General features: G+C 39.6%; 9 protein-coding genes and 1 pseudogene across 12 annotated transcripts; 4 read left to right on the forward strand and 6 right to left on the reverse strand.

Annotated features, from left to right (window-relative positions):
- The first annotated feature begins 52,080 nt into the window (after positions 1 to 52,080).
- LOC127661548 (zinc finger protein basonuclin-1-like) lies at positions 52,081 to 61,793 on the forward strand. Its single transcript, XM_052152303.1, has 5 exons — positions 52,081 to 52,319; positions 54,994 to 55,096; positions 55,687 to 55,922; positions 56,512 to 58,280; positions 59,798 to 61,793. The coding sequence occupies exons 1-5, from the start codon at positions 52,311 to 52,313 to the stop codon at positions 60,390 to 60,392; spliced, it is 2,712 nt and encodes a 903-aa protein (XP_052008263.1). The 5' UTR covers positions 52,081 to 52,310; the 3' UTR covers positions 60,393 to 61,793.
- A 4,872-nt stretch (positions 61,794 to 66,665) lies between these two features.
- LOC127661557 (hepatoma-derived growth factor-related protein 3-like) lies at positions 66,666 to 75,771 on the forward strand. The gene is made up of 6 exons (XM_052152316.1): positions 66,666 to 66,976; positions 68,848 to 68,924; positions 69,064 to 69,202; positions 69,303 to 69,464; positions 70,838 to 70,975; positions 74,806 to 75,771. Exons 1-6 carry the CDS (start codon positions 66,893 to 66,895, stop codon positions 74,833 to 74,835), a joined length of 630 nt encoding a protein of 209 aa, XP_052008276.1. The 5' UTR covers positions 66,666 to 66,892; the 3' UTR covers positions 74,836 to 75,771.
- LOC127661489 (transmembrane 6 superfamily member 1-like) lies at positions 69,474 to 86,895 on the reverse strand (annotated as a pseudogene).
- A 4,310-nt stretch (positions 86,896 to 91,205) lies between these two features.
- On the reverse strand, positions 91,206 to 91,869 carry LOC127661560 (RNA guanine-N7 methyltransferase activating subunit-like). Its single transcript, XM_052152319.1, has 2 exons — positions 91,588 to 91,869; positions 91,206 to 91,499 (listed from the first exon to the last, which is right to left on the reverse strand). Exons 1-2 carry the CDS (start codon positions 91,728 to 91,730, stop codon positions 91,364 to 91,366), a joined length of 279 nt encoding a protein of 92 aa, XP_052008279.1. The 5' UTR covers positions 91,731 to 91,869; the 3' UTR covers positions 91,206 to 91,363.
- Positions 91,870 to 92,509: 640 nt separating this feature from the next.
- Positions 92,510 to 110,738, forward strand: LOC127661556 (homer protein homolog 2-like). Of its 2 annotated transcripts, none has more exons than XM_052152315.1 (9): positions 92,510 to 92,600; positions 103,862 to 104,018; positions 104,700 to 104,831; positions 105,148 to 105,240; positions 106,189 to 106,325; positions 106,538 to 106,682; positions 106,982 to 107,092; positions 107,165 to 107,245; positions 108,510 to 110,738. In XM_052152315.1, coding segments are annotated over exons 1-9 (1,047 nt in total). In that variant the 5' UTR covers positions 92,510 to 92,598; the 3' UTR covers positions 108,699 to 110,738. The 2 variants fall into 2 exon arrangements, with proteins under 2 accessions (XP_052008275.1, XP_052008274.1); XM_052152314.1 differs by lacking the exon at positions 92,510 to 92,600 and adding an exon at positions 92,847 to 93,136.
- LOC127661490 (WASP homolog-associated protein with actin, membranes and microtubules) lies at positions 109,311 to 138,575 on the reverse strand. Its single transcript, XM_052152223.1, is given in 11 exon segments — positions 109,311 to 110,948; positions 112,590 to 112,648; positions 112,650 to 112,939; positions 116,775 to 116,870; positions 119,300 to 119,386; positions 119,481 to 119,650; positions 119,816 to 119,996; positions 121,308 to 121,477; positions 135,534 to 135,684; positions 137,599 to 137,772; positions 137,967 to 138,575. Coding segments are annotated over 11 exon segments (2,190 nt in total). The 5' UTR covers positions 138,498 to 138,575; the 3' UTR covers positions 109,311 to 110,667.
- Positions 138,576 to 139,446: 871 nt separating this feature from the next.
- LOC127661552 (fibronectin type III and SPRY domain-containing protein 2) lies at positions 139,447 to 151,119 on the forward strand. 3 transcript variants are annotated; one of them, XM_052152308.1, is made up of 13 exons: positions 139,447 to 139,580; positions 140,047 to 140,280; positions 140,868 to 140,963; positions 141,052 to 141,285; positions 141,371 to 141,393; positions 142,067 to 142,188; positions 142,413 to 142,571; positions 147,603 to 147,737; positions 147,818 to 147,968; positions 148,226 to 148,359; positions 148,438 to 148,570; positions 148,656 to 148,832; positions 150,865 to 151,119. In XM_052152308.1, the coding sequence occupies exons 2-13, from the start codon at positions 140,056 to 140,058 to the stop codon at positions 151,115 to 151,117; spliced, it is 1,842 nt and encodes a 613-aa protein (XP_052008268.1). In that variant the 5' UTR covers positions 139,447 to 139,580; positions 140,047 to 140,055; the 3' UTR covers positions 151,118 to 151,119. The 3 variants fall into 3 exon arrangements, with proteins under 3 accessions (XP_052008268.1, XP_052008267.1, XP_052008269.1); XM_052152307.1 differs by having other exon boundaries at positions 139,482 to 139,580; positions 140,051 to 140,280; XM_052152309.1 differs by having other exon boundaries at positions 139,542 to 139,580; positions 140,164 to 140,280.
- A 254-nt stretch (positions 151,120 to 151,373) lies between these two features.
- LOC127661554 (KH homology domain-containing protein 4-like) lies at positions 151,374 to 168,450 on the reverse strand. Its single transcript, XM_052152312.1, has 14 exons — positions 168,263 to 168,450; positions 167,341 to 167,596; positions 167,131 to 167,250; positions 166,948 to 167,027; positions 166,826 to 166,878; positions 163,826 to 164,004; positions 161,509 to 161,717; positions 161,357 to 161,417; positions 161,185 to 161,242; positions 160,590 to 160,804; positions 160,402 to 160,494; positions 159,393 to 159,451; positions 158,844 to 158,923; positions 151,374 to 151,521 (listed from the first exon to the last, which is right to left on the reverse strand). Exons 1-14 carry the CDS (start codon positions 168,277 to 168,279, stop codon positions 151,388 to 151,390), a joined length of 1,614 nt encoding a protein of 537 aa, XP_052008272.1. The 5' UTR covers positions 168,280 to 168,450; the 3' UTR covers positions 151,374 to 151,387.
- Positions 168,451 to 170,631: 2,181 nt separating this feature from the next.
- LOC127661549 (high affinity cAMP-specific and IBMX-insensitive 3',5'-cyclic phosphodiesterase 8A-like) lies at positions 170,632 to 229,313 on the reverse strand. Its single transcript, XM_052152304.1, has 22 exons — positions 228,472 to 229,313; positions 204,550 to 204,606; positions 201,819 to 202,009; positions 201,603 to 201,659; positions 201,359 to 201,413; positions 201,129 to 201,217; positions 200,960 to 201,038; positions 191,159 to 191,296; positions 190,573 to 190,661; positions 187,991 to 188,042; positions 187,761 to 187,803; positions 187,291 to 187,371; positions 186,902 to 186,972; positions 186,497 to 186,661; positions 186,174 to 186,222; positions 185,934 to 186,069; positions 184,578 to 184,776; positions 182,212 to 182,429; positions 181,945 to 182,077; positions 181,101 to 181,265; positions 173,057 to 173,186; positions 170,632 to 171,947 (listed from the first exon to the last, which is right to left on the reverse strand). The coding sequence occupies exons 1-22, from the start codon at positions 228,601 to 228,603 to the stop codon at positions 171,841 to 171,843; spliced, it is 2,436 nt and encodes an 811-aa protein (XP_052008264.1). The 5' UTR covers positions 228,604 to 229,313; the 3' UTR covers positions 170,632 to 171,840.
- Positions 229,314 to 229,911: 598 nt separating this feature from the next.
- Positions 229,912 to 238,235, reverse strand: LOC127661555 (glycine amidinotransferase, mitochondrial). Its single transcript, XM_052152313.1, has 9 exons — positions 238,079 to 238,235; positions 236,888 to 237,103; positions 235,706 to 235,901; positions 235,410 to 235,600; positions 234,992 to 235,129; positions 232,596 to 232,760; positions 232,393 to 232,456; positions 231,985 to 232,101; positions 229,912 to 231,877 (listed from the first exon to the last, which is right to left on the reverse strand). The coding sequence occupies exons 1-9, from the start codon at positions 238,145 to 238,147 to the stop codon at positions 231,765 to 231,767; spliced, it is 1,269 nt and encodes a 422-aa protein (XP_052008273.1). The 5' UTR covers positions 238,148 to 238,235; the 3' UTR covers positions 229,912 to 231,764.
- Positions 238,236 to 240,215: the final 1,980 nt, after the last annotated feature.

Genomic DNA, 240,215 nt, shown 5'->3' on the forward strand with positions numbered 1-240,215 from the left:
TTGTAGTCTTGTTCTTAATGGTATTATATCAATTTAAGGCAATGGATTGCTATTCCTCAACTGTTGGAGCCTCTGATTCGACCTCTAGAACAGCATCCATGTTGGTCCTTGACATGCCCTCACTTTGTATGTGGTTTTGGGAAAAGCGAGAACATGCTCATTAATTAAGTTTATCTGGCTTCTTAAATGAAGTGTAAATCATTACAAGCTCTCCATCTCAAATTATTCTCAAATGAGTTCCAAGATCATTTGAAACCTGCAGTTGTTTCACAGCTATATATTTGCTCTTCTGAATTGGGAAAAAAAGTGTATCAAATTAGAATTTGTTTCGTAGAGGTTGATGGAACACAGTCTCCTAATGAATAATTAAGATTGAGAATGTCTCGCATCGGCAATGTTCTTGGATTGCGATCACGATCGTCTCGCGGAAGTCCTTACCTCTCAAAGTTACAGTCTCAGCTGTCATCATCGTCTCCTAGCGCTGTGGTTGACAATTCAAAAACATGACTGGGATCACAGCTCTTTTTGTCCTTGTCAATCACTGGAACGTCGTTTGTGTCTCCGGGCCACAGGCAGGACTTTAGGGATGGAGTGTCACATGGCATTACAGTCCTGCAAACAGAGCAAAAAGCAGCTTTTTAACATAACAAAAAAACCACACGATGCATTATTAAACGGGCAGATCAGGCACAATTTGAGTAAAGATGTTGAATGTGGAGCCGCGGGTTTCAGTGGTGAGCAGCAGCGACCGCTCTGCCGTACGCTGCATGAATAAATTATGATCATAAGATCAGCAGCGTCCGACATGAACTCTGTGTGAGAGTCCAGATGTAGTGACTGACACACACACATGTATACAAACAAACACTCACACACACACACATACACTTCAGGTGGTCTTACACTCTTGGGTCCCTCTTACCTGATCAACATTAATTTGCAGTAGATGCAGTGTGGGCAAAAAGACCAGCAATGTCTCGAGAGAGAGAGAGAGTGTGTGTGTTTGTGTGTGAGATAGTGTGTATGTTGTTTTCTCTGAAGGGACAGTGGTCTGATTAGTCTGCTTGGCCCACGCACCCTGAAGATATCCCCTATCTGGCCAACTTGTCAATGAAGTTGAATAGCCATGAGCACATGCACCTGTACTACTGTACTGATACATGGTGCCTAATTTGCATATTTTCTCAAAATATTAGGCATTTTTCAATTCACATTAATTAATAACTAGTATTCCATTATGTGCATAGCCATGACATAAACACTATTTCAAAACAAGCAAAACCCCAAATCCCACTTTCAATGGAAAAGTGTTTGTCCATTTTATGGGGTCTTTATTGTATAATGCTACAATATTCCTGCTTGTACTGGATGCTTTTATTTTGTGGTAATCAATATTATACCACAAATGCCACCTCCGCCAGTGCCTTCAGTCCAGCTGTGGGGTCATCATATCCTCCCATCGAACATACACTCCAACACGGTGGCTTAGGTGGAATGTAATTAATATTGCTGTTATTTTTAAGCACTATCAATGCAAGCAACCCCCTTACCCCATCAGATCAAGCTGCAATGGAATATTCCAAGGTTTTACGTGACTTGCAGGTTCATAAATGGGTGAATGCAAGCCACACCACTTGGTAAGTTGTGATTTCTCCATATACACTCTTGCTAGGTGTCCATGTAAGTCCAAGACTTCATAAACAAAACATTGAGTGCACTTTTAACTACTACTTACTAAAGACTAATGATAATGACAGCTATTACATATCAATAATGACCATTTTATTGTAACGTTTGAATAACGAGGCTGACGAGGAGATGCGGATCCAAACGCAGTTTGAGTTTATTTAATCAGAAAACACAAAATGAACAAAAGAACAACCCACGATGGGGAAAAGAAACATAAACTAGTTAAGGTAACCACGATAGAGACAAACAGGGAACAAGGGAGAGAAGCACACATCAGGCTAACATCAAACAACGATCGACAAAGACTGAACAAAGACACAGGGTATAAATACACAAACATGGGAAAAGGGGCCAATGAAAGAACAGAACTCAAACAAGATAACAAGGTGATTAACAGAAACCAAAGGCAAATTAACAAGGGCAGGTGTAAACAATGAACAGTGAACACGAACGCTAACAGAGGACTGTGGAGTTAAATAAGGGACTAAAGTGAAAACTAAGAAATACCAAAAGTGACAAAATTACAAACAAAGGGCAACAGAGGGACAAGACAGGGTAACCGTTACATTAATAAAACCTGTACGTGATTACAATAGAGCGTATCAGGTTGTTTTTGCTCATAGTGGACGGCATGATTTAAAGTCAAGTCACTTTTATTTGTATAGCGATTTTCACATTGTGCTTCCTGCCTCCTCCACGTGTCGCGTGACCTTAAAAACAAGTTTACGTCATCCCTCTCATCACACATCACAGAGATGTACAGAAGCAAACATTTGTAGTTAAAAAGTATATAAGTATTTTGTTTCTAAAAAATAATCGTTTGGGTTCAGAAGAACTTTATTTGCTGACTAGAGTCATGTAGATTTAAAGGAGGAGGCCTGAATGAAATCCTTAAAATCTTAAATTACATTTACATTTCGCAGACGCTTTTATCCAAAGCGACTTACAGAGCCCTTATTACAGGGACAATCCCCCTGGAGCAACCTGGATTTAAGTGCCTTGCTCAAGGACACAATGGAGGTGGCTGTGGGGCTTGAACCAGCATCCTTCTGATTACCAGATTACCAGTTATGTGCTTAGACCACTACACCACCACCACTCCACATTCTGTTTTGATGAAGAAACTCAGATACATCTTGGATGGCTTGAGGGTGAGTAAATTATCAGCAAATTTTCATTTTTAAACGGAGTGTGCAAATTTAAACTGTGTCTGCGTCCCAATCATTGCGAGGAGTTAATAATATTAAGAAGAGGTTCTGATATAAAGCTCTATCCTCCTTGTGAAACTGCAGTGTGTTGGGCATTTTCAAACATTTTGAAGCTCATTGTGTCATGTAGACATCTCTGGCCAATCCTTTTGTTCCCACTTGGGAACCTCTTATAAAATACAAGTCTAGGGTTTTCACTCTAAAAGCTTGTGCCAATAACAGTTTCCATAGCGATCCAAGTGCATGACTGCCTAAAACACGGCATGGAGACAGTACAGTCCAAACGACCTTTGACCCCTGACCTTCTACTAGATGATATGGATCAATAGGAGCTGTTAAAGTTCTTTGAGCTGAATGGAAATTTGTGAAAAGAATAACTGATCTTCAGCCAGTAAACAGTGTCAAACCTTTGAATAGAAGCTCCATTTCAGACTTGAAAATCTGTTTCTCCCTCAATCCTTCCATCATCATCTTTTCTTCTTTTCCCTGAACTTGTGTGACTTTCTCTTTCTCTCTGTTTTCAGTTGAATTGAAGTGAGTGTTTGAAATTCTCTGTTTAACTGTGTGTCGAGTTTCCTGGCGTTGAGTTTACAAGCAGACAGAGGTCAGAGGTCACAGACTCGTGTTTTTGAGTAGAGCTGAGATGGAGGCGAGACCACAGGGCAACGTGTGTACACACCAATCAGTCATTGAAAATATACAACAAATGCAGAGAAGATCCACGATACTAATTGCTTTTATGAGATTGTCTTTTCAAAGCAGATCTTTTTGAATCTAGAGCATAAATTGACAATGACACTCATGATGTTTATTTAACACTTCTGAAACCCTGAAAGCACCGCAGTCTCAAAAAGTGTTACTGTAAAACATCTGTAAATTAATTAATAATTAAATCTGATTTTGTAGCATTTTAAATATCAGTGTAATTTATATTGTTGTTAATGTTATAGACATTTTAGAAAATTAACATTTAATGTTCTCTTTAGAATGCAATTGATTTGTGATGAACCTTTGCAAACTAATCCAAATAGAAGCTCTACCAAGCAATGCTGTTTGTGTGTGTGTGTGTCTACCAGAGTGTGTGTGATTGGTTCTGACAGGTCCTGGTGGGTTTGGTTGGGCTCAGCAGAGGGTCGTATTGATGTGGTTAGATACATAAAAATAATCATCTCTCTTATGATTTACATTTGCTGGGCATTCAGTTACATGATTTTTTTTTTTTTTTTTTTTTACAAAACATTTGATTGTATTAATTTTATTATAGACTCATCACTGAAAGTAGGGGTGGGCAATACCACCAAAATTTTATATCACGATATGATTAATTTTATATAACTATTACTATAAAAATCAAATCTGTTTTTTACAATTTTATAAAAATTGTAAACCTTATTGTAATGCATATTTTGATAACACAGTCAGTGAATAAAATAGTTTCTAAATGAAAACTACTTTTATATCATTTCCTGTTTATTTGGAACTTGACAAATAAAAATAAAAAACTTAAACTTTAAATCAACTTTACCTTAATTCTAAATTTCACATCATGCCACATAACAGTCTGATATGTTGACCAGTATTATTATTATTATATTTTTTTCATCAAGAAACTCAAGAGCTTCTCAAAGCAATCCAACAAAGAAAATAATACTAAAGTAAAAAAAATAAATGTCAAATAAATATAAACACACAAAAATATATATTTTTGAGTGAATTAATGTGGAGCACATATTTTGGGTTTCATAATATTTGTTTGTGGGTTTCATTTTGAGATGGTAAAACAGATTGCTTGTATTACAACGAGTGATTATCGTCATGCAGCACAGTTTGGAGATTACATTTTTGGAGTTTTCGTTTTATGGGAAACTAAACTAACTTGATTTAATTAACACCTTATTTGTATAGGGCTAGTAATCTGAATGTGCATAATTCAGCATCTTGCTGATGTGAGACTTTGCTTTTAGTAAAAAAAAAATGTATACTCTAACAAATATGAATTCTTTTCATTAGGCTCTTAAAGATCTCCATATCTAAAGGCAGAAATGGCCATTTTGTTTCCTAATATCAAACATCATTCAAACTGAATTTTGTAAGGGTGATGAAGACACGTTGTTGTAGTTGTTTTCCTCGTCAATGGTGGTTAGAATGTCGGGCTGTTTTGAAATGTTTGACTTCATCTATAGCGCTTTAAGGTAACCAAAACTTCTCCAAAAATTCAAGTTTTGTTGTCTGCGCCGCGATATCAAGAGAAGCCAAACTGAGTGGCGCGAGTGATCCCGCTCTGCACTTTTCTGTCTCTGGAGCACAAATATCTGGAAGTCTGCTCGACTAGCGTGCACTTGTGTGCGCCGGATATTTAATTGTGTGAAACAGATGCGCATGTCAGATGAGAAGCATATTTAGTGCTTATGAAGCGCAGAATGTGAAATGAATGCCATCATATTTGCTTCGGCATCCTGAAATTTGATAGATATGGCCAAGACACACACACGGATATTTACATATCGCGATATGTATGATATAACAAAATCTCTACTGATCTCTACTTTATATTTTCGCCAAGATATATATATATATTGTATTATTGCCCAGCCTTTACTGAAAGTACATTTAGTCATTTGGCAGATGTTTTTTTATGTAAAGTGACTTACTTTTATATAAGTGACTTAGAAATTCTTGGTTTACATTTTATCAGTATGTGCGTTCACTGGGAATCAAACCCATGATTTTACATGCACTTTAATAGTTTGAATTCAGTTGGCACTGTTGGGTAGTAATGGATTCCATGCAATCTTGAGTAGATTTAATCAGATTACAAAATAAAGTACTTGTACTTGTATTACATTACATTTTAAAATGTGTATAGTTTACAGTGATTTTTGGAATACTATTATAATTTTTTTTTTATTACATTAATAATCAGCTAACATCAATATCTTGAGGTTAATTTATTGATTATGCTCCTAAATTTTAATTTTAGTGGTCTGACCCCGAGTTATGTGGGATAGGCCAGGTAGAACTGCATACATTAAAGACAGTGTGGCCCGGTTCCTCAATTGACCACATAATTTCTTTTTTTTTTAAAGACATGGGGGTCTTTTGTAACTTACAAATAGCAAGTTGCTGTTTGATTTCATGTTTACTAATGTTTTATATATTGAGTATTAATGGATAATGAATACACCTTAACATGAATGATTTCATTTACAAAAAAGGCAATAAACAATCCAAAATACTCAGATTAGATTACCAAAAAGTGTAATCTAAAAGATTACATTGCTGATTACAATTTTAGTCATGGAATTAGTACCAGATTACATTTCAAAAGTAATCTACCCAACAATATCAGTTGGACTAAAACAATAATTTGTCTATTTGAAATATAATGTAAATGCTTCAGTCCAACTGAATTGCACAAGTCTGATTTTTGTGAAGTTCGAAAAACAGACCTACAGTAATGATTGTAGCTTGGCTTTATCCAGCAAGTATTAAAGTTAATTGGACACTACTGGCCTCGGTGTTGTGTGCTTGCTCCAAATTGTGAAATCAGGACTAGATAGTATTTTAAATGTAACCACAATAAACCACGTATATGGTCACACAAGCAAATGTACCGCAATATAAAATGTGTCAGTTCATATATTTTTTTTAATATGTTGAATTACAAATGACCAGTTTTTGAAAAATTGTACTTTGAATTGAGGTGGTGGCAGCAGTTATATAAATGTTGTCTCTTCATCAATTAAACAGCACAGTTTGTGAGGTGTGCTTGTAATATCAGCGTGGATCAAATGTGTTTTGCTGATTTTATGGAATATACTGTGGTGGTGTCTAATGGCACACTTTCATTCAATCATGCGAGTTAATGTGAGGCTGCAGTGTGCTAATATAATCTCTTCTGCTACCGTATGTGTCACATTTCAACATGTCTGATACTAATGCAATATACTTTCACTATGCCATCCATCCACACACCCGCCTGAAGGTGAGGTAAAACACTTCCTGTCAGCAGCGCCTGACCAATAAAATTTCAGTCAAATGATTTGAGAAAGAAGATGCCCTGATAAGCAAAATAACTGTATTCTTCCAAGCTTACGCATGGCAACCCTTTCTTCAAAGATCTCTTGACTTGATGAATAACGAACACCAGCTCTGAACTTCTTGAGTTCACCCCCCCCCATGCTCTTACTGCGTCCAGGCGCGAACACCCCCCCCCCCACCCCCATCTGTGCCGTTGGGCCGTAATGGATTTTTATCAGCCTAAAGTATCAGAACTGATTTGAGGAGTCCCTCTGCTGCTCTAGAATTCCTTTTGAAATGTCTTCCTCTGGTCTTCTCATTGCACTAGCCTGGGGCAATGGCCTTCAGAGATCACAATGTTATTAATATAAACATGTCAAAACGCATGCTGAAATTCAAAACAGGGGTGCCAAAATGTCAAGGTGTCAAACTGCTGAAATATAAATCATGCTTAAATATTCTAAACCACTGCAAAAATGGCATTACTGCAAATAGCTGTTTCAATGCAGATAATTTGAAATAAACTCATTTTACACACTAAAGGTGGGGTAGACATATGCAGCCCTTTAATAAACTCTGCAAACGGGGTACCATTCAAGGTCAAGAGGGAAACAGTACATCCTCTGCCTAATTTGTACAATGTTGCATGTAAAGAAAACCTCAGTACATTGCACAATACTGGCCTGATAAAATATACAGTACTGTGCAAAAGTTTTAAGCACTTATATAAAATATATATATATATTATATATATATAGAAAAAAGTCATACACATAGGAGTAAGGTGGTCGCACAGCAGATGCACACTTCCTGTGGCTAAAACTGACATGTAAATTTCCAGTCTTTTCTAAAAATGCATTGGCAATGTACACTATTTTTTCTAATTAATGTCGATATGAATTGAATCTGCCCATTTGATTCTATAATTTTTTTTAAAGTCCACTGGAAAACGGCAGAAGATATTACAGCATGTAATAAAAACAACAGATTTTATGGCATGTATGCATACGGTGCATTCAGAAAGTATTCAGACCCCTTCATTTTTTTTTTTTCACATTTTATCTTGTATCCTTATGTTAAAATGCTTTAAATTATTTATTTTTTCTTATCCGTCTACAATCTATACCACATTATGCAAAGCAAAAACTAGATTTTTGATAACTTTGCAATTTTATTAAAAAGAAAAAACTGAAATATCACATTTACATAAGTATTCAGACCCTTAACTCAGTACATAGTTGAAGCACCTTTGGCAACGCTTACAGCCTCAAGTCTTTTTGGGTATGATGCTACAAGCTTTGCACACCTGTATTTTGGGGATATCCTGCCATTCTTCTCTGCAGATCCTCTCAGGCTCTGTTAGGTTGGTAGGGGACCGTTGGTAGACAGCCATTTTCAGATCTCTCCAGAAATGTTCAATTGGGTTCAAGGCCAAGGGTCGGCCCATCCTACAAGCGATACAGGCGATACAGGCGTGCCTAGTGCCCTGATGTGCCTAAGGGGTTCCCACAAACATGCAAAGTAAATTAATTTATAAAAAGATACATTGAAGAAATGTTGATGACTTTTATTTTGGAATTCTCCACAGTTCAGTGGTTTCTTTTACGTACATAGGAGAGAGTGCAACACGCGTGGAGCTGATCATTTATTATACAAATCACAATGATGGTGAAAACTAAAAACAACATATGTATAAAATTAGTTCTGAATAATCACAAATATAAAAATAACTGAAAGTTACAACAAATAAAATAACAGCAGTGCATCTCAAATCAGCATGTATTAAAACTAAGCAGTACACACTAATCTGCATAATTTATTAATAACGCAAAGCATTGTAGGGAACTGAAGCACGGCTTCTTATCACAGTGTTTGCACACCTTGCTGAATAATGCATTTGCCTGACAAAAGTCTTTAAGGCTTATTTTGTGTAAAGGATAGCTGAAACAGCTCTTGACAAATCATTAGGGCTTTTCGCGTTTTCTCAAGAATAATCTGATGGGGAAGGAATTTACACGCTATGGATATAAAAATGACATATAAACTCACATAAAGTAAACATAAGCAATTAATCTGGAAAATATCCAAACCATCCTATCTGCAAAGATCTCTGCTCTCTAAGAGGTATGTGTTCATTCTTTACATTTGTAAACAAATGTATGTTTTGAGGTGTTGTGTTTATAGGCCCTATTTAAAATATGCTTTAGTTCCCTGATTTTCACTGATGTTTTAACTTTTTTACACATTCTGGCCAACTCTAAATAAACTTTCACAAATAGATATGTGGGTAGTTGAAATGGAATTTCAAGCATCGTCGGCAATGTCCGATAGTATTAAAACTATTTTAGTTAACCATTAGTTAACTACATTAACTCTCAATTAGCAATACTTAATAATCTTGGTTAATATTAATTTCTACATATACAAGTCATACAAGTTATACATTAAAAATGGTATAAGATAACATATATGAACAATATAATACAATATGAACTAACATGAGCAACCAATAAACTATATTTTTATAAAATAACTACTTAGCCAAGATTAATAAATGCTGGAAAATTGTATTATACATTGTTAATGAGACCTAATGCAAACCTTATTGTAAAATGTTACCCAGTAATTATCATACTTGCAGTTTCCATGATCTAATATCTGAGATATTATATTGGTTTATTTGTACTTATAGAAAATTGAAAGGCAATCAAAATAAGGTGATAAAATTATGACAGCAACTAAAATACACACATTCCCTTATTCATGCATGTTAACTTAACATTTCATTTTGGGGAAAAAAGCTATTTTACACGTTATTTTGTCATCTACCGAACTATACAGTATAGTTCCCTTACGACTTCAGTGCGTTACTAACGCATATGGGGAGTGCCTTCATACACGACCTATTTGAAACCTCTCTACAATAACGGCAATATTCTAATATTGGCTATGGTGTTTGAGCCAGCCTGTTTTGGCGCGAAACTGACCGCTCTTTTGGGCGCGAACTGACCGCTATAAAACAGGTGCACAGACACCATTTCCTCAGAATTTCTTCCTTCAAGACAGCGATTACCTCTTGTCTCGAAGCCCTCTACCTTCGCCGTCGATTCACAATAGTCAGCGGACGGAATCTTCACGGCAGCGAGAAGACTCTCCGCTCCCCTGCAGTGCTCCGGCGAACATCACTCCGCCTCGCCGCTTGACGCCAGCTGGTGAGCGGACCTCAGCATCCTGATTCTCCTGCAGCGTCAGCAGGTGTAGAGTATCCTTTTAAAGCAAAATTGTACTTGTGTGTATAAATGTAAGTTATATAAGTTATATAAATATAAATCCATATTTATATTTATATATCTAGAAGAGCCACTTACGTGTTCACGTCTTTTTCAAGATGTTGTTCCGTAAGTGTTCCTTGTACGAGAGACACATCCCGCCGTCAGACAAGTATGAGAGCTGCGTTTTCTGTCTGGGCCGCGCCCACGCAGAGTCAGCTCTCATGGAGACAGACTGTCCTCACTGTGAGGACGTGAGTCTCAAGTCGCTTCGCTCACAAATCGCCCTCGTTCTGAGGGACGATTCAGCCTCTCGCGCCCTTCCACCAGCCTCTTCTGTGATTCCCGAGGGTTTACACGAGGAGGCACGGCGGGGCCGCGAGGCAGAGCAGGACGAACTTGAGGTGGATTTCGTGCCGGCACACGCCCCACGAGCCCCTCAATCTCCACGAAGCGCATATATCCCCATACGCTATGTGTGAGACGAGCTCCGGCCCTCTGATGAGCGTGCAGCCTTGTCTCGTTTGGTGGATCTGATGCTGGGGATGATGACGATGTCATGTCTCTCGCAACATCAGGCAAATGGTCAGTGGATAATGCTGCCGCCCCTCCCCAGCGAGGCGAGGCGTGCAGCGCCACTGACAGGGAGATGCTCCGCGTCCTTACAAGGGCAGTCGAAGAGCTTCACCCTGACTGGTCTCCCCAGAGGAACCGTCTCGCCTCGATGAATTGTTCCAGCAGTCGCGGCGCCGTTAAGCGGCAGCATCCGCACATTTGTTCCCCGAAGTTCATAATGAAAACTATTCAAGTCCTGGCGCGCGACCTTATATGGCACGCTCGCGCAATGATGCCATCCTCTTTAATGTGGATAATTTCTTTGGGAAAGAAAACGGTTATATGCCCAATTACCCCCTGTGGAGGAGGCGGTAGCGGCACACCTCTGCCCAGCGAGTAACATGTACATCCTTCCAAACCGTGTCGACAAACGTCCGCACTGGTGGGAAAAGCTTACTCAGCAGCAGAACAAGCTGGATCAGCACTCCACACAATGGCGGCGCTCCAGGGCAGAAATGAGTGATAAAGAAAAAGCCACTCTTTTAGATGCTCTTGTGTCTCCAGGCGGCCTTCTTGGCGGCTCTATGAATAAGTTTGCTGAGCGTTATGTCGCGATTCAGCAGCAGTCACAGGCTATGAGACACTTTATGCCCACATGGAGTATATCACAGCCGGTTCGCCCTCGCTCTGTTTCGAGTCAGCGCGCGACTAAAAGCCTCACAGGCACCTGCGTATCATTACGCGCAGCAAAGCGCTTCTGACGGGCAATAGCATTTGAAGCGGAAAGCAGAGCCCGCGATTCCCTCCGGGTCTGCTTAAAGTGGCTCGATTGGAGAGACACAAAACACTGTTCCCCATCTCCCCACTTTTGTTGGTCGGGAAAGGGATATTGTTATTCAAAATGTTGTTTCTGTGTCTTGCACTCAAATAAATGCAAAAATAAAAATGCAATAAGTGCAAAAAAGAATACAGCATTCGTTGCAGATGCACGAGATGCTCACACATTCTCAATAAAGAGCCCCCTTTTCCTCTTCAAAGCACACACATTATGCGCAACCGCTTCCCAAGTTTGAGCGTCGCATCATATCATACAGTGAGCAAACCAAACTGCCCTATGTCCCACTATGCGGATGCGTGGCGATCCCTAACGGGTATTTCAGAATGGGTGCAAAAACGATCGAACAAGGATATACGATCCTTATTTGCACACCGGCCACCCCGTTTCAACGGCGTTCTGTCTTCCACGGTTTCGTCCGATGACACGCCAGTGTTACGAGCCGAAATACACCTCTCATCGTGAAAAATGCGATCGAGATTGTGCCAAATTGTCAAGCACAAAATGGTTTTACAGCCGTTATTTTCTTGTTCCAAAGAAAGACGGCGGGCTTCGGCCAATCCTGCATCTGAGACATTTTAATCGCGCATTTGTAAGCGCCTATTCAAAATGATTATTCAGAAAAGGATCTTATCGCATGTACGCCCACATGATTGGTTTGCGTTGATAGATCTGAAGGATGTGTACTATCATATCCAAATTGTACGACATTATAGGATGTTTTTGAGATTCGCGTTCGAGGGAACAGCGTATCAATTCATAGTCCTGGCCTTCGGACAGTCTTTGGCTCCTCGCACATTCACAAAGTGCATTGATGGGGTTGTCGCCCCTCTGAGACTGAGCAGCATGCATCCTAAACTACCTCGACAATTGGCTGTTACTGCCACAATCAGAGGTTTTTTTATGCCAGCACAGTTTTACTGCTTCAGCCATTTTACAGTGTCCATCTCAGTTAAAACTGGGGAGAACATTTCCACTGAAACTTGTTTCAGAAAGCACTGGGATTTGTGGCAGCGGCATCCGTCATTCCATTAGTTCTCTTACACATGAGACCTCTTGAGTGCTGGCTGAAGCGCCGTGTGGCGCGACGTGCTTAGCGCCGATGACGCATGCGCATCACTATATCCAGCCTCTGTTCAGCACCACGGACAGATCCTCTTGCATTTTACCAGCGAGGTGTCGCGCTGGGGCAAGTGTCATGCGGTGCCTAAAGCCATCGGCTGTATTCCTAGCCTTAAAGGCTTTCAGTCAGAAATATCAAACTGTCATGTCCTGGTTAGCTCAGACAACATGACAGTTGTGGCATATATAAAAGGCAGAATTCAGGAGACTTCACCCTCAAACTGTATTGAGGATTTGGGAAATATCTGGCAAAGCAGAAATCTATCTATTTGCCTCAGTGGAGAATACTCACTGTCCCCTCTGGTACTCGAAGTCCCAAGTTGTCAGGCGAAAAGAGGTGATCATGGATGCTTCCAACACAGGTTGGGGGCGGTGTGCAATGGACACCCAACTTTTGGCACCTGGACAGGTGTGAGGAGGGCGTGGCACATCAACCGCTTAGAGCTATTGGTTGTAATTCTAGCCTTAAAGGCTTTCAGTCTGAAATAGTGAGCTGTCATGTCCTGGTTTGCTCAGTCAACATGGCAGTTGTGGTATATACAAACAGCCAAGGCGGAATTCATTCACCGCCACTGTCGAGAATGATGCGCCACCCCCTCCTATGGAGCGAGCATCATCTCTCCCTGAGAGTGACATATGTCCCAGGCTGCCTGAATTACTGTGCACGTCTACTGTTACGCTAAGGGGCGATACCGGGCGAATGGAGACTTCATCCTCAAACTATACTGAGGATTTGGAAAAATGTTCAGCAAAGCAGAAATCAATCTATTTGCCTTAGTGGAGAATGCCCACTATCCCCTCTGTTCTTCGAAGTCCCAAGCCCCGCTGGGAAGGGATGCAATGGCACACAAATGGCTGGTGAAAAACAAATATGCGTTTCCTCCAGTATACCTGATCCACTCTGCCATATACAAAGTCTGAGAGGACAAGGAAACGTTCTATTAGTTGCACCGAAATGGCCAACCAGCCATGGTTTCTGGAAATGATGGAGATGCTGTACAGCTCACCATAGGAAATACCACTGAGGAGGGATCTCCTCTCTCAGGCACACAATTTGGCATCCCCAGCCCCAACTGTGGAACGTGCATGTGTGGCTCCTGAATGGAGCATACTAGATGCACCAGAACTGACGTGTTCAGTCATAAACACCATTTTACAAGCCAGAGCACCGTCCACTAGACGCCTCTATGCACTAAAATGGAAGGTGTTTGCTGATTGGTGTCTCTCACACAGCAAGGACCCGGTAAACTGCCCCATACATGAAATTTTAATATTTCTTCTAGACGCAGGACTCACCCCGTCAAAGCTCAAAGAGTATGTGGCAATTAGATCTGCGTATCACGCACATGAAACCGGCGCCTCTATAGGCAAGTATGATTTAATCACAAAGTTCCTTAAAGGAGCAAGACGATTCAACCCATCTCGGCAGGCTACAGTCCCGACTTGGGATTTAACTTTAGTCCTAAATGCTTGGATTTGCGTATGCTCTCTATTAAGACCACACTACTGCTGGTTCTGGACTCAGAAAAACGGGTCGTTGACCTACATGCATTATCAGTCGACAATTCATGTCTAGAGTTTGGCCTGGTCTTTTAAGAGCCACTGTCAAACCCAGGAAAGGCTATTTACCCAAGGTCCTGACCACACCCTTCAAAGCACAGGTGGTTCATCTTCAGGCCTTCTCCCCTCCTCCATTTAATTCAGATGAGGAAAAATCATTGCATTTGTTATGTCCTGTGCGGGTGCTACATACATGCGTTGAGCATACTTGCCAGTGCAGACTGTCTGATCAGATCTTTGTATGCTATGGAAGATGTGCAAAAGGGATGTCCTTCTCCAAGCAAAGACTTTCTTACCCTGGCTTATGAATCGCAGGTTCAGACTTGTCCAATTGGTGTTAAGCACACTCAAATAGAGGCATGGCCTCCTTATGGGCATGGGCGAATGGTGTGTCCTTATAAGACATATGTTTTGCAGCAGGATGGTCCTCGCAAAACACGGTCGCAAGGTTTTACAACCTAGAAGTAACATCTCTTCCTTCACAAGTCCTTGCTATTCATTGGCCATATATATATATATATATATATATATATATATATATATATATATATATATACTTATGCCCCCTTTTAAGTACGGGCTCCACATCATTTACACAACCGCCTGCATTCAGGCTGTTATAATGCCATAAATCGCAAGTACTTCATTATAAATAAACTCCCTTCCCGGCCGGGTTCATAAGGAGTAATTCATACTATATGGCTATAGCTCATATATTCATTATGAGTGCTCTCCTCCTGGCCATCGTGAGGATCACTCACTGCGGCATACACATGTCGGTCGCCATCCCATAAGACTGCGCCACCATGTTTCCTCTCTAGGAAGTTATGTCGTGTAGTGCGGCGTGATGGGATTCTGTTCCCCATATGCGTTAGTAACACAATATCAAGTGGACTGAAGTCATAAGGGAACGTCTCGGTTACGTACGTAACCTTGGTTCCCTGAGACGAAGGGAATGAGACATTGCGAACGCTAGCCGCACCACAAGACTCAGAGTTCTTGAGGCACGAGCAATGCGCTCCTTGTTCTCAGTCAGAAGTTCTGAGGAAATGGTGTCTGTGCACCTGTTTTATAGCGGTCAGTTCGCGCCAAAAAGAGCGGTCAGTTTCGCGCCAAAACAGGCTGGCTCAAACACCATAGCCAATATTAGAATATTGGCGTTATTGTAGAGAGGTTTCAAATAGGTCGTGTATAAAGGCACTCCCCATATGCGTTAGTAACGCAATGTCTCGTTCCCTTCGTCTCAGGGAACCGAGGTTACGTACGTAACCGAGACGTTCTCCTTTTTAGTCCTTTCTATTTAAAATATCTGCTCATCACGTTTGCAGTGGTTCTATGGATGTTTTAAAATTATGACATTTTTCACAATAGGGTGCCCATTTTTATGATTTTGCCTAGGGCTCTACAAACCCACGGCCCGGCGCTGGCTCAGCAACTCAAGGACGTTCACGGAGTTGTCCCTAAGCTGCTCTTGCACTGTCTTGGCTGTGTTCTTAGGGTCATTATCCTGTTTGAAGGTGAAGCTTCAGCCCAGACTGAGGTCCTGAATGCTCTGGACCAGGTTTTCATTAAGAATATCTCTATTTATCAGTTTTCCTTTTCCAACACTGACCAGTCCCCCAGTCCCTGATGCTGAAAAATCCCCCCACTACATGATGCTACCACCACCATGCTGCACCGTTGGGATAATATTGCGCATGTGCTGAGCAGTGCCTGGTTTCCTCCAGACATGATGCTTGGAATTGGGGCCAAACAGTTCAATCTTCATTTCATCAGACCAGAGAATCTTGTTTCTCACAGACTGAGATCTGTGGAGTGTTGCAGGGATTGTTGTCCTTCTGCAAGTTTGTCCCATCTCCACACATGATCTCTGGAGCTCAACCAGAGTGACCATCGGGTTCTTTGTCAACTCTCTTACCAAGGCCCTTCTCCCCCGATTGCTCAGTTTGGCCAGGTGGCCAGCTCTAGGAAGAGTCCTGGTTGTTCCAAACTTCTTCCATTTAAGAATTATGGAGGCCACTGTGCTCTTGGGAACCTTCAGTGCAGCTGAAATTTTTGTAGCCTTCCCCAGATCTGTGCCTCGATACAATCCTGTCTCTGAGCTCAGCAGGCAGTTCCTTTGACCTCATGGCAACCTATTGTTTTTCAGATTTTGATAATTTAAAGACTGCCAGAGTGATTAGACAATAAAAAAGTGGCTTTAGATGTCAACATATTGTTTGCTTTCAGTCCACAGTAATCCATTTTACAATTGATTTCATCAGTATGTCAGAGGTAGACTTCCAATCAGATTTAGCAATGTGCTAAATTCACTGATTACCGTTCAATAAAAAAATATTCCATCAAAATGATGTATCTGTCTTGAAGAGAGTGTAAAGTTGAATCTCATCAGAAGTTGATGTGTTCTTTGTGCAATATCTGATGCAACGTGGAGTGGCAATTCTTGTCTGGTATGTGACACCCTTTAAGGGTTAGGGCTTTGAGTTGAGTTGTGGTTGTGTTGTGGTGGAGTTGAGTTGGGGTTAGGATATGTTGTGGTTGTGGTTAACTTTAAAATCAAGCAGAACATTCACTGTCCATGAACAGAGTGAGGGGGGATCATAGTTACACGGCTTGAAAAGCATTCATGTGCTTGTCATGCTGAATTAAGGTTAACATGTGGCCTGGGAATGCACTACATCTGTGACATAGAGTAGGAGAGCAGGCGGAGATACAGGCTTACCTGATGTGTTCTGTCACCTCTTCTGCCCTGCTGATCGCATACGGCTGTTTGGAGCGGCTCCAGGCATCCACACATCACTGTGCATCTGTTCCAACGCAGAGTGGAATGCTTCTCGGCGACATCTGAAATGCACACACATATTTGATTATACACACACACACACTCGTACTTGAATTTTAGCACTACTGTTTTCATTTTATTTAATTGTTTTCCTCTATGTAAATTATTGTGACCATACCATTAATGGCCATCTGAGAATTAAATCTTTGATTTTAGTCAGATTACCAGTTTGAATATCCTTTATAATAAGGGTTTAATAATATGATGATGATAATAATAATAATAATAATAATAATAATAATAGTTCTATTAAATAAAATAAAAACGGCAAATGCAGCTTCATGGGTCAATGTAAAACATCCAGAAAAAGCGTAAAAACAATTACAAAAAAAATAATCGTGAACAACAAATGTGTAAAAATGTCAAACAAGAAAAAAAGATAATATAATTATTTAGGAAATTAAATCAAAAGATCATTTAAAAAGATTGTACATCCTTCAGATGCTTTTATTAATATGAATGCTTGGAGCGTGTCTCAGCCAGGAAAGGCTGTTTAACTTATCCATTGTATACATGTATACAAATATATGAAATTGTGTGATTTGTTTAAATGTTTTGCCTAGTTCATACAGTAAAAGTGACCCTTGTTAAATGCAGCATCTGGAAAGCATCTTAAGACTGAAACTGATGTTTTTTTCTCTACTTTTCATGGTGAGAGTTAAGAGTCTAGGATAGTGGAATTATTTCTCCAATCACATTAAAGCTTGACACATCATCTGAAAAGTTGAAATTATACCCTGAACTTCAAAAGTGGCATCAAAATACTTCGACACAAAACATATTTTTCAGTAAAATATATTTGATTTCAGTGCCTTTAGCATTCATGTAAACAACACCGATATGACTGGAGATGTATGTCTGTGCTCTTTGATCTGCGTGTTCACCCTTTGATCTGTCTATGAGAGTGAAAAATTTATTTTCCAGGGGGGGGCTCGGGCAGGCGCTGCTGTGACCCCTCTGAAGCAGGAGACACCAGCTTAAAATGCTCCTGGAAACCTGCAAATGAAAGCTCATTATACTCATATATGTCTATTAATCCATGACCTGTGATGCCTTAAAGGCTATAAACAACTAAAATATAGCATTTTGGAGAGGTCTGTGTGCTAAATTTGACGAGGCTTTTGGTCTCGGTACAGCTATATTTTCATTTTTAGAGTTGAAATTCTCCTCAGAGTGCTTCAAATACTAATGGTTCTAATCACTGGCCTTCAGGAACATGGAGCAATAGTATGAGAGTTTGCCCTAGCTGTTTGAGGCGATGAAGTTCAAACCTGGAAGTGTCAGTTTGTGCTGGGATCTGCTGAGATCATTAGCATATTACTGCTGCACAGCAGCTCATAGCTGTCATGGAGATTTTCTTCTCGCTTGTTGCCATTTTCTAATTGTCCACTCGGAGCTCTCAACTCCACTCAGACCATTTGTTCTGAAACAAGGCCTTGTGGGTAGTAAGAGGGGCTCAATGGCCACTGGTGTGTCTTTACATTGTAATGTGCCACTCTAGATCTTGCATACAAGCCCGGGAGGCCACCCAGCCTTGCGGGCGACAGGGCACAAGCACTAATACGAATACACATAGAAGGGGTTTATTTAGCAATAATAACAGGCTGACTGGCTATGGCTACTTACCAAATGAGTAATTAAATGGACATGAAATATTGATTTGAGTTGAGACTATTATGTGTGAAGAAAGAGACCATGGAGTGTCCAGAAACAGCGGAATTGCACCTCTGGTTTGTGTCAGAGTTCTGTTAGAGTTCTGTTGGGTGTTTATAATCAAAAATTACCATCTAAATAATTGCCAAGTAAATGGCATTTTTTGCATTGTGACATTACTTTCAGGACACTTAAAGGTGTGCTCAAAAACAGTGTTTCTCATTAAAAATGTTTTACTCCTAAAGAAATGAATAGTAATTTTGAAATCATGATCATTCACATAATATTAAGACTCCAAATATATGAGTAATCTTATCCATTTTTTGTAATGTGGAAGCAGCGGCTGCATTTGTAACGAATGTGTAACATTTCAGCTGTTATTGACCACAATGTAAATAAATAAAAGGATCATAATACCAGAATTTATTTAGTGATATTAGTTTATAAACTATCACACAACCACAGGATGTACAGCAGAATGATGGCCTAATGTCAGATAATTTTCTAACATCAGCATTTATAGTAAAATAGTAAATCATTCACTTGTTTCTGTGTGTTGTTGTATTGAAGAGACGTAATAAAATCGGATTCTTACTTTACCGAGATCGTGATGAAGCAGTCTTTCTTGTCTCTATGTAAACCTCCATTTATGTGTACCTGCATAACCTCCAATGATGCCTTTATTTGTTCAATTTCAAAGGCAATGTTTCATAAGCCATGCTGAATGCGGGATCTGCATGTTTGTTTACTATACACTGCTAAGAGAGAATGCTCTCTGACAAGAACGGAGAGTAAAATGCGTCACATGTGAAACAAGATGCCGTTTTGGTGCAAAGAATGTTAAAGCAGTGTTTGCTCAGCAGCTTCTGCTCTCTGCTAGTTGTGTAAAGTTTGTGGAGGCATGTCAGAAGGCGCAGAGGACTGTCCCGTCAGCGCCTGATCTCTCATCATTCTGTCTGTGCAACAGTATGATAAAACAATGGTAAAATGCAATATACAGTAAATTATATGCAATCAAAACCAATGTGTTTATGAAAATCATAATTAATGATAATAATATTATGACATATATTGCCAGCCTGTAATATAAAGCAGCATAATGTAGTATTTTTTTATCACTAAAATACCATATACCAGAAGTGGTCCACATTCAAGGTTGATAATGGCGACGCCCTAGTTTCACTGAAAAATAAGGTGGATAAAAGCTGTTTTATTCTCATGGGGGGTGTCATGTTAGAATCACATGACCAGCTGAATACTACCTGAGACTATTTAGCAGAGATGGGCGACTTCCATTAAATTTAATGGGAGAATTTTGAATGCCCAATGGATGTAGAAAGGAAGTCCCGCCTTAAAGGTAAAAGAGCCAATAATTTTTTAGATACAGACATCGCCTGTCAATCCTCTCACATTATCTATACAAGCCAGGATTTTTGTTTTTCGTAATCAGATGTAAAAAAGCACTATTTGTGATACCAGTGTTTGTCAGATTTTACTGCTGATGGTAAATGTTGAAATATGTTTTTTGATCATAATCTTGACCAACCGTTTTGGAGATTTCAGTGTACCCCTATTCAAGTAGATAGGAGCTGTAATGCCTGCCACTTGTTTACATAATATAATTGCAGCGCAAGAGTGTCAAAGTGGACAGTCGAGTGGACTGACTTGCTAAAGAAGACTTTGATGCTACTCAGTGGATCTCAGTAACCACCTTGGTATTGGACACTTTCACTCTTAGATTAAATCAATCATGGCTGACTGTGAATAATTAATTTCTACAATGGCAGATTGTGTTTGATATATGCTGCTCCCACACTACTAGGTGTCAGTGTTTGTCCAAAATTAAAAACGAAACAATTTACTGAGTGCACCTTTAAAGGAATGTTCTGGGTTCAATACAAATTAAGATAAAATGTGTAATTGTCATGAAAATAATCTCAATTTACATAGTGACATTATTCTCATGCCAACATCTTAATGGCCCTAAAAATTGGTTTCATTTTACATATGCAAAATTGAATTTCTAGAACCAGGACATTTTCTTCACTGGTTTCATGACAATCACCCAAGTAGGAAAGATGATATAATACCCAGATCACTAGTGAAATATCACTTTATACCCAGATGTGCAGCCATTATTCAGAAATATCAGACCGTTGGATGCTGCAATTGATCAGTTAGAATTGAGTATTCGAGAAAGCAATGTTATATTCCACATATAATTACTGTAGAATAAATCCAGTGTTCACTTTTGAGGATGAAGAGTTTATTTTTTTGTTGCATTATCAATCCGAAGTGTCCAGTTCAGAGATGGTTAAATGTTGAGTAGAGCAACTATCACAGGGTCATGTTTCATGCAGTGTATTGTCTCTGCATCTGTGTATTGATTTCTTCTTTTCAAAAGTCTATTTTAAAAAAGACTAAGTGACCTGACACCAGCAGACAGAGGCACAGTCACTGCTCTGATGCATACAGTACTGTGCAATAGTTTTAGGCACTTGTGAAAAATGTTGCATAGTGAGGATGTCTTCAAAAATAATGACATAAATAGTTTTCATATATCACTTAATGTCATACAAAGTCCATTAAACATAAAAAAGCTAAATCAATATTCTGTGTGAACACCTTTGCCTTTAAAACAGCACCAATTCACCTATGTACACCTGGATACAGTTTTTCTTGGTTGTAGGTTGTTGGAAAATTCTGTTTCGGCTGTCTCAAATGCTTTTGTCTCTTCATGTAATCTCAGACTGACACAATGTTTAATGGGGGTTTCTGTGAGGGCCTGTTCATCTATTCTATTCGCTAAAGAAATGTTTGGGAGTATAAAATGTATATTTCCTATTGACACACTAAAGTAGCAGATATAAATAACCATCTTAAGACAAATGCTTTTGCGAAACATCTTATGTGCCTTTTGCACAGTACTGCATTACAAAGGCCAGCGCAAAGAAACTATTGGTTGAAAATGTAACTTTTTAACTCTTGCACTAACTTTTTGATGATGCTTTTTCAATGTAATTTTGAAAGACGTGAGCTCATATTTGTGAATTACAATCAAATTGTTGAGTTATTAGTAGTGAAACTAGTGTTAAGATCGGTCATCCAGAATGCGGCTCCAAATGTCTGCTGATGGTGAGCTGCTGATGGAGAGAATCGACTGGCTCTCCACTGCTGCTACAGTAATACATTTGACTCACCTTGAATTAGGTGCAAAGCAGCAGGTTTCCTGTCCGTATCCATGAATCCACAATTAGACTGACAGGACAGTTACACAAAGTGACATGTTCATGTGTGGGATCATTGCACTGTGATAATATAATTGATTGTATATATTGAGGAATTTGTAGAAGGGTGAGAATAAAGTTTTGCAGCTCTACATGAACTTACATCACTTGTTAAACACTCCTTTAACAGAGTATTTACTTCATTTATGTAATTCTAACATCAAACAGAGTAGGATTTGTAAAGGTGTAAATCAAGTTGCAAGCATAAGAAAAAAAGATTAGCAGTATTTAATGCTTTGCATAAGTGTAAATCATGTGTTGTGAAATCTGTAATTTCATATTATCATGATATAAATTGTATCTGTATTCTTCACGCTTAAAATGTTTGCACTGTTTTTTCGACAAAATCTTGCCAAAAACATTGCAAACAGCGATAATAAAAAGCTCATTAATGTCCCTTTATCCCTACTCATCATGATTCACATGCATGAGGGCAAGCGCACTCATACAGGCTTCAATTCAATTAAAAAACTGATCTATTGAAAATAGTTCATGGATACAGTAGGGTCATGTCAACTATGTTACCCAAGAGTTGGCCCTGGAGTGTATCTTGGTTGACTGATAACAACTTGGTTGACAAGTCCCCCATTTTGACTCATAATTTCAATGGAAGTTATTGCCTGGCCAAACACATGTCATTTTCTTCATCAGGTTAACCTCAAATTTGAATATATATTTTAGTTCAAATCATACAAATATTGCAAACCATAACAATGTACCCAATATAGTTGATGGTCAATTAATATATTCCTTGACAATAAGCTATTGTAGTTCAAAACAATTGAAAACAATTATAAGGATTACTAACCATTATGTGTTTAAAATGTCTACTACAGAGGAAAATGACATCACATGATGATGGTCACATGGTTTTAGGATACTCCTTTTTCCTCTTTTTTTTTTGCAGAGGGTGTTTGGGTTGTAACAGTTGACAGAACGTTTGTGGATATGATCCAAATAACATATTTTCTTTATTAAAACGTCAAACTCAATCTAAAAAATTAACATTTTCAAGTGTTTAGAATTTAGAAATAGATTAAATATAGATATTTTTAATTCATTCAAAAATTCAGACCCACTCACTTCAAAAACGGACAATTCAAAAACTGTCAATTAAGAAACATTATGGCAATTTCAAGCAAAATGAAACCTGGAGTGTATTTGTGATATAATATCATGCATTCCCTTAATGGATAAAATGGGATATTTGTGAAGAAAATGGTTAGAAAATATATAATTATCATCAATGGACATTAAATGTACCCTAAAATATAGAATACTGTCGTCCGCTATAGTGGTCATTGTGTTTAACTGTGTGCTGTTTCGCCATAAATGGCAAATCAGATGAAACTTGAGACTCTAATTGATTAAAACTCTTGTCTCAAACAGGTGTAAATGTAAAAACGTAATTAAAAGTTTCATTCCAGAAATAGTTTTACTGGCTTTTCTCCAAAAGATAAACTCATCTGTGATCTGCGCCATGTTGTTTTATCACATTACTCTGTACGTTGAAATTTTAACCCTTTACTGACAGCATAGATTCTTCTGAACTGAGATCAGTCGGTTTAAATTCATTTAAATTATGCATTGCATATAGTAAAGCCAAAATACAATGTCCATGCAGGATGTGGGGTCACACATGGTTAGATATAAAACTTAAATATGAATACATGTTCTTTTATTGTGTTTAAAGTTAAACTGACATAATTTATTGATATAAATATGAATCTCAATCTGGTATTCAAATGTTTCTTGTTGAACTATATTTATTTTTGGCCATATTTAGGTGAAAAAAAAATGATGTCAGAAGAATACAGATCAAATGTATTTAATTTTAATATGAAATTACAGATTCACAACACATAATTTACACTTATGCAAAGTATTAAATACTGAAAATGTTTTTTCTTACAATTGCAATTTAAACCTTTACAAAACGTTTGGTGCGCATTACATTTTTTTTAAATAAAGTAAAATTGTACACTTGCAATTGTATTTACACTTCTTACTTTGTGCATGCAAATCTTTTTGCCATTAAATTATCTACATAGTTTTAGACCTCAGTGAGCAGCACAATGGGATAGTGACAGCAAGAATAAAGGAAAAACATTGAGAAAACAAAGCAAATGCCTGTCCTTTAGAGGGACTGAAAAATAATAAGCCAGTCTGTGACCGTTGCTTAATAAGAACCAGCAAGAGGTTTATCAGTTGTTGTTCCCCATGTATTGCATTTTAAAGAAAATTATCTTTGTTGCACCCTGTAATGAATGACAACCTTGAGACAAAAAGATTGTTGGATCTAAGTGCACCCATAGATCCACCACCAAAACTAGAAAGCTAGAAATCAAGAACACTCCAACACTACAGCCTGGCAAGGACAACAACTGTCAAAGACATAGAACATGAGGGCATTGTATACAAAAGGACTAATATGTGGTGCATCTCAATCAGCTCCCTAGTTCAGTAGTCTGGACACTGATCAGTGAGTCAGACATTTTTAGGGTGATCTCAATTGCAAAATCATTCCAGGGCACTGAAACGTTCCCACCCTAAAGAAATCCCACAATGCACCTTAAAAACCAGTGTGCATTGTTTCTCAATATGTTCCCATACCGGAAATGTCATGTCTTCTGAAGTCTTTTAAGTCATTAGAAGACAAGCACAAATGTTAATATATGATGTCAAAGCTAAACCTTTAAGTTTCATAATAACACTGTACGTTTGAATATTCTGAATGAAAATTAACGATAGTGTCATTTATACAGCGATGTTACTGATTAATAACAGCTGCGTTTGAATGCATGAGCTACTTATCGTGTCGCAGTTGAGTCATAAGTGTCCCAATGTTCAGTGGATGAACACCTTTGCCAGTGCCCAAATTTGTGTTCACGATATGCTGATGCACAAGTCGACATAGTGAATTGATTGAGATGCACCCAAGGTTAACAATACTTATTACAAAACACATCTGAGACAAATAAACAAGAACAATATTTCAAAATAAAAGTCCCATAAGTGTTTTTTAAGAAAATTAGCTTCGGAATGGATTGAAAAGCAGGTTTGTGCTTGTTTTTTCTTGTTAAATTTTAAGAAACCGGAGGAGCTGGTGGCCTGGATGAATGTTCATCGCTACATTTATAACCACACCAAAATTACCTTCTGCAGAGTTTCATCAATTCTCACTTTAGGACACTTTTTACAGTGAGTCTCTACAATGGAAACATACTCATTTCAAGAGAGATGGCTGAATTTGTTTCTTTCTGCCCAGAGGAAACATTAGGAAAACATTGCACATAGCATTACTCTGCGAACATTGTTGACCATATTGAGTTTATACGTGACCTTTGGGTAACAAGACTGATGGTGTCTGGAACTGGGACTTCCTGTTAGAACTCAAAGCGGATGGAAGGTCAATTTGAGATTGTCTCAGAGGTACAAAGAAAGAAGGAAGGAATTTAGATTTAGAAATTAATTTAGCTGAGTGATTATGTCATGCTCTGTCTGGACCATGTGGGTGTGAGTGTAGTAGTGTGATGTCTTAACTTAAACTCTTAACCTCTTATTCTAATTTTACTAAAACAATTTTTTTTACATCCTAGATCTTCACACTTTGAAGTTCAAAGAGCATCTGAAGGTGGTCCAGTTGGAATACATTTATGTGAAGAGACTAACAGCACTTATTTACAAGAACCAGCAATAATTACAAGAATATTTCACACACAGTTGGAGGCGTGGCCTTGTGGTTGTGCATGTGCTCCTATGTGTTGCGTGGCAGTGCTGTTGACCCGAGTACTATTCTGAGTTGGATAGTTTGTAACTCCACCTCTGCACCCCCACACAAAATTCTCCCTCTAGTTGACTAGAGTTTAGTCACTTCTAAATCATAAAAGAAAATATATATTTTTCAGACAGAATTCATGAATTTTATTGCTACTAACAATGACTACCCTTGCAAAAATTGATTCTTTGCAATGAAGCAGCAGTTAATTGTTGTAAATTTGCAGCAAACAAAACAATTTGCCACAAATTATTGCTGAAAGTTTGCAACTCGTGATCGGTAGCATTTAACCTAAAACAATGGACAATTTCCCAGTGCTGGCAAACACTTTCTATGGCAAATCTGTGGCAACAATATACATTTCAAGGACACTATTACAAAGATGGCTATCTAAAAGTACCTACCGTAATAAAAAAAATCCTATACACCAGGAAAAGGATAAGAGTTGAAATAATAGTGTTATTCTCTGCTTTTGACATCAAAACGGAAACACACATGCACACAAGACTTGTGCACATTGGATAAACCAGTAAAGATTTTTACATGTAATTGGGTTAATGGGCAAAAATCTAATTGTACCCATCAGTTAATGCTTAAACAGTTTATGACCTTACCCTGATAAAAGAAAACTGTTTAAGGGGTTTGAATGACCTTCTGTTGCCGGCTTAAGCATAATCAGTACAAGATCGCGCAAATAAACGTGCTCAGTGAACCATCTTATAAATAAAGGTTTTGGCATGTATGGTTCCATGAAGAATGGGCTTGGGATTGATGCATGAAAAAGGCATAGATCCCAAGCCTATTCTTCATGGAACCATAATAATCAGAACATTATTAATATATATCAATAGTCCGTCTTTTCAAACATATTTCTCAACACAACTTTTGTAAAGTGAGAGTGGCAGGGTAAATGTAAAGGGGTCACACATGGACATGTCTGGTGGATGGCATGGCACATTCTAAAATTCAAAACAATTATTTTCTACAAAGGTACACACTCACCACCAACGCTCTGTATCAAAATTCTGCAGTGCCACGAAGCGCAACTCACATAGTTTTCAATTGAAATTGAACCAAATCATAAAAGGACAAATATTACTTAATCTGGCAATCACTGAATGATACATTGTGTATATGTATCTTTCATATAGCCTACATAATGTGTGTGCGTGCGTGCGTGCGTGTGTGTGAGATATCTCAACTGGTTTCAGTAAATGTTATACACTCCCAACACTATTATGCTAGATTGTTAAACAAAGGCCAGCTGCGTGAATTGGAAAGCACACAAATTAAGCTTCTAATTTAAATGTCTTTTAATTTGAATATAGCGATGCCTCAACAATATATCAATAAAATAACATGTTGATCAATAATCAATATATCTACAGTATATTTTATGACATCCCTAATGAAGAACCTTTTACATTCATGGAAACTTCCCTTTGTACAAAATGTTCTTTAGACTATAAAAATGGTTCTTCTATGGCATCTCCATGAAAACGTATTTTTGGAACCTTTATTTTTAAGGTCAAGTACATTTTAATCCATTGAAGTTTGATAACAAATTGATTTTGCTACGTTTTTCTTCTCATCCACATTTGAATGACGTTTTCTTCCACCGAAAAGGGAGACTTCCGAAAACGCTCTCCATAACTGCATACTTAGGAAAACAATGATGTTAGGAAACTGAAAACGTAAACAGATTTGTGTGGACATGGCCGAAGAATAAAGATATTGGTGCAAAGCTAATTTACATGTGAAAATAATGACTGGCAAATTTGTGGCCTGTTTGACACCGGGGTTAGCCAAAAATCTAGACTTTGTAAGTGTGCTTGTCTAGCAACAGCTCCTGGTGTGCACGACAGCATTAAATGCTTTAAGGAAATGGCATCATTAAATTACATTGGAACTGGACACATTCAAGCAATAAACTTTTTGAGACTTCATTTTTTTGTCTTTTATAGTCAATACAGATTCAATACAATTCAATATGTTTTATTATTAAAAAGATTAAGTATAAATTCCAATGTCCATGTCCTCCCAAATTGTCCTTTATTAAACTGCAACCAGCCCATTTGAGCTAAAGATGTGCATGTGGCCACAGTCATGTGACAGGCAGACTGGCTGATCTGCTGTGATGTAGTATATATGACATGCTGGTCAGAGCGCATCCCTAATAAGAGCAATGAAGACACACTGGGGCAACAAAAGGCAGCTGTTTGCTCACCAGTCAGGTGGAATGACGCGATTGAAGCGGCGAGTCTGAACTGAAGACCATCCGAGCAGAAGCTCTGAATATCTGCATGCTTCCAATTACTGGCTGACCTGCCAGCAGCCGGTAGCACACACACATACGCACACACATTCCTGAGCTCAGGGATTAATACTCCTTTTGATTAAGACAGCACTGAGCTTTATTGCTAAACCCACAATGTGGGTTATAGTGCTTGAGGTTTTTGTATGTTTAAAACAACATCCAGATTACACGTTTGTTTGCCAAAAGTTTTAAATGCTTGATTTCTGTGAAAAAAAAATTCTCAAGATGAAATGCGTTTAGGATCTGTCATTTTAAGAATACTGTCCATTACATGTGATCTTGTCTTGCAGATCAGTGGCTGTAAATGTTCCTGTTCCTTTCAAATTGGAGCCCCAGAATAAATATCAGTATCAGAGCAGAATAAACGTCTTTCAGAAAGCTGACCGTGAAATTTTTAAAGAGAATAGAGAGAATTATTCATGAAGAGCATACCTGCGGTGAATACACTTAATTTGCGTATAGAAAGTGTGCAGCTTGTTAACACATTAAAGATGTCCAGGGGGCCAATAGATGTGTTCTCTTCACTCAATACAGTCAGGTATGTATTGCAGTATAGTTAGTGAAATTGAGGCATTTGTTTATCGTCATGTTCATTGTGGTCATTTGGCCCTGTGGAAGAAATGTTTGGTATCAGTGTGATGGGATGGTGTGTGTGGAGGGGGTGGGGTGTTATAAAGCACATCTGGCCAAGTATGTGGGTGTTGCTCAGAGCAGATCCACTTCCCGTACCAGTCTGAGCTGTCGCACGGTTGATTTACACTGCTCTAATGTCATGGAACAAAAACATGGAAAGTGAGCCATAAATAGTGAATTCCTCATAAGTTGAGAGATTATGATTCAGTGTAGCTTTTAACAAAAGTGCACAAATCTGCACAGACACACATTTGTTTTTTTTTATCTTTTTGGGGACTTTCCAATTACTTTTTCCATTGATTGAGCTAATGAGATTTTATATCCCCTAACCCTACACCTAACCCCTACTCAAGCATTTCTGAATTTTTGCATTTACATTAAGACTTTATTATTTTAACTCTCATGCTTGAATCCAGAAACCCTTCTTTTTTTTTCCTTCTTTATCCAGGGATAAATGCCATTTGAGTTTGTGTTTATTCATTGACACAAAAATTGTTTTGGCAATGACTCGGGCTGACTTCAGTTGAGTACTTGTCTATTCTGTTTGGGAGGCTCTCTGAGTGTGTGAAAGATTAATGCAAACTCTGGATTACCAATGCCATTGTAGGCATTACACCAGAGTCTATTGATTTTCCTTCAGCTCATCCGAAAGAAGAAAAGAGAGAGGGCTATTCTCCTCAGAGATGCTGCACGTCTGTTTTACCAAGAGCTTCTCATGTCCAAATTCACTCAGCTGAGTTGCTATCACAGGATATTCTTCCACAACAATAAACACAATTAATACTGGAACATTCTTATCAGACAGAGGGACTTAAAATGCACTGACATTCATAATTGACAGCACAGAGTCATACTCTTCTATTCTTTATACTTTAAAAACTGTGAGCGTTTACAGTAAAACCACTTTGATGTCCCTATGTATGCGAAGCTCATGTGTGGCATATCCTCAATAGCTGTTTTAGCGGTGTAGGTGTGATGATGTCATGAAGTACTGGACTTTTTAATCTACTTCTTAACAGCCCTCAACATTTGCTTAGACCTGCAAGTTGTCCGCATATTAAGTACACTGGTGGCCAAATGTTTGGAATAATGTACAGATTTTGCTCTTATGGAAAGAAATTGGTACTTTTATTCACCAAAGTGGAATTCGAATGATCACAATGTATAGTCAGGACATTAATAACGTGTAAAATTACTATTACAATTTGAAAAGTACTTCAAAGAGTTCTCATCAAACTAATCTTTTTTGCCATTTTTGACCTAATATTGATCTTAAAACATGCCAGCCTATTGCATTATTTGGTAACTCAAAAACAAGCACAAAGTCAATGTTAAGCTTCATTTAACAAACCAAATAGCTTTCAACTATGTTTGATATAATGGGAAGTGGTTTTCTAGTTCCAAAATATCAATTTAGCACGATTACTCAAGGATAAGGTGTTGGAGTGATGGCTGCTGGAAATGGGGCCTGTCTAGATTTTATAATAGAATAAATATAATAATAATAATAATATAATTATATTTAAAATAGTGATGGTGCTGTTTTTCACATCAGTAATGTCCTGACTATACTTTGTGATCAGCTGAATGCCACTCTGGTGAACTAAAGTACCAATTTCCTTGAAACAACAAAATCTGTACATTATTCCAAACTTTTGGCTGCCAGTGTGTATAACAAAATTTATTTTTTCCAGAATTTGTCATAAAACCTGTAGATTTATCTTTGCTATGTTCAGAGTCTAGACAGATTTTGAAGATTTTATATGTTAAACCTCATCTTTACTGTCAGAGTACTCTGCACAGTTACTCAACTTGTAACTTAATTACTGTCACTTTATAACTGTCTGCTACCTCAATAACTGCTAAGTGTTCTATGCACAATCTCATAGTATGTTATGTTTACATTTTTAGAAACTGTCATCTTTTTGCACTGCTGAGTACTGGTCGGCGCTGCACTGTCTATTGTCCTGTTCATTGTCAGAAATTTGTTGTACTGTCCTGTACTTTTTGCACATGTTTGCACGTGCACTTTATATAGGTATATATAGGTTTTTTATATAGGTATTTTATTTCGTTGTGTTGTCTCATGTGGTCCTGTGTTGGTCCTTTGTTGTTTTTATGTAGCACCATGGTCCTGGAGGAACGTTGTCTCATTTTTGCTGTGTACTGTACTAACTGTATATGGTTGAAACGACAATAAAAACCACTTGACTTGACTTGATATGACATTTAAGTCACTTTGGATAAACAGTGTCTTTTAAGAAATAACCAATAAATGTCAGTGATCTTGTGAACATAATCAAGTTTTAGGCTTAGGTTTCTATAAAAACTTACCCAACCACACGCTTGGACTGATACACTTTCATGTGAGAATTATTTATTGGTAGTGGGTTATGTCTGGCAATGATGTTTGCCATTAAGTGTGTTCGACAACGCAGCACCTCCAAGACAAATCGACGCCAGATTTTAAACGGTGCATGTTGGTTAGAAAATTTGTCAGAGTTGAGATTGTGCCACTGCCACGGCATCACCGTGATGTATGCCATCAAAGTACCACGAGAGCAATTTGAGTTTAGCCGCCTGACTCAAACAGCAGTTACACCAAAGCAGTTGCATGAGTTCTGATGACGACACCGCTTAAAGTATTTGCGCTTGGCCAGACTCACAATGTGATAATGTTGACTTGTGTTTCATGGGCTGAGTTCGCAATGGCAAACTTCACATACAGTTGAAGACAAAATGATTAGCCCCCTATGAAATATTTAGTTATTTTTCAAATAATTGTTCTAAATCTTTGCAAAGATTTTTTTCAACATAGCATTTCTAAGCATAATAGTTTATTTAGGCAACTTAGAGTGTTTATAATACAAATAGAAACAAAATGATAACCAAGAATAAAAAAATCTACAGGTCAAAATGATTAGCCCTCTGATGTAAATAGTCAATAGTGTATCCCTTTTGCTTGATAACAGCCTTTAGTCGTTTGTTGTAGTTCTCAACAAGTTTTAGGCATTTCTCCTGAGGACTCTCAGACCATTCCTCCTCAACAAATTTCTCAAGCTCCTCCACATTTGTTGGTCTCCTGGCATGGACTCTAGTCTTCAGTGTGGCCCACAGATTTTCAGTGGGATTCAGGTCTGGGCTTTGTGCAGGCCAGTCAAGGATGTTCACTTTGCTCATTTGGAGGTAGTTCTTCACCAGAAGTGAGGTATGCTTTGGGTCGTTATCATGCTGGAAGACAAAATTTCTCGTAGTCTTACTTTTTCATGATTCCTTTGACCCTGATGAGATTCCCAGATGCACTGAAACATCCCCACAGCATTATACTCCCACTGCCATGTTTCACTGTGGAAACAGTGTTCTTTGGGTTGAGCGCATCTCCCTTCTTTCTCCAAACATAGGCAACATCTCTTTGGCCAAAGAGCTCCAGTTTTGTCTCATCTGACTAAAGGACACGTTTCCAGTATGCATCATTTTTCTCTAGGTTGTCCTTGGCAAAATTCAGTCTTGCTTGGAGGTGTCTCTTCTTCAAAAGTGGAGTTTTTCTTGGTCTGCAACCTCGCAGTCCATTCTTGTGCAGGACTCTAGTGACTGTCTTCGTTGAGACATCAATCCCAGACTTGGCTAAATCATTCACTAGTGTCTTGGCAGTTGTTCTTGGGTCTTTTAGAAACCTTTCTCACCAGTTTTCTTTCCAAGGTATTTGAAATCATTGGTTCCTGCCTCTGTCAGTCTTGCTCTCCACTGTGTGGGTCTCTTCAAACTTCTTTATAATACTTCTCACGGCAGATCTTGACACCTGAAAACACTTTGATAAACGTGTATATCCTTCTGCTCTGTGAGCATTAACAATTATTTTTCTCAAGTCTAAACAAATTTATTTTGTCTTTGCCATGATGACAGGTTTACAGTGCATCTGGAAAGTATTCACAGCACTTCACTTTTCCCACATTTTGTTATGTTACAGCCTTATTCTAAAATGGATTAAATTCGTTATTTTCCTCAAAATTCTACAAACAATACCCCATAATGACTACGTGAAAGTTTGTTTGAAATCTTTGCAAATGTAAAAAAAAAAAAGAAAAATTAAAAAATCGCATGTACATAAGTATTCACAGTCTTTGCTCAATACTTTGTTGAAGCACCTTTGGCACCAATTACAGCCTTGAGTCTTTTTGGGTATGATGCTACAAGCTTGGCACACCTATTTTTGAGCAGTTTCTCCCATACTTCTTTGCAGGACCTCTCAAGATCCATCAGGTTGGATGGGGAGCATCAGTGCACAGCCATTTTCAGATCTCTCCAGAGATGTTCAATCAGGTTCAAGTCTGGGCTCTGGCTGGGCCACTCAAGGACATTCACAGAGTTGTCCCGTAGCCACTCCTTTGTTATCTTGGCTGTGTGCCTTTTGGAAGATGAACCTTCGCCCCAGTCTGAGGTCCAGAGCACTCTGGAGCAGGTTTTCATCAAGGATGTCTCTGTACATTGCTGCATTCATCTTTCCCTCGATCCTGAATAGTCTCCCAGTTGCTGCCACTAAAAAACATCCCCACAGCATGATGCTGCCACCACCATGCTTCACTGTAGGGATGGCATTGGCCAGGTGATGAGTGGTGCCTGGTTTACTCCAGACATGACACTTTCCATTCAGGCCAATCTTTGTTTCATCAGACCAGAGAATTTTGTTTCTCATGGTCTGAGAGTCCTTCAGGTGCCTTTTGGCAAACTCCAGATGGACTGTCATGTTCCTTTTACTGATGAGTGGCTTCAGACTCTACCATACAGGCCTGATTGGTGGAGTGCTGCAGAGATGGTTGATCTTCTGGAAGTTTCTCCTCTCTCCACAGAGAAACGCTGGAGCTCTGTCAGAGTGACCATCAGGTTCTCGGTCATCTCCCTGACTAAGGCCCTTCTCCCCCGATCGCTCAGTTTGGCTGGACGGCCAGCTCTAGGGAGAGTCCTGGTAGTTCCAAACTTCCATTTACAGATGATGGAGGCCACTGTGCTCATTGGGACCTTCAATGCTGTGAATACTTATGTACATGTTATTTTTAATTCTTTTATTTTTAATAAATTTGCAAATATTTCAAACAAACTTCTTTCACGTTGTCATTATAGGGTATTGTTTGTAGAATTTTGAGGAAAATAATTAATATAATTAGGTTAATTAGGCAAGTCGTTGGATAACAGTGGTTGGTTCCATATCCAATCAAACAGATAATGTCTTAAGGGGGCTAATAATATTGACCTTAGCAGTTTTTATGTTTTTTTATAATTATTTTATTCCAGGTAAATTGAAATAAATAAGGCTTTCTCCAGAGGAAAAATATTATAAGAAATACGGTGTTAAAATCCCTTGCTCTGTTAAACATCACTTGGGAAATATTTGAAAAAGAATTGAAATTTCATAGGGGGGCGGGGGGGGGGCTAATAATTTTGTCTTCAACTGTACTTCTCATACCACTTCTGCTATGTCAATCCTTGGCAGAAATAGTAATAGTAGTATGGCAGTATGCCATTACCAAGGTGTTTATTCTGACATCTTAAGTTCTGTTAAACTCTCCTAAATCAGTGTTCTTATAAAAGTACTTCTTGTTAATATCATGTTATATAATGTTAATCATAGTAATATCATGTTTATTCATAAAAAACTATTAAAATAAAAAATACTGACTCCTTAATTGGTATTCAAAATAATACAGTCTTTTATTGGACTTTCTTCTAGTGTACACAGCAAACACTGTATTAAGCAGCACACAACCTTTCCAAATAAATAATGTTTTTAAAAAACTAAAAACGGGGCCACTGTGTAAAAATTATTTAATTATTTATTTGCAGCAAGTTGTTGCTCAAGATGACATCAAAGTGACATCATTATGTTGTTTACAAAGAGTCGTAAAAATATGGCAATAATCGTGCAAACACCTTTACACCTTTATTTTGTGGCCACCCTGTATAAAGATGCATATAAACAAAAAAATTTAAAATATAAAAAAATAGCGTTGGTGCACATAACGACATAAGTCAGATAAGTTTGATTCAGCTGATAAACAATCAAAACCATCCTTTTAGCTGTGCTAATTCCAAACCAATCATATTTTACATTTCAACTGAGGGGTGGGACATTTTCAGCATTATCGTGAAGTAATGCTCTAGAGCAGGGGTTGCATGGAATATAGTTTCTTTTATATTTCAGGAAGGGGTGTCCCTTGCAAGGGGATCATCATTTTAAGGGTACTTGGCATCAAAAACTTTGAAAACCCTTGCTTCAGTGCAAGTTTAGTGCGTTCCTACTAAAAAACATTGTAAACATTCTTCACATGTTTTAGCTGTTTTTAATTGTGTATGTCAGTTGCCAAACCATGGCTGCTAAGTAAATGTGAAAATGTATTTTAATGGAAACAATCAAAATCAATCGCAGAGTTTTAGATTGTTTTATGACACAAAGTAAATTAATCAAAATAAGTAGGTTTAAGGTTATACGTAATTTCACCTCACGCATGCATGCACATGCATAATTCCATACACATGTGACAGTGCGGTAATGGTGGGAAGCGTTTGGCAGGTGTGCTTGATGTAAAAAAACAAAACATGGATATCTGCTCAATATAAATTGCCTAAAAGGTTTTTTTATGATTGGGGGGCGGGGCCGGGTCGTGATTATAGTATATGTCCGTAAACTGACTCTCTCTCGTTGCACCACCATCTGCCATCGGCCTTTATCCCTCTCGGAGGCTTAATTTTTCTGATAAGGGACCGGATGTGTATAATCACGATCCGGCCCCGCCCTCCACCCTGCCACAACATTTTATTAAAACACAGAATCAAACTTTAACACCCACTACCACCCCTCCCCATCTCCAACCCCACTCCGAACCTCAACAAACACCCCTGTGGTCTTACATGAACACATACAAAAGGAAACAAAAATCAAACAACTACTAAAGAGAGGAAAAAAAAATTATATATATATATATCACACACTATATATCACACACACTGACAATTACCCCTCTCTCTCCACTATTCCACCCGAGAACCCTCCAAGAATGCTAAATATCCACCCCATTTTCCAACAAACAAATCCAGATTCTCTAATCTTCTATAAGACCCCCTCCTTTAAGGCTGCCACTCTTCCCATCACTCCTGAAGAGGGAGTGCTCCAACTGACTCCCAAGCCCTCAAAGTCACCTGTCTGGCAACCATAACACAGGTTAGGACCCAATCCTCCACATGTTTATTGTCCACATTGATTACCGCCCCATCTCCTTAAATACAGAGTCTAGGGCAAAACTAAACCAGAGTACCCTTTGATCTTAACACATCCCGAAAAACATGGGTTTTGTCTCCATCCTCCGATTGACATCGCCAGTAGGTAGGTGTGTCTTTAAGACCAAGCCTATACAATCTACAGGGGTCCTATAAAATCTGTGTAAAATATTGAACTGCAGAAGGCGAACCCTTGCATCTCTAAATACAGACTTGACCTTTTTTAGAATCCTAGCCCACTCTCCCTCCTCCAATACCAAGTTTAAATCTTCCTCCAATAATCTCTTGATAGAAGTTAGAGCTCTGTCCCCAACACTCTGAATTAACAGGGAGTAATACACTGATGCTTTACTTCTCTGATTAGTTTGATAGAAAGGCTTTGCAATGGTGAAATAGGGGCAATAACTTCCTGTTCAATAGAGGGGCTCTCTAAGGTGGAAGCGACCATTGAGCCAAATGTCTGAGACAGAATGCAAAGTAATAAAACATGATCTTGTCTATTTGTCAATCTGTCTATGTAACTTGTTAAAATGTAATCTAGGACGCTCACCATTCCAAATGAAGGATTTCGCTATGTTATCAAATTGCTTGAAATAAGAGAGGGGGACATCTATAGGGAGAGACTGTAACAAGTAGTACAATTTTGGAATACAATTCATTTTAATATCGTTAACCTTCCCCATCATAGATAAATGTAATGAAGTCCACCTGCCCACATTGCTCGAGAACCTTTTTATTAAGGGATCAAAATTAACTTACTAAATCACCCAAATTTGCTGGGAATAAAATGCCCAAATATTTAATGCCCTGTTTGGGCCATTGGAAGGCGCTTGGCTGGAAAGCCGTTACTGGGAAGTACGCTGTCAGATCCACAGCTATGGACTTAGACCAATTAACACTGTATACTAAGAACTGAGAAAATTAATTGATAATTCTGTGGAGGCAAGGCATAGATCTAGTAGGGTCGGAGACAAATAATAAAATGTAATCTACGTAGAGCAAAGATTTATGTGCTACACCTCCCGCCACCACCCCTGGAAAATCATCCTCCTTTCTTATCGCTGCTGCTAATGGTTCCAGGGCAAAACAGAACAATAATGGGGAAAGAGGGCAACGCTGCCGGGTGCCCCTATCCAGAGTAAAATAATCTGAAATTAATCCATTTGTTTGTACTGCTGCTATCGGGTGTCTTTAAAGTAACCAATCCATCGAATAAAAGTATTCCCGAACCCATATGTTTCCAAAATCTTAAAAAGATAATCCCATTCTACCATATCAAATGAATTTTCAGAGTCAAGTGAGATGGCAGCGACCGGAGTCTGATCATTCTCCACTGACCACATGATATTGATGAAACAACTAATGTTATCAGAAGAGCTGCGGCCCCGAATAAAACCCCACCTGATCTGTATTTATAAGAGATGTCATAACTTTACATAATCTGTTAATTTTTTTACAATATTTTAATGTCTAGCTGGATCAGGGAAATTGGACGGTAACTCTTACACTCACTTGCATCTTTGTCTTTTTAAGAATCAGACAGATCTCGGCTTGTGTCATGGTTGGCAGAAGCTTTCCATTCTTTAATGATTCTTGCCTGTAGGCAAGGCCTTAATTGCCAAGCTCCTCCAAGGTTATCTCAGAATCAAGATAATTTTTTTGTTCAGTTGTCAATTTAGGGAGTTCTAATGGTTCCACAAAGTTTTAATATCTTAATTGTTAGATGAAGATGTGGATCTATAAAGATCAAGATAGAATTCTTTAAAAGTATTATTAATGTCAATGGCCAAGGTAAATATGTCAGCACCAGCAGATTTCAGTGAGGGAATGGTAGAAAAAGACTCTCTCGGCTTTATATATCTAGCCAAAAGATTCCCTGCTTTGTCCCCCGACTCAAAAATATGACCGTCTTGCCCTGAGTAGCCAAAAATCCACTTTCCACAACAAAATAGTATTATATCTCAATCGGGTCAATTCCCTGAGGCCATCAGATGACAAATGTCGCTTCAGCTCTGCCTCAGCACTTTTAATATTCTCTTCCAACTCCACGAGTTCTTGTGCTTTTGATTTTTTAATGAATGAGGCATACTGTATGATCCGACCCCTAAGAACAGCCTTAAGTGCTTCCCAAGCCACGCCCACTAAAGATACTGAGGAAATAACTTAAAAGGTTAAAAGTATCCAAAATATTTGTTACAAATTTAGATTCACATTTATTCGTTATTTATTATTATTAATGGATGCTTTTAATGTTTCCAAATGACTTGCTTTTCAACTTTGACTTTTATTTATGGCTTTATTGTTAGATATCGCTAATCATTAATATGTGACCTGCTCCATCATTTTGAGTCACTTTGAGCTAGAAATTATTTGGAGTTGTATGCACAATATATAGTAAAATGGTGTCTAAGATTCTAACAAAATAATTATTATGTTTCTACTCTCTGGGACGGTGACTCCAAAGAATCACATATATTTGCTTAAGAATAGCTATTAAAATGATATGCACAAACTTGAGTTGGGAAAGTCCTCAGGGAGGGACATTTGTAAAACTGTGTGTGTGCTGACAGATCTTGCTCTAGTTGTGTCTGAGCGGTGGCTGCGATAGGGCAGGTGTGTCTTTGGCTCAGACACGTATCACCATGAAACAATCAGCTCATTGTACAACATCCACATTCCAGTTGCCACATGAGCGTCTCAAAGCTGCAGCTCTTCACGGCCATCTGTGAGCCAGCAGTGACTGTGGCCCTGCACACCTACACCACTGCCTTTACTTCAACCGTGCAGAGCTGTTTCTGGTTTTCTCTGATTCAAGAATCTGATTTTCCTTCAGTTCTGAATAAATATTCAGTTGATTTGACCCCTTCCGTAAGAAGAACTTTTACTTTTGATTGGTTGATCTAAAGTGACACATTCTGGGAGTGTCTGAGCAGAATCCAGAGTGATTTTGTTAGGCAGGGTTGGTGTCTGGACAAGGTCTCTAAGCTGTTTTATAGTTTAACCAGCCTTGACTTGTAGGATGGTGACATGTATCTGCTGACTAGCAGGATCAGCGCACTAAGCTGCAGTCTAATGCTTGAAAGGCTTTTGGCATGTGCTGCGTTTTTCACCCTTGACTGAAAGCATATGCTGTATACTGTGTTAGTTTGTGTGTAATAGTCAGAGTATACACGTGTTACTATATGAATGTGTATGTGTGTGTCCGTGTCCAGGGGTTCCTGGCCATTTCCGACACATCTGGCAGCGCTTGGCTCCTTCAGGTGAATCATGTCTCTTGGGAGGCTGCCTGTGTGTGTGTGTGTGTGTGTGTGTGTGTGTGTGTGTGTGTGTGTGTGTGTGTGTGTGGGAAGCTGGCTTGCAGCAGTGTGGCATCTGCAGTGTGGCAGGAAGTATGTGAATCTGTCTCACAGTTAATTCAGTCACCACATGCTTTTCTAATTCCACCCCATCACCCCCTTAGCCCTTAAAGGGGAACGTCAGACACAGAATGTGTAATTACATGCAGTTGACGATATTTCTGTGGTAGTTTGGGGTGGGTGCAGCTAACTGGTTGTGACCGAAGCAAAGGCAAGGTTTAAACAGGAGAGGTGGAACAATTTTGAGTCATAAAATAAGTACAGTAGCACATGTATGTGCTGTTCTGACAGCGCGTCTTTTTGCCTTGCCGACGATGAGCAGCTTTCACACCTGCAAGCCCCAACAAACATCAGCTGCCTGGGGCGGCACATGCCTGCGTCTGTGATCAGCAGATAACAACTTCAAAACTGCAACCCTTCACCAACATCTCAACATTTAACCTTAACTTGTGCTAAAACTAAAGATTAGAAACAAAAAATACTAACCCTAAACCTCAACTATAACCCTACACTCAAGGGAAGAGAGAAGACCTGATCTACAGATAGTGGAAGAACTCTTATTGTCTTTCTCTTTCTTTAACACACACACACACACACACACACACACACACACAGATGATCTCTCTCATAGTGTGTTATCAAGTGCAGGGAGTAGGGGTCATGAGGGAATCAGGCAGTGACTGAGTTTGTCTCCACCCTAATGAAGCGGTGTTAGGATGGAGACACGGAACACACATACACCCTCAAACTAAAATAAACAGGCTCGCCAGCAGCATTCATACACTTTCATACAAACACACTGCACCCTACACTGACACCAGGTCTGTCTCTCTCTGTGGAGGGGTGTGATGGTTTACACCTGCTGGTTCAAATCTTCAAATCTTTACATTCCATTCTAATGAATTATTATTACATTTATGTTGTATAATATGCTTAGAATTTCACAGTTTTGATTGAGTGAGAATAAGTGGCTACAGCAAGTTAAAATAATGATATTAAAATACTGAAGCATGTGTTACACGACTTAAAAATAAATTGGATTAATCAGTTGGATTTATGTGATGTTTTGGAAATTATTGTTGAGAATTTTGTGATGATTTAAGCTTGTCACCAAGGTAACGTCATCAAGCTGGCTAATATTTAGATTTAATTAGAAATTAGTAGAATAACTTTTTTAAAAGTTTGACATTTTTAAAGTTTGAAAAAATCTGTAATGTTTTGTTTTCCAGCAAAGCTAGTTATTTTATATATATATATATATATATATATATATATATATACACTCACCTAAAGGATTATTAGGAACACCATACTAATACTGTGTTTGACCCCTTTCGCTTTCAGAACTGCCTTAATTCTACGTGGCATTGATGCAACAAGGTGCTGAAAGCATTCTTTAGAAATGTTGGCCCATATTGATAGGATAGCATCTTGCAGTTGATGGAGATTTGTGGGATGCACATCCAGGGCACGAAGCTCCTGTTCCACCACATCCCAAAGATGCTCTATTGGGTTGAGATCTGGTGACTGTGGGGGCCATTTTAGTACAGTGAACTCATTGTCATGTTCAAGAAACCAATTTGAAATGATTCGAGCTTTGTGACAAGGTGCATTATCCTGCTAGAAGTAGCCATCAGAGGATGGGTACATGGTGGCCATAAAGGGATGGACATGGTCAGAAACAATGCTCAGGTAGGCCGTGGCATTTAAACGATGCCCAATTGGCACTAAGGGGCCTAAAGTATGCCAAGAAAACATCCCCCACACCATTACACCACCACCACCAGCCTGCACAGTGGTAACAAGGCATGATGGATCCATGTTCTCATTCTGTTTATGCCAAATTCTGACTCTACCATCTGAATGTCTCAACAGAAATCGAGACTCATCAGACCAGGCAACATTTTTCCAGTCTTCAACTGTCCAATTTTGGTGAGCTCTTGCAAATTGTAGCCTCTTTTTCCTATTTGTACTGGAGATGAGTGGTACCCGGTGGGGTCTTCTGCTGTTGTAGCCCATCCGCCTCAAGGTTGTGCGTGTTGTGGCTTCACAAATGCTTTGCTGCATACCTCGGTTGTAACGAGTGGTTATTTCAGGCAAAGTTGCTCTTTGCCTGAAACCCTAGAAATGGTTGTGCGTGAAAATCCCAGTAACTGAGCAGATTGTGAAATACTCAGACCGGCCCGTCTGGCACCAACAACCATGCCACGCTCAAAATTGCTTAAATCACCTTTCTTTCCCATTCTGACATTCAGTTTGGAGTTCAGGAGATTGTCTTGACCAGGACCACACCCCTAAATGCATTGAAGCAACTGCCATGTGATTGGTTGATTAGATAATTGCATTAATGAGAAATTGAACAGGTGTTCCTAATAATCCTTTAGGTGAGTGTATATATATATATATATATATAAATGTATCGAATTAATTACATGATGTCCTGATTAATTAATCACGATTAATCGCATTTAATCGCAAATACAAACATTTGCTGAGAAAGCCCCTCATATAATATATAATGCTGAAATAATTATATATAGTTATCTTTAATTAAAAATTATATATTATATATTTATATAAAATAGAAACTATTCAGATAATTAAAATGCATTACATTCTTGTAGCAGAAGAGTTAATCATTGATAAAACAATACAAAAAGCAGCTTTAGAATACAATGTATTGTTTACTGCCATATTATTGATCATAAGCCAATCATTGACGTACAGTCTACAGCAATCCATTTCACAAGTGAATTTGTCAATCAGCTGGAGATTTATTATGAGGGCTTGTTTAAGAGCCCGTCAACCTACACCTGCATCAGACATGCTTGTGTTGCAATATATATATATATATATATATATATATATATATATATATATATATATTTATTTATTTATTTATTTATTTATTTATTTAAACATTTAATGAATGTATATATATATATATATATATATATATATATATATATATATATATATATTAAAATAGTATACTATAAAATAAAATGTATATATATATATATATATATATATATATATATATATATATATATATATAAAACCCTGGTTAATGTTTTAACACTTAAAGTAATAGTTCACCCAAAACTTTCAAGCACCACAAAGCACATAAAGGCAGCATAAAGGTACTTCATATGATTTGAGTGGTTTAATCGATGTCTTCTGAAGTGAAACAACTGTGAGGGACAAACCAAAAAATGTAACACCTTTTCCACTATAAATCTGCAGTCTCATGAGAGAAGCTCGATAACACTTCCTCATGCTTGATGCATGTACAGCGTTACATTTTGGTCTGTTTCTCACCCAAAACTGGTTGTATCTCCATAAAGATTTATTTTAAGCTGCCTTTATGTACTTTTTGGAGCTTGGAAGTTTTGTACCCCATTGACCTGCATTGTATGGACAATAATGCACAATATTGTATATCCTTCAAAAAAATCTTTATTTGTATTCCTCAGAAGTAAGAAAGTCATACTAGTTTGAGGCAACATATGAGTGAGTAAATGATGAGAGAATTATTATAGTTACACCAGTTTCTTCCACTGACACTTAAATGTGTTATCTTTGATTTAAGTTCATACACTCCTTATGAAGTTGTTTATGTATGTGTGTGTGAGAAAGACAAAAAAGAGGGTGTTGCTGAGTGATAGTGACACTGACTGGTGTGTGTGTGTGAGGGTGGACTGCTGGGCGTTTGGGTGTGCAGTGTTTGGCTGGTAATTCTGATCGTGTCCCCTGCTGAAAGATTCCAGAAGCTTCGCCTGCTCTCAGGGGCTCCTGTGTCATGCGTTTGTCATCATGACCTCTGACCTCTCAGGCCAGCGTGGCAGCAGGAATGCAGAAGATGTTTACGTTGTTGAGACTGATGGAGTCCAGGTGTCCATTTCAATCGCAACATTTCTCTCTCTCTCTGTCCTCTCTTTCTCTCCGTCTTTCCATCTTATCATTCTCTATATGTCTCTGTCACTCCTCCTATTCTGCTTGAGCTATTTGTTTTTATCCCACAGGATAGAAGGCATTATCATTTTAGCACACCGTTTAAAATGTGTAATTCTGTTACAACTTTGTTTTTTAGTGGCAAATGATTGTTATAGAATTATATGCACCAAGATGGAGTAAAGAAAGTGGACGCGTTGTCAGCGTATGTGTCCATCTATCAGTCTATCATTGCATCTGCTGATGGCTTTGTGAAGTGCTCTCTAACTTATGGAAAGTTTTCCATTCCCCCCAGCACCACACCGTCCTTTTAAAAGGCCATTAAACTGTGTTGTAATGCAAACGGTAATTCTAAAGAGACCAAACAGGTGTCCGATGTGCAGGCAGCGTGTCTAATGTAGCTATTACATGGTCAACAGCAGATTATCATAAAAGCATCTCTCCTTAATGTGGACTGGACTGATCAATAGCAGACTGATGATGAGACACACACACACACACACACACACACACACTGCAGACTGGAACTGATATGCGCTACACTTTATTAATCTTCTCTAGTGACACACACACACACAGTGTTGATGAAGGTGTGTTTACGTTCACTTTGTGGTTGAGAGCCATTTGTTGTTCTGTTCATCTGAAATGAACAAAATTCCAGCAGGGTTCAGGTTAGGGTTTAGGATTACGGTTCAATTAAGAGTCTGGATGATTTTGGTTAGGGTTAGAGTTAACGTTACCCCATTTACCTTTAGTTTGTCTCTTTATACATCTGTGTGCGCTTGCCTGAGGCTCGTTCCAGTTCCTCTGTGAGCGTAGAGAAGAGAGAGTTCAGAGGTCACGCTGCTCCTCCACAACCATCTGACATAACATCTTTCTGAAAGTAGCATGGCTGTATGGCTGTTTGGTTTGAGTATGAGGACTTCTCATGGTTCACCGTGGCCTCCAGCTCGTTCAAAGTCTGTATTTTTAGACTCACTATGAAATAGAAGGTGCTCTTCACTGCTCTCTGTGTTTTTGAAGTACTCTCTGCAGGCACAACGTTTTTACTGATACCTTTTTGGATTTAAAAGATCCTCATTAATGCCCCATGAGCTTTTTCATCATTCCAGTGGAGTGAGAGAAAGCCTATTTAACGTGCTGTGAGCTTGGTATTATGTTTCATGTCATTTTGTTCAGTTCTTTGAAATAACCTATAAAATGCTTTGAATCTTGGCATGTTACAATGCTTTCTTCTATCCCAGCTTAAAATGCAGAGAGAGCTATAAGCCGTTGCTTGATTTCCTTAACCTTAGAAAATGTATATAACCCCCCTTGTGCATATGTGGGTCAAAAATGACCTAGGTGAAATCTAGATGCTTATTATTTTTATAAAACTAATACTTTTTTAAAATACAAATTTAAAATAAAATAAAAAATCTAATGATAATTTTATTATTAATTCAAATTTTTAATAGTTGAAATATATTTTATTTAATTCTGAAGAGTTTCAGACACGTTGAAAATGTAGTAGGTCTTTTGGGTGACAATGACTTGGGTGAAATATGACATTTACCATGTTTGGTGGTAAAATATGAAACTACCCACAAAAACCCATACATATAATTACAATAGACTACAACACAATTTGTTATAAACTAGTAAAATGACAACCTTATGTACTCTACGGTGCATCCGGAAAATATTCACAGTACTTCACTTTTTTTTTTCCACATTTTGTTATGTTACAGCCTTATTCCCAAATTGATTAAAGTCATTATTTTCCTCAAAATTACAAACAATACCCCATAATGACAACGTGAAATAACTTTTTTGAAATCTTTGCAAATGTATTAAAAGTAAAAAATGAAAAAATCGCATGTACATAAATATTCACAGCCTTTGCTCAATACTTTGTTGAAGCACCTTTGCCACCAATTACAGCCTCAAGTCTTTTTGTGTATGATGCTACAGGCTTGGCACACCTATGTTTGGGCAGTTTCTCCCATTCTTCTTTGCAAGACCTCTCAAGCTCCATCAGGTTGGATGGGGAGCATCAGTGCACAGCCATTTTCAGATCTCTCCAGAGATGTTCAATCGGGTTCAAGTCTGGGCTCTGGCTGGGCCACTCAAGGACATTCACAGAGTTGTCCCGTAGCCAGTTCTTTGTTATCTTGGCTGTGTGCTTGGGGTCATTGTCCTGTTGGAAGATGAACCTTCGCCCCAGTCTGAGGTCCAGAGCGCTCTGGAGCAGGTTTTCATCAAGGATGTCTCTGTACATTGCTGCATTCATCTTTCCCTCAATCCTGACTAATCTCCCAGTTCCTGCCGCTGAAAAACATCCCCACAGCATGATGCTGCCACAACCATGCTTCACTGTAGGGATGGTATTGGCCAGGTGATGAACTGTGCCTGATTTCCTCCAGACATGATGCTTGCCATTCAGGCCAAAGAGATCCATCTTTGTTTCATCAGACCAGAGAATTTTGTGTCTCATGGTCTGAGAGTCCTTCAAGTGCCTTTTGGCAAACTCCAGGTGGGCTGTCATTTGCCTTTTACTGAGGAGTGGCTTCCGTCTGGCCACTCTACATACAGGCCTGATAGGTGGAGTGCTGCAGAGATGGTTGTTCTTCTGGAAGTTTCTCCTCTCTCCACAGAGAAACGTGGAGCTCTGTCAGAGTGACCATCGGGTTCTTGGTCACCTCCCTGACTAAGACCCTTCTCCCCCGATCGCTCAGTTTGGCCGGGGGCCAGCTCTAGGAAGAGTCCTGGTGGTTCCTATCTTCTTCCATTTACGGATGATGGACTCCAATCAAGATGTAGAAACATCTCAAGGATGATCTGTGGAAACAGGATGCAACTGAGCTCAATTTTGAGTGTCATGGCAAAGGCTGTGAATACTTATGTACATGTGATTTTTTTTTTTTTTCCGCTTTTTATTTTTAATAAATTTGCAAAGATTTCAAACAAACTTCTTTCACGTTGTCATTATGGGGTATTATTTTGAGGAAAATTATTAATTTAATCCATTTTGGAATAAGGCTGTAACATAACAAAATGTGGAAAAAGTGAAGCGCTGTGAATACTTTCTGGATCAAACTACATTTCTATATTACTCGTATGTAGCTACTGATAAAAGAAAAGTTACAGGTTCAAATACACTAAAGGCGCAGTCACGCATACCTTTGCATAGCAAAATTCCGCTGGCAAAGATGGCTTTGGATGGATTATATTCTTGTCCGTTGTGAATATTCGGTGTTGCTGTGTACGAAGCACTGCCCACACAGAGGTCACTGGCAAACCAAGCAACTTCCTATTGGTCAACGCGGTGAAATTCGCCTTTCAAAGTTCACAAAAGTTGACTCCTCTTCAATTCCGCGAGGGAAAATTCTTCGCCACCAGAAGTTTATTCCGCAAAATTCACAATCATGTGCATTCCCATTGAGATGACTGTTTCCCCTTGGAATCTTTCAATAGGTATAATGTCAAGCACTTTAGATTTTTAACATCAGCTGAATGACAACTTTTGATACTTGCATACTTACAAATTCACATAAATTTAAGTACATAGCAAATGGAAACTGAAAACAAGCAGTATTACATAAATAATTCTAGTGTTAAATGCATTGAATACCATAGGTTTTAAACAAATGCGTTATAAAGGACCCACATATGCATTCTAGGTGTAGTGATGCAAATTATTTTATAATAAAATAAAAGCTCAGTGGTAAAGAAGCTGGCTACCACCCCTGTAGTTCACTAGTTCGAATCCCAGAGTGTGCTGAGTAACTCCAACCATGTCTCCTAAGCAACCAAATTTGCCAAGTTGCTAGGGAGGGTAGAGTCACATGGGGTAACCTCCTCGTGGTCACTATAATGAGGTTCGTTCTTGGTGGGGCGCGTTGTGAGTTGAGCGTGGAAGCCTCCACAGGCGCTAAGTATCCATGGCAGTGCGCTCAACAAGCCAAGTGATAAGATGCGTGGATTGACGGTCTCAGACGTGGAGGCAGCTGGGATTCGGCCTCTGCCAGTCAGATTGAGGCAAATCACTACGTGACCATGAGGACTTAAAAGCACATTGAGAAATTTGGCATGCCAAATTGGGAGTAAAAGGGGAAAATCCTTAATTGAGGAATACCTGTAGTGGCAGATCAAAAGACCACTTCATGTAAAAAGTTGTCTTAAAACTAGATGCTCTGTAATCTTTGACCCACATATGCATTTTAGGGTTTAAAACAGTAAACTCTCTCTGTGTCCAAAATCGCGTATCGTCAGAGTATGTACTATACTTGATGAAGGACGCACATCTCGGCTTGTAAAACGATATGTTCTTTAGGTGTGCATGCAAATAGCATGAATAGATTCTGGACATACTTCATCCAGGGACATGTATTGATCTGTGACCCGAATATAGAACAACAACCACTAATAATCAACTTTGGTGTTGTTATACAAGGACTATTTAAGTTCAAGAAACGGTGTTCTTGGTATATATAACACTTCCAGTTAAGAAGAGCCTTCCAACCTGTGGTTCCCTGCCATTCATTTGAACATGATGTCGCCTCAGATCCCAAGGGATTATGGAATCGTAAAGTGTTCAGTTGATCCGCACTTCAGAATCTCGCCGGAAATAGTAGGTCATCCAGGTATTTCCCTATGAATACTGAGGATTCAGACATACTACTCCATTGGCATCCTGCTTTTATGGATATTCGGACTCAGCAACTGTGTCAATGGAGCGCAATAAAAAATTGACTCAACCAATAGCATTAGTTTGGGGCAGGACTATCTTTTTGTTTGATCATTGGCAGATGGAGGCAGTATTTGTGAAAGCCTCAAAAGAAAAACTGTTTATTTTTCAATTCCGTTTGGTGGCACAGAAATTACACACTTTAAAATTTGGAATTAAAAATCATAAAAGTCCCTTTTATGTTAGCTGATTTTATAGAAGTTGACTGTAATTAAAGCTATATATGCTTTAGGGCTGCACAATTAATTGCAAGAAAATCAAAATCACCAAATGACCTTGTGTGATTAATAAACCGCAAAGGGCTGCGATTTAATTAAATAAATAAATTGTCTGCTTGCTTCAAAGTTTGTGCACTGTTCTATCCTGTATTTATTGTGCATTATTACAGTATTTTCAGAGTAGTTCTGTGCTCCACAATTTCATCTCATGCTTGGAGTAACAGAAGTGCTCCAAGTTCGGTTCCATTTGTTTATAAATAATTTCCAAGTGTATAAATAATAATAATAAAAATAACAATCAATATTATATTACAATATGTTGACAGTGTTCCAAATAATTATGATGAAAAGTGGACAAAGAAGAATGAAGATATGAACAAAAAAACATTCCCACATTTTGGTCAACAGGAATCACTTACTAGTTTTTGTTTACCATATCACAGTTCAAATCACAATCGCAATACTTTTCAAAATAATCCCAATATGACTTTTTGTCCAAATCGTGCAGCCCTTATATGCTGTATATGTATATGAAGTGATGTGTGTTTGCATGCGATCACTGTTAGCAGTTAGTATGAGCCAGTGCTCAGTGTATGCCGACTCCAGACCACAGCCTCAGGGAGAAGATCAGCAAAACGAATTCTGCCTTTAAAAAAGCAATCTTACAAATAGCAGCGCTGCAATCCAGCCAATTTCTGCATGTTGATTTGATAAGCATCCTCTGGGTCACACTGCACTACTGCGGGCTTCCCATGTGTGACTTCATAAAATTTGCTTCTTACAAATAAAGCTTTGATCTGTAAGTAATACAGATTTAACTGAATATTTCAGGCTTCATTAGTTACACAGTAATAGTTCCTGCCATTTTGCTTGTAAATTTGTAGTTATGGAGAGGAGATGCCCACTCACTCTATCTGTATCGGAGTGCTGAAAACCTGTTAAGACCTGCTCTGTAATGGATTAAACACAACGTGTTTTTACCTGCTATGTAATTGGTGTATTAAAATGCCAAGAGATTGTGCACAGTTTTTGATGAACCTCAGTTAAATTTCATCTCATCAGCATGGTACATATAAGTACATTTCAAGAATCAATTTTTGTATATGGATGTTTCTTCAACTGCGGCAATTTTAGCACTGTGGATTTATAGAATCGTTAAAACATTTTTCACTGTATTTTTATTTGAATCTACTAACAATGTCTTTAAGTGTATGTACAAGCTCCACAGGAGATTTACATCATGTTTGTAATTTCTTCTGAAAGATAATAAAATTCCCATCATGGTGAAATTTCCACCACATCTCAGATTCTGTATTGTGTTATTCTCTAATATTCTGTGGTGGAAATGATGCAGATGGAAATTACATTTTTAATGTTATTTAAATAAAATAGTCGTCTTTTAGGATAATTTCAGAGCTAACCTTCTATGTATCTTAAAGACACACTATTAAATAATATTATCACACTTTTCGCGTAATTTGTCCAATTTACGGCTTGATTTGGAAATTATGTCCAATAAAAATACTCACAAGTGATATTATCCTTGATTTTTTTTTTTCTTCAAACTTCACTTGTTTCATATTTCATCTCAAGCATTCTCTTCACTGACACTTCTCTTAACTTGGTAAACAAAAATATAAATAGTTGCAAAATTGCTTAAAAATTGACACCACAGCTTGTTGAATATTGAAGCTTGTTGCTAGCTATCAACAAGTACATTTGCATATTGTAACATATATAATTTTGTACTTTATAACAAGTATGGTGCTGCTGAGAGTTTACAGATTCCCAATCATTCATTAAACAGATGATCCCTCAGATCCCCTAGTTTCATGAGAAAAGCAATATACACTGATTTTTCAGTAATAATACCCAACCTTGACCTTAGCATTAGCTCAACTCTTCTCTACAAAAAATATTAAACATGACATAAACTCCTCCAGATTCCAACATAACAGAACATTAAACACTAACAAGTGGTTAATTTTGCATAAAAATTCATTAAAATAACACTTCGTGGGGGGCCTGGGTAGCTCAGCGAGTATTAAAGCTGACTTCCACACCTGGAGTCGTTAGTTGGAATTCAGGGCGTACTGAGTAAATCCAGTCAGGCTTCCTAAGCAACTAATTGGCCAATTGATTGCTAGGATGGGTAGAGTCACGTTGGGGTAACCTAATGGATGCCGCAGAGAATAACGTGAAGTCTCTGCGGTAAAACGCTCAACAAGCCACTTGATAAGACGGTCTCTGACATGGAGGCCGTCCTCCGCCACCTGGATTGAGGCGAGTTATTTCGCCACCATGAGGATTTGGAGTGCATTGGGAAATGGGCTTTCCAAATTGGGGAGAAAAGTGGACCGGAGTGCCCCTTCATTAATTACACTTCAATTTAAAATTGACTTTCCCAATCCAGTCTTGTGCAAAGCATGCTGGGATCGGGAAATCCCCTGCCCAGTTTAAGCAGTATACTGATGCAACCAATATTATTCACATAGTTCCAACACAATTGGATGAAAGTGAACGTACTGTAGATGGATTGTACACATTGAAATTAAGTTAAAACTAAAATTCTAAAGAATTGTGTTGCATGAGCTCATTTCATATAAGTTAATTGAGCAAGCAGTAAAAATCATGTTAAGCGAACAACATCTGTTACAAATCTGAATCCATTTAAACATTTCATAGCAATGTAATCATATCACTTTTTGATGACTGTGTAGAATATCACTTGGACTTCAAATGATATAATTCATTTCTCATATCAAACATAAATGTATTGAGTTGATCTCAAGTGTATTTGTTTAGTATTTTCAGTAGAGCTGCTTTCACTTTTTTCAGTGTGTGGGACTTATTGTACTTTTTAAAAGATTTATGGAAATAATTTTCACACAATACGTATTGAAATGGTTTGTTTATTTCACTCTGTTTAGATGATCATAGTTTGGGTCTGAAACAAGACATTTGAAAAGTACAAAAAATAAATGATGAAGGCCTGGTAAAGTTTCAAATTCAGTTTTAACAAGACAAAAACTGTGTATATATATATATATATTTGAAATCTGTTCGTTTTCATGAAAATCAACCCCAGGGACATGAAATGGCCTGAAATTGAAGAAACACCCATATAGAGAGGCACAATTATCAGAAACTTTCTTCAATGGATTTGCTGATATGTTCTTTAATCCAAGTGCTCTTGGGACGCTAAATGATTAATTGAAAAATCCTTCATATTGTTGAAGGTTCAGTCTTTTAACTGCCGGCGTTTGAACAATCCCGAAAGAGAGAGGCGATCATATCAAAGTGTTTCTCTAAAGAACATATGTCTGTTAGGTTATTATCTTATAAAAGCTTTGTGTGTTTTTTTTTTCAGGATTTGAAGAAGACCATCAGAATCACCGCTACAAAAACATTCTGGCGAGCAAAAGGCTTCGTTCTGAGATTGATCAGGGCTGTTAAAGCGCACACACACATACACACACTGTGCTGGAGTGTGTCTTGTGCTGGGCTGCATTGATTTCATGCATTACTCAAACTGCTGGAGAGAGTGTGTTCAGGTTCAGCATCTCTCCTGACTGACTGCATTAGGAGCCTCCAGCCTTTGTGATTCCTTTTGATCAAATCTGTGTGAGAGACGCATGTCATGGCCTCATCCAGCCAGCTGTGAGGAGACTGGCCCGCCACCCAGTGGGGGAGGGGTGTGTGTGTGTGTGTGTGTGTGTGTGTGTGTGTGTGTGTGTGTGTGTGTGTGAGTGATCTCCTAAGGTGAGAGGCAGAGAGTACGGCGAGTGGGAGGGTCTCATTCCACTTCCAGCGCCCACTTTCAGCACACTCATCCTGGACGCTACAGAGCGCACTCACACACTCGCACGGGCCTGTGCACTCAGAGCAGCAGGAGAAAGTGTGTGTTGCGTTGTGTGGTTGAGTGATGGATCTCGCGCAGTAGAACTTGTACAGACAGGAGCTGTTGGAATGGCAAACTGCTCAGAAACGCTGCAAACTTCAGTCGTCTGATCAACATGTCTGAGGTGAGAAGTTTTCTGTTGTGTTTCTTTCCTTTTAGTGGCTCTACAAAAATTAATCAAGAACAAAGGATGTGGATTGTGAGTTATTTAGAGAATTGTTGCAGTTAGTTTGCTTCTCTGTGGGGTGTGTGCATGTTTGTGGGGAACTGACAACTGAATTGACAGCTTTTTGTGTGTTGGTCATAACTGTTCTCATTACTATGAATAATGAAAATGAAGTAAATATAGTTTTATATAGATTCAGTGATTTGCTTACTAGATCTTTCAGGAGAAACTTTTTTGTAGAGTTAAAATGTGTGTGTGTGTGTGTGCGTGTGTGCGTGTGCGTGTGTGTGTGTGTGTGTGTGTGTGTGTGTGTGTGTGTGTGTGTGTGTGTGTGTGGGTGTGTGTGTGTGTGTGTGTTTTAGTTGGTTGCCTTCTGGAATGTAATTCTAGACAAGAGTAATGTTCTTGTCACAGCCATAATGCAACAACTAGCCAAGCTGGGTAAGTGTGTGTATAGAATAAACAAATGTAATATTAAAAACACTCATTTCAATCTATCAGCATTTCCACTGAACTCTTAACACACATTCAGAATAAATGGAAGACTTATGTGAATGGGATATTTGGCAGACACAGACAACAGGAGACAAATTTGTTACTTAAATTTCTCGAAAGTAATTTGACTTCCTGGCCGTTTTAAGAGGTCTTCTTTTCGTTTGCTCTTTGTTCAAACTCTGATGAGTTTGAGTGCTGTAGTGGGACTAAGACCCCATTTCTGGGCGGGCGTAAATGGCCTTGGGGCGTGAAAGATTTGTGTGCGTGCGTGTGTGTGTGTGTTTGTATGCAGCGTTCATTAAGCTTTTGTTGATCTGTCACCGCTGTTTGGTGATACAGGCCTGTGCTGTGATCTGTCCGAGTGAAACTGTTACAGGTAATTCTACGGCTGCTTTTTTCTCTGCTAATAATCACACATGCTAACTTGACAATTTTGTCTTAAACTTTGTGGTCTTTGTGGAACAACAAACTTGTTCTGCACACAATATCTGTCTGATATTCTGTGACATTTAAACGTATCAGTTAATATTTTACTTGTAAACTTTACATTTTACACTGTGAAGTCATTTATTTAAAATCAATTTATAAAACGTATGTACAAATGCAATATTCATACATTTCATAGGATACAATTACTTGTATTTTGAAGTTATATGTTTTTTTAGAAATATCATTATTTGTAAAAGATGAAAATCTATTAAAAATTGTGTAGACAGTCGTAGCATCAGCCATGAAACTTTATTATTTTACTGCTTGTGAAAATATTAAATACCATGTTTGAATCTAATGCCGTGTGTGATTTATTTAGTACGCTAGTTTAACTGTATTTCATGTTTGTGTGATGGAAATTCTGCTTTCATTTGAAGGTCTCAATTTTTGTCCTTCTGCATGAAATCAGATGTGCTTTCACAAATAAATCAGTTGGCTTTTTTTTGCAATTAACCATGAATGAACCCTTCTAAAAAAAAATGTGTATCAAATGTAATATCCCATTATTATACATTTAAAAAAAAATATTAAAAAATGTACACAAAATCATTTTTGAAAAAACTATTTGATGGATTATTTCGACTGATGACTTACTGTGCAATGACTCTCATAATGTACATTCATTGAAAGGTTTATAGGTATATGTCCATTATCAGTTCTTTCTCATCAGAGAGTGGCATAGTGCTTTCCGGTCAAAAACAATAACAGGACTACAGGCAGTAATAGAGCTGGGCCTTATATCTTGTTTTATCGTAATGTAAATTTGAACTGTGGATGATGTACTTTTATTATTATTATTATTATTATTATTGTTCTGTGGATCCTAATGACATTATATACATTTTTAAGACTAAAGTTTCTTTAATAAGGTGAAATTACACAAAACCTGAATGAACCTCAGCAGCTAGAGCTGTGAATGTGTGTACAGAGCGTGTACAAGAAGTGTACAGTGGAGTTTATGTACTGAGGTCTAAAAATCTGAGACCACTATTGAAAGTGTAAATTTTTTGCATTCTTTTCTAATCAGACACAACATTTTTAAGTATACTATGTAAAAGTGAAAAGTCACATTTTATTATTGAAATTCTTTTAGTGAAAAGCTGAATTCAAAAATGTACATGATTTTGAGAAGGTTTTAGTATTTGGTGTAAGTCATCTCTTTTGCTCTAATAACGGCATGAACAGAATCCAATGATCATGTTATCCAGCATGATTCGATAATGTTCCAAAGAGCATCTTGTGTGCTTCAATGGAAGCAAGGAAATCTGACCGTCAGTACAAAGAAGTTAACATGGCCAATGTCAAATGACTTATTTGATAGGTGATCTAGAAATAGTAGAGAATCTGAAATATATCTTCATTTTGCATTTCAAATGTTCAAATCGTAAAACTTTTTTTATTTATTTCTTTGCATTTGTATATACAGTATCTGTGTGTGTATGAGTATGGAGCCAGTTCTGAAGTGTTTTCTAGTAATTAGGGAACTTCACATGAAAATTGAAAGCATGACAAAAACAGTGCATATAACATTAGGATCTTTGCGTTCCTGTAAAGGTATCGATCGATATGTGGCACAGACGACAGTGTGTAACATCTAAATGTGTATTTGAGCACTTCTTGAATGATATTGTTGTGTGTGTTTAAACAGGCTATTTGCTGTACGGTGGTGAATTGCAACTGTGACTGTTTCATACCAGGTAAACTGAGGCGGCGACTCTGTGAGCACTGCAGACATGGCTGGGTTGCCCACGGTGAGTTTTACATTTAGTACAATATTAACATTGTAATTGCGAATTAAATCTATGTGACTTAAATTAGTAATTCAGCTTACTAATGGCCAGTTTTGACTCCCAAAATCATTTTTGTTCCTTTAAGACTTTACAGTAAGGTTCCTTTTGTTAACATTAGTTAACAACATTAACATGAATTAAAAATGAACAATACTTTAAAGCATTTATTAATCTTGGTTACTGTTAATTTAGTAATAATACATTTGTAAAATCAAAAGTTGTATATGTTAACATTAGTTAATGCACTATGTACTAACATGAACTGACAACGAACAATTGTAATATTATTAACTAACATTAACAAAAATGTATAATTTTTCATTGTTCATTGTTAGGTCCTGATATCTAATGCATTAACTAATGTTAACAAATGGAACCTTATAGATGTTTATAGATGATGATAATTTACATTTTACAAATTGTTTTATTTTACTAACCCTAACGCAATGTAAAAACTTGATGTCAGCATTCTCATTACATTTTGATAATCGATCTGCACACTTAAACCCAAAACTGCAAAATATTGATTTGTCTGTTTTGCTGAATTGCAGCTTTAAGTAAACTGAAAGTTCATCACATGTACCAGGGGAGTCAGGTGGAGATCGTTCACTCCAACGTGGTGTTTGACATCTGTAGTCTGATGCTTTATGGGACCCAGGCAATCCCAGTACGTCTAAAGATCCTTCTGGATCGACTTTTCAGTGTTCTTAAGCAGGAGGAGGTCATTCAGATTCTTAACGCACTGGACTGGACATTACAGGACTATATTCGCGGTTATGTCCTGCAGGTGAGATGCCGATCACCTCCATTCACTTGACTGATTTGTGTTCCAGTTAAACCCTACATACGTAAATCTGAGATGTGTAATTAGAGTTTTGTCACTTTGTTCCTCAAAAATCAAGCGGTGAGCCACCAATATTTCTTAGCTCTATTTGCTTATCAAGTATTCAGGTTCCTCTGGTGGAGAATTTAAAGTTAAAGCCTCTTCAGACCTCCAGATGAATGCTGTATGATGAAAAATGTATTCTGGTTACAACATGAAGCTGCTTCGTGACTTTCAAAGCCTGCTGGCACTCAAGAGTAATTACAGGCGGACTGAAAGACTTGCCCGACTCCCCTCTGATCTCTCCCCTCCCCTCCCATTCCGTCAGGGAAACCCGCATCATCTAAATGAAGAAAAATTACTCTCTAGAATGAATAAATCTGCTGCAGTAATTAGACCTCTCAAGTCTACATGCATTATATCTATGGATGACTTGTTAGGTAGTAACAGTGTCAGTCTGTCAGAAGTTATGGAGTATTTTAGGGTCCAAGTGCATGAAATTTGTAGGTTTAAAATTCATAATGCAAACGGTATTCCTTGTGTATGTGTGTAGGATGTGGCCGGTAAGGTATTGGACCGCTGGGCCATAATGACTTTCGAAGAGGAGATTGTTACGCTGCAGCAGTTTCTGCGTTTTGGAGAGACAAAGTCCATTGTGGAGCTGATGGCTCTGCAGGATAAGGAAGGACAGGCAGTTGTTGTTCCAAGTACTCGAACCAATTCTGACATCCGCAGCTTCATCGAAAGCAGCATGCAGCGTTCTGTGCGACTGCCGGCGAAAGCAGAATCACCCAGCTGTAGTAACGGGCATCATTTTGAGACTCTAGTGAACAGTATGGCCCTCATGCTTCCAATGCAACTGCTGAATTCTGTTCCAGTGCCGTTGCTGAGCTCCTGTAGTGATTCCAGCTGCCATGAGGCACAAACGAGGCATGAGCCGTCAGAAGGAAGCCTCAGCAGCACTGCTCCGTTCAACATGGGGCCTGTGAGGGCAGAGGTAATGCTGGACGCAGAATCTACAAAGATAGAAGCAGAAGAGTTTAACGTGAGTGGAGACTCCTCTCCCTCCACCCCCTGTACGCCCTCCATCACCTCTGAAATCACACAGATGTCCCCTGAGAACAGGATGAGGTGTTCAGAGAGGAGCGGAAGCATGAAGAAGGGTCGTGTGTTCTGCAGTGCCTGTGAGAAAACCTTTTACGACAAAGGCACGTTGAAGATACATTATAATGCTGTTCATCTGAAGATCAAACACAAGTGCACCATTGAAGGCTGCAACATGGTGTTCAGCTCCTTGCGCAGTCGGAACAGGCACAGTGCTAATCCAAATCCACGGCTGCACATGCCGATGAACCGCAATAATCGGGACAGGGACCTCCGGGGCGGTCTGAGCCCGAGGCAAGAGGATGATGGTGACGATGAAAAGAGGGAGTTCGGATCTGTCCCGGAAAGCAGGACCATCTCGAGTTTCATCATCCGCAACTCCGAGCCAAAGCTGCACAGCTCTTTCTCAAGCATGAGTCAGACTGGAATCCTCTTTCCTAATCTAAAGACCGTTCAGCCTGTACTTCCTTTTTACAGAAGCCTGGTGACTCCAGCGGAACTGGCTCATACCCCTGGCAGCCTGCCCTCTCTCCCACTGCTGTCCTCCTCTGTTCCCATCAATGCCAGTAACGTGGAGACCAGCTCGGAGCCGGTGCCCAAGAAGAAGTCTAGAAAGTCCAGCATGCCCATCAAGATCGAGAAAGATGAGTTGGCAACAGTGGAGGAGATGCCACCCCTCAGCCCCTGTACTGACACAGAAAGGTGTGATGTCATCAGCATGGGGCGTGTAACGCCTGGAGAACCTGTGGACTGTGACGTTCGTAATCAATTGAGCCACAACTTGCTTAACACAGAGCTGGAGATCAGTCATATCCTCTCGCAGTCTTCTCCTTCTCGCTATAACACCAAACAGAAGGAGAATGAATGGTCTGGTGAGAAAGAACGGGGGTCCCCAGAATCTGAGCCCCCATGCAGTTCACGACCAGACCAACCCTGTGGTCACAATTGTGAAGAGAGAGGGCACAGATTGACAAATTTAGCATTGCACAGAAACATCACAAGCAACAGTGAAAACTGTGTAGATGGCTGCAGTGACCCAGAGACCATGTGCACAGATGATATAGAAGATGCGTCCCACCCATGTGAGATCTGCAATAAGACTTTCAAAAACGCTTATAGTGTAAAAATGCATTATCGGAACGTGCACTTGAAGGAGATGCACATGTGCACTGTGGACGGCTGCAATGCTGCGTTTCCCTCCCGTCGCAGCAGGGACCGGTAAGAGTTAGGGTTGAGGGACATTTTTAAATATGCCAGAACATATATTGTGTTAAAGGAATATTCCGGGTTCAATGCAAGTTAAGCTCAATCAACAACATTTGTGGCATAATATTGGTTACCACAAAAAAAATGTGTACTCCCTCCTTTTAAAAACTAAATTCTGGGTCATTCAATGAAATTGTACGGGGGCAATCCGAATATGTTACAATACTCACTATTTCAAAAGTATAGCCACAAGACATAAACTGTATGCATGTTAACATGATTTTAGTGTGATTAAATCATTATTGGCAATTTTACAACTTCGTTGCCATGATGACTTGACGCTGTAAACCCAAATCCTAAAACAACAATATAAACAACTTTACAGCTCAAATAAAACATGAGTTTTAACAAAATAATAAAATTATAAGCTTCACATTTCTCTTTTAAACCTTTCAGAAATTGGCCCCGTTCACTTCCTCACTGTAACTCAAGATTTGTTTGAAAGTACTTTTTGTGATAATATACATTATGCTACAAATGCTGTCACTTGAGCTTAAGTTGTACTGAACGTGGAATATTCCTTTAATGCATCAGGGTTAGTGTCAAGGTTAGAGGAAGAGTAAATTATAATTCTCTCATCATTTACTCATCATCATGCTGTCTTAAACGTGTTTTACTTTCTTTCTTCTGTGGAACACAAACAAAGATATTTTGACGGAGATATGATGTGAATATATACATACAATGCAAGTGAATGGGGTCCAAACTTTCAAGCTCTAAAAAGCATAAAAGCAGCATAAAAGTAATCTGTATGACTCGAGTGGTTTAATCCATGTCTTCTGAAGTGATATGATCCCTTTGGGTAAGAAACAGCTAAATTTAAGTACTTTTTCACTATAAATCTTACAAGACAGTGATATTTTGAACGGTTGCCAGGTCCTTAATTGCAGTATCATTATACATCAATAAGATATTGCAATTGCCTTTTCTAGTGTTTACCATCAACCTTTTGGCCACCACTGTACATTTTAAATGCTTGCCAAAAAGACTCAAAAATCCATAATTTTCTCTGTATTTTCAAAATAGCCCAACTGGTCTTGAAAATCGTGAAGCTGGCAACACTCCATCTGGTTCGTGTACAGTGCTTGGCACATGCGTCAAGTGCATGGAGGTGTGTGGAGCGCCAGGCAGACTAAGGTCTGTTTCTCACCCTAACCAATCGTATCGCTTCAGAAGACACGGACTAAACAACTTGAGTCGTGTGGATTATTTTTGTGCTGCCTTTGTGTGCTTTTTGAAGCGTGACTGTTTTGGACCCCATTGACTTATATTGTATAGACAAAAACACCTCATTCATTCTTCAAAATATCTACATTTGTGTTCTGCAAAATAATGAAAGTCAGGCAAGTTTGATACAGAATGAGGGTGAATTTTGTAGAACTATCCCTTCAAAATTGTTTTCATACATGAAGTATTAAATAAGTATGTTGGTTTCCTCTTGAAACATTGTTTTGCTTTTAATTCTCTAGACACAGTGCAAACCTGAATCTGCACCACAGGCTGTTGACCACAGATCATTCAGGAACACCTTCTCTTCGCAGAGAACATCCAGACGTCCCTCATAAAGAGTCCCTGAGCCAGATGTCTGTCATCTTTAAAGGGAGTAACCGCACAGGCCTTGTGTTCCCCATGAGTAAATCAATGGAGAGAGCAGATGAGCCAGTAGAGGACGCAGTGGAGGAAGAAGCCGTATTAGACCTGAGCACCAGAGGAAGTGCGCACTCTTCATGGGACTCCGATGTGGGCAGCGAGGAAGGGCTCCCTCTAGAGGACAGTGAAGAGAGTTGCGATGGAATGAGTGTTGATGCGTCCACATCTCCTCCGTGCCTCAGCCAGCAATCTCTCAGCTCATCACCCATCACCTGCCATATGTGTCAAAAAGTTTACAGCAACAAAGGCACGTTCAGGGCTCATTATAAAACAGTGCACCTTCGCCTCCTTCACAAGTGCAAAGTTCCAGGATGTGATACTACATTCTCCTCTGTTAGAAGCCGCAACAGACACAGTCAGAATCCAAATTTACACCGTAACCTTGCAATGAATACCTCCCTCAAACAGGAGTAGGTCAAACATATTACTCACACATATATACACAGAGCCATATTCTCATAAATCTAGTCATAGAGTCACTCTTGTCCAATAAGGTTCAAAAGTGCTCTTTATACTATGTACTGCACATTCAAGTGTAATGTACATAACTGGAAAGAAACATCCATTAAGGACATGTTCAGATATGTTCTTCATCTCAAACGTAATGACTACTTAGGACCCTTCCCTTGTATTTATTGACTTTTACAGAGCAAGATAGACACAGATATTCCATATAGTTTCTCACATTGTGGGTTATGAGGTGGCAAGTTTTCCATATAAAATAATTATTGCTATTCGAAGTGAAAAAGACACTGTCCAACACATGAGAAAGCATATGCAGAACCAAAACTTTCCTTGCTGTTATATTTGAATTCCCCCCATTCTTTATCCAAAGCCACATAAAGGCCATGTATTGATATCCATCCCTGCACTTATTCATTGAGGGAACACATCTTTCTTCAGCATGGGACTTCAGACAGAACATTGATCGAGCATGAGAGAGTGAGTGATTGAGTGAGAGAGAGAGAGAGCATCAGTGTTAAAGTGAGTGTTGAAGGAGAATAAACTGTTTGACTGATGGTGCAGGGCTCACCTCATCATTTACTGCAGTGAAGTTTCTTGTAGTATACAAATATGTTGATTTGCTGTTCTGTTTTTATTACAAAGCAATCAGTAAAGATTTTGTAGCCATTTGAATCAATGTGGTCTTTTAAGAGCGGCTGTTGTGTTCAGTAAGTTATTGTGTGTATGTTTTATCTTGTTTAATTTGTTATTCTTGTGGAGACCAAAGATTCTTAATCCAGGATGGTGTGTGAAGCAGCACAAGCAACTAGTACATGCAAATGTTTTAGAAACTTCAGTCTGCACACCATAGTGCCTGTGAATGCTTTAGCACAGGCTACTCTGAAGACATTTGAAAACATTCTTACAGTATATACACACTGGTGTTGCTTTGCTTTTATTTTATGAAGCACATGATGCTTTAGCAAGTTCTGGTTTAATGACATTGGGCTGAAAAAGCAAATTAAGACATTCTGTAGTTATGCACATACATAAAAGAGTCTTACACTGGCAGAGCAACAAACCCAACACAAGCACACACATCAATGGTACATTTCTTTCTGTTTAACTGTATGTTTTATGTATACTGTATAATAATTTGTAACCTAAAAGAAAAATATGTGTGCTGTAACTAAAGCATTCTGTTTACTGTTCCAGATTTGCATCAATTTTAAAATGATGTCAGAAATGTTTGACTTTGATAAGCAGGATTAACCATGTTAAAATACAGATCAATACCTAACCCATTTATTCATGTTCTATTGAATATTTTTTGTCTGTGTTAATAAACAATTATTTAAAAACATCGTTAATATTCACCATTTCACTTTCAGCTAGTTGTAACTAATTTAATTTATGGGTCATTGATTTGACTCCTATTTAATTTTTGTGTCCAAACCTATTAACTTTTTCATTAACTTGAATTCACTTATTCTGTGATGAACGTGTTTTGCATTTCTGAATTAAAACTCATTTTGATGTTTTGTATCAAAATGCAAAAATGTCAAGGTTGTATGTCTGTTCTGAGATCATATAGAAATGGAGTCTCATTAATAAGATAATATTGTCATAAGAAAACTGCAGAAATATGGCTAAATCTGAACTTCATGAGGATATCTTATGTAAAGAATATTCAACAAATTAGAACATGTGAAAACAGGTGAATAATATATTTAGTTTTGAGAAACATGGCTTAGTTGCAAGATTTTAAAGGGATATTTCACCCAAAAATGAAAATTCTCTCATCATTTAATGATGTATGACTTTCTTGTGCTTGAACACAAATGAAGATTTTTAATAGAATATTTTTAGCTCTGTAGGTCCATACAATGCAAGTGAATGGTGGCCAGAACTTTGAAACTCCAAAAAGCACATGAAGGTAATCCATACGATTCCAGTGGTTTAATCCATATCTTCTGAAGAGATATGAGAGGTGTGGGTGAGAAACAGATCAATTAGTCTTTTTTACTATCAGTCTCCACTTATAAACATAAGTTCACATTCTTGGCAGTTCACATTCTATGTGCATATCGCCACTTACTGAGTAAATGATGAGAGAATTTCCATTTTTAGTTGTACTATGACTTTAAGAAATGGTTTGGGATTTTGGGGCTGTAGAATCTGTTTATTTTTATAGCAATCAAGAAAGAATGTCTTACAGTGTTTTCCCAGCAAAACTTCTTTTGGCATCTACATTGGGTGCATTGAATTACGTAGCCTATAATTGGATGGGTTTCTAACCTCATCTCTGACGCTGGGTGACCATCTGGGCAGAGGTAGGCTACTTTTTGTTTATATACACATTATAGAAGTTATAAATAGCAGTGTCTAAACCCTGGTTTCCCAATTGGCCAAAAGACTTTGGGCATGACAGATCTTACCTGATTTCAGAGGCAAAGCTTGGTTAGTGTGTGGATGGTAGACTTCCTGTGAAGTTCAGGTGCTCTAGGCCTATACTTTGCATTGTTCAGTTTTACATACCAGAGATCATACCATTAATAGCTAAATCAAAACCCTGGCTTTCTCAGTCAGCCAAAATATTCAGGGCATGGCAGGTCTAGTTTGGTTCCCGAAGATTAAGCAGGACTGGGCTTGGATAGTAGTCAAGTCAAGTCCAGTAGTCAAGTTATAATACTTGGATGGGAAACTGTCTGGGAAGATCAGAGGCTGTAAGACTATACTTTCAATTCTGTAAATGTACAAACTAGAGGACATGGTATACATAATGGAGTCAAAAGCAGAGACTGCCTTGGAAGATCGGATGCTCTAGTCCAGGCCTATTCTTTCTTTCATTTGTTTAAATTTATAATCCAGAGGACATAAAAGTCAAAACACCAGTGTTAACATCAGTCCAAACTCTTGGTACATGCCAGCTCTAGCCAGAAATCAAAAGCAGGGCAGGGTTGGGCTTGGTTAATACCTGAAAGGGAGATGGGATGTTCAGATTCTCCTGGGCTATTCTTTCAATTCATTTAATTTACAACTCTATTGGGTCTGATCACTCTGTGATATAGGGTATAGACCAACCAGAGGTATATATCTTTTATGGGATGTCATTGAATAAAGCATATCACAGATGTATTCGAAGGAACTGGCTGGTTAGGTTTTCTCTTTTCTTTCTTTCTTTTAAACCATATACATAATTTCTCATTCATTTAATTACTCTCTGAAGTATTTTTTTGCTTTTAAACTCATGCTATTTATTAATATGTGTAACATATAGTCACCCTAAATTAAGTAGTTTAAGTTCTTTAGGGGCAATCCATGAAGAACCCGTATCCCCTATTGAATCCGTTAATTTTCCATATTATTCTTCTTTTTCTGGCTAGAAGTCTATGACAGCTCATAGAACCTACATAGGACAATGATGAAATCATAAATAGACACCATTCCAAATTTGAGGTCTCTAGGACATAGTCTACAGCGCAACCACCATGTCAAAAATCCACTTTTCTTTTGAGTATATCTTTTGAACTGTTTGTCCTAGAGACATCATTCGTTTTTGTATGATTACTCTCCTCCTGTTGATTCCAGCGGACTTCTTACATTAAAGCTCCGCCCATTACAGTGCCGTCATTTTGCATTATGATGTTTACTGTTGGTCTGATTTTCCCAAACAATCGTTCAAAGTAATCTCCAGCCAGAGCCGAGCCGCATATGACTTCACTTCATTTTGATTTTTGCAATTGTTGAAAAGTTACAGCATCGTGAATTAACAAGGTCGACGTGAAATAAGATTCAAGGCTAAATCTCAGCAACATTTTGTCTTTTTGAAACGAAACTTGGTATGCTTCGTCAGGACCATTGGAGGCAGCGCCACCTATGGGTCAATAAATGTGAAAAATTGTTGCTTTTGCCCCTAACTTTTGAACCATATGTTCTAAAATCATGAAGTTTGTGTCTCTGGATTCCTTGGGTCATGTCAGGTTTTTCAATATCCTTCGAATACATTGTCGGATTTGAAAGAAAATGTGTATGCGTCATCAACATCATGCCCTGAAGATACCGAGCAGTTTGGAGACAGCGCCACATTGTGTTCAAAATGCTTATTCAATATTAGCTAAAATGTTGGTGTATTATTGCGTCCTTATTCTGCGTTTTCAGAAAATCCAGAGAAATTTCAAAATGTATTTATTGATTTTTTTATTTAAATTTTTAATCTTCTGACTCCCAGCTTTGTATGTCTCTTTAACACTTTAAATATTATTATAAAAAAATTATCTTTTGAATGCTTTGTTGGATTTGAATGAAAATTGGGATTCGCCTTCGACATCAAGTCCTGAGTGTACCTGAGCCCCTAACCTAACCTATAGTTAAAACAGTGTATTGAGCACTGGACTTTAAATCTAAAAGTCATAGGTTTGAATCCCCACCTAAGCATGTAATACAATTTGTTTTCCCTGTTACTGGAGTCTTTGTACTGTACTTACTTAATTATTGCACACTTGAATTTAGATTTTCATCTATGTTGTAAAGTTACTTCAATATGAAGCTCATCATGGTAACTGCTGTGTTTGGCTGTGCTTATTGCCAGCATGGTATGACACTCTGGTGTCTGTTAACCACAAGGCAGCATGTATTCTGCACAGACCTGTAATATAGAAAGCAGGGCTGGATTGGTAATCTGGCATACCGGACATTTTCCCGGTGGGCTGACGCACTTTGGGGCTGATCAGGGGCGGACTGCCCATCAGGAGAACCGAGGGTGGGTCAGCCGCGATAAGCTAAAACGCCGCGCTATGCAGAACGGACCGTAGAACGGTGCCACGATATGCAGAAAAGGACAGCGAACTCAACTTCTGTGCCAGTTGCTATTTAAAATCCCAGGCCGATTTCTCTTCCCATTCCAGCCCTGATAGAAAGGTACAGGTTTGAACCCTGCTTGGGATGACTTGAATACCAGTGTGCATTTGCAAAATACACCATAGCCACTCTGAGGATCCTATAGGTCCTGTTGGCCATAAAAGCAATTTAGGGGGGTTGGCCCTGGAATGTGTGTGTGTGTGTGTGTGTGAGCGTGTGTGTGTGAGCGTGTATTTATCACTTTGTGGGGACCAAATGTCCCCATAAGGATAGTAAAACCCGAAATTTTTGACCTTGTGGGGACATTTTGTCGGTCCCCATGAGGAAAACAGCTTATAAATCATACTAAATTATGTTTTTTGAAAATGTAAAAATGCAGAAAGTTTTCTGTGAGGGTTAGGTTTAGGGGTAGGGTTAGGTTTAGGGGATAGAATATAAAGTTTGTACAGTATAAAAACCATTATGTCTATGGAAAGTCCCCATAAAACATGGAAACACAACATGTGTGTGTGTGTGTGTGTGTGTGTGTGTGTGTGTGTGTGTGTGTGTATTAGTTTATTATTATTATTGGTCCCTTTATTTAACACTAACCTAAACCTAATGTCTGAATCCTAGTCCTAACTATAATTCCTAACTCCTAAATCTGACTCTAACCCTAACCATAAACCTAGAACACTGAGAATTAGTGAAGCTAATACGAACATAAAAACCAAAGAACTGGTTGTTGACATTAGGAAAACTAGGAGAAAGAACTTCTTGTCAATGATGAAGTAGTAGAAAGAGTGTAATGATCTCTTGTGCAATGTAATGTGTAATATGATCTGTAACATTCATCCATTTTAGAGATTATGTTCAATAAACAAGTGTACTAATACTAACCAACATAAGTTTTTTTTTATTTCATTTGTAGTATTTATCTAGAACAATTCCCTCCATTTAAAAGCAAAAAAGTTTGCATACATTTGTTATTGAGGTTACCAACACTTTATGCATTATATGTGCCATTTCAATATATGTCAGATAAAAAGTGAGATGGACATCAGAATAAGGGACTGTTTATAACGTCTTTCATCATTAAAAAAATAATTAAAACTCAAATGTATGTTTTGCCATTTAGGTGTACGTTTCTGTCGTAACGAGATGTACATTTATATTTTGGAGTCTCGTTTAATTTGCAGCAGTGAAATTTCTCCAATTTTGCCAGTTTTATAGTGACTGAAAACCTGTTAATATACGGACATTCTATTAAGACAATATGTTCTGTTTACAATTGTTGTGCTTTTCCTTTTAAAAAAAACTTTAATTCAAACACGTGATTGTCTGTGTGTGTCTGGAATACATGACTGTACACATTCGACATAATGTAAAAAAAAGAAGAAAAAAAAAAGAAAAGAAATGGCAAAACCTCCAAAAGTGCCGTGAACATTTCATGACGACAGGACCGTGCTGTAGTGTTTCAGGAAGAAGAGAAGGGAAGAGCTGTTTCTACAGGCCTTTCTTCTCTTTCGTTATTTATTTCCTTATTAACGGTCATCAAACATTGATGCTTGATCGTTCGAGCTGCGGAATATCGTGTAATATTTGACATCAGTGAGAGTGTGTGTGTCGCGATGGCTCGCCCACGGCCTCGGGAATATAAAGCAGGAGATTTGGTTTTCGCCAAGATGAAGGGATACCCGCACTGGCCAGCGAGGGTGAGTACGAGCGTCAGCCGAGCAGAGCGGTGGGGAGGCCGGTTAACTGGAGTGTTTAGCGACCGATACACACCCCCAACCCCGTGCAGCGCGTGCGGATCCATCTGCGTGTAAAGAAAACAAATGGCGGGAAGATGTTCTTAATGCGTCAGTAAATGTCTCAGCCTCGCGGATCATCAGTGTGCAAGCATTTTTCGGTCTGTGGTGTGACTTCTTTCGCCCTGTTCACATGGTTTAAGGCTCCGTGTCATTTTAGACGTTTATAAAGTGTTTGAATGGCTTGAATGGTATGGTTGAGTTATTTTCATGGTTGGTGAATTGATGTGTGTTTGTGCTGCTGTTAATATCCTGCAGATAATTTGGGCCGAAACCCACCGGCACGCGTGGGAAACACGTTTATTTACAACACATTTGAAAATGATATAAAATTACACCGAACACCACAACACTAAAAGAAGGTTCCGTCTAAAGCGAACGTGTGTGTGTGTGTGTAGAGAGAGAGAGAGAGAGAGAGAGAGAGAGAGAAATATGGGCCGCGAACAGCGTGTTTGGTTTTCAGTATATTTCAGAATCAGCACAACATGTCAGCTGATTATGTATTCTTATATTTCTTTTAAGGAATGTCTATCTAGTTTAATAATAAACTCCTAAACAAAAGAAAATAGGCTGGTCTGGAGTTTTGACACCATGACATTCGTAACTGAGACAAAAGCTTCTTATCTGATCCACAAAGTCTATTTAAAAGCTATTCTTTAAGGCTTACAGTATTGCAACGATTGATCTGTTCAGTGTCAGGACTGAATACACGGGACAAACACATGTATAGCTGTCAATGTGTAAATGGTTGTGATATGATGTTGCTCTTGTAAAATTGACCTGTTTGTGTCAATCAACATTTCTGTGTCTGTTTGAGAAATGGGGCAAATGTGTTAAAGAAGTCGCTGCATGTTCCAGGTTCATTGCAGGTGTGTTATGATACCAACGACAGAAAGTACAAACCAAAAAAGTTTTAAATGGCCAACGAATGTGTCTAAAGTTGTTTTGTAATGTCCTTTTATAGGGATTGTTCACTCAAAAATGTAAATTCTCTAATAATTTATTCACCCTGGTGCCATCCCAGTTGTGTAAGACTTTCTCTCTTCTGCAGAACACAAATGAAGATTTTTAGAAGAATATTTCAGCTCTGTAGGTCCATACATTGCAAGTAAATGGTGACCAGAACTTTGAAGCCCCAAAAAGCACATAAAGACAGGATAACATTACTTCCACAAGACTCCAGTAGTTTAATCAATGTCTTCTGAAGGGATCTAGTTGGTTTTGGGTGAAAATGGACTAAAATATAACGTAAATCTGGACATCAGCAGTCTGCTTGGCGCTCAAGGTTTCAAGTTCAATTGCACTTCCTAGTGCTCTGTGCATGCTTCAAGGTCTAGGAAGTGTAATCAAGCTTGAAATCATGATCGTGCCTAGAGACTGCAATGGCAAGATGTACAGTTAAACATTAGTTATGTATTTTGGTCTATTCTCACCCAGTACCAATCACTTCTGAAGATATATATTTGACCACTGGGGTCTTATGGATTAATTTTGTGCTACCTGTATGTGCTTTTTGGAGTTTCCAAGTTCTGGCCACCATTCACTTTCATTGTTTGAACCTGCAGAGCTGAAATATTCTTCTTTCTTCTGCTGAAAAAAACAGAGATTTTTAGAAGGTCACACATCTGGGATGGCATGAGGGTAATAAATTATTAGTTAACATTTTTGGGTCAACCATCCCTTTAAAAAAATCAATAATGTTTATTCCTTTGCACTCGTATGACACATTCAGAATAATATTCCTAAACATATGTCTTTCTCCTGTTTGCTTGTAGATTGATGAGCTGCCAGAGGGTGCTGTGAAGCCACCAGCTAATAAATACCCCATCTTCTTTTTTGGCACCCATGAAACGTAAGTTTGTTGTGTGTAGTGCATGTGTAGATTGTTTTGTGTGAGAACGAAGTGTTTGTGTTTCAGTAAAACATTCCTGATGAACAACTGTATAAATAATCAATAATCAGACATTATGTGTGTATCTGCCCTCCCGCAGTGCTTTCCTGGGCCCAAAAGACCTGCTGCCCTACAAGGAATATAAAGACAAGTTTGGAAAGTCAAACAAAAGAAAAGGATTTAATGAAGGGCTGTGGGAAATTGAAAACAATCCTGGAGTCAAATTTACTGGTTACCAGGTCAGTTATGGGATTTTTGTGACCTAAAAATATTGTTTGTGAGGGTTTGTAATGTGATAGGGCATAACCCTTAACTCTGCTACCAAAACTGTATGTTTAGGTCATGCAACAGCAGAGTTCATCAGAGACAGAAGGAGAGGGCGGAAATGCCGCTGATGCGAGCAGTGAGGGAGAAGAGTGTGATTCTGGCGGTGAGGAAGATGAAGGAAAGATGAAGAGTGACAAGGTCGGGTCCAAGCGGAAAAAGAGTTCATCCTCAAAGGTGCAGAAATAAAAATTTTTTTTTTTTTAATTTTTTTTTTTACTTGACACAGCTTAAAGTTTAATCTGCAGTACGTGTGATTTCATATGAATGGATACTGCTGTATGTCCTTCGATTTATTTTTCAAATTACTCAGCTTAATAGTTTATTTGTTTTCATTTTGTTGGTGTAAATCTCATGTGATGCCAAAGGTCACTGCAGGCTCCAGGTCAGTAGGGGGCAGAATATGCAACAGGATAGCTGTGAATTGCAGCTCAACATATAGTGAAAAGGGTTGTTTTAGTCCTAAAAACCAAAAGAGAATTTACATTTTCAAGCCACGGGTTCCCTCTGGAATTTCGAATGGGGTTTTTGATTTATGAGTATTTTTATGGATATATGATGTGTTTTTGTCCATACAATGCAAGTCAAAGGGTTGAAAACTTTCAAGCTCCAAAAAGGACATTTATAGATTTGTTGTGAAAAAGGTTACTTTTTGGACTGTTTCTCACATAAAAGTGATTTTATCACTTCAGAAGACATGGATTAAACCACTCGAGATGCATGGATAACTTTTATGCTGCCTTTATGTACTTTTTGGAGCTTAAAAATGTTGGACTTGAATTTTATAGACAAAAAACATGCAGTGTATCCTTTAAAAAAAAAAGTTTGTTCTGCAGAATAAAAAGTAATATGGGTTGGGAGAGTAAATGAACAAGTGACTCAGATTGATCACAGTTGAAATTTCATTTTTACTGTATATTCCACACAGAGCGTTGCCAAGAGATAATTGTCTAAAGACTGTATTTCCATACCCTCATGAAACCTATGTACACTTGAATGACAAGTCGTCTCTGTTTGAATCTGAGTAATATTAATAAAAATCAATATTCAAAATAAATTCAGCTTGAATAATCCAAATCTGACAGGTGTGAAGCCAAGTTCATCGCTGAAGGGTTTTATATATTTTAGAAAATAAGTCTGAATTGCTTACACCCCTGTTGCAGAGTCCTTGCTTGGCAACAGCTGTTGCCTAGCAACAGTCTTGGATGGTTAAATATGCAGGTAAGGTTACTGTGCTACTTGAACATGTTTAGTGTAGCAGTGTGAAATGTAGATATGTGACAAGACATAGCTATCAGAAAAGCCTTAATGTGCTCAACCCCATTTATAACGCAGAATGCACATATTTTTTTTACAAATGTTGGTATTTCTATCAGATTTATTTCAATGCTGTTGATTTGTGAAGATAATTTGAACTCATGAGCAGAACATAGTGGAAGAATTGCAGCCTGGCAGGACAAGCGCCTGTTGCCCTTTAGTGTCAGGGGTTAAGGTAGTGTCAGGGGTTAAGGTGTTTCATAAAGCATGTTTTCTGGTTAATAATCTCTTAGATGTCGTCCAAGCTGTCCAGGAAGTGTTTGGATGATGAAGATCTGCAGAAAGATGGAAAAGATGAAGAAGAGGGCTCAGAGGCTGGTGACCATGACAACAATATCAAAAACTCTTCAGACAAGACATGCAGTAAAGTGGTGAGAACATTTAATATGCACGTCAAGAGGAATCTTATATGATGATCAGGTAACCATCATGAACAGGTATTAATACAGTCAAATTTCTAAAAGACAAATGTATGAATGACTCCCAAAATATGAAGTTACTGCGTTGATTTGATCATAATTTATAACAGTGTTGAGTAATAAGAGCAAAACCGTATAGGTGCTCAGTAACTAGGGCTGATGATTTAATGCATTCATTTAGAGTGGTTAATTATATAAAAAAAATAACATATGAAAAAATGAATGCAATTAATCGTACCCCCTGACCCATACGTAAATTCCCTGATAAAAGTATGTATTTTGCCTCCATCGGAGCAATTCAAGCTTCAAGTACATTTAACTTAGTGTTTTTTCAAGCCGCATCAGCAGGGGGTGGTCTGTGCACCTCATCAAACCTCACAAGCAGCGGAGCCACAGAATGAGAGCTGTTCATGCATGACAGCACAATGCAGGGGTCTCAAGGAACAATTTAAATAAATTATTCTCCCCAATTTGGAATGCCCAATTTCCATTGCACACTTATTCCTCGTGGTGGTGTAGTGACTTGCATCAATCTGGGTGGCAGAGGACAATTTGATTTGTGGAATGCACATCCAGGGCACGAAGCTCCCGTTCCACCACATCCCAAAGATGTTCTATTGGGTTGAGATCTGGTGTCTGTGGGGGCCATTTTAGTACAGTGAACTCATTGTCATGTTCAAGAAACCAATTTGAAATGATTCGAGCTTTGTGACATGGTGCATTATCCTGCTAGAAGTAGCCATCAGAGGATGGGTACATGGTGGCCATAAAGGGATGGACATGGTCAGAAACAATGCTCAGGTAGGCCGTGGCATTTAAACGATGCCCAATCGGCACTAAGGGGCCTAAAGTGTGCCAAGAAAACATCCCCCACACCATTACACCACCACCACCACCAGCCTGCACAGTGGTAAAAAGGCATGATGGATCCATGTTTTCATTCTGTTTACGCCAAATTCTGACTCTACCATCTGAATGTCTCAACAGAAATCGAGACTCATCAGACCAGGCAACATTTTTCCGGTCTTAAACTGTCCAATTTTGGTGAGCTCTTGCAAATTGTAGCCTCTTTTTCCTATTTGTAGTGGAGATGAGTGGTACCCGGTGGGGTCTTCTGCTGTTGTAGCCCATCCGCCTCAAGGTTGTGCATGTTGTGGCTTCACAGATGCTTTGCTGCATACCTCGGTTGTAACGAGTGGTTATTTCAGGCAAAGTTGCTCTTCTATCAGCTTGAATCAGTCTGCCCATTCTCCTCTGACCTCTAGCATCAACAAGGCATTTTCGCCCACAGGACTGCCGCATACTGGATGTTTTTCCCTTTTCACACCATTCTTTGTAAACCCTAGAAATGGTTGTGCGTGAAAATCCCAGTAACTGAGCAGATTGTGAAATACTCAGACCGGCCCGTCTGGCACCAACAACCATGCCACGCTCAAAATTGCTTAAATCACCTTTCTTTCCCATTCTGACATTCAGTTTGGCGTTCAGGAGATTGTCTTGACCAGGACCACACCCCTAAATGCATTGAAGCAACTGCCATGTGATTGGTTGATTAGATAATTGCATTAATGAGAAATTGAACAGGTGTTCCTAATAATCCTTTAGGTGAGTGTACTTCTAAAGCCACTATTTCTATTGTCTAATGATATCAATACTTTACTCGTCAGCCATAATAATGCAAAGTATTTCAATCTGAATGAATAATTATATATTTGAATTATTATGTCTTAATTATATTGAATTAGGTGTATTTCTCAGAAAATATTTGTATATGCCATTAATTGCACTAAATTCGATGAACTAATCAGCATATCATGTAATTAATTTGAATCGAATGACAGCCCTAGTAGTTATAATTATCTACACTAGTACCTGTCAGGTAAAAATCACTGAAGAAAACAATAGAAATATTTTGAATTAGTGTGTGTGCTGAGAATGTCCCCTCCTGGATTGTTGAGATGTGGCATCATAACTGTGTGTTGTCATGTGTAATGACAAGGTACAAAGTCAGCACTCTCAGTTAATATTTAATGACCCCATGAAACAAACATGATGAGAAGCAAATTTGATTCATATCTTTAAAAGTTTCATACAGTGCATCCGGAAAGTATTCACAGCGCTTCACTTTTTCCACATTTTGTTATGTTACAGCCTTATTCCAAAATGGATTAAATTCATTATTTTCCTCTTAATTCTACAAACAATACCCCATAATGACAATGTGAAAGAAGTTTGTTTGAAATCTTTGCAAATTTATAAAAAAAAATAAAAAATAAAATCATATGTACATAAGTATTCACACCCTTTGCTATTGCTCAATACTTTGTTGAAGCACCTTTGGCACCAATTACAGCCTCAAGTCTTTGGGTATGATGCTACAAGCTTGGCACACCTATTTTTGGGCAGTTTTTCCCCATTCTTCTTTGCAGGACCTCTCAAGCTCCATCAGATTGGATGGGGGTGTTTTCAGCCATTTTCAGATCTCTCCAGAGATGTTCAATCGGGTTTAAGTCTGGTCTCTGGCTGGGCTACTCACGGACATTCACAGAGTTGTCCCGTAGCCTTTGTTATCTTGGCTGTGGGCTTGGGGTCGTTGTCCTGTTGGAAGATGAACCTTCACCCCAGTCTGAGGTCCAGAGCGCTGTGGAGCAGGTTTTCATCAAGGATGTCTCTGTACATTGCTGCATTCATCTTTCCCTCGATCCTGACTAGTCTCCCAGTTCCTGTTGCTGAAAAACATCCCCACAGCATGATGCTGCCACCACCATGCTTCACTGTAGGGATGGTATTGGCCAGGTGATGAGTGGTGCCTGGTTTCCTCCAGACATGATGCTTGCCATTCAGGCCAAAGGTTTCATCAGACCAGAGAATTTTGTGTCTCATGGTCTGAGAGTCCTTCAGGTGCCTTTTGGCAAACTCCAGGTGGGCTGTCATGTGCCTTTTACTGAGGAGTGGCTTCCGTCTGGCCATTCTACCATACAGGCCTGATTGGTGGAGTGCTGCAGAGATGGTTGTTCTTCTGGAAGTTTCTCCTCTCTCCACACAGAAATGCTGGAGCTCTGTCAGAGTGACCATCGGGTTCTTGGTCACCTCCCTGACTAAGACCCTTCTCCCCCGATCGCTCAGTTTGGCCGGATGGCCAGCTCTAGGAAGAATCCTGTTGGATCCAAACTTCTTCCATTTACGTATGATGGAGGCCACTGTGCTCATTGGGTCCTTCAATGTTGCAGAAATGTTTCTGTACCCTTCCCCAGATCTGTGCCTCGATACAATTATGTCTCGGAGGTCTACAGACAATTCCTTGGATTTCATGGCTTGTTTGTGCTCTGACATGCACTGTTAACTGTATGACCTTATATAGACAGGTGTGTGCCTTTCCAAATCATGTCCAATCAACTGCATTTACCACAGGTGGACTCCAATCAAGATGTAGAAACATCTCAAGTATGATCTGTGGAAACAGGATGCACCTGAGCTCAATTTTGAGTGTCATGGCAAAGGCTGTGAATACTTATGTACATGTGACTTTTTTCAATTTTTATTTGTAATAAATTTGAAAAGATTTAAAAAAAACTTCTTTCACGTTGTCATGATGGGTTATTGTTTGTAGAATTTTGAGGAAAATAATGAATTTAATCCATTTTGGAATAAGGCTGTAACATAAAATGTGGAAAAAGTGAAGCGCTGTGAATACTTCACTGTAGTTCAAAGAGTGTCCACTAGGGGTCCCAGTACTAGAACTATTGTGTTTGAATTGTGTCTACTGTTTGTGTCTCTTACAGCAGAATCAGTCACTCCGGGAGGATCACTAGACTAGATGATCAGACAATGGCTCACGACGGCTCATATGTGATATTGTAATTGTACATTTTGGAAACTTATACTGATCGCTTGCAAACTCCTAGACATTATTATACATTTGATCATCTGTTTATTCTGGGTCAAATCAAACACACACATAGAAGGCAACTGCTAAGTAAATGATTACACGTAACACACAGTATACGTAATTCTTGGGATTAAACACAGACTACAGTCATTTCTTCATGCTGTTTTGAGTTTAGATGTTCAGATTTAGCTCAAACCCATCTCTGATCTCATTAATATGTGTTGTGTTTGACATTTCTTTCTTTCATTAGGGACAAACTGGTCAGACATTTCTATGTTTAACAAAACATTTTCCCACTTTTATGTAATCAGATAAAAAGAATGGAAAAAAGTAGAATATGTATGAAGTATTGTGCACAAACAAAGTAAACTCAATATTATCTCCATACATTTGGGTGTAGAATGTAGGACCTCTGTACAATTAGCCGAATGCGTGAGGTACTGCTCATCTTTATAAGACAGTGAAATATCTATTTCTGTGTCAGTGAGTTGATTATTTTCTAGTGGCATGCTGGCTTTTACCTTCATTCTGTAGTTCACGTTTCATACTCTTGTTTCTGATGTTGATAATATCAGTCCATTAATCCAGACCGCGTTAATCACAAATCCTCTTCCCAGCGGAAAACATGTCCTTGATGTGTTAATTTTATTTCTTGTCTTTGTTTTATATAAAGAATATATTCTATTTATTTTTTATGATCGTAGATGACACATCGTGGTAAATTGTCACTCAATGTAGATGTCACTTTATTTTAATTTTGATTACCCTCATACATGTTGCATTTTCAAGGTTTGTAGCTACATGTAAACTGTTTTTCCTGTTTATTGACAAAAAATTTTACAGAATAAACTCATTGGAATGCAAGTGGTTTGCTGTTGGTTAATTTATCAATATATTACATCTGACAGACAAAGTGAGTTTTAATTTCAGGCAGATCTTTATCAAGTTTTATCGAAGTCTATTTGCAATATATTTCTGTCATCTCTTTGTTCAATTTTGAGTTAAATTCTGAAACAAAATCAGGATAATGGCACAGCAAAAGCCACATTAAAACATTACTAACCCATTATTGAGCTTCTTAACAGAATACATACAGACAACACATGAAACAGAACAGGCAAATATTTATTGTGTTAATATATTTCAACTAAATTTATCAAAGCTACATAATGTGTATTACACGAGTTTGCCACCAGAAGGTATTTTCTGCAGAGTTCTGTGTCTTGCTTCTCATTTTAGTATTAATAGACAGTCACTCCAGGTTTACTGTTGTGAAGTTTTGCCTGTGAGTGTTAAAGGTGTAGGTAACCCAAAAATTAAAATTCTCTCTCATACCATCCCAGATGTGTGAGTTTCTTCTGCAGAACACAAAAGAAGATTTTTCTAAGTATATTTTTAGCTCTGTAGGTCCATTTAATGCAACTAAATGGTGACCAGAACTTAAAGATCTAAAAAGCACATAAATCCCTCATAAAAGTAATCCATAAGTCTCCATTGGTTAAACCCATTTTTTCTGAAGTGATATATGTGTGGGTGAGAAAAAGATCAGTATTTAAGTCCTTTTTTTCTATAACAGAGTTGCTGCAGACTTTTTAACGACACTTTTTAAGACCTGAACAAAAACAATTTATACCGTATATCCATACAGAACAAACCCACACAATCTCAAAATAAATCAAAGATTCTTTCAATTAAACAGGCTGGAGCACACATTCAACAAGGCCCACACACACTGGCAATATTGTGATGTAGTAAAGACACCTCAGCGTAAATCTCTGTGCTCTTCAAGGCACCTCTGGGCACATTTACATTTGTGAAGGGCACCTCTAGATTTGTGAATGAAAAGAAAAAAAAACCCGTTCCGTGCACGTCAGTGCCAGGATTAGTTCAACTATAGTATCTTGGATTACAGATTTTGGATTTAAGTGATCTACATGAACATTTGCAAACATATTATCCGCATAAGTATGATGTGTTACTGAGATGAATTAGGTATCATGACCTAACAAGGTACAAAATATTTTTTAATAAAGCATTTATTAATCTTTGTTAGGTAATAAAAACACAATTGATCATTGTAAGTTAATGTTAACTAATGTCGCTAACTAATGGAACCTTACTGTAAAGAGTTCCCACAGAGATTAATAAAGTAAGGTATTTTAGCTGCTTTGAAAGATTTGTCACCAAAAATTAAAGCTTAAAATGAAAAATTTAAAGCTAAAGTGTTTAATGTCTGCACCACTGGCTTCACCAAACAGAATAGTCAACATAATTACTGTTTTCAAACAGCCTCCAGAAACCTTTCTGAATTGGCATCTACAAATGAAAATGAAGTGAATGTAAAATGAACTTTAAAACAATCACTCATGTGAAAATGTACCTTCATGATGCCGCAGGTGATTGTTGCTGTCTTGTTGCGTTTAGGCAGCGTTCTCACTCAGATTTACTGTCACATGTTGCTGTGATGAAGAACACAGGGCGTGAGTGTTGATGCAGCAGCGCATAAAGTAGATTAAACGTGAGAAAAAGTGCTCTGAAGTCATGCAGCATGTAAAGGGCGTCCGAGTGTGTAGAGACGCCCTGATATGCGTGAACTGAGCCTGACATTAAACACGAACACACAGATTTAGAGTAAGTGTGGAATGTGTGACTATTTATATCTGAAGCTTTCACATGCTGACACTGACTGTCCAAAACAAACTTTTCAAGGGCACACACACACAGAGCTGCTCCAAACAACACAGACAGGCCTGCTCTCTCTCTCTCTCTCTCTCTCTCTCTCTCTCTCTCTTTGGGGTTTGGGGGATAGGAAATTAAAGCTACACAGATATGAACTTGTCAACAAGGTTTGGATGTTAAATTAAAAATATTACATTTTTATCCCTCACCTGTGCCACTGCCCCAGAATGCACCTGGCTGAGGTCTGGCAGCCAATCCCTGCCAGGCACCAGGAGCTCATACATCATAATGATGAAACAGTACAGAGTACAGCATATTTACCAGCATCTGAACACATTGGATCATGGAGTACACTTGTCAGTGTCAGTGTATGTGTTCAGTGGTATTGGTAAAACTGTTATATTTACCTGTTATTTGGGGTACGCTGATGGGTCTTTCAGGTACGGCTTGTAGTTCATGGCATATTCCTGACATCATTCTTCTGGGCAGTCCAAAACCAGCTGAAAGTAATACAGAATGACATGATCAAATCGAACCCTGAGCACACAGAATACACTTTGCTGATCATTAACATCTGCCATCAGCTCTTTGACTGATTAACGATAACTAATCAACGATGGGTTTCCTGAAGCAGAGAGTTAATCATATATATATATATATATATATATATATATATATATATATATATATATATATATATATATATTTATTTTTTTATTTTTTATTTTTTTCTCCCCAATTTGGCATGCTGGCAATCTGGGTGGCAGAGGATTAATCTCAGTTGCCTCCGCGTCTGAGACCGTCAATCCACGCATCTTATCATGTGGCTTGTTGAGCGCATTACCGTGGAGACCTAGTGCGAGTGGAGGCTCACGCTATTCTCCGCAGCATCCACACACAACTCACCACGTGCCCCACCAAGAGCAAGAACCACATTAAAGCAACCACGAGGAGGTTAGCCCAATGTGACTGACTTTGTCCTTCCAGAATATTCTGAGAGAGTAAAAGCCAGTTTAAACTCTGATGTCTTAAGGGCCGGTCACACTAGGCTTTGAGCATACAAATTTTTTTCAGACAAAGCGATGGACCAGGATATGATGTCACGCGGAATGGCTTTTTGTGTAAGTAAATACTAATATATTCAAAGTTTGAATATATATTGTCTACTCACGTTCCTGCAAAACTAAAAAAACGCAGCTTTGAAATATGTATTCTTTGTACTGAGTGTACGTGTGTGTGAATGTGTTTTCATGCCATTTGTTGTGGATCCAGTGAAGAAGGTTGCTTAAACACTCGGAAACACTTCAACACTAATACAGAGACATATAACTGATGCAGCAGAAAGAGGATATTCAGCCGGACACCATATTTTCCTGAGAACGCAAGGCATAAACACACGCATACACTGTTTAACTCATAAATCAATATAGATTGACTGATATAGAGCTGAAAAACTAATCTTTATACTTCTATATATAAATAAAATCAGCACTTCAGCCGTGAAAACACTGATATTTCCTCTCTTATACTTACCCACAACATTCCCTGGAATGTAAACTATTATGCGCATGAGCACGGATCCATCCCAGTAGGACCCAATCACTCTGTAACTCACCCTGCAAACACAACCATGAATGCATTAATTTGTTTTTGTGCTGTTATGTACTTCTGTATGTGGCGTGTGTGTTTTTACACAAGAGGACACACAGGTTTAATATGTGTGTATACATTATATGTGTATATTGTTGGTAATGAGTGATTGTGATGGTGTAGAAGTCAGATATCCTCTAAATAAAAAATAAAAAGGGGGTTGTAAATATGTAATTCTGTAGCAATACATCTAGCCAAATTTGACAGAGATATACAAAATCCACATGAGCTGGTTTATAATTTGCAAACAATAAAAATATTGCAAACGTATAAATTAGCTGATCAACTTACAGTGTATGGCTCGTTGCTTGCCATTGTCAGTTTGCTCTTTCCTGTTGCATGTCCTCAACCTGGCAATCCACGTGCGCTTCCAGTCTGGGGAGGAGGAGGTGGGGGAAACAACTTTCTCCAGTATTTTGAGCTGAGGGAGGCTGCAGACCTGGAGCACAGGCAGATATATGGCCCATGCAGTTTTACGCCCCTCCTGTTCCTGATGCGTCCTATAGGGGGAGGCTGTACAGTTATGCCGAGTTTACACTACACGATTTTAAGCCCTATTTTGCTGACAGATTTGTGGAGATTGCCGACAAAATCCTGAAATCGTAGGCAAATCGGAGCTCGCTCCCGTGAGCGACGAACGCAATGTATGAACTATAAAAGACGCGATTTGAGAGAAGCGCCAACGTGTCACCGATGTCAGCGAGATATCTAGGACGCTAAATATCTGGACCTGTCTGCGATTCCAAATCTTGCAATGTCAAATATGTTTCGAATGAATACAACAGCGTTGACCTACAGCCAATGAGAGAGCAAGAAACGGGGCACCGGAAGTTTCAGTGGGAGGAATCCTGATGTACCTGCAACAGAACATCAACTAGCATGGCTGCGGTATCAAGAAACTCACACTGGACCAAAGAAATGGAGGAAAAATTTGTGGAACATTGGCAGGAGCACCAGATTTGATGTTTCACTGAACTGTTTTACAACCGGGTGGAAAAAAAGAAGAGTTGGAGAGAAATTGCTGAGGAAGCACTCTGTGAACTCTATGGGGCTATTAGCGAATTGCAGAACGCTCACCCTGGCGAATCTCAAGACAGTGCTCCCAAAATTCCATCAGTATGTGGACTTTCCAACGAGAGGGGTGGACACGCTTCATCTTATTTACACAAAAATCCTAGGCGCATACCAGGCGGAGCCCCGCCCCACCTCGGCTACTCAGACTACATCTCTGTTGTGTTAATCCCAGCATACAGACCGCTCATCAGGTGCACAAAACAGCTTTAGAAGCAACTGAAAACCTGGCCAGCAGGAGCCCTCTCTGCTCTTCAGGACTGTTTTGAGTGTACTGACTGGTACATGTTCAGGGAGGCTGCAACATATGGCAACTCCAACTTGGAGGAATACACAGCATCAGTGACCAGGTACATTAGCAAGTGCATTGATGATGTCACTTTCTCCAAGACCATCACCACAAGCCCCAACCAGAAGGCATGGATGACTGTGGAGGTGCGTGTGCTGCTGAGGACCCAAGACTCCGCCTTCAGGGCAGGCGACAAGGCGGTCCTAAGAACAGCGAGGGCCAAACTGTCTCGGGCCATCAGAGAAGCAAAGCGCGCACACGCCCAGAGAATCCACAGTCACTTCCAGGACAGCGGTGACATGCGGCGCATGTGGCAGGGCATCCAGGCCATCACCAACTATAGAACAACATCAGTTGCCTGTGACAAAGATGCCTATCCTTCCAGATGTGCTGAACGACTACTACGCTCGGTTTGAGGCACAAGTAGTCTTACCACGGCTGATGTGTGGAAAGCTACATAGAGTCAACCCACGGAAGGCTGCTGGACCAGACAACATTCCTGGCAGAGTGCTCAGAGGATGTACAGACCAGCTGGCAGATGTTCTTACCAACATCTTCAACATCTCTCAGAGCAGCACCGCCATTCCGACATGCTTCAAGGCCACCACCAGCGGCTAACGGACTGGTGTAGAGCCAACAACCTGTCTCTGAATGTGGACAAAACAGAGAGAGAGAACAGAGTGACCACTCTCCGCTGAACATCGACGGCTCCTCTGTGGAGATCGTCAAGAGCACCAAATTCCTTGGTGTTCACCTGGCAGAGAACCTCACCTTGTCCCTCAACACCAGCTCTATTACCAAGAAAGCCCAGCAGAGTCTCTACTTTCTTTGAAGTCTGAGGAAAGCACATCTCCCACCCCCCTTCCTCACTACATTTATAGAGGGACAATTGAGAGCATCCTGAGCAGCTGCATCACTGCCTGGTTTGGGACTTGCACCGTTTCGGACCGCAAAGCCCTGCAGATGATAGTGAGGACAGCTGAGAAGATCATCGGGGTCTCTCTTCCCTCCATCAAAGACATTTACACAAAGCACTGCATCCGCAAAGCAACCAGCATTGTGGATGACCCCACACACAAACTCTTCTGCCTCCTCCCGTCTGGCAAGAGGTAGCGAAGCGCTCGGGCCCTCACAGCCAGACTGTGTAACAGCTTCTTCCCCCAAGCCATCAGACTCCTCAATACTCAGAGACTGGTTTGACACACACACACCTGTACACCATCCAACTTTTGCACAAGTCCAGAGTTGCACTTTAATTCATTGTCACTTTATACCTGGCTGCTACCTCAATAAAGGCTATGTCCATAGAACACTATTTCATAGTATGTTATGTTTATGTTTAGCATTTTAGAAAGTGTCAACTTTTTGCACTATTCATTACAAATGTGTAATGGTCGGAGATGAACTGTCTCTTACTGTGTCTATTGTTCTGTTCCTTTTAGTAATTTATTGTACTGTCCCATACTTTTTTGCACAAATTGTAGAAATGTAGAAATATTATGTAGAAATATTATTTAGTCTGTGTAGTCTCATGTGGTTCTGTGTTTGTCCTATGTTGTTTTATGTAGCACAATGGTCCTGGAGGAACGTTGTCTTGTTTCGCTGTGTACTGTACTAACTGTATGTGGTTGATTGACAATAAAAACCACTTGACTTGAAATTGCCAATTCTCTTGGACAGTCAGGTAAACAAATAGGTAGATTTTTCAGTAGGAGTTACTTTTTCATATTGTAACCAATAAAATATATGATGATTTTACACATTATGTAAAGGCAATTAAAAACATACACATCATAATCTGAAATGCATAACATATGATCATGCATTTGTTTTCGTATCTCGTATCACTTCTTGCGTGAACTCTGTTGTGAAATGCAATTTGGGGTCCAGGCAGAGTTGTCGGGGATTCGTCAATAGTGAAATGTTTTGTAATGTGTTCACCCCTGTTGCCTATTCCTCCTGTAATATGAAAACTACTACTTCAGTGACAAGACAGACAGTTGTGTAATATGAACGGTACCACAATCCAACGTCTTTGAAAGTCGTGTAGTGTGTAGGAGGCATTAGAGTTATGAACCAGCAAAGCAGACCAAGACTAGAAGCGACACCAATAAGAGGAATGTTAAATAATATGATAAAGTTATTGTTGTTCAGCAATCATGTAATGTTGGGTTATTTAAAGAAACAATAGCTAAGGGTCGATATCAATTCATTTCAATATGTCTCGTGATGTTAATGTTTTAAGTTATTGCACAATACGTTTGCTCTCCAACGCAGTGTGGCTAACCACGTGTAGGGTTAGCATTACAGAACATAAACGTCAACATCAGGTTGATATTGTCATGCTAACCTTATCTTTTAGTGGTGGTTAGTTAAGGTTAGCAACATAACCTGACCATCAATAAGTAGTTTTAACTAAACATGCTAAATGATACTTGGCTTATTTGGGGTGTGATCAGTCTCGATCCTATCTCTGGTAGTCCATCATCTGTGCTCTCGCTTTTGCTGAAAGAGGAGAAATGTCTGCGAGGACCTGTCATTGACATAAGGTACTGTAAGGATCCTATAAAGGAAAAATGATCAAACATGACATCCTGCCATTATTTACAAACCATTTTCTCTACAACTATCCAACTTTTGCTTTTTTTATCAGTGAGTGGGGGCATTTTGACAAGCAGATTGAACAACAGTTAAAGAAGAGTGGCGAGCCGTAGGGGAGTCATCAACGGGAGTCATCCTTGCGTCTGGCTGGTTGACTTGCATTACTTTGCACCTCAGCATTTAACGCCTAGCAAGAGGACAACGCTTCTGTAGTTCATGTTGTTAATAAACGGTGTTAATAAATAAATAAATTGTTGATCACAAAAAAGTTGTCTTTTTCTTCTCATATGGCTAAATGGCCCTTGGAATTTTATAAATGTGTGAATTGTGTTTGTCTTCATAAAATGCTATGTATGCAGGATTGGGAGGGTTCATTTGGAAATATATTCCACTAGATTCTGTTAAATGTCATTTGTAATGTATACCATTAGATTTGTAACATAGTAACATATTCTAAATACTTTGGATTTCTTCTACAGCACTGGTATTTTTTCACTTGTTTTGACTATAAAAACTCTGCATGTATTTTTAACATGTGAATTTTGTCTTACTGTACTGGCAGAGTTGTTTCTAAAACAAGCTAAATCAAATTGATCTTGTTTTAATGATTTTTCTGATATTTTTACAGGAAAACAATAAAAAAAAAAATATTATCAAGAATATGATTTTTGCCCTAATATCAAAGGTCTTACTAGAAAAATAGAAATTATGATCTAACGTGAATTTTCTTGATAAAAAATATGTTTGTGCCTGGTAACACGTGCATGTAAAACGGCTAGAAATAGCATTTTAGCTTAGCGTAAAGCTGGAAAATTATTTCTATTTCTCGTCATTATGAACAGCAGGGGCGTAAAACTGCATGTGCTCCAGGTCTGCAGCCTCCCCGTATAGAATATTTTGAACTTGGTCTGCATTACCCATTTTAAACGCTTGATGTCAATGTTACACGTTGCTCCTTTATAAAAGCAGAATGGTATATGCAAATCTATATGTGTTTCTTAGTCGGCAGATCTGGGCGGATATTCCTTTTCCGAGGACTTGAGGAATCTCAAATAATCAGACTTGATTTGAAATTAATAATGGTGATGTGTTAAAACCATTTGAATTCTCTATAATGAACAGCAATTGAGCAGCAGTGTCCAATATTACCATTTATTCCACATGGACACTGCCGAGGTTATGTAAACATACCCATAAACAGGGTGAAGATTAAGTTCAGATTTTAACCACATCTGTCCATCTGTAATATCATAATGCAGCAATAGCTAGCAGTGCAGTCTTGTGTCATGGTGTGGTGGCAAATAGAATTGACACTAGATTCATAACCTCAGAAATCCATGAACTGTAGTTAAAGGTGTAGTTCACCAATAATTCAATTACTTATATTCTTATATTTCACTTATATTATTAATTTTTACAAAATCATTTTAATATTGTTTATATTCAGAATAGTGTCAATTGCCATTAAATGGAGGTATTGATACTGTCCATAAATAGCCAAAAATCACACATGATAAATCTTAAAAAGTTCACAGGATCATACATACGTTTACACAGTGTACACATAGTACAAACTCCTACAAACAAACATAGTCTTTCCATTTCCACTCATTTCTATTGCATGAAATGTTTATGAGAGATCTACATCAGTGTAGTTGTGTGTCTTCTGTGTGCAGAGGCGGACCTACAGGAAAGGCAAGCCAGGCAATTGCCTAGGGCCCCAAGGTGGGGGCCCCCGTGGGCAGCAATAACAGTAGTTCACTGCAACGACACTTGAAACCAATAATTGAGTGAGGGGGTGAGACAGTGTGCTGCAGGGGGGACCAAGTGACAGACAGATAACACAAGAACTGCTGTGTACCAGCAGCACACTTTTGCCTGCATTGTGTAAGGGACAGACAGGATGAGAGTGTGAGACAGATACAGTGAGAGAGAGACAGGCATGACAGCACTGTCACATCACATTTTTGACATGCACTGTTAAGGGATGAATGAGCTGCAGTTAGCCTGAATAATTCTGTTTGCTCAGACATCATCTACAACACATTTTCTTACAATGTTTTTGTCTGTTATTTCTCAGGTGTGTTTGCATGTGCTGACTGCAGTGTGAGGTATCATGACTCAGATTGGACCTTTGAGTACCCATCAGCCCTTACTGCTCTAGATGTGTCACATCGGCTTTAATTCAGACCGGTTTTCTAGATGTGAATTCTGCTGTTATGCATAAAGGGAATAGATGTTCATTTTTCACCAGATGAGCTCAGACACATTGACTTAGACATGAATAAAGCGTCACTTTTCAGAGAGGAATGATTTTAATGAGTTTACTTACACAAGAATGAAAATAGTTCAATTGAGAATAGAAAAGAGATACACGAGGCAAAACAAACAACCTCGTTTCAAGTAAAAACTGGAGATCAGCTCGTGTAAATGTGTCGGTCAGGGTAATCAGGAGTCACCGGTTACTGTAATGTGACCTCTGACTGTAGGAGTCGTGACTAGAGTATCGTTCATCGCGGCGGTCATTCCAGCGGCGCTCCAGGAAATACTGTCCGCGGCTCCATATATTCACTGAGCAGAAAAAAAGTTCAGTGACCCGCAGTTCAGGGCTTCCGTATAAAACATAAACCAAACTATTTAATTATATTTAAACATAACATGTTTAATTTAATTTAAATATTTATTAAATATTCGCTTATGGTTATGGATAAGAGATCATCTAAAAAGTTCACACACTGTGCTAAAGCGTCACTGATGTCCAAGGGTTCAATGCAAGTGCCTTGCATTTTCTGTCTTAAACACTGTTATTAAAAATAACATTTTACATTTAATGAATACTTGAACACATCCAACATTTTAGTGCTGAGGGTGGAATTTTCAGATGGTCCCTTAAAAGCGCTAGTTAATGAAAGAACTTTGGAGTATTTTACGCATAATTCTCCAACTACAACAAGCATGACCATTTGAGGTCAATGACTTATGACTGTATGATACAGTTTTTAAGCTACAACCACCAAATTTGCAACAGACCTTCAGACTGTTCTGAAGTTTAATGTTATATATATTTTCTAACTGATCGGAATTACGGTATTGCCGTATTGGACTTCTGAACAGGACTGATTTTAAATTGACTCCCATTCAAGGTGTGAAAACCCAGCTTAAAACCCTGTGGACTTACGCTAGCAACTGTATACACTGCACCACAACATCGTAGAGACTTCAACTTTGGCTTATTTGACTCAGGCCAGCAAGTAGCCTTTAAATATCATGCAGGCACATTTTTATCCACACCCTAACATCCATTTAGTGCACCTTAGCAACCAAGTAGCAAATCACATATCTCTTCAGCAGGACATCATAGAGACTTACGGGTTGGGTCATTTGACTCAGGGTAGCTAAGAGCCTTTTGAGTATCACTTTGGTAACTCTCTAGCAACCAAATGAGCTCACCCTAGAAACCAAATAGCAAAACACATATCTCTGCACCTGAACATCATAGAGATCTCCGGGTTGAGACATTTGACTCAGGCTAGCAAGGAGCCTTGTAAATATCACCCTGGTAACTGCCTAGCACCTGCAATGGCTCATTTATTATGAAAACTCTTAAAAACATAAAATTGGAACCCTTATAAACCACTCCACTAAAGCCCAAATAAATGCATTAACTTAAATGAGAAAGGCTCTTACCGACATACTCTAAGCTCACCACATCAACGCACTTCAGCCTAATAATATATACAAATTACAGTTTTTCTCAATTGATTTGGCACATTTACTGAAAAAAAAATACAATTGTCAAAAAACTAAGTACAATTCTCACATCACATGGTACATTCAGCACACCACTCCATGTGACCTGCAAAAGGTGAGTCCTCAATCAAAAGAATTAACTCATGTTTCAAATGTAAAATAAATCCATCAACGAATAAATCATTGTCATCAAAACAAAAGCTTCCTTTATCAATGCTTAGACCAAAACAGTCAAAATGCAAAGACATCATGTCAAATGACAGTGTACTCTGAAAGTGTAATAGTTTCCCACTATGTAATATTGTCCAATTACTAACACTGTATATGTAGGCAGCTGAATAGTATTGATTTCAAAAAGTCATGGAACACACTATACTTTCAACAAAACAATTATTCAAACATTTCTCATCATTCTATGTACACACTTTACAGTCAACCAAAAATACGTAAAGAAAGCTTGTACAGAAAAAAATATATAAACAACAGCAAAATTCAAGAACTACTATATTTTCAAGAAAAAATATGCTGCAAGTTCATCAACCTCAAAACCACAAATGTTGTGTCTGGCCACAACATTTCATCTACATCACACCTGATATCCTCCCTTGCAATGCAATGAGAGAAAAATCTTTTGGCATGACGCAGCCACCCCCTACAACAATCTGCTGTGATATCCTCACAACCAGCATCCATTGCACCCAGTAAGGACAACTGGTCGTGAGGACGGTGATCATAGACCTTCCATCTCCATGCAGAAAAGAACTCCTCAATGGGATTTAGGAATGGGGAGTATGGTGGGAGAAACTCCATCAAAAAACGTGGGTGGGCAACAAACAATTCCCTGACTGTATTTGAACGATGGAAACTTACATTGTCCCAAACTATAACATACATTGGCAAGTCATTTCTTACCAACCCCCTCTCATTTTTAGGAATGAGATCCCTGTAAAGAGTTTCCAAAAAATTGAGGAAACATTGTGTGTTATAGGGCCCAATGATGGGAATGTGGTTGAGTATACCATTTTCACATATGGCAGCACATATTATAATGTTCCCTCCACGCTGGCCAGGCACATCAACAGTGGCTCGGTGACCAATAATATTATGGCCATGTCTCCTGACTTTGATCAAGTTGAATCCTGCCTTATCAACATACACAAAAATGTGTGGTGATTCATCAGCCTCCAGCTCTCTCTATAAAAGATATTAAAGCAATTTAGAAAATAATTTACAGTAGATATTGTAAATTATACAGTTACACATATCCCACATTGTGTAACATATTCTGCATATACAGGTTGTACTTGTCAATACTGAAAGACAAGGAGATTACAGCATTGTGAAGTGTACAATGATTAATTCTTACCTGTACATACATTAATTGAATACATACATACAGAAATTGAATTGCTCTCTATCTAGCTTAAGTCTATCCGTCTGACAAATATTACAACAATATCACATAACTATTATGTATCTAATATATGTGTAGCAGGTTATTGTGATTGGTGGTTGTTCTATTTAGTATGTAGGGATTTACAAAATGAACATGTGTATAATTGCATTTGAGAGTAATATCATCCAATAGCAAATGAATGCAAACAATTTTGATCTGCAAGGCTTTCTCAATGCTTTTTGTGCCAAAGCAATAGTAAATGACAATAGTCAAGTGAACAAATGACCTAATGTTCATATAGTTTGTCATATAATTTGACAAAGTTTAATAGTCATTTGACGATTGCGCCAAAGCGATTGAGAAAAACTGTAACATTGGTACTGTTGGGTACAGGCACAAGATTAAAAAGCAAATGCGCAACTAACCAGGAGAAAGAGAACAAAGCTTCTTGCAATTAAATGCAAGAGATGCACTAAATGGTTTACGATAACAAGATAACAAACATAACGTCCTCTTTATAAACACCATTTATCAATCAAATACTTAACACACATCAATCACAAGGGAAAGGCTCACGTGTGCTCAGAAATAGAGAATTTAGCTTAACATTAGCAACAGTATTCTAATAGGAATGCGCATAGACACTGACAGGCATAATATTGATTAAAAAACAAACACATTAAAGCCATCTCGTTTAAAAGAATCTTAAAAGAAATGGTGACCATTTTCAAGACCTGTACATGCTGATTATAGCCTACTGATTAACTTCTAACCTAAAATGATGATGTAGCCTATCATTCAATTTACCCAAGAATGCTACTGCATTAGTCATTCTAAAGAATAGCATGCCAACGTGGCTTAAAGTTAGTGAGGAAAACCACAATGTTAGGATGTATTGACTTATTGATACATTTGTCGCACCTGTTGGTTTATATATTAAAAAATAAATAAAAATGTTCTCAATTTTGGTGAATCTTTGGTTGTCTTTAAAAAATGTGTATGTTTGCAAATATTAAAACCGCAAACGATGTTTTGTGTACAGGGGACATTTATGGTATAATACAGTACAAACGGTCTAGAACCGCCCCTGAGGCTCTCCTCTTTTTGTCATTGCTAGGCTTTGGTAAACAACACTCATTAGATGTAGTCCAGATATATGTGCATTTAGACACATTTTATGGATTATCAAATGTTTACTTCACATTTCTTTAGAAATGGATTGATATATAGTTTTCCTCTAAATTATGCGACTCTCATGGTGTGTGTAACAGAAAAAGAGTGGTACATATAGAAGAGAGTTATTAGTTAATTTGTTTCTGTCGAGATTAGATAAGCAACTTCTGCTATGGATTAGATTATATATTATTCATGAAAAGAGTGGTTGAGATGGCATTGCTAGCTTTTGAACCTATGCTGTATGTTACAAAAACAACTGCTTTTAGTGAAAGACAGAAGCTTAAATACTCTCTCTAAGAGCATTACAATTCAATTCATTAACATTAATATCGATATGGCCTTCTCTCAAAAATTACTTGACCTAATTCTGTGTTCCAATGAGAATATTCATGTTGAAGGAGAATATTAAAGCTTAATTTATCTGATATCTGAATTTATATAATGATTTACTTGAATTATTTAGCAGTTCCATGGACTTCCAGTGCAGCCTCCTGCTCTGCTCATGATGAAGAGGAGCTTCACACATCCAGCAGTGCCAGAACAGCAGGTATTTCCATCACATCAACACCTCATAAAGACAAAGAGGCCACACCTCTCCCTAGCGGCATCACCACAACAGAAGGCAGTCAGATCTCTTTAAAAATATCAGATGACCCTGTACAATGGCTAAGTGTCAAGTGATGCTGAGTGCACTTTTAATGTTTTTGGTTTTGTTTGTATTACAACGTGCACTTTAAAAAATATACATATTATTGCATTAATTGAATATATGTGCATTTTATATATAGCTTACTGCGAATGTTCTGTTTGATATGTTCCTGTTATTTTTTAGAAAACAAATGGTTAGTGTTATAAAAGGGTGTGGTATGTGTGTGGGGGATTCAGAAGGCCCCACTTTTTTTTTGCCTAGGGACCCCAGAGTCCCTATAGGATCACCTCTGTCTGTGTGTAGTTATTTGATTCTGCTGTTCTTCTGCTTTTTCTTCTTGTTGACTGTATTTATGTGACATGCTGCCTGAGGCTGAAGATGCTGCTTTAGAGGATAAAAATAGATGAACATCAGCCACAGTAACACACACTCATGAATACTCAAACATACTCACCTCCTCCAGGACAACACATGCTAACTGAACACACACACAGAACAGTGTCTATACCAGTGATGCGGACTAAAACGCCTTTAATTGACACTTTTCAAGCACTCATCACACAGTCAGTTCTGATTCAGGTCACACAGTGTGCTGCAGGGGGGATTGAGAGAGAGACAGATTGTGTAAGGGACAGACAGGATGAGAGTGTGAGACAGATACAGTGAGAGAGACAGGCATGACAGCACTGTCACATCACATTTTTGACATGCACTGTTAAGGGATGAATGAGCTGCAGTTAGCCTGAATAATTCTGTTTGCTCAGACATCATGTACAACACATTTTCTTACAATGTTTTTGTCTGTTATTTCTCAGGTGTGTTTGCATGTGCTGACTGCAGTGTGAGGTATCATGACTCAGATTGGACCTTTGAGTACCCATCAGCCCTTACTGCTCTAGATGTGTCACATTGGCTTTAATTCAGACCGGTTTTCTAGATGTGAATTCTGCTGTTATGCATAAAGGGAATAGATGTTCATTTTTCACCAGATGAGCTCAGACACATTGACTTAGACATGAATAAAGCGTCACTTTTCAGAGAGGAATGATTTTAATGAGTTTACTTACACAAGAATGAAAATAGTTCAATTGAGAATAGAAAAGAGCTACACGAGGCAAAACAAACAACCTCGTTTCAAGTAAAAACTGGAGATCAGCTCGTGTAAATGTGTCGGTCAGGGTAATTAGGAGTCACCGGTTACTGTAATGTGACCTCTGACTGTAGGAGTCGTGACTAGAGTATCGTTCATCGCGGCGGTCATTCCAGCGGCGCTCCGGGAAATACTGTCCGCGGCTCCTGCCCTCGTGGTGCCGCTGCTCTGGACCTCTACAGAAACACACATACACACGCATTAACAAATATGTTCACAGAGCAGAAAAAAATAAGTTTATTTAAATTTCCAACTCTTAATGACCGTCTGTCTCTGCGCCCGCGCGCTTTCCAGTCCTCCAGCACAGGTGGTACGTCTGGCGCGCGCTGCCGATACTGCTGGAACTCCGTGTCCTCCGGGCCAAACCGCGACGCGAACTGCGCGTCAAAGTCGGTAGCGCTAGACATTTCACCCCTTAACGGAAACTTGCGCCTATAAATTTCACCACACCAATTCAGCGTGAAACTTAAATTAGGCTAAGTTTTGTAATTCAAATAAATAAATAACAATACCTTAACTAAATTATACTTTATGGACAACGTGAAATCTCACCTGCACAAAAGCTAAATAACAGCCCGATGCGTGGTGTGCAACCTTTATTTGACTCCGTGAGGGCTACAACAATAGTTCCGGCAGATTCTGTTCCCCTTCCGTTCACAACAGAGATCTTCTAAACCGGAAAACGATCTGCAATCATTTACCATAGGAGAGGGAGCGTACGGTCAACTAGCGTGTTACAGCAGTACGTCACCGTTTGCTGATACTGTCATATACAATGCAAAACCTGTCGTGACGGAAAGACGGTTCAAGTGATGAGCTGTTTACTCACAAAAGCAGTTCATTAAGAACACTGAAGCATCTCTTCCATAGACGTAAATGTAAAAAAATGTACTCCTCGCCGGGCACCACCGCGTTACGCTTGGTTTTGCTAACCTTGTAGGTTCCCCTTGATAGAAAGGCTCTGCTCACCATGTGTTTTTTTTTATTTTTATAAATAAATACTAAGACGTGTGTAAAATAAAAATATTCAATATGATTTTGACGTTGTTTGTTTGTCCATTGATAACAGTTATTTGGAGCGAATTAGTTTTTTTTTTTGCGTGTATAAACTGGTTTATACAGACGCCGGTTTAGTCTTTCGTTGGCTTGGCGGTTTAATTAATTATGCAGCTGGTGGATTGGATCAGTTGACACGCCTTCCACAAACGAGCCCAAAAATGACGCGTTTCTTCTGATACCTGCAGCATCGCAGCGGAACATATTAGTTCAGCTGAAATGTAAGTAGAAGTTTAATATTACCATAATAATAACCATAACTAAAGTTTTCAGATAGTTCGGGGGTTTATCGTGTCCTCTCAGTAATGTTGTTACATCGATCTGATGGATATAGACTTGATGTATAAAGGGAAATAATATAAACTTGATCTGCTGTGGGGGAGTGTGTGTGTGTGTGTGTGTGTGTGTGTGTGTGTGTGTGTGTGTGTGTGTGTGTGTGTGTGTGTGTAGAGAGAGAGAGAGAGAGAGAGAGAGAGAGACGTCCGTCGCTCAGTTTAAATTCATGATCTTCTGCTGTGGACTGAACTCAAACTCTCACTGATATATTTCACCAGTGCCCCATTTGAATATTAAACACTGCTCTTTATCTCAGTGACGTGTCCTAGAGGATTAATGCACGGCGGAATAGTTCGGGAATATCAGATTTCAGCTCTAGCGACATATATCGGGCTGGAACCGATGCGGGAGATTTGACTGTTTCTGAAACTAGAGACGCATCATAAACGCCGCAGATCCGATCTAAAGTCGCAGAAATGGGGTGAGTGACGTCGGCTGATTCACTGCTTTCTTTACTGTTGTGTTGGTTTTCATTATTTCTCCGACGGTTCTCGATTTCTTTATGGATGAAAAACGACAGTGCAAAGGTTGAAGATAAGTCTACATTTGTGGGCGCGTGTGGCAGAATCGGATCAGAAAAAGTTTGAGGTCATTATTAAAACATAAAGCTATACTGTACTGCTCGATTTGGATTGTCTCCATATGAACACGTGTTAATCCAGTGCGCGTTAATCGTTTTAATTTGATTTGTAAAGTGAATTATTTCGCCTTCGTGGAGCTTGTTTATGGTCAAATGACTTGCGCTTGACATCATATTTGGTGTAAAATCAGTGCCGGTGGTTTTGTAATATCAATGGCTGAAGTCCGTGACGATCTTTCAAGAGTAAGGAGTCAGATTGTGTGTGTTTTGTGTTTGTACAGCAGGTGATATGTTGGCTTTTATTTATGCGCACGTTCAGCAGCCCCCGCACGAGCTCGCGCAGCTCTAGATAAAAACACCCTTCAGCTAAAACATCTTAAGATTTGATGTTTAATAGTCTATTGGATTGGACTTTATTAAATGTACACGCATACAACATTTGAATAAAACAGTGTTAAATCTATATGTAAATGTATATAGCTGATGACAGCTGAGTCGGCAGCAGTGCTGTCACTCTGAACAACTCTCGTGTGTGTGTGTGTGTGTGTGTGTGTGTGTGTGTGTGTGTCTGTCACGCCGGTCTGAACTCAGCTTGCCTTGAGCACTGCTGGGTTTCTTAAGGAGCTGCAGGACAGGTTTGTGCAGTCAGTTCGGTTTCTCTTACACAATATCATGATACAAGATAATAAAAACAGCTCTGTGTAATTAGTACATCATTAAGAAAAACAGTACCTGGTTTCTGTCACTCTGTGGAACATGAGACTTTTGAGAGTAGTGTGTTCTGATCACATTTTCAGTATGTTCAACCAAAACATAAGAGTAAATATCCCAGATATAGTCAGAGCAGTGTCTAATACACTCACTGAGCACTTTATTAGGAACACTATGGTTTTAATAAAGTGTCTGATGTGGTCTTCTGCTGTTGTAGCCCATCCACCACATGTTTTGACATGTTGTGCATTCTGAGATGTTATTCTGCTCACTACAATTGTACAGAGTGGTTATCAGAGTTACCGTAGATTTTCTGTCAGTTCGAACCAGTCTGGCAAGTCTCTGTTGTCCTCTGTCATCAACACGGCGTTTCCGTATGCAGAATTGCTGCTCTCTGGATGTTTTTTGTTTTTGGCACCATTCTGAGGAAACTCTAGAAACTGTTGTGTGTGAAAATCCCAGGAGATCTGCAGTTACACAAATACTCAAACCAGCCCATCTGACACCAACAATCATGCCATGGTCAAAATCACTGAGATCGAATTTTCCCCCATTCTGATGGTGGATGTGAATATTAACTGAAGCTCCTGACCTATATCTACATGATTTTATGCATTGCACTGTTGCCACACAATTGGCTGATTAGATAATCACATTAATATGTGTACCTTTATCAAGTGCTCAGTGAGTGTATATATCTCAGTAATTTAAAGATATAGTCTGACCAATGTTCAGAATGTATTAGGCCTACAGTAAATATCTAGAATGTGTTTTTGTGATCCAGCATAGATGACATAATTTGCAGTGACAGGCTTTAAATCAGGTTGACTATAATCGGCATATAAGTTACTTCATTGCTTTGTGTTCCATGTTCCGCTGAGATTATTGTATCTCTGTAATGTTGATCGATTACGGGTTTGTTTTTAGCTTCAGGCTGTTTTAGTGACAGGATGGTTATAGATTAACCTCATTCTACACATAAACCTGTTACAGCGTGGAATCTCTCTGGCTGCTGTTTGGAATGGATGAAGTTAATAAACCGTGTAGTCAGGGTTTGACTCTAAACCGCCAGACATTACTTGACGCTGGATGCCTCATGATTTCATAGCTGTAGGAACCATCTTCAAGTTCACTGGCTGTCAGGGGTTCAGTAAGGTGTTGCACTGGAGTGTCTATTTAAAGTACTTTTGAGAGTCTGGAGCTTCACACTGCTGCTGGTCTCCAGTTACATGAATGGAAAGAGTTTATTGATGCTGGTCTGTCACATTGTGAAGTCACTGTCTGCAAAACCAACTGCAGGTCAAACCGTACAGCATTGTGTGTAGCGGTCGCACAACATTCAGGATCCCACTATAGTGCTTAACGGCTGGTAAATGACAGCGGGTTTCCAGTGGGGATTGAAGCCTCTATCAGCAGATGGTGTTGGCTTCAACCATCTGCTCCAGCCCTGCAAGCCAAAGTAAATGACTTAACCAACACTGTATTGCTAGTAAATGCAAAAAAGCAGTGCTGATTCAAGAACCACCATCAGATCTTGAGTTTACATCAATTCCATCGCGTAGTTTCATCAGGAACATCCGTGAAAGTGAATGTTGAAATGGTGTAGCAGCAAACGCTCTTGAGCAACAGATCTAATGTTGCCTTGCGGATTTTCTTAAACCTAGAAAAGCTGTTAATCTCAAACCGCTTATTAGAGCAGCCAATAATGGTGAAAGTGAATAAAAGAACTGCTAGACCTTGAAAAAACAAATGATACTAGCTAATCACTTGTCTTCCACACTTGTGTACTTACAGACTTTCTCTGATTTATTATGGAAAAAATTAATATGCAGACAGTTATTGATTTAGTGTAGTCCTGCGACTAAACTGGACTTGAAGTGAATTGACTAAAGTTCAACTGAATTACATTTTTCTGAACTTTACTTCAGTAAAGTTAATTAATTAATTTTAGCTTTGGGATGAGTTAAATCTAAGTCCCTTTCATGGCAAGTCAGTCCACGGGCAGCTATTGTTTTTATGCATACAAGCGTCATGAAAGTACAGCTCCTATCTACTTGAAAGACTGAAATCTAGTTGGTCAAAATTACAATCATAAAACTCATTTCAATTTAACACTGGTTTTATAAATTATGTCTCTTTTGCTTAGATCATGCTAAAAAAGGAAATTGATTTGCAGGCTAATCAAGCTAATCCGCATGTTTTTGAGGTAACTGTCTGTATCTGAAAGTTGATTGGCTCTTGTAAGACAGGACTTCCTTTTTTAAACCCTCCATATTGGGTGTTCCAATTTCTCCCATTCATTTTAATTCCAATGCTGCATCTCAAGCTAAATAGTCTCTGGCTAAACCTCCTGATTTAGAGCAAACTGAAGTTTAGTCACAATGGAGGACATTTCTGGGTCACGTCTGCCCGAGGTAAGCTTTGGAATTCAGTGTAAACCCTGAAGGATTCAGCATAACATACATTTATGTACTTGAACAAGTAATCCATCCTCAAAGTAGCAGTTAAGCCCCGTTCACACATGCAGTGACTTTATCTCTTGATGTGGCTAGTCCCTGTACGTTGCTAGTGGGCGTTCCTACTGTTATCATTCTAACGTTATTGGTGGACTGCACGTCTGGCCATATCTTTTGAAAATCTGATCAGAGATGAGACGTATAAAAACAAAAATGTATTTCTAATGTGACAAGGAATTTGTTTTCTTGACCCTAAAAATGCACATTCAGCAGAGAGTGTGTTTTTAGCTATAAAAACTGCAGCAGTGCTCATTGGATCATGTCATTAACGGAATGAACGATCTATCAGTGTACGTCTCATACTCACTCAGACTGCTGACAGTTTCTTTTCTATGCATAATTTTGTATTATATCCATGTACACTCACCTAAAGGATTATTAGGAACACCATACTAATACTGTGTTTGACCCCCTTTCGCCTTCAGAACTGCCTTAATTCTACGTGGCATTGATTCAACAAGGTTGAAAGCATTCTTTAGAAATGTTGGCCCATATTGATAGGATAGCATCTTGCAGTTGATGGAGATTTGTGGAATGCACATTCAGGGCACGAAGCTCCTGTTCCACCACATCCCAAAGATGCTCTATTGGGTTGAGATCTGGTGACTGTGGGGGCCATTTTAGTACAGTGAACTCATTGTCATGTTCAAGAAACCAATTTGAAATGATTCGAGCTTTGTGACATGGTGCATTATCCTGCTGGAAGTAGCCATCAGAGGATGGGTACATGGTGGCCATAAAGGGATGGACATGCTCAGAAACAATGCTCAGGTAGGCTGTGGCATTTAAACGATGCCCAATTGGCACTAAGGGGCCTAAAGTGTGCCAAGAAAACATCCCCCACACCATTACACCACCACCACCAGCCTGCACAGTGGTAACAAGGCATGATGGATCCATGTTCTCATTCTGTTTACGCCAAATTCTGACTCTACCATCTGAATGTCTCAACAGAAATCGAGACTCATCAGACAAGGCAACATTTTTCCAGTCTTCAACTGTCCAATTTTGGTGAGCTCTTGCAAATTGTAGCCTCTTTTTCCTATTTGTAGTGGAGATGAGTGGTACCCGGTGGGGTCTTCTGCTGTTGTAGCCCATCCGCCTCAAGGTTGTGCATGTTGTGGCTTCACAAATGCTTTGCTGCATACCTCGGTTGTAACGAGTGGTTATTTCAGGCAAAGTTGCTCTTCTATCAGCTTGAATCAGTCGGCCCATTCTCCTCTGACCTCTAGCATCAACAAGGCATTTTCAGCCCACAGGACTGCCGCGATACTGGATGTTTTTCCCTTTTCACACCATTCTTTGTAAACCCTAGAAATGGTTGTGCGTGAAAATCCCAGTAACTGAGCAGATTGTGAAATACTCAGACCGGCCCGTCTGGCACCAACAACCATGCCACGCTCAAAATTGCTTAAATCACCTTTCTTTCCCATTCTGACATTCAGTTTGGAGTTCAGGAGATTGTCTTGACCAGGACCACACCCCTAAATGCATTGAAGCAACTGCCATGTGATTGGTTGATTAGATAATTGCATTAATGAGAACTTGAACAGGTGTCCTAATAATCCTTTAGGTGAGTGTATATGGTTACAGACAAATAATAGTACAGTGAATTCGATCACAGAAACCTCTCCTCTTTCTTGCACGTGACTCCAATATCTCAAAGGAGTGGATCACGTAAGCTTCAGTGACACCTTCTTCACTCCTATTGGTAGTTGCTGTTGAAAATTGCTCATCATTAGCATAAAGATAATTTAGGTGCCGGCCAATGTGTCCGGTAATTATAAAGTTTACCAGACAAATTTGAAAAAAAAAAAAATAATAATAATTTCTGTATTTATTTTGCACTGTAATTCGATGGACTATGCAATATAGTAATAACCCAATCAAGTCAAATTAAAAAAATCATTTGTTCATTATAGCTGTTTTTTTAATAATAATAAAAAAAAACCGCAGTCATGGATTTTAGTCTAATTAAGCAAAAACATTCAGACCAAAAACAGAGGGCAAAGCAAAAAGCTAAACTGCACTTTGCCACATCTTTTTGCTCATAAAGATATATTAAAATAACAAAAATCTCGAAGTTATGTCAAATAATTTCTCACTTTGGCCTGTTTCTTTCTCTTTATTTTTATGATTTTCTCAGATTTCACTTAGCACAGAAGCGTTTTGCTGCCAACATTGTCAAATGTGTGCAATGTTTCTATACAGTTGAGATGCACATAATCATGGTGTCCTTCAAAAGAAGACAAACATTACTGTTTTAATGCGATTCTGAAGTGTGACGCTTTTCACTTTGGGCATGCGAGACGGGTATAACGCAAGCGTCTTTTGCCAGTGTGATACAACGTGCTGTAGTTGTATGATGTTGACTACAGTTTTCAGTAATGTTTAAACCTCCAAGGCAGTGAAGCATCACACTGTATACTTGTGGCATCAACTAAAAGGGTTGCTGATGCTACGTGTTAATATTTTCACGAACATTGTGTCCGAAATTGCTTTAATTCGTCAGACATTGGTACGTTTTTACGGTCAGAAACTGGTAATTACCGGCTAAAGGAAACTCTGATGACCACATCTAGTTGCCAACCGTCGCTGTGGCTTAAGACGGCAGAAGTCGCCAGCTTTCATTGAACATGAAATGAAATATGTATACTATATAGACACTTGTTTCAACATTAAAAGTGAAGCAGAACATGACCTGACCTGATGTTCTGCAGTTGCATCAGTGCAAACATTATTTGTTGTTGAAATGATGCTTGAATCATTAACAATGTGTGATTTAATGTCTTAAAGCTGATGTAACTTTTTCAGTTAAAATACTTCCTTCTATCCCAACATAATATTCAGATACAACTTTAAGTAAGCCATTCATAGGTTCATTTTCAGAAAGTTTGTTTTTGCGTTTTTCGTTTGGTGGCGCTAGCGGCGCAGAAACTACATACTTCAGCTTTAAGTGTGTATTTATATCCCTGATTGTATAGAACTGTGACTATTCAGGTGTCAGTTTTGGTGTCACACAGCAGATGGAACGAGTGCTCTCTGTAAGGGACTGAAAATATATCAGAACTACAGTATCCTGTTCTAAACCTCTCATGGTGTTTTACTATAGTATTGTGTGGGCGGTTTATGATATCACAGCAAACTATTTTCAAGGGTATCTGTGTCACACCCGCAATAGAATTTGTGACTGTGGAACCGGTTGCTTGGACTGTATTGTTCCTGAATGTTCCGTCATCGGAAGTATTTGCTATGTGATTGAGTTTTGTGATTATGATTTTCTTATTAAACTGTTAAAGGCTTATTTTAAATCTCGTGTTTGAGCATATTTATGCACTGACAGCAGAACTGGAATAGAATGAGAGTTGGATGCCCAATTGCAGCGCAGTGTCTTTAAAGCTCCACCCACTCCTCACAGTCCGCTCCAATCAGAGCTGAGTTCAGTGAGTTGTGAGGTCAGAGTTCAGGTGAGGCTCCTGGGGGGGGGGGTGTGCAGGTAGAACTGCATTCCTGACAAAGCTCAGCTGATACTCTCTGAATGTTCTAGATTGTTTGGTGTGATTGTATTTGAGGTGGAGAACGGGAGTGACAAACACGCACATACATGTCAAGATATGTTCAGGGTGATTTAATAAGTGATGCAGCTGAAACACACACTGATGTGACTTAACATGATGGTCCTCACAGCTATTGTTCCTCTCCATGTCTGCTGTGAGTTTGAGATGATGATATCATAAACCGTGGTTGAGTTTCTTACTATTTCTTATAAACTGGATGTAGGATGGTAGTTTGCCATTCCAAGCTCCGCAACAGAGCCGCATATAGATGTACTGTAATAATAGGGAAATGAATGTCCTTCAGCAGGCCAGTGGGATTGGATGATGTTTGTCATCTGGTGTTGCAGCTCAGGTAAAGCTGACTAACAGCTGAAAGATAAGCAGTATGCGATTTTGGCCACGTTCACACACTGCAGTTTTGGAAGTAAAAAAGTAGACGTTTTTTTTGCTATGGTTAACCTACAACAGCAATGATTTGCCATCGCAAAAAGAGTTTGTGTTTGGTGTTCACTGTTCTTGACAAGTATTAGTAGTAATAGGGCTGTCACTATCTAACAAATAAAATGTATCGAGTAATCTGAAAAATGATTTAATATCTCAAATTGCATAAAGTTGTCTGTGACGTTTGGCTAAAATGCATAATTAACCTAAGTTTTGATATTCAATCGTAGAGAACATCAAAAACTATCAACCTTTTTTAGATTGTACAGACAATATCTAAAGCCAACAGCCGGGTTGGGGAGTAACTTTTTAAATTGTAACTATAGTGGAATACAGTTACATTTAAAAGAGATTATTTTGCATTTTATTGTTATTTGTTTAATGGATTATTTAGTCTATTCAGCTGGAAAATATTTATCCGTATAAATGTGATTAGATGACGTTATTGTGTACATTGTTTTGAATTAAGTTTGAAGCAGCAGAAATGGTTAACCTTGTGTAAATTGTCATTTGAACGTTTAGATTTATGCTAAGTTAAATGTTATTTCTAGCCCTTTTACATGCACGATTAACTACATTAGATCATAATTATTTTTCTCTAGTAAGACATTTGATATTAGGGTAAAAATCCTATTCTTGATGAGAAATAATATTTGTATTGTTGTCCTTCAAAAATTTTGGAAAAATCCTTAAAACAAGATAAATTTACTTCATCTTGTTTTAGAAGTAACACTGCATAATATCTTTGGGCTTTTTTCAGAAATTGTATTTTAAATGTGTCTTACTATACTGGTGTAACGGGAGCCAGCTGGTATGTGATAGCTGTGCAGTATGTGTAAACTTCACTCCCCTGGCCTCGAGGCTCACTAGCGACTGATGCTAGAGGCTGTTTTTTTCACTTGTTCTGACTTTAAATTAGTTTAATAACAAGTAAATAAATCTGCCATTGTTGAAGAAGTATATAGATTACTCAAGGTCTGTAACACTAGAATAATAGAATATTTTCCAGCAGGTATTCTGTAATCTGTACAGATGACATAATTACGATGTGGAATACATTTTAAAAGTAACCATCCCAACCCTGGCCGACAGACACCCAAAGCAATTTAAGAAATGTATTCAAGCTGCCAGACATATTTTTTTTTTTGTTCTTTTTTTTCTCTCATTAACTAGTGAAACACGATCTACCCTACTTCAGTTTAGAAATCAAATATGGGAAAACAGCCCATGAAAATAAAATACTTGTAATAACAATGTCTGCCCACCAATCTTGTTTATTGAGGAGATATGTTAATGGTTATACTATTTTATGGACATATAAAAGCACATTTTAATTATTTATGTACAATCACTTACATGCAACACAGAATACACTAAGCTATTTACAGTAATTGTGTCATTGAGAGATGCATGTTTTCACTCTCGTGTTGAGCTATAGCAGTTGCAGGCATTAATGCGCTTGTGCTACATACTGCCCAGATCGCAAAAGCTTGTCGCTTGCCACATATATCGTGTAATATGCCCTTAAACATCTTGACATTCAGTTCTTTTTTTTGAGCAAAATGGTTTTTACTGTTTCATATTGCGTATGCGGGGGCGTGACACGTGCATCCATGTGGCTTTAAAGTGTCATGAAACCCTCCTAGTTCAGCGACAATCATTCACAACTGATACAAGACTCATAAAATGGGTGTGAAAATATGTGGGCGGTTACGGGGGTGAAAAGGGGGTTGGATGGGAGGTGGTCAAGAGCTGCATCTCACTCAGAGATGTGGATGAACATCACATTATGATGAAAACAAACGAGATTTGAGGCACTTTGCTGTATATTTATCATGGGACAAGTGTGAAGAGTGCAGACAATAGAATCTGCACAAAGATTTGGATGTTTTGCTCAAACTTAAGAATGAAGTGAGAACAGCACTCAGAGCAGACCAGACATTACCATCAAAACCAGCACTGCTTTGAGACTTTACATTAGTTCATAGATATTTATTCTTACAAGGAATGTTTTAAATTTTAATATAAGTTCAATTCTATTGTCAGCATTTGTGGGATAATGTTTATTACAGAAAATGATTTAGACACATCCCTAATTTTCCCTAACTTTAAATACAAACTGTTTTTCACAAGTATAGCCACAATCCTTTTTTTGTGTGTGTGTGTGGATTTTCTCCCCAATTTGGATTACCCAGTTCCAAATGCGCTCCAAGTCCTCTTGGTGGCATAGTGACTCGCCTCAATCCAGGTGGCGGAGGACGAATCTCCGTTTCCTCCGTGCCTGTGACTGTCAGTCCACACATCTTATCACGTGGCTTGAGCGCGTTACCGCAGACACCTAGCACGTGTAGTCCCACGCTATTCCCCATGGCATCCACGCATAACTCGCCACGCGCCCCACCGAGAGCGAGAACCACATTATAGCATCTCTACCCTCTCTAACAACCAGGCCAATATGGTGGCTTAGGAGACCTGGCTGGAGTTACTTAGCACGCCCTAGATTCGAACTCACGACTCCAGGTGTGATCATCGGCATCAATACTCTCTGAGCTACCCAGACCCCGATCATCAATTATTCATTGACATTTTAAGTAAAACTGAAGTTAGTGATCGCACTCGTATCAGCTATTTTATTTTTGTGTCTGCGAGTTTATTATTCCATAAAGCTGCTTCTCAGACCACTATTCACTAAACTTTCATTAAGTGAAATTTAAGCAGTGTTTTACATTTTCAAACAGAATTTGAAGGTCATTTTTTGTACATCGCCGTTTCAATTATTGGCAGTCCTGCCCATTTGAGGGTTTGACCAATACATGGAGCCCAGTGTCCAATAAACAGTTAGATACTTTTTTCAAACACAAGTAGCGCTCCTTATGCTCCAATAGGCTCTCAGTGAAGCACAGCTTTCGGGACCCAATTTTTCCCAATCTTGTCCAATAAACATCAATCTTTCACTCTATTACAATCAGTTGTTCAGGTATTTACCATAGAATCCTACTGAGTCATGGCTTCTATAATGGTCTATTGGCCGAGGGACCACATATGTCTGTGGACATATTAATGTAGAAAAAAATGGATAACATTACTTGATTGAGCAATGCAATATTGACGTGTCCATACTTTACTCTTTTATTTGCTAAAATTTGTAAATGCGCCAAGAGTGATTTGTAATACAGATAGACATGTTGATTATTTGTACATTTATTAAATGTGTCATTGCCACATTTATGTTGACATTTTAGAGGAAGTCATGTTTACATTGACCTGTGGTGTCTGTGATGACCTGAGCTGACCTTGACATACTGTCTGTCTCTGTTTGTGTGTCTGTCTGTCTGTCTCAGGGAGCAGCCGATCTTCACAACTCGAGCTCATGTGTTCCAGATTGATCCCAGCACTAAGAAGAACTGGGTTCCTGCCAGCAAACAGGCCGTGACGGTGTCATACTTCTATGACAGCACACGCAACAGTTACCGCATCATCAGCGTGGATGGGTCAAAGGTCAGGAAGACACATGTGTATGGAGACACACACACACAGCACATTGAGGATCTCTCTCGGCAATGGGTTTATGGTTTTATGTTGCCATGGAGATTTGGATCAGTCCCGTAGTATGGAGGCGGCAGTGATGATGCCGCAGAACAGACACACACACCTGCTGCTGTCACTATGAGAGTGGGAACATGAGGAAATACAGACACACAGTTTAAGAGCGTTTGCTCAGTGTGTTAGTCGCAGACAAACACGCACAGTGAGGTTAAACCGTTCAGATTCAAGAATGACGCTGTAAATGTGTGTGGCTATCCTGCTACTAATTAAGAAGTCTTCTAATAGTTTTCACCGCTGAATGTAATTGTCAATACATTTGATCACACATTACATTTATTATAGAAATATTGTTTTATTATGAGGACGGAGACTTAAAATATTAATTATTCAGTTTTGATATTGTGATTCTGTTAACTTCCCTTCTCTAAATGGAAGTGACATCACACAGTTCCATAAATGTACAAAGAGTGTGTGTGTTTATATATTTAGGCAGAAGATAATAAAACCTGACACATGTGTCATATAGTAATTGCTTCATAAAATGACTTTATGATGTTAGTTTAAATCAAAACATATTGGCAGTTGTGTTTTTGGCTAAGAATAATCCTTGTGTGTGTGTGTTTGTTTGTTCAGGTCATTATCAACAGCACGATTACTCCCAACATGAACTTCACTAAAACTTCACAGAAGTTCGGTCAGTGGGCCGATAGTCGAGCGAACACAGTGTTTGGCCTTGGCTTCGCCTCTGAACAACAGCTGTCTAAGGTTTGACAACACGTCACGCATGCATGCTCGCACACATACACACACCGACCGTCATGCTTGCATGTTGTTGCACAGTGAGTCAGAACTGTGAGCGCATTACACGCGGTTGTTCTTGATCTATTATAATTAGCTGTGATGGTCAGTTGATTAAATTGTGTTTTGTTGCGGCCTCATTTAACTTCAGCAGCCAAATATGTTTTATTGACTTTTATATGTTAATTTATAAAAAGTTATCTGTCTAAAAGTCTTTTAACCATCAGAAGTGAATGTTTCTCTGCAAGTCACTGGTGTAAGTGATGGTTTATCTTTGTCACAGTTTGCTGAGAAGTTTCAGGAGGTGAAAGAAGCTGCGAAACTGGCCAGAGAGAAATCACAGGAGAACATAGAAACGTCCAGCGAACATTTACTGGTACATGTGACATCAAACATCTCCTCCTTTATCCAACTTAGCTCATTGCTCTAACAATAAATCATTTGAACATTTGATCTGTTGAACGCATGACAGGCCAAAAGTTTAAAGACCGCCACAGTGAAAGATACATAAAAGATACAAAACTGACTCAATATTGTAACATTATTGATATGAAACAAGGTTATTTTGTACTTCTAAAACATATTTGCACTTCTGTTTTTGCAGTTTAAAACACAGCCTTTTAAAGATTAGTAATCACACAAAGCCATTTTGCAATTTCAATCTCAATTCAATCAAACGTGCAGCATTAATGAATATCAGACTGATATCGGAGAAGTCAAAGTGTGTTGGTTTCAAAGCGTTTTGGATGGTTTACCTCATGTAGCTTATAGGTTATTACCGATTTCACAACCGTCATGTCCATTTATGGCGTTTTTCCACATTAAAGTGAGAACGAGACAGAATAAAAATGAAATATTATATGTTCTTACGAGTGCCAACTCTTTTACAAGTTTTTACAAAGTGAGTTACTAATTAATTAAATAAATAAACCATTGTTTTTTTTTTCCTTTTCATATTTGCGTTTTCATGTGTATTACCGATAGGCCAGTTTAATTTAGTCTAAAAATGGCCGATGAATATCGGCAGCCGAAAATTTGGTGCATCCCTACTACTTACTAAACTACATTTTGTAGTAGTAAGACACTAGTTCAGCCGTTTTCAAAACACTATTGCTTTTTTTTTTCAGTAACAAGCTACTTTTAGTACTTTTACAAGTAGCAGTGTAGTCTGACAAAATGGTATATTGGTATTTTTTATGTCTCATTCTATTGTACTCCCAGCCACTGAACATTGTGTGAAGTCAGCCAATCCGATTGTAATTTGTGAGATCTCTTGGCATTTTTGTGTGTAATGTGTCAGAGTGATAAATATTTGTCCAATCAGGAATCTGGCCGTGAAACTCCATCAGACAATCAGGCATCCAGCTTCAACGGAACGGATGATGAGAAAATTTCATATGGCCCAGAGAACGAGGTGCTAAAGAGCGAAAACGACCAACTCAAATCTGTCGTAGATCAGAGGTAGTAATTCTGTTAAGTATGCTGGTGTTCCTACCAGACTGTTCAACTAGCTTAACCAGCAAGCCTACCTAAGTTAACTAGCTTCATCAGAAAGACCATGCTTGCTGGTGACCAGTATTTTTAGCTTGGAAATTCACACTGGTCTAAGCTGGCCTTTTCAGATGGGAAAACACACCGTATTATTTGAGTAAGTCTGTTTTTTTGTTTGACAGTAAGAAGTGGGAGACTGAGCTGCAGGGACTGAAGGAAAGTAATGCGCGGCTGGCTGACGCGCTGCAGGAAGCAAACAGCAATGCTGAGAACTGGAAGAGTGAAGTGACAAAATGTCAAGAGGAGAATAATCAACTGAGGAACAAGGTGAATACAGTTTGATTGATCTATGATTCGTTTAGTAATCATCACAGTTGGGTTAGAGTACAAGTTAATTGCTGTTGGGTAAGAATTAAGGTTAATCGCAGTTCTGGTTTGGACAATTGAACCCAATCTCTGGTTTAGAATCTGACAGGTACCATTTCTGCTCTTTGTATTTGATTGAGCTGTAATATTGGGTTACCGATTGAATATTGTAATAAGAGTTTAACAAGCCCAAGTGTATGCTTCACTCAAGAGCTGTAGATGGAAGCTGGAGAGTGTAATGATGATTTCTGTGTGTGTAGATCTCGGAGTTGGAGTTGCAGTGTAAAGGAGTGAATGTGGAAAGAGAGCGAAATGCTCAACTGACCGTCAGAATTCAAGAACTGGAGGCCGATTTACAAGATAAACAACTGGTAAGATACTCGCAACCACACATTTGCCATGTTGTCTTACTGTGTGTTTGAGCTCATGATTGTGTTTTTCAGGAGCTTGAGGATCTTCGCAAACAGGCAGAAATCATCCCGCAGCTGATGGCAGAATGTGAAAGTATCACAGCTAAACTAAAGGTAAATAAAAGTACAACAAATCGAACAACCGCTACACTGTAAAGCTGTCATTGGTCTGTTCAGTTGAATATGATGCAACACCAAAGTATTTCTGCGTAAACAAGTCCAGGATCAGAATTCATTAACAGCCGCTGTTAGAGAGTGTTTGTAATGGTACTTGTGTGGTTTTTAAAATGTTTTCTTTAATTTTGTCACAACCGATTGAAGCTTCAGAGACTGAAACATCCAACAAAAAGTGTTGTCTGATTCATGAATGAATCATTCAGTGAATCATTTCTCATATCGGTTTGAACACGATTAATTTGCTAAATGTAAGGCAAAGTGATTCTTGCGTTTAAAAACTCGCTGCACAGAATTATCACTCTCTGTCATGTTTGACTCAAGTGATTCTAAAAACTTGGGATGTCCCGATACTGATATCGGGTCCATCATTCGGATGCTCATGTACTTTTACTTGTGCTTGTAAAAATGCTCCGATACCAAAAAACTATACGATCTGACTTAAAAATGTTGTTCCATAAAAGTTTAGCTCACAAATTAAAACCACATTAGGTTTAATCGAATAAATGTTTAGTTTGCATGTGCTGAGTGCTTCAAAGTGAATGTGTGAAACTGGCTGCTTATACTTTTTTTTTTTTTTTTTTAAAGAGCTCCTTGGCTCATACACGGAAAATACCATCATGAACTTTGCGCTCTGTTTGTAATAGACGCACTTTTTTGCGTGAGCGACATACAGACTACATAGTTTATTAAACTATAATATGTTATTTTATTATCACATTTGGCCACATAGTGACCTGCTTTTCCAGAGTATATTCAATATGCTACTTGCTCATATTATATAATATTAGCTAGTCCACAATTTGAATATAGGTTTAGCTATAAATACACAAACAAATTAAAGTCATGCCAAAGATTGCAAATTGAAAGCATGTAAAATGGGATGTCTGGGAACAGATGGGGATGAAAGAGCTTCATTTTTAATTGGTTCATTCAATTTGAAGAAACTGAGGAAAAGTAAAAGACTTGTGGAAAAGAGTCTGTTCAGCACTAATAACACATGATCTGATGAAAGCTGAATGAATCACGGTTTTATTTTTAGTACTTTTTTTTCAATACTAAAAAATGAAATGCGTTTATTTATTTTTTTGCATTGCAGCTGCCTGAATTCCAACAGCACACCTAAATGTATCTATGTATTCATTTCTCACAGGATGTGTGTGTATTGACTGACTGATGTTGATCATTTGTTTGTGTTTAACAGGCAGCAGAACTGACCAACAGAAATCTGAATGAGCAGATGAAGCAGCTAAACGGGGAAATAAACGATAGCGAGCAAAAACAAAAGAACGTGAAGACTGAACTCAAGAAGTTCATGGATGTTCTCGATGGAAAGATCGATGAGCTACATGAAGTTCGGCAGGGGATTTCAAAACTAGGCATCGACAACTGAACACAAACACCATAACGCATATGCACACTCACACATGCTCTGTTCTCTCTGTGTAACTGGCCGTTTCTCATCTGTGTGTGATCTGCTGGTTAAAGGGCTACTGATGGTCAACAGTTACACTGAGAGAAGAGAGTTTTACAGACACACACACACACACACGGACTGAAGGGGGAATTTTGCCGCTGCAGATCTCAGGGCTTCATGTGGTTTGGAGTAGTTTGATATGCACACACTCGCATGAACACAAAGTGCCTAAAGGTGGCGCTCTCAGCGGAGCTCCACGAGCCCTTGATTATCGGTCAAAGCGGAGTTGCTGACGTGTCAATCTGTTTAACATGAAGCTATGCTGCAACCGGCCACTCGAACACTCATGCAATACTTCCCGCAGGATGCAACTTTCTCGTTCCGCTGTCTTCTGATTGTTTTTTTGAAAATAATTTTCATTGTTGCTTAAATATTTATAATTCTGATCAATGAAAATAAGAGCCAAATCTCTGTTGCAAATATCTGTTTGATGGAAGGAATTTTGCTTGTATGGTGCAGATTTACTCATTTTGTTCTGCTGTGTATTTGATGTGCTCCCCTCCCTCTGTTCCTGTGTGTGTGTGTGTGTTGTCAGTTGGGTGATGGGATAATTTATATGTGGCTTTTTTTTTAATAATCTCAGCCTTCGAGTCAGAAGCAGAGTGCGTGAGCTTCCAAACTCTTCCTCTTGATTCTCTCCAGATTTTTTTTTTCTCTTTAATATACCTGCCACGATGTTCAATAGAAGATTATAGGCATTTAACATGGGTGAGTGTGTATTTCTGTTAACGCTCCTGTAAACACTCTCACCTGGGGGCTTACTGAAAACTTTTAAAGACACTTGACACTTTCCTCCCTTCCTGTTTTGTTGATCAAAATTGTAAAATGAATAATTGTTGAAATATAGTTTATGAAGGAAACCGTTGTGCTGTCATCTATCGAGTTTAAGTTCTTTGCAATATGTGCATTTGATATTACTGTCTGTGAAGCGGTGGGTGTCTCTCTCTCACCCTCTGATTGGTGAGGATGTTGCCTTGGCAACCTGCATCCCACATATTGCTGCTATTGATTGTGTCGGTATCATATGAATATTGTTTCGCTGCATGTGTCGTCATCTTCAGTGGATTGTCATGATGTCACTATCCCTGCAAAGCTCGTTTCCATAGCTACATGGTTGCAGAGTTCTGTAAAGCTCAGGATCTTTGTTGCACCTTCGATTCAGCCTTTTATAATTCACACTCACTGTGATTCTCTGACTGGTGAACGGAGGAACAGCAGAAACCTGCACTAGAACTCACACAATTGAAGATTCTTTATTGTCCTGTTGCTTGTTCTGCTTTCATCCCTTAAATACATAAATATTAAAAGGACTTAAAAGCTGTACCATGAACCATTTAAATGAACACACAACATCCTGGGTGTTTTAGATTTGTTGTAGACTTTCCTCATTAAACAAATGTCACAAACTTTGATATTCACTATCCACAGAAACACAATCTTATCGTGATCAGGCACTTTAGTGTTTTAATCAAACAGTTTTTTGACAATTAAAAGAAATGAGACTTTCGGAGAAATAAAATTTAACTTGCATTAATGCTTCAAAAGTTTAAATCGTTCAGTGCAATTTTTGTCTATTTTACAGCACAGTTAATAACTTTATATAGCCTACTCCTATGGCACATTTCAGTGCCAAAACCCAAAGCTACTTCCTTTAAATATGACTGAAATCACCTACAATCAGAAACCTAACCTGTGAAACGCAGTGCAGGAAATAGCATTTATAAACTGTGTTATGAGCTTTTCTTGGCAATTTACAACATTTCCTTCATACCCTGAGTGACTTACACCAGGAACTGAAGATGACGGAACCTGCAGCCTTTGGCTTAAATGTTAGTCTTTGAGCAGCAGCACTCAGATTACAGATGATTAAGGCTGTCATTTGTGTTTAACTGTCCCAGTCTCCGGCTGGCGTGTCTGAGCCCTCTTCATCATCAGAGTCGTTTGAGACCTTCTTCATCCTCATCATAGCGGCTTTGATGCTTCGCTCCAGCTCAGAGTCAGAGTTGTGTGCAGGACCAGTATGAGGTGTGACTTTCTTCAGGGTCACGCCCAGACGGATGGCTGACATGAGACTGTCTCTGACATCACTGCTGTCTGTGGAGACTGTGACCTTTCGCAGTTGTTTCTGTCCACGCTGTAGCGACGCTAAAAGTTCGTCCATTGATCCTGCAACACAAACATCACATGAACGTACGTGTTATTTGAACACAAAATGTCAAGTATAGGTCTCTGCTAAACAATGGGTGTTTTCCAATCTGTGGGCATTTTCAAACTATCCAATGAAAGTAGGGAATCTCCATGTAGTAATCTTTGGGCATTCCCAAACAGGATGGGCATTTCTCAACTATCCATTGAATCGCAATGGTTTGAAAACGCCCACTGAAAGGCCCATTTTTGTTCTGCAGAGACATAAATCTCCAAAATGTCACCCTACAATCAGAAGAAATTTGTTATATTTTGCATAAAGAAAATGAAGCCTATTATGGGACAAGTAACATTTTTAGATTTGTAAAATATTTTTAAATAATACTGTATTAATAAATATCATTTAATATTCTTATTTGTTTTCTCATGCTAAACTTTTAATGGTCCTAAAATAAATGTACTTTAAATACAAAATAGAATTTCATTTTCTAGATTTTGTGGTGAAATATGACCTGGATGCTCTTAACAAGTTTTGTATAATTCAATCAAATAATTAAAAACTACATATATATAAATAAAAACTAAAATAAAAAAAAAAAAGGTTCGGGCTATACTTGTGTGGTATAGTTGTAAATATAAACTCTAGCCACTGATTCTTCACATGCTCGTCCCTGGGCAGTGAAAAAAATGTCGCTTTTGATATGCACTTCAGAACACAGCGTCTTGTTGTCGACATGATGTTTTCAAGTTTTGGTGTCTGCATGCGCAATGAGTGGGCGCGGCCAATTTGATAATTTTTCGTCTTGACGTCACAACGAAAAGGAAAATGACTCATTGGAAAAATGATTCATTAAACTGACTCAGAGTCGACTCCTACTTTTGAGAGACAATAACTTTTTTTACGGTGAACTTTAATATATAAAACTTTGCAGGATGTTTTTGTTCACTTAAATCAATGTTACACACTACATGAAAGATAATTTTCAAAATTCCATAATAGGTGCCCTTTAAATACGATTAATGCCGTTTCTCAATAACTCCATGTCATGATTTTTTGGACCATGTTTGAACCAAGTGAGAATAGGTGTGTTTGACTTCATGCAGAGTTTCACAGATGGAGCGCCGCCTGCCATACAATGCATGCCGGTTAATTTTTTTTACTTTTGTTGGTGCTGCTACTGTGTCACCATTATGTATGCCATCAAAGTACTGCGAGAGCAAGGTAAGACCCAACTATCTCAGCCAGTGCAGTTGCCCCAAAGCAGATGCACAAGCTCTGACGTCGACACGGCTTATTCTTCATTGGCCAGAATCTCCAATGACAACAATGATGAGTGTTTCATGTTTATTTTGACATCTTTAGTTCAACTAAACTCTCGTGTTCATATAACAGTAAAAATTCTCTTTTCCTGCAATCTTAATCTTCTCTATTATATCGATTTATTAAAACAATTAAAAATTATTAAAAAATCCTCCTTTATTACATTGTATTTAGCAGCATGTATCCTATTCAAATGAATAAAGTTTATGTCTGAACTTCTATCACATCCACTTCATCGGCAATAAAGAAAGCAAACAATGCACTATATGTCGGCAAATCTACCGATCTTTAAGATAAGGGAAGGCGAAAATGCTTATTGTCTGTCTGTAATTGTGATTCACCTGCATTCTGCTCCAGACTCTTTTTGATTGGCAGTTTCTCATTGATTGGTGGAGTATGATGGAGGGAGGGGTGGAGGAGGTGGAGGAGGAGGAGGGGGTGGGGCAGAAGGAAGGGGCAGGACAGGTGGAGGTGCAATATTCTGCTCAAGATTTGCTGCTACACCTCCAGCAGGCAGCAGAATCTGGACTGGGATGTCACGTTGCTTCAGACTCCGCCCCTTCCTGCAGGGGGTGGAGCTCTGCGGTTCCAGACTGATGATTGACAGTGGCTGGGAGGAGTCATCGCTGCTGGGGTCATGCAATACTGGCCTCACATGAGCTGTCTTTAAAACATACTGACCCTGATGTCTCTAAATGCAACAACACACATACACAAACATTAGGATAGGGAATTATTAAAAAAATATATATATATTTTAACAACATTCAGTTCCATTAATGGTTCTGGAATGTTAGTATACTTCCATAGGCGTGAACGGAACACTGTTCTAAAGGACCCTGTTTCCCTACCTGGGATTAAGATGCATTTCGGGTGATCCGATCACATGTGGTCAGCTCTAAACTGGGTTCAAAATGTTTTGTGATCGGATCACAAAAATAACATACAAATGTGACTACATCGCATTTGAGGTGTAAACACTAATCCATCCTGTATACATCCTGCTTTAATATCATGCAATAACACACTGACAGAGTGATTGATCAGATCACCAGAAACGCATCTTAATACCAGGTGGAAACTGGGTCAAATAATCTGACAAGTGATTTTTTTTAAACACTACAACTACTAAATTTACAGAGCCACAGCGACTGAAATTATATTTTTGAGTTGCAAGTTTTCAGTCTACATTGAATATAATGAGAAAGCTAATGCTGTGAAATAATTCAAAAGACAATAAAAAGACAAACATGCCTTAAGTCTCATAAGTTATCAGTTTGAATCGGTCACAGCAAATTGTGACTTACTCATTAGATCAACGTGAACTGTTAATGCCAAAGTATACTTCGGTTGTCCATGTGCCGCTATGCCTCGCGGACAGTCAAGTAGGTGTAGCTGCAGGCCGGAGATCTCCAAATGGGGGTGGAATCTCCAAAAGAGGGCAGATTTACTCCAAAAGGGGGTTGCACCAACTACAAAAGGGGGCGTCACTTTCACACACGGTTAAGGTTAGGGAAAGAGTATATAGGGGCTCCCTATATCATTACTGTCGGTTTGGAGCTCCCACCCCCATTTTGGAGCTCTGTCTGCAGCTATTTCCTTCTCCGGACAATGCGTGTAAAGAAAATGTTCTCATGTGCACAGTCTGTGCAGGCTGTCCGTGTGCAGCCCAATAGTTCTAAACACACGGACAGTCTACATCTGTGCTTTGTTCTGATTGTTTAGATCAGGGGTTCTCAACCTTTTGCAAGCTGGACCCCCCCCAAAGCGGGTTCATTGCAGTTGTTGCCCCAGTGCCCCCCGCCCCGCCCCATGCTTTATTGTTGTTATTATGATTATGATTATTATTATTATTATAATAATTGGCAGCAGCACCAGACTTCTAATGTGAGCTTGCAGGCATTATTATTATTATTATTATTATTATGAGTAGTAGTAGGCCTATCATCATTACTAGGCTATTGCTATATAATTATATGAGGTTACATGCTTTATTGTCGAACTTCAGTGCGCAGAAGCAGCTGTTCGTGCCCTGACCCCATCTCCTGGCAGAGGACCCCAAACAAGCGAGAGTTTAGCGGCCATGATTTGATGAGATTTATTATTTTCAGGTTCAGCACGGAGTCAAAGAGAACCGGCATTTTTTTAGCAGCTAGTGCTTCGCGATGGACCATGCAATGTGTCCATTTCACAAGTGGAGCTACTTGCTGAACGCGAGCAGCTAGGCCACGCTCACGCCCCATCATTGCCTGCGCACCATCCGTGCATAGGCCAACGCATCGGTCCCAAGCCAAACCATTTTCACGGATAAAAATATCAAGGACATTGAAAATGGCTTCTCCTGTAGTGTGCGACTGAAGAGGCCGGCAAAACAGGACATCCTCCTCAATCGCCTTGTCCCGCAGATACCTGACATGAATTCGTCCAGCTGCAGCACGTAGTAAGGACTCTTTTTTACGAACTCTATCAGTTGCTCTCTGATATCATTGGACATGTCTACAATTCTCCTAGCGACTGTGTCATTGGACAGTGGTACTGCACCGAGTTTGGCTGCTGCACTATCGCCTATCATTATTCTGCACATGTCTTGCGTTGCCGGCAAAATTAGAGTCTCGGCGATTGTATGCGGTTTACCCAATTTACCGATCCTTTTGGCCACTACATACGATGCCTCCAAACACTGTTTAGACACAGTGCTGTGCACTGAAATGGTTGCCTGTTGCTGATGGTTCTTTTAAAATATTCAGCTGGTTTATTTTTAATGCCAGCATGCTTTGTTTCGAGGTGCCTTTTTAATTTGCAGGGCTTCATACTGTCGTTTGCCAGCACCTCGGCACACACGACACACTGAGGTCTCAGATCAGCCGTGACTGTAAACCCAAATTGCAGGTATGCTTCATCGTACCTTCGAAGCTTTTTTGCAGCTGGTGGTGCGTCGGTTGGCTTGTTGGTCCTCACAAGAAATTTCTCCATTTTGATGTGTTTTCAATAAAGTTTAGGCAATATGTAACTGTGTGTGTGGTGTATGTTGAGAGACGTATCAGGGGCTAATCAGTCGGGACTTAGGCACAATCTTTAATTAAACAAACAAAATAATTATTTTGCAGACAATTCATATTTTATTTTAATACTTAATGATTGTAGTCCTCGTCAGCGTGTGTGTGTGTGTGTGTGTGTGTGTGTGTGTGTGTCTTAGTCGTGTGGGTAGTTTTAGCTAAGTGTAGCTACTGCCTAGCAGTTAAAAAAAAAATACTGGCTAGGGCTGAGATTTGATCTAATCTTAAAAAAGAATGTTTGTGGGTTTAGTCTTTAAAAAGACTGTTGGGGTTTTGTAGTAAAGGCCTATGTAAATCGAGATTGATAGGACTAGCGAGAGCTGGCACAAGCGAACTTGGCAAGAGACTAGACTAGAGTGAATGGAAAGCCATGTCGTGAGTCAATTTAAATGCAGTGATTTATTTTTGTGTGAGAGTGAGTGAACATTTACATTTATACCCCGCTCTGTAAGCCAGGGCGGGAACGGCGGCGGCCATGCGCATGCGCGATTCATTTGCAGCCTGGACGCGGAGGGGTGTGTGTCTCCTCTCTGCTCTGACTGCTGCGCGAGGCTACTGACAGACTGACCGCCTGTGAGTGCTTTTGGACGGGAGAGGGGCTCACGGCAGCACCAGCTGTTCGCTGAGCACAGTAGGCCTAACTGCAGAGTGATTCGTGCTTTCAAGTCTCCAAACACCACAAAAGTCTCCAAAAACACCAGTAAAAGTCGCTGGATTTGTCGCTTTTGACAACAAAAAAAAGCCACCAGGAGGATGATTTGTTTGTGTTATAATCAGTGCTTGAAGTGGCGGCACTCTCTTTGCATTGGCAAATCATGACATTTTTACAGTGAAAAACAAAACTTGGAGATATTGCTGTTACAACAATGTATTGTTATTTATTTAGCATAGCGCATCTCCCAGCAATACTCAATCGTGTTTTGAATGATTCAGTGTTGTGAACGAATCGGTTGAGTCAAAGATTCAATGACCCATTCACAAACATCTGTATCATTCTTGATGAATCGGCCGTTTGAACGAATAGTTTGAATGAACGACTCAATGACTCGCTTAATGAAACCGCTTATGCTTATAACCTGCATTTGCTCTCACTATCGACAAACCAATCAAATTTGTTCAAAACTTTTTTTTTTAAATCAGTCCAAACACATTTTAATTTTTATTCAAGAGTTATGTATATACAAAACTATAACTTTTTATGACAGTAGTTTAGTGATAAAAAAAATGTGCCCAAAATTATTTTTTTTCCAGTTTTTTTTCCCTTCCATCGTATCCTGCTCGCGCCCCACCGGTTGAGAACCACTGGTTTAGATGACAATGTTTAGTTAAGTCATAATAACAGTACTTTAATCTAAAAAAAAAAATAAACCATTTAACTAAGTTAACAAAAAGCACATTTAATTCCCCAAAATTGCCATCCCTATATTACATCGTCTTCACAACACGCATCCAAAAACACAGAAGCATTACCTCTCTGAATGAGCGCAGTCTGTTGAGTGTTTTCTCTCTTTCACTGTCCACCCACTGCTTCCTCTTCTCCTCGTCAACTCTCCTCTTCTCTCGCTTCTGAACACACAAACACACCTGAAAGACTGTTTGATTATGAGACACGAACTCGGTTCCAAATTCTACTGTTCTATCTTGCTTTCTACAGTCTACAGATGCAGCTACCTTCTAAGACAGTATCCTAACTGAAATGGTAACCGGTCTGGTACGCTCTTCATATGCAGTAACTCACCGTGCCACACAAATAGTGCTCCTTATGTGAAGCGCGCAAAAGACTCCACTCTCAATTGACTGCAATGGAGCCTGATGTTAGCATTTTGCTAAACTAACAATGCAACACTAATAAGCATAAAACTGCCTAGCACACAAAACTGGTTCAAATGGTCCATATTTAATATGACTTAACTACACTCACTGAGAACTTTATTAAGAGCACAATACTAATACTAAGAAGGGACTCCCTTTGTTCTCAAAACAATAAATTCTCCCTCAATCCCTCAATTCTTTGTGGCATGGATTCCACAAGATGCTGGAAACATTGCTTTGAGATTCTGGTCCAAGTTGACATGATTGCATCATGCTATGTGCAGATTTATCAGCAGCACATTCTTGCTGTGAATCTCCAGTTCTACCACACCCCAAAGGTGTTCTATTGGATTCAAATCCGGTGACTGGTAAAGCCACTGAAAAACAGTGAACTCATTGTCATGTTCATGAAACCAGTTTGAGACTACTTTTGCTTTAACATGGTGCATTATTATGCTGAAAGTAGTCATTAGAAGATAGGTAAATTGTGGCCATGAAGGGATTCACATGGTCAGCAACATTCCTCAAATAAGCTGTGGCATTCAAGCTATGATTGTTTGGTAGTAATGGGCCAAAGTGTAACAAAGAAAACATTCCTCACACCGTTACACCACAGCTAGCAGAATGGACTGTTGACACAAGGCAGGTTGGGTCCATGGATTCATGCTGTTGGTGCCAAATTCTGACCCTACCATCTGTGTGCCTCAACAGAAATTGAGATTCATCAGACCAGGCTACGTTTTCTAGTCTTCCACTGTCAAGATTTGGTGAGCCTGTACCAACTGCAGCCTCAGCATTCTGTTCTTGGCTGGCAGAAGTGGAACCCAACGTGGTTTTCTGCTGTTGTAAACATCTACCTCAAGGTTCGTCATGTTTTGCATTCTGAGATGTTATTCTGCTCATTTCAATTGTACAGATTGGTTATCATAGTTACAGCAGCCTTTCTGTCAGCTCGAACCAGTCTGTCCATTCTCCGTTGACCTCTCTCATCAAGCCATTTCAGTCTGCAGAACTGTCGATCACTGGAAGTTTTTTGTATTTGGCACCATTCTGAGTAAATTCTAGAGAATGATATGCGTGAAAATCCAAGGAGATTCAAATCAGCCAGTTGGATTAGCCTCTTTCCAAAACACTGAACTCCAAAGTTACCAAAAAGTGTTTTATTGAGAGCAGAATTGGTTGTTAAAAACAACAGTAGTAAAATATTGCATTCAACTGACAACTTTTATGAACAAAATGGCATAAATTTGCATTATGCCTCAATAATTTGCTGCAACTACAATACTATGAGAACGTACAAAAATTATTGAAAGGAAGAAAGTGTCATTGTCTGTGGATTGCGAGCACATTTTTGTTTGCTGTTTACAGAGTCTAGAGTTGTCTCAGAGCAGTGAGATATCTCAGGGCACTTATTTCATTAATATATTTCAGGGAGTAGGAATATTTTTTGCATACCTTTCCACACCTTTAACTGAAGCTCCTGACCCGTTTCTGCGTTATTTTATGCATTGCTCAACTGCCACATGACTGTCTGATTAGATAATCACATGAATAAGTAGGTGTACATGTTTTCCTAATAAAGTGCTCAGTGAATGTATTTATCAACACTTTTCTGTATGGAAAATTAATGTATGATGAAGATGCAAAACAAATATTTATGTACAATGTGCATTTCTCTCAACTCGTCAGCACAGTGCGTTATGGGGTGGCCTTCTCCATTTAGGTTACATGTGACCTAGCTGCCTGGAGCACGCCTATGATGCCTTGAAATGTTGTTTAGTTAGGCAGTAGACAAGGTTTTGGAACGAGCGAATATATCACTACAGTGTTACAGTAACAGATGTTCACTGTTTGAAACAGGAAATACATGAAGTAATCATTCTGTCCTTGAGTGAAACTAATAAACTAAATCAACCAGTAGAACCTGTACTGAACATTCAGTGACTTCATGTTCATTTATAGAAGTCAAATGACCAGCTCAAGTGCAGGGAATTATGGGAATGTGGTATTCCTGATGGACCTCCTGCTGGAGTGTCTGACAGAAGATTCAGTTGTCATGGCGACTCTGCAGCCCCCAGACAGCCCACGGAATCCTACAATACTGTTACTGTGACTCATTATGGGATGCTTTGTGTGGTGATGCAGTGGGTTGTAGTTACCATGGTTACTGGTGCATTACTCACCAGCTGTGAGGCGTGATGCTGGCGTTGCTGCTCGGAACGTTGTGCAACTGAACGCTGCTGCAGCTCATGTGCCTGAACACACATCTCCTGCAAAACACACACATTATATACACACACTATCTATCTATCTGAACTAACAACTTCTGCAAACACAATAGTTAAACACAATGTGTGTGCATACCCGTTGGTTTCTCAGTTGAGCTCTGCGTGAGGAAATTGCTCCTCTCTGGCGCTCCAGTTGTTTCAGGTGTTGCTGTAGGTGTTTCTGGGCGGGGCTTGCATTCACCTGAACATCCTGCAGCTCCTCTGGGTCCTCACAAGTGTCATAATACACCACCTGCTCCTGCAGCTCTGCATCAATCAAACACACACACACACACACACACACACACACACACACACACATCAGTATGTCATATTCTGGTAAAAGGTTAAACACTATAGTTATTACAGATGTGCCCTTTCCTTACTGTGTTAGTTACCTTTTATGTGTTATTGTTTGTGTGTGTGAGTCACCTCTTAGTTGTCGTTGTATGGTCTGGATTTGTGTCTGCAGCAGCAGTTCTTCATTTTTCAGGATCTCAAACTTGCAGTCGTGCAGCTCCAGCTGCATCTCATAATACTGCAGCTCCAGCGCACTGACCGTGCTCACACTCTCCGCCATGCCCTCAGCTCCACCCTCTGCAATACCACGCATCTAGAGAGACACAGATCCACTAAGTCCTACAATCTGTGTGTACAGGTTTGGTTATAATTGTGAATGCCAAATGTTTAAAAATGTCCTCACTAATGTAGCAAAAAGTGACAAATAATTGTGTGAGGGCATTTTATGTGGTTCTCACTATTTGCTTGTATATAAAATATCACCTTTGTATAAAAAAAAAACCCCACTGCTAATAAAATGTCCTCATTAATACAGTGAATCAAACATGTATGACATCTGACACCACATTAAATATACACACATCACTTCACAGATCTCCATGACAACAGCGCAGCTGGGCTTGAACTCTGTTTAATATTTTTGTAAATACGGCATTAATTAATAAACCAGAAATATACACATACTGCATCAAAATACCCATAATGCACTTTACCATACAGCATGTTGATTTGATGTCATAGCCGACATGTAAAACTGTGCCCTCATGTGGTCAGCTGAAGAATACTCAGCAATAAACATTGAAATTTAGAAATTAGAGATGCACCAATACCAATTTATTTTTACCTACACAAATACCAAGTACCTATTTTTAGTTACTGGCCAAAACAGAGTACCAATACATGTAGTTTTAAGACTCTGCTGTGGAGACAGATTTCAGCACAACACTGACCAAATTGATCTGGGTTTGTTGGGTTGTGACTGACAGAGTTCGATGTTCATTTGATTGCTTTATCCTGTGTTGTTGTTGGGCTCAACAAAAAAGTGGCTTTACTTCTATATTTAAATGGTTTTAACGGCAACATTTTTCTCACGTTTCAAACTGGCTTTAGAAGTACCATGCAAAGCATGTGTAACCTCGTCATTATGTTAATATACTCGTACTCCGAAATATGAAATGATGACACCGGTACCCCCAAGTATCAGCCCAATAAGAGTATTACAGATTAGTATCGGTGCATCTCTAATAGGCTCATTACAGGTGTCTCTAACTAACTGATTGCAGTGCTGTTAGAAGACTCAAAACCTACAACATGCACACAGACACACTTTTCTTTCAGGGTGTTCCTGAATGTCCCCAATGGGAGGTTCTGTCAGATTTACATTTATGCATTTGACAGACGCTTTATCCAAAGCGACTTACAGTGCACTTATTACAGGGACAATCCCCCCAGAGCAACCTGGAGTTAAGGTACTTGCTCAAGGACACAATGGTGGTGGCTGTGGGGATCGAACCAGTGACCTTCTGATTACCAGTTATGTGTAATGTGTTATGTTAATTCTGGGGACAAATTTGTCCTCAAACTATAGCCAAGTAAACATACACACACACACACACACACACACCTTTTCTCGTATGTCGCCTTTCTTGCGTTTGATGCACATCTCTTTGGCCCTCATGTACTGCAATGTCTCTTTCGCTAATAGGAAACGGAGTCTCTCTTGCCGGGGTGTGGCCATTGCCCAAGAGGCGAGGCCAAATCGCTTCCGATCCTCCTCCATCTGTTTCACCATACCTAAACACACAGAAATTAATATAAACATATTATACAATATGATCATCACATTATCAGGGTTAGGGTTTAGTGTGTGTGTGTTAGTGAGTGCAGTGAAATTACTTTGACACTCTATGAGTTAGTTATTGATTCTGAGATAAACATCGCTGAGTACTCATATATGTCAGCACTGTCATTATTCATGAGAGGCCATGGCCTTATCTTCTGACAGGTGCTTGTCAGCTATTTAGAAGAACAAGTTGCATTTCTGTATTTGCACGGTGCAAAAGTGTAAAGGAGTTTCATGTCCTTGTAAATTAAACGTACTGGGTACTTGAGTTCTGCAAAAGGTAAAGAGCTTTTTAAATACAAAACACAATGTACAGTACGTTGTAAATGAAATCCTTGTGATTCTTTTTTCTTTAAAAGGAACTTTACTTTTGGTATACAACCCAAATTCCAAAAAGGATGCAAATAAAAACAAAAAGGAGTGATTTGTAATTTATATTCACCCTTTGCTATATTGAAAGCACTACAACTAAACATTATATGATAATTTTACCTTATGAAATTCATTGTTTTTTTAATTGTTTAGTCATTTTAAATCAGATGATTGCAACACGCTCCAAAAAAGTTGAGAGGGGCAATTTAAGACTAATAACAATTTGACAAGTTAAAATAACAAGACAATGTGAAACAGGAGATATTAAACAGGAGAGGCAATTGTGTCATAGTATATAAGGAGCATCCAAAAACACCCTAGTCCTTCAAGAGAAAGGATCATTCAAGACTTGCCAACAGATGCTTTAGCAAATAATCTGGCACTTTGAGAATAATGTTCCCCAAAGACAAATAGGAAGGATTTTGGGCATTTTACGCTCTACAATGCACAATATAGTTAAGAGACTCAAGGAATCTGGTCAAATCTCGGTGCGTAAAATACAAGACGAAAACCACTTCTGATCCCTCAGACATCATTCATCTGTAATGGATATCATAAACATGGACTTGGAATTACTTTAGTAATTACTTTGTTAGTCAACACCACTCGCCGCAAGTTAAGACTTCACTATTCAAAGCAGAAGCCCTACATCAACACTGTCCAGAAGCGCTGCTGACTTTCTGGGCACGGTCTCATCTTAGATGGAAAGTAGAACAGCGGAAATGTGTTTTTTGGTCTGATGAGTCCACATTTAAAATATTTTTTGAAAAACAGTCATCGTGTTCTCCGGGCCAATATTTAACATCCAAGCCATTATTAGACTTTTCCATGGACATCCCAGAATTTTCAGCAAGACAACTTCAAACCACATACTAGCCGAATAAGCAGAGTGCGCGGGTGCTAGATTGGCCTGCCAGCAGTCCTGACCATCTCCAACTGAGAATGTGTGGTGTATTATGAAGCACACAATATGGCAACAAAGACCCCGTACAATTGTGCAGCTGAAGACAAGCAAAACTTAAACTTGTGTCTTCAGTGCCTAAATGCTTAATAAGTGTTATTAGAAGAAATTATGTTTAACAGTGGTAAGCACTTGACTGTCCCGATTTTTTTTTTAGTGTGCTGTAATCATATGATTTAAAATGACTGTACATTTAAAAAACAAAACAATGAAATTCACAATGTAAAACATCACAATGTTTAGTTGTAGTGCTTTCAATATAGCAAAGGGTGAATATAATGTACAAATCACTCTTTTTTTTGTTTTTTAGCATTTTTCATAATACACTCAACATTTTGGGAATAGGGGTTGTATTAATATACTGTATTTAAGGCCTTGTACAGTTAAATGTATTAACTTGTATGCCTTAACTTGGCCTTAACTTGTTGAATGTTACACATTTTCAATCGTCAAAAACAAATGTGAGTCACATGGTACAAAGTTCGTTTTTCTTGCTCAACAAAACAAAGGTCTAAAGTATAAATTTAGCTGAAACTAGAAATGTTATTTATATAACACTTATTTATTCACATAATAACAATATTTCCCAAATCAAACAAAACAAGTGGGTCTTCAGTGCAATATCTACATCTAGTTTTTGTATTTCAGAGATGTACATCTGCAAAGCTCTGAAATGCATAATTTGTTCCAATGAATGTGGTGGCTGACTGGTACATAGCACTCATCAGCATATCTTGCAGCCAATATATCACTCCTGAATCTGATCATACACAACAGCAATGCACTGTTCAGGCTTCTTCAAGCTGAGTAGATCTTCAGGAGCCTGGAATTTATACATCTGAAATAGTGATTCATGTTATAAACTCAGCAAAAAAGAAACATCCTTTTTTAGGACACTGTATTTTAAAGATAATTTTGTAATAATCCAAATAACTTCACAGATCTTTATTGTAAAGAGTTTAAACAATGTTTTCCATGCTTGTTCAATAAACCATAAACAATTAATGAATATGCACCTGTGGAACAGTCATTAAGACACTAACAGCTTACAGACGATTAATGTCAGTTATAAAAACTTAGAACACTAAAGAGACCTTTCTACTAACACTGAAAAACACCAAAAGAAAAATGCCCAGGGTCCCTGCTCATCTGCGTGAACATGCATTAGGCATGCTGCATGGAGGAATGAGGACTGCAGATGCGGCCAGGGCACATGTGGCAGGCCAGGGCACAGTGACAGACCACATATAACACCACCTGCACAGGATCAGTGCATCTGAATATCACAGGTACAGGATGGCAACAACAACTGCCCGAGTTACACCAGGAATGTACAATCCCTCCATCAGTGCTCAGACTGTCCGCAATAGGCTGAGAGAGGCTGGACTGAGGACTTGTAGGCCTATGGGCACAAACCCACCTTTGCCGGACCAAACAGGACTGTCAAAAAGTGCTCTTCAATGACGAGTTGTGGTTTTGTCTCACCAGGGGTGTTGGTCAGACTAGTGTTTATCGTCGAAGGAATGAGCTTTACACGAGGCCTGTACTCTAGAGCGGGATCGATTTGGAAGTGGAGGGTCCATCATGGTCTGGGGCGGTGTGTCACAGCATCATCGGACTGAGCTTGTTGTCATTGCAGGCAATATCAATGACAACACAAAAGTGTTGTGGACCAGGACCTTAATTTTATTAAAAAATTTAAAATAAGCTTTCTTCTGCTCCTAACATTTGACATTTTGCCGCACAGTGAAGTGCAAAGGGAAAGCAGTATAATTAATTGAAACGCAGATTAAAAGGGGCATTACAAAGAAACAATGAAAGACAGAGAAGAGTTGCAAAAGAATTGAAGAGAAAAAAGTATCACAATTCTTGGGTTTTATTTAGAACATACACTTTTTGCAATAAAAGCTTACAGCTTTGGCTTTTGCAGTATGTATTATTTGCAACTATCTAACATCAATTTGATTCCATACACTTGCCCTCTGTGCTTAATGGGATCATGTCAATGATATTTATTAATTAATATCACACAAGACAAATGCAATGCACATTGCCATATAGGTCATTGAAAAATAAGGTTGTCTGAGCCAGGTGATCCAATTTAGATTTTTATTTTTTTTTTAAGAGAAAACCTCAGTGTCATGTTCGTATAAATTTTATCTTTGTATCTTGGTTCAATACATAAAAAAAAAATATTATATAATTTTCTAAGAAACAATGTATGACGACTTTAAAAATGTCATGTGGTGGAGGTCATGTGACACCATGCGAGGGTCGGACGTGTGAACAGCGAGCTCTGCGCACTTTGCAAGTTTTTCATACTTTTTGTGTCAAAAACCGGTGAGATTCGATACACCCTTTTCCATAACTGTTCTGTGAAGTCAATATAACAAAAGAATTCAAAATCACAGGGCTCTGGAGACATTATCCTCTGTGGGTGTGGCTTGGGAGGCACTTATGCCTCATTCATCAAAAAATCCAAAAGCACAAGAACTCGTGGAGTTGGAAGGGAATATTTAAAGTGCAGAGGCAGAGCTGAAGCGCCGAATGTCGCCTGATGGCCTCAGAGAATTGACAAGATTGAAATACAGATATAATACTATTTTGTTCCAGAGAGTGGAGTTTTGGCTATTCAGAGCAAGACAGTCATATTTTGGGGGACAACGCAGGGAAGCTTTTGGGTAGATATATAATGCAGAGAGAGTATTTTTCTACCATTACCTCAGTGAAATCTTCTGGTGGTGAAATTTTTACCTCGGCCATTGGTATTAATAATGCCTTCAAAGAATTCTCTATAGTTCCACATCTTCGTCTACTGATGAAGATATTAGAATCTTTGTGGAACCTTTAGAGCTCCTTATGAATGAGCAAAAAAAATCTAGATTCTGGAGGTAACCTTGAGGAACTTGGTGCTAGGTTAGGTAATTAAGGCCCGGCCTACAGACAAGGCTCCGGGGCCAGATGGCTTTGCTAATTAATTTTTTAGATCTTATGCTACAGAATTGGCTCGACTTTTGTTAGAAGTTTATACGGAATCATTAAAGAATGGGAAGCTTCCGCCAACCATGACACAAGATCAAACTGATTACATCAGTCTGATCAAATAAATCTGATTCTTAAAAAGGACAAAGATCCAAGTGAGTGTAAGAGTTACCATCCAATTTCCCTGATCCAGATAGACGTTAAAATATTGTCAAAATTGTTGGCTAATTGAATAATTTATGACATCTCTATTACATTTAGATCAGGTGGGTTTATTCGGGGCTGCAGCTCTTCTGACAACATTAGGCGCGTCATCAATATCATGTGGTCAGTGGCGAATTATCAGACTCTGGTTGCTGCCATCTCACTTGATGCTGAAAAGGCCTTGATATGGTAGAATGGGATTATCTTTTTATGATTTTGGAAAGTACGGGTTTGGGAGTACGTTTATTTGATGGATTAAGTTGCTTTATAGACACCCGGTAGTGGCGGTACAAACAAACTGATTAATTTCTAATTCTTTTACTCTGGATAGGGGCAACTGGCAGAGTTGCCCTCTTTCCCCATTATTGTTCTGTCTTGCCCTGGAACCATTGGCAGCCGTGATAAGAGAGGAGGATGATTTTCCAGGGGTGATGGAGGGAGGTATGGCGCATTTTCTTCTGGTTTAAGCAGATTATATTTTATTGTTTGTCTCTGACCCTACTAGATCTATGCCTTGCCTCCACAGAATTATTAATTCCTTCTCAGGATACAGAGTCAATTGGTCTAAATCCAAAGCTTTGGCTCTGACAGCATATTTCCCCAGTAACTGCATTCCAACCGGGCGTCATCCAGTGGTCCAAACAGGGCATTAAGAATTTGGGTATTTTCTATCCAGCAAATTTGTCTGATTTAGTTAGAGTTAATTTTAAAATGTGGGCAGGTGGGTTTCATTACATTTATCGATGATTGGGAAAGTTCATGTTATTAAAATGGATTGTATTCCAAAATTCAACTACCTGCTACAGTTTCTCCCTGTAGATGTCCCCCTCTCTTACTTCATGCAATTTGATAGCATAGCGAAGTCCTTTATTTGGAATGGTAAACAACTCATAACATTTTAGTAAGCTGCATAGGCCGATTGACAAAGATGGGCTAGGCCTACCCAAGATTTTTTTATTATGCGTTTGGTATCAGACATTTGGCTTATTGGTCACTTCTACCTGAAAGAGTCCCTCTCTGGTTTTAACCGGATGTTCTTGCCCCTATTTTGCCATTGCCAAGCCTTTCTATCAAACTGACCGGAGAAGTTAAATTACACCCAGTTATCTCGCATTTTCACTTGGTATGGACAAAATTGTCCAGTGTTTAATTCGGATATTTATCTAAATGTTGCCTTGAACTTATGGCTGAACGTCAAACTTTGTATTAATAAATCCCTTTTCTGCTGGTCAGAGTGGATTGTGAGGGGGGTTACTACACTCTGTGACCTATATGATCATACGGTGTTGAGATCCTTTGAAAAGTTTGTTCAACATTTTGGGATCCCCAGATCTCAGTTTATAGGTTATTAACAGCTGCGCCACTTGCTCTGCACTATTTTTGGGAATAGCATACACCCCCCCTAAAGTGGCAGATACCATGGGAGTGATGATTACTGCTTTTGGAAAAGGTCATGAGTAGGGGTGGGACTCTCTAGACACCTCACGATTCGATTACGATTCAGACAGCTGCGATTCAGATTAGAAAACGATTATTGATGCATCTTGATGCATCTTTTTTTCGATACAGAATTTTTTTCTCACTGACTGCTTTGTACTTTTAAAGTAAAATATTTGTAATGATTCATAATGAATTTACTCCCAATAACTTTTATTAATACAACAAATGGTGCTCACGTCTGTTTTCAGCTTGTTTTGGCAGACCAAGTAGCACCTGCTTCTCTTCAAGCTGCTGTTTTGCAGTGGTGCTGCGGTGAAAAAATTTAGTAATAGGCTCACCCTCCCTAGTAGCCTTGACAGGGGCGTCGGACTGGGGGGGTAAAGGATACCGAGTACCCAGGGCCCGAGGCAGGGGGGGGCCCCTTAGAAGTCAGTTTTCTATACATACATATTTGGTACGGGGGCCCAGCAAGATGGTTTGTACCCAGGGCCCAAAATTTGGTGCTACGCCCCTGAGCCTTGACACAGTGGGCAACTTCAGCGCTCGCTGAGAGGCCAAGTGTAGCGTGTGTGCAAAGCATTTCACATGCAGGAATTTGCCCAGTTCTGCAGCGACGATCATGTTTAATGCGTTATCAGTTACTAAAACTAAATCTTTCGTAGTGATCTTCCATTCCTCTGCTACATTCTTTAACAGCTCAGCCATATTTGCACCAGTGTGGCTCTCATGGGCTGCTCTTGTTTGGAGCACGAGACACTATCTGCCACTCATCCGTGATTAAATGTGCAGTTACCGTCACATACGAATCTGTGGCACGCATCACAGGTTAGCGCTATCCTTGTTGCTTTCTTTAGCAACTCAATCACTTAGATTTTGGTCTCGCTCTATAGTGTGGGGATCGCTGTGTCAGTGAAGTCTTTACGAGATGGGATGTTGTATCTCGGCTCCAACGTGCGCAACATACCCCGAAAGCCCTGGTTTTCAACAAACGATTAAGGACGCAAATCCTTGGCAATAAATATTGCAATCGAATTTGTAATTCTCTTAGCCTTTTTGGAGCTGGGTGGAAGCATTGACATCGCTTGCTCGATTGTCGTCTGGTTTGCAGCTACAACCGGCAGTTTATATTCTTCCTCCGGGTGGAAACGTGTAATGTGGTTTTTCATGTTTGTTGTGTTTCCAAAATATTTTATTTTAGTTTGACACAACTTGCATACAGTGTGGCTCTTGTCCAACTCAAGTTTCCCTTCGTCTTCATAGAATCCAAAGTGCTTCCATACACTTGCTTTTAATCCCGAGGGTGCCGGTCGAATTTCCTGCTGAGCCATCTGTGTCTCGTGTTAAGTGCATGCCAAAAGACTGTCTGGGCGCTGTAGTTGCACACTTACGAGGTCCGTCATTTGCATTCCGCAACATAACATTAGCAAGAAACATTCATAAAAACGATGCTTGACGTTTGTGAATCGATTCAGAATCGTGCAAGTACGCATCGTGATGCATCTAAGAATCGATTTTTCCCGCCACCCCTAGTCATGAGGCATCGATGTATTTATTACTCCCTGCTAATTCAGTGTCTGGGGGACAGAGCTTCAACTTCTCTCAAGAGGTTATGGGGAGAAAGATTTAAACTTTGTATTGGAAAAGGGAGAGTGGGCTAGGATTATAAAATAAGTCTGCTTCAAGAGACGCAAGGGTGCACCTTAAGCAATTCAAGATTTTATATCGGTTCTATTGGACCTCCTCTAGATTGTAGAGGCTTGATCTTAAAGACACACCCACTGCTGGTGATGCCAATCATAGGATGGAGACATAACCAATGTCTTTTGGGGGTGTGTTAAGATCGAGGAGTTGTTTGAAGGTTCAGAGTTTGGTGTGTGATGTATTGGGCACTCTGGTATCATTTTGCCCCTGACTACATTTTGGGCAATGGGGCGGTCATCGATGTTGAAAATAGACACATAAAGAGTTGGGGCTTAACCAGTGTCATGATCACCAGACAGATCATTTTAAGGGGATGAGGTTGGCTGGTCTCACTCGTTTCAGAGTGTTGCTCTGACAGGAGAAGGGTGGCAGATCTGAAGAAGGGTCATTTAGAAGTATGGGGAAGATTAACTTAAAATGAGACAGATATCTGTAATTTATGCATATGTGATTATTATTATTATATTGATAATTTATTTATTTTATGTGTGTGTCTATATCATGTAGGACCACTGAGATGTTGTTGGGGGCCAGGGTGGGATTGGGGAGTGGGAGGGGTAATAGTGGCGGTTAATGTTGATTCTGTTTATATATGTTTTTCTTTTCTATGTAGAAATATGTGAATCAATATAAATTGGTAATCTGAAAAATAATGTCATGTGGTGTAGCCATCAAGTAAAAGGTTTAAAAATTATTTCCTTGCACCTTGATTACATGAGTACACAACTACATATACACAGTGCATCCGGAAAGTATTCACAGCGCTTCGCTTTTTCCACATTTTGTTATGTTTCAGCCGTATTCCAAAATTAATTAAATTCATTACTTTCCTCAAAATTCTACAAGCAATACCCCATAATGACAACGTGAAAGTACATAAATATTCACAGCCTTTGCTCAATACTTTGTTGAAGCACCTTTGGCACCAATTCCAGCCTCAAGACTTTTTGTGTATGATGCTACAAGCATGGCACACCTATTTTTGGGCAGTTTCTCCCATACTTCTTTGCAGGACCTCTCAAGCTCCATCAGGTTGGATGGGGAGCGTCAGTGCACAGCCATTTTCAGATCTCTCCTGAGATGTTCAATCGGGTTCAAGTCTGGGCTCTGGCTGGGCCACTCAAGGACATTCACAGAGTTGTCCCGTAGCCACTCCTTTGTTATCTTGGCTGTGTGATTAAGGTCATTGTCCTGTTGGAAGATGAACCTTTGCCCCAGTCTGAGGCCCAGTGTGCTCTGGAGCAGGTTTTCATCAAGGATGTCTCTGTACATTGCTGCATTCATCTTTCCCTCGATCCTGACTAGTCTCCCAGTTCCTGACACTAAAAAACATCCCCACAGCATGATGCTGCCACCACAATGCTTCACTGTAGGGATGGTATTGGCCAGGTGATGAGTGGTGCCTGGTTTCCTCCAGACATGACGCTTGCCATTAAGGCCAAATAGTTCAATCTTTGTTTCATCAGACCATAGAATTTTGTTTCTCATGGTTTGAGATGCCTTCAGGTGCGTTTTGGCAAACTCCAGATGGACTGTCATTTGCCTTTTACTGATGAGTGGCTTCAGACTCTACCATACAGGCCTGATTGGTGGAGTGCTGCAGAGATGGTTGTTCTTCTGGAAGGTTCTCCTCTCTCCACAGAGAAACGCTGGAGCTCTGTCAGAGTGACCATCGGATTCTTCACTGACTAAGGCTATCGCTCAGTTTGGCTGGGTGGCCAGCTCTAGGAAGAGTTCTGGTGGTTCCAAACTTCTTCCATTTACGTATGATGGAGGCACTGTGCTCATTGGGACAATGCTGCAGACATTTTTCTGTACCCTTCTCCAGATCTGTGCCTCGATACAATCCTGTCTCGGAGGTCTACAGACAATTCCTTGGACTTCATGGCTTGGTTTGTGCTCTGACATGCACTGTTAACTGTATGACAGGTGTGTGCCTTCCCAAATCACGTCCAATCAACTGAATTTACCACAGGTGGACTCCAATCAAGTTGTAGAAACATCTTAAGGATGATCAGTGGAAACAGGATGCACCTGAGCTCAATTTTGAGTGTCATGGCAAAGGGTGTGAATACTTATGTACATGTGATTTTTTTTTTCTCGTATTTTTTAAATAACAAATTTGCAAAGATTTCAAACAAACTTCTTTCACATTGTCATTATGGGGTATTGTTTGTAGAATTTTGAATAAAATAATGACTTTAATCCATTTTGGAATAAGGCTGTAACAACAAAATGTGAAAAAAGTGAAGCGCTGTGAATACTTTCTGGATGCACTGTATATATATACACATTATGTAATTAATTTGATTAAAAAAATTTATCGATTGATAGCCCTTATATATCTATACATATCTATTTCTATATAAGGGCTCTCAATCGATTAAAATGTTTAATTGAATTAATTACATGGTATCCCGATTAATTAATCGCAATTAATCACATATACAAATATTTGCTGAAAAAGTCCCTCATAAAACAATAATTCAATATATAATGATGAAATAATTACACATAGTTATCTTTAAATATACAAAAAAATAAATCATATATATAAATCATATATATATATATATATATATATATATATATATATATGATTTATTTTTTAATTAGAAGAGTTCATCATTGATAAGACAATACAAAAAGTGACTTTAGAATACAATGTATTGTTTACTACCATATTATTGATCACAAGTCAGTCATTGGCATACAGTCCACAGCAATCCATTTCACAAGTGAATTTGTCAATCAGTTGGAGATTTATTATGAGGGCTTGTCTAAGGCCCCGTCAATCTACACCTGCATCAAACATGCTTGTGTAGCGTGTCGGGTTTGTTGTGTCATACACATAAAATTTTTAGGTCACTGTGTCAAGTTAATATAGTTTAAAACTTAGAACACATCTTGAGATTCCTTAGTTTGAATTTGCGCTCCAAGTGTTTTGACCGCAAGAACATAACGCATTTTTGTGTTGCGCTGCTGCTCAAGGGTGTTTTCTTTACTGTATAATCTGCGCATTGCCATACAGCTGAAGTTTCACTTACTGCCCTCTGGAGTAAACAGGTGGAACTAAAAGCTTGCATTTCTCAGGAATCTTATTACGGTCAGGGGGCATTGCGATTAATTACGTTAATTTTTTTTTAAGCGTTATTTTTAATAAAATTAATTGCACTGAATTAATGTGTTAAATCGACAGCCCTAATATAAATATATATTATACACATTACACATAAAGTTGAAGTCAGAGGTTTACATACACCTTAGCCAAATACATTTTAACTACGTTTTTCCACAATTCCTGACATTTAATCATAGAAAACATTCCTGAAAACATCCCAGGTCAGTTAGAGTCACTACTTTATTTCAAGAATGTGAATTGTCAGAATAATAATAGTAGAGAGAATGATTTATTTCAGCTTTTATTTCATCACATTCCCAGTGTGTCAGAAGTTTACATACACTTTGTTAGTATTTGGTAGCATTGCCTTTAAATTGTTTAACTTAGGTCAAACATTTTGGGTAGTCTTCCACAAGCTTCTCACAATAAGTTGCTGGTTTTGGCCCATTCCTCCAGACAGAACTGGTGTAACTGAGACAGGTTTTGTGTTGTGACCGAGCTTTAACTTCCTGGCTGATGACTTGAGATGTTGCTTCAATATATCCACATACTTTTCCTTCCTTGTGATGCCGGTCCATCCTGAAGCAAAGCACCCCCACACTTTACGGTTGGGATGGTGTTCATCAGCTTGCAAGCCTCACCCTTTTTCCTTCAAACATAACAATGGTCACTATGGCCAAAAGGTTACATTTTTGTTTTATTAGACCAGATGAAATTTGGACTTGTTTTACTGTGGATATAGAGACTTGTCTACCTGTTTCCTCCAGCATATTCACAAGGTCCTTTGCTGCTGAACTTGGATTTGATTTGCACTTTTCGCACCAAACTACGTTCATCGCTAAGAGACAAAATGTGTCTCCTTCCTGAGCGGTTATGTCTGCACGATCCCATTGTATTTATACTTGCATACTATTGATTGTGCAGATGAACATGGTACCTTCAGGCATTTGGAAATTGCTCCCAAGGATGAACCAGATTTGTGGAGGTCTATGATTTTTTTCTGAGGTCTTGGATAATTTCTTATGATTTTCGCATGATGTCAAGCAAAGAGGCACCGAATTTGAAGGTAGGCCTTAAAATACATCCACAGATACACCTCCAATTCAGTACACCTCATATCAGAAGCTAATTGGCTAATTATCTAAAGGCTTGACATAATAATCTGGAATTTTCCATGCTGCTTGAAGGCACAGTTAACAGTGTAAACTTCTGACCCACTGAAATTGTGATATAGTCAATTTAAAATGAAACAATCTGTCTGTAAACAACTGTTGGAAGAATTACTTGTGTCATGCAAAGTAGATGTCCTAAACGACTTGCCAAAACTAGAGTTTGCTAATATTAAATCGGTTTAAAAATTAGTTTTAATGATTTCAACCTAAATGTAAACTCCTGACTTCAACTAATATATATATATATATATATATATATATATATATATATATATACACATACACACATACATACGCCTTGCAAAAGTATTTAGACCCCTGACAAATTATCTCACATTACTGAATTACAAATGGTGCAATGAAATTTCATTCTGTTTGAAATTAATCAATTATTGTTAGGTGACATTGGTTTTATGTTGGGAAATAAAAAAATAAACAAAAATGGAAACATCTTGCTTGCATAAGTATTCAACCCCTTTGCTGTGGAAGCTGCCAGGTTACACCGATGAAAGAAATTGCCCTAACGAGGACACAATTACTTTACCATTGGCATCCAACTGTGAATCATTAAAGTTGCTATCACATTTCCTGGAGGATCATTGGTCAGCCTGTGAATCTGAAGGAAAATGAAGACCAAAGAGCATTCCACAGAAGTTAGATATAAAGTAAAAATAATGCATAGATTAGGGAAAGAGTAGAAAGTAATATCCAAATGTTTGGATATACCTGTGAGCACAGTTGGATCAATAATAGGAAGTGTAAGATGCACCATACCACCTGCCAAGAAAAGGCCGTCTCTCAAAACTCAGCGCTCTAACAAAAAGGAGACTTGTGAGAGGAGCCACAGAGAGGCCAACAATCACTTTGAAAGAGCTACAGAATTCAGTGGCTGGGAGTGGAGTAATGGTGCACCAGTCAACCATATCAACAGCAATACATAACGCTGGCCTGTATGGGAGGGTGGCAAGAAAGAAGCCGTTACTAAAAAAAGTATCATCTGAAAGGATGAGTGACTCAGCTGCCATGTGGGAGAAGGTTTTGTGGTCAGAGGAGACCAAGAAAGAGCTTTTTGGCCAAAACTCAAAGCGCTATGTGTGGTGCAAACCTAACAATTCCTATGCCTCAAGACACACCATCCCTACAGTGAAGTATGGTGGTGGCAGCGTCATGTTGTGGGGATGCTTCACATCAGCAGGGACTGGGCATCTTGTTAGAATTCAAGGAAAAATGGATGGAGCAAAATATAGGGAAATACTGCAAGAGAACCTGCTTCAGTCCACTAAAATACTCAAGCTTAGGAGGAAATTCACCTTTCAGGATGACAATGATCCCAAGCACAAGACCAAAGCAACATTATAGTGTCTCAAGAACAAAAAGATAAATGTCCTTCAGTTGCCCAGTCAAGGTCCAAATCTCAATCCTATTGAGAATCTGTGGCACTATTTGAAAATTGCAGTCTACAAGCATCACCCAACCTACCTGAACAACCTGGAGCAAATCTGCAGAGAAGAATGGGCCAAAATACCTTCGTCACTTTGTGCAAAGCTAGTACACCTGAGCCCCAAAAGACTTAAAGCAGTTATTGCAGCAAAAGGTGGCTCAGCCAAATATTAATGTTTGGGGGTTAAATAAAAAAAAAGTTACAAAAGTTGTATATATTAATCATATTTTTAAAATACAACCGTTTCACTCCTTAGTGTTTTTTAAAGAAATATTAACAAAAGTGTTTTACCTTTTGTTAATATTTAATATGCATTTTTTCAGCTTATAATAAGACTTTGGTTTTTTTTCTTCCACTCTCACCAGACAGCTATTTTTCACTCTTACACCACATAACATTTTTGGCTTGAAGCCCCCAAAACAAAATATAAAAATGACTTTGAGCTTGATTTCTGAGTTCAAGCTCATCATAGAACAGGTGTATTCCAGTAATTGTTTTGTGTGGATTGCCTTTTTACATGTTTCTGAATAAAGAGCGTCACAATGAGTGATGCATCATTGACAAACATATTTCTGAATCAGAGTGCAAATGCAAAGTACATCTGGCATGTTACCTGTCAGGGCTTTAGATGTGTCTTTAAAGTAATCCGCAGTGGCGTCCTGTATAGAGTGAACAGCCGTTTCTCCACGCCGATTCCATTCATTCATCTCCGCCTCCAATTCACACACACGCTTCGGTCCTAGATCCTCATACTGTAGACACTTCTACACACACACACACACACACACACACACACACACACACACACGGTTTGTAGACAAATAAAATGGACATAAGCTTTTTATTTTTAGCAACATTATTTTAGGTTGAAATTAGAGATGCACCGATCGACCGGCCAGGGACCGGAATAAGCAGATTTTCCGCATCCTGGCAGGACCGGTGACCGGCCGGTCAGCCTCACGTCTTTCAGATTCCAAGCCGGTCCGTTTTGTTGCCAGCGGCGCAGGCAATAATGTCACAGCCGCACGTAAACGTGTCATTGGCGTGGGTGATCTTCACTGTGAGTGAAGAATACATAAAGTTCGAAATGTGTAATAATTGTAAGGCCAAAGTAAACCCTGGGGGAACCACCACAATAACTTTCGGAACAACAAACCTAATTAGACACTTAAAACACCATCACCCAGCTGACAATGCCCATTTTAAAAAAGAAGCTAAAAAGTGAAAGCGGCTAAAGCTAGCCAGAGCTCAGAGCCAGTCACAAGTCAGCAGCCTCTCCGATCATCCCTTGGAATGAGCAGCGAAAAATACCAAAGCAATTACAAGGAAAATTATGGAATTCATGGCCCTGGATGACCAGCTGTTCTCCATAGTTGAGGACAGAGGGATCAGAAATCTGATAAATTTCCTCGATACAGAGTAGGTGGTACTTTCCGACGTCGCGTTGCCCGAGTTATTTAATCTTGTGTCATGTAACACACGCAGACTATTATCTGTCAACATTTGGGTACACAAATTCAGGTGAGGGGAAGGGGGGTGCTGGATGGCAGAGGCAGGCTAAATACCATAGAAATTGTGCCGTTGTGATTTAATGTGCTGAGTAACGTAATTTTTCCCACCGTGTCCGATATTAAAATCAGTGCGACACACATTGCAAAAGGCGTGGGCATTGTCGATATGGCTTCGGGATATGAAATTAAATTCTTCCATCCAGCTGTTGTTAAATGTACATGTATATTTAGTTTTTTTTCACCGGAGCACCAGCTGAGTCTTCTCCTCCCATCTACGATGATGCTTGATTTAACATCCCGCGTCTACTGCCTGCGCAGATATCAACAGCGCAAATGGGTTGTAGGTTGCCAGATTGAGGTCATACATGATTTGTTATTTGTATGATGTGTCGATTGTGTGAGTAGGATGTGTTTCATTCAAGATCTGGCAACTGGACCACCTTGGAATAATATATTGATGTGATTATTCATATAACGTGGTTTGGGCCATACAAATTACAGGAGTTTTTTTGGGAGAAATAACAAATCGGGAGACTCCCGGAAAAAACGGGAGTGTTGACAGGTACAAGCCGATCCCGAAGCAGTGCTCAGTTTTACAACTGATATTTGGACATCTATCGTAAGTTGAGCGTATTGGACACTTCAGTTTTTCAGATCTTTGGAATTGTTTTGTTAGACGAGTAATAAAGAGAAAAAGGTACATTTATAAAAATAGTGGAAAATTACATCTGTTATATAAAGCAACTCATTTGCAGTTAATGGTTATTTCTACCTCTTTCTAGACACAGAGCACTTTATTTTGAGAGTTGTTTAAGTGAGAGAAGATCCTGTAACTTAGTGCAGTTTGGGGGAAATTGTAATGTTTAATCATTTATTTTGTTATGAAAATAAAATTTAGCATTGAAGAAAGTTAGATTTTGTTTGTATATGCGGTCAATAACAGTTCTTAGAAAGAAAATCTGAAAAATCGGTATCAGCAGGTCACACTTGCAAAAAATCGGAATCGGCGCATCTCTAGTTAATATATATATGAATGTATAAGGGTGTGTTTATGCTTCAGGTCATGTAAATGATTACCATTTTAAGCTGAAATCAACACTTCATTTCTCTAGTCCGGTGCTGTGACAAATTAATTTATAACAGTACAAACATTCCACGTTTCTTTACCTGTATCTCAGTCCTGTAGAATGTGGCAAGTTCTCTCATGTCTCTGAATGGTTGAAGAAGGTTCTGGTAGAACTGTGTGGCCACACTGACTAACTCTCTGTAGGCTTCATCTTCCTCCTCATAGATCTTCATCAACCGCACGAGTCCATCAGTACTGGAGTGAGTCTGCACGAGCTGTTGTACATAACACAACAATTACATTAAACAACTACACACTATAACACACAATCACTGAACACTTAACATCACTATGATCTGAATGTCAGTCGGAATAAATAGAGCAGCAATGAGTACGTGTAGTTTGTGTCAATAACCTGCCCTATATAATTTGAGTGAACCATGGGAGTTGTTGTTGTTGTTGTTCTCACCGCGCGCAGCGTGTCTTTGGCGCGTTGAATCTGGTCGCGCATCGCGTTGCGTTTAAACTCACGCATGTCCTCGAAGTATTGCTCCTCTTCTCGGTCACTGACGCTGAAGAGAGCGTCCAGCACGATTCCACGGCCGCAAGCGTCCACCGCGGCACTGAAGTATCGCTCCAGCTGCCTACAAGGCGCGTCCGCATCGTTCCGGGGCCCGCTAGAGAACAAAAGTTCCCACAGGTTCGGCTCGCGGAAGCATGTCAGGTCCGGGAAGATCGGCTCGAGTTCGTCACGGACCGCGCTCAGCTGCGCGTGCACGTGTGTCAGGTGCGCGCCAGAAAACAGACCCGCACAGCTGCCGCTCGCGTCGCCGCGCCGTTGCAGCGTCCGGTTATGGCACGTCACCGCAAACTTGGTCTCGATCTCGTTCCACTCCACTATAAATTTGAGTTTATGGGTCTCGCTCTCGTCAAACGCATCTGGTTTAACGGCGACCCATCCGTCCAGACTGTCCGCGCGCTCGATGTCAGCGTCACCCATCGTGTTCAGCGCATATGTTTGTGTTTCACTGCCACCGCCATTACCTGACGTCAGTGGTCACGTGAAAGGGAAATTCCAGTGATCACCTGACTCTGCGCTACATCACATACGGTCATAATTATTAATATCCATATGTATTACGGTTCGATGAATAAAAGCGCGTTACAATAACTGCCCAACTTAATTTTTTTTTTATGGAATAATATTAAAAAACAAAATTCTCCCTGAAAGATGACTGAAATAATTGTACTGAGATACAGTATATTACCGGTCACTGTGGCAGCACTAGACTGTTTAAACAACAAACAAAAAGGTGACGGCTGGCCGCGGACACATTCTTTGATCAGCCAATCAGAAGCCTTTGATGTGCTTTCTGCCTGTCAATAATTTTTAGCGTTCACAGTGTAGTTGTTGAAGCGTATCAGTTAGATTTAATATCCCATTCAGATTAATTTCAGTTGTTAGATGAGGGCGCTGTTGTGTTTGATACTCTACTGTTCGGTCTCAACCTTACAGTCTATGGTCTCAACGCTTGTCTTTGGAGGGCTGTGTTTAGGAAGGGGGGGCGTGTCTAAATCAATGGCTCAGTCTCCTGGAAGTTCCAGAATGGCTAAAACAGCACCTTTAAATTAGCATTTCAAAATAATTACATTTTCAAATGTCTCAATTTAATACTTAAGGTTATATAACTATTAAATGTGAATCTTAAAAATAAATGTAGGTACTAAATATATATATATATATATATATATATATATATATATATATATATATATATATATATATATATATCTTTTCAGCTAGATAACTTGCCCCTGGGCAGCATCGACCAATATCTAATAAAGCACTCATGGTTTAATGTTATATTATTATCAATATTAATATTACACTAACAGTTAATAAATTCATATGAAACTCCCAGTGTCACAAAGAGAATGTGCTGCTTTGCAGTGTTCAGTAAAGATGAGTTCTACAGCTCATGCTGATATTTGAGACGGCTAGTCTATTTTTGTCTATTCCGATTTCAACACACACTGAACACACATTCAGAGGCGCCACCAGAACACACTGTAGCTCAATAAGGTATTTCTCCTTTCATTACTTAAGTTATGTTTTTGTACGGTGAGGTAAAATGTAAGAAAACAGCTTTTAATTAACTGGTTGTTTATAGTTGTTAAAGGCCACGAAGGAGGTCAAGTTTTCTAGAGAATTGCTCTGCAAGGAAAAATGCTCCATGAAGGAATTAAATAATGTCTTTATTTATCCTAATAAGCCAAGAGTTGCATTTAAGTCTTGGCTTAGTCATTATAATTGGCTTGTATTAAGAACATTAGCAGTGAATGGGAAGTCCTAACTAGTGTATGTTACTCACTTGTTTGTGTTTATTCAAATCACCTTTCAAAGTCAAATCTCAGCTTCCTCTCGCTCAGTTTTAGTTTTAAGGTGTTTTATTATCATTACAAATATTTATACATTCGTATTGCCAAAGTGTGAGCTGAGCTGCATACAAGTACAACAGTGCTAAACAACATCTCTGTCTGTCTGTCAGTCAGTCAGTATGGATGTGTATGAGGTCAGAGGTCATCTAGATGTGATCACAGAGGAGTTGACGCTCAGTGAGGATGATGAGAAGGCATCTGATGAAGATGCATTTGTGTTAGTGCAGGAGACACACACATCTGATGTGTTCTGTGATCAGTGCAACACCCTGACACACAAGAGCGCTGCAGCACATGCACAGCACAGAACCATCACACTCAACGTGGCCGCCCAGCAGATAAAGGTGAGACCTGTGTCATACAATCATAAGCATTCATAAAGATTCATACAGCAGGCAACAGTGGAGTCCAAAAATCTGAGACCACATTGAACATAAGAGATTTTTTAAATCCAAGTTTATCCCAATTAATATTAACCTGGAAATAAAGGTCATTCGTCAAATGTAAGTACATTTGTGACATTGAGAATGTTGAACAGATGGTCAGATTTCCTTGCTTCCATTGAAGCACAAAAGATTTCTCTTTGAAATATTCTCAAATCATGCTGAGATAACATGGATGATCAGGTTTTGCTCATGCCAGCTCGAGTGGATGCTGTCATTAAAGCAAAAGAGACAACATGCCAAAAAGACATTATCAAATGCATGTTCATTTATCAATTCGACTTTTCACTTAAATTGTTATACGATAATAGGATTTGTCATAAAATATTTCGTATTCAATTTCGAAAAATTCAAAATAGAATTATTTTCACAAGTAGTCTCAGATTTTGGATCCCACTTTACGTCTGTGTTCATTGTAATTAAAACAGACTCCATAGTGAATCATCAAGATGTTTAATTTGATAACATGGTACTTTATTAATTCCCAGGATGAACTGTCTATATGCAGCAGTAAATTAAGTGAGAAGATTGTTGAGATGGAGAACTTTGCCAGTAACCTGGAGGAGATTTTCATCACTGTGGAGGTCGAGCGTAATTTCTGCTGTCAATCACATTATTTCAGTCCATGTTTTGAATGTGTGATGCTGAATGTGCGTGTGTGTGTGTTTGCAGGAGAATTTTGGCCGTCAGGAACAGAATCTGGAGCAGCACTATAATGAAGTTCTGCAGACGTTGTCACAGCGGCACGACAAGCTCGCTGCCGAGTTGGATGAACAGAAGAAGAAAAAACTGGAGTTGTTGTATGGTGAGCTACTAGACTGTGGACAAACCCTCGACACATCAAAACAGCTCATTGAAAGAGCGCAGAAAGTCCATCGCAGTCAAGACAAACGCGCCTTCCTGCAGGTCAAGTAGCATTAGCAGTAATGGTTTCATCTAATGAAAATATCTTATATGAGTGTTTGACCTGCCCCCTTCCTCTGATTGACAGGCTGTCATGCCAATTATTAAAAGGTAAGAAATGATGCATGAAGTTTGTTGTGATGACAGAAATAATTCACCCAAAAATGATAATTCTGTCATTATTTACCCTCATGTCGTTTCCAAATTTGAATGACTTTTTTATGATCTGTGAAACACAAAAGGAGATGTTTCCATACAATGAAAGCATATAGTGGCCAGGGTCTGTCAAGGACCAAAAAGGACAAAAAAAGTACCATAAAAGTAGTCCAAATGACTTGAGATCCAATTACTTATTACATCATCATTGATGTAATGATGTTGTGATGCACCAGGTTTAAATGTGCGCAAGAGTCACTACAGGAACTACAGTTGAAAATTAGCTGTAATAGCTCAACTGGCACATAGACAGAAATGTATATTGATGTTCACTCTTCGTGTAAATCTAAACTGAATAAAGAAAGAGTGAATGAGATTTTAAGGAAAGATTTTCAGTGACTAACAATTTAAATTTCAATGTTAAACTGTTGTGACTTAAGTGTTATAGTTGCATATTTAAATATTTATATGCAGTGCTGCTCCTAAACTTAGATTATAAGTCTACTTATAAAAATAAATGCATGTGAGGGATGTCAAAATTATTAGGTCACATATGCATTATATAGACATTTTTAAGTTGAAATTAACCTGAAGTATTATTTTAAGATGTAATATTCTGTGTAATCAGAGTCGAGCAATTTGCTAAAAAGGAAGTGAATGTGAAATTGGGTGTTTCTCTGGACTTTGAGGCGCCCACTGCAGATCTGACAGAAGTCAAACAGATGATGAACTCCATTAATGTGCTTCCAGGTCAGATGTCACACACCACATGCTGGCTATTTATATTTACATTGATATGAATTTTTAATACACACTGAAAAGAGCTCATTAGTATTTTAGCAGGGCATTACTGACATGTTTACAGAGCTTTATATTAGTTACAACTTTATGAAATTGAATGCTTGCACTCAGTAGGTTGAACTGTACAGATGGGTTGAACTGATATATTGTACTGAGTGTACAAGTGTGTTCAGCTCCGTCAGCTCCAGTTATGAATCCTCAGATGGTTAATTCAGCTACAGACTCATCTCTGCGCGTTTGCTGGAGTTTGTTTTCTGATGACACTGTGGAATTCTATGAGCTTCACTGGCGCCTGATCAGTGACGACTGCAGCTTAGAAACCACACAAGAGGGTAATACACACATACCAATATACCTGCAGTTGGTTACCATTCTCATTTTCAGTGACAACCTTCATGCTGCCATCTTTGCTCATCGAACCGCAGAATATTTTCAATTAATAACCTAAGCCAGAGGTTCTCAACCCTGTTCCTGGAGGCCCCCCAACACTACACATTTTGGATATCTCCCTAATCAAACAAATATTTTTCAACTCATCAGCTCGTTAGGGAAGAATCCAAGACGTGAATTGGGTGTGTCAGAAAAGGGAGTTACATACTAAAACACTTTTCACAGAAAAGTTTTGGTTTTTCCTCTCAACGAATTCAAAGTAATGTCTTAATTTCCACCATGTTCATTGTCACACGCAAGTCATTGGCTGTTTCTCAATGTGTTCTCTGTGTTCTTATGTTCTCATGGACTCATAATTTACTACTGAAGTTCATTCTCAATACTGTGGCGGAGTGAAAATCCGTCATAATGCACCTGGGTGTGACAAGTGTGCAGTGAAACAGAATGGTGCAGAGAACCTGTGGGAACTGTTGTTCAAACAGTCAAGGAAGGAACTGATAAAAAGCGCTCCGCACTAAAAAGTGTTTGCCGTTAAACAAATAACTCTAGTTGTTATTAATATAGAGTGCCGTGAGTAACGGGGAACTACAAAGAGCCTGCTGAAGTGCTCTATAATGGAGTTGTGATGGAACCGATCTTCTAAAGCTAAAAGTGATTGCTTTGGTGATCTGACCTGCCATCCCCTCATTTGTGAATCCCTTTTCATTCCGGCAAACCAGTGCATCACACACTGCAAGGTACATGCAACCTCCTGTACTGACCCAGCCCACAGTCCTCCAGATAGCTTGACCTCTTTCCCTTATACATACATAGTACACCTGCACACACACAGCCACAAGTTTAACTTCAGTTGTTTGATGTTGTAATGGTGTTTATTTTTTGTTTAATTTAACAGACTGTTTGTTTGATTTTGACTCGATTTGGATGGTGCAGCGGGAGAGGAGATCATGCATGCATCAACTGTCCAACATGTCGGTGATGCTGACGAAGGTTCTTGCTGACTTAGAGGATCTCACAGTAATACGTCGGTGGGAATTTACAAGTGTGGCAGATGTTTAGAAACAAATTGATTATCTGGAGTCATCGGAGAGGGAATTATCCACTAATCCGCCCATGACCAAAGTTGATTTGGAACATGTTCTTGAAAAGCTTGAAGATCTTGAGAATAGAAACCGCAGGAATAACGTCCGAATTGTTGGAATTTCTGAGCATGAGTAGGGCAGAGATATGGTGAAATTCCTAGACAAGCTTTTCCAGAGTCTGCTCGACATAACAGGCCACAAGCTGGAAATCGAGGGAACTCACAGAGTTATGGCTCGGAGATCTGCGAAGTTCCCGGCCAGTTTCAGAGTGGACACTGCAAATTACCGTGAAATATCTACATGCTCACACAAAGGATGTCTTTTATAAAGTTGATGGACTGAGTAAGTCATGGTATATACTTTTATGTGGCCTCCGAATTAATTGACTTGACCATCCGGGGAACCGGGACGCCTGTTTTGTTTCTTTTAGTGTTGGTTCCGCCTAGCGGCTGGTGCTTGTACTGTTGAATAACACTGCTTCGGAACAGCTGTGGATGAATCTGTTCGTTCTTTGTGCTTATGCCTCCTGCTGGCTGGAGTTTGTTTTGTGGAGTATTTTTACAGTACATTGGAATGATTACGTCATCTGCTGAACTCATAACAGCTGGCTCACTGAACATTCGCTTGTAATTTTGAGCAATCCGATGGCAAAGTTGTCACGGGGGCTCGTGGGCGTTCGTGGGCCTTTTGAGTTTAGAGGGATTGACGCCGGTTGGCGTGTTCGTGCTTAATTTTTTTACTAATGGTGAATGTGGTCTGTATAATCTTGTTTTTGACAATTTATTTGTTCTACTTTATCAAAATGTTAAATGTTAATATAAGTGGGTTATCTCTCTCCAAATGTAATGTGAATGGGTTGGGGCACCCCATAAAAAGAAGATTATTACTTTTCTTAAAATAAGAAATATGATATTGTTTTTCTTCAAGAAACACACCTTTCTCCGCAGGAAGCTGGAAAATTTGGGAGGATATGGGGTAGACATGTTTTCTTTAATGCTGGCTCAAGTAAGATCAGGGGAGTCATTACGCTGATAAACATCTTCAATTCAAATGTCTCAAACAGTTTAAAGATAAATTAGGGTGATAAATTATTGTTTTAGCTGAAATTCAGAGGCAAAGGTTAATATAATATTTACGCACCTAATGCTGATGACCAGGCCTTTTTTATAGATCTTGAAGGGATGTTGCAAGCTGCTGGCATCTCTCATGATATAATATTGGGAGGAAACTTTAATCTTTTGATGGACTCAGTCCTTGATCATAGTGAAGCAAAAGTGTGTAAGCCCCCTAGAACAACATTGACGCTTAACAGGATGTGTAAATATCTTGGTCTTACAGATATTTGGAGACTTTTGAACCCATCTGGGAGGGACGATAATTTTTTTTCATCAGTCCATAAGATTTATTCTAGAATAGATTTTTTTTTTTAATATCCAAATCCCTCATTTCATCTGTTGTTGATTATTCAATTGGAAATATTTTAGTCTCAGATCACGCCCTGGTGAGTTGAGGTGTTGCCACATACAGAGAAAAATACATAATTTAGTTGGTGCCTTAATGTATCCCTTTTGCAAAATCCTGATTTCCAACAAATATTAAAAGCTGAAATCAGTGTTTATATGGAGACCAACTGATCCTCAGTATCCTCTGTGGGCATGGCTTGGGAGGTGCTTAAGGCGGTTCTTAGTGGTCAGATTATACACTATGCTTCATTCATCAAAAAATCAAAATCACGAGAACTTGTGGAGTTGGAAGGAAATATTAAAAGTGCAGACCCAGTGCTGAAGCTCCGTTTGTCATCTGATGGCCTCAGAGAATTGACCCGATTGAAATATATATACTGTATATAATACATATATATAATACATAAAATTGTCACAGAAAGTGGAGTTTTGGTTATTCAGGGCAAGACAGTCAAACTTTGAGTCAGGGGACAAAGCAGGAAAACTTTTGGCTAGATATATAAAGCAGAGAGAGTCTTTTTCTTCCATTCCCTCACTGAAATCTGCTGGTAGTGAAATGTTTACCTCGGCCATTGATATTAATAATACTTTTAAAGAATTCTATCTTTATCTCTATAGTTCCACATCTACGTCTACTGATGAAGATATTAGAAACTTTGTGGAACCATTAGAACTCCCTAAACTGACGACTGAGCAAAAAAATTATCTTGATTCTGAGATGACCTTGGAAGAGCTTGCGAGGTAATTAAGGCCCGGCCTACAGACAAGGCTCCGGGGCCAGATGGCTTTGCCGCTGAGTTTTTCAAATCTTGTGCTACAGAATTGGCTCCACTTTTGCTAGAAGTTTATACGGAATCATTAAAGAATGGAAAGCTTCCGCCAACCATGACATAAGACTGTATCTGTCTGATTCTTTAAAAGATCCAAGCGAGTGTACAAGTTACCGTCCAATTTTCCTGATCCAGTTAGATTCTATTTTGTAAAACATTCTGGCTAATCGATTAAGTTATGACATCACTTATAGATATAGATCAGGTGGGGTATATTTGGGCCGCAACTCTTCTGATAACTGGTCAGTGGCGAATGATCAATCTCCGGTCGATGCCATCTCACTTGATGCTGAAAAGTCTTTTGATATGGTAGAATGGGATTATCTTTTTATGATTTTGGAAATGTATAGGTTCGGGAGTACATTTACATTTATTCATTTTGCAGATGCTTTTATTCAAAGCGACTTACAAAAGAGGAAAACATAAGTGAATCATCTTAAGGAGTACTTTTATTGGTTGGATTAAGCTACTTTATAGACATCCTGTAACAGCGGTACAAGCAAATGGATTCATTTCAGATTATTTTACTCTGGATAGGGGCACCCGGCAGGGTTGCCCTCTTTCACCATTATTGTTCTGTCTTGCCCTGGAATCATTAGCAGCCACAATAAGAAATGAGGTGGATTTTCCAGGGGTGATTGTGGGAGGTATGGCACATAAGCTTTTGCTTTACGCAGATTTGTTTTTATTATTCGTCTCCGACCCAACTAGATCTATGCCTTGCCTCCACAGAATTATAAATGTATTTTCTAAATTCTAAGGATACGAAGATAATTGGTCTAAATCCGAAGCTTTGGCTCTGATAACATATTGCCCAGTCACAGCTTTTCAGCCGGATGCCTTCCAATGGCCCAAAAAAGGGCATTAAGTATTTGGGTGACGTGAATAACACTTTTTGTTTTCCATGCAATTACAATATTAAAGCAATTCAGGAACACAGTTCTGGAGTTATTTTGATGCATAGTCTACATAAAGAATATGGCATGCAACTGCCAAACACAGAATAAGTCTTTTAATCCACCAGCATCTAAAATCTAACAGGACCACACTAACCAGCCAAACCTTGACTCTGAGAACTAACTAGGGACCTGCACTATATCAAGCATACTTGAAGATAAAGGAGACTCACAGCCAGTGTTGGGTGTATCCGATTACACAGTAATTAGTTACTGTAATCAAATTACTTTTTAGTCAACATGTAGTGTAGTGCATTACATTTTAAATTATTGTAATCAGATTACAGTTACTGACTTTCAATGAAAGAAATTACTTTTAAGTATATTAATTGTGCTTCAGTAATATGTATGATACATTTAAAATATGAATTAATTTGTATGTTTGTTAATGTTTCTGTGACAGCTGAAGGGTGTGCAACAATGAGCGAGGAAATATTATATATATATTTTGAACGGAAAACCAAAAACTCTTCTAGGAAAAGTGATCTAGAAAGTAACGTAAAAGTAAAATAATTAGTAATGTGATTCATTTTAAATGAAGTAATTTGTAAAGTAATCTGATGACATTTTAGAGATGTCATTTGTAATGGAATATTTATTTTGTGTAAGTTACCCAACACTGCTCACTGTGTGTGTTATCAGTGTGTCAATTAAAAGTGAAGGAGACGCATTGCACTGTGTGTGATCTGCTGCCTAACGCACAGTACGAGCTCTGGGTCACGGCCACCAACACCACCGGCATCAGCCCAAGCAGCGAGAGAGCCGTTTACATGACAGGTAAACATCATGCATACTACTGCACAATACTAGTGTATTTGTGTACAGAGCTGTGTGTAATGTTCTGCGTGTATTTGCAGTTCCTTTTCCTCCTGTCATTAAGCCTCGCGAGTGTGTGAACAGTCTAGACACGGCGTTGATTCGCTGGGAGTCTGGAAACACAAACCCGGTGGAGTCGTACACACTGGAGTTCCAAGAAACCAACACAGACAGAAACTGCATCACAACTGAGTCAGTGACACACACACAAACACACAGTCTTATTGTGAACAATCATCAGTATGCTTTATTTCAAAGAAAAAAAATGTGTCTTTGTAATCTTTCATCAAAACTTGGTCCACCTCTGAACCAACTTTCCTTTTCGGCTGTCGTCATTAAGCCTATTCTTCAACCACCTGTCATTAAGAGACCACTTTACACCATTCAATCAATCCCACTCTACAGTGTTTCTCAAATATCCCATTTCACCTTTGACTGTGGCACTTTAGGTCCATCGTTGCAATTCCATCCTGCGAGTGTTTGGTGCAGCTGCAGCCATGGAAACAGTACGTCATCCACGTCAGAGCCGTAAACATTGGCGGCCAGAGTGCAAGGAGTGAATCAATCAACATCGCCACCACAGGTTGAACATCACACCTGTAAACATTATCAGCTGTCTAATAAACACAATTTTATATTGTGCATGTTTACATATACGTAGGTACATTTTTTCACCTGTTGGAAGAAACGGCTCATCCCAGTCTGTCACTGTCAGCTGACGGTTTGACCATGTTTTACCTGGATGAAGATCTGCCTCTGAGTCACATGACATTCAGTGACAACACCTTCGCCAGGTCACACGCCAACATCCAATCAGCTCACAGATTAATCACTGAACCAAATGCCCTGCCGACACTATAATTGCTGTCTCTCCTGCAGGTGTGTGGCGGTCCTGGGTGACCTGGTGCCCGTCAGGGGTCAGTATTACTGGGAGATCGAAGTCGATGAAACGACAGAGTTTCGTATCGGAGTCGCGTATGAGGACACGCAGCGCAACTCTTACCTGGGAGGGAACAACACATCCTGGTGCATGCGACACATTCTCACGCCATCCAGGTGCGGCCACTGAGCGCATGAGAGTACAACTGATCACATGCATGAGCTTTAACTCAGAAGTTGCATCCACATCCGTGCACCGTTAGATTATGTACTGCATTTGATGAAGAAAGAACTTCTTGGCTGTAACTAAAGTATGTTTTTTAGGTATGCAGGTAAGTAGTATGAATACATTGCCGACAATGCACAAAGTAAGCCAGTACGACAAAATGACGTCACAGTAACAGAATTAACTCTTGCGTACCGGCAGCTCTGCTGTGATGGAAGTACCATTGCCCAGAAGGAGAAACGCTCATGGGGCCCCACCCCGGTAGGAACGGAGAAACTATCATGAAAGGATTACGGTGTTGTTCTGAAATCTGACTGCATGCCAGATTCAGACTACCCTGCTACCTGATTGGCCCTTAGCCCCAAAGCCCAACCCTAACCTCATTAATCCCTACCCCTTAAGCTCATCCCTACACCTACCCTTAAAAGTAAGGATACCAGGGAGCCCAAATTCAGCACTACACCAGCACTGATTCTCAGACATCATAATTTATTTGTCTTGTGACCCTAATATATGATGTAGTAACAACCGAGAAAATAACTCTCTGGTTTTTTCAAACAAGTCTACAATTTAACCACAGGTTACAACTTTTATTGTATATAGTACTTATAGTTGAAAGGAGTTACTCGATTTTCGGTTATACTCCACCATTTTTTTTTTATTTGGGGTTTTGAATTTGATGTCTCCTCAGCTCTATTTTACATCATGTTGTAGTCCAAGTAGAGTGAGTAGTATGTTAACATTGAAAATGCAACAAAAATAAGTGTACTATGAATACCTAGATAGTGCACTTCTTCAACCATCAAAACGGAGTGTGGAATATTGGACACTTTGCTGTACTTTGCAGTAGGGGCAGAATTACATGGTTGCTACTGGTCTGACAAAGAATCTTTAAATAATAAATGTAGTAACTAGCGAAACTTCAGTAAAGACAGCATTTTAAGTTAAATGCTTTACCATCACCCCACACTGTATGAATATGTTTGTTGTTTGAGTTACAAGTGTTGAACTGAGGTTGGCTAATGCGCTAAAGCTAACAGCAACACAATTGTATGCATCTGAAACATCACTTCCGCCATCTTATAAACGGTGAATGCTTCAGTGTAGTAAAAAATCCTTTGTGTTCCATTTGGGACAGTACTACACTTTGAAAAATCATACACCACATGGCTGAGTGCATAGTGTATAACTTGAGACACAGCTCTAGTGTTTTATGAATACTTAGGATTCTGACATACTACACTTCTTTTGGCTTACTATATACTTGTAAGTATGCATACTGAGACAGAGGGAGAGAAAAACTGACAGCTGAAAAACTAAAACATTTAAATGCAGGCTTTTCAACCGGAGGTCAATTATAGTAGTACAGGGGAATAATAAACTGAGAAATGTCTTAATATAAAATGCTCTATATTTTTAAATGGATTCATAATTTTGTTTAATTAGTTCTATTACTTTTTTTTATGTATAGTCTAAAGAAATAGCCTCTCTTGATGAATCCGGGACCTAGCAAATCATAGTCTAGTTAATGGAGAAACTAGGTCAACACCAGTTGATCAATGTAAAAATGTTATTACAGTGAGAAACTATTGATTTTACATATGAAGGTTGACAACACCTGGTTTAAAAATTAAATGCTCATTATCTCACTGTTTTATAAATACAATTTTGTCAGGACAATGTTTGAATCTTATCACGTAAAACTCACACAACATGGTCAGGAATGTCAAAGCTTGTCAGGCTTCAGCTTAAGTGACGAACACAGACGAGCAGGAACATTCCAGAAACTCTAACTTTGAATTCAAAACTTGCACTGTGTGGACTTCCATATCATTTTTAAACACCATTGTTGCAATTTGGCAACACTTCAGAGTTTTTTTTTTTTTTTTAAATCAGTGCCTCCTAAAACATCCTAAATAAGAGAAAACATCATCCAACTGCTAACATTTGAGGGTTAATATATACTTGATTATTCTCTTGCAGACATAAATACGAGTTCTTGCACAACGGTTGGACGCCAGACATTCGCATCACGGTGCCGCCACTACGGATTGGCGTGTTTCTGGATTGTGCTCGTGGAATTCTCTCCTTCTATAATGCAGCACTGCAGCAGCACTTGTACACGTTCAGCTGTCACTTCCTGCATACAGTTCACCCTTGTTTTGCACTGGACAACCCCGGAGCCATGATGCTCTGCACCGGAACACCAACTCCCGCTTATATCACACAGCACTGATGACATAACACACCCATCTCAAGATCTTAGGACAAAAATTTACTTTTAAAATAGCTAAACAATGACAAGAAAATGATTTATTAGCTTTAGATGGATCAGTTGATTGTGTTCAAGTGCAAAGCTGAATAAACGACAAACAAGATGGTCTGTGGTTTGTTTTATTCCATAGGAATAAATGTATGTCATAGTCCTTCCGGTTTCCTGAAGCACTGCACAGGTGCTGATGTATGCAAGTGTGTGCATGAATGTTTGATTAACGTGTGCGTGTGTTTAGAGCGTGTTCTTATTGGCGAAGCGTGTGCGCTCCTCCTCCTCATCTGATGAATCTCCTCCGTACGGAACGAGTCCAGAGGAGCTGCCGGAAACTTCTGGAAGCTTTATCTTCTTGACCATGTTCTCCTCAGCTGCAAAGATCAGTGTTTTCATGTCAATCAGTACATCATTGGTACAACAACAAATTATGCTGCAGCAGCATCAGAAAGACATTAAATGTTTCACATCTCAAACGGAGGTTAGTGTTAGGGGTTAGTAAATTTAAAGGGGTCATGACATATTCTTTATATAGCTCTGGAAAAAATCTCCACTGCAAAATTATCAGTTCCTCTGGATTTAACATTTATCACAGCACGTCACTTTTTCCACATATTGTTGTTACAGCCTTATTCCAAAATGTATTAATTCATTATTTTCCTAAAGATTCTACCAACAATACCCCATAATGACAACATTAAAGTTTTTTTTAAATCTTTTTCAAAAAATATATTTTTTATAATTTATAAAAAAAAAAAAACTGCATGTACATAAGTATTCACACGCTTTGCTCAATACTTTGTTGAAGCACCTTTGACACCAATTACAGTCTCAAGTCTTTTTGTGTATGAATGCTACAAGCTTGGCACACCTATTTTTGGGCAGTTTCACCCATTCTTCTTTGCAGGACCTCTCAAGATCCATCAGGTTGGATGGGGAGCGTCGGTGCACAGCCATTTTCAGATCTCTCCAGAGATGTTCAATCGGGTTCAAGTCTGGGCTCTGGCTGGGCCACTCAAGGACATTCACAGAGTTGTCCCGTAGCCACTCCTTTGTTATCTTGGCTGTGTGCTTGGGGTCATTGTCCTGTTGGAAGATGAACCTTCACCCCAGTCTGAGGTCCAGAGCGCTCTGGATCAGGTTTTCATCAAGGATGTCTCTGTACATTGCTGCATTCATCTTTCCCTCGATCCTGACTAGTCTCCCAGTTCCTGCTGCTGAAAAACATCCCCACAGCATGATGCTGCCACCACCATGCTTCACTGTAGGGATGGTATTAGCCAGGTGATGAGCGGTGCCTGGTTTCCTCCAGACATGACGCTTGCCATTCAGGCCAAATAGTTCAATCTTTGTTTCATCAGACCAGAGAATTTTGTTTCTCATGGTTTGAGATGCCTTCAGGTGCGTTTTGGCAAACTCCAGATGGACTGTCATGTGCCTTTTACTGATGAGTGGCTTCAGACTCTACCATACAGGCCTGATTGGTGGAGTGCTGCAGAGATGGTTGTTCTTCTGGAAGTTTCTTCTCTCTCCACAGAGAAATGCTGGAGCTCTGTCAGAGTGACCATCAGGTTCTTGGTCACCTCCCTGACTAAGGCCCTTCTCACTCGATCGCTCAGTTTGGCCGGGCGGCCAGCTCTAGGAAGAGTCCCGGTGGTTCCAAACTTCTTCCATTTATGGATAATGGAGGCCACTCTGCTCATTTGGACCTTCAATGCTGCAGGCATTTTTCTGTACCCTTCCCCAGATCTGTGCCTCGATACAATCCTGTCTCGGAGGTCTACAGACAATTCCTTGGACTTCATGGCTTGGTTTGTGCTCTGACATGCACTGTTAACTGTATGACCTTATATAGACAGGTGTGTGCCTTTCCAAATCATGTATGAATTTACCACAGGTGGACTCCAATCAAGTTGTAGAAACATCTCAAGGATGATCAGTGGAAACAGGATGCACCTGAGCTCAATTTTGAGTGTCATGGCAAAGGCTGCGAATACTTATGTACATGTGATTTTTTTCATTTTAATTAATTTGCAAAGACTTCAAACAAACTTCTTTCACGTTGTCATTATGGGGTATTCTTTGTAGAATTTTGAGGAAAATAACGAATTTAATCCATTTTGGAATAAGGCTGTAACATAACAAAATGCGGAAAAAGCGAAGTGCTGGGAATACTTTCCGGATGCACTGTACCTATAATAAAACAATTCACTGAAAGTAAATAGTGACTCAGGCAAACATTCTGTCTAATATCTCCATATTGTGTTGCATGGAAGAAAATCATATGGGTTTGGAACAACATGATGGTGAATGATGACAGAATTTCCATTAATAATAATAGTGTAGTACATGTTCAATGTGTATTATGTAATGGAATATAGGAGAGTAAACGTCTTCTATGTCATTTGTGAAAGTAACAAGTTTCTCACTACTTGAGTACTCTTTTAATTGGATACTTTCTTACTCAAGTAATTATTTATGTTAGTACTTTTACTTCTACTTGAGTATTTATGTTTTTGAAGTAATTGTACTTGAGTACAGTTATTGGCTACTCTACCCACCTCTGCATATAGTTCACAGAGTGTATTAACCTCCCACTCAATCCACTCTGACCAGCAGAGAGGGGACTTCATTTATAACTTAATACATAATTTGGGGTTAAGCCATAAACTCGAGGCAACATTTATATTAATGTCAGAATTAAACACACCAGACACTTTTGTCCATACCGAGTGTAAATGCGAGATAACGGGCTGTAATTAAATTTCTCCGGTTAGTTTAATAGAAAGGCATTGCAATGGCGAAATAGGGGTAAGAACTTCCTGTTCAATACAAAACCAGGGAGGGGCTCTCTCAGGTGGAATCAACCTATGAGCCAAATGTCTGAGACAGAATGTATAATAATAAAACGAAATCTTGGGTAGGCCTAGCCCACCTTTTTCAATCGGCCTATGCAGCTTACTAAAATGTAATCTGGGAAATTTACCATTCCAAATGAAGGACGCTATGCTCTCAAATTGCTTGAAATAAGAGCGGGGGACATCTATTGTGAGTGACTGTAGCAAGTAGTTGAATTTTGGAATATAATTCATAATAACATTAACCTTCCCAATCATCGATAAATGTAATGAAGCCCACCTGCCCACGTCGCTCGAGAACCTTTTTATTAATGGGCCAAAATGAACTAAAATCACACAAATTTGCTGGGAATAAAATGGCCAAATACTTTATGCCCTGTTTGGGCCACTGGTAGGCGCCCGACTGGAAGGCCTTTACTAGGCAGTATGAAGTCAGAGCCAAAGCTTCAGATTTAGACCAATTGACTCTGTATACTGAGAACTTCAGAAAAGGTATTAATAATTCTGTGAAGGAGGAACAAAATATAATCTGCGTAAAGCAGAAGCATATGCACCATACCTCCCACCACCACCCCTGGAAAATCATCCTCCTTATGGCTGCTAATGGTTCCAGGGCAAGACAGAACAATAATGGGGAAAAACAACGCTGCCGGGTGCCCTTATCCAGAGTAAAATAATCTGAAATTAATCCATTTGTTTGTACCGATGCTACCGGGTGTCTATAAAGTAACTTCCAATAAAAGTATTCCCAAACCCATATATTTCCTAAATCTTAAAAAGACAATCCCATTCCACCATATCAAACACCTTTTCAGCATCAAGTGAGATGGCCACAATCGGAGTCTAGGGTTGCAATGGTATCAAGGTATGATAACTGTCTCAGAAAATATCATGGTATCACGGTATACGGTATTACACAATTACTATTATTAGTGAAAACAGAAGTGTTAATTTATTTTTGAGCAAACACTTTATTATAATTGAAACCATTTATTTTACTGAAGTATGTGTTACACTTTTAAGAATGATGCGTCGTCCACTCTTGGTACATATGTGTAAACAAAAAGTCTCCCTTTTTAAAATAAATAGAAAAAATAAGAAAGCTAACAGAATTATAATAAACAGAATTATAAACATGATAAAAAATAGCATGTAACTATAACATGTTATATAACTAAAGCTTATTAGTTTAAATGTTAGCATAGCATGTATATACTATATATACTTTAGGTGCACGACAGAACAGCCAGATTGCTCCTGTCTGTCCCTTTAACTCAGTGGTTCTCAATTGGTTTAGCTTCAGGACAGATTTTACATTGGACATCAAATGTCAACCTGCCATAGATTAAACATAACCTGTATTTAAAGTATCCTGAGTAGCATTTCCTTTTATGTTGCATAGATTTGTTCATGGTTTTCCAGTACAAGGACATGCATCAAGTGACATTATTTTTGTTGTTGATGTCAACAACAAAATCTACAGGAAGTTTTCTCTCCCCTTTTTAAAAATAGAAGAGCATATTTACTTATATGGGCCCATTATAATCCCATTTTTACCTAATATTACATATTTATACACATATTACACAGAAGGCTCCTCATTACCATGGTCAGTGTGCTAGTCTTAAATAATAGTAATAATAATAATAAATTAATGTATTTATGAAAAATAAATACTAGCTGATTTATATTTCTATCTTGAAACTTTAACTACAACTGCCACTATTGATATAAAATGAGGTCTAATAGATTCTACCTTTAGATTATCTCAAATAAAACTATAACATTTTGAATGTTAGAATCACTTTAAATGCCTCCCAAGCCATGCCCACAGAGGACACTGAAGACCAGTTGGTCTCCATATAAACACTGATTTCAGTCTTTAACATTTGTTGGAATTCAGGATTTTGCAAAAGGGATACAGTAAAGCGCCAACTATATGATTTCTTTTTCTCTGTATGTGGCAAAACCTCTAAACTCATCAGGGTGTGATCTGAGACCAAGATGTTTCCAACTGCGCAACCCACAACAGATGAAATGAGGGAGAACATACATATATATATATATATATATATATATATATATATATATATATATATATATATTAGGGCAGTCGATTTAACGCGTTAATTCAGTGCGATTAATTTGACAAAAAAATAACGAGTTAAAATTTACACAATTAATCGCACCATAATAAGGAAGATTCCTGAGAAATGTAAAACTTGTAGTACCACCTGGTTACTCCAGAGGGCAGTAAGTGAAATTTCAGCTGTATGAGCAACACTCAGTATATAGAGTGAACAAAACACTTCAGCAGGAAGAACAACGCAAACATTCTTGCGTTCCAAACACTTGAAGGAGCACAAATGCGAACTAAGGGATCTCAAGATGTGTTTAAAGATTGAGTAATAAACTATATTTAACTTGAAACAGTGAACTAAAAATTGTATGTTTATGATGCGACGCACCCGAGACGTTACACAAGCATGTCTGATGCAGGTGTAGGTTGATGGGCTCTTAAACAAGCCCTCATAATAAATCTCCAACTGATTGACAAATTCACTTGTGTAATGGATTGCTGTGAACTGTATGCCAATGACTGACTTATGATCAATGATATGGTAGTAAACAATACATTCTATTCTAAAGTCACTTTTTGTATAATCTCATCAATGATGAACTCTTCTGCTACCAGAATGTAATGCATTTTAATTATCTGAATATTTGTAATATATATATATATATATATATAATTTTTAAATATTTAAAGATAACTATGTATAATTATATATTGATATAAATATGTATAATCTTTATATATTGAATTATTGTTATATGAGGGGCTTTCTCAGCAAATATTTGTATATGCGATTAAATCGCAATTAATTAATCGGGACACCATGTAATTAATTCGATTAAAAATTGTAATTGATTGACAGCCCTAATATATATATTAAAAAAATCTATTGTAGAATAAATCTTATGGACTTTGTTGAAAAAATTTATAATCCCCATCAGATCTCCAAGTATCTGTGAGACCAATATTTTTTACACATCCTGTGAAGCGACAATGTTGCTCTAGGGGGCTTGAACACTTTTGCTTCACTATGATCAAGGACTGAGTCCATCAAAAGATTAAAGTCTCCTCACAATATTATATCATGAGGGGTGCCAGCGGCTTGTAACATCCCTTCAAGATCTATAAAGTCCTGATAATCAACGTTAGGTGCATAAATATTAGCCAAAAATCAACCTTTGACCCCTGAATTACTGCCAAAACAAAAATTACTCTTCCAAATGTATCTTTACTCTGTTTGAGACATTTGAATTTGTAGATGTTTACCTATCAGTGTGATGACTCCCATGCTCTTACTTGAGCCAGCACTAAAGAAAACATGTCCACCCCATATCTTCCCAAATCTTTCAGCTTCCTACAGGGAAAGATGCGTTTCTTGAAGAAACACCATCATATTTCTTACGTTTAAGAAATAACCTTCCTTTTTATGGGGTGCCCCAACCCATTCCACGTGGATGGAGACAATACACTCATATTTCCTCAGACAGTCAAGTGAACGTTCAGTGAGTCAGGCTCACTCGGCTGATACACGAGCGCAACAAAAGCCTTAATCACTCCAATGATTGCAAGAAATATTCCAGAAAACAAACTCCTACCAATAGGAGGCATAAGAGCATATAATGTGCAGATTCATCCACAAACTGTTTCGAAGGAGTGCTACTCCACAAAACATACTCCAGCCGCTAGGTGAAACCAGCACAAAAAGAAACAAAGGCGCTCAGATTCTTAGGACGAACAAGTGAATGAGTCAGGTCCACTCGGCTGCATCACAATGACTTACTCAGTTCATTGACTTTATGAAGGAAAATGCTTACAGTGGGCATGTAAAATATTTTGCGGTCATCTATTCTCAATTTGGCCGGGAACATCAGTGCAAAAGCGACCTTCCGTTGATGTAAGGGTTTCTTGCATTCCTTGAATCAATGACAATTTTCTCATCAAATTTGCAAAGTCTGGGAACGATAAAATGTTGTGGTTCTTCCAAGAAAGACTCCCTCCAACAGCGTTTTTAACTGCCCCATCTTTCAATAACAGTTCCTTATCATATTGTGACTGGTTAACAAGCAATCTGTGCTGAATTGAGCCGAATACACATACGATCCATGCTGAAATATATTAAACACATATAATACAATCCACGGTGAAACATGATCCACACACATTTCATCCTGCACTCATGTGATCAGGAACTTTGTTACATTTCAGTCAATATTTCCTGGTGTTGAGATGCTTCAACAGAGGCTTAAGCAGAGACGCTGGTCTTCACAAGCATGACATCTCAAATCTTCCATCGTCTGGACGAGACACGGTTCTCCAACCAGAGGCAGCATTGAAATGTAGCAGAACAGATGCGTTTTCAAAAGTTGAGTTCGTAACTCGGCGCACATAGCCGGAAACGCATAAAAGTAGTCAAAGACATCCATCTAGTGCATATTTACATAGACAAACAATTACAAACAATCCAGATGGGCACCAATGTCCCCATAGGCGTTGTGGTCTTGTGTCATGTGCTGATGTATTCATCTGTTTGACATCACAATGTAGAAAAAATCCAAACGAGACGTTTTTGCAGCTTGGTTTAAATAAATGCTCTTTTTGCAGGGAGGAGGAAGTTTTGAGTTCTGGAACTTACAGTATGTTTTTATAGTACAATGACTACTTATATGTCAAAAGATCAAGGAACATTTGATTCCTCAGGTCATGACCCCATTAACAACAAAAGCCATAAATAGGAAAATGCCAATTAACATTGTATGTGCACCTGTGTGTATGAGGGGTCTGCTGGTTTCTTCTGCAGGTCTCTTTCTGATGGCTGGAGCTGTTGGTGGAGGCATCAGTGTACTGAACAAACAACAAACGCATCATGTTACTCATACTCATACCCTTTGCAGGGCTTGGTAAACTGGTATATAGCTCATCTCTGTCATGACTGCTATGTTGCTTGGAACTGCATCAAAGACTTTCACCCACATTTGCACTTGTGTATATGGTTGAGTGACAATAAAGAGATTTGATTTGACCTCCTTAACCAACCCAACTTTAACTAAACCCAATAAAGCCTCAACACTGAACACCGTAACATGATAAATTAATTTAATGAATGTTCAGATCAGTGAGACAAAATTCATATGGTTTCTAGACTTCTATTACAAAATAACACACACAAAAGATGCATACACAGCATCAGCGTTTGATTCCCTTCAGCATTTACTCCGAAATATTAGCCAAATTATTTCTGCATTTAAAGTGTATGTGCATAATGCATAAAACAATCACTGAAAACAGAAGAAACAGGTGAAGAATCAATCACCTCTCAGAGCAGCTGTGGCCTTCTTCTGGATTTACTGCAACATCTGCAGGCATCTCATTCTAAACACACACATATACATGAGTCTCTAATAATGACTTAAACAGTCAAATTTGTTAAATGGAGTTTAAAGTACTACACTATTTTTGGTATACTTTAACATACATTGATCAGCCACAACATTAAAACCTAATGCCTAATATTGTGTAGGCCCCCCTCGTGCCACCAAAACAGCCCCAACCTGTATCTCAGAATAACATTCCGAGCTGATATTCTTACCACAATTGTACAGAGCGATTATCTGAGTTAATGTAGACTTTGTCAGTTCAAACCAGTCTGGCCATTCTCTGTTAACCTCTCCAAAGAACTGCTACTCACTGTTTTTGGCACCATTCGGAGTAAATTCTAGAGACAATCCCAGGTGATCAGCAGTTACAGAAATACTTATACCAGCCAATCAGGCACCAATGGTCCAGATCAAAAATTTTTCCCCATACTGATAGTTGATGTGAACATTAATTGAAGCTTCTGACCCGTATCTGCTTGATTTTATGCAATGCACTGCTGCCACACAATTGGCTGATTAGATAACCGCATGGATGATTGTTGGTGCCAGATGGGCTGGTTTTAGTATTTCTGTAACTGCTGATCTCCTGGGATTTTCACACACACGGTCTCTAGAATTTACTCAGAATGGTGCCAAAAACAAAAAAACATCCAGTGAGTGGCAGTTCTGTGGACGGAAACGCCTTGTTGATGAGAGAGATGAACAGAGAATGGCCAGACTGGTTCGAACTGACAAAGTCTACGGTAACTCCGATAACTGCTCTGTACAATTGTAGTGAGAAGAAAATCATCTCAGAATGCCACTCTGAGATGCGGGTTGGTGCTTTATTGGTGGAACGAGGGGGACCTACACAATATCAGGCAGGTAGTTAGTTTTAATGTTGTGGCTGATCAGTGTAGGTAGAACTTTGTGTCATCTCACACACATACACACACACACACACACCTGCGTTTTCTGCTGCTCTTCTGAAAATAGTTGCTTTGGACTGCCAGAAGGACATGAGTCACTATCAGCGGCATCGGACGCTGCATCCTCATCCTGATACACAAAGAATGTTAAATTGAAAGCGTTATAAATTCTGGCATAGCCACCTGTGCATCAGTGTGCTAGCGTGTGTATGCATGTGCTCTCACCTGCTTCAGGAATGAGTTTGGATGATGAGAGCACACGGGGTACTGCACTGGGCTGCTGGTCAGCTGTGATTGGCCAATTAGTCCACTGGAGTCGTTCCAGTATCCACTGACAGCGCGAAACGGTGGGTAGGTGCTTGTGTAACCATTGGATGGGTAACTGAACCACGACTGGCTGCTGTAGCTGTTATTAGCAGAGTACCCGTGTGTCGGGTAAACTGGAAAACAAACCATATAATGTAATTCAACTAAAACAGACAGTCTGGACCAATAAGGAGGCTTTCACACTAGCAGTTTAGTCAAACAGAGCACAGTTTGCATGAAAAATTGATAATATGAAAGCTGTTTTGCAGAATGAGGTGCCAAACCCGAGACTACCTGTAGGAGGTGGACTGAGTTCAGTTGAAATGGAACTGAGGCACGGTTTGCATGAGTGAGAAAGCAACCTGTACTCAGTACCACACTAGTTCAGGAAGTAAAATAACTTGTTTGTGCTTGATCAGTGACACACACACACACACACACACACACACACACCCACCCCCGCACGCACATGGAATCATGTCAGATTGAACAGCTAAGAACATATAACACACACCTGTAGTGGAACCAGTGGCTGGATACGTCAACGTCATCCGAGCATAATCTGCCCTCACCTGAACAAACACAAAAATACAATGTGAAATTCACGATGCATGGCAGGCAATGTATGATAAATTATATGCATCTAATCTCAACATGTTCACATACTTGTACACACACACGCTTACCGTCTGAAGTAGACTTTCACACAGTTTCTTCGCTGCGTTGAGTCCTGCAGCATTTGGATGGCTGCAAGAGATGAATTACATCAGACACATGGGACACCACCAAGACGGTGTATGAAAGAGCATCAGTGGCTGTATGTACAGAGAAACTTTACCTGATGTATAGATAGAGTGGTTCGAAGGACTCCCGACGCGACGCCTGCTCGATGTATCCTGACCCTCTGCCTCTGAGGAAGACACGTGCACCCGTCTCAGACTGAATGTGCTGCAGGTACGAGCCCGACGGCCCCTCCACACGCTCATTCACATTAAAGGACGGATTCGATTGGTCCAGTCCTACAAATATCTTATTGTGCACAAAACTCTGAAACCAATAAGATGCCACAGTCATTCACTACAGCCGATGACATCACACCTCACACCCTGACGCCCAGGCTTTAGGATCAAGATCAGCTCGCAGTGGACGGACAGGAAAAATATGCAAGTCACTTGCTTTTGTATGTATTCATGTAAACGCCTCATTTGATATCAACACAGATCAGGGGACTGAGCCATAAAGCTAGTTAAAAAAAACTTGAGTTGAGTGATCTGGAGCTGAAAAAACAAAACCTATCAGGTTTAATTGATACATGATAATGCTCATCTAAGTTCACTGTCAACTCTGAGTTTAAGATTAGTTCTCACAATGAATATGCCCCAGTGCACATGAATGAGTGAAGTTTGGTGAAAAAAGCCAATCGTGTGAAACATGGAGAGAGAGAATGAAATTTGCCTTTTTATGTAAATACAAAGAATTTAAATCCATTTATTTAAAATAAAAACAGAGCACTCCGAATACTCTATGCAATTATAGGTAAGCAATAACAAGCATTTGTTCTTTTTTTAAAGATGTATTTTGTGCACCACTTATTTTGAACTTCAATTGAAATACCGCATCTTCATATCAAGTGCATTAAAAAATGGGTTTGGGTGCCATTCATCCCTTTCTATAGATTCCTTGTGGAGTGATTGAGCTTTTAATATTGTAAAATTGATAATTATAGGCAGGTGGTATAGTAATCTATTTTACTAGCCATTTTATACATATCCTAAAATATAAAATTATATTTACGAAATATATTTATAGCTACGTAGCAAGTTAGATGTGGAGCGTAAATTAGTATAGCGATGAACACTGGTAAAATCCAATCCACTTTCATGGTACCTAAAATCCAGGGATGACTAAACTAAACCTTAACTGGCTAGCCACCTAAACCGGCTTCATGGTACAAGCCCCAGGAGAGATGAACCATTAACCCAGACAGATTGCACTGTTTGTGTGTTTACATGAGACTATTCATATACTTCCATGTATAGCAGTAGTGTGCACATTTTTGTGGTCATTAAACACTTCTCCGGCAGAACTCATTATAGCCCTACAGAATAGAGTCCTACACACCAGAATAGACCCCTTTACACCAGGATATAGCCCTACACACCAGAATAGACCCCTTTATACTATAATATAGCCCTACACAACAGAATAGACCCCTTCATACCATAATATAGCCCTACACAACAGAATAGACCCCTTCATACCATAATATAGCCCCACACACCAGAATAGACCCCTTTATACCATAATATAGCCCCACACACCAGAATAGACCCCTTCATACCATAATATAGCCCTACACAACAGAATAGACCCCTTCATACCATAATATAGCCCTACACAACAGAATAGACCCCTTCATACCATAATATAGCCCCACACACCAGAATAGACCCCTTTATACCATAATATAGCCCTACACACCAGAATAGAGCCCTACAAACCAGATTAGAGCCCTACACACTGGAATAGAGCCCTACACACAAGTATCTTCTTGAGTGTCAGAGCGGCTGCTTTCATAAACACTGTAACTGACATGAATCCATTAATCATGAGAGATTATGTCCTGAATGCAGATTAAATGGCTTAATAAACATACCTTGAAACTCCAGTGTGATGAATCTGAGAAAGTCACTAAAAAAAACTCTCATACTGTATAATGTGCATGTGTGAGATTTATACTTTCAGTCAGAAGTTTGGACACACACAACTGAATTTGCTCAACGTGTATAGAGCGGTAATCTAGATAAACAAACTCAAATATAAAATAGATTGGAATTTTTTTGGTCACTACATAATTTCCATACTTTCATTTTTGTCACTATTTGTCCAAAATGTAGAAATGTAATAAATGATAAGTTGGAGTGACTAAACTTTTGACTTGTAGTGTGTAAGTGTTTATGATGTGTTAGCAGGTGCAGTGAACTCCAGGTGCGAGTTTGTGATCTGGAGTTGTTCTGTCTGTTGTTACTGTAGGAGGTTTGTATCAGCAGAAACCATAAACTCAACTGACCTGCCTTCTTTACCTCCACACACACATTAGTATCACGCACTCTACAGATCTGCCTTCATTATCCTCCACACACATTGGTACATACCCCTGAGTGTGGAGGGGGTGGTTTGTGAGTAGGTATGGTGGGGGTTTTTGGGGGGAGGGATGCGGTGGCTGCTGGACAGTGTCGGTACACTGGTACAGTTGGCATCACTGGAGGCTGCAGACCATCTGACGAGCGCCGAACATCCTCACAGATCAGTTCCTTTATTCTCACCACAGCCTCTGATGACAGAAAATAACTTTCAGTTAACTTCCACTTAAACACAAACATCCTGTCTTAACCACATGATACATGAAACATTTTTCCAGTCCTTGCAAGCTGCATAATGCAACATTTGTCTTGACAATAGTCACATGGTATCTGGTGCACACAGTGAAATCTCAATGCCCCAAATCACACACCACATAGCATGACTAATACCTATTTAGGCCTGCAGAGATTATTAAATAATTGTGTACTTGCAGTTATTTGACATACAGGCATTGTGCTTATATAAATAAGGTAATTTTATTGTGCATCTCATTCAACTGAACCCCGACCGACTCAATCCAACCAGCCGCACAGTTCCTGAAGAGCGAGTGAAGATTAACCGCTTCTGAAGCACTGTGATGATTATTTATAATCTTAAAATGTTTTATTAGTACAATCATTTTTAAGAGTTGCTCCTAAATTTCCACATTAGGAGCTATTTTAGGTTTAATACTTTTTTGTGAATAAGGGCCTAGGGCAGATGTATTTTCATAATATAACAATGATATTATCAGTATTACAATACTGACATTGACTCTTTTAAAAAAAAAAAAAAAAACAGGTATTGCCTGAATCGCGAGTGCATTTTCATTTTTGTAAACTTAGAGATGCACCTCTCCCACAAATTGAAACAACCCAAATCCACTGGAGATGAAGGTTGACAACTCAGTGCTCCCTGGCCACATTAAAATGAAACTATGTAGTGCCGCTGCAGAGATACGTGTGTGTGTGTGTGTGTGTGTGTGTGTGTGTATATACACACACACACACAGGGTTAGGAGGGTTAATTTTTTTTATGTAATATGTTACATACTACTGGTTACTTAATGATAAATGTAATCAGTGATGTAATCTAAATACGATACTATAAAAGTATTGTATTCAGAATACTTTTCATTACTTTTGGATCAGCGCAAGGGAACATATGTAAATAAAGTAAACAAAATGTATGTGATCTCAAACTTTAAATTATGCCTTGAATGCAAACAGAACATGTTTGAGTAAAATTATGAGTACTGTTATTACTGTTATTATATCTGAGGAAAAGAAACATGGACACAGCACCCTACCAAGAAAACAGAATATGAGCTGTTAATGTAGAAATCAGGTGAGTTCTCTGTCTGCTACAGAAAAAGAAAATGTATCATAAAGCAAGTATAATCAGAACAGATGGACTGAAATACAGTATGTCTTGGTTAGCATTAAACTAAATATGACAGCATATACCTCAGATTCAAAAACACTACAAAGTGTAATTCTACCATGTATAGCACTTGGTGTGTATAGGCAATTGTAATTTGCACTATTCATTAAATTCACACTGTATTCAATAGGTAGATCACACGTTATCATTATTATTGTCATAACTAGATGCAATTTTAATTTGTTAATAATGATCAGGGATGCAAAATCATGAGAGGTGAAAGTCATAGCAGGTTTTCCAGGGGTATTTTTTTCAGTTGATTTTTGTATCATTTTTATATTCAAAATGTTTTTTTAGTACCGTTCACCTGGGGGAGGGGCACTTTTTTCAGCTTCAATACAGAACGTCATGGCTAATATAGTACAGTTCGCATTTGCAGCCATGCAGACCAGGGGATTTCTATGCCATATCATCAATGATGCACAAATCACGTCAGTATTGTCAGCTATTCCAGCTCCTGCTAAATGATGAGGACCACAGATTTGTTTGAGCACTTAGGCCAACTCATTTACTAAATTTTTTTATCCCATTTTTCTCCCAATTTGAAATGACCAATTCCCACTACTTAGTAGGTCCACGTGGTGGCGCGGTTACTCACCTCAATCCAGGTGGCGGAGGACAAGTCTCAGTTGCCTCCGCTTCTGAAACGGTCAATCCGCACATTTTATCATGTGGCTCATTGTGCCTGACACCGCGGAGACTCACAGCATGTGGAGGCTCATGCTACTCTCCGTGATTCACGCACAACTTACCACGTGACCCACTGAGAGCAAGAACCACTAATCGTGACCATGAGGAGTTTACCCCATGTGACTACCCTCCCTAGCAACCAGTTGTCAGCGTCAATACACGCTGATCTACCCAGGCCCCAAGGCTAACTCATTTTAATATTAACTCATTTTAGCGCAACCTAGTTAATGCAATTTCTGTGTGGCTCTTATTACCTTCAAATCCTCAGGTCCTTGGATAATGAGAGCATTTTCACAGCTGGAAGGCCAAAATTGCACTGAACTTTAATATTGTTTAGATTTTCTCTTTTAACAAGCAAATAAGGTCAAAATTTCCAAGAAAATAATGCATGTTCTTCTGTGGCCATCGCGATGAAGCAGCTGTTTGCCTTGAGAGCAGAGTGCTGATGTGAGACAGGTGTTATTTGCGCATGCAACAGTAGGAGGCGCTCCTGACTCAAATGAACCCGAAGAGAACAAACATCTAAACCATCTCTCTCTCTAAACAAACAGTTGTCTGTATCACTTTGTCTGGAAAATTCAGTATTTCTTTTGTCAGAAATTAAAACTTATAATCCTGACAGTAATCCCAATTATTTGAAAATGTAACTAACCTATTTTTGTATCCTGATTATAGATACAGGTTTGGGGACTAACAGATTACTTGTAATGGCATTAAGTAATAAGGATACAAAAAGTAGGTAACTGTAATCCATTACAGTTACATAAAAACCCCATTGTGACATACATACACACACACACACATATATATATATATATATATATAAATACATACATACATACATACATACGAAAGCAACAGCATCCGCTGCTCAACAACAGACAGAACAGTGTACTTACTGTTGACTTCCTCCTGACTGCGTCCCTGCACATGCAGATACAGTGACCGTGCGCTACACACAGAGATAGAATTAGAGAAGTCACACACACAAATACCCAGGTTTTAATGTACAGATACATACGTGGCTGTACTGCAACTCTTCTCTGCATCACTCATGTAAAGTCCTTTAGTTGAAACGACTGCACCGCTGAACAGACGAATCTACAACACAATGAGAACATGTGACTAAACACACGTTTACAGACAGATCTCACGCACTCTCATTGTCACACTTCAGCTGATGATGTCATGTGTTATCGCACACCTCTTCTTGAGTTTTGCCTTTGGTAAGCAAATCTCTGCAGTTAAGCGGCACGTCATTTATGTCGACTTCAGCAACGATGACTTCATCAGTGGTGACAGGAGCAGCAGGAGTGGATACAGCCTGCGTGAACATACAAAAAACACATATGTAAGCATACAGAATGGCAGTGAATCATCATCATCGGTTGTCTTTGTGTGGAATGGTCAGTACTTTACTGGGCAGTGGCTGAAGTGGCTTTAGTTTGCCTTTAGCCATAAGCATGGCATTAATTTTCGCCGCCATCGCAGCAGCCATCTCCACGCCACCCTGCAGAGGCTCTTGCACATCAAGGGTGGACACTGAGCTGGAGCTGTGAGCTGCTGCACCCAGCACCGGTGCTATATTAGCAGCATGGGACTCATTCGCCACAACGCCCTGCAGGATGCCCGCTTGGGGTTTGGCCTGATCCCACCTGCTGCTCAAACACCTGCAGAAAACATCCACATCGCATGAGTCTAGTTAGACAAGTTTGGTTACATTTAAGGCCCAAATTTTCATCTCTTGCATACCTGTTTTATTATATATATATTGCAACTTGTGAGCTCGACCTTAATATTTGAAAAGCACATAAATCAGCCATATCATGTTCTACTTTAAATGTAATGATATTAATATTGTTTGTGCGAGGATTTGGTTATAGTATACATTAAAGACGTATGCAAACCATTATAAACTCACTAATATAACTTCAAACGGTCTTTGTGTGTATATAATGTGTGTGATGTATGTAGGCAGCAGCACACTGGAAGCTCTCCGCCTGTTCTAATCACACATGCGTTTTTTACTGTAGGAGGGGAGTATCAACAGAACTCTAAAACTCATAGAGTCTGTCTTCATGCCCTCCATCACCTACACAATCACAAACATGTTTATTATTAACAGTTCAAAAATAGCCATAGCATTCTTCGAAGTTTCACAGCTATTACAGGAATGTGGAAAGCACTCAAACCCGTGTTATATATCTAAGTATTATGGTACTACCATCTGATCACTATACAATGGAAACGCCACTGTACTGTTTTGTGAGGTTATATAATAGAGCCACACTGAAGTTTGCGCAGTTAAATTGTGAAACCTGAACACAAACACTCACGGTGATTGTGACGACATCTGCACTGGTTAAAGCATCGTGCGCGTAAAGTTTTAAATTAAAATACAAAATGTCAACATTAAATAAAAAATATGAACATAAAATGTAAAAATCCGCAGTTTTAAATTGAAAGTTTGATCATCGATCTACAAACACTCTCGTACTGAGGCCTCAACCGGAAGTCATGTCTCTTCTTCTTGCACGTAAGTTTAGTTGCGCTCTGCGCCACCTACCGTAATCATTAAAACCAATGTACCATTCGCTTGGATTATGACATTGGTCATTTGACATACAAAAAGAAAAAATAATTTGACATTTGAACGTGTTTTATCTGCATTCAAGCTGGACAAAACTGGGATGCCACCTATGTAAATCTACAAACTCACAGTAAGGTGGTGTGGTCATTAAAAACATAAAGGTGCTGGGAAAAGATTTAGGAAATTAGTTAAATGTGTGTAGAGAGAAATGACATCTTTCTTGTAACAGCACAAGACAGCAAATAAATAAATATCAGGGTAACGGCCCAATCAAAACGGCAAAAGTGTTTTATTTTTTACTTTCACATTAACATTAAAATTACCTTCAGTGTTACAGCAAATCAAACTGGCTAAATGATGGTCATGAATTCCAGTAGTATTGATTTTAGTTTTGTAAAAATACTAGAATCAATTTAATTGAACTTTTTAGATACTTTAAAACTGCATGTACATATTATTTATTTCGTGAGGCTTGTTAATTTTACCATATGTTTTAAATATGGTTTAAGAGATAAAGTATGATTTTTATAAAAAATAAATAAATCAAAAAGCCAAGTGTAACTGTTTACGTCCCAAAAGACGATAAGGAAGGAACATCAACTTCTCGAAGCCCCCACTTCAAGTAACGCCCCCTTGGATCACAAAGCCATTCTATTGGCTGAAAGAACTTTTCAAATCCAATGCAATCGCTGTATGATTTATGGCATGTTGTATTAAAGGTTAAATTACTCTAAACATTGTAATCCACTACAAAATATTTAGCTACAATTTTATTCACATTACTTATTACTTAATTGAAAAAGTAATCACACTACTAATTCTTTTATTTTTAAGTTACTTTCTAAAACCCATTTCCACTCAACAAATTCAAAATAATGTCTATATTTCTTTCTTGTTCATTGTTGCACACAAGTCATACACTCAACACCTCACATTTCTCCTTCACAATGACTCATTACAGGGCCATCATTCATGTAATCTACATAAATATTATATTAGAAATAAGCATAACCCTATAATGTATTTAAAAGTAATTAAATTAATTGAAAGTCAGTAACTTTAATCTTATTACAATAATTTATGTTATGTAATGGATCACTACTTTTTGACTAAAAATAATTACATTAACTAATTACTTTGTAACTGGATTACACCCAACACTGGTTTTAACTATGTAAATATGACGTAAGTATATTTCACATATGATAGGAGGCTTTGTTTACTTGTGAGAGAACCAATAAACTCTTCAAAATAAAGGTTCCAATAGAAATCAAAAAGGGTTCTACAGTTCACACACAACAAACAAGAACTTTTTAATCTATATAGCTCTTGAGAAAAGTAAGTATTTACTAGTGCTCTAAATACAACCAAAAAACAAAAACAAATTGCATGTTGATATGTTTACTGTAAGAAAAAAAAACCCACCCATTTATTTTTAAAGGGATAGCACAGGACTGTGTTCAGCCTCAGAATAAACTGCAGCAGCTGACCCAAGTAAACCTCTTCACAGTGCTGCGATGCTGTTTGAAACTTTAAAAGGGATAGTTCACCCAAAATGAAAATTCTCACATCATTTACCTCACCTCATGACATCCCTGGTGTGCTCAACTTTCTTTACAGCTGAACACAAATGAAGACTTTGAGGAATATTTCAGCTCTGTAGGTCCATACAATGCAAGTAAATGGTGACCGGAACTTTAAAGCTCCAAAAAGCACATAAAGACAGCCTAAAAGTAATCCATAAGACTCAAATGTTTTAATCCATGTCTTCTGAAACGATTCAATCTGTTTTAGGTGAGAACAGACCAAAAAAAGTGTAATCAAGCTTGAAATCATGATAGCAAAGGAGACTGCTGATGTCAACATTTAAAGTGAGAAATTAGTTTCATTTTGTTCTGTTTTCACCCTCATGAGAGAATTAGACTGGCTGGGCAAATCAAATACAAGTTATGAAAATTATCTAGACTCAATGTTTAAAATAAAAATAAAAAATTAAGACAGACATCTACTTGCTGCTGCAGTGGTAAACAAACCTCACCAGACCTACCTTGATGAAGACATGCTGAAGTTTCATTCAAAACCTTTCAAGTCTGAGAACTGTTTGTGTAATAAATGAGGCACACACATGTCATCATATATTGAGCTTTATGATAGAGGTCATGAGTAAAATCTGTGAGCTGCTTCACAAACATGATGCAAAGAAGTTTTATCCATTTCACATCCACTCTTGAACTCCGTGCTGACATACAGAATGAACTTGAATAAAAAAATAAAATAAAACAAAACCTGCTGGAGAGACAGAGAGATTAAACTTGTTTTTTCTTAATAATAAAACTCTCTTCTGCAGCGTTTGTGTCGCAGCTGTCAAGTCGCATGTCATTTCCAGAATCAAAGCTCTCATAACATCATACACATGAACTGATGATATTCCACATGTCAAAAACAACATGGATGAAATTATGATCCGTCTCACACAGGCGCTTCTGCTGTACAGCAGTCCAGTGTAAAATTTATTATCTATAAAAATATTGAGATTTACTTCATATAACATGAGTGTGTTAAAAACTGCAGATGTCCGTCGCAGGTGAGCAGCGCGCTGAGCTGTATAAATAGAGCGTATAAAATAAGGCAGCAGTCATCAGTAGATCGGCCACATAGAAAAACTTCTGCAAGAAAATCCTTCAAGTCTGAATATTTTCACAGATTACTGCCGTGCGGTGAACAGTGTTATCGCAGGTAGCAGAGCGCGTCTCCACTGTGCTCTGAGCGATGCAACTCTCTCTCTCATTCACACACACACGCGCACGCACACGCACGCACGCACACACACACACACACACACGTCTACAGTGCAACAGGAAGATTCAAATGGCATCATTCAATAAGAAAATAAAAACATTTATGTTATTAATGTCTCTGCAGATATTTAATACAGATGATAAGAATAGGATTTCAATTTATGTTAATCACTTTGGCGTTTTATAGTTCATTTTAATTATATTTATTAGCTAACATGATTCTTATCATTACTTTATTATAGAAAACAAGAAACAAAATAAATAGAGCTCTGCAGATGTGTCTCTCTCACTCTACACACGTGTGTATACATGTATGTGTGTGTGTGTGTGTATCTACACGAGAAGAACAGAAAGCAGACAGACAGTAGATATTTAGACAGGTGCGGAGCTGTTCGCTAGTGCTTCTTCACAAACGTGAGACGCCCGTCTGTCTTTCTAACGCGTGTCGTCCTGTCATGACCATCCCATGTCCCGTGTGACGACAGATGCTCACACATAAATCAAAACCCTTCGCACTGCATGCGTATTACTCTGGTGGCGGCCGTAGGCTGCGTAGTTTCCTCTCGTCGAGACCCTTCCAGTATTTGAAGTTGTTGTCCAGATGCTGCATTAGATTTGGCAGATCAGCAAACGCTGCAGAGACACAAAACATCATGTCACAACAACATACTTTATTCCATCATTTCAACCAAACACATATTGCAGGCAAGAAGATTAAAAATGTTTAAAATTATTAAAAATATTGAGTTAAAAATAACCAAGGCATATTTATTTAATTTTACACCAATAGTACAATATTTAATAATAAACCACAATATTTACCTTCATGCATTTTTACTAAAAAGTTTTTGAAACATGTCAAATGCCATATAGAGACTTCCATCACTGTTGCAGTGATTTCAACAGAAAATGTATTATAATTAATAAATTCAGACTTCTCAAATCTGATTGAGACAAATTAAAAAGCTTTGAATACAACAACTCAATAGAATGATTAATATCACCATAATATTCATGAAGTTGCTTAAAGGTGCACTTAGTAATTTTTTCCTCTTACAGACATGAAATGTAATTGTGCAATATATTGTATGTAGTAAACAGGGCTGGACTGGGAATAGAATTCGGCCCGGGATTTTACATAGCAACTGGGGGGCGGGGGTCACTGTCCTTTTCTGCATATCGCGGCACCATTTTGTGGTCAGTTCTGCATAATGTGGCGGCTCATTTTAGCATATTGTGGCCCATATGACCTGTTTCGCCGACGACCCACTGGACCCCTCGGTTCTCCCAATGGCCATCCTCTCCGGATCGGCCCCAACGTGCATCGGCCCACCGGGAAAATGTCTGGTATGCCAGATTACCAGTCCAGCCCTGGTAGTACCGTCATGACCACTCACATTAAATTTAAATCTCCGGTCATTACTGTAACATTTTAAAAGCTGTTTTATTCAACATGAGAGGGTCCACACATGGGGGCTGCCATGTTAGAATCACATGATCAACCGAACACTACTCGCTTAATCTCAGTAATAGTCCTGTTATTTGACACTTTCACTCATTGATTAAAGTAAACATGATTGACTGTGTATACAAAATTTCTACAATAGCATCTGAAACTGAAAACCTTTGATTTTAAATGATGCTTCATCCAAGCCACTAGGTGTCAGTGTATTTCCAAGATGACACAAAGACAAAAGTTACTGAGTGCATTTTTAATATATAGTGTGCAGGTGTTTCTTTACCGTCCCAGGCGTCAAACATGTCTGTGATAAAATAATCAATGAAGGAGATCTGTGATTTAGGAATGCTGCAGGTGTTGCGATCAAACACAGGCATCACGACCGGCAAACCCTGCTGCTTTTCCTCATCAGTCTATAGAGTGAGAACAGAGAGATTAAACAAACACACATACACAAACATCCACACATATAATTAGTTATCTGAATAAGATATCATAGACTTCTATTGTTATTGTTTATAGTTAATTATAATCACTACAGACTAACCTTTAAAGAAAACTTTATTACAAATTATTTAATTAATTCATAGTACGGCTGCAAATCGATTAAAAACTAATTACTTTAACTAATTAATCACACTTTCTGTGATTAATCACAATTAATAATGGTACATTAAAACAAATATTAAAACATAATAATAAATATATTTACTTTATACTTAAAACTTTAGAACTTGCCAGAAAATTGTTTAGTCATCATTTATTTCAATAAATTTAATATAAACGTTAAACTGTTAATTTATTTTTTACGCATAGAGTTAGACACATTTTTACAGGTATTAATCTTTGATATAAGTATTTATATACATGGCATAAATTCAGTTTTCATGCTGTAATTAACAGTTGGGCAAAATATTCTGCTGTTCCCTTATCGAGAGGTCTCTCCTATTGCGTAAGTAGCTTACGCTATGAGAAATATTGAAGTCTTTATGTAAAACGCATTGCAGCTGCACAGCAGACAGTGATGAGCGAAGCAGCTCGGTCATTGGCTGTGCTGCGGCAACTGCTCGAACCAATGACGGGGCGATTTAGAACAGCGCCACCAATGGGGCGCGCCCGCTTCAGCGCTCATAGCCTGCTGAAATTAGCATATGAGGGCTATATAATGAGCATCCCCGTCATTCCGGTTCTTTAGATTTAATCTCCTTCAGTGAAGACCTTCTCTTCGCTGGATCCTCCGGATTATTGGAGTCTTTCGCCGCCGTTGACACGCATACAGCGGGACTGCTGAGAGGGCGCCGGCACCTTCAGCCGCCTTCAAAGCCTTCTGCTACGCCATCCGGCGCGCGTCGCATATCCTTTTTCTTCTGCAAGCGTTAGCCCCGCGGCGCTTTTTAGAATTAAAGAGTGATTTTCCAAGGCGTTGTTGCAAATGCCTTCAGCCTGCGCCTCGTGCAGAGGCCCTCTTCACAACGGAGATCGGCACGTCCTCTGCACTCGCTGCCTGGGTCTGGACCATACAGAAGCTGCACTCATTCAGGGCGGATGTCCTGAATGCGACTCCTTGGGCCTCGCCGAGCTGCGCACTTGCTTTGCCGTTTTCACGCCAGCGAGCCAGCTGCCCCGATGCTGCCACCTCTGTTCGAGCAGCGCAAGAAAAGCGCCGCTCACAGAGGCTGCCAGAGCACCCGGACTCGGTGATGTCACGCCCGGCTCAGTCCCGCGTGCATCGCCGCTACTAGATGTCTTCCCGCAGCCGGTCCATTTCACGAGGCGGGCCTGCACCCCTCCAACGGCGGTGGGTCTCGTCTCGTTCGGCGCATCGGGGGCGACGATCGAAAGGATGACAGCCTCTCTCTTGGCGCTGCATCTGGCGACTGGCGGGCTCGTTCGACCCAGCGCCATCTACAACAGCGGACACAAGCGCGGGCACCGGTATGGACTTCGGAGATCGTCCGTATCCTGTCCAAGGCCGTGGAAGACCTCGGGCTCGACTGGTCTTCTCGGAAGAACCCACCCACAGCCGGCTGGACCGAGTGGTTCCTGCAGGAGCGCCGGCAGGCCCCGACAGAGACCCTCTCCTTTCTTCCCTGAGGTGCACGACGAGCTCACAAAGTCGTGGAAAGCCCCGCACTCGGCTGCGCCTAAAGCCTTCTTTCTCTTCCTCGCTCTCCTCAGTGGACGGCGCGAGAGAAAGAGGCTACGAGGCAACTCCGCCCCTAGAGGAGACTGTGGCCAACCATCTATGCCCACCCTCCACCGCTGGATGGAAGACCAGAGCTTCTCACCCATCGAAGCCGCGCAGAACCACATCAGCTCTCACCGGTCGCGCATACGCCGCCGCCGGTCAAGCTGCGTCAGCGCTGCATTCGATGGCGGTTCTACAAGTGTTTCAAGCCAAACTTCTCCGTTCTATGGACAAGTCTGGACCTGAACCTGATGCTTTTAAGGACCTGCGCACCGCTTCGGACGTAGCTTTGCGAGCCACAAAGGCCACCGCCCAATCCATTGGCCGGGCCATGGCTAACTTGGTCGTCCTTGAGCGCCACCTGTGGCTAACGCTAACGGAGATGAAGGACGCGGATAAAGCACACTTCCTTGACGCGCCTGTCACTCCGAGCGGCCTGTTCGGATCTACGGTGAGAGATTTCACGGAGCGCTTCACTGCGGCACGAAAAGATTCGCAAGCTATGCATCACTTCCTGCCTAAGCGCTCCAGCTCATCTCAAAAACCGCCCCAACAGCAGCAGCGAGCCAGGGTAGAGCCACCCATCTCCCAGCCTAAGAGCAGACCGGAGAAGGACGCTCGATGCCGCTCACGTTCCGCTGGCCGAAGAAAGCCGCAGGAGCAACGAGGCCCTCGACCCAGAATCACCCTGAATTCGGAGCCTCGTAAGTCTTCCTAGCAGCAGGAAGGAAAAGAGGAAGTACGTGTCTCGCAGATGCCGGACTGCTTCCTCTCAAACATTCAAAACATTACCCAGTCCCTTACAGGCGGCTGGAAATGTCTATACAGCAGTCAATGGGCCAGTCATAAAACTTCGCTCACCTGCAATCAAACGCCGTTTTCTGGCGACACACAGAAATCACCAAAAGAGTCATTTTCTGCCTGTGTCACTAGGGGTTCACATGTCCACACTAAAGTCGCATTCCCACATATCAATACTGTCCAAACAGTGCCAAACACCTCCCCAGCTCAGGCTGGATGTCCCAAACATGTAGATCGTGTGCCTATTGTCATGTATGCACCGCTACACACAAGCACTGTTCCCACAGTTATAAACACTTCCCCAGTAAAAGCGGGAAGTGCTATAAGTGTAGGCGTGTGCCTGCTGCATTGCACGCACCCCTACACACAGCTACTCACACAGTTTCAAACAGCTATGCGCAAACATCACAGATGTAATGCGCTGAGCTAAGAAACTCCCGCTAAATCGCGGAAAGCTTTATGAGCGTGGTGGCGTGCCCATAATGATGAATGCACCCCCACTTCAAAACACTGTTCATACAGTTTCAAGCACTCATGCTGTCGGCATTTCGGAAATAGCGCATGTGCCTGTACTCTCACACGCACCTCTGCACTCGGCACTCAATACAGCTGCTCAGCGCGCACCTGCGCCTCTGAGAGCTGTAGATTCTGTGTTAGCACAAAGCGATTTGCCGGCGGGGCCCATACGTCACTACGACACACCCCCAGCCGGCATTCAGCCCATATCTGTCGCGAGCAGAAGCCTGGGAAAAAATCCCGACATGCGAAATGGGTTTTGAACATAATAAAACACGGATACTCACTTCAATTAGCTCGCAGACCACCCGCTTTTCAGCGGTGGTCGAGACGAAGTGAGGAAAGATGTGTCACATGTTCTACGCGCCGAGGTGCTCAAACTGATAGAGAAGAGCTATAGAAACTGTTCCTCCCTCTTTGAGCGAGGCGGGTTTCTACAGCCGCTATTTTCTCGTCCGAAAAGGGCGGTGGCCTTCGCCCCATCCTGGATCTCAGACATCTGAACAAAGCGTTAATGATTCGCTCGTTCAGAATGTTAACAACCAAACATATCCTCGCGCAAGTTAGCCCGGGGATTGGTTTCTATCAGTGGATCTGAAAGATGCTTACTTTCACATCCCGATAGCGCCTCATCACAGGCCTTTTCTGAGATTAAGCTTTGAGGGACAGTCATACCAGTACACAGTACTACCATTCGACCTATCATTGGCCCCCGTACATTCACGAAATGTATGGACGCAGCACTTTCCCCTGAGACAGCGGGAGTCGCGGATACTGAATTACCTCGACGATTGGCTAATCATAGCACAATCAGAGGTTCAGTTAATGACACACAGATCTTGGACTATCAGCCATTTACAATGCCTGGGTCTGAGAATAAATTTTGCAAAAGCGTGCTATCCCCCAGCCAGAATATTTCTTTTCTGGGAATAGTGCTAGACTCAGTGCAGATGACAGCGTGCCTCTCATCAGAGCGCGCTCTCTGTCGGCGCCTTGCAACATAGTTCAAAGCGGAGCGCCGCGCCCGTCAAGCGATTTCAAAGAATGCTTCGGCCTCATGGCCTCGGCATCAGCTGTACTCCAGCTAGGATTGTTGCACATGCGTCCTCTCCAGCTGGCTCAAGAGCGGCGTCCCCACTCACGCGTGGCGCTCAGGCCACTTTTTGATCAGAAGCGAATCACGGCTGTATAAAAGCCCTGATGCCCTGGAAAGCCATAAAATGGTATCAAACCGGCGTGAGTCTGGGCGTGAATCTGCAGGAGAAAAATGATCCGACAGATGCCTCCAAAATAGGATGGGGGCCCTTTACGAGGGCAGGCCTGTTTCGGTTTTGGTCAAACCGGAAAAGCGCCTACATATAAACTGTCTGGAAATGAAGCGGTGCGCCTTGGCTCTCAGAGCCCTGCTTCGTACCTGCAAAGCGAACACGTCCTGGTCGAGCGGACAACATGACGGTAGTTTAGTATATAAATCGCCAAGGTGGACTCAGGTCGAGCTCCCTGCACTCTATGGCCAGGGAGCTCATCCTATAGTCACAACACCACCTGCGCTCGCTAAGAGCAGCGCCGCGTGCCAGGCGTCCTGAACCAAGGAGCGGACATGCTATCCAGAGACAAAGTTCTCCCAGGAGAATGGTCTCTCCACCCTCGAGACGGTTCAGTGGTTATGGCGAACCTTTGGCGAGGCAGAGGTCGACCTCTTAGCCTCCAAGGAAAGCAGCACTGCACTCTCTTCTTCTCAAAAAGCACGGACGCTTCGCCCAAATCTGGCCGAGCTGCCCCTTGTATGCTTTTCCCGATCGCGATGCTGCCTCAGGTCATCAGTCGGATCAGGGAGGTGAAATGTGCAGTGCTCCTGGTAGCCCCACTCTGGAAAAACCAGGCGTGGTTTCCAGAGCTGGTACAGATGATGCAATCTGCCCCATGGCCGATTCGCTGAGGCAAGACCTCCTCGGACAGGCCAGCGGGATGATTCTTCATCCCGCCCGATCTGTGGGCCCTCCATGCATGGCCCCTCAGCGGGTTCCGAGAACCTCCCCAGTGGAGTTCTGAAAACCATTGCTGAGGCACGAGCCCCCTCTGAGGCTTGTATGCCCAAAAGTGGAAAGTGTTCAGTGACTGGTGTGATACCAAGAGCTTGAACCCCAAAGCGTGCAAGATACCGAGTGTACTTGCCTTTTTGCAGGAGCTGCTGGAGGCGGGCCGCACACCCTCCACGCTCAAAGTCTTTGTGGCTGCCATAGCAGCGTCACACAATCCTGATAAAGGACATTCATTGGGAAAGAACGATCTGATTGTTACGTTTCCTAAGAAGCTAGGAGGATGAACCCTCCTCGCCCACCTTCGGTGCCGATCTGGGACCTGGCCACGGTCCTGGACACACTCAAAGGTGCCCGTTCGAACCTCTCCGAGCCGTGCACCTCAAGCAGCTCTCGCTCAAAACCACGCTCTTGCTGGCACTTCGCTTCAGTTAAAGAGTAGGCGACCTGCACGCGCTGTCATCAAGCGCTGCTTGCCTGGAATTTGGACCTAACGACTGCAGAGTTGTCCTTAGGCCAAAGCACGGGTACATTCCTAAGGTGCTCTCTACACCCTTCAGAGCACAGGTGATATCTCTGGCAGCGCTATCGTCTTCAGCAGGCGAGGAAGGCGCAAACTTACTCTGCCCGGTCAGGGCGCTCAGAGTATATTTGGAGCGTTCTGCCCTGTTCAGACAGGCGGAACAATTATTCGTATGCTTTGGCGGCGAACTAAGGGTCTCGCTGTCTCAAAGCCACGAATATCGGCTGGATAGTGGATGCTATAGCGCTAGCTTATGAGGCCAAGGGCCTTCAATGCCCCTTAGGCGTCAGAGCTCACTCTACGAGGAGCATGGCCTCCTCGTGGGCATGGTCGAGTGGGATACCCATTCAAGATATTTGTCTGGCGGCAGGCTGGGCCTCGCCTGACATTTATCAGGTTTTATAACCTACAGGTCCCTCACTACATTCCAACATTCTATCAGTCTGACTGTGGAATGAACTGGAGTATGTACATGCTGGGCATTATCTCCTCCCTTATAAGGTCCGTCTCTGACCGGCTTAGAGGGTTTATTATGCGTACCAGTACATAAAAACTCACTACATAAGATATGTGTTTGTGTTTGTACAAGGAGCACCCCACCTTGTAGGTAAGAGCCCTGTCATACCCCACTAAATAGCTCGCCTCTGGCCGGCTCGTGGAACATCACTTTGCTTTAAGGCTCAGGCACCCGCCTCTGGCTTTATACAGCGAAGTCAGCACGCACTGGCGTTTTACATGGGGTTCCCATAGCGTAAGCTACTTACGCTAATAGGAGAGACCTCTCGATAAGGGAGCGACTTGGTTACTAACGTAACCTCGGTTCCCTGAGAGAGGAACGACTATTGCATAAGCTGCCGTGCCTGTGCTTGGTCAGTCGCTTCAGTCGATTGAACCTAAAGAACCGGAATGACGGGATGCTCATTATATAGCCCTCATATGCTAATTTCAGCAGGCTATGAGCTGCGCGAAGCGCGCCCATTGGTGGCGCGTTCTAAATCGCCCGTCATTGGTTCGAGCAGTTGCCGCAGCACAGCCAATGACCGAGCTGCTTCGCTCATCACTGTCTGCTGTGCAGCTGCAATGCGTTTTACATAAAGACTTCAATATTTCTCGAGAAACGGAGTTTTCCCATAGCGTAAGCTACTTACGCAATAGTCGTTCCCTCTCTCAGGGAACCGAGGTTACGTTAGTAACCGAGTCGTTTTCCAGTGGACTTAATAAATAAAAATAATAGTATCAAATGGGCAGATTCAATTCATATCATGCTTTATTGGCAAGATAAACTTAAGTGAACATTGGCAATGCATTATTAGACACTATTCATACATGAATACTGAAGATTAATTTACTGAAGTTTAAAATCTCTTATTAAAACTATTATTTTCTCTGGCTGCCGTTCAGTCTCTATCACGCACACATGGAGTCTCTCTTGTGCGTTTAACATTTTGTCACTGACTAGTTCAGTTGACAGTGAGTAAGCGTTTTTGGGTGATACAAAGAGATATGGCAGCTTGCTTGCATCTCTCCCACACCCTGCTCACCGCTTGCGGTAGAAGTCTCCATTCTCCATACAGTAAATCAGCTCCCATGTTTATAATGCCAGGACAAGCATCAAGCTCAATGAAGAAGCGTGCACTACCAAGAAGGTACAGCTGCAGGCCGAAGACCTCCAAAAGAGGGCGGAGTTACTCCAGAAGTGGCGTGGTTACTCAAGAAAGGGTTTGCGCTAACTCCATAAGGGAGCGTCACTTCCACTTCCACTCACGGTTAAGGTTAGGGAAAGGGTTAGGGGCTCCCTATTTCTTTAATGGTGATTTGGAGCTCCAAACCCTTTTTGGAACTCTGCCTGCAGCTACATCCTTCTCTGCACTGCTCCACACAATTAGTTTCCATGCTAGCATGTGCAGTCGAGTTGAGCATGTAGTCGTGGAAATTTATATATGCCGATTTTAGCCACATGAAGTGGGGAATAACATTTGTGAAGATTTAGGAAATGAAAAACAAACAAACAAACAAACAAACAAACAAACAAACAAACAAACAGATACTGCAATAATTGCTTTATGTTTTTTAAAGCATTAAACAGTTAATTATTATTACATCATGTTAAATTTCCCAGCCCTAATTAATAATTTTTCTATTTGAGGATATCCCCAATATCATAAAAGTCAGGTTTAGTCTGATTTATCTTGAGACAAATTTGTCCTAAAACTAAAGCCTAGTAAACATATGCACACACATAAACAAACAATTGCAGCACCTGTGCGAAATACTCCTCTGAAATGCGTCCGGCCCACTCGATGCACAGCTCCAGCGATCTGCAGGGGTTTGAAATATCTGCACACTTGATCAACATCCTCTTTACAAGAATACGATTCTCTGGAACCGACAGAATGCTCTTCACTGACTCCTCATCACCATTAGCCTAAGAGAGAAAGAGAAAGTCACAAGTGGGCTCTCAAAGCAACCTGGAAAAAAAACAGATTCAGAATGTTTCAGAAGGCGGCCAGATCTCAGGAAAACCAATACAGAGCAGAGGTCCTACAGCACAGCGCCACCTACAGCTTTCTAGGCTTTGAAATCAGGGCATATAGATGATTTAAAGGAATATTCCGGGTTTAATACAAATTAAGCTCAATCGACAGCATCTGTGGTATAATGTTGATTACCAAAATAACAAAAAGTCCCTCCTTTTCTTAAAAAAAAAGCAAAAATGGAGGTTCCTGTGAGACACTTCCAATGGAAGTGACTGGGGCCAATATTTGGATGGGATGACAATGAAGTTGTAAAATTTACAATACTTTTACACAGAAAAGGTTAGTAAGTGATTTAATGACACTAAAATCATGTTAACACGCATTATATTGTTTATGTTTTGTAGCAACACTTTTTTTAACTATGAGTATTTCACTATTTACTGAATTGTCACTTCCATTGTAAGTGCCTCACTGGAACCCAGATTTTTGCAACCGTTTAGTGTTATCACAATACCAAACTCTTAGCAGCTGATACCAATATTAGTGAAATTTCACAATTCCTGTAACCAATTACAAAACCACAGCAAAATGTCTGTGTGTAAGTGCGAGTGTGTTTATGTTTCTCACCCCATTCTCCTCCAGTGCAGTCAGTGGTTTGTTGATGCTGTTGACAAACTTGTTGACGTGTTCAAAGTGTTTTGTCATCTCAGTGGCGAGAACCATGTCAATGACAGCCTGCCGGAGTGTGCGGTACTCATTCCTGAAAGAGAGCAGCAGCATCAGTGTATGTGCCCGTGTTTGTGTGTGTGTGTTGATATATATATACATATATATATGTGTGTGTGTGTGTGTGTGTGTGTGTGTGTGTGTGTGTGTGTGTGTGTGTGTGAGAACCTCTCCATATTCTTGAAGATGTTGCATTTGTCGTCTCGTGTTGTGATCTGGAATGCGAGTGCAGCGTGGTGACTCTCCAGTACGGCCGTGTCATTGTACAGTATGGCCAGTTCACTTCCTGCGTTACACAGGAAGGAGTTTGTGCGTCCGGGATGATCGACATCATGTACAGTAGCAGCGATCAGTGCAGCGACTTCATCTATCGGGTCGAGACTTTCCTAAAAATCAAACACAAGCAAATGTGAAGAGTCTTGAGAGCAACAAATGCGACAGACTGCAATGTTTTTCTGTGATGACACTGAGCCATGATATCGCCATGGTAACGTGATCAATACAAGTCAGCTTTGTTGTTTAGCTATATATTACACAAAAGTATATACAATCCATATGTCATCACTCTGATAATTCTGTAATTTGTTTGATCCAAATCACAGTGATGCAGCACAGGCTTTAAAACAGAGGGAGCACCACTGACTGTGTCAACTAGCTGTGGAATACATGACTTAAGCTAAGCTATCTGGTGACGCTATACCAGACAGGTACCGCCCCTCCACATGGTATAATCTTGCCCGTGGCTCATTTAACCTAAAAGCGTTTTTTTCATTGGATATTTCAGTTCTCTTGAACGCGCCTTCACAAGTGTTTAACATGCTCATGGTTGCCATATAACAGATTCAAACCCCCAATTAGAGATTTATACTTGCGCAAGTTGGAAATATTCTGCCTAATGTTATGTAATTTATGCAATCTGGCAACCATGTATTAAGAGTTCTCTTCCTAGCTCTCGCTTTCCCCCTTTGAACAAACTTAGCGCTCTTTAGTGCAATATTCTGTTCAAGGAAAAGTGTAATACGGCCACTCTGTGTCCATTCTTGTGGCTGCTTGTGTGGTTTTTTCCTACCAAGTTTACATGTTTTTTATTTGTTATATATTTTTAATTTGTATCCCCTTTTCTCCCCAATTTGGAATGCCCAATACTTAGTAGGTCCTCGTGGTATGCGGTTACTCACCTCAACCCGGATGGTGGAGGACAAGTCTCAGTTGCCTCCAATTCTGAGACAATCAATCTGCACATCTTATCACGTGGCTCGTTGTGCATGACACGGCGGAGACTCATGCTATTCTCAGTGATCCACACACAAATTAACACGCACCCCATTGAGAGCGAGAACCAATAATCATGACCATGAGGAGGTTACCCCATGTGACTCTTCCCTCCACAGCAACCGGGCCAATTTGGTTGCTTAGGAGACCTGGCTGGAGTCACTCAGCACACCCAGGATTCGAACTTGCAACTCCAGGGGTGATAGTCAGTGTCAATACTCGCTGAGCTACCCAGGCTCCCCTCTGTGATGAATTTTAATAAAATATAAACATAGATCTATCATTGACACGTGGGTCAATATTATGTATTTTTATTTGTGCAATTTAGAAGTCCCTCAAACCTGTGTGTGAATCTAACTTTTGCAGTAATCATTTATGATAGTCATGCAGCTGGTTTTATTCAGTTGTGTGCTGAATGAAAAGCCAAACCATTGTCAAGACACGCATCATCACTCTTTTAGCGCGTAAACGTATAATGTTTTGAGAATAAGCAAATTGGCCTGCTTTGCGACTAACATTAAAAGTTCTATAGTTTTCAATATCTTTTTATTTTTTATTCAAACAGATCCCTGATTTACAAAGTGTTAAATTGAATAATAAATTAACAGGGAAGTAAAGATGGTAAAATAAATAATATATAATTATGCTCAGCCTTTATTCAGTTTTTTATGCCTGACAGAAAATAATCTTCCTTTGTAGAGCAATACAATACTTTGGGCAATTGCAGAATAGTCCCATTAGTCACAGATACACTTCAGAAAATTGAGTACATAACTATTTCTGGGCTTAAACGATACAAAAACCAAATCAACGTGGAACATTGCATCTAAAAGGAGTGCAATGTGGCCCCTTATGCACTACTTAAAGACCGATGTGGACCCTTGAACAAAATAGTTGCCCACTCCTGCGCTATAAGGTAGAAGAAAATTAATTGTTCACAAACGAAGGCCAGAATATATAAATAAAATAGCATGAAAAGTACAAAATGCATCACAATGTTTGGTGACCTGTAAAGGCACAATATATTTGTAATAATGAATACATGGAAAGTCAAATTGGAGCATGTTATAAGCGGACATTTGGAGTGTTCACAAAATTCTTACAAACTACTCTGAGAACACTGAATCAAACTAGTGTCGCCCAGTGACTGACAGAAACTAGTGATTGTGTGGTAATTCATTTACATTAACTTTCCTGATAATCGACAACTAGTTACTATAATTAGTATAAATGAGAAGGTTTATTAGTGAGTGTATATTTACCTTTACACGCTCCTTGCACAGGAAGTATGCAGTAGCATGTAGCACGTCTGCAGCATGTGTGGAGTTGTGGTACGAGTTACTGGAGTGATAATTAGCTTCAACGATCTGCAGCCACGATCGCAGCGTCGCCTCTGGACAGTTTAAAAACTCACAAACACCGAAGCGTGAGAAGATCTTCAAACCCAGAAATGTTAATGGCCTGAAAATACAATAAACATGAGAAACATGGCTGCTCAAAATCAAAACTCACAATATGTGATCATTTCATTTCTTAAGTCTTTAACTTGTTTTTTTGAATATGTTGGTTGTGTCCCATATTTATAGAGGCTTAATGAGAAACAACCACCCATACAAAAAACGAGAGTTCTGGCAAACTTGCCATGAATTTCACATGCAAAGGAGCTTTGCAACAAACTGTTCTTTGTTGCCACAGAAGTGTTTTCCAAATTGACCATTGTTACCAAAGGTTTGCTCCAGGTACATCACTACCAGTGAAGACCTGCAAACTTCTGGCAAATATCTGCGGCAAATCGCAAGCTAATTTGCATGTGAAAAATGAGTGGCTAGTTTGCAGCAAGTTTGCCAGACCTCTAGATTTTTTGTAAGGGTAGTGAGGACATTTTCAGTGGACCTCACCATTTCAAACACTCAGAAATCAGCCAAATCATATCTTGCTTTGAATCAGCTGATGTCAACAGGTTTGTGTATGGGTTAGGTTAAGGGTACAGTAAATATCATAAGCTGTGTCCCAAACGAAGCACTGCACACTTACACTAGTCCCTATGCAATGGGCCATTTAGTGTTTGAAATGTCAAAGTATAATACTGTCCCAAATGACTCACCATTTTATGTAACTAAACGGAAGAATTCACTGTTTTTCGGCTAATGGAAATTATGTTTCAAATGCACGTGATCTGTTGCCGCTAACTTTAGCGAGTTAGCAAAACCTAGTCCAACTCTTTTATCTCAAATAATGTAAATATTCACACACTGTGGGATGATGGTAAAGCACACACTTTTGTCTTCATGGAAGTTTCTCTAGTTGCCACATTCACCATTATTTACAACTGTTTTGTCAGGCCAGCATCACGGCCAGGTAACTCTGCTCTTCCGCTACGTACAGCAAGCTGTGACTATTGAGTGTAGTAAGTGTCCAACGTTCCACAATTTGGGTACTCATAGTTTGTGCATTTACAGTTGCATTTTCACTGTAAACTTACTACTCGCACTACAAAATGAAGTACTCAAGTGTGGGACTTGGGAAAAATCTATTATCTTAGTATGAAAACCATTGTGTCTATGAGATGTGCTCACTAATATAGCTTCTTAAGTCTGTGTGTATGTGTGTTTTTGTACCGTTTAATGGTAGCTGACTCAAGGTTAAAAATATCGAAGTCCCACGAATCTTCGTTCTCCATCGTCTCAGCAATGCATGGTGGGATATCGTTGAGGGACAGCGGTGTGGTCAGGTGACTGGTGATGTGATGGAGCTCTGAAACAGATAATGTGTATGTGATTGTGTGTTTATGAATAGTTTGAGTATAGCAGTTTAAGAGAGGTTGTATTTTGAGAAAAACTGCAGTGAACTCAACGTACGTTTTGTTGCGAAGATGTACTCGTTTCCTGATAGCCTGCGCAAACCGTCCTGCAGAGGAGAAACTGTTGTCAACTCTCACATGCTTACATGCACTGTAATAATCCATCTAATGGCTTTAACTATTCCTTGAGACTTGAATGATACCTCAAAATCATGTGGGTTGTTATGGAGAGGTGTGCTATTACTTTTCTAAGCGATTGGGAGTCTGATTTTATGACTTGTCAATATTTTGCCATACATTTGCACATCAAGCTCCTTTTATTAGCAACTTCTCATCCAAGCAACATTCTGTGTGAAAGAAAATATCAGTCAGGTGACTTACGGTCATGAGACCCCCCACCAGGTCATTCATATGAGGGTCTTCCTCATTAGTCCCAAGCTGAGGCGAGTATAACTCTGTGGTCCGCAGTATCTCCAACACACGGTCTAGTGCCTCAGCAACAGGCATTGGACTGCTTTCCTGAGCTGCGTTTATGATGTTTATCACCTGAACACACCCATAAACACACGTTTACTTAATGAGGACATATCATAGACTTTTTATACCATAGACTTCATCATTAGACTAACTCAAACCACCCCCATTTTTTTTGTTTATTTTTTGTTGTTGCATTTTTAGAATTGGAAAGAACAGCATTTGAAGGATTAACAGGATTTCACTCACTTCTGAAGAAAATTTTCCCAATCTATAGCTAGGCACACACACACACAAAAAAAATACCTTTACCTTAGTGATTGGAGCTTCAATCGTCATGGAGTGAATTCTAGCCATTGATGAATGTCTCCTCTGTGAACTTCCTGTTCAACATAACAAGAGTTTATTAAAACTTCACATCACATTAATAATGCACATCCGTGTGCATGCTGCTCTAATTGCATGTTATTGGGGTTTGAAGTGACATGAGTCATGGTTTGCAAATGGTTTGATCAGTAAATCTGCTCATTAAATTCATTCGAGCCGTACAATTACATCTGTCACATGTTTTCATGGTGAATGCATGATATTCATCACACTTACATCAAACCATTTGAACCAATAGACCACCAGAATGAACTGTGTGCAGGTGTCAGGGGTAAGGGTTTAGGAGTTAGGGTCAGGGGTCAGAGGTGTCTCACCGTCACTCCCTCGAGAGGTTGTTGAACGAACGTCCAGAGAACCTTTCCTACGATCTTTATGTTTGCTGCTCTGCTGAATATCTGACATAAAACAACAACGTACACAAACATCTTACATCACCTATCATGCATTTGATAAAACATTGGCATCAAAAAGCTGTCAATGGCACCAGTCTCATTACAGCTTACATTAACATGGGTCTCCTGTTAACACTGAATGTGGTTTGAGTGATCCAGTCATAGGACATTTATACCTGTATTTAACACTGAACACTTGCAACTGGATCACTTGATGGTCAGACACAATCGAAATAAATGTGACAGTATTTTCTCTTGATATTTGCTGGTATGAGACTTTTTGTTGTGTTGTGCCATTGTTGTAGTGTATTGATGATGCAATTGATTCAATTAGTTCAATTCAACTGCTTCATGGCAAAAATATAAAGACTAGAAATACTGTGTTGTGGTACCTGTCTGTGATTCGGCCTGAACTTTCTCACATGGCTTTTCTGTCTGGATCAGAACACGAACACACACACACACACACACACACACACACACACACACACACACACACACACACACACACACACACACACACACACACACACACACACACACACATGAAAACTGTACAAACATAATTAATTGATGAAATCACAGCTTTATGACTGTATGTGCAGGTCTGAATGCGTTTTACCTTGTTATGGTCATTTAAAGGCCTGTTAATGGACACACAGTGCCTGACTTTACTACAGACAGACAGAGAGAGAGAGAGAGAGAGAGAGAGAGAGAGAGAGAAAGAGTAATTTTAACAAAGAGGTCATATGATCAAACTCTAGTGCACAACAGTGGCACTCAGCACTTGTGGGTCAGGAAGTTTTTTTTCCCAGTCAGTACTGATCTTGTATATATGCATTTTTTTTATCTAATGAAATGTGCTCTAGAATCAGAATGTATCTCTGGAATGTCTTTAATTCGTTAAATAAGCATTCAGATGTGGTTTTGTTGAGCTCTGACTTTAACTAATGGCTATAGAGTACAACAGTGCCCGCCCATTTTTTTCAGCCGTCTTTGATCCCAAAGTATTTGTCCCATTACAGTATTTGTCCCATTACATCATTTACTCACTCAATGTCATTCCAGATGTGTATGACTTTCTTCTGCAAAACAATATTTTTAAAAGAATATCTCAGCTCTGTAGGTCCATACAATTTGGTGACCAAAATTTTGACGCTCCAAAAGCATATGAAAGTAACCCATAAGACTTCAATGTTTAAATCCTCAGAATCAATATGATAACTCGAGTTGAGGGGGGATGCCATCCCCTTTGTTGAAAGAAATGGCAAAAAACATTCCCCTTGTAACCACCATCCTCTTTACCATCCCCTTTAGATCGAAGCTGGAGTGCACCTTTCTAATGTATAGATTTTCATGATTAAATAAGAATTGTATGGCAATAACATGCAAAGGAAAACGATACCGATCGCAAGGCTGACCAGCAATATTTGCATGATTCTCCCTCCTCCAACTACGTATGTTTGACCGCACCATCCCCTTAATTTGATTTTACAAAGCAATATGCACAAAGCATGAGAATCACCAAAAACAAAAGAAGAATGTGAAAGTGGAGCGTGATAGTAAAAAAGAAAAAAAAAAAGGACTTGAATATTGATCTGTTTTTCACCCACACCTATCTTTTTGCTTCTGAAGACATGGATTTAACAACTGGAGTCTTATGGATTACTTTTATGCTGCCTTTATGTAATATTGGAACTTCAAAATTTTGGTCACCATTCACTTTCATTGTATGGACCAACAGAGCTCAAATATTCTTCTAAAAATCTTTGTGTTCTGCAGAAGTCATACACATCATTACAAACTTTGATTTGAAGCATAAAAGTATTTGAAAATCAGACAAATGACAAAAGGTGCAAGACTGTGTACTTAATGTCTTTAACGAGGGCATGAACTACAATCCCATGAAGCATCGGGAATGATGGAATCACATTAAAAAACATTTAAATATAAAATAATTTATTCAAAGTTTTTGATTATAGGCATACTAAGTAAAAGCAGTGGGCAGTCGCTGCAGATCTTATATGGTGCAATTTGTCCGTCATGCTTCCGTGATTAGTGGATCGTTTCCCTTAAGTAAAATGGATAGTGTAGTTCTTCACCAGAAATTCATCTATTAAACACAATCCATTTCTTTTAAACGAAGATGGAAAAACATGGGCTGAAGGCTTCGGCCAGAATCTCATCGCATAACAACTTGAGAGCTCAAGGTAGGTCTGTCTTTAACTCTTTCCCCGCCAGCGTTTTTAAAAAAAAAAGTTGCCAGCCACCGCCAGGGTTTTTGACGATTTTCACTAAAATTTAATGGCCCGCAGAATATTTTCTTCCATGAATATATGAAGATGCTATATATCACAATAAAGATCTGAGCCTCTGCTTTTAGGCAAAAAAAAAAATGATTTTATTTTATCTTCATTTGTTCTTTTTTTATTGGGACTTGAACAGAGGTAGGTTTTGTCAAAAAACAACATTTCAGACAAAAAGCTGATAAAAAGGCATGTTTATGTCTGATATTTTGAGCTTCTCAATACTCCACTTCTTCATGTTTGAGACGATCACAGTCTGTTTCTTTGATCAAAGAGTTGCGTACTCTTTCAAAACATGCGGAGGGGTCTTCCTTACCGTATAACACCTAAAACACGGAAACCCGGAAAATTCCGTGTTTGGCGGGGAAAGAGTTAAAGGTTTATCAGTTATTGTTAAAAATCTACCCCTCTATGGAGAAAATGAATAGGTTCTTTACTTCCGGAACAAGACTGTTATTGACGGTCTATTACCTTTTTAAAAAATGGGATGAGCCCTTTCATATGCTTGCGTCCTAACCACTTGTTTCAATAGAAAATACGTCAAAACGGGAAATAAAAAAAAGGTGTTCGCCAAACCATTTCATGGAGTCTTTAAACATGATTTACGTTCGTTTTTGAAAATAAAATAACTTAAAACCTCAGAGCTTAAACGGTGTCGCTAATTTCTCTGTGGAAGCAATGAATGGAAATATACGTCCTGAAACTCTCAATTGAGCTTTATTCATATCAATATTACACACCATATCAATCACAACATGAATCCTTATCCAGTACTGTAACCGTATAAGATGGCATTACCAAGGTACAGAATTATCACCATATTCATGTACCATGGTATTTATGATACTGCAAGGCATTTGGAACATTAAAAACATTAAAGCTGAAGACTCCGCCTCACCCTCCCTGACCAATCACAGGCGTCATCTTCACATTCTGCTGCACGCTGTCGCCATTCTTCTTTTTAGCATAATAAACTCCCTGCCATTCCTGAAACACACACATACACCACTCAGCATATGACAGAAATTAAACAGCATATGGAATCATATGTGAGAGAGAATCAAAGTTTGATCCCTGTGTGATGAAAGTGCAGTGTTTGCAGCTTCAAACACTCCTCCAGCTGTGAGTGTGTGTGTGTGTGTGTGTGTGTGTGTGTGTGTGGTCGGAGTGTGTGTTTATGACCTTTGTGTTGTGTGAAGTGGGGCAGCAGGATTATTTACACTTTAAACCTGCAGATCTCACTCAGTAGTTCAACTTTGTTATCAGAAAAATCATTGTAAAGGATTTCTTTTACAGAAATAAAGATTGCTCTAGGCTTTAAGCACATTTAAAACAGACTGTGACAGGGTTGAAATAATATAGTGTTTAAGGGTTAGGCTTTGGGTTAGTAATGATAAATAACTATAGCTAGTTTGCAGGGCTGTGGGCATGTATTTAGGATTGAAATTATAGGTCTGAATATTTAATATCTCTGTCTCACTCACTTTTCCTCTGTGGATGCATGCTCTGATGTGCTCCAGCAGATCTGTTTTGTTTTTGTCACTCTTCGGCACTTCAGTGTTGTCTTTCAGGAGTTCACTGCGCTGATATCCCATTATGCACTCATACGCTGGATTCACATACTGACAGAAACAGAAAACACACATGAATCAGATTCACACACACAGTCAGCAAGTTTACATGCACAGTGTGGCAGGGCGGAGGGTGGGGCCGGGTGTATGATCATGACCCGGCCCCGCCCTCCGCCCTGCCACACACAGTTATAATCGAGCTACAGCACGATTTTGTGTAGTCAAGCTACGGTCTTCATCTGTCTGTCAAAGTGTACATGACACAATGCATAATTAAATATATTTGAGGTTGCACATCACATCTGTGCAATTACGGTTTTAAGACATTTGCAGTCTAAAGCCCAAAATATACTTCGGTATTGATGTGAATGCTTAGCATCTGCATACTGTTGAACAGGCATGTCATCAAATATCGATATATCGATTATTGATCGGCATGTTATTTTATCGCTATATTTTTGAGGCATCAATATATAAAAATTCACCAATATTTAGCCAACAGAAGCCTAATTTGCGTGCTTTCCAATTCACTCAGTTGGGCTTTTGATGAATGTCTGACATACAAGCATTGGGAGACCACAAGAGGTAATATAACATTTACTGAAACGGGTATAAAAGGTACAGGTATCACAACATAGGATGGGTATTTTAGAGCTCCTTGCACAGGACGCACAGGTGCGTAACGTCTCGGGTTACTTAACTGTAACCCCTGTTCCTTGATGAAAGCAGAACGAGATGCGGCGCTGATTTAGCACTTTGGGAATGTCTTTAGGAGTGACCAGCTGTGAATATGTGTGCAACACGTCAATGAAATTGACTAGAATTTATAGCTTCTGCCGGTGACATCATCAGGATGTGCCGGTACAGGGGCTATAAATAGATCCGCCACAGGCGCATCATCAGGTATTTTGACTGAACAGCAGTCCTGGGGCATCCTCAGTGCGGCAATGAAGCACAGCATCTCGTTCCACTTTTATCAGGGAACAGGGGTTACAGTTAAGTAAACAGAGACGTTCCCTATTAAAAAGCTACACTTTGATGCTGCGCTGATTTAGCGCTTTGGGAACGATAATACCCAAGCCGCCGCACTGTGGATGTCCGGACCCCTTACGGTTTTGTAGTTGTGCTCACAAGAGCGCGAGAGGTCTCAGACATGAGCTTGTGATGTTGACTCAAGGACATAAGAGCCCGGAGTGGCATGAACATCCAAACTATAGAATCTTATGTATGTATGCGGAGAAGACCAGCCCGCCGCATTACAAATATGTTGCAGAGGGACACATCTGGCCAAAGTTTTAGAGGAGGCGACCCCTCTAGTAGAGTAAGCCCTGATACCTACTGGCGAAGCTTGACCGCGCACCTCATAGGCCAGGGCAATAGCATCCCTCACCCAATATGACATGTTTGCTTTGTGGCGGCTGCCCCTTTGTTACGGGCCCCATGACAAACTAATAGTTGCCCTGACTTACGCCACTGGCAGTGCGGTGGACATAAGTCTGAAGGGCACTGACTGGACACAGTCTGTGAAGTCTTTCCTGCTACGGCATTGTAAACAGCGGGGAGCAGAAGGCTTCGAGAGTGAACCGATGTACGGTCAAGAAAGGAACCTTAGGCAGGTAGTCAGGATGAGGGTGCAATATTGCTTTAGTCATTCCTGGGGCAAAATCTAAGCAGGATGGCAAGACAGACAGAGCCTGCAAATCCCCAATTATTTTTAGAGAAGTAACTGCCATAAGAAAAACCATCTTGAGAGTCAGAAGTTTATCAGATGCTGACTCTAGAGGTTCAAAGGGGGTCTCAACCAGACCCTCAAGGACTACTGCTAAGTCCCATGAAGGGATCCTGGTCCTAGCAGGAGGTCTCAAACACATGGCTCCACAAACGAAGCGAGTGAGCAGGGGATGTTTCCCCAACGGCATCCCGTCAATCAAGGCACGGCAAGCCGATAGAGCAGCCACATAAACCGTGAGAGTGGCGTGGCATATGCCTGCTGATAATTTTTCCTACAGAAAGTTCAGAACTGAAGCAATCTGGCAGTTAACTGGATCTGCATGTGTACTGCACCATCTTTCAAAGACACCCCTTTTATTGGCATAACTTCTTCTAGTAGAGGGAGACCTAGCACTTAGAATGGTCTCGATAACTTCAGGTGAAAGCCCAGTGTCCCTCAGTTGGTAACCTTCAGGGGCCAAACATGAATGTTCCACAGCTCGGGCCAGGGATGAAATATTGTCCCCTGTGCCTGAGACAGAAGGTCCCTCCTGTCCGGAATCGCCCAAGGCGAGCCGTCGAGGAGAGACATTATCACCGAGAACTATACCCTGTTCGGCCAACGTGGCACTATCAGTAAGAGGCAGAACCCTTGCTGGCGAACTCTGGCCAAGACTCCCAGGAGCAACTCCCGAGAAACTGGAGGAAATGCATACAGGTGCATTCTGGGTCATGTATGTGCCATTGTGTCCAGACCCAGGGGGGCTGGGTGACTCAGAGAGAAATAGAGGGGCCATTGCGCTGTCTGTTGGGAGGCAAAGAGGTCCACTTCTGCTCTGTAAAATCTCAACCAGATTTTTTCCATTACCTTAAGACCGCTCCCCAGCTCATCAGGGAGACGTCTGTCGTTAGGAACTTGTGACGACAAGACGCACCTAGAGTGGGACCCAAAGTGAGGAACCGGGGTCTGAACCACATAGAAAGGGTACGAAGCGTGCGGCGCATAACCTTTATCTGCCTTAGGAGACTGGCCCTAGGATGACATACCCTGGCTTTGAGCCACAACTAAAATGGTTTCATGTGCAGAAGACCCAAAGGGATCACCGAGGATGCAGATGCCATGAGACCTAGTATTCATTGATACTGACGAACAGTGCAACCTTGACCTAGCCTGACTTTGCTCAGGGTGTTCTGAATGATCTCGATTTGAGCGGGAGACAATTGTGCCCGCATCATGATCGAATTCCATATGACCCCCAGATAGGTAATTTCCTGAGTGGGAGAGAGAACGCTCTTTTTGACATTGAGTCTCAGACCCAGAGAAACCAGATGAGCTAAGACGATATCCCTGTGATGTAATTCCAGATCTTGTGATGTGCTAGTATCAGCCAGTCATCTATATAATTCAGAATGCAGATGCCCCGAAGTCGCAAAGGAGCCAGTGCTGCATCCATGCACTTCGTGAATGTGCGGGGTGATAGGGCTAGGCTGAATGGAAGAACCCGATATTGGAAAGCTTCACTCCCGAAAGCAAACCTCAGGAACTTCCTGTGTTGTAGCAGAATTTCTATATTCGTCCATGAGACCGACCTTGACCAACCAATCGTGATGTTGGATTTGAGACACGACCGTCTTGACGGTTAGCATCTTGAACTTGAACACCCTGACTGAGCGATTCAAGCCTCGAAGGTCTAAAATCGGATGCAACCACCCACCCTTCTTGGTAACCAGGAAGTATCTGCTGTAATTACCTGACTCTTTCTAGGAAGGGGAACATGTTCTATGGCCCCTTTGACTAAGAGATTTTGCAGTTCTTTCCGGTTTCAAATTTAAGCAAATTGTGTAGCCTTTTCCTACTGTTCTTTGGACCCACATAGAAACACCTGGCAGTAGCTTCCACACTGCTAGGTTCTCTGAGATGGGAATCAATTTTGACACTTCCTGTTGAAGGGATGTCAAGTGTTCTGTGTCCTGAACTACTGCAGGAAGCAATGGAACACTCAACATTTAGCTGGAAACTGTTACTCCCGAAACACAAGAGGCGGCGGGAATGGAGAGGTTTCGTGGGGGTATCAGGATGGTACAGGTGGATGTTTCAATTGCCCCATCCCGAAGGGGGCTACCCCTCACTTTTAAGGTTGGGTGCAAAACCGTCAGGTTTTTCTATTCTTTGAGATGATGGCCTTTTATGAGGTCTTGCTTTGGGGCTGCTGAGGGTGACGAACCGCACTCCAGTCTCTACGAGGGGCAGCGCGATTCGCCATGCTCCGTTTTTGAGCCTCTCTTCTAGAAGGGGCGGGGCTGGGTAGCCGACGGCCCCTCCCCCCGTGTGCTGCGAGGAAGGCATTCCCCGAAAGCCTCCTCATGACTTTTCGCCTCCTGGAACCTTGTGATGACCATGTTCATAGCGTCACCAAATAAACCAGATGGTGAAGGAGGAAAACTTTGTCCTTGTCTCTGATGCTCGACAGGTTGAGCCATAAGTGTCTCTCCGTGCTGACCAAAGCAGCCATAGACCGGCCAATGGCACAAGCTGTCTGTTTGGTCGCGTGGAGAGACCGATCTGTGGTTCGATGAAGCTCTGAGAAAGCCTCTTCACCGACCGTGGTGTCCGCACTCAGGTCCTTCAACAGGTCAGTCTGGTATGCCTGTAACACTGCCATAGTGTGCAGGGCAGCACCAGCCTGACCTGCTGCCTAATAAGCTTTCCACAAAAGCGTAGCGGTGGTCCTTTATGGCTTTGTGTGGAGAGTAGTTCTCTTTAGCGATGATGCCGAGCCAGGCGAGAGATAACCCGCAAGTGTCTCTTCTACCGGTGGCATCGCGGAATACCGGCATGCTTCAGCACCCACGAAGACACGGGAAGTATATGGTTTCCTCCATGAACGAGAAAGCTCGTCATGGAGGTCATCACAGAAAGGAAGGTACTGATGTGGCGTTCCCTTCCCTTGGCCACCAGACAGAAATCGGTCCACCAGTTTGTAGCGCTTGGGGGTCTCTTGTTCGCTTGGCCAGTCTAATTGAAGCCTGGCCACCGCCCGAGTAACAACCTCAAGTAATTCCTCAGCCGCTTTATTATCATGCGAGTAACGCTCAGAGGTGGGTAGCTTGAAGTCCGCAGACTCAAACTGAAGAGGTGCCGGAGCATGCTTCAGGATCACGAGAAGGACCGGCTAGATCTGGGAAGAGAGCGAGCGATAGGGACGGACCCGTCTCTCTCGCTCCTCAACCAGATCCATACGAGAGCCCCACGATGGAAGAGTGGGCGCTGACTCTCGGAAGTAAGCAAGACGAGTGTGAAGCATTTTGACTGAGAACAGATTGCAATGCTCACACCCACCCCGCCCCAACGCAAGAGCAAAACTGCCGCTTGATTTGTTTATCAGTCATTCTGTTTTTTTTTAAAAGAGAAAGGTTTCTGTACACTGCCTAACAAATTCTAACTCCTAACAGAGGAAAGTAAACAGAAGATCTGACAGGTCAAGAACCACAACACACACAGAGTGATCTGAAGACAAAAGATCTGACGATGCACCTGTGGCGCATCTATTTATAGCCCCTGTACTGGCGCATCCAGATGATGTCATGTTGCACACAATCACAGCTGGTCACTCCTAAAGACGTTCCCAAAGTGCTAAATCAGCGCAGCATCAAAGTGTAGCTTTTTGATAGGGATCAAATGTTACAAATGTTTATCTACTTCTTCAAGAATTAATTGATGGTCATGAGTTTGCATGTTAGTGTATGAAACTGGTTTAACTGCTAAAACTGAACGATTCAATTATTATGCAATTTCTCTGTATGTGTCTTTGAAGAGGTTTCATTCAAGCCATCAAACCACAAAAAGACACTTGTAACTGAAAATACATTGTGTAGGCTATATGAAAGATTTATATACACAAAATCATCCACTGATGGCTAGAGTAAATACTCTTTGACCTTTGATAATGAATTGGGTTGACTTTAATGGAAAACTATGCGAGTTAAACTCTGTGGCACTGTGGCTGTGTATTTACCTTCATAGAAAATAATTATTTCGAATTTTAGAATGTGCCATGATGTCTGCCAGACACGTCCGGTGTACAACCCCGTTTATTTTAACCTGCCGCTCACACTCTACCAAAGTTCTGCTAAGAAAACACAAAGACTATTGTGCAACAGGTAGCCCTATCTGAAAAATCCCATATCGATAATCATCTGGAAATTCATCAGATTATCAATGAGTGGAAAAAGCATCGATCCCAAGCCTACTGTGTGCGCATACAGGGCTCGAGTTTAGGGGGAGGTGAGGAGATGCCATCCCCCTTGTTGAAAGAAATGGCAAAAAGTATCCCCCTTGTAAAACCACCATCCCCCTTACCAACCCCTTTAGATCAATTGTGTCATGTATTACTTGAACTAATCATGCAGGTAAAATATTTAAATTTTCTTAGTTTTGTAAATAAGGGAGTTTTAATAACAGTGATTAGCCGATCAGAATTAGTTTAGCATATTTGGAGTAGCCAGATGTCAAGAGAGGAAATCCCCCAATATGAACTTTACACTTGCAGAGTTTGGAAATATTCTGCCAGTTTTATGCTTTAGTTGCGAATCTGGCAACCATGAGCATGTAAGCTCTCGCCACTGTGAAAAGGCAGCAGTGTTCTGAAAACACAGACAAATGGGTATGTTGGAAATTAGCGATGGGTTGACGCATTCTTCCCGGTGTTTACATGAAACTTTCACCACTGAAGGTAATGCAAGTTTTCAACAGTTTCGCACACTTTCAAAAACAGCCAAGAGAACAAGTAAATCTTGACTTTAAAAAAAACAAAAAACAAACAAAACAAGAACAGAAGGAAAGATATTGCTATGACTAGTGAACAGTTACAACATTTCATGTTTTTAACTAAAACTATTTATACGTTTTCGCCCATAAAACACTTTTGTGAATAGAACTACTTTCAAACAAAAAGATTCAGGTGAGCGAGCGATCAAGAGAAAAAACCTTTTTCATGATCATTACGTGGATACTTTTCACAAAATTCATCATAAAATACAATAACAGAGGGTAACAGGTGCATAGTATGGCCATATATAAGCATTAGCACCATGAATCTTTGTCACTGATGCAGAATGTAAACATAACACATTACACACGAAAACTACTGCATACAGTATGTAAACTTTCAATCATCATCGAGTGTAAACAAAAGTTACTTTTACTGATCTCATGTGGATTTTTATTCATAGAATGAGGCAGAAAGCATATTCTTGATATTGACCTCTTTGTCTTTTCTCTATAATAAACATATTAATATACAACTGACTGATTGGAAAATATAGGCAAACCATATATTGCAGAAATCATGTATTTATTTTCTACATGCTTCAATCAATTTGATATTTTGATGATTAACGCAGAAGTTATAAGGATAATATGATGCTGGAGTGGACCTTTCTAATGACATATAAGTTGTCACGATTAAAGGCTCATGAAATGGAGAATCAAATTTTCCTTGATATTTAGACATATAAGAGGCAACTACAATAAAAGCATACTGTAAATTTCAGAACTCAAAACTTCTTCCCCAGTCTAAAAAGAGCATTTATAGTTATCACCCTGCTGAAACGCCTTGTTTTGAAATCTGTCTGTTCGTAACATCACAAGACATTGCTCATGTGTTTTTCGCATCCTTGGCTCCGCCCACTGGCACGCAGTACAAGAGAGCAGGCCTTGTGTGGATAAGTATTCCTGAACACCAAAAGGGACCCATCTGGACTATTTTGAATTCTTTTGTATATGAACATGAACTACACAGACTCTTTGACTGCTGCCATGTATCTCACTGCTTTTAAAAAGTTACAACTCTGAAAGGGAGAAGCAATGCCTTTTGTTGTTTTAAGCACAAATGCGTCATGGATGCATTCTTTCACCCATCTGCACCATTTTTAATTGTAGATAAATGTAAACGGGAACTAGATGGACGTCTTTGACCGTTTCAATGTGTTTCCGGTGATGTGCACCTCAGTGTGCCTACAGTATATGTGTGTGCATTACTTCACTTTTCTTTGGACTTTGTGTGTTCATTTTTTCCAGCTCATGTAAGCATAATCCACTTCCGCTTGTGAACCAGTCATAATTCAATTCAAGCTTTGCTAAGGGACTGTTATTGAAGACTGCGGCAGTTAAAAACATGTGGACCCGATCAAAAAAGTAAACAGTTTTATTCATTAATATTTCAAATGTCAAGACGGTTTGATAGTTAATGGTGCTGAGTGTTAACAGTTGTGCTTAAGATGAACAGTTTTAAGATATTCAGATGCGATGTGTGTGATGTGTAAACCCTGCAATTTTGTTTTATAATGTTGAGGGGCTTGGTCATTCTCTTCTGAGGGAGTTTGCTGAATTTGAGGATGATGTTAGCCAATCATAAAAGTACAATTTAATTTCTCAAAGAAAGTACATCAAAACATTTGTATGTATAATCATGAACCCCAGCGGACAGAGTCCAGACATCAAAAGAATTTCAGTCTAGACAAGATTTTTTTCTAGTTTAGATCAGGAAATCTAACTTGCATTACAGATGTGACAAAAATGGACATGGAAAGAGGAAAAACCATCCAAATGCTTTGAAACCTGTAAAATGTGACTCCTGATACATCGGTAGAGTTAAGGCTGCACGATTTACTGAATTAAGAGTGGAGCAGCGGTGCTCTCTAGCAGCTGTGTGCAGCGCACACTGAGCAGGAGCAAAATTAGATGATAAATGTTTATCATATTACAACTCAAGTGTCAAAATGACCACTTCCCAAATGTTGGCTATAGATGCAGTAAGCTTGAAACATGTCACAGGTCACAACAATAGTCAGGGATCTATCAAAATCATCATGTTAAAAGAACAAGCATTGGATGTTTGTTTTCCTGTTGATTTCAATTTAATTTGAAACGCTCATAACTTTCACATCTATAATGCATTATTATGGGCATTTAAAGTAAAGAATGGAGAACATTTGTTAATCATGCTAACACGTACACGGCCGTCTACGTGACGTTAAATAAAATGGGACACATCAGACCAGGTGACCTTCAACTGCTCCAAGGTCCAGTTCCGACACTCACATGCCCATTGTAGGTGCTTTTGATGGTGGATAGGGGTTATCGTGGGCACTCTGACCGGTCTGCGGCTACGCAGCCCCATACACAGCAGGGTGCGATAAACTGTTTGTTGTGACACCATCATTAAACGTTTCTGTGACTTGTGCCACAGTAGACCTTCTGTCGGTTCGGACCAGACAGGAAAGCCTTCGTTACCCTCATGCATCGATGAGCCTTGGGCGCCCAACATACTGTTGCCAGTGTCTGATTTGTCCCTCCTCGGACCACTATCGGTAGGTACTCACCAATGCTGACAGGAAACACCCCACAAGCCTTGACGTTTCACAGATGCTCTGACCCAGTCATCTGGCCATAACAATTTGGCCCTTGTCAAATTCTCTCAGGTCTTTACTCCTGCCTATCTCTCCTGCATTTAACACACTGAATGCAGGAGATCTGATTGTTCGCTTACAATTTAATCTATTCAGACCTTGACATGTGGCCTTGTTAGGAGATGATCAACGTTATTTGCTTCACCTGTGAGTGTTCATAATATTTTGGCTCATATGTGTAAATTAAGAGATTCTATTAAAGAAACTTAATATCAGACAGATAATGACATTGTGGGGGCGGCTGTGGCTCAGGTGGTAGAGCGGGTCGGCTGCTAATCGCAGGGTTGGTGGTTCGAATCCCGGCCCACACGACTCCACATGCCGAAGTGTCCTTGGGCAAGACACTGAACCCCAAGTTGCTCCCAATGGTAGGTTAGCGCCTTGCATGGCAGCTCTGCCGCCATTGGTGTATGAATGTGTGTGTGAATGGGTGATTGGGACACAGTGTAAAGCGCTTTGGTAACCTCTGAGGTTAGAAAAAAGCGCTATATAAGTGCAGACCATTTACCATTGTGCATGTGTGTGCGCTTGTACCTGTATGAGTTGATCTTCATTGCTGATCTCAATGGCTTCCTGACTCTGTTCCAGTGCAGTAAAAACACTATTACAGGCTCTAAGAATACACACACACAAATAGTTTTATAAAAGAGACAATAAAAAAAAACTGTACTGAAGAGAGACAGACAGACAGAGCGTGTTTCACCTGAGTTTGATCTGAGCTCGTATTTCTCCGTGGTGAAGTTGGATGAGTTCATTGTAACAGGCCATCATGTTTGAGTTCTCCACATACCGCTAAAACACACACACTTGTTTACAGCTAGCTACTTGAATAGAAACACATCTGGTTTAATGGAAACATTTAAGGTAAGCTATAACCCCCTTGAGTGATGAGGTTTGTTAGTGCTTAAATAACACACACACAATATGCCTTACCCTGTTAAATCCCGCTGATATCAGTGGCATCACAGTGGCTTCTTCTCGATCCGGCCTTAAAGAAAGAAATAATCATGTGATAATAGAATGACACGATAACTACATACACAAAATAAATCAAATTATAACAGAATATGTTACCTATAAACACAGTTCTGCCACTAATTTACAGTGTCACTCTAGCCCTAAAACGGAGTATCTGTGTGTGTCTATATGTATGTGTGGTAACAGGCCGCACACAAACCTTTTCACAACAGCGATGATCACAGTGTTTTGAGAGCAGCTGATGCCTCTGATTGAACTGACAGAGAGGAAATTGTTAAAACATACAAACTGCACAATCTCGCTCAGACAAATAAATGCACATATCTCGTCTTAACCTGTCAGAGGAGTCTGTGTGTGTGACTGTGAGTCCCAGAAAAACTCCAGAACAAGAGAGAGAGTCAGTTGTGTAACGCACCGACAGAGCGCTTCAGCATCAAAGTATCTGGAATGTCTGTGATCGATGACGATCAGGTCGTGATTTTTCTCCAGGAAACTCTCGAGCGCAGCTTCAGGCGTTCTGGCCACGTTACATTTGAAACCAGCACGCTCACACGCCCAGCAGAATGAGTTACTCTGGGGGTCGTCTTTGGCAAACACTAACAGTACCTGCAAAACACAAATGCAAAGATAGTGTCATTCAACAGAAGTATGGGTTGTTTTCTGCAGGGATTTATCATTCCAGCTGGGATGACATGCACTTCAAATTACTGTAAATTATTAAATGAAATAAACTTTATTGTCCCTGATGGGAAATTTGTCTTGGACTCATGGTGCATTTACACATTGACTTGTTTCTATCCAGTCATAAATAAGAAACAATAAATAATTGAACAATAATATGACCTAAACTATCTAACAAATAAATAACTCAAATGCATTACAAAGCATCACGAAACAAAAAAAGAATTACTCAGAAGTGACACGTGTCTCTTCAAACACACATTCAGGAAATGTAACAGATTCATACAGTTTGAAGCATTATTCATTTTTATGCTTTTCTCAAGAGAACTTCAGAGAGCTCAAGACACGTGAGTTTGAGCCAGGATCACTTAGCTGGCCTAAAATTAGCTGTTAAAATTAATGAGAGATTATGGCAACTCTGAATATAGGACACACACACACACACACGCACACACACACACACACACACACACACACACACACACACACACACACACACACACACACACACACACACACACACACACACACATACACGGTAAGAGTGTATTAATTCTCAAAAAATAATGCCCTCAAAACACAGATAAAACCCATGTACATTGTTAGGGAGTTACTAACAAAAGATTATGCTCTATACTAGTTTTTTCCAGTTACCAGCTATTTTTTCCAACAAAGAAACAAATCAAATTTTTGTCATCATTTTATTAGTTTTTTATTTTTTACAATTTTTATTGATTCCATTCAACAAATTAAATAAATATAACAGAAAATGAGGAATCAAATTATATAAAATTACCCCCCCCCCCAGTTCTGTAGCATAAGATCTAAAAAACTCAGCAGCAAAACTGCCTGGCCCCGGAGCCTTGTCTGTAGGCCGGGCCTCAATTAATTAGCTAAGCTCCTCCAACGTTATCTCAGAATAAATATGATTTTTTTTGTTCAGGCGTCAGTTTAGGAAGTTCTAATGGTTCCACAAAGTTTATAATATCTTCATCAGTAGACGAAGATGTGGAACTATAGAGATAAAGATAGAATTCTTTAAAAGTATTATTAATATCAATGGCCGAGGTAAATATTTCACCACCAGCATATTTCACTGAGGAAATGGTAGAAAAAGACTCTCTCTGTTTTATATATCTAGCCAGAAGCTTCCCTGCTTTGTCCCCTGACTCAAAGTATGACTGTCTTTCCCTGAATAGCCAAAACTCCACCTTCCATGACAAAATAGTATTATATCTCAATCGGGTCAATTCCCTGAGGCCATTCGATGACATTCGGCGCTTCAGCTCTGCCTCGGCCCTTTTAATATTCTCTTCCAACTCCATGAGTTCTCGTGCTTTTGATTTTTTGGTGAATGAGGCATACTGTATGATCCTGCCCCTAAGAACCGCCTTAAGTGCCTCCCAAGCCATGCCCACAGAAGATATTGAGGACAAATTGGTCTCCCTATAGACATTGATTTCAGCCTTAAGCATTTGTTGGAATTCAGGATTTTGCAAAAGGGATACATTAAAGCACCAACTATATGATTTATTTTTCTCCATTAGTGGCGACACTTCTAAACACACCAGGGTGTGATCTGAGACTATAATGTTTACAATTGAACAATCAGCAACTGATGAATCTATTTTAGAGTAAATCTGATGGACTGATGAAAAAAATAGGTTCAAAACTATCCATATATCTGTAAGACCAAGATTTTTACACATCCTGTGGAGCGTCAATATTGCTCTAGAGGGCTTGCACACTTTTACTTCACTATGATCAGTCCATCAAAAGATTAAAGTCTCCTCCCAATATTATATCATGAGGGGTGCCTGTGGCTTGCAACATCCCTTCAAGATCTATAAAAAAGCCCTGGTCATCAGCATTAGGTGCGTAAATATTATATTAACCTTTGCCTCTGAATTTCAGCTAAAAAAATAATGACACTTCCTAATTTATCTTTAATCAGTTTGAGTCATTTGAATTGTAGATGTTTACTTATCAGCGTAATGACTCCCCTGCTCTTACACGAGCCAGCACTAAAGAAGACATGCACACCCCATATCCTCCCAAATTTTTCAGTTTCTTGCGGAGATACGCTATATCATATTTCTTATGCTTAAGAAGAGAAATAACCTTCCTTCTTTTTATGGGTGCCCCAACCCATTCACATTCCACGTGGAGAGAGACAATACACTCATACTAACATTTGACATTATGACATATTGGAAAAAATAGATTGTGTGTCAAAAACAAGATTATAAAGACCACATTCCAACTTTAGTGCAACAATCAAAACACGAACATCCCCCAGAACCAAACATGGTGTGTGTTTTTTTACACACACCATTTCAGACTTCATTCTGGTATGTTCATACTCAGTGTCGGCCATGGCTGTAGACAGCCCAGGTATTCATGCTAGCACAGTAGAATGTTAAGCTGTTTTGTATGTAGTACAGTGTAGGCAGTACAGTCAGTACCTGCAGCTGATCTTCATAAAGCTTCATTGGTCCAAACTGCACTTCTGTTAATGTGTTCTGAAAAGACAAGCAAAAATAAACACACTCAGTGTTGCGCTTTTAAACTCCACCTGTGTAGACATAAACAAGCCTTGAACAGTAAAAGTTTATTGAATATAAATTTGACAAAACATATTTTTTTATGTGCAGCTGCTGAACATCAGCAAAATTTTCCAGCATCCCTGATGATGCCCGGTTACCATGGAGACCATCCCACATACGCATCACCATACTGACAACAAGTGAATGAGAAAAGTGAATGCACACACACACACACACACAACACACAAGTTGTAAAAACACAAGAATGTTGCAAGATGATGTGCTGCTCGATTCCTCTAATCAGCATTTAAAAATACTGAACCAATGAATCTGTTAGTTTCAATTGTAATGTGGGGACAAGCTCAGCATGAGGAAAAATTCTTGTTTTATTAGAAATAATGATTTATTGGAGGCAATCTGATTTGTAAATGACATCATTTTATTATTAATCAACATATTATGATTCATATAGTGTTAAGTGTGGAGTGTGTTTGGGTCAAGTGTGTTTAGAGTGCATTGAATCCAGAGGCAGTTATAGATTGAGTGAATATTTATTACAGAATAAGCTACAATATGTACTAGACTTTATGCAAATAGTCATCAATAATGACAGAAACAAATTAGTTGTGAATTCATTAAACAAGACAAATACTATACTTAATAAATCACACAAAGACACACAGAACAGCATGACTCAAACCACAAACACACTTGCATGTGTGGTACTCAAGTACAGCGACACCGTGGCCTGCTTTTTTTGGTTAATGAGATTGCGCTCTCGACTCAACAGCAGCTTATGGAAGCACTCCATTTAATGCAAACTCGTCTAATGGGAATAACTTTGTGAAGATTTACAACATTAAAAGGAATAGTTCTCCCCAAAATGATAATTCTCAGGTCTCATCCATGTTTTGTCCTGCAATGGTTCCCATTTAGCACACGACTGAATAAAACAAGCTGCGTTACTATGATAAATGATTACTGCAAGAGTTAGATTCACATACAGGTGTGACGGACTTTAACATTTCTTTTATTTTTTTTATACCCCTTTTCTCCCCAATTTGAAATGCCCAATTCCCACTACTTAGTAGGTCCTCGTGGTAACGCGGTTACTCAACTCAACCTGGATGGTGGAGGACAAGTCTCAGTTGCCTCCGCTTCAGAGACAGTCAATCCGTGCATTTTATCACGTGGCTCGTTGTGCAGGACACCACAGAGACTCACAGCATTTGGAGGCTCATGTTAATCTCAGCGATCCACACACAACTTACCATGTGTCCCATTGAGAGTGAGAACCCCTAACCATGACTACGAGGAGGTTACCCCATGTGACTCTACCCTCCCTAGCAACCTGGCTGGAGTCACTCAGCACACCCTGGAATCGAACTCGTGAGGGGTGGTAGTCAGCATCAATACTCGCTGAGCTACCCAGGCCCTGGACTCCAATATTTCTAAATCACACACACACACACACACACACACACACACACACACACACACACACACACACACACACACACACACACACTCTATTCCTCTCTTGCTTGCTTATGCTTGCATGGCAATGAATCCGAGAACTACTGAAAAATCTCGTTTGGATTTAATTTAAATGCTTCACTGAGAAGGCTTACCTTCACACTGAGGAGCATCAAATCGTAAAAGCAGACTCATGAATGGACACAGTCAGAGTGGTTGTATCACACTTTTCCTTGAGTAGAATATCGCACTATAGATCGCAAAGCTTTTTTGAAAGGGGAGAGAAAGAGAGACAAATGAAGTGAACACTGGGTGGAATGTTTCCAAATTGTCCAAGAATAAAGCTTTGATTGGGGGTTTGCTCTTATCTGGCAACCCTGAGCATGCTAAAAGCTTGTGTAGGTGGCGTTGGGTCCAATGCAAGATTATTGAAAAATCTACTTAACAAATGTAGATAAATGTGCCACAGCCCGGAGTAAACCATGTGGAGGTCCAAATCCCATTTCTGCTATAGAGCGTTTCAGCTGTCTTCATTCTAGAATACATTTTCCAGAAAATTATTTTTCTGTAAAAATAATTGTCCCTATCTATTTTTCCATAGGGATTTCGTGAAATCCTTCATAAGAGTTCTAAGCCGTGAACCAGGGAGTCAAACAAATGGCCATTTGCTTCCAGATTATCTACCGGAGCTGTGTGCTGTAGTAAGTTAGTGCACGAGTGTTTCCACTGATATGTAACGGGTGTTGAACAAATAAATATTTGTTAAAACAAAAATCACAAATTAGTGTGGTTTACACAGTAACTGAAAGTAACTCAATAGCACATCTGCTGTCACTATTACACTGTCTCATACGGGGTACGTGTTCATCTCAAACGTGACCAGACATATTTACATCAAACTCAATGACACGCTCTTACACACTTACACACTACACACACACACACACACACACCATCCTGACTGTGAACTGCATCTGCCCTTCTGGATCTTACACTCACACACACACTGCTTCAGTGTCTTTCCACTAAAGTGAATAACAGGAAAGTGGATGTCATTGTTGTGAGTGCAGACGTCACTGTGAGAGATATAGAGGGCAAACTGCTTCCTCACTGCTGCACTGCAGGGAGCTGTGCACATGGTCTTGGGGCATACACAAACATGCACATTCAGGTACTCACACCATTAACCCCACACTCTCTTACACGCACGCACGCACGCACGCACGCACGCACGCACACACGCACGCACGCACACACACACACACACACACGTCCATCAGTGATATAGGTACTGTGAGTGGTTCACACCTCTGGTCTCTGCTGACACTCATTCATGGAAAAACACATCTTCAGTGCTACAGCCCAGGGGAACAACACAACAGCAAACAAAAGCTAAAAACACAACAGAGTTTACCAACACAAACAAATTAGGGAACATAGCCTGTGGTTAGCAGAATGAATGTGGTTCCGGTTAGTTAGAGTCATTTAGAGTTTAGTTTGAGCCAGTTTGACTTTCAGTTATTTTGAGTTAGTCGGAGTTATGACTTGCACGACTTGGAGTTGGTACTCGTGACATATAGTTTCCATCGTGCCAGTGCGCACACTACGGGACTGATCACAGACTGGGTGTACCAACTACACAGCCATTCGTCCCAGACTGAGGCCCTGTGTACACTGGTTTTAAGATCTTTTTTGGGAGATCTGATCACAAGTGTACAAGCGAGACACATCACCTGGTCATCTCTTTTTACCACATGTGTTCGGATTGGGTCTCTGATTTCATGAGGACATACTGTACATCAATCATTACTTCTGTCTTTTACTAAATGATAACAAAGCGCAAAAAAAGTAAAAGGAGAGAAAGCACTAAAAACTGGCGCAGAGTTTCTCTTAATTATACGTAAACATGATGTTTAGGGCAGAATTCTGAGTTATCTTAGTGCAGTACCTGTAACTCAGCTTCTAATGTGCGTGCTTCTCATATCTGTGTCCCTGCATGTTGATATCACACACACTGAAAGTTCTCATTTATGTACATGCATAAGCTTTTTAAAAATGTACATTACGTTTAAAGTTTAATCTCGTTTTATTAGGCGGCACTCCACTCCTGTGGCACTATGAGCCCAATGTCTGAACGTGTTTAAAGTGGACCAATCTTAAAACAATGTGGACCCAGATACAACTGTCTTTAGCATCATCCCGTTTCAAACGGATTGCCCAAAACACGTCTTTTACGTTAATGAGATTCATTCACAAACTTGCGCAGTTTATTCTCGATAACATGTCAACAAACATGAAAGTGTGGCTTGCAGGTATTCTTGTGCTTACTGCCACCATTTGCAAAGTAAAAAATAATAAAAATAGCAAGTGAGATGTGGGAGTTATTTTATTTTAGATTTATGTTTCATCTCCTGCTTCCCAATACGTTGTTCTCCTCTTGCACTCTCTATTTGTGACACCAATCATAAGAGTAATTTATAGTTAAGTTTGGGCCAGTGTTTGACATTAATGTAAATTGAGAACACGGTTAGTTAGGGTCAGTTAAGATTTCAACTTGTTAGGGACAGTTGGAGTAACAATTAGTTAGATAAATTAAATATGTCCCAGATCAAGGTTATTTCGCATCAGTGGCGCAGAGTCAGCCCCTTCAAGCACTGGAGAGAAGGTGTGACAAATTGAGAAGGAAACGTTATTCAAAATTATGAAACGCTTCTTTCACTCATTTATTTAACAATGTATGTGCATTTAAATACATACATACAACTTCAAAAACAACTTAAATGTAATGCAGACCATAAATATTTTCACACTGTGGTAGGTTAAGAATTGAAGGAGTACCCGGTTTATGCACTGCACGCCACTGGTTTAAGAACGTTTGAGATATGATTAGGTATGGGTTAGTCTCAGCCACAGATGACACACTCACGGACCTCCCACAATCTATTCTCTAACTGTTTGATGCTTATAGAACACAAAACTGGAAAACGCTTATTTGATCAATCAGCACATATCTGACTGGCTGGTTTGATGGAACTTCCATCGATTAGATGCACAGAGGAAGTTTGGAAGCAGAGTCGTGTTCACAAGGTTCTGCGTTGATAGAATGAGCGCTTTTGAGGATGCAATAATCACAGAATTTGCCCGAGTTTTCCAGGTTAGTGACATCAAATCTTTAGAGTTTTGAGGCACGTAGCAGAAAGTGAAGCGGATATCCACAGATATGAACAGCTGAATTTTTTGGTTTGTAATAATATAAATTATTTTTCCATGTCTGTCTTTTATTATGGTATGATACATCTCAGATAACCCTGCCCCTAAACACCCCGTAATGATGAAACCAATTGTAATTGGTTACATGTCAGTTAGGTCTAAATGGGTGGTTCTTTTGAAATGGCCAATTGAAACTGTTATAGAACTTACACCAATCCTGAAGTCATAGGTCTGGCTATGCGAGATTAGGTATGAGTAAAGATTAGTTACAATTAGTTTGGGTTACGTAAGTGTAGTTGCGTTTAGGGTTATTTAGGTCAGAATGGATGGCTCATTCTAAGAGCTGAAACACTAGCAGAAAACATCAGATGATATGTGGTACATGTGTAATGTGACATTAATCATGCAAATGTGTACTGAAGATGAAGTTTAAATAAAGCACAAATAATCTTTCAAGTATCATACAATGAAGTTGTTTTATAGCTGAGGTTAAAGCAGCTCTGAGTTCAGTGTCTATTGTTTCTATCCAGGATCTTTCGAGCTGGTAACTGTGGATTTAAATGGACGAATAACACCATTACAGGAAGTGACAAACTATTGCACACAACATTCACAATACACACACACAGAATATTTATTTGAAGTGTGTCAGCCTCAGATTACACTAACACACATCTGAACTTTACAACAGCAGGAGAACCAAATATGATATATAGAGACAGACCTGCAGCATTCATCAGCAGATATTATATTACACTTTCATTCATTAAAGTATGATTACAGCAGGCTTACCTTTAAAGTGTTACATGTGACCATAAAACAACACACACAGCACAGGGTCAGTATAGATTCTGCAATAGTTGTTTAGGGGATTATGGGAAAGTTCAGATTGAATCAAAAATTTAACTAAGGCAAGAGAAAATAGAGTGTAAGTGAATGTGCAGTTCAGTAAGTGGCCAGCAGAGACAGTGAAGTGTTTGTCTGTCTCTGTGCACACTTGATCAAATCACCTCTAGAAAGCATACAAGGAGTGATTGTGTGAAATACAGGTATGAAGATCTTTCCCCCTCTTCCTCTCAGCTCAGAGTTAGGGGCAATCACGGAGGTCAATAAAGCTTTATGGGCATGATTGTCAGTGTTTACAATATTGTGAAGGCGTAAACAGAACCGAAATAGACAAAACAGGCAATGTGGTTGAATAAAAAAATAAAAAAAATAATATGAAGCGGAACATAAAAGAAAAGCCCGGGGTAAAAATAAATAATTAAACCACAAAAGATCTCTCTTGCTCTCTCACGGTGTCTCTCTCTCTTTGGGTATTTTTGTCTTGATCCTGATTACATTACAATCCTGCTAAAGCCAAGCGACACGCAACACTTAAACACACACACACACACACACACACACACACACACACACACACACACTGGTTATCCTTGCTATTGCACAATTCCAGGTTCTCTCCCTTGCTTTAAAAGAAAAGCTTAACAAGCATGCAGTTCCCATGCTTGTTTATGTGTTCTAGTGCTGGTCTAGCTGGTGAAGCTGGTTAAGCTAGTTTAAAAGCCTTGTGGGGACACCAGCATTCCATGCTGAGGGACCACATCCCAAAATACAACATAAGCTAGTCTTATCTGTAGGGACCTTTTTGTTATTAACAAATAACAAAACACACACTAGAGTGGTCACACAAACACAAACTACAGTGGTCACTTAAAAATAGAACATGAAAATAAAAAAATAAAACATTAAATATACTTTCAAATAACAAGAATGCACATACACATCTAAACTAGAAATCCCTCTCCACTGCCCCTCTCTGAGAACCCTCCAAAAAAGGCCAAATATACACCCCATTTCCTATCAAACAAATCCTATTTTCCCAGCCTTCTAAAAATGCTCCTCAAATATTACCACCTCGCCCATCTCCCCACACCATTCCTGAAACGAGGGTGCCCCAGCAGTCTTCCTCATGGGTTGTGTCCCTGTCTTCTGATTAGCATTACCAGCAGGTGGGTGTGTCTTTAAGACTAAGCCTATACAATCTAGAGGGGGTCGAATAGAATTGATGCAAAATCATAAATTGCATCAGATCCACCCTTGAATCTCTAGATGTAGACTTGATGTTTTTTAGAATCCTAGCCCACGCTCCCTCTTCAAATACAAAGTTTAAATCTTTTCCCATAATCTCTTGAGAGAAGCAGCAGCTCCATCCCCCATACTCTGAATTAGCAGGGAGTAATACACTGATGCCTCATGACCTTTTCAAAAAGCAGTAATCACCAGTTCTTGAGTATCTGCCGCTTTAGGGAGTGTAAACTACTCCCAAAAATAGTACAGAGCAGGTGGTGCAGCTGTAAATACCTAAAAAACTGAGATCAGGGAATCCTGAAATGTTTAACCATATTTTCAAAAAGATTTCAACACCCCACTATCTTATAGGTCACAGAGCTTATTAAACTCCCACACAATCCACTCTGACCAGCAGAAAGGGGACTTATTAATATGTAATTTTGGGTTCAGCCATATGCTCGATGCAACATTTAAATAAATGTCCAAATTAAATACTCTGGACACTTTTGTCCATACAAATGCAAATGCAAGATAACGAGGTGTGACTTACCTTCTCCGGATAGTTTAATAGAAAGGCTTTGCAATGGCAAAATAGGGGCAAGAACTTCCTGTTCAATACAAAACCAGAGAGGGGCTCTCACAGGTGGAAGCAACCAATGTGCCAAATGTCTGAGACAGAATGCAAAGTAATAAAACAATATCTTGTGTAGGCCTACCCCACCTTTGTCAATCGGTCTATGTAACTTATTAAAATGTAATCTTGGCTCCTTACCATTCCAAATGAAGGACTTCACTATGCTATCAAATGAAATAAGAGAGGGGGACATATTCAGGGAGTGTCTGTAGCAGGTAGTTGAATTTTGGAATACAATTTGATTTAATAACATTAACCTTCCCAATCAGAGAAAAATGTAATGAAGCCCACCTGCCCACATCGCTCGAAAACCTTTTTATTAAGGGGTCCAAATTAACTAACTAAAATCTAACAAATTTGCTGGGAATAAAATGTCCAAATACTTAATGCCCTGTTTGGGCCACTGGAGGGCACCCGGCTGAAAAGCTGTTACTGGGCAGTTCACTGTCAGAGCCAAAGCTTCGGATTTAGACCAATTAACTCTGTATACTAAGAACTGATAAAATTAATTGATAATTCTGTGGAGGCAAGGCATAGATCTAGTAGGGTCGGAGACAAATAATAAAATGTAATCTGCATAGGGCAAAAGTGTATGTGCTATAACTCCCGCCACCACCCCTGGAAAATCATCCTCCTTTCTTATCGCTGCTGCTAATGGTTCCAGGGCAAAACAGAACAATAATAGAGAAAGAGGGCAACGCTACTGGGTCCCCCTATCCAGAGTAAAATAATCTGAAATTAATCCATTTGTTTGTACTGCTGCTACCGGGTGTCTTTAAAGTAACTTAATCCATCCAATAAAAGTATTCCCGAACCCATATATTTCCAAAATCTTAAAAAGATAATCCCATTCTACCATATCAAGTGCCTTTTCAGAGTCAAGTGAGATGGCAGCGACCAGAGTCTGATAATTCGCCACTGACCACATGATAGTGATGAAACAACTAATGTTATCAGAAGAGCTGCAGCCCCGAATAAACCCACCTGATCTGTATTTATAAGAGATGTCAACTTTACTTAATTGATTAGCTAAAATTATTACAAATATTTTTACTCCTAACTGGATCAGGGAAATTGGACAGTAACTCTTACACTTTTTTTTTTGTTTGGATCTTTGTCCTTGTTAAGAATCAGACTGATCCGGGCTTATGTCATGGTTGGCAGAAGCTTTCCATTCTTTAATGATTCCGTATAAACTTCTAACAAAAGTGGAGCCAGTTCTGTAGCATAAGATCTAAAAAATTCAGCGGCAAAGCCATCTGGCCTGTAGGCAAGGCATTAATTACCTCACCAAGCTCCTCCAAGGTCAACTCAGAATCAAGAGAATTTTTTTACTCAGTTGTCAGTTTAGGGAGTTCTAATGGTTTCACAAATTTTCTAATATCTTCATCAGAAGAAGATTATGTGGAACTATAAATAATCAAGATAGAAGGCTGTGGTAAATATTTAAATCACCAGAAGATTTCACTGAGGGAATGGTAGAAAAAGACTGTTTTATACATCTAGCAAAAAGCTTCCTTGGTCTTGCCCTGAATAGGCAAAACTCCACCTTCCGCAACAAAATAGAATTATATCTGTATTTAAATCGGGTTAATTCACCGAGGCCATCAGACGACTTTTAATATTCCCTTCCAACTCCACGAGATCTCGTACTTTGGATTTTTTGGTGAATGAGGCATACTGTATGATCCGGCCCCTAAGAACCACTTTAAGAGCCTCCCAAGTCACGCCCACAGAGGATACGGAGGACCAGCCTCCATATAAATGTTGTTTTCAGCCTTTAACATTTGTTGGAATTCAGGATTTTGCAACAGTAATACATTAAAGCGCCAACTATATGATTTATTTTTCTCTGTGTGTGGCAACAACTCTAAAGTTTCCAAGTTTCCAATTGAACAATTAACAACAGATTAAATCATTGATTTAGATATATAAAACAAAATTCTATTATAGAATAAATCTTATGGACTGATGAAAAGACATACCAGATGGTTCAAAATTCACCAAATATCTGTAAGACCAAGATTTTTTACACATCCTGTGGAGCGTCACTGTTGCTCTAGGGGGCTTGCACACTTTTGCTTCACTAGGAGTCCATCAAAATATTAAAGTTTCCTCCCAATATTATATCATGAGGGGTGCCAGTGGCTTGCAACATCCCTTCAAGATCTATAAAAAAGCCCTGATCATCAGCATTAGGTACATAAATATTAGCCAAAATCAACCTTTGACCCCTGAATTTCTGCTAAAACAATAATTACTCTTCCTAATTGATCTTTAATCTGTTTGAGATATTTGAAGAGGTTTACATATCAGTGTAATGACTCCCCTGCTCTTACTTGAGCCAGCACTAAATAAAATATGTCCACCTTCACAAATGTTTCAGCTACCTGCAACGAAGAAGAAACACTTTATCATATTTCTTACTTTCAGAAAATAAATAACCTTCCTTCTTTTTATGGGGTGCCCCAACCCGTTCACCTTCCAAGTGGAGAGAGACAATCCACTCATATTAACATTTTGACATGTTAGCAAATAGACTGCGTGTCAAAAATAAAATAACAACCACATTCCAACATTAGTGCAACAATCAAACCCCGAACATTCCCCCGAACCAAAAACAGAGAAAAAAGACAAATGTGTGCATTAACCCCATGCATGACAGCGCCAACTGGCATCCATCCCTCTAAAGTCAAACAGTCCATGTATGCCTAAGAGAGCCCCTGTGACAAATTTGCCATCGGATTGCTCAAGTCCGCTGCTTCTATAAAAATATTGCGAGACAGAATTACACAACAGAAAATAATCTATAAAAAAACTCCTGCCAATAAGAAGCATAAGCACAAAGAACATGTAGATTCATCCACAAACTATCTCGAAGGTATGTTCCTCCACAAAACAAGCTCCAGAACCTAGGCAGAACCAGCACAAAAAGAAACAAAGGCAGCGCTCAGTTTCCTCAGATGGTCAAGTGAATGTTCAGTGAGTCAGGCCCACTCGGCTGCATAGAAAGTATCACAGTCTCACTCCACTGACTTTATGAAGGACTTTGCTTGCTGTGGGCATGTAAATATTTTGTGACAATCCCTAATATCTATTTTCAGTTTGGCCGGAACCATCAGTGCAAATGTGACCTATTAAGAGTTTTTCGCATTCCTTGAATCAATCACGTTTCTCTCTTATCAAATTTGAATTCTGGGAACAAGAAAATGTTGTGGTTCTTCCAGGAATGCCTTCCTTTACTCCTCGCCTCACATAACATGAGATTCTATCAGATGATCTCAGAAATTTGGCCAGAATTGATCGGGGCCTGTCTCCCTCAGCGGATCTCTGACCCGGAACTCTGTGAGCTCGCTCGATTTCCAGCTAATGGCCTGTTATGTCAAGCAGACTCTGGAAGAGCCCATCCAGAAATTTCACCACATCTCTACCTTCTTCGTCTTCAGTAATTCCAACAATTCGGACGTTGTTTCGGCTGCTACGATTCTCCAAGTCTTCCAACTTTTCCCAGCAATCTCCAAACTAATACCACTCCGATGACTCAATCCGTTTCTAAACATCTGCCACTCTTGTAACCATCTCAGTGATTTTATTCTCCATGGCAGTGATCGCTAAACGTATTACAGCAAGATCCTCTACGTCAGCCATAACCTTCGCCAGCATTGCAGACATGTTCAGCGGTTGACACTGAATCTTTCACAGAACTGTCCATATTGAGTCCCGGGCTTGCGGCCTCATCAGGGGCATAGGCTTGAGCACGTAAGTGTCTTTTAATGTCTCCAGACCCCAAGATTTATAATTCTTTGACATATTGCATTCATAGATTTCACATCGAAAACCAGACTTCAAATTCCTTAATGCCGACCCGCTGTTTACAAACACGCCGGCGGAGCCCTTTGTCTGGGCTGCCCGGCCGCGGTAACGCAGAAGGAAAAGAGGAAAACGAGCCGGTGTTCTCATCAGAGTAAGACGTCGTGCAAATCGACCCCCGCTACCCAGTATACTACTGGCAAATGTTCAGTCTCTGGACAACAAGCTCTGCGAGCTGAGAGCACGGATCTCTTTCCAACGAGAGACGAGAGATTGCGGTGTTATCTGCCTTACAGAAACCTGGCTGGCTGCGGAGATTCCAGACTCGGCCATCGAAATCACGGGCTTCTCCGTGGACCGAGCGGACAGAGCGAAAGACCTCTCCGGTAAAAGCAGAGGTGGTGTGTATGTTTTATGATCAACAAATCATGGTGTGATCAGAGGAACGTACATTTCATCAAGTCTTTCTGCTCTCCTGATCTGGAATATCTCATGCTTCTGTGTCGACCATTCTGGCTACCGAGGGAATTCACAGCGGTCATCATCACAGCTGTGTACATCCCCCCACAAGCCGACACAGACCGGGCACTCAGGGAACTGTATGGGTGTATAAGTGAGCAGGAAACCGCGCACCCTGAGGCTGCGTTCATTGTTACCGGGGACTTTAACAAAGCCAACTTCAAAACAATCGCTCCAAAATACCACCAACACATAAAGTTCAACACACGAGGGGACCGGGTTTTAGATCATTGTTACTCTCCTTTCCGGGATGGCTACAAATCCCTCCCCCCCCCCATTTGGCATATCGGACCACACTTCCGTTCTGCTTTTGCCCGCTTATAGGCAGAAGCTGAAACGGGAAGCACCCACCCTCAGAACGATCCAGTGCTGGTCGGACCAGTCAGACTCTGCGCTACAAGACTGTTTTGATCACGCGGACTGGGAGATGTTCCGGTCCGCCTCTGATGATGACATCGAGGTTTACGCTGACAGCGTAATGTGTTTCATCAGGAAGTGCGTAGAGGATGTTGTTCCGACCAAAACAATACGGATATACCCCAACCAGAAACCATGGGTTAACGGCGAGGTTCGCGCGGCACTCAATGCACGGTCCTCCGCTTTTAATTCTTCTAACAAGGAGGAGCGTAAACAAGCCAGTTATGCCCTCGGTAACACTATCAGTGCAGCCAAACGCCAGTACAGGCACAAACTTGAAGGTCAGTTCAACACCACTGACTCTAGAAGTATGTGGCAGGGAATTAATACCATCACGGACTACAAACGGAATAAAGACTCTGCTGTGAACACCACTGCATCTCTCCCGGACGAACTTAATACATTTTATGCTCGTTTCGAGGACAGCACCACCGCCCTCGCGGAGAGAGCACTCGCGGCTGACGCTACAGAGGTTGATTCACTCTCCGTCTCTGTTGTGGATGTAACCCGATCCTTCCGACGGGTGAACATCCGTAAAGCTGCGGGTCCAGACGGCATTCCGGGCCGCGTCATCAGAGGGTGCGCGAATCAACTGGCAGGTGTTTTTACGGACATTTTCAATCTGTCCCTCTCCCTGTCTGTAGTCCCCACATGCTTCAAAACATCAACCATTGTGCCTGTACCGAAGCAAGCCACAATCACTTGCTTAAATGACTGGCGTCCTGTTGCTTTGACCCCCATCATCAGCAAATGCTTCGAGAGGTTAATCAGAGATTACATCTGCTCTGTTCTGCCCACCTCTTTGGACCCACTGCAGTTTGCCTACCACAACAACCACTCCACTGATGATGCCATTGCATCTACACTACACACTGCTCTCTCCCATCTGGAAAAAAGGAACACATATGTGAGAATGCTGTTTGTTGACTACAGCTTAGCATTCAACACCATAGTGCCCTCCAAGCTTGATATGAAACTCCGGGCTCTGGGCTTAAACAGCTCGCTGTGCAGCTGGATCCTGGACTTCCTGTCAGGCAGACGTCAGGTGGTTAGAATAGGCATCACTGACCCTCAACACTGGAGCCCCACTGGAATGTGTTCTCAGCCCCCTACTGTATTCCCTGTACACACATGACTGTGTGGCAACACATAGCTCCAATGCCATCATTAAGTTTGCTGACGATATGACGGTGGTAGGTCTGATCACTGACGATGATGAAAGAGCCTACAGAGAGGAGGTGCACACTCTGACACGCTGGTGTCAGGAGCACAACCTCTCCCTCAACGTCAGTAAAACCAAGGAGCTTGTGGTGGATTTCAGGAGGAAAGACAGAGAACACAGCCCCATCACCATTAATGGAATACCGGTGGAGAGAGTTAGCAGTTTCAAGTTCCTCGGTGTCCACATCACTGAAGAACTCACATGGTCCGTCCACACTGAGGCCGTTGTGAAGAAGGCTCACCAGCACCTCTTCTTCCTGAGACGGCTGAGGAAGTTTGGAATGAACCACCACATCCTCACACGGTTCTACACCAGTACTGTAGAGAGCATCCTGACTGGCTGCATCACTGCCTGGTACGGCAATAGCACCGCCCACAACTGCAAAGCCCTGCAAAGGGTGGTGCGAACTGCCAGAAACATCATCGGAGGTGAGCTTCCCTCCCTCCAGGACATATACACTAGGCGGTGTGTGAAAAAAGCTCGGAGGATCATCAGAGACTCCAGCCACCCGAGTCATGGGCTGTTCTCACTGCTACCATCAGGCAGGCGGTATCGTAGCATCAGGACCCGCACCAGCCGACTACATGACAGCTTCTTCCCCCAAGCAGTCAGACTTTAGAACACTTGATCTATCACGATCAATAATTAGCACTGCGCTTTATTCATCTACAATCTCACACTGGACTGTCAACATATCCTCCTCAATATACTACTTCATATATATATATATATATATATATATATATATTTCATATACTCCTTACTTATTGTATTGTATATTGTGTGTATTGTTTACTGTACATTGTATATAATTATTGTGTTGTGTAAGTATGTGTACATTTGATTTGTAAATTGTTTTGTGTATGTTGTTTATTGTAATTGGTATATGTCTCGTCACTGTCATGACTGCTATGTTGCTCGGAACTGCACACAAGAATTTCACCTACTGTTGCACTTGTGTACATGGTAGTGTGACAATAAAGTGATTTGATTTTACAATCTGAGTGTATCGAATCTCATCGGTATATGACATATAAAGTATTAATACTAGCAAAGTTCGAAGAGCTCGCCGTTTACACTTCCGACCCTTGCATGGCATTAAATATATATATATATATATATATATATATATATATATATATATATATATATATATATATATATATATATATATATGCAAATTAGAGAATGAGAAAATGAGAGAATTACAATGTAAAAACTTGTAATAGTCCAAAAAAAATAGGTTTTGTTTTCTTTATGCAAAAATACAATTTCTTTATTTATTTTATTTTTATTGGAGGGGGATATGACATGAATAATTTTGACTATTCTTGTAAAATTCACTCATCAAATTAAATACCTTAAAAAAAATGTTTTACTGTGCATCATAGTACAGTGATGGTATCCTAAAGGATTACTTTGGTACTTCTTGTATACAAAATTATATCTACTCCAGCTCAAGTGTGTGACAGAAAAAAAAACACACTGTGGTCATCTGACTGCAGGAGTGTGTGTGAGTGTGTGTATAGGGCCTTAAGTAACCACTGGCAATAATGATGATGTAATTTCCCTTTAGGAAGAACCGTTACTGCACGTGCTCAGCTTGACTCATCTCCCTGTGCTGCTCTAGTTCTTGTCTGTTGAGATCCTCACAAATAAATGTCACTGTCAATCATCTGAGGAGACTATGCTGAGTCTGAGACTTATGAGTTACAACACAAAATATAACACACAAGCATACTAAATAGGGTCTTCCAGTTGACTTATATTGCTATTAAACTAATCCCTATACACAAACCCCAATTAATTTTTTTTTAAGAACTAACAAGCCTCTTTTCGATTTGAAAATGTCATCAAAATGTGATTTAGCTCATTGTTCAGGAGTCAAATTCAGTTATTAACACACACTGACCCTATATCAACACTGTACACACACACCATTGTACACTGTACACACAAACACTCATGCACTTGAGTCTTATCATGGACACAGTTACACAGATGCTGCTGCGCCCTTGATTAACACACATGCAACACACACACACACACACACACACACACACACACACACACACACACATTCAGACAGACGTCACACACAATCTTTCATCAGACTGGCTGAATGTTGATAAATTAATAACTTAATTATCAGTGTTTCTATTTAAACTGTGTGTGCTGTAGTTTACTTGTACGTGTTGTAGAAAATCTTTCACCCATTATTACACACAACAGACTGTGTGCCTTCACCCCAACACAAAACATGTTAAAATCACAAAAAAAGTTAAACAAACACTAGTGTGGGAAACATAGTAAAAACAATTATTTTACAGATAGGAATAGGAAAGAGAGAAATATTGCAATTAAAATTACAATTGGAATTAAAAGTGTTATAATTCCAAGAATTTGTCCTTAAAGATGATTTAGTTTAAAGAAGACCAGGGTATTATAGTGTCATGTCCAAAAAAAAAAACATGATATTGGCATGGTATTAGTGGTCAACCAAATACAGTATCTCACAAAAGTGAGTACACCCCTCACATTTTTGTAAATATTTGATTATGTCTTTTCATGTGACTACACTGAAGAAATGACACTTTGCTACAATGTAATGTAGTGAGTGTACAGCTTGTATATCAATGTACATTTGCTGTCCCCTCAAAATAACTCAACACTAAAGTGAGTACACCCCTAAGTGAAAATGTCCGTAATTTGGCCCAATTAGCCATTTTCCCTCCCCGGTGTCATGTGCCTCGTTAATGTTACAAGGTCTCAGGTGTGAATGGGGAGCAGGTGTGTTAAATTTGGTGTCATTGCTCCTAACCCTCATACTGGTCACTGGAAATTCAACATGGCGCCTCAAGGCAAAGAACTCTCTGAGGATCTGAAAAAAAAAGAAATGTTGCTCTACATAAAGATGGCCTAGGCTATAAGAAGATTGCCAAGACCCTGACATTGAGCTGCAGCACGGTGGTCAAGACCATACAGCAGTTTAACAGGACAGGTTCCACTCAGAACAGGCCTCACCAAGGTTGACCAAAGAAGTTGAGTGCACGTGCTCAGCGTCATATCCAGAGGTTGTCTTTGGGAAATAGATGTATGGGTGCTGTCAGCATTGCTGCAGAGGTTGAAGGGGTGGGGGGGTCAGCCTGTCAGTGCTCAGACCATACGCCACACAATGCATCAAATTGGTCTGCATGGCTGTCATCCCTGAAGGAAGCCTCTTCTAAAGATGATGCACAAGAAAGCCCGCAAACAGTTTGCTGAAGACAAGCAGACTAAGGACATGGATTAATGGAACCATGTCCTGTGGTCTGATGAGACCAAGATAAACTTATTTGGTTCAGATGGTGTCAAGCATGTGTGTGGCGGAAACCAGGTGAGGAGTACAAAGACAATTGTGTCTTGCCAAAAGTCAAGCATGGTGGTGGGAGTGTCATGGTCTGGGGCTGCATGAGTGCTGCTGGCACTGGGGAGCTACAATTAATTGAGGGAACCATGAATGCCAACATGTACTGTGACATACTGAAGCAGAGCATGATCCCTCCTTTCGGAGACTGGGCCGCAGGGCAGAATTCCAGCATGATAATGACCCCAAACACACCTTCAAGATGACCACTGCCTTGGTAAAGAAGCTGAGGGTGAAGGTGATGGACAGGCCCAGCACGTCTCCAGACCTAAACCCTATTGAGCATCTGTGGGGCATCCTCAAACGGAAGGTGGAGGAGAACAAGGTCTCTAACATCCACCAGCTCCGTGATGTCGTCATGGAGGAGTGTAAGAGGACTCCAGTGGCAACCTGTGATGCTCTGTTGAACTCCATGCCCAAGAGGGTTAAAGCAGTGCTGGAAAATAATGGTGGCCACACAAAATATTGGCACATTGGTCCCAATTTGGACATTTTCACTTAGGGGTGTACTCACTTTTGTTGCCAGCGGTTTAGAAATGAATGGCTGTGTGTTGAGTTATTTTGAGGGGACAGCAAATTTACACTATTTTACAAGCTGTACACTCACTACTTTACATTGTAGCAAAGTGTCATTCCTTCATTATTGTTACATGAAAAGGTATAATCAAATATTTACAAAATTGTGAGAGTGTACTCACTTTTGTGAGATATTGTATGATAATCTGTAAAGTGGACACGGTTGTATCAACTGGTAATCTCAAAGTTTTGAAACTAAGAGGAAGCCTCTGCCCCATTGGCAACATGCTAGTGGTAAGCGGCAATTCTTCTATGATTAGCACCTATTTACTATCATATCAGGTAGAAGTACTGGGTGAATGTCAGGTCACGTAATTAATGCTAGAGCTTAAAATGTGCCAAGCAGTGAAACTATCTGTGGACATATTACCTGTGGACTGGCAGAGATTTGTGATCACAGTATCCTTTTTTCCTTGTAAAAATATTGTAAGTAAACCCGCCCCTGTATGGCATGTGTAAACAATCGAATTGTGATTGATCGCTTTACAGGCCCGTCAGATGGTGTCTTGGTATCTTATTAAGGTGCGGTCACACTACACTTTACACTCCATGAGCTTCCATTCAAATGCATTTGAACACAGGAGACTGGAAATGCAAGCCTTTGTGAAGAAATTTTGCTGCAAACAAAAGATCAAGTATAGTGAACTCTGACCTGCGAATCGGTATAACGAGAGATGACATGTGACCAAGAGAAGATCAAAACATAACACACTGACTTCTTGGCTCAATGCAAAGAGTACATATTTTCAGATTCATCCACCTCTACCCGGATTGAGGTGATTTAATGCACCACCTCGAGGAACAAGAGAGTTTTGGGAATTGGGCATGCCAAAATGGGGAGAAAAGGGGACACAATAATAATAGTGATAATAATAATAATAAAAAGACTACATATTTTAAAGCTGCATGTTTTTATTGTTACAGAAAAGTATGCTGATGGTATATTTTAACTAGACCTGTCAGAATTAACGCTAACGCATTGGATTCAATTAAAAAAGTTGTGGCGTTAATTTTTCTTCATCACGATTAACACATTTACCGTTAATACAACAAAAACCAGCATAAACACTTCTTTGAAGGGCGGAACCTTTGTAATTTGTCCACCTGGAGTCCTTACACTGATGCACACTTCACAACACACACACACACACACACAACAGCACTTCGCTGTCAGTGATAAAATGATGGAGAAAGGAACTTTTAAAGATATTTCAAGCCAAGATAGGACTTGTGACAGAAATCAATTCTTTTTCAGCCTAAGTAAGGCACATTTTTATTACCACAGAAGCATGTTAAGTCTTGACTATCATTCAAATGCAAAATTAGAATTTTTTTCTGCAAGCGCTTTTCATGTGGAGTTTAAACCCTCTGACGCGAATCATGATTCATGATGAAGGAAAGCGGATCGCCACAGTCTACCAACAGATTAATATTATGGAGGATGATAGTTTAGAATTAATGCCCATTACAATTGGTTTGTTCCCAGACTGAATCGGGCATTGGGGGTTTGTGACAAGGAGGAGGGCGTGGCCGGGCAGTGAGGATACACACCCAGTTCCGAGTTGCCCCAATCATCGGGAGAGAGAGATAAGGAGGAGCCGGAGATGCCAGAGAGAGGGAGGGAGAAACATATGTAACTGTGTGTGTGTGTGTCATTGTGTGTTTTGGTTATGCTGAAAAGCATTTTTATGTTGCGTTTGTTTTATGAAAACTCTTTTTGGTCGATAACCAGGTTCCCGCTTCCTCCTTTCCGATGAAAAAGAGGCATGTCTGCCACAAAGGCTTTGTTTGGAAAATGTTTATAAAGCATTATATTATTACTATTATTTGTGATTTATAATTTATTCAATCCAGAAGTCCTCAAGCATGATGTCAACTGTCAATTATGGTCTTCAAAATAATTTTGCATGCTCAAAGACTAGAGAAAGTGTGGCTTTAGTAAGCAGCTCAGAAAAAGCTGCAGTACTGGACCTGACCTTTTTGCATTTAGTTGAAAGGTCTGGCTATGCAAAACTAGCTCAAGGGTCACATTAATTTGGGTAAATATTCAGGTGAATTGGGTCACTTTTTTTACATTGAGATGAGGCAACCACCAACAATTACCTAATTTACCTGAATTCCCACTATATTCATCATCTTCATATACTCATGACAGTTGAAAATAGGCAACACACTCACAAACAGACACAGAAAAACACAAGTACACTAAACTGACACCCAGTTTACTGTAATCAAGTGTTACTTGATACTTGTTATTTTGGCTGTTACTAGTTGGTCTTCATCACACACACAAACAAACACACTCCACAAAAAATCCGCACTGATATCAGACATAAAACACTCAAATACACTCTCTCACTCACACACACACATTGAATTCTTTAACATAGAATGTCTGTCGTCTGTAGTTGTGATGCATTTCAGTTTGTGTGATTAACATAGACAATTAACACACACACACACCAACATCTAACAACATAAACATACAACATAAAACTGTAAATCTGCTCATATTAAGTGTTTGTGCGCTGTGAATCTTAATCTGGAGCCTTTGAATTTCCAAACCAAAACACACACACACGGCCTAAACTAACAGGAGTATTTAGGGTGCTATAGTAATATGAGAGGTATATACAGTTGAAGTCAGAAGTTTACATACACTTAGGTTGAAGTCATTCAAAAAAAAATTTAACCACTCCACAGATTTAATATTGGCAAACTATGATTTTGGAAAGTCGTTTAGGACATCTACTTTGTGCATGACAGAAGTAATTTTTCCAACAATTGTTTACAGACAGATTGTTTCACTTTTAATTGTCTATATATCACAATTCCACTGGGTCAGAAGTTTACATACAGTAAGTTAACTGTGCCTTTAAGCAGCTTGGAAAATTCCAGAAAATTATGCCAAATCTTTAGACAATTAGCTTCTGATAGGAGGTGTACTGAATTGGAGGTGTACCTGTGGATGTTTTTAAGGCCTACCTTCAAACTCTGAGTCTATTTGCTTGACAGCATGGAAAAAATCTAAAGAAATCAGTCAAACCTCTGAAAAATATTGTGGACCTCCACAAACCTGGTTCATCCTTAGGAGCAATTTTCAAACACCTGAAGGTACCACGTTCATCTGTACAATCAATAGTAATCAAGTATAAACACCATGGGACCACACAGCCATCATACCGCTCAGGAAGGAGACACATTCTGTCTCCAAGAGATGAACATAGTTTGGTGCTAAAAGTGCAAATCAATCCCAGAACAACAGCAAAGGACCTTGTGAACATGCTGAAGGAAAAAGGCAGACAAGTATCTATATCCACAGTAAAATGGGTCCTGTATTGACAACCTAAAAGGCTGCTCAGCAAGGAAGAAGCCACTGAACCTAAAACCACCATAAAAACCAGACTATAGTTTATAAGTGCACATGGGGACAAAGATCTTACTTTTTGGAGAAATGTCCTCTAGTGAAACAAAAATTTAACTGTAAGAAAAAAGGTGAGGCTTGCAAGCCGAAAAACACCATCCCAATCGTGAAGCATGGAGGTGGCAGCATCATGTTGTGTGAGATCTTTGCTGCAGGAGGGACTGGTGCACTTCCTCAAAAGAGATGACATCATGTGGAAGAAAAATGATGTGGATATATTGAAGCAACATCAAGACATCAGCCAGGAAGTTAAAGCTCAGTCTCAAATGTGTCTTCGAAATAGACAATGACCCCATGCATACCTCCAAAGTTGTGGCAAAATGGCTTAAGGACAACAAAGTCAAGGTATTGGAGTGGCCATCACAAAGCCCTGACCTCAATCTGATAGAAAACGAGGAGGCCTACAAACCTGTCTCAGTTACACCAGTTCTGTCTGGAAGAATGGACCAAATTTCCAGCAACTTATTGTGAGAAGCTTGTGGAAGACTACCCAAAATGTTTGACTGAAGTTAAACAATTTAAAGGCAATGCTACCAAATACTAACAACGTGTATGTAAACTTCTGACCCATTGGAAATGTAATAAAAAGAAATAAAAGGTGAATAAATAATTATCTTTACTATTATTCTATAGCGATCCTAACTAACCTAAGACAGGGAATGTTTTCTACGATTAAATGTCAGCAATTGTGAAAAATGTATTTGGCTACGGCGTATGTACAATTCTGACTCCAACTGTGTGTGTAATATATATATACATGTAATGTGTAATATATATATACATGTAATGTGTAATATATATATATATATACATACATACATACATATATATATACATACATACATACATATATATACACACAGAGAGAGAGAGAGAGAGAGAGAGAGAGAGAGAGAGAGAGAGAGCGAGAGCGAGAGAGTATCCATGAAGAAATATGCAACATGTGATCGAACCCATGACCAGTAAATAAGATCTGACCAATCCAACTCTCAGTTAAGCTGAAAACAGCTGTGGTGGTATCATGGTGATGGTTTAAAATGGGGAGTGATTACCATATTCACATAACATTACATGGTACTCAAGTTCACCCAAAAATAAACATTCTTTATTCATTCACTCACCCTCATGTCATCCCAGATGTGTATGACTTACTTTCTTCTGCTGAACACAAAATACAACTTTTAGAATATTTCAGCTCTGTAGGTCCATACAATGCAAGTGAATGGTGACCAGAATTTGAAGCGCCAAAAAGCACATAAAGGCAGCATAAAAGTAATCCATAAAACTCCAGTGGTTTAATCCATGTCTTCAAATGTGATATAATAGCTATAGCTGAGAAACAGATCAATATTTAAGTCCTATTTCATTATAAATCTCCACTTCACTTCACTTCACTTCACTTCACTTTCAAAATGTGAAAGAATGTGAAAGTGAACGTGAAAGTGGGGATTGATTGTAAAAAAACGACTTAAATATTTATTTGTTTCTCACCCACACCTATCATATCACTTCTGAAGACATTCATTTAACCACTGGAGTCTTCTGGATTACTTTTATGCTGCATTATGTGATTTTCAGAGCTTCAAAGTTTTGATCATTCAAGCATGTACCTAATTTCTTCTTCATCATAGTTTTGCTGAAGAAAGAAATTCATACACATCTGGGATGGCACTAGGGTGAGTGAATGATGAGAGACTTGTAATTTTTTGGCAGTGCTCTCTCTTTCATACCTTTGATGGTATCAGATGGTAATACTGTGGTATTTTGAGACACACTATGGTACTGAATGATGTCCATATTCATATACCATGGTGTTTGTAAGGTACTTTCAAGAATAGGGTGATAATGCCATGCAATGATACTTCTTGTTAGGCCATCATCTCACTCGAGACTGATAAAAATAACACCGGCAAGGACCTCAGGGATGTTGGATTAGAGTTGCCACCCGTCCAGGATTTTTGGCCATCTGTCCTGGAAAAAATGTCTCAATTCTGGAATGCAAAATGTCCCGGAATTTCAATATTTTCCTATGCAAGGAGGAGAATTAAACGCATTCTCATATGAATCATAAGAAAGTCGGATTAATTTTAATGAACTGGTTTGTTTGGATAATTTCGATTTTTCACTATTGTGTGAACAATCGTTTATACGATCCTATTTTTAACATTAACGCATTTAAAATTTTATAAAAAATTCCATTGAATTTCGTTATCTTTAACAAAATTTTATTAGTAACAATTAAAATATCTTAGGTTTTTTTTTTACTTAATTTTGTTAAAGATTACTCAATTTGATGGAAATTTGTTATGAAATTGAAACACGTACATCTTGGAAGAAAATGTTTATGCACATTTATTATTATTTGATTTCCTTTGGTTTGATGTACGAATTTTACTTTATACATAACTTTATACATACATATTTATACATTTTAGAACATTTATATGTTCAGTGTGAACCAAACACTTAAGAAAACTGTGTAGGGTCAGAATAAGTAAATATAAATAATAACCTGCACACACACACACACACACACACCGATCATACATGAAATGAAACATTATTTATGATTGTTCACTTGTTTGATATGGAAATTATTGCATATATAGCATAATGTTTAATATACTCATTTCAATTTCTTAATAAAATTCCATCAAAATGAAGTGTAATTTTTATTAAATAAAACTTTAAATATTTTTGTATTTCATAAAATAAAAAAATATTTTAAGTTTTATTTAATTTTGTTAAAAATTACACAATTCATTTTGATGGAATTTTATTAAGAAATTGAAATGAGTATATTAAACATTATGCTATATATGCAATAATTTCCATATCAAACAAGTAAACAATCATAAATAATGTTTCATTTAATGTATGATGGCCAGCAGTAAGCTTTTCGTTCACTGATTACTAGGTGTCCAGGAATTTTACAAGGCCAAGGTGGCAACCCTATGTTGGATGGGGTCACACACACACACACACACACACACACACACACACACACACACACACACACACACACACACACACACACACACACGGGATGACCGTACCGGAGCAGAGGGGCTCACCTTATAGGCGTTGGGTTTAATGTGGCTCTGCTGAGGGCAGTTCTGCTGCGGTGAGTGCGAGTCGTCGGACTCTTTCCCGCTGTGATTACCCACCCGATCAGAGAGGTGAATGCTGGAGGCGCAGCCCATCATTCACCCACGGCTCTCCGCTTTGACTGCGCTAATGTGAACGCGTCTCTCCCTCAGATCATGAAGAATATCACAGATTAATCACAGATGTCAACTCTACTGATCCCCCCCACCCCCCCTCAGTGTTTGCCTCATGTATCTCTTCACTCGAGCGCGTTTCTCTTCATCCTCAGAGGAACTTGGGCGCTTTTGTCGCGGTTTTAAAGCTCCAGCTCGATTCACGCGACCCTTTCATCCATTTTCCCCGCGTGTTTTGTGCGTCTATTCTCCTTCAGCGCCTGCAAAACGCGTCCGATGCGCCCGCACGGCCTCTTTCAGCCGCTGTGGTCACATTCATTTGGATCAAACTGGTGTGTTTCTTCCACTTCACATCAACAGGCTGAAATCTGTCCCGAACGCGCTGATCCCGGCACCAAACGATCCGGCATTTATGACGCCAAATGAGCCGTTAAATGAACTCCAGAGCGGCGCGTCAACGCGGATCCCACAAATCCTGAATTAAACTGCGGCTCTCAATCAAGGGCCTACGGATTCTGTGCGTCTTTACATAGAGAACAGAAAAAAACACAGATGCGCGACTGTCAAATGACGCGCGACCGCGCCGAAAGAAATTAGTTCGCGCGTCGCGAGTTCCTTGATGAAGAATAACGCGCTTTGAGAACAAATGTGACAGCAGCAGATCCAATAAAAGCACGCGCACGGATTGACCTACAGCCTCGAATGACGTCAATGCAAATGAGCTGCGACGAGCGAATTAGCGGCGCCTTGCGCACTGAGGGGAGGGGCTCACGAGTGGAGGGAAGTTTAAAAGCGCGATGCGCGGATGTTTTTATAGGCTGCAGAGGTGAAACGCATTCTGTGGTGTTTGAACTATTTTCATGTTGTGTCATTTTAATATGAAACCGTAAAAATATTACATTAAGACTGTTTAGCAGCTGTATAATACACACACCTGCAACACTGTGGTTTCAGTGTATAGGCTAATCAAATTACAGAAAAGTGTTGAAAACATTTCAGTTAAGTTTTGTGTGTGTGTGTGTGTGTGTGTGTGTGTGTGTGCACTGACCACACAAAATCAGTGCTACCATGGTACAATCATGTCATCCACGCAAGTTTGGAATCTATGGAATTACCATGGTGCAGGTCCAAAACACTAAGGCAAAATTATGGTCAATCAGCCACCTAAATAGCATATATTATGTGGATGCATCACCTGACACCATATAGATAGAAATAATACACACACAATTTGATTTTGGGGATGTTGGATGTAATCACACACACTAGAGGTTGTGAATTCAGTAAAAATTTGGAAACACAGATGTCGGAGCCATTCCTAAACAAAACATCCTTAATCAGAGTCAATCATTAACACAAACTTACTTTCTCACTGCATGAAAACAGCACATGTGGATGTGTGAGAAGCCTGCAGCTCAATAACATGCGACATGTGATGTCAGCTCCATTTTAAATCAGTTTATTTTGCCTCAATGCATAACATTCATTATATCTAGGAAAATATAAATAAATATAAGGGAAATCCTTTTTTAATTTTTTTTATTTGGAGGGTTACAAATGAGAAAATATAGCTTCAAGACACTGACAAATGCCAACGTCATAGAAATGAGATTCAAAGAAATTTTTTTCATCATGTGAGTTTTATCTTTCTTTAAGAAAAAAACTGCCGTATGACGAATATTTTGCTTATTTGTGTTCTTTTGATTGTTAATACTTTCTGCAAAATTAAAATATTTCAATCACATTCATTTCCAAGTGTATTTTTTATAGATTTTGTTTGACCTGACTGTGGAGAAAAGGGGATCAAATAAAAAAAAAAATAAAGAGCAATCTCACACAACAAGCTAAAAGGGAAGATTCACCTAAAAAAGAAAACTCTCTCCTCATTTACTCACCCTCATGTCATCCCAGATGTATTTCTTCTGCTGAACACAAATTAAGAATTTTAGAGGAATATTTCTTCTCTGTGGGTCATCACAGTGCAAGTGAATGGTGGACAAAACTGTCAAGCTCCAAAAACTACATAAAGGCAGCAAAAAAGTAATGCATACGACTCCAGTGGCTAAATCTATATAATCAGAAGCAATATGATAAGTGTGGGTGAGAAACAGATAAATATTGAAGTCCTTTTTTACTAGAAATCTCCAATATCACATTCTTCTTCTATTTTTGGTGATTTGCATTCTTTGTGCATATCACCACCTACTGGGTAGGTAGATTTTATGGTAAAAACTGACTTAAATATTGATCTGTTTCTCAGCCACTCTTATCATATCGCTTCTAAAGCTATGGATTAAATCACTGGAGTTGTATGGATTACTTTTATGCTGCCTTTATTTGTTTTTTGGAACTTCAAAGTTCTGATCTCCATTCACTTGAATTGTGTGAACCTACAGTGTTGAGATTTATTTCTAAAAATCTTTGTTTGTGTTCTGCAGAAGAAAAAAAATCATGCACACCTGGGATGGCAAGAGGGTGAGTAAGTGATGAGTACATTTTCACATTTGGGTGAACTATTCCTTTAACTAGAGAATTACAACGCAAACACAACATAAAAACCAAGCATAGTGTAGCGTCCTGACTCCTGCTATTGTGAATGACAACAGAGGCAGATGCTATAAAAACACTTTTGTGGAGGGAAAGTATTGCCAATAAAATGCATATGTATACATTTATATATTTACATTTTCACGATATGCTTATAAAATAATGGTAATATGGCTATAAAAATACCTGAGTTTACAAATGAGAAGTGTTCATACAACACTTTATACATGATGGGTAAAAAAATTATATATAATTAAAAATTCATGATATAATAAGTAATTTGATTACAATGACAAAATAAGCTAAATACAAATTTTTTCTTTGTGGTAAAAAGGAGGTAGAAACTCATGGTCATGGTGGTGGTGGTGGTGGTGGTGGTGGTGGGATGGGGGGGGTTCTGCCTACTTCACTGGAGTCATTACTACAACAGCCGGCCAGAAATGCAGTTGTTATTGAGATCACTGAAGTTTTGATTCATCATATTCATTCGATACATTTGCAAAAGCTTTGACATGCACAGCACTATCAAACCAAAGACCTGCGTTTGTCACTATTGCTCAAATATATATGCTCAATAAGAACTGCGTCTTTCTGGCAGGCTAGAGGAAGTAAGACTGGAGGGTGCCGCGACGACGGACATCTGTTGTCCAGCAGTGAAATCCTCCTCCCAGGGAGTTAGCATGACGGATGCTAACTTTAATAGTCTTAATACCTGCAGGAGTGACACAGCAATCAAAAACAAACTGGTTAAACCACAGCAGATAAAACTGGAGCTCTGGATCATCATATTGAGAGCCACTGAACAAACATGATTCATACCAAGATTTTCAAACATTTTCTGGATAGTTGTCTCGTTGGCATCAACCATGACACGTTTTTCATCCAGCATCAAAACATTCATAGACAGCCATTTGGACGACATCCACAATGGATGATCTGAGAAAATTATATTAATATTTAGGTATTAAGTATTATGACCCTAGATCACACATTAATATCTACATCATTAATCACAGCAGATGCTCAGAAATGGCAGAGATATGTCATTATATCCACATTTGATCTATCACACTTTATTCTTTGGCACGCTTTGAATTTGACGACTAATGCAATCTCATTCTTACTAACAATGTGAAAGTAACTCATGTGTATTTTTGCCCCCCTTTGCATCTATTTTGTTTTGAATGTGGCCCTCTTATGGCCCCTGATAATGGGTATTTAACTTACCATCTGGAATAAGAGGAGTTGGGGGGGACGCCACAGTCCATCCAGCTTTCTTAAACATTTCAATCTGCAGGAGGAATTCATAATATGGTGAAACTTCCTATAGATCAACACTAGGTGACAGCAAATCTCCACATCGCTACTGCAAATGTTTATAACTCAAAAGGATGAGTAATTGTCCTAGAAAGCAGAATTACATCACTGACCTGCCGGCAGGGTCGATCTGGGTTGGACAGCACCAGTCCTGGTCCGATGATGTTAAAGGTGGCATCAATGTGCATGGGGTTAGGATCTTTGAAGGAGATGATGTGTATCTTGTATGTGGGCGCCAGATGACGCCTCATCCACTCAATGCCCATGAAGTTTGTAACCTGTCAGTTGAACAGCCTCACAGTTTTCAGCCTGATGATGATCAGCTAATTTAGACAAGCATTAGAAACCAATGCTTTCCTGCACTCTGTGGGTTGTTAGTCTTATATATTTGATTTGTGTAATCTGACAAAATAATTCCAAAGGTAACACAAAAACACAGTTTCACTGTCCTTCCTTACATCTAATGAAGCTAATTAAATTATGTAAAAGAGCTGATTCTATGAAGCCAAAGAGCATAATATGATGCAACAGAGCGGCGGTTAACTTAAAGTAGCGATGCTACTAACTTAACTAAATCTTTCAGTAGTGTGACAGTAGTTCAGATATTTTTACGGCAGTGTAACTTTTCCAATAATGAGCTACATTTTCCAGCGAGTAGCGCTGTAGTGTCACAAAACGCTACATTTGTCACCTTGTATTGCAAACGCAGCAATGGTGCCGAGAAAGAAATCAAACACACTTACATAAACCGTCCTCTCGATTTCACATGTAGCCCTGGGAAAACCAAATAATTTAAGTGAATCGGTTCTTTCGGACAGATCGTGTAAACGAACTGATAATAATAAACAATTCCCTTATATTTAGCATAGGGAACTCCGATTCATTTTAGTGGGTCGGTTCTTTAGGACGGTTCATATAAATGAACTAGCTGACATAAGTGACTCACTGATTCACTGGAGCCTCGCACAGCCTTCAATGTCAATGTCTTAATTTTCTGAGGCGAAATATTTAGCTAATTGCTGCTGTTTATATTTCGATTCAGATATATGAAATATGTTGTTTTTTCTGGTTTTATTAGTTTTTATTAAGTATACATTTATTATGTTAAATTTTATGCTATCAACCTATTTGTTGTTTTTAGTTCACCCAAAAATAATATTTCAGCTCAGTCGGTCCATACAATGCAAGTGAATGGCGACCAGATCTTTGATGCTCCAAAAATCACATAATTACAGCATAAATGTAAACCAGAAGACTCCAGTGGTTTAATCCATGTCTTCTGAAGCAATATGATATGTGTGGGTGAGAAACAGATCAATATTTATGTCCTTTTTACTATAAATTTCCACTTTCGTTTTTAGTAAAATGTTATTATTTATAGTATACATTTTTTTTTTATCTGTTTCTCACCCGCACTTATATCTCTTCTGAAGATATGGATTTAAATTTCATGGATTACTTTGATGTTTTTATTTTTTGGAGCTTCAAAGGTCTGATCACCATTCACTTCCATTGTTTGGACCTACAGACCTGAAATATTCTTCTAAAAATCTTTGTGTTCTGCAGCAGAAAGAAATTGATAAACATCTGGGATGGCATGAGGGTGAGTAAATGATGAAACAATTAAAATTTTTTACTACAAATACCATTGTTAAACTATGGTTACTGTAGTAAAATCATGGCTAATATTTGTAAGGAAATGTCAAACTAATTAAATTGATAAATTCTGATTATAGAATAGCTTCAATGTAGTTACTTTTTTAAAAGCATAACAACTTTTGTATTTGGGAGTTTCAAACTCTTCATTATCATGTTTACAGTTAGTGTAAAATGCAGCAGCATGCTAGTACTTCTCCTGTGATGGCTTCTCTACACTGGCTTCTAGTTAAATGTAGAGTTCAATTTATGGTGCATGAAGACTGTTTTTAAGGGTCTGTATGGGCTTGCACCTGATTACATTTCGAAACTTTTATATCAATATCAAACAGCTATACCACTAAGATCTTCACAGAGCCTGCTTCTGAGTGTCCCCACGTCTCGTTTAAAATCTAAGGGGGATCATGTCTTCTCTGTTGAGGCCCCTCACCTTTGGAATAGTGTGCCACTTCACATTAGATCCTGTGATAAAATTGAGTCTTTTAAATCTCAGCTGAAAGCTCATCTTTTCTCTACTGCCTATAACTGTGTTTTGATTCATTGTATTCTTGGGTTTATGTTCTATATTGTCCATGTGTTTTAAACGTGTGTATTTTAAATCGTTCTTTTTCGATTAATGTAATGCACTTTGGTCAACATTTGTTGTTTTAAATGTGCTATAGAAATAAATGATTGACTGATTGATTGATTGATTGATTGATTGATTGATACTTTGAGTTATGAGCTTGAGAAGCTACTTGAAACTGTAGCCTCCCAAGCTACAAGCTACTCATAAATAAAAGTAGTTACTACAGTAAAGCCAAAAATTACACAGTATGTTAATGTGTAAAGCATGTAAATGAGGAAAGGTCACCTGACTCCTCTGTACAAAAATGTCAGTGCCTGCTCTGATGAAGTCTGCAGCATCAAAACACGGCTCAAATTCCGTGGTGACGAACTTCCCCTGCGCAGCCAGTTTATGTCTGTCCTCCACTGTACGAATAGGGTAATCCTACACACACACACACACACACACACACACACACACACACACACACACACACACACACACACACACACACACAAAGATGGTTATAATGTTCAGTTAGCTCATGAATGAGTGAGCATATTCTGCATATGGTAAGTGTAATAAACTACACACCAACAGAGGGAGTGCTGGAGATGTTAATAGAGGCCCTTTTCTAACCTCACAATACTCGAGTTCTTCTGCACCTGAACAAGAGGTGCTCTCAAGATCAAGATCTGGTTACATGCTGAATGCATGACGTTACCTGATCGTACAGCTCGTCGGCCATGGTGGGTTTGGGTGCAGTGGTCCACTTGGCTCCCCGCATGAAGTACTCCTTAATGAGAGGTCGATAAGCACGGTACTCGAAGAACCGAGCTCTCCAGGCCATCGGCGCCTCAATAATCTCATTACCCACCACTATCAGGATATCTCTCGGCATGGCTGCGTACATTCCTGTCCAAAATAAATACACAGTGATAAAGAAAATAAACCGGGCAGTAATATCAATGTGATCAATCGCTCTGAAAACTCAGATATCAGTGCACTGTAAGCAGATACCTGTGGAGGTAAAATCTGGGGTTTTGTATTCCAATGACCAGTCAATTGGTTCTGGTCGTCTCACAATAACACCCTCATGACGCAGAATATTGCACATTTCCTCAACTTCAGCAACTGCTTTCTTCACATGTTCCTTCGGGAATGTCTGTCCCCCATACTGCTGGTAGAAGGGCCAATATTTCTCATAAGTGTTGGCCTGGACACACAGAACAACAGTCTCAGTGCAGAAAAGACACTCAAGGGCAGGTTAAAGGGATAGTTCACGCAAAAATGAAAATTCTCTCATCATTTACTCACCCTTATTCCATCCCAAATGTGTATGACTTTCTTTCTTCAGCAGAAAACAAATGAAGATTTTTAGAAGAATATCGCAGCTTTGTAAGTCCATAAAATGCAAGTGAATAGGTACCAAAAAATAAAATTAAAAATTAAACAAAACAAAACTACATAATAAAAATTGTCCTCCCTGCTCAGTCAATCTCCACTTTAACTTTCACATTCTTCTTGTGTTTTTGGTGATTCACATTCTTTATGCATACTAGGTAGGGAGAAGAATTACTAGCAGAAATGTACTTAAATATTGATCTGTTTCTCACCCACACCTATCATATCACTTCTGAAGGTATTGATTTAACCAAAGAGTTTCATGGATTACTTATACACTGCCTTTATGTGCTTTTTGGAGTGTCAATATTTTGTAACCCATTCACTTGCATGGTATGGAACAACAGAGCTGAAATATTCTCCTAAATTTATCCTAAATGGCATGAGGGTGAGTAAATGATGTGAGAATTTTCATTTTTGGGTGAAATATACAGTACCTTTAACAGTCTACAGTTTTTCATTCTAACCTTGTATTGCTGTGGTACCAGCCCCTAATAAAGGTTTTTTGGACATGGTACCATGGAACTACAATGTTTTGGGGACATGTACCATGGTAATAACATGGTATCCTTGGAAATACCTTGGAGTGCCATGCAAATACCATAGCATGGTATTACCATCTGATAATGTAACATAATATACTATGGGTATATGTATTATTTTTGCATTCTTTTTGTACTGTTGTGGTGAATCTTTTTTCTTTGAGATTTCAAAATGAATAAGCATTGCATTGTAGCAACTTATAAAAGGCAATACTGTACTGTACTCTTCAGGAACAGGGACAGGTGAGTTTTGTACCTTGACCTCCACTGTAAACGGGGGGACGCAGGCGTTCTCAGCCCGCCCGACGATCACTTCCTCGAGCGAGTCCCATTCGTTGTACGCGCACACTGGGCACTCATCTGGCGCGTGCTCAGTAACGGACTCGTCCACGGAGAGAGGCTGCGCCACGGCGGCGGAGCTCGAGGTGCTGCGGAACGCACGCTGCACCCATCCCGACACCGTGCGACCCACCTGGGTAACACAAGAACCAAACCAAAATAGGCTACTCTTGAAAGAGAGAAACCACAGCTGGCAAAAACACGCTGAGATAAGGTATGCCCGCCTATCCCACTCCCAACCCAACCAAATAAGGAAGTCAAGGGAATGGGGGATATTAAAAGTTCATTTAGTTCATTTCACATATAAGTATACGTTTCAGCAGGGTGTTCAAACTTTTACCAGGCACCAACAGAAGTCGCGTTCCCCTGTGGATGTAACTATAGCAACAGGAGAGCGCTCGAGCGCTTTTGTTTGGATAATTATTTATTATGTATTTACATTTCACAAACGCATAAATGCGTTTTGTTATTGAAATTAAATATCCATTGTTTAATTCTCACTTTGAACGAATGATTTCATGTATGAAATAAAGCAAAAGAGTAGAACACAGGGACAGATCGATAGTGTCTGACACGTCTCCTGTTGCACAATGTGTGCGCGATAACATGCAGTGAAACACGTGGAGCTGCAGGACAGTTCTGATCTAATGCATGGAACAGTCATTCTTAATTTACTGATTTAATGTTGAGCAGAAGGACACTTGAGATGCTGGATCCTCTGATCTTTAGACAGCTGTGCTGTCAATCACTCATAACAACTCATGATCTGTTACTCGGGGCCAACTCACCATTTCTAAGAATATTATATAAACATGATAGATCGAAAAATATATACTGTATATGCTGCTTATCATTTTATTCCAACAGTAGGATCTTGGCAATAGAATATCAGTAAGGATTTAACTCTACAAATAAGTTATACCATTATTCCTATTGATAAGTGTGATACAGAGTGTGGTGTTTATATTTATTGCATGGATCTGTTATTATGTTTGTGGTATCTGCTGTTTTTGTAATTACAATATATAAGAATTCCATTACACTCGCGCCTGTGGTAATACAGTTCTCTATAAGCAATAATTGACCGATATATAAGGGCAGTATTCACCATAGCGCCGATGAGATGTGCAGCTTCTGCTCCGCGGCTTCCACCTCTGAGGCATCTGACCCGCAGCATGTTGTTCTGGTTCTGGAGTGAAGCTCTGAGACATACAGCAGTTCTGATCCGGGAAAGTATGAGACGCACCACGGGGACGCGCTTTTATAGTGCGCGCGGCCCCTGCAAGGGTCGCCGAGTGAAATTCCTGAAGCAACGTGACATGTGAGAAACTGCAGCAGGAGAAGATCCTTACAGCAGCACATTCTTATCTCTACAGCGCTATCACACAGAATGGATTAAATTGACGAAATAGGAGCGCATGCATCTCTAGACGCGTTCAATGGCGCGAAGGATCCTGATATTTTATATATTACCTGCATGCTTAAGTCAAAGTGATTTATGGTCATCTCTCTTCTGTTCGATGGTAGAAGACACTAAATAGAGTCAAAACATATAACAGGTAAATTCACAAATAAACAATAACTGCAGGACATTAATACAGATGTTTTGCAGGTTTACACGCTGGAGGAACCCTATGGAGAACTTCTAGTTATAAATCCTATTTCTAACACAAGAAGCATCAACATAAATTAAAAAGGTACCTCAAAACCTTTACTGAAGGAACCTTTATTTAAAGGTGATATAAGCGATTTTTTTTATGTAATTGCAGAATATTTTCCTGAAAGATGTTACTGAAATAAGTGGTGTGAAATACTGTATCTCACCGGTCTCTGTGTAAACAATGTTAACAGTAAACAATGTGACACATTCTTTGATCAGCCAATCAGAAGACTTTGATCTGCTTTATGCCCGTCAATCATTTCGCACGTTCTCATAGTGTAGTAGCTGAAGTGGTTCATTCAGGTTTAAAGACACACACAGTAATTTTTCCCTCTTTAAAAAAGTTTATCTCCTAATTACATGAATTGTAATTTTTGAATATATGTAGGAAATCATGACCACTCACATTCAAATGAAGACTCCAGTCATATCAGGAACCTTATAAAAGCTGTTTTATTCTGCATGGAGAGGGTCCACACATGCAGGCTGCCATGTTAGAATCACATGACCAGCTGAATACTACTCGCTTAATCTCAGTAACCGTCCTGTTATTTGACACTTTCACTCATTTATTAATCATGGCTGACTGTGAACACTACATTTCTACAATGTCTTGTGAAACTCAAAACTATTGGTTTTAAATAAAGCTACATCCAAGCCACTAGGTGTCAGTGTATGTCAAATATGACAAAGACAAAAGTATCAGTAAAAGTATCTTTAATGTCATATTAAGATTCATAACAGTTGTCAGCTGAGGGTGATATTTTGGTATTGTTGTGTTTAACAACCATAAGGGGGCGGTCTCAACACTATCTTTGGAGGGCGGGGATTTGAAAAGATTAGGCGTGTCTAATTTAACAGCACAGTCTCCTGGAGGTCCAGAATGGCTAAAATCGCTTACAGCTCCTTTAAAGTTCTGTAAATTCTGTTTTGTGAATTCCTCCGAAAACTCTTCTTGACAGGGTGCCTAGAGGTTTTTCCAAATGGTTCTGCAAGTGTATCGATCTGAGGAACCCCAAATGTTGCCTCAATTATCTTTTATTTTTTTGTGTACTTCACAAAGACCTACTGCTGTTTATCACACCACAAACACTCAATAAGTAGGTCGCCAAAATAAGCCACAGACCTGCTTAGGTGTGATCAGCTTATTATTAGCAATAGTATATTAGCAAATATTTCAAGAAAATTACATAATGCACTTAGCACAACACAGCTGACTGTACAAAATAAACACATGATTTAGGGTGTCCATTTAAATTGGTTAAAACTTTAGGTTTATTTCTAACAGGAGTAGTATCAGTAACCCTGTTTTAGGAAGTTATACACATTTGATTGACCGAGATTCACATTTTATCAAGATTCAGAGATATTTCATGACCTCTGGGAGTGTTTGAGATGTGTGACTGTCATTCACTGTAATTCATAAGATGTTTTACTGTAAATAGGAAATAACAACCTGTTCAAGTGTTTGATCACTCAAGAGATCCAAGTCACCCATTTCCCAAAACCTATTTATATAAACAAAACAGTGAACCAGAACTTTATCAGTACATGGCACTCGGCCTTCTCTCTGCTATCACTGACC

The sequence above is a fragment of the Xyrauchen texanus genome, chromosome 21, assembly GCF_025860055.1.
Source record: "Xyrauchen texanus isolate HMW12.3.18 chromosome 21, RBS_HiC_50CHRs, whole genome shotgun sequence".
Classification (NCBI taxonomy): Eukaryota; Metazoa; Chordata; class Actinopteri; order Cypriniformes; family Catostomidae; genus Xyrauchen; species Xyrauchen texanus.

Coding starts and splice junctions, on each gene's coding strand:
- LOC127661549 (XM_052152304.1), bottom strand. CDS start 228,603: ATGATGGGCTGCGCCTCCAGCATTCACCTCTCTGATCGGGTGGGTAAT. Junction 201,039..201,128: donor CGAGCTCAGATCAAACTCAG/GTGAAACACGCT, acceptor GTGTATTCTTAG/AGCCTGTAATAGTGTTTTTA. Junction 187,804..187,990: donor CTTTAAATGACCATAACAAG/GTAAAACGCATT, acceptor GTTCTGATCCAG/ACAGAAAAGCCATGTGAGAA.
- LOC127661554 (XM_052152312.1), bottom strand. Junction 160,805..161,184: donor AGCCACTGGTTCCACTACAG/GTGTGTGTTATA, acceptor TTTGTTTTCCAG/TTTACCCGACACACGGGTAC. Junction 160,495..160,589: donor CAAACTCATTCCTGAAGCAG/GTGAGAGCACAT, acceptor TTTGTGTATCAG/GATGAGGATGCAGCGTCCGA.
- LOC127661557 (XM_052152316.1), top strand. CDS start 66,893: ATGGCTCGCCCACGGCCTCGGGAATATAAAGCAGGAGATTTGGTTTTC. Junction 66,977..68,847: donor ACCCGCACTGGCCAGCGAGG/GTGAGTACGAGC, acceptor GTTTGCTTGTAG/ATTGATGAGCTGCCAGAGGG. Junction 69,465..70,837: donor AAAAGAGTTCATCCTCAAAG/GTGCAGAAATAA, acceptor ATAATCTCTTAG/ATGTCGTCCAAGCTGTCCAG.
- LOC127661552 (XM_052152308.1), top strand. CDS start 140,056: ATGGATGTGTATGAGGTCAGAGGTCATCTAGATGTGATCACAGAGGAG. Junction 140,964..141,051: donor AGATTTTCATCACTGTGGAG/GTCGAGCGTAAT, acceptor GTGTGTTTGCAG/GAGAATTTTGGCCGTCAGGA. Junction 142,189..142,412: donor CTCCATTAATGTGCTTCCAG/GTCAGATGTCAC, acceptor AAGTGTGTTCAG/CTCCGTCAGCTCCAGTTATG.
- LOC127661556 (XM_052152314.1), top strand. Junction 104,832..105,147: donor CTGAACAACAGCTGTCTAAG/GTTTGACAACAC, acceptor TCTTTGTCACAG/TTTGCTGAGAAGTTTCAGGA. Junction 107,093..107,164: donor ATTTACAAGATAAACAACTG/GTAAGATACTCG, acceptor TGTGTTTTTCAG/GAGCTTGAGGATCTTCGCAA.
- LOC127661555 (XM_052152313.1), bottom strand. CDS start 238,147: ATGCTGCGGGTCAGATGCCTCAGAGGTGGAAGCCGCGGAGCAGAAGCT. Junction 235,902..236,887: donor CGTTTACAGTGGAGGTCAAG/GTACAAAACTCA, acceptor CTGTGTGTCCAG/GCCAACACTTATGAGAAATA. Junction 231,878..231,984: donor GAAAATGTTTGAAAATCTTG/GTATGAATCATG, acceptor TCACTCCTGCAG/GTATTAAGACTATTAAAGTT.
- LOC127661560 (XM_052152319.1), bottom strand. CDS start 91,730: ATGTCTAGCGCTACCGACTTTGACGCGCAGTTCGCGTCGCGGTTTGGC. Junction 91,500..91,587: donor CGCGGGCGCAGAGACAGACG/GTCATTAAGAGT, acceptor GTGTTTCTGTAG/AGGTCCAGAGCAGCGGCACC.
- LOC127661548 (XM_052152303.1), top strand. Junction 55,097..55,686: donor ACATGGCTGGGTTGCCCACG/GTGAGTTTTACA, acceptor GCTGAATTGCAG/CTTTAAGTAAACTGAAAGTT. Junction 58,281..59,797: donor TCCCGTCGCAGCAGGGACCG/GTAAGAGTTAGG, acceptor TTAATTCTCTAG/ACACAGTGCAAACCTGAATC.